Here is a 288,358-nt window from a genome sequence, read left to right on the forward strand (position 1 = left end):
AGCAGAGTGGGCAGACTTGCACTGTATGTCTGAACTTACATGCATTTCTTCATCATGCGTAGGAATCCAACATACACGACTGAGAAGAATGTAGTGTTTTGCATGGAGTGAGGACATTCATCTATTTACAATGTGTGTTAAACCTTTACCCTCATGCCCAATAAAGAACTTTGCAAACCGGGAAGTAGAAAAGGGGGTTGTTGTTTTTAAACACAGGAAACAAAAAGATAAGAGTATGTGCATGATGCTTACGCAGCAAGTTACAAATAGGCAGGCAGCAAATGATAGCTTACTTCTCCTTAGCTTCAGTGTGGCCTTTGTAGAGGTTCTTTTTTGCACCTGTGCTCCTGTTTCAGTAGGGATTCAGCTATACAGCTGCAACTAAAATGTTTTAAGTATGTTTTAAGTGCAATATACAACATGACACTAGATGGTGGTGGCGAACATTATGGAAAATTCAATGTATTTTTTAAAAACCCTTTTAAAAAAGCATTTTCAAAATGGTTTTTATATTTGTGTAGATTCCACCCAAGACTTCTTTATTTTCATGCCATTCAATGGTGGCTGGTACCCTTGGAATTGGTAGGGCAGAAGGCAGGGAGACGAGCAGTATTTGGAGTCAGAGTCAGGTAAGAAGGCAGGCAGATTGGAGCAAGATGAGGGCAGAGTGTGGTCAGCAGGGCAGGGTCCATGGATGTAATATCAGGTAAATTTCAGAGACCGTAGTTAATAAGACTAATTTCTGGCCCACCTTGGCAATGTCTTACTGCAGTAAAAGCAAGAACCAAATTAGGTTTTAATGTTTCAAAAGAAAAACAAAACTCCATCCTCCTGAAATGCTGAGTTCAGCATCTCCAATCTTAGGCAGAGGATTCAATTCTAAGCAGTTGTTTTTGTTTTTATTTTTGGTAAAGCTGCTGTTTATAACAGCTTTTCCATTTGTTGGCTTCCTGCTCATTTTCAATGTAAATGCACCTGGGACCTGCTCAGTATGCAGAAACGTTTGCTTCAGTTTATAGAATCAACAGCGCTGTAAATTTTACAAGACAACACTCTCAATGGTAGCATTTCAGATTAATTTCTGATATAGTCTTCTCAAGCCGTCTTCTTCTTCTTCTTCTTCTCCTCCTCCTCCTCCTCCTCCTCCTCCTCCTCCTCCTTCTTCTTCTTCTTCTTCTTCTTCTTCTTCAACCCTATTTAAAGTTGTCAGCAATTCAAGCAGATACTCTGATTTACCTTAGAAATATTTGATCTGCCCACCTCCAAAACATTCTACCTGGGGAGCACGATATGGGCATGTTACTGGACTGATGGGGGAGTGGGGGTGTATCAAAACCACAACAGTTCATGAGCAGAGCATGACTCAACATGTCAGAAAGGAATCCTGACATGTTTGGTTCATGTTTTCTTTGGGGAACCTTCAGGCTGTGTACTGTGGATGGAGCTGCTGTCTGCATGGCCCACCTGCTCATAGGACGTTCTTGACTTTGTCAGAAAATGGATGATGAATAGTAATTTTGTGCTTTAGAGAAGCAAAATGCAGCTCTAAAGGCAATCCCTTGCCCATTTACTTGTGTGTAAGTCTCATTGAAGTTTGTAGAGCTTACTTCTGAATAAACAAGCACAGGATTAGACTACTAATGGGGGTTTGTTTGGATGACTGAAAGCAAGTCTATACTCAGAAATAAACCCCACAGACTTCAAAGAGACTTACTTCCAGGTAAGCCTAAATCTGCAATCCTATACATATTTACCTGGGTCTGTCCTGGTTGGACTTACTTCTGAATAAACATGAATACAGTGTATTGTAAGGTTGCATTCCTAAACATACCCAAGTTGTTAAGGGCCCTGTAAAATAATGCAATAAATTAATTCAAGAACCTCAAACCCTGGCCCCTCAGTGTATGGGCAGCCAGTGTAAACATTTAAGCACCAGACCTATGTGCTGGTGATAATTCCCCCACCCCATCAACAGTCTAGTTGCAGTGTTTTGCACCAGCTGGAGCCTGTGGACTAGGCCCAAAGGTAGCCCCACACAGAGCACATTGCAGTAATCAAGTCTTGAGGTTATCAATGCATGAGTGTCAAACTATCCCTGTCCAAGAATGGCCATAGTTGGTATACCCAGTGCTTTTCTTTCTTAAAAAAACAAAACGTTTAGGGGTACTCTCATTTTGACTCAAGAAAATTACCATTTTATAGTTCAAATTGGGAATACGGTTAATGGAGAAAAGTACAAAGAACATGCATTACTCATATGGAAATACTGCACCTCAATGAGGTCAAACTTTCATCAGTAAAACACCACACATCCACAGTCCACACTGCTTCACACATTAAACGCTCGCTTCCGTCTGAGACTCAGGAAACACTGTGACAGGAAATGAGGCCGCCATCGGGGGTAGAAATGGAACTGACGATTCACCATGTTAGAGAAGAAACAATTTTTTTTTAAAAAAAGTTTCTTTTCCCATTAGATTTACAAAATGTTTAGGAGTATGCGTACCCCTGCAACCCTTTCAGAAAAAAGCACTAGGTAAACCAGCCATGATTGGTAAAAGGCACTGCTAGCCACTGAAGCTATCTGAGTCTCCATTGACAAAGATGGATCCAGGAGCAACTTCAAGCCAGCAGATGCATTAGAAGACAAGAGAGGCTTCTTTGTACTTGCCCTATTTTGTGTTCATTCTATGCAAGAGCCCATTTTAGATCTTGTTTAGTAAGGTGCCTGCAAAGCAGTTAGCGATGACCACTTCAGATACATTTTCTTTTTAGTGCCAAAAATGCAACAATTCAACTGTTTTCCAGTGCTGTGAAATTGCTTGTTTTCAGTACCTGCTTCTTCCCCCAATTGTTTTCATTCTGATTCCCCTCCCCCAAACCAGTCGTTTTCACGTTTTCCACCTGCTGCACGAGTGAGTGACTCATTCTAACTTTTTCCTCATGGCAAATATTGTGAGCAAAATCATGACAGACAAGTTGACTGCCATCCTTTTAAGAACTATCACTTTTTGTTGTAAGGCAAGGACAGGGAATTAATGAGGAGAAGCTCCTGGGAAAACAGGAGATTCAATATGCTACTGAATTTCAGCATGGTGATGATTCACCCCCCCCCCAATTTAATATTTTATTGATTTTGTTAAGAAGTGCAAATGTAACAAAAAGAAAGAAAACAATGGATAAAAAATGTGAACCATAAAGCATCACAGCCCAAAAGGACAAAAGTACAAATGTACAGCACATCTCCAAAGGCATAATAAAATATTGACTCATACAAAGAATCCCTTTACAAATAACATTGATACATAGAAATAAAAATATTCTCCACCTGTGAGCTTCATAATTATTGAGAATAAAGGTTATATAAAAGTCTTAAATGAACCAGACAATTGCATATACAGTGGTGCGAAGCACGGTTTCCCATAGGAATGCATTGAAAATCAATTAATGCGTTCCTATGGAAACCGCTTGCCAGGCTGGCGGTGCGGAGAAGGGCTTTTCTCCCCACCGCAAGCCTTCAGGACAGGTACGGGAACAGAGGGGAAGGGGCGCAGCGCTTCTCCTCTGTTCCCGGGGCTTGCGGTGGGAGGAGGGTTTTTCCTCCCCACCGCCAACATTCAGAACAGCATTCTGAATGTTGGCGGTGGGAAGGAAAACCCTCCTCCCACCGCAAGTCTTCAGGACAGCCACCCGAAGGCTGGCGCGGGGAGAAGGGCTTTCCGCCCCACCGCCAGCCTTCGGAGCAGCCTTCCGAAGGCTGGCGCGGGGAGAAGGGCTTTTCTCCCCACCGCCAGCCTTCGGAGGAGCCTTCCGAAGGCTGGCGCGGGGAGAAGGGCTTTCCGCCCCACCGCCAGCCTTCGGAGGAGTCTTCCGAAGGCTGGCGCGGGGAGAAGGGCTTTCCGCCCCACCGCCAGCCTTCGGAGGAGCCTTCCGAAGGCTGGCGCGGGGAGAAGGGCTTTCCGCCCCACTGCCAGCCTTCGGAGGAGGTCCGAGGACAGTGGGGAAGAAGCGCTGCGCTTCCCCGCTGTCCCGGAGATTTCCCTATGGGCTTTCGTCCATAGGGAAATTCGTTTTGCGAAGCGCCTCCAAAATGGAAAACCCTTTCGTCTAGCGGGTTTTCCGTCTTGCGAGGCGTTCGTCTTGCGAGGTACCACTGTACTGGTGACACCGAGGGACCATGTGCCTCAACGTTCATGTAAGAAATAAAACCATGCCACATAGCAAAAAACAAAAACTCAGCCCTTATCTATGGAAACTTTTAGTTTATGAGATATCTTTTTAAGGAGGGCAATTTGCCAAACCCCAAAGAACCAGTACCAACGATGCGGCAGCCTCTCCAACACATTGAAGGATGCACAAGGGAGAGCTGCCATTTTGTAAGGTACCAGCCATGGACCAACTAGTTTTGAACTGACAAAGACCATTGCATTGCTCAAGCTGTATGTCCTAATTAGATTCCCACGATGACTTTTGACTCTGCCCCACCAAAGAGGCATTAATAAGAAATTTTTATCATGTGGTGGTGATTCAGAGCAAGAATTTGCCCACCTCACAATCCATGGACATATACTGAACCAAGCACCATGCCTCCCCCATTCCACACTTGTTTTATAGCAAAGGTTTTGGATCATTATTTGTGCTTCCTTTCAGAGATGCATTCACTTTACACAATGATTGAGGGGGTTGTAGTTCAGCTAGTCTATTCTGCTGGATGGAGAAAATCCAGAGCTTAACCATTCCTAATGGATGTCTATCTGGCCTCTGTCTGAAGACCACTACCCCTCCAGGTAATTAGTTCCATTGTTGCTCTGCTTGTTGAACATCAAGATTTTTTTCCAAATTTCCAAATCGATGCTCCTTAAATGTTCGCGCATCAACGTGCCTGCCAATGCTTTCTATAGTGCTCATGAAAGATCTCAGTAAATAAATATCTCCCCCAAAATCTACATCAAACAAGAGTCTGTTTGCTCTTTCTGCTCAGTTCCTGTTTGTACTGGCAGGGCCTCTCCTACTTTGAACATATGCCCACATTTCATGCTAGGATTAGCGATCTATCCTCCCATCCATTCTGAACAGGGGAGGTGGGCCAAGGATAGCTATGTGAGTACAAGTGCATCATCAGTGGCTGATGTAGGTGCCTCTTCCTCATTGATGGCATCGCTGATAGCTGCACAATTTCTAGATCCTCCAAGTGTCCCTGTTTTCCAAGGACAGTCCTGGATTTACAGAAGCCATCCTGGTTTCTGATTTCATCCTGGAATGTCTGGCTTTTTGTGAGGACGTCCCTATTTTAATCAGGGAAATGTTGGAGGGTTACGCAACCCCTGAGCCAAGGAGGTAAGCAACTATACAATGTTTAGAAGACATCTGAAGGTATAGGGAAGTTTTTTTTTAATCTTTAATGTTTTTATACGTTGGATGCTGCCTAGAGTGGTGGTGGGGAACCCAGTCTGTTGGGCAAGGTATAAATATTATTATTATTACAGTGGTGCCCCGCAAGACGAATGCCTCGCAAGACGGAAAACTTGCTAGACGAAAGAGTTTTCCATTTTGGAGGTGCTTCGCAAAACAAATTTCCTATGGGCTTGCTTCGCAAGACGACAATGTCTTGCGAGTTCCTGCTGGTTTTCCCCCCCTTTCCCCCCTTTTTCTAAGCCGCTAAGCCGCTTATCAGCTGATCCGATCAGCAGATAAGCCGCTAAAAGCCTCTAAAAGCCGCTAATAGTGCTAATCCGCTAATCCGTCAATGGTCTTGCTTCGCAAGACGAAAAAACTGCTAGACGAAGAGAATCACAGAACGGATTCTTTTCGTCTTGCGAGGCACCACTGTATTTGTTACGGCTAAAATCTGGGTGCGGGGTTACTCTGCCACCCAGCTCATCGGACTAAGTCCGTGGGTCCCTGCGGAAGAAAATGAGCTCAGCCGGACACAGGAGCAAACTGCAGAAGGTCCAAGTTTATTGCGCAACAGGTTCAAGGCGAGATTGAACCCCGAGAAAGGGGTGACATGAACTTTTGAAATTTCCCTCCATATCCCAGAATACAGTGCAAAATACATCCCAGTTACATCATGAATACATTAAGAAGAGGTTGGGTTACACAGATTAACATATGGAGGAGGGAGGGGTGAATATGCAGAGAGCTGGAGATATGCGCAGATAAACACATCCTGAGAAGGCAATGGTCCATGTTTGCATAGTCTGTCACCTGGCATCGCCTGGAGGAAGGGTTTGGCAGAGTGATTTTGACTGGATTACTTGAGAGATTATGGAGGACAGGGGAGGGGTGATGGAGTCCTAGAGAAATTGAGCAAATATATTGTAGTGAAGAAGACATCCCCCCCCCTTCCGTAACAGTCCCCCATTCGGAGATAGATTTGCATTAAAGTTCTGTAAGAACTTGCAAATCTTTTCTCCGCACCCTAAATCTCGGTGAATGGGATGTGTGGCTTTATGCAAACCTGAAAGGGACTTGCAAGCCATGCCTCTTACGGTCATTTGCAAGTATAGCAGTGCAGGTAGCTGCATATAGGGTATTATATAAAGAACACCTCTTGTATTTTGTTGCTAAATTACTTGTGGCATTCTCAATAGTGTTTTATGCTTTACACCTAGCAGGAAGGTCCACTGATGACTGAAAAATGCAGTTGGTGTTTTGTCCTTCGCCATTTTTGTGTATTTCTCAGGTGTCAAGCTAGCTCTTCTGTGGTCTCACACTGACATAGTGCTACAGCAACACATCCTGTCTGTTGAATCCTCTCGGGGCTTTCATTTAACCATGTTGCCTGGCATTCACCATAGCTGGCACAGGTTGGACATCTCGTGAGGGAGAGGTCTTCGCCTTGGCCTTCCTATGGGATTCTATCATAGGCTGTGGTTTTGCACGCATGGGGGTTGCTCACTTGCACTTAAAGGACCAAAAGGCTAATTGCAGCCTGGATACACTTGCCCAATTCAAACTGAGTCCAATTTGAATTTATCTTGCCCCATGGTTCTCAACTCTTCAAACCAATCTGTTAAAAGAAAACCATTCTTAACAAGGGCAGTTGTCCAAATAAGTCAATTTAACTCTATAAGGGATCATTCCTGCTAAACCAAAGCATATGCACCTTCATGTACCTGGTGTTTTATGGATCCAGAAGCTTGTCCTTGGCAAAACGAGGTTTAACACATTTTAAAATGGATAGGGAAAGTTGGCGGTGGAACAATTAAATGTGGTTACAAGTTGATCTAAACATTGGACTACACAATAGTGTGAGCTACTAGAAAGTATAAAATGCATGAGAATTCTCCATTGGTGAGTAAGCAATAAGACATTAAACATAAAAACAATTACACAGAAAAATTGCCCCCCTTTGTGGAAATCACACTGTCAGACACATTTCAACATTCTTACATAATAACACATAATACAAAACAAACTAATTAAATATCAGTTACATATCTTGACACAATTGTGATCTTTTATGCATGTATCTTTTGAATCCTGGAGCACAGTCTTAAGGTTCAAAAGTGAGAAAATGTCCTTGCAATTCAACTCCTCCCCTTAGCCATGAGGGGTTGTTGCTGCTTTTCATCATTGCATCTGTAGAAGTGATATCCTGTAAGGGGCAGGGTTTTGGGGCTTAAAGACAGTTAGAAAAGGGAGGGGGCAAAAGGCGAAAAGGATGTGATGTCCTTCGGTTTCTGTTGGAAGTTGCAAATAATAAAATCTTAGCGAATTAAGCGTTTCATTCATTCCAATATTATTATCACATTTTCCTATAACTACTGTTATTATCTGCTAAGTTTGTTTGCTTTTCTTCACTTAGTTTTTGTTGTTGTTGTTCTTTTCATATTATAAAATAAAAATTACTCCACATGTATAGAAAGAGAACTGTAAAAAATACAAAGGTTAAAAAATAAAAAGGAAGCAAAAAAATTAGATTACCAGTTAGATGAAAATGGACTTGACACAAAGACATCAGATTCAGAAAATAACTATTATTAAATAGTACAAAGATATTATCAAAACCACACATATTACTACTGGACTGAAAAAAAAGGGAAAACAATGGGGAAAACTTAAAATTCACCATGTGCTATCCAATAAAAGAACTTCATGAGACTGACTTTCAACATGTGATGAACATGTCCCCAAAGTAAAACACAAACACACAAAATGAGCTATGAGGAACCAAAAATAAATAAATGCTAAGACACACAATTAATAATGAATGGCAATTTAAAGTTGTGTAAGTACCTTGCACTAGCCAAAATGACAGAATTAATAAGAGATGCTCAGGCCGAAGGTAAACAAGTACCATTCCACAAACAATGTTTGGTTGTGCTTCGATTAACTTCATAGACATCATGGAGAAATAAATTAAATAAATGAAAACAGATTATTTGTAACTTGAAAAAAGTGTCAAAGCCACAAAGAGATGGAAGTCACTAATATAGCAGGGATTCAGACGTGTTTCACAAAACAGAAAGAAAGTTGCTGTGGGAGGAAAAAGGGACAAACACTTTGTTATCGGGGTTCACATATCCTGTTAAAAGGGAAAATTATTTCATGTGAGAAGCCTGTCAGGAAATGCTGTTCCTAAAATTCTCATTGAGGGGGGAATGCTTTGATATTTACCTGTGAAAAGAATTTGGCATGTTAAGATTTGGAACCTGGAAAACTCTTGACTTTTGATGGGCTAGGTTTTTGTTTTTTTTAGCCTTTTGTCTTAAGTAGCCCCTGGAGCAAAGACAGATTAAGGGTGATTTCCTTCAATGGTTCCGACTTTTCTTTTACATTTGGAAATTTGGAAAGCTTTCTCCCTGCAGCACACTGCTCTCCAAACCTTCTCTCTCCCCCCTCCTTTCTCTCTCTCTCTCTCTCTCTCTCTCTCTCTCTCTCTCTCTTTAAGCTGATCTAGCCTCTGTGCATGTGCAGAGTTCATGTCTCAGCAAACCTTTTATACCATTGAAAATGTTGCATCTTTTGGCTCAATTAGAATAAGGAAGGGAAAGGTAAGGAGTAGATTTTAAAAATAGGGTTAGATTTTAAAACAAAAAAGAGAAACTCAGCAATTCAAGTATTCACCATTCAGCCCAAGCAACGGAGTGCTTCCTTTATGTACAGGAAAGGGCTAATATCCCTCTGGCCATTCGCGGAACAATCAACCGCTCTCTTATTTATGAGTAAAAATGGCCAGAGAGTTAGAATTCATAGGATTTTTATTTATTTATTTATTTTAACATTCTCAGTCATGGTCAAGGCTAATTCTACTTAACTATGTGAATTTTTATGTGCTTAAACTTTTAATAGACTTTTAAGTTTGATTTCTTTTTTTTTTTTAAATAGTAGACAAAAGGATAAATACTGTAATCACTCAAATGCCTGATATCACCAGTTCTGCTTCAAAACATCACAGCTTTCACCTCTCCTCTTTTAAAAAAACAAAGAGCAAATCTGGGCTGAATTTCAACTCATCACCTCACCAGAATTTAAGAATTACCCTCCAATGCTTGCAGACCCATGTCCTTCCACACAGCCACAAATTGGGAGAGTTGAAAGGGACCCTGGGGTCATCTAGTCCAACCCTCCAAATATAGGGTTCACAGCAAGATTTCGCAGCAAGATTTGTACTACCAGAGAGAGACACACATACCCATGCACACAGACACAACTGGGGAAGAGACCACAAGCCATGCGCCTATCATGTACTAAGGAAGAGGAAAATAAAAGTACCCAACTAGTTTAAGTGAGAGTTTACTTCCTTAGACTAAAGAGTGAAAGTTCCTAGATAAATTATCTTTAAAGACTGAAGTGAACATTTTTCCTAAGATAGGGAGAAGATCTCTTATAAAGCATAGTTAAAACAGCCATAGATTTGATTTAAAAGGAATACAAACGTGACAATTTTTCCTGAACTTGCAGAGGAATAGTAAGCCTAATCTATGCCCTTTGCAGTTTCCTTTAAAGGAAGCTTACTCGGGAGTAAATTTACCTGGCACAGAATAAGAAGGAGAAGGGGAAAAAAAAAAACCCTGAAAGAGACAGAGTGAAACAAGGGGGGGCATTTTCTAAGAAAAGAGGCCAGGACGTCTTATAGAGACTGATATCAGGAGCCTTACAATAACTCTTCTGTCCAACCAAATCAAAGTTAAAACTGGACTCAAATATTTTCTTAGAATGAACACCATACTTTTATAGGCATACGCTTAATGAAATACATACACTGCATTTTAGCTTGAGAGAGCAGTTGTGCTCAACTAGGCTTTTGCAGCAGAAACATTAGGTTATCAGCACCTTCCAAAATAAGACTGTAGACTCACAATCTCAAAAGTTGGGGCAAAGCAAGAGGTGGGGTAAACATTTGCACACTTCATTCTCATCTTCTCTTATTTAGGACTGCTAAGATCCAGCATGGCTTCCTTAGATTTAAATTTTGAAGCAAGCTTGCAGTTTAAACTATGCACACTTAAGAAAGGCAGTCTGCCAGAGACAGAAGGAACAGACAACACACATAACAGACAACATGTAAACATACATATTCTCATATATGTATTAACAGACAACACACATAACAGACAACATGTAAACATGTAAACATATATATTCTCATCCTTTAGTTGGTTATTGCAAGGAGTTGGGCCACTACCTTTGGCTTCATTAAGTGAAATTAGTAGGAAGGTCCCACATGGTTTTATGAGCCTCCTTGCCTCTTCAAACACACCACCAGGTAATCAGACTGGTAGGGCTCACAACGCTTGGTTGACTGGGTACCCCTTTATAGATGCATGCGTTGCTGTTGTTGCTCTTTTGCTTTTTCCTTTTGGGGGGGGGGTCTGGGATAGAGAAGGGGAAAAAGAGGGGTTGATTAGGATTGGTATGTCTAGGGGTTTGGAATGCTTAGTACAGGGACGTATAGTAAAGAGGAGAAGGGGCTTCTAGTTGCCTGGCAACTTCCTTAGTGGGTTTTAGAGAGCTCTAGCTATCCGGTTCCTTGCGTTCCCTTTCCTATTTCCTATTTCCTTATTTCCTTATTTCCTTATTTCCTATAACCTGGGGTCTCTTTCCACTCTGCCGGTCCTGCCCAATTCCTCATGGGCTATCCCTCCTGGCAACCCCCTACCTAAGGGGCCCTACTGGACGCCCGCGCCATGCGGTGCCAGATCGGGTGGTCCCTGGATAGAATTTCGAACTGAAAATCCCCCTTGCTTTTGGAAGCGGGCTCACGCATGGTTACGTGGCACCGACCAGTGCGGCTGGGATTGGGATAGAAAGCAAGACCACTACCCGCCCCCTTGCCGGGCGCTAGAGAAGTTCGGAAAGAGAGCTCCAACCCCTTGCTTTCAACTGGGATGCCCGTTGCGGAAAGTCGGCTGTCTTTCCAAGCCGGGTCTCACCGTCTTACTTTCGGACTCCCAATTGGTGCGGCTGGCTGGAGATTTTAAGGAAAAGAGATAGAGCTCAGAACCCCCCTTTCGGGTTGAGCAGCGGTCCACGATCTCTCTCACTAACCGGACCAAGAGAAAGGCAAGAAGGAGCGATAGAGAGGAGGGCAGAGAATTCAGTTGCCAGGAGATTCCACCCCCTTCCCACCAGTGCACTGGATTTTCCTTTTTCCTTATACTCACGCGTCTTCTATGATGATCCCGGGATCGATGAATAATAAGCCGGCTGGATCCCTCTTTTGCTCCCCGGCTGAACTCCTAGGGCTTTCGATTACCGCCCGGAAGATGGCTGGGGGTCCAAAAGGATCTTCCCAGGCAAAATGGCCCGGAGCCGGCTGAAGATTTCGGGGCCCCCAGTCAGCAGCTCGGGAGAACCACAAGCCCCACGTTGGGCAGCCAACTGTTACGGCTAAAATCTGGGTGCGGGGTTACTCTGCCACCCAGCTCATCGGACTAAGTCCGTGGGTCCCTGCGGAAGAAAATGAGCTCAGCCGGACGCAGGAGCAAACTGCAGAAGGTCCAAGTTTATTGCGCAACAGGTTCAAGGCGAGATTGAACCCCGAGAAAGGGGTGACATGAACTTTTGAAATTTCCCTCCATATCCCAGAATACAGTGCAAAATACATCCCAGTTACATCATGAATACATTAAGAAGAGGTTGGGTTACACAGATTAACATATGGAGGAGGGAGGGGTGAATATGCAGAGAGCTGGAGATATGCGCAGATAAACACATCCTGAGAAGGCAATGGTCCATGTTTGCATAGTCTGTCACCTGGCATCGCCTGGAGGAAGGGTTTGGCAGAGTGATTTTGACTGGATTACTTGAGAGATTATGGAGGACAGGGGAGGGGTGATGGAGTCCTAGAGAAATTGAGCAAATATATTGTAGTGAAGAAGACATCCCCCCCCTTCCGTAACAATTATTATTATTATTATTATTATTATTATTATTATTATTATTATTATTATTATTATTATTATTATTATTATTGAATAGGATGTCCCTATTTTCATCAGAGAGATGTTGGAGGGTATGATTTTCTGTCCTTGTCAGTTTTTCTGTTGCTTGGGATGTGGCACCCATTTTGTACTATGTGATATGCCACAGCAGCCATTTTGTGACTGGTTATCACAGCACTTTCTCAAAAATCAAAATATGTTCACTGGCCTTGATGTGTAGGTGGTGGTGCTAGGTCAGCAGGAAGTCTTGGCTCTTCAGTGTGTGACAGCCCTTTAATTTTTCTCACTGAGCTTTTTGGGAATTATATCGCAGTGGCCGAGGAAGGCAGTTTTGGTGACTGTGGCTTGGGTTTAAATTTGTATGAAAAGGGAAAATGTTCCTCTGCTTTTTATCTATGTGCTGGTTACTGAATACAGCTCAGACAAGTCTCCAATGGTTACTTTTTAAGAAACAGTCCCTTAGCTAGCTCCACTGGGCTCAGCTCAGGGGAAATGTGGCCTTTGGGAGCAATCGTTGAGCTTCTTTGATCAAGGCCTGAAATCTAAGTTAAAGCTCAGGCAGAGTCCCATGTGAGTGTTCCCTGGGGCTTTGATTTGGGAACTGTGAAAACTCTCAAATTCTAGTTGTTGTCCTGCTATACTCTTGTGAAAACACAGTCTTTGATGGCCATGATAATTCAGCCTTCAGAAAAACAGGCACTTTAATGGGTTTCTTCTCTCTCTCTCTCCCTCTGAAAAAGAAATACTCTTTGTAGGTCACCTTTGGTAATCTGCACTCTGTGCTGCCTAAATCAGGGTGTTTTCTAGAGCTATCAGTTTCTCAGACAGGTTCCATTCAAGGGTCTCTTAAGGTATGTTTTCTATTAATAAGAGAAGTCTGAAATGATTACTTCCTCCCCCTATCCACTTTTTCTTTGTTTTCTTCAGAAGCAACAGAGAAACATGTTATGAATAACAAACGCTAGGTGGGTGAATTATCTGAGAACTATTTGACATTTAAAAAAATATCAAAGGTCACAGGACTCTAAATATTAAAATGCAATAGTGGTGGAGAGAAACTACAGATGGAACAGTCTGATGTTTATGTGAAGTTGGCTTGGATACTACAGAAAGAGAGAGAGAGAGAGGAGGAGAAATATTTACTTATTTCATGTATGGGCAGATGATTCACTTGTTTGCTTACTGATAGCACAATCATATGTATGTCTAATCAGCAGTAAGTCACATGGTGTTCAGTGTGACTTAAGGTAAAGGGACCTCTGACCATTAGGTCCAGTCATGACCGACTCTGGGGTTGTGACGCTCATCTCGCTTTATTGGCTGAGGGAGCTGGCGTACAGCTTCTGGGTCATGTGGCCAGCATGACCAAGCCACTTCTGATGAACCAGAGCAGCGCACAGAAACGCCATTTTTACCTTCCCGCTGGACCGGTACCTATTTATCTACTTGCACTTTGATGTGCTTTTGAACTGCTAGGTTGGCAGGAGCAGGGACTGAGCAATGGGAGCTCACCCCGTTGTGGGGATTCGAACCGCTGACCTTCTGATCGGCAAGTCCTAGGCTCTGTGGTTTAACCCACAGCGCCACCCACCCCCAGCTAATTGTATAAGGCATTGACATCTTACTCAAGTCCTATTCATAGATTAGTCATGTGTAGATGGTAAGCATGTGTTGAAAGCAACAGGGCCACCATCTAGAGGGGTCAGGAGTGAGGCCCCCCAATCTTTTCAAGGACAGGGCCTGGCCCCATCAATATTCTGCTGCCAGGCAGTCCTCATTGAGCCTTCCCAAAGCCATGACAGGCCCCATCAGGCCTCCTCCCACAATGTGACGTCACATGCACACCACACATGTGATGTCACATGCATACATCAGCTCTCCTCCCAGAGTAGGGCAGAACCTGGTGCATGTGAAAAGCAGTATCAGGGCCATGCATTTTGCTCCATCCCCAAAGTTGTGTCCCACTTTCTGACCTCTCCATTGCCATCCTTATGTCGAGAATAATGTCCGCAACAATAGGGAATGAATAAATTTGTAAACTCTAAATTCTGTCAGTTTTTCATTTTTCAACTCTTAAATCAATTTCTCCATGTTTTTGGATCAGTTTGCAATTCTTTTTGTTCTTAAAAAAAAAAGACCTTCTGAAAAATTGCCAGCATTTTAATGTGCGTTTCACCTAATATACACACTTTTGTATGAAAATTAAACCGAATGTGCCCATTTTTGCACGCAGTTTTGCCAAATATAATTCCTAGATTTCTATGTTTTTCTTTGTCCATGGGCTTTGCCAGAAGCGAATCTATCTACTATGTTGCCTGAAGTGCTCTGGCTCTCTGTTTGTTTACTTTGTTGAACTTGCGGATTTTAGAGTTTCAGTGAGCCTAATAAAGGTATTGCCCTAATATGGATTATATGTATTCTTTTCCCCTAATATGGATTACGTTTATTTATTTATTTTGCAGCGGAGTGTAATTGGAGGGAGCTGTGCTATTTCTTGGAGGTGTGGTGATATCAGTTCAAACAGCTCTCTTGTGTTTTCTTAATGGAAGATTCAGAACACTGAACTTTACTCACGGAGCCTGGAATTTTCATTCACCTAATAAGCCACAATCATTACGGTATTTATTGACTGTCACATCAGAGCTCTTCCAAAGGAAGACAGATAAAAATGTTCCATTAAGTTACTACCCTATTATAATTGATTTGTACGACACTTCTGCAGGTGACGGTTAAGGACTTGAGCCAAATGTAGAAACAATGAACTCTGCTTGGCTGCATCTTCTATATACACTCTCTCAGTTCTCAGGTGGCTATTTGCATCCACTTTGTGATGCAGTTAAGTAATTTTAAACTCTGGGCTTCATCGTATCCATTCTGAAGCCAGGGATGGGGGATTTCAATTCCGTTTGCATTTTAATGAAGTGACACAATTTGCAGCAATTCGGGCCTTAGACATGAACCAAAATAGAGCCATCCTTCAAAATTCACACTTCTCTATTTTTTGTGATACAGTTTTCCAAACAATATGTATTAAAATGCATATATCAGGGGTTCGTCTGCATAAAAAATGTCTATATTAGTAAATTGAATATATTAAATGCATTCTATTAAGGATAATTGCTTGCAAAAATGTGTATATTAATAAAAACTGCACATTTCTTAAGATAAATTCACCCTAAAATGCTGATGGATTTTAATGAGGAATTCCCTTTAAAATTGTAAATTGCTGCAGAGACACAGAGAGTTGAATTTATTGATTGGAAAAATGAGAAACTGAGAGAGATCAAAACTGATGGATTTATCCATCCTTAGTCCCACCTCTTCCCATAGATGGCAATATGCAATGCTTTTGTTCTTAAAAAAAAAAGTTTAGGGGTGCTCTCATTTTGCCTCAAGAAAATAACCATTTAATAGTTCAAATAAATAAATAAATAAATAAATAAATACAGTAAATGGACAAAACTACGAAGATTCACAAAATGTTTAGGGCAGGGGTCTGCAACCTTTAAGACAAAAAGAGCCACTTGGACCCGTTTCCGAAAAAACAACAACAACTGGGAGCCGCAAAAACATTGCAACATTTAAAACAAATATAACACTACATATATTGTTTCTGGCCTTAATGCTATATATACAGGATCGTGCAGTCAGCTGTCAATCTCAAGAAAAAAGGACAAATTAATAGCTAATTAAAATATTTAATTTACAACCAGGTAACCAGGTTAATGGGACTTTTGCTCCTGAACCTCAGTGCTCAGTGTCTGCACATCAGGGCTGTAAGACGTCACCTTCATTTTCACACAGGCTTGCAAGCTGTCATCTGTGAGGCGTGATCGGTGTTTGTTTTTAATATAGTTCATGTTGGAGAAGACCTGCTCACATACATATGTGGAAGAGACCACAAGGGCCATCGAGTCCAACCCCCTGCCAAGCAGGAAACACCATCCGAGCACTCCTGACATATGGTTGTCAAGCCTCTGCTTAAAGACCTCCAAAGAAGGAGACTCCACCACACTCCTTGGCAGCAATTCACCAAACTTTCACCTGCTTAAGTTTAAAAAGGGGCTTCAAGCAACTAAAAAGGGGCTTCAGGCAACTAACTCCACGTGGAATTCCACGCGACCGCGACTGCATAATCAATGCCACAAAATGCCAAAGAAAATTAACCAGGGCCCCAGTGAACCATAAATCATAATCAGTGCCTGATGTAAATAATAATTAATAATGAGGGCCCAATGTCATCCTCATCATTATAAAAATAATCCCTCTCTTCGTGCCGCCCAGCCTCCCAAGAAAAAAACCCCACTTCAAACGGTCACAAAGCACAAATTCCACGCGACCGCGACTTGCTATGCCCAATAATCAATGCCCCAAAATGCCATAGAAAATTAATCAGGGCCCCAGTGTACCATAAATCATAATCAGTGCCTGATGTAAATAATAATTAATAATGAGGCATTCGTCATTATAAAAATACCGTATTTTTCGCCCCATAGGACACTCCGTCCCATAGGACGCACCTAGTTTTTTGGGGGGGGAAATAAAGGGAAAAAAATTTCCCTTTATTTCCCCCCAAAAGCAGGTCGGGGAAACTGAACCAGGTCGAGGAACAGCGGGATGGCGGCGCTGCGCCTCCCTGCTGTCCCCCGAGCTTGTGGGGCTGGCCGATGCCTGCGGGGCGGCAGGCTGCTATCCGCAGCGTGGGGAGCCTTGCCGGGAAGTCCGGCAAGGCTCCCCACGCTGTGGATGTCTGCCTGGCAAGGGGGGCGCTCTGCTTTATGGCGCCCCGCCCGCCGGGCAGCAGGCTGCTATCCGCAGCGTGGGGAGCCTTGCCGGGAAGTCCGGCAAGGCTCCCCACGCTGTGGATGTCTGCCTGGCAAGGGGGGCGCTCTGCTTTAGGGCGCCCCGCCCGCCGGGCAGCAGGCTGCTATCCGCAGCGTGGGAAGCCTTGCTGGGACCTCCGGCAAGGCTCCCCACGCAGCGGATGTCTGCCTGGCGAGGGGGGCGCTCTGATTTAGGGCGCCCCGCCCACCGGGCAGCAGGCTGCTATCCGCAGCGTGGGAAGCCTTGCCGGGACCTCCGGCAAGGCTCCCCACGCAGCGGATGTCTGCCTGGCGAGGGGGGCGCTCTGCTTTACGGCGCCCCGCCCGCCGGGCGGCAGGCTGGTCACCTCCACCCCTCGCCTCCGCCCCTCGCCTCCTCCCCTCGCCACCGCCCCGGAGCCGCAGCAAAGGCTTTAAAGAGCCGCATGCGGCTCTGGAGCCGCAGGTTGCCGACCCCCGGTTTAGGGGTATGCATACCCCTGCGTTCCCCCAGAAAAAAGCAGTGGCAATATGTATTGCTTCCCTTATTTCATAATAAATATTATTATTTGGAGGCCTTTATTGCGCTGAGCAGGGTTCTGCCCCATAGACCTTCCCTACATCCACTTTGATCAGACTGAGAAATATCTCAGCTTTCACCTGTGCTGAATAGGCAGACGCTTAAGCTGCCTTCACTCATTACTTGCTAAACATTTGACAATCCAGAAGTGCCATATCACCTTCCGGTGAACAAACATCGTGATGGAAACCAGAGCACACAGAAACGCCGTTTACCTTTCCACCACAACCGTACCTATTTATCTACTTCCACTGGCATGCTTTCAAACTGCTAGGTTGGCAGGAGTTGGGACAGAGTAATGGGAGCTCACCCCGTCATGGGGATTCAAAGCGTCGACCTGATCAGCAAGCCCAAGAGGCTCAGTGGTTTAGACCACAGCGCCACCCGGGTCCCTTATACACATATATACTGTATAACATATAGAGCTCAACTGAAGCCCTCTTCATCCAATGCTCACAGGTAGAGGTCAACTGCATGGAAATGGGGCTCTAGGATAATATGCATTCAGCTCTGCTCCAGTCACCTTGGTCTTCCTCCCTCCACCTTTGCCATCACCATGCTCAAGATAATAACTGCAGAAGGGAATCTCTTGTGTGATGAGGCTTAGTAACCTAATCATCCAGGGTTCCAACTCATGTGGGGAGCCTTCAACCTAGAGAAAGCTGTCCTCTGAAGACATGGGTTGTATCCAGTGTTGCTGCTCCACCCTTGCAACAGGCCTCTGCTTGCACAATGGAACTTCCCTCACCTCTCTTCTCCCTTGAAGCACCCCTCCACACACACACATACATACCGTCAAAATTTGCTCCAAAGGGTTTGGAAAATGCTTGGGAAGTGTGTGAGGAGTGGAGAGGAAGGGAAGACAAATTGCATGGGTGGAAGACTTATCTTGAACACAATGATTGCAAAGCTGGGGGCTGGAAGAGCAGTGGGGCTTTGAGGGTGGGGCTAAACAAGTGGCCCCAAGCCCCCTTTCAACATGCTTGAGCTGTGCATGTGATTAACAAAGAGGGTTTAAGCTGAAGTAGATGCACAATGTGGGAGTGCAAAAAGGAGCAACCAATCGGACTGTTAGTGAATGGAGTATTATGGAATACAGTTTGGCATTCATTTGCTGATAAGGCTCTTCTGCACTGAAAAATGTAAATAAACACACAATTTTGTCTCTGCTTTGCTCGCTCCATGCCAATATAATATATGAACTTTGGGCATTCCAATCACGATGAGCTGTGGAATTAAGTCCAACAATGTGTTCAGTTTGCGCTGATGTGCCGAATGAAGCCAAATGGCATGTAATTGCAATTCCCTTCTAAGAAGAATAAAAATGATCATTGACTTCTGAATTGGTGCTTTATACTTTCCTTTGAAAACTCATTTTATCTGTCTCCAGAATAGGAAGCAGAATGAAGCTGCTTTCTACAACTGGTTAGCATACCTGACACCTGCTATGCGCAGGGGTTATCTACAACATGGAGTGGGGAAGATAAGCCTATCAGTTGTTATTAACCATCATGGCAGCAGAGACTGTGACTTGGATGGAACCAAAGTTCCTGTGAGCGAATGTGAATCTGCAAATCATGTTGTGCCCTGAAAAGTTGCTCCAGAGAATTGGCAGATCCTTCAGCATAGGCAACTCCCAGTTTAAATGGGTTTAAGTGAAATTGGGTATATTTGAAACACCATTGGAAAAGCCTGCAAGCACCATTGAAACACCACTGAAAAAGCCTGCAAATGTTCCATCCCCGCCCTGTTTTGTTCTACCCCCTTTAGTGATGTTTTTGTGACTACTCCCTTTGCCAGTCCTGGCTCTGACCCCTTCAGTTGCCTTTCAAGGTAAGGAAGGATGCTGCACCCCACAACCTCCAAGAACCCTGATTTACAGCAAATGTAAATGTTCGCTTACAGGTTTGGCTCGATGTGCATGTGCGCAGTCTCACACATATCGGACATGCCTAAAACAGTCACTGCCTGTATGCATTTTCCTTCACATATAGGCATTACAATGGCCAGGGAGATGGAACTTGTAGTCCAGGGCTATTATCGGACTCTGAGTCCATCAACCCCAGCCAGCATGAGCAGTAGTGAGGGATGATGGGAGCTGTAGTCCAGCAACATCTGTAGGGCCACAAATTCTTCATCCCTGCTGTAGTCCAACAACATATGGAGAACCTGCAACCTTCTGGCCTGTATCACGATGGCTTTGCACCAAGAATGGTTCACTCAGGTGGGAAGCTGAGCAAAAGAACCATTTGACTTCACTGAGTTTCATTTTTAGATGCTTTCCCTTATCCTCATGTATTCAGTCATACTTCTTTTTCACTCCCCACACCCCCCATAATTGGAGAGAGCATATAGCTATTTAAAAGCTTTTCTATTCCTTTCTCCCACCCCCTCCCCTTACCCCATCATCTCATAATAAACAAAACTCTGTTAGAATAAAAAGACACTAAAAAACCTTAAAGATACGAACTACATATATTAAACGTTTTGTGTGCTGCCACACAAAGCTTTTATGAGACTATTTTATGAAGGTCTGTTACTGTGGGATAATAAATAATTTGAGTCATCAGATCTCTGCAAAGTATTTGAGAAATGAAACGCTAAACGAGTGGGTTCCCTTTTGCAGGTATTTTGCAGGAAACCACATGTTCTTACTTTCTGATGTTTGCGAAACGGAGACCAGAGACCAGGTGCAGAACTGCAGATTGCTTCCTATATCACTATCAATGCTCATAATCTTACTTTGGGGTGATTTATATCTCGCTGTTTAACTGCCCTTAAGCTGCGTAAAACAATTTTCCCCTTGATTTCTTCTTTGCTAAACAATTTAGATTTTCATATTGGGCGAAAATACACGAGATCCAGTTGCATGCCTGAGGCAGCAATCGTAGCCACAAGAGGGGAGTAAATCCTGTTGAACTCAGTGGGACTTATATCTGAGTAAACACATTCAGGATTGCTCCAAACATCTGCAGACTTTCTTGCAATTATCCTTTGACTATTTAAAGGCATGCCACTACAGCACACATGGAGCATATTGGAGAATCAACACATACTGTAGGGCAAGGATCCCTGGGGGGTGCAGTGGGTAATCCCATTGCAGAAACATGTTCAAGAAGTGCTGGGCTACTGGATGTCACTGGCAGAGAGAAGCATTCACCCCCTTTTGCAACAGCATTCCAAACTGCAGAACTATGTTGCTCTTTACTTTAGTGAATGGTAGTTATTTGCTTATATAGGAGAAAGGAAAGAGGGAAACCTAGGGCTGCCACACATCTGGGAATTGCTCAGAAAAACGGTGTCTGAGCGGATTTTTGCTGAATCCGCAAAATGTCTGGGAAAACCCGGACATATGGCAAGCTCAACACCTCTGTCCAGATTTTCACTTTTGGGAATATGGCAACCCTAGGGTGATCCCAGCTACTGAGAATCAACCCTTTTTCTGTTTGCATAATCCTAGTCCTAATTTAAGTACAACTTTTTAAAATGTGGCTAATAATTATTACGGCTGCATTATTATTGGTGTAAGGAGTCAGATTTCCCCATCATCTGGATCTGTCCCCAATAGTAGTGCCAACTTGAATAAAACATGGGGGGGGGCAGGTAAACCCTGACCTGCATAAAACTCACTTTAACATTTAAAGCCCTTAACAGCGTGCGACCATATTCCTTGAATAATTGTATTTTCCCATATATACCTACCAGGTACTTAATATCCTTATCAGAAGCCCTGTCCCAAGTGCCCCTAAGGTGTGTAACCTATGGAGCGGGGCCTTCTTAGTGGTAGCAGCACCCCAGTTATAGAACTGCTTCTGTAGAAATGCTTACCTTATGGTCTTTTCAGCACCAGATAAAGCGTGTTCTCACTAAAGGAGAGCACGTGTTGCGGATGGGTCAGACAAAGCACCCTGTCGTAATTAGGTGGATTGGTTTGAGGGGCCTACTTTTGGCTGGAGTTGGTGTTGCTGGGGCAAATCTGATGTTGCAATTTTGGGGGAGGGGTCAGAGGTTATTTAAGGAAGGTCCACAGCAGGGTACTTTCTCTTTCGCTGTGGACATCGGATCTCCCGCCCGCCCTCCCTTGTTGGGCTTGCGCTTTGACCTTGCTTTGCCTGTCATGGGGTCATCCGCCTTGGTGCGGGGGCCCAGTAGGAATTTACCATTTGGCTGATTAGTGCGTGCCTCTTGGGTTTTGCCTACTGCTTAGCAATACGTCACAACTTGTAAGGTTGGCGGTTAGGCATTGGTTTAAATTGGTTGGTGGAGGGGTATGGATTGGCTGTGCCTGCCCCTCCAATGAGGTTGCTGCATGGGAATTCCGTTAAAGGAATTCAGGGACTTACCATCCATTCGTCCAAACCCCTGGAATCGGGCTTGGGCCGTGTAAGTCCCTAGGAGCATGCGGGGAGAAGCTGAGGGTCTGTGCCGCAGCTCCGCCTATCCCTGAACTTGTTCCTCCACACTGGCTTCTGCTGGAATCCGGGAGCCAGTGCTGTCCCCAAGGCGGGAGGGACAGCTAGTCGTAACCAATGCCTAAGCAACCACTCACAATTTGTATGCAAATAAAGTTGTGGCCAAAATTATGCCAAAAACCTTAAACAAAAATTCATGTGTGATGTGTGAGTTATTGGGGTTAAGGGTGTTTTGGGGACCTCAGCACGCAAAACCTTTTCTAATCAGGACCTTTGAACAACTTTTGGGTTCTGTTTTACATCCATGCAATTAGTTGTTCTGTTACTTTTTCCCAGAAAGAACAAATATTCATGATTTTTTAATTGTTCTGCATTGTATTTTTAATATTTAATATTAATTTTTCTAGGCAATGCAATCGAAATAATTTATGCTATTGGACGGTCATACAAATGCGGCAATCCAAACCTCTTTTGCATTGGGCTTGGGGTGGGGTGGGTTTACATTTGGTTGGGATTTGTGCCTGTCATGAACTAGCTGTACAGCTATGCCCTTGGAAGCTGCAACAAAGAGCACTATGAGTTTATATGGCATAAATAACAACGCTCTAAGCTTGAATGCAAGTGAAGGTTGAGTCTGATTCGCTGTGGATAGATTGTGCTTCTCTACAAACAAGAGGAAGACCAGAGGCATAGGATCATTGCACAGTGTTTTTTCCCAATGTAGCCTAATTGCAAGAACACCTGTGCTGAATAGCTTTATGCTGATCAATTTGCAGAGGGTTTAATAGCCCTTAAAATCCCTCATTTCTTAACTGCAGTGGGCCAGTGCTGTTTGCACATTAAGCCGGGAAAGCCACATGTATATTTCAGACAGAAGCTGTTTGCAGGACTTGTTTGCCAATCAAATGCCCTACCTGAAACTTCTAGCGAGATGCTTACTCAAACACTTCTAATGACTCTGCTAATTAATGAACTGAATATTATTGAAAGCTTCTTGAACTTTGCAGTTGGGAGTAGATTTGTCTCTGTTGTGTGTTGCTAAGAGGGATTGACATTGGGAAATAGAATGTGCCAGCATGGCAAAGTTATTTACCTGGCTGCAGACTGGTCAATTCAACACACACCCTTAAGACAACACCTTTTGAGGGGGGAAGCATACCCCCCTGCACCCGCCACCGCTTAGAAGAAATTTGGGGAGCACTTAAGGCATATTGGAAATCTAGTCTGGGATATATGTGTTTCTTTGTTGGCAGAAAAAGGGAACAATAATTGCTGTTTCATATGCTAGCCTCTGAATTGCAACTGCATAAACAGCAGCATCGCAGAAAGTTGTTTTTTTTTTTTTTAAATAATCTGTCAGCCTTGAACCATTAGTAAACATTACAAAATAACTGTAGAAGTGTTTATTGGTATCCTCGGAGTAGTGGGAAAGAGAACTGTTTCAAGTGTGTTTCTCTTCCCCTGAGTGCTTATAATATGCAAGGTTCCTCTGGAATAAAATATCAAGGGGAACATATAATAGCTAATCTGAAATGGGAAAAGGGATATCGTGTGAACAAAGAGCTCGTTTCAGAGTTGCAAATCAAATCCAAGTATTTGTTTCTTGAGAGAAATATGCAGCAGTTGTCCTTATGGATGCTGAAAATATCCATGATTCCTGCCACCCGCCTTCCAGCAGGAATACTACATAGCTGCTGTTGCAAATAAAAATCCCAACAGTAAGTGAAATATACTCGGAGTCGAGAGTGGATTTCATGCTCTTTATTCAGCTCATAGTGGTGAGGAGGAATGAAAGTTCCCCCAAAATGTCTGCTTTATATACATTATTTACACAATGGGCCCCACGTGATTGGCTAACTCCAGGATTCTCCTGTAGGCCAATCAGGTTGCAGATTCACTTCCACCTGGAGCTGGATTGGGTGGTTCCTGTGGACCAATCCGACTGCTGCATTCTGGATCCTATTGTTCTAGGACCAATCCAACTGCTGCATTCTGAATCCTATTGTTCTAGAACCAATCAGACTGCTGCATTCTCAATCCTATTGTTCTAGGACCAATCAGACTGCTGCATTTTGGATCCTATTCAACTTAGTACATAACAGTAAGAAGGCTTGAGAGTATTATTGCCAGATGCATTGGCAGAGAAAAGAAATGAGATGATTGGAGGGACAGGCTGATGCACGGTTAAGTGAATTTTTTATAACAGTACATTATCCACATGTGTAATGCAGATTCAGGTTCTTCATCTAGAGGTGTGTAATGGAGATTCAGCTTCATATTTGAAAACAGCATGCCCACATTTGTTGATGAGTATCCTGGCTCTTGATGCCAGCAGGTAGAAAGGCAGAAATATTTGTGGAAATAAAAGGACAGGTTTTAAACGTCCAACATCAAATGTGATTTCAAACCAGGATTCTAGGAATCATTAAGCCAGGCAGAAATAGTATGTGGTACAGTCACAGAAGGACTGTGCCATTTCAGAATGCAGGCAGAGGGTCACATGTAACCAATTTTTATTGGAAAGAACATTATTTGTCCAAAACAAATCAGACACACAACCAGGCACGGCACATGCTGTTTTGCTGATTGTGGCGAAACAGAAAGTGCTGCCCTGCTCGGCTGCCACCAACATCTACCTACTCCTTCCACTGCCACCTGCTTTGCGACTGCCATGTGCCGTGCCACATCTGCCACTGGTGGAGAAGGCATGACCATCAGAGCTGATTTCAGGCTAAGGTAAAGGTAAAGGGGACCCCTGACCATTAGGTCCAGTCGTGACCGACTCTAGGATTGAGGCGCTCATCTTGCTTTATTGGCCGAGGGAGCAGGTGTGCAGCTTCTGGGTCATGTGGCCAGCATGACTAAGCCACTTCTGGCGAACCAGAGCAGCGCACGGAAATGCCGTTTACCTTCCTGCCAAAGCGGTACCTATTTATCCACTTGCACTTTGACGTGCTTTCAAACTGCTAGGTTGGCAGGAGCAGGGATTGAGCAACGGGAGCTCATTCCGTCGCGGGGATTCGAACCGCCGACCTTCTGACCGGCAAGCCCTAGGCTCTGTGGTTTAACCCACTGTGCCACCTGCGTCCCTGATTTCAGGCTAGATTCTGCTGATTTGGGGTGAGATTTCAAACAAAATGGACGCAATCTTTCCCTAAATCGATGGTGATGGCAGTGGTGCTTCTCCACACCTGTGGCGGCAGGAGGAGCGCCTGTGGGGTGCTCTCTGGGGTGCCTCACCCTTGGGCCAACTCTGCATACAATCATTAATTACAGAAGACTGAATTGTGTTCTTCCAGTAGTCGATGAAACGTTGTTGATTCCTTCACAGAGCTGCAGTTCCCAGAGCGGCTTAACAGTCAACCCTTCTTGGAGACTTCCGGTCGGCGCCAGCGCTAATGGCGGTCCTCTTTCCGAGCTCCGGAGGAGGACTGCTCTGCGAGTTCGGGTCTGACCCGCTACGGCAAGCAGGGGACCCCTAAAATCACAGGCGCGGAAGCCTGTGAACGAGGAGATTCGGTGGGCACCAGGAGTGCCCCCCCCTTTACCACAGAAAGAGCCTTTTTAAAGGCTCCGGAACGACATCGGGGGAGCGCGGTGCTGAGAATCGCTACCCAGCCCGCAGGGTGAAGCCGCGTCGCTATTAGCGGAGAGCGCCGATTCCTTCCTGTAAATTACGGACTGAAAAAACTCGTGAGTAAGACTGAACGTCTATTTGAAATTAAAGTCTGGAAATTTGGCTGAAAACGGGGAGGTGAAAATTAAGGAAGTCTGCCTTCCCCCGACTGCATGAAAGTGAAAGTAACGAAACTTTAAAGCTGCATCCGCAAGAGACATTGCCTTTGATTAATTAAATCTGACATTTGGACTTTAGATCTCCCCTCTAGCTAGCAGGGCAGAGGGGAGGCAAAAGAGACATTAGTAACTGCATGATCTATTTAAAAGAAATAATTTTCTGCTGCCTCAATAACCTGAAACGGACTGCTATATAAGACAATAGGACACTGAACTGACTTTTTCCTCTGAAGGTTACACTGTGATACAAAGTTCTGGATTCTTTTGCTACAGTATACCAGAGTAGGCTGAGACAGTATCTACTGGAAAACTGCTGCAATTTATATTTACAAGCCTCCTGATATACTTGTTTTAAACTTTCTTTCTTACTTTTCGTATTTGGACATTTTCTCTGTCTCTTTATCTGGACATTTTGATTTGCTCCCCCTAGAGGGTAAAGTAAAGGCCGATATAGCTCAAGACAGTGGAATTTTCCATCGGGAAACGGTTCCCGTGGGAAACGACCTTGGGACATGAGTGGTCCACTAGAAGAGATAGCCACAAGAGCTAAGACTAGACAACAACAACAGCACCAGCAACAGCAACAGCAACAAAAGAAGAGAGGCTTGATTACAGGCGCAACCCCTACAGGACCTACAGGAACAACAGGACAAGAAAAAGTGACAGCTGTCTCCATGGATGCTGTAACACAAGCTTTACTTAAGATAAACCAATCCTTGGAGACTCTAACAAAGCAGAGCTCAGAAAATACACAAAAATTAACAGAGTTATCAGCAAGACTAGATCTGAACACAGAATCTATAAACAAATTGGTCCAGGAAAATTCTGCAACACGTAAAATTGCAGAAGAAGCTAGAGCTATTGCTGGAGAGACTCAAGAGAACTTAGAACCGATTGCCAAAAAGGTGCACGAGCATGATGCAACTCTGGCCTTGTGGGAATTACAGAGAAAAGAGAGATTTGAAATTGAGATTAATTCCAGAGAACGAAGGTGACAATCTCGTGGAGTATTTAACACAAGAGTTTGCTGACTGCTGGGAAGATTTGGAGGAAGACGAATTTAAAATCACAACAGCGTTTAGACTGGGCAAAAAACAGAACAGAAAGACTCCGAGGGATTGTTTGATTACCCTTAGATCCAAGGAAGAAAGAGACAAAATATTGAGACTACATTTTGAAAAGGCCTTGCAAATTGGAAATTCAGCTGTACAGATTTTTAAAGACATCCCAAAATATATCTTGGACCTGAGAACCTTCTATAAGGATCTGGTTGTTCTGTTAAAGAAGAATTCCATCCTCTTTAGGTGGGAATCTCCACAGGGACTGTCTTTCGATTACAAGGGGAAGAAGGTGAAAATAAAGACTATACAAGATAAAGAGAAATTTTTGGAAAGAAACCGAGAGGACCTACAGAAGGGAACTGTGGACCCAATTGCAGAACAGAGGAGAGCAATAGACATTTTGAATCTTTCGTTTGGACACATTCAACCACCATCAGAGGAAGAGCAACAGCTTGGAGCTGTTGGAGGAGTGTCAGAAAAATAACAAGATGGCCCTGCAATTCCTTAGCTGGAATTGTAATGGGCTCAATATGCCTTTGAGGAGACGACAAGTTTTTCATATTCTGAACAGAGAACAACTGGATTTGATATGTCTACAAGAAACCCATATAACCAGAGCTCATAGGAGATTACTTATAAACAAAAGATTAGGACAAGAATTTATCTCTTCAGACAAAGTCAAAAAAAGAGGAGTTGTGATCTATGTAAAAGAGAAATGGGCCCCAAAAATGATGTTTAAAGATGAACAAGGAAGATATTTGGCAGTTGAGATACAAGTGCAAGGAGAAAAATTTTTGATAGTTGGAATTTATGCACCAAATGAAGGTAAAGCTGAATTCTTTAAGAAACTTCATGAAACTTTGACGGACTATCTGGATTATAATATGATAATTATGGGAGACATGAACGGAGTGGTCTCCACTAACATGGACAAGGCACAAAGACTGACAGTTACCAAGGAAGGGAGACTTCCTAAGACTTTCTTTGAAATGACGGAAAATATGGACTTAATAGACATATGGAGAACAAGAAACCCTCTTGAGAGAGAGGGAACCTTTTTCTCCCAAGCAATGACGACCTGGACCAGAATTGACCAAATCTGGATTACTAGTGGGATGGCTCCAAAGATTAAGAAGGTAGAAATCTGCCCAAAAACTTGCTCCGACCATAATGCTGTGAAGATGGAAATGAAACTTACAACAACTGGTCAATTCAGATGGAGAATGAATGACACCCTCTTTCGAGACAAGGAGATCCTTATGAAGGCCCAAAAAACTTTAAAGGACTATTTTGAAATAAATTTAAGGGCCGATGTAGAAAAAAGAGTGATCTGGGACGCAAGCAAAGCTGTGATGCGAGGCTTTCTGATTCAACAAAATTCAATAAAGAGGAAGAAACAGAATGAGAAAAAGGAAAAGATCTTGGAAAAGATAAAGGAAGGAGAGAAAAAATTAAGAGTAAAACCAAAGTCCCAGGAGATTTTAAGAGAGATTAAGTTATATCAAGCACAATATATGGAATTGATGAACCAAGAGATTGAATGGAAGATAAGGCAAATGAAACAAAAGACATTTGAATCGGCAGATAAATGTGGCAAACTTCTGGCATGGCAATTGAAGAAAAGGCAGAAACTAAATACAGTTACAAGCCTAGAAGTGGATGGAAAGAACATATCTAAACCTAATGAAATTAGAAACTGCTTTTTGAATTATTTTAAAAAACTTTATACTCAAGGACCGCAAAATGAGGAAGATATAGATAAATTCCTTGACAAATATGGATTACAAAAAATCTCTCATCAAAGTAAGATGGATCTGAATCAGAGAATAACAGAACAAGAGATAGAGGCTGCCATTCAGAATATGCAACTGGGCAAATCTCCAGGACCAGATGGACTGACTTCCAGATACTACAAATCTTTGAAGGAATGGTTGATTCAACCATTAAAAGAAGTCTGTAATGAGATTCTAGAGGGAAAAAAGGCACCTGAATCGTGGAAAGAAGCGTATATTTCACTCATACCAAAGACAGAGACTGAAAAGACCCAATTGAAGAACTACCGCCCAATATCATTACTTAATGTGGATTACAAAATCTTTGCAGACATTTTGGCAAAAAGATTTAAAAGAGTATTGATGGAGAAGATTCATAAGGACCAAGCAGGCTTTCTCCCAAAAAGACACCTATCAGACAATGTAAGGAATATAATAGATATTCTGGAATTGCTAGAGGTGAAAATCAATACTAAAGCAGTCCTGATTTTTGTGGACGCGGAGAAAGCCTTTGACAATATTTCTTGGAGTTTTATGAAAAAGAATCTTCACGGGATGGGGGTAGGCCAAGGATTTGAGAATGGTTTGGGTGCGATATACTCTGAACAAAAAGCCAAGTTAATTGTAAATAATGTGGTAACTGAGGAACTTAAGATAGAAAAAGGAACACGACAGGGATGCCCAATTTCCCCATTGCTTTTTATTTCGGTTCTGGAGGTGTTGCTGAATATGATTAGAAATGACCAGCAGGTTAAAGGTGTACAGGTCGGAGATAAACATTATAAGTTAAGGGCATTCGCAGATGACTTAGTATTGACCCTACAAGAGCCTAACACTAGTACGAAAAGGGTGTTGGAGATAATCCAACAATTTGGCCAGGTAGCTGGATTTAAACTGAACAAACAAAAAACTAAAGTCTTAGAAAAAAATTTAACAGCCACGGAGAAGGAGAAATTTCAAGAAGAGACAGGACTGACACTGGTTAAGAAGGTGAAATACCTAGGGGTTTATTTGACATCAAAAAATTTGAATTTATATAAGGACAACTATGAAAAATGCTGGTCAGAAATTAAAAAAGATCTAGAAATATGGTCAAGTTTGAAATTGTCAATGTTAGGCCGAATTGCAGTGATTAAGATGAATGTATTGCCTAGAATGTTATTTTTGTTTCACGGCATGTAACGCCTTAAAGGAAAACATTATGAAAATGGTTTACAGGTGGTACATGACCCCAGTAAAGCTAGCAAAAATTTATCACTTGCATGATAATAAGTGTTGGAAATGTAAAGAGACTGAAGGTATCTTCTATCACCTTTGGTGGACATGCCCGAAGATCAAGGCCTTCTGGGAAATGGTTTATAATGAAATGAAAAAGGTACTTAAATGTACTTTACCTAAAAAACCAGAGGCCTTTCTCTTGGGCATTGTCGGCCAATTGGTGTCAAAGAGGGATAGAACTTTTTTTATGTATGCTACTACAGCAGCAAGAATACTCATCGCAAAGTATTGGAAGACACAAGATCTACCCACTCTGGAAGAATGGCAGATGAAGGTGATGGACTATATGACATTGGCTGAGATGACAGGCAGAATCCGTGATCAGGGAAAAGAGACGGCGGAAGAAGAATGGAGAAAATTTAAAAGCTACCTTAAGGACTATTATAAACGTGATGAATGCTAGAATGTCGAGGTTTTCAGGAAAAAAGGGGATACAGTGATATAAGATTAGATTATGGAAAAGATTAAGATGACAGAGGTTGGAAAGGAATATTTAGAAGTTGCTAAAAAAAAAATATGGACATTGGGATGCAGAAAGGGGGGGTATGGGGGAGTCCCGGAAAAGAGGTTTATGAAAAAATGTTATGAAATTATACGTGTTTGTATGTCTTTTTAGGTGTTTGTTTGTCTTTAAAAAATTCTGTAAAACCAATAAAAATTTTATATATATATAAAAAACAGTCAACCCTTCTTTCCATAAACTCTAGGAATTTAACTCTTTGAGGTAAATAAGGGTCTCCTGACAACCCCCAGCACCCTTAACATGCCAGGATTCTTAGGGAAAAGCCTTGACTGTTGAAAGTGGTGCAATAGTGCTTTAAATGTGCAGTGTGGATGCAGACACATTCATGTAACCCATTCTTTCATTCTTTTGTACTTGGGACCAGAATGTGATTTGCAGGATGGGGCCTCACTCATCCTGGACAAAATCTCACTAGGGCCTCATATGGTTAAACCACAAATTATACTCCAAGCAGGAACCAAACTGCTGGGAAACAGAGTCTTCTGACCTGGCTGTACAGACTTTATACCATGCACAAAGTATTTGGAATTGTTTATCTTACGCTGTCATTAAACCGCATTGGCCTATCAGGTGACTTCAGCTTGGCTGCCTTAATTGCAGTGAAGAATGTTCAAAAAGGATTGCTGGGGCATGAATCTTGTTGAATGTGAGTTTATGGTGTTGTCAGTTATTTGAAGAAGGTGGACAAAGGTGTGTAAATTGCAGAAAGTGACATTCTTTTTCATGCATGATGACTGAGAGGCATATCTGATTTTTGTCATAATTCATAAAAGGGGATTCTGAAAGAAGGTAACCCTGGAGGGCAATAAGCAACGGGTTCATTTCAGTAGGCTTGTGAGGCTTCAAGCTATCAAATGTTATTCTCTCGCTCTTTCTTTCCCTGGGATTCTGTAATTGAACAACTGGTGTTACTTATTCTGAAAACCCATGTCATCTCCCTGAAGAGCTGAGTAAGCGGCTTGCCAGAGATTCATAGTCTAGCAAGCAAGTCCCTCAGGTAACAGGAAACATGTGGCTATACCTATTTGCTCGCCTGTTCACTTTGCTTTCCTCTTTCACAGAGAATCCATCAGACTGTTTTAGCCAGGTGTAAAAGGGAGGGTGTCGACATCTCTGCTAAGCTGTCTGGTGTGGAGCTATTGTTAAGCAGGCTGCTCAAGGTGGTAGCAGCAGCTGCAGCAGAAACGCTTGGAAAGATGGGACCCCTTTTCCCTGAAATGTGCTTACTCAGAAGCAAGTCCTATTACGTTCATTTGGACTGATTCACTTGCCAGTGTGCTTTCTTGATGGGTAAACACCCTATGCAACTGAGAACAAGCCTCTCCGAACTCATAGTGGCCTGCTTCTTTGTTGTTGTTGTTTATTTATTACATTTGTAAGACTACAAAGAGCTTGAGGTGGCATACATGGTTCTCCCCACTTTTCTCCATATTTTAACCTCACTATGTTGTCTTATTTTTTTTTTTTTACTTACAGTGGTACCTTGGGTTACAGACGCTTCAGGTTACAGACACTTCAGGTTACAAACTCCACTAACACAGAAATAGTACCTCGGGTTAAGAACTTTGCTTCAGGATGAGAACAGAAATTGCGCAGCAGCGGCACGGTGGCAGCGGGAGGCCCCATTAGCTAAAATGGTGTTTCAGGTTAAGAACAGTTTCAGGTTAAGAATGGACCTCCAGAATGAATTAAGTTCTTAACCTGAGGTACCACTCTACTGTAATTCTGTTCCATAAAAACCCATAGAAAAGATCATAGACACTGAGGATGATCTAAAGTAGTGATCTTTTTAAATGGGTTTTAATAGAACAAAATAAAATCAAAAATTAATAAAGCACACATTTCTGGTTATGATTTGGATAAGAACTCTAGCCATCAGATAATCTTCCTGACCATTTCACTTAAGCAGAAAATTCATATTAAAAATAATTGCAGCTGGCATTTCCCCTCTAAGAACAAGCGGTGTCTTTCTGAATTTTCATTTTTTTAAAAAAAATATTTTTTATCAAAGATTTTCCTCGTTTACTTCAGGTTGTGTTTTCTACAGATCAGTTACATTTGTTGTGAGACATTGGTGTTATATGTAGAAGAGGGTTGGGAAGAAAAGAGGGTGGGGGAGAGGGGTTTGTAAAGCTAATGTTCTTTTACTTAGTGTATGTGTGGGGGTTTTGTGTCAGCGTCACTTGGGTAGGATCTCTTTCTATTCACTTCTTATGTTTCCTTGGTGGTGAGAGAGGTTGGGTGGCCTAGGGTGTGGTTGATTGTCTTTGGTTGGCTGCAGTGGGATTTGTTTGTGCATTTGTGGGGGGGGGGGATTGTTGGGTTAAGTTAGCCATATTGAATCATATGCTGTCAGTGGGTCGGGTTGTTGTCTTGTTGGGCTGTGTATGTGATAAAGGGGAGCCATACTGGAGTGAAGGCATCCTCTTCTATTTGTCCCCATGTCAGTTTCAGTCTATCGGTTAGCTTTTCTAGCAAGGCAGTTTCCCATACTAATTGATACCAGTGTTCCATGTTTATTCCTGACAGGTCCCCCCAGTGTCTGGTTATGATTTTTCTGGCTGCTGAGAGTAGGTGGGTTATGAGCTCTTTATAGTGTGAGTGGGCATTGCGATCAGTAGGGCCAGTTCTGGGGTGACTTCTAGTACCTGTTTAGTTACTTTGCTTATTTCTTTTATGACTGTTGTCCCGAAGAGTTGGGTTTTGGGGTATTCCCACCACATGTGGAGGTATGTACCTGTGGAGGTGCAGCCTGTCCAGCATTTTGGTGAGGTTCCTAGGTGTACCAGTGCCAGTTTCTGTGGTGTTAGGTAGCATCTGTAAGTGAGTTTCAGAGTGAGTGCTTTTCTTTTTGCTGATATGGAATTAAAGGGAGATTTAGACCACATTATAGTCCATTGGGGGGGGGGGTTAATTTCATAGCCTATGCCATCCTCCCATTGTTTTTTGATTGCGTCAAGGTGGGTTGTGGGGCTTTGGAGCAGTGTTTTGCATATTGTGGATACCATCCGCTTGCCATGTCCCATTGTTGTTAGGAAAATGTTTTCAAAGGTGGCTGTTGATTTTACTACTGGATTGTTTAGTTGTGGTGTGCAGTTGGTGGTGTGTTAGCCAGGGTATTTGGGTGTCCCCTAGTTTGTTTTGTATTTCTTGTGTCAATATGGGTTTGTTATTTTTATAGAAGTCTGCTTGGCAATATAGGCCTTGCAGGTTTTTATCTGGCGATTTTGTGCTGCGTGGTGAAATAGTGAGTGGTGAGCCATTAGCTGGGATGGGGAATTTTCCTTAACCAAGACACACTGTTCTTGTTTGCAGGCCTCTGTGTCAGACAGCCCTCTCAGCCACTTAGTGGTGTAGCACCCTGCTTGTGGTTAACGCTTAGCTGGAATGAAATATTCAACGCAGCAATAGAGAAATTAAAATAATTATTTATTTGTCAGACAAATAAATGAGAGGCACAGTGGTATATGGTTACCAAGCTCTGGCCTGGCCTCCTGCCATTATGGCCAGCACTTATATTCCCTTAATCCAGCCCCCTTTGCTCCTCCTTTGGCTGCCTCTGTCCAATCAGCCTGGTTGGATTTCCTATTGGCTGATTGCTATAACCAATCCTAAAAGATACACCCATATCCTCCTGTCCTTATATGGAACACAAAGAGCTATATATTGTTACATCTATAAATGACAAATAAGTAGTAATATATCTTACATGTGTCTCAACAAGGAATCTTAATTACCAGCTCACCTCTTGCCCTCCTTGCCCTATTGCCTTCTAAAACAAATGGTTAATCTTAAATTTTTATCTTAAACATATGTCAAGGATCTTGAGTTTCACATCAACATTGAAAGATCTCCTTCATTTGAAGGTTTCTAAACAAATGTCTGACAGCTTATATATCAGGACAGCTTGGATGGCGTCTTCCTGTCTGGCAGGGGGGCTAGACTGGTGGCTGACTTAATTTCAAAATACAACTCTTACAACTATATGAAATAAAAATCTAGCATTTGTTAAATCCTTTGCATAATTACATCTATGCCAATACACTTAATACACAACACAGGTAGCCTCTTAAAAGGAATAAGGTCTTTGTAAAGTAGAAAAGGGAACTCAGTAAAAAAAGGAACACAGTAAAAAACCGCTTTAAAAGAAGCCTCTTCAGTTTAACACCCCCCCTTCAGCCAGCTGCTTTTCCCAACATTTATTGCCCTCTAACTCTCTCAGTTTAAGAAAGAAACAGCTTTAAAAAGACTTCCCAAAAATTGCTCTCTTTCTCCATTTGGTCTTTAACCTTAGAAAGAAGATCTGGCTCATTTTACTGGGAGGCACATTGGTATTATTTTACTATTTACTCATTCCTAATTATATTTATCTCTGCCTTTGTTATCTTCTGTAACATGTAGGGTCAGTGTCCTTACTCAGTCTGTAATTCCAGCTTTTACGACTTTGAGATTTGTTTTCTGCTATAAATCAAGGGGCCCCTTGTCTAGGAGGAAAACATTGCCAGTGTTTTCTTAAGCAGCTGGTCTGCCTGGCATGAAACTTTTGAAAATCTAAGCCCTCTCTTTAATATACAAGTCCTGATCAAACATTAATAAAATGCAGGCTTATGCCTGATGCCTCAGTGGCATTCATAAATTAATATGTACATACTGATATCTGTCCATCTTGAAGATAATGATGCCTGACCTATTTTGAAGATATATTTCAGACTGACAAGTAGTACGTCTGCTGGTGCAGAACCAAAATGTATTTTCACACAACGAAGCAGACAGTGCCTCTTAGAGGTGCACTTGATTTCTAGTTCCACTACCTATAAAAATAAGGTGAGTGTTGACAGTGAAAGGTAACTGAACTGAGGTCAGTTCTGAGATGTAAAAAGAACAATAACAAAAATACTGTTCCTTGCCAGAGCTGAACAAACTTCAATAGCAAACACTAAGGGGGGGGGGGGATGCAAACCAATAAAAAGGATGAAATGCTGGAATTTGAGAAAACTGTCTGAAAAACAAATTACTGATGAGAATGATATATATTCATTCATTACATTTTTTTTGCTTTTTTAAAATTAAAAACACTCATTCCATTGTTTAATGTAATTAATATTCTGTTATTTAATTCAGGGGTGGGCAACTTTTTTGACCTGGGGGCTTCATTCCACCCATGCCAGTGATAGGCAATGTCAGAGGTAAACGTAGGCACAGCAAGGGATGCGATTCTTGCCCTTTATACCATAGGCTCCATTTCATACACTCAAAAGCCAGAGACTTCTCTGTGTGTGTGTGTGTCTGTGCATGCACACAACACACAACTCCCCACCCAGTCATACAAGAGATATTATTGCAGTTCACAGACACATTTGAGCCAGGCAAAAACTCTGCAGGGGAATGTGTATCAGAGCTGATGAGGCATGTCCTATGAGGAGATGCAATGTGGCCTAGGTAGAGTACCATGGCCAAATTGAGGGGTGTGAAGGAGTGCATGAAGCCCCTGGCTCTGAGGTTCCCCACTATTCAATTAATTAATATTGAAAGTATCTCTCATGCAGAGCAGGCCAAAGCCAGTGAGGGGCCTCAGGTCGTGGTGTTGTTCTGCTGGTAGGACAACAGTTGCTCCATCAAAGTTCTTCAGCCTGCCCACAGGCTGTTCTACTAGCGGGTGGTGCTGTGGTCTAAACCACTGAGCCTCTTGGGCTTGCTGATCAGAAGGTTGGCAGTTCGAATCCCAGCGATGGGGTGAGCTGCTCTATCCCTATTCCTGCCAACCTAGCAATTCAAAAGCACGCCAGTGGGAGTAGATGAATAGGTACCGCTGCAACGGGAAGGTAAATGGCATTTCCATGCGCTCTGGTTTCCGCCACGGTGTTGCGTTGCACCAGAAGTGATTTAGTCATGGCCACATGACCCGGAAAGCTGTCTGTGGACAAACGCCGGCTCCCTCGTCCTGAAAGTGAGATGAGCACCGCAACCTCAGAGTCATGTTTGACTGGACTTAAGCATCCAGGGGTCCTTTACCTTTACCTTACCTTCTACTAGCAATCTTCTGCCAGTGGAGCATGAGAAACAGGCAGACTAGGAACATGCTGATCACACCCTAAGTTCCTTTGTTTTCTCTCACACACCCCAGGAACCGGCATAATCCATGCTAGTTTGGGTTGGATGTAGTTAATTCCCTTCCAGTGGTTACCACGGGAGGGGTGAAGACATTTGTTTACCCCACCTCCTGCCTTGTCCACAGTGAAAAACAGGGCAATGAAGGTGGTGTTTGCTCCACCGGTGGATCTCCTCCCCAGTCACTGGACATGAGTTGCCCATTGCTCTGCCCATTCTTAATACCATTTTCTTCAAGGCAGAGTCATTTAGCATAACCATTATTGCTACTCCCTAAAATGAGTGGAACTTTACCTGGAGAGAACTGTAATGGTGGTAGGTGAAAGAGTTATATGTCTTCAGGAATCTGATGGGTAGAATGTTTATATTTGTTTGCTAGGATCTGCCGGGACTTTAAAAAGTCCAGCTAAGTTTTTCTCAGAATAAACTTAAATTTGCCATACCCATTCATTTCAATGGGTCTGCTCTCAGTTTGACTAACACTGAATGCAACCTAGAGTTTCTAAATATATTGGTAGAGCATGCATCTAAAAATAAATATGTAATAACAGTGTTTTAGTAGGTAGAGGTCCTGTAGAGAGGGTGTTTTTTCTGTACTGTTTGCTACATAAAAACTGCCTGGTGGACTCATTAATTTGTTTTGCCTGATATTCTAAATACCATATTTAACAACATGGCTGTGATAAAACACTTCATTTCCATTAACAGCTTTTTAAGTTAGAAAATTATTTCCAACCCTGCTACATCAAGGAACCGTAGCAACTGGATGAGTAGAAGACTATTATTTTGACAGGTTTATTTTTATAGTCGGCGCTTAAAAACCATTTTCACTTTCATTGCAGGCTTGGTATTTAAAATTTATGGAGATTCTTTTTTTAAAAAAAAAGTACTTCTAACAGGGCTATAATTACTCACCGTCATTCATATTTCTCCCCTCTTATACTGTATATAAATCTTCAGGTCAAACTATCTTCCTGGAGCTTATTTAACATTGATATAAGGTGATATAGATTTTTCTTAGTGCTACTATTTTATCTCTACCTCCAAATGTGCTCCTCTTCCTCATTTACAGATGGATCAAACATTATGAGGATGAAGTATGTATCTGTTTCACAAAACTGAGCTCACAGACCTCCTTAGCCTATGTCTGACAAGGAGGAGAGCAAGATTGTTAGATGGAGAATGCAGAAAGGACACAAACTTAGGACAGACAGATATCAGGGTTAGTATTTATATCATCATGCCGTGATGGTACACAAGTAGGAATTCTAGAGAATTCCAATGAGAACAGAAATGAGAATGGAATACATTGACCTTTGTCTATTCTTCTCATGTCCAAAACAGAAACCATATACAATCAATATTCACTGTTGTTGCTTTCATAATTGACTAATCTCTCTCCCCCCCTCCCATTTTTACCATTTTTCATTTTCATTGAAATAAACTGAGTGGCATAATGTAATAACAATGTAATTTATGTAATTAATTAATTACATAAGTTATGTAGTTGCACCACAGTGGACTGCAGGATGAATAAAACATTGTTTTTGTCAGAAGACGAACTGTAGCAGAGCAGAAACATTGCTGCATGTGATGAATGTAGAGTGAAATGGAAAACAATGTCTTTTTATATCCCTATGCATGTCAGAAAGGGAAAGAAAACGGGAACCCACATATTTATGGCTAAACAGGCACAGAAGGGGTGGAGGTACCTGTGGCCCCCATTGTTGGCCTCCAACTCCCCTAAGCTGTGGGTTTTAAAATATCAGAATTCTCAGGCTTTACAATGGTAAAACTCTATCCTCACTGTCACAGCTATATAGCTGTACTAGTGCCCATCTGAGTAAACCATGTTTGATGAAATAATTGACTGTGATAGGAAACAGCAAAGAGTAATGAATTAGCAGTCTGGTGTAGAAATCACCAATTTAAAAGTATTGATGAGGAAGTGGAAGAAAGATTTATAGGTAATGTATTGGCACTGTCAACGTTTGGCTGAGATAAATGGAGAAAGAATAAAGAAACCTATTGATCTGTTGTTAACTTAAAACAAGCTTCCCTATAGTAAAGAAAAGATGCCAAAACTCAAGTGCAAAATCTTCTGCTCTGGTACAGTCTTGTTTTCTATTCTTGTTTTTCTAGGATGAATTTTCAGCCATCTTATGGGAAGATCTACACTGGATTGGGTTTTTGAAAGAGTTGAACTAACATCCACACATGTGCATATTGAAACACTTTTCACAGAACCTTACAGAGGTTGCTGTGGTCTGTGTGTGGCATCCCTGTGTGGTGAACTGCACTGAACAGTAAAGGTAAAGGTAAAGGGACCCCTGACCATCAGGTCCAGTTGCGGACAACTCTGGGGTTGTATGCTCATCTCGCTTTACAGGTCGAGGGAGCCTGTGTTTGTCCGCAGAAGGTTTTTCCGGGTCCTATGGCCCGCATGACTAAGCTGCTTCTGGCAAAACCAGAGCAGCACACGGAAACACTGTTTACTTTCCCACCGGAGTGGTACCTATTTATCTACTTGCACTTTGACATGCTTTTGAACTGCTAGGTGGGCAGGAGCAGGGACCGAGCAACGGGAGCTCACCCCGTCACGGGGATTCGAACCGCCGACCTTCTGATCAGCAAACCCTAGGCTCAGTAGTTTAGCCCACAGCATTCTCAATGAAGAAGCTGAAGAAGCTGAGCATTGGATTTTTCTGAACAGGAAGGAGTGTAAAGATGGGCACACCCTCTCCATCCACCTCATGGCTCCAATCCAGGGGTCCCAAATCAGGTTGACCCAACCTGGGAGCCACCCACCACCCTCCAGATCCAGTCCTTAATTAGTTCAGGAGTGGGGCTAATGTTTAATTAGTTTTTTTTAAAAAAAATGGATTAGGTATACAGTGGGGAGGAGGAAGAAGATGTTGTATCTTCTTTCCTCAACTCCCAACTGAGAGCAGGTGCTTCAATTCTGCGGCGTGCTCTTTTACAAGCAGGTTTCCTACAAGGTCTGCTGAATATCTGTTAGCCAGGGAAGTAAAATGCCTCAGAAACTTGCACTACCCTGCTAGAAGCTGGAGTGGCTGCTGTGCTGTGGTGCAGACACTGGACGATATTAATCAAACATCTTCCTCCATCAAACAGACTTTTCTCCATTGTCCATTTCTCCCCCTCTAAAGATGGAATGCTCCACAGCAGTAAATATTAATTTCACTCTGACTGTTGCCTGTTTCAAGACATCCTGTGCACCGAATAAATTTATAACAGTGCTGTGCCATATTAAATCTATAAAACATCTGCTTTGATATAATTACCAGGAAAGAAAGAGACAACAGAGGATAATTAATAACTCAGCTGCATGGGAAACCCAACTTTCCCAGGTGTCAGTCCTTCAGTTGTTAACAGGATGAAAGATTCCTTGCTCAGTTCTAAAGCATAAGTTAAATCACGGCAACACTAGGAATTTTGCCCTCGAGGCAGCTTCTTGCACTGGAGAGAGCTCTCTGTATTGCGTCACCCAAATGTTTGGAATGACCCTAGAAGCGCAGCCTGCCCTGGAGGCAGGTTGTCCTCAGAACAAGTAAGAGAGCTTTGCCCTGCAGGTAGCACATTGCTGTGCTCTGCCAGAAAGCTGCCTCAGGAGTTCACACTTGGATATTAACTATGCCAGCAAAATTGGTTTGCACCAAATGGAAAGAGAAGACTTCTGCATTAGGGAAGATTGGCTCAAGGCGTTTTGAAGGGCAAGATGGCATCCCCACCATCTGGGAGGAAGGAGAGTAGCCCAGGAGAGGACATTCTCTGTGGCAGGCCCTAAGTTGTGGAACATTCTTCCCACAGAGGTGCATACAACTCTTTCATTATACAATTTCCAGTGAATACTGAAGATGCACCTCTTTACCCCGGCTTTCGATACTTGAGATGTATATTTGCAGGTCCCACTTTATTTCTGTAATCTTAAGTTGTTTTTAACTGTTTTTAATATTATAATAATGTTGTGTTTCAGTGTTAATACTGTGTTTTAATTGTTGTAGCCTTCCCTGGGACCCATGGGTGAAGGGCAGGTATTTAATCATAGTAATAGTCAATGGTAGAGCTGGTCCTAGCATTAAGACAAGCCAATCAACAATCCAATGAGGTAAATTGAAAAAGAATTGCTCTCAGGAAATGTTGGTTGTAGAGATCCCATTGAACTTCTCCCAAGCCAGTCTCAGAAATTAAGCAACAGCAGGGACCACCATCTTCCTTCCCTCTGCCTCTGGATCCACAGCCACACAAATGTATACTTTGAGTCACCTGGCCTCATTGTGATGTCATGTAATTGATAGGCGAGAAGCTCCACCCACCTGTTAAAATGGCTCATGGAAGGTGGGGGAAGTTGAGATCATAAATGGTACTACCTAGATGTTAAAAATGTATAGCTGGCAGTCAAACTTTTTTGAATTTACCCCAGAAGCATTTGCTTTCTACAAACACAATTTTTTAGACTTTGGGTTCCTGTCAAGATCCATTGTTAATTTCCGCTTCATTTGTTTTGACTGGTTCTCATTGCAACAGCATGGCAGCCTGACAGCAAATCAAAATTAAAACTACAAAACAAAACTAAACAAGGGACTTCAAGTTAAAGATTGCATTGTCAGAATTAGCGCAGGCAATATTGGTTCTTCTCCAAACTGCTGTTTGTTTTTACAGGAACATATTGTTCATCGTAATTTATTAGCTTTTTAAAAAATAGTACTTAAGAATGTCAAAACCCAGGAATTCACCACAGGTGAATGTAGAGGTGGGGGAGAAAATTATTTCAGTTCAAAGGTTCACACTTAGAGATGAAAATACCTAATTTTTGCTTTCAAAAACAATATCTGAACTGAAACACAACCGTCCCTTGAAAATTTTGCAGTGCCATTCTCCAGCCAAGTAATGTGTACAAAAATGCATATACTTGGGAAAAGTTTGCCTATAAATGCATATATTGGTGAAAACTGGATATAAAAATACATTATATTAGGGGAATTTGCTCTGCAAAAATGTGTATATTAGGTAAAACCACATGCAGACACTGAAATGGTGATGGCTTTCCATGAAGACTCTTAAACACACACACACCAGTCTCCAAGTGGTGTAAGATTCCAGGGGTTCTGTCTGCTTACCCAGGGTTTGGTTTCCTTCTGAACGAGGGACAGTGAGACTGTGATGTCTTTATGGTATATGGTTTATTTACACATATATACAACCTAAGCCTATGATGGAGGGGTTCACAGCATTAACAACCTGTTGAATAGTGGAAGAGATGGATGAAGGACACAGCTCTGTTGGATTCACAGCTCTTTATTGCAGCAGTTAGAACTGCTCCTGGAATCAGACTGACTGCAGCCTAGCTGGCTGCTTTATATAATACTGAGTAACTTGAAACAGTAACAACTCACAACTAGCTAACCAATCAGGAGCGACAGTTTTCAATCCTTCATTTACATACTGGTGGCCCTGAATGAGAACTACAACTTAATCTTAATACATAACACCCCTCCCCACCTAGATGAGGTGTTAGGCTCCCCCAATCCTTAACTGTTACAACCATATACCATATACACTAGCCACGGATTTGATTAGAATTACAGGTACTTCATACTGCGTAATCTTTCAGGTAGGCTGGACATATACGGGTCTGGGTAGAACGCCGAGGTATCACTGGAGGGGCAGCCAAGCTGCTAGGGCCCAATGCTAAGTAACTTGAAACAGTAACAACTCACAACTAGCTAACCAACCAGGAGCGACAGTTTTCAATCCTTCATTTACATACTGGTGGCCCTGAGTGAGAACTGCAACTTAATCTTAATACATAACACAACCCAAGAGGGACTCGCTTCTCCAATAGTCACAACCTTGGATTCCAACAGAAATCAGGCATGGCTCTGTCTCCCAGCTGTCCCTCCTGCAGCCTGCCACCTTCTAGTTCACATAACTTTTCAACTATCCACACTGGCCTTTGTTTTGCTAACTACCAGTGAGTTAAGGGAGGGGTCCCCACACATTTTCTGTGTGGCACAGAACGCCTTCCTTTGCTACCTTAATGTCCTGTGCTTAGAAGGCCATTACTTCACCAGGAAGCTAACCTGGCTATTCTAGGAATTTAATCCAGGAATTAAAATGGGGCTCAAGCAAATACAGAAATGAACTAGTTAAAAAGAGAGAGAGAGAAACTGAAAGAAACAAAAATTGACAGCTTTGTCCATTGCTGTACACATGTATGTTTAACATATGATGACTTCATCTGTGCTTGGGAAGTGAGCTAATAACACAGACTGAATCCTCATACAGTTGTACCTTGGTTCTTGAACGGAATCCGTTCTGGAAGTCTGTTCGACTCCTGAAAATATTTGAAAACCAAGGAGTGACTTCTGATTGGCTGCAGGAGCTTCATGCAGCCAATCAGAAGCCACTGAACCCACGTTGGACGTTTGGCTTCCAAAAAACATTTGCAAACCAGAACACTCACTTCCAGGTTTGCAGCATTTGGGAGCCAAAACGTTCAAGTCGCAAGGCATTCCAGAACCAAGGTATTGCCTTACATCAGCTAAACTGCAGTGCTTTTTGATCAGTTAAGTACATATATTCAACTGCCAGTCACAAACTTTTAACGTCATTGAATAGTGAGAAATCAAGCAATGTTCTTGCACATATGGTGAAGCAGCTCTGTGAGATGCTAGCTGCAACAGCCATCCATTCTACATTTTGCTGCAGAGCTTTGGTGCACGGCAAACATAATACTTTGAGCACTGGGTTGGGTCGTGTAGAGCTATCCTCCCATTTGCAGAACAGCCCCTTCTGTTTGGGAAAGAAACTTATATCTAGAGTGGGGTTTTGGAAATGGAATGGAAGAGGTGTGGTATTAACCCAACCCCCAATTACCCTTGTACCCTTCCCAAACTGTTCCAGAGGGTTCTCACATCCTACAAAGCAGATCTTTAGGCATTTCAACAAGGAATCGGCATAAATCACTCCTATCATGCCAATTTTCACGAACCAAGAGTGCCGAGTTCTGTGGTCTCTGTCCCAACACTCTGCATTCAAATGAGAATTCATTAGCATTCTGACAGCCAGCTTTCTCCAACAATTCAGAAACCTCATCCCAATCCATCAAGGGCTTTCTGCCTGTTGTGAATATTAAAAGGAGGTTTTAATGGCAAATGAAGGGCTTAGTTTCATATTCTCTTCATATTTTGGGGAGAAGAGGGAGCAGGGGAATAACTTTACTCACAATTTTCAGATACACCCAAAGCAAAACAATTATTTTCATTAATATTGCATTAAAAAGAAATAGAGATAGTGCCCAATGCAAATGAATTTTCAATTGTGTTAGGCAGAGCTTACCATACTTTTAGGAGAGCTCAGTTAATATCAAATGAATCACTGTGCTCTCATCTCCTTGAGTAATTAAAAAGTGGGAAATACGATTGCAAATGGGGTTTTGATGCCGCATCAGCAAATCTACGGTAACCAAGGAATGATGGACTGAAGAAGTGCTTACATATAATTTGACTGTCAATGCAATTTTAGCAGTACAATAACACCAAAGTACATACATTTTAAATAAATCATAGCTTTTATGCAGCCACATTGACCTGTTTGAAGAAAAGAATACATTATTTTACATATGTCAATCATGGACGGTGAAAAATCAATTTTACATATGACTGGCTCTGAAAAGAACAAGCATTGTGCATAATTTGTGGGGGGAAGCAAAGTAATAATTTAGCCTGTGGTGTGCAGGAAGATAGAAATTATGCCAAAGTATGCGTAAGCATGTGGCAATGGGAAAGATGGATTATCAAATGTCACTGAAAGATTGTATTTTATTCTACAGTAACCACAAAGGCTATTTAATTTAAACAGTGGTGAAGATGACCCTTAATTATCCAACTAGGAGTAAATACACGCAGAGTACTTTAAAGCTGATATACAAAATGTAAATGTTCCTGGGTAGAGATAGCCTACTCCTAGTTTATTGGCATTACCCCAGAGGATGATCTGGACACAGAATAAGAGGCTGAGGGACCAATAGGCCTGAGCACCATCAGTGAACCAGGGACCTTCCACCACCAAGCAAAAGATGCCGGTGACTTTCAGGATGAACATACAGAGACCCATGAGCTTGGATCAGAATCTGCAGCCCCCAATCCAGCAAAGTGCCAGAGTATTTGTCTCCAAGGGTCTCATGCTGCACAGACCAGGTGGTGCACCAACACAACAAGTATGCTCAGCCAGAGCTCCTGGACAGATGACATAGTGGCCAGAGGACTGTCTCTTTAAGACCTCCAGTCTGGTCCCAGCTGTTGTCAGAAGATGTCATGGACTGGTTGGATGCAGTGGAATGGAAGGAGGAACCAGTTGAGGAACCATCAAGGGAAGTAGCCTCAGAGCCCAGGAAGTGGTGGTGGGACAACAATGAGTGGTCAGAGGAAAAAGAGGGAGAAGAGTGGGAAGAGGAGGTGTTGGAAGCTGAAGAGGTAACAGGACTTAGTAAGCTGGGAGAGTCTGTAGCAGAGAGCAGTGTAGAATCAGAGGCAGAAGCTGAAGCAGGAAGGAAGTCAAGAGGCAGAGATGAGTTGGGCTGGTGAAGAGTCGCAGGTGTCTCCCCCTCCTGTTGTGACAAGCTTCCCTTCCCTGTTGTCTCCCAGAACCACAAGAAGCATGAAAAGTGTGAAGAAGAGGTTGGCCGCATGTTGACCCCAGTATCTTATTGCTTTGAAAAAGCCCTTACAACGTGGGGACTTTCGGTCTTGGTAACTGATTTTCATGGAGGAAGACCATGAGGAATGAGCTGCTCTGCTCATCCAAATCTGTGGAGATCGTGTTTTTGCAAATAAAGAGCTGACTCCACTTTTGAACTGTGGAGGAAGTTGCTTAATAGGAGCTCTCCTTGGTGCTGACCGACCTGCCTTGCCCAACCATGCCCTGTCAGTTCCTCCCCATGACTACAACATGGCAGTTATCCATCTTCTGGTAACTTCCAGGTTAGATGACTGCAATGCACTCTGTGTGGGGCTGCCTTTGAAGACAATCAGAAAACTCCAGCTAGTTCAGAACTCAGCTACACTGCTAGCTAAACTGCTAATAGGGAACAAGAAGTGAATTCACATCACACCTGTTTTGAAACTACTTCACCTTTGGCCCAATTCAACGTGTTGATGTTTACCTTGGAAGTCCTCCACAACTCAAGTATTTTCTGAACTGTCTTCTCCCATATCAATCCATCCAGCTGCTGAGATGGCTCTAAACCATGATGGAGATATCCTTTTCAGTGGCCGTGCCCCTTCTCTGGAATGCCCTCCCCTTCCCAAGTTTCCTCTAATATTTGGGCCAGGTTAAGACCTTTGTATGGTCCTTGGATTTGCTAACTCTTTTAAGTTGCTGTGAGTTTTTATTGACAGAAGTTTTCATCCTGTGTTGTGTGGTTTTAGTCTATTTGTCCTGCAATATTTGTGTGTGTGTGTGTGTGTGTGTGTGTGTGTGTGTGTGTGTGATTCTTTGGTAGGCTGCCCTAGTAATGCCAATTAGCCACTGAAGGACAGGGTATACAATATTAGAAATAAATAAAGGTGTTGGTCATCACAGGACAACCTTGGCTCATCAGCAGCTCACAATTGGCATGAACAGTGGCTTCCAAGGAAACAGGTCTTGGTACAGTTAGGATTGCAGTCTTAATTTAATCATGAAGGAGAAACAGTGTACATTCCATTTGTCATATCATTTTTAAAAAATGCTCCCCTGCCAAAATGCATTCTTCATGAGCTTTGCAATTCTGTTGATAAAGTGAAACAAATTGAAGACATCATTGCATTTAAACAACATTTTGTTTAAAAGAAGATTCATTGTTTACACAGCTTACCACTGTGAACTACTAATGTCTAGGTAGGAATGTATTTTTAACTCCTCAAGGACAAATAAACTGATTTCTCATGCAGCTGTTACAAAAGCTGCTGCAAAAGGTGTACAAGCATTTCTAAATAGGAACATAATTAATGTGGTAGGTTAATGAAGCACAACTGACAATGCTTCTGAATGATTCAAGGGCATCATAGATTTATGTGCACTGTTTTTGCTAAACATTAACATCAGCTGTCTCAAAAGGGCAAAATAATAAGTGCATAGTTTATTAAATATAAGCCTTACATATTAAACATGTACACCCAAAGGGAAGTTTGCATGGAGTTGTCTCACTTTCAGGGAAGGTGGGAGTCCTCAGCACACTGGAGGCACTGAAACCACAGCAAATCTTCAGGATTATGAGACTCGGCAGTGCATTTCATAAACTCCAGCACCTCTCATCCTTCCTCCACCTCACGAACAGACAAACTGTGGGTCTCTGTCCAATCACATTTAAGCACATATGAAAGAGAGTGAATCTGCACATGCTTAAATATATCCCACTGAATCTGCCTATAATTAACTTGGGCTAAATCACACCACGTGTTTAAAATACTTGGTTTTAAAACATGGTTTGCTGTTTTCAAGGGCAGAGGACCATTGAAACACAAGCATCGCCATGTTCAGTTGCATGTGTAAGTCATCCCTTCATTGTGGCCCTGAGTTTTGAGATCTCCATTTGATTTTAATCAGGAGAAAATGTTGCCAAAATGTATTTAAAAATACATGAATGGGGGGGGATGTAAATAGGGATCACACATGTAATAGTTCATAGCTCCATAAATGGAAGAGATAGAAGGTGATCTACTGATAAGATGGTGTCTTTTCTTTTGCCTGCAACATCCACCGAAACAATCAAGTGCATCATTTCCTGTAGGAAGTCAGTCTTTTAATAGGGTTTTCTTTGAAAACCTATAAAATAACTTCCTGTTGTGAAATGTGACTCTTTCTCTCCTTTAAAAAAAATCATACGCAGTATAATGAAAAAGAAAATACTATTGTAAGGTTATTATTGCAACATTATTATTCCTCACATTAAATACCAATTAGCACTGGCATTAAAATGTTGAAACTGTAATTTGCCATACATTTTATGTTCGGCATTTATTTGCATCTCATATATATGATGTTAATAGTATATTTTACGTTGAGTTAACTATACACCAGGGGGTTGTTTTCAAAATTCCAGCACATGTAACGTGAAGCCTAAAAGCAAGGAGTTGTATTCAATGGTGTCCTTCCATTCATTGATCCTGTGGAGGCTTTCATGAATGAAGAAAGAGAGCAGGGAGAGAGAATGATTTCCCCTGATTACTACTTTCCTCTGCAGCCCACAGCATCCTTTTGAATCTTCTCCACAGGGACAGCTTGGCCTCCCTACCATTTCCATTTGAAGCGCCCCTGCTGGATCAAAGAGCCCTTAATACAAGCCAAATACTTAAATAGCATGTGGACAGACAGGCATTCTCATGGTGGCAGCTAAACCAACTCCAATCACAATCCAATAGCAATTCACAAAGCACTCGTAGGCAAAGCCAGTTTTGCCAGTGAGTGTATGATTATTAGGTAGTTGTGGCCCAGGATTCACCAACATGGCACTCATGGGCACATGGGCACCAACAGAAGCCTTTCCTAAGGCTCACTGGGTCTTCTCCACCCTGCTGGAATTAAGCTTGAATTATGCATTCTGTTATAGCAAATACAATGGGTTGTGGTGTGTTTGGTGCTCACAACAATCTCTCTAGTTTGCAAATGTGACCACAGGCCCCAAAGGCTTTGTAATCCCTGCTGCAGTCAGTTGAGACTCCATGATGAGTGGGTCTGGCTAGCTGTATGCTATACAAACATTTGCAAGTGTATTCGTTACATCCCCCACTTCACTTTTTGGGTGCAGTTACAAAGCAGCTTGCTTCATTGGGAATTCTGTACACGTCCTGAGACGATATGTATGATTTGGCTCCTTTCTGAGCAGTGAGTGCAGGCACTATTGTGGCAACACAGAGGTAAAATGCCTTTTTATCACGAAGCCATCCCTGATTCCAATCAGTGCCAGCCACAAATAGGAATTGATTGGGTAAGCATAGCCAAATCTGCATAATCAAATTAAGCAGCATGCCTGTTTAAGACAACACAAGTAGTTAGTCCTTACAAATGAATGGATTCAACCCTACAAGGTCAGAAACACCTCACTGATCTAGAATATGACTGATTGTGACGTTACCATATGAGAGTGCTGGAGGTGAAATAGTTAAACAGGTTACCCTATCAGAACCCAGGGGGGTGGATTCAGAGGGACTATAAAACCAGCTCTGGGAGGGGCAAAGAGTGGTGTTCGTGAGGAGTTCATTGGGAGTTGGGTGGTTGGTTGGAGTGGGAGTGAATTGGGATAGAGTTTGTGGGTAGGTTGAGTTAGTGTAGCGAAATAGTCAGGAACAGTTAGGGGCTAGTCAGAGGTGGTTTAGTGAGTGGTGAGAGGTGGTTTAGTGAGTGAAGAAGAAGAAGAAGAATTTGGATTTGATATCCTGCTTTATTACTACCCGAAGGAGTCTCAAAGCAGCCAACATTCTCCTTTCCCTTCCTCCCCCACAACAAACACTCTGTGAGGTAAGTGAGGCTGAGAGACTTCAGAGAAGTGTGACCAGCCCAAAGTCACCCAGCAGCTGCATGTGGAAGAGCGGAGACGCGAACCCAGTTCCCCAGATTCCGAGACTACCACTCTTAACCACTACACCACACTGGCAGGTAGTGAAAGTTATAGGTCTGGATAGGCACCCCATGAATGTAATTGACGGATACTGTTTATGAAACCACACGCTTGTTAAACTGCAATAAATAAACAAAAGTTTATGTTTCAATTTAACCCTGACTGGACTCAGTATTGTCCCAGGTAGGGCCTGGGTAGTGGCAGCGAGAAATAAAGTGGTGGCACAGGGATCAATAGATGGTGAAACGTCTAGGGACCCTGTGTGATCGCCACACTGATGGAGAATCACTTGTGACATAACGTTTAATACCATAGTAGGAATCTTAACCTGTATGACTCAGGATAACCTATGAAAACTCATACCCTTGTCCTTTGTTGTGTATTAACATTCATGTCCAGCTTGGAACTTCACGGAAGTCCCTTTCCAAATTCTTGTAAATTCCTCCTGGCAAGTCCCCCCCCCCTATAACTGGGTGCATGCATGTTCACATGAATGTGTGCACTGTTGCACAAGATCTGGCAACCCTGTGCCCTTAACAATCATTAGTATGTGTAATGAGACACTTTACATCTCTTCCACAGCCATCTCTCATGGCCAGCTTTGACCCAAATGCCAACCTCATACTTGACTGCTGTGCTGGTCCTCACCCTTTGCAGAGGATGCCACCCCATTCATCTTTCCCTTGCTACACCAAATAAGGAGTAGCAGCTTGCTGGGTGGGGAAGAACTGTTGTGGAAGCTTCCCAGCAGGCAGGTTTCTGTTGCTTACCAGATGAGAGAGGGGCAAGCAAATGAATTGACAGAGTCAATGTGGTGGTCCTGCTGCTAGGTTTGTAGTACATTGACCTTCCTACTACTTCATCCCTCCCAGTAAGCAACAGGAACTCACCTCCAGTGAAGCTAAAGCAGTGGCTCTGCCCCATCTGCCAAGCCACTTCTGTAAATAAGCTTTACTGTCTGTTTTCCATTACTGTAGGCTGCAGTTCTCCCCCCTGTTTTCCCTCGGTGTCCTTTAATTACAAGTCGGTAAGTTGTGTGGCCTAAATTAAAGTGGAATGTCTCCCCATGACCATACGATAGCTCGCAAATTTATATGGGAACTTTAAGACTGTTTTGCGGGGGCCGCGGGTGGGGGAGAGTTCCCCATTGCCACCCGATGTTTAAAGAGGCCAGATTTAGTATGCATTTTAGAGTATGATGTGGAGAGATGGGTTGTAGAAACGTTATTCAGGGTAATAGCTGCCTGCATTAAATTTTAATTCCTTGTGAAAAGTGGAGAGGGAATAAAAGAGATTGGGAATGGCCCAATCCTCTCTTGGAATCAATTTTTTTCCTTGTGTGTGTATTTTAAATGCATTTAACATGCACAGGCCTAACGTAATGGTATGGGAAAAGATATCTTCTGGATTGATTAAATTACCCAATGACTTTATTCCATGGGAGGAAACCCAAATTCCACATTTCCGGTGCAGCACTGAATGATAGCATTTATTTGTTCCACTGAGGTCCCTAACAGAGAGATCCACATAAATATTTTATTTTATCTGACTTCTCTGTATCCAGCGATAAGCCTATAGTTCATTCTTTTGTGGCAAATAGTGCTCACTGCTGGGAATAACTTGCTATTTGTTCATGAAGTCTAGAAAGTTGTTGCCTAATGTGTTCTGGCCTACACCTCTGCTAGTCACCTACCAATATTCTATTGTCTATTATCATCCTCTCCATTTCCAAAGTTCAGAATGTTAGTGCCACTGCTTATGTATTCAGAAAGGTATGACCCACATTAAAGAGAGGGAGGAATCAGCAGCGCTGGCCCAAGACATGTAGCAGCCTGAAGCAAATGGTTTTCCCACACCAAATCAAGGTGCAGAGTACTCAAGCCTGGTTCATTTTACATCTGAGACAGAAAACCTCACAAGCACTATTCTCCTTCTCTTCCAGTAAAAAAAAAATATGTAACAATAATAATTAAAATAATAATTTGCTGCGCTTTCACATGGTACCCAAAATCTGCTGCTAGGGGCAGCTACCACATTCTACCTAATGGTAGGGCAGGCCCTGTATATCAAGGAAAATCCCAAGGTCTGCAGAACCTGCAGCAATCTTTAGAAAGAAACCCAAAGGGAGGGGAATCCCCCTAACAGCCCAGTGAGGACTGAACATGCTCAATGACCACATGAAGCTCACTAAATGTTATGCTGAGGTATGGAAATGAAAAACTGGGGGAGAGAAGAATGGAATGGGATGGCTAAACAGCAACTTTTCACCTTCCAGCATTTCATTGCAGGTCCTATTTGTTTAGTGTCTTTTATTCGTCAGTTAAGGATTGGCCACAATGGAGATGTCAAAATGAGGCTGTCGCTCATGTATGCACTATGGCTTGGATGTCAAATAACCTTGAGTTCTTCTAGAGAGTATTTTGTTTTGTGAGATTCCTCTTTGGCTAGTTAAGGCTGGTAGTCTGCAACACAGCCTACTACACTTTTGGGCCACAATCTGGCACACAGCTGTCCAGAGCTCAGCATGTTGAAATTCATAGCGATGATGTGCTTCTTGCTCTGTGCTGATGGTGATTTCTGATTCCTAGATGGAAGCCGCATAGTGCCTACCACACGCCAGCCATTATTTTCACGACTGTAATGCATATTACATTATAAGAACTGAACCTTGTTTCTGAATGCCTACATTCAGCTTGTGACCAGAATTCCTAAAATATTGTCTCATCCATGCCTAACTGATCACAGCACTGCAAGAGAGGGTCTCCTGCAGATACAATCTCAACAAGAGTCCATTCTATACAATATAGGAATCGGGCCTTTAGCGTGGTGCTACTTTGAAACTCCTTCCTGTTACATATCAGACAGGTGCTGTCTCTGTTGCCATTTCAGCACCTATGGAAGATCTTCCCTTTTCAACAAGATATTTAATTGTAACAGTCACTATGTGTTTTGGATTTGAGATTCTTTTCACATATGGAATTATTTTTACTGTGAAATCACTTCAAGATATTTTATGGGAAGCAATTCATAAACGATATCAAATAAATAGGTTTACAGTAATATATCCTCAAGGCTAAAGAGCAAATTGTTCTCCATTTCTTATCAGAAGAAAGCTTAGGAAGCCATCAGCCAAGGGCCCCCCAAAGGATCCAGCAATGCAGATGCTAAGGAAGGTAAAATCTACTCTTTTTAAGATCAACAGGTGATCAATAATTGTACCAGAATCAAATATGCCTTTCAGGAGCCATATTAAAGGTGAACTAAAAGCTAAGGTAGGGAGTGAGTGTGGCATATTGGTAAGTATGTTAGACTAGGACCAAAAAGACTTTGATTCTGGTATCTGCACTTGGACATGAAACTCAAAGGTCCGTATAGTTAAAGCCGTGGTTTTCCCAGTAGTGATGTATGGAAGTGAGAGCTGGACCATCAAGCAGGCTGATCACCGAAGAATTGATGCTTTTGAATTATGGTGCTGGAGGAGACTCTTGAGAGTCCCATGGACTGCAAGAAGATCAAACCTATCCATTCTGAAGGAAATCAGCCCTGAGTGCTCACTGGAAGGACAGACAGATAGTGAAGCTGAGGCTCCAATGAGCCAGTGTGGTGTAGTGGTTAAGAGCGGTAGTCTCGTAATCTGGGGAACCGGGTTCGCGTCTCCGCTCCTCCACACGCGGCTGCTGGGTGACCTTGGGCTAGTCACACTTCTCTGAAGTCTCTCAGCCCCACTCACCTCACAGAGTGTTTGTTGTGGGGGAGGAAGGGAAAGGAGAATGTTAGCCGCTTTGAGACTCCTTAAAGGGAGTGAAAGGCGGGATATCAAATCCAAACTCTTCTTCTTCTTCTTCTTCTTCAATACTTTGGCCACCTCATGAAAGAGAAGACTCCCTGGAAAAGACCCTGATGTTGGGAAAGATGGAGGGCACAAGGAGAAGGGGACGACAGAGGACGAGATGATTGGACGGTGTTCTCGAAGCTACAAACATGAGTCTGACCAAACTGCGGGAGGCAGTGGAAGACAGGAGTGCCTGGCGTGCTCTGGTCCATGGGGTCACGAAGAGTCGGACACGACTAAATGACTAAATAACAACAACATGAAACTCACTCATCCTAAATGACCTGACTGGATTATTTTGATGATAAAATGGTTAAGATTCATACTTGTTGCCATGATCTCCTTGAGGATGGGCATGACTAGGCTATGTAGGATCTGGTTGCAATTCATGCTTCAAAATTCACAGTTCACAATTCAAAAGCAATGTGTGCATCATTAATAGTCAACACATTTGATGAAAAGTGCAATGTTGGTGCAACAACACCAAATAGTTTAAGAAGGAGTGGTTGTTCTACATCATTACCAAATCACACAAACCTGTTCTACATAAGCTTTCTTCAGATGCTACTCACATTAAGTGTAAGCATGTGAACACAGGGCCTGCATTTTTTTAACTCCACCCCCAAAGCATACAGCTCCTTCTGCCCCCACCATCATTCTGTTTGTCATAACACGCAGGAGTCTGCTCTGTGTGTAGAAGCTCCCTATGTGATGTCAAACCCTGAGTGATCAAGAAGTGCCAAGGTTCAGAGCTGGTGGTGAAAGGGAGGGTTGGAGGAACCACTCTCTAATCCCAGAGAGGTCACTTTGATGCTGTAAAAGCAGCAAAAACAGCGCAGGTGGAAACGGTTATGCGTTACCTGCAGCAGCACAACCAGATGCCTTCATCTTCCCCAGCTACATCGAAACATGTCTCTCCTGTATCGGTCTCCACAGCCACAGCACGCTCTGTTACCTTTCAACAGTTTGACTTCAGCCCCAGAGGTGCACTCCTCTACTGTTTTCCGAGACAGACAGATACCAGCAATTGCTCAGCTAGCTCTGCATATTGCAGTGCTTTAGACTTGCACTCCCGAATGGCACCTGCCAAAGCAGATAATGAAAAAGGAAAAACAGGGAGTTTCAAAAGGAGTTAAAGGTACGGTGTGGTGCAAGCAATGGAATAGCCATTGAGTGCACACTGATAAGTCTGGACTGCACCAAAGTAGCTCTTTGGCCCCCAACAATGATCATAGATATAACTGTTTATTTCTTATAATACGAACACAATGTCCTTGCTTTTTGTCGAATGATATGGAAGATCAAAATCAATAGTTCATCATAACTACTGAAACTGGTGTTCAAGTTGATAAATCCTTTAATTTGTGACCAGTGCGCAGATGTACATTTCAGTGTGACTAATATTGCTCGATATATAAAGTGGCAGAAAATGATAGGAGGAAATTCCCATTTCAGGCTGTATTATATATTCATCGAGAGTAAATGAAAGCTATTGACTTTTATTTTAAAAAAGAAAGATAAAAAACCACCAGAAATAGATAATGGTTTCATTTATTACAAAAAGAAGCTGCTTTGCTTTGTTTGCTTTTTATTTGGAGTGGCTGATTTTACACTGTGATCAAGAAGATGAGAGAATCTTGATACTGTGGCAAGCTTTTTTTTCTTTCATCCGGGAAGTATCACTTAATACTTGTGTGTGACTACAATAGCAATGGAATTATGAAGGTTTTTGGATGTGATCCCAAGCCACTATCGCCCAACTGATAATGCAACAGTGAATCTTCTTACTGTGGTTTGTGTTGGAGGTTAAGCCTCTCTTGGGGGAATACAAATATCAGCTGCCCCAAAAACCTCAGTGTAACTCTTTCTCTCTCTGCCACCCCCTTGTCAAACATTTATTTACCTGAAGCTGCTGTTTGGAGGGACTGCTGTTATGATTTTTAAATGTGATTCTTTTATTATTATTTATTTATTATTATACTATACAATTTATGTTTTTAATGTTGTACACTGCCCTAGGATCTTCAGAAAAAAGGGGCATAGAAATGGAATAAATAACAATAGTAATGGTAATGATAATATATCTATTTAGGTATATATGTTGATATATTGGCAGACATTATATAGGATTGAGCTGAAGTTCCTGCAGCCCTTTTCAAAAAAGTCATGAGCGCACAGAGCCATTTTCAGTAGTTTTTTGTCCTTGAGGACTGTTGCATCGTTTTCCTCTTCTGTTATTAAATAACATACCATATGCTAAGGAGGAAAGTGTTTGTTGGTTTTCAGATACGAAATAACCCCTGCCGGGCCAGATGTACATAAAACAACATTGCTCAATTCATTTTCCAAATGGAAATTGAAATTACAGTCTCTTTTAAATAAAAGCCCATTAGGTTAAATACAGGCTTGCGACAGACGTTAATTGAACTCCTTTTTCTATATAGCCTTGGAAAAAGTGAATCTGGAGATAAATGTCTTGAAATGACTGCTTGAATAATCTTTGGGAGGTTCTTCACAACCCCCACTCTGCTTCTATCTCTTTCTGTATTGAGAGGAAAGAATGGGGCTCAGACAATGGATCGTTTGACTAGAACAAAAGGCACAGATTTGAGTTTCAGCACTGCAAATGTTTTTTCCAGAGCCAAGACACAGAAATGGAAAGATGCTTGAGAGAAATCCAGCAATTACATTTTAGGTAGACTTCTTCACAATTTACAGGAATGGCGACACTGAGAACAGCAGGCTGTATTGTGCACCAGAGCCTCCTGAAAACACCAGTGCTTGGAAGTACAGAAGGGCCAAAACTGATTTTGCAAAATGTTTTTGGTAGTCAGTTAGAAGAGAAGCCAAGATAGATATCAGTTTGCATAACAAGCTGTCATGACAATTTAAGGACCAAAGGGTGTGAATTAGATAACTGTATTCACTGTTGCTGTATTCAGATGCTCCTCTACATGTGCTCCTTTCCCCTGACATCCAACCACCAAGTACGGACAACTTGAAAGGTGTTTGCGTGCTGAGGTCCCCCAAAACACCCCTACCCCAATAATTCACACATCACACATAATTTTTGTTTAAGGTTTTTGGCATAATTTTGGCCACAACTTTAGTAAACATACATAGATGTGAGTGGTTGCTTAGGCATTGGTTATGACTATCTGTCCCCCCGCCTTAGGGACAGAACTGACTCCTGGATTCCAGCGAAAGCCAGTGAGGGGAAACAAAACGGGGATAACTGGAGATGCGACACAGACCCTCAGCTTCTCCCCGCATGCTCCCAGGGGCTTACACGGCCCAAACCCGATTCCAGGGGTTTGGATGAGAGGATGGCAAGCCCCTGAATTCCTTTAACGGAATTCCCTTGCAGCAGCAGCATTGGAGGGGCAGGCCCAGCCAATCCTTACCCCTCCTCCAACCAATTTTAACCAATGCCTAACCGCCAACCTTACAAGTTGTGATGATTTGCTACGCAGCAGGCAGAAACCAAATGGCACACACTAATCAGCCAGATGGACAAAATTCCTACCAGGCCCCTGCCCCAACGGCAGACGACCCCATGACAGGCATAGCAAGGTCAAAGCACAAGCCCAAAACAAGGGAGGGCGGGCGGGTGATTCGGTGCCCACAGCAAAAGAGAAAGCAGATCGCTGTGAGCACTGTTTAAATAACCTCTGTTCCCACCCCTAATTTGGCAACATCAATTTTACCCCAGCAACACAATCAACCAATCCTTGCCAGGCCCCACTATCCTACACTGCCTGGCAACTGCAGGGTGTCTTGCCTGGCCCCATCCGCAACCTGTGCTCTCTTTTAATGAGAACACGCTTTCTGTGTGTGAGCAGCTACTCACCTGTAGGTGCTCTGTGCTAGCAGGGCTCACAACAGGGTGTAATAACTATGTGTGGGGAGTGAGGAGCCCTGTACCGTCAGCCCTGCTCCAGATAATTGGGACCCCTAGAGAATCATGTATTGCTCATGCATTGGTGACCCTTTGCAGATGTGTGTGCTAAAAATATGGACATCAGGTGGACTGAGGTGCAAGCTTCCAATACTGGGAGTAGAACTAGATGGCACAGCATCTCTCTATTCAGTAGCATAGCATGTAGTTTTCCCTTGAATATACAGTGGTACCTCGCAAGACGAACGCCTCGCAAGACGGAAAACCCGCTAGATGAAAGGGTTTTCCGTTTTGGAGGCGCTTCGCAAGACAAATTTCCCTATGGGCCTGCTTCGCAAGACGAAAGCCCATAGGGAAATATCCGGGACAGCGGGGAAGCGCAGCGCGTCTTCCCCACTGTCCTCGGACCTCCTCCGAAGCCGGGCGGCGGGGAGGGAACACCTTCTGAAGGTGGGCGGGGGGCGAAAGTCTTTGCCCCCCCCTGCCTGCCTGTCCCGGAGGGCTTTTGAAGGCAGGCAGGGGGAGCAAAGACTTTCGCCCCCCGCCCGCCTTCAGAAGAGGTCCAGGACCTCTTCTGAAGGCTGGCGGGGGGCAAAAGTCTTTGTCCCCCCTGCCTGCCTTCCCAGGGGCTTTTAAATCGCCCCGGACAGCGGAGAAGTCCTCCGCTGTCCCGGGGCAATTTTAAAATGCCGCCCGCCAGCATTTTAAGATCGCCCGGACAGGGGAGAAGTCCTCCGCTGTTCCGGGGTTTTTTAAAATGCTGGGGGTGGGAAGAAAAGCCCTTGTCCCCCCCCAGCCTTCAGAAGAGGTCCGGGGACAGACTGTCCCCGGACCTGGTCTGAAGGCGGTTTCCCTAGGAACGCATTAATTGATTTTCAATGCATTCCTATGGGAAACCGTGCATCGCAAGACGAAAAACTCGCAAGACGAAGAGACTTGCGGAACGAATTAATTTCGTCTTGCGAGGCACCACTGTATTAGCTGGAACTATTCCCCTTCCCACAACAATGCACTGCTGAAGGCTCAACTTCCTCTGCTGATAACAACCTCCAAAGTCAATCTCAACACTCAGGCCTACCAGCTCCCCTTTAATGCAAGATAATGCAAGGCTTTTATATGCCTGTTGTCCTTGTCCATGGAGTCCATGGAGACATCACCTTGCCAACAAAGGTCCGCATAGTCAAAGCTATGGTTCTCCCTGTAGTGATGTATGGAAGTGAGAGCTGGACCATAAAGAAAGCTGATCGCCAAAGAATTGATGCTTTTGAATTATGGTGCTGGAGGAGACTCTTGAGAGTCCCATGGACTGCAAGAAGATCAAACCTATCCATTCTGAAGGAAATCAGCCCTGAGTGCTCACTGCAAAGACAGATCCTGAAGCTGAGGCTCCAATATTTTGGCCACCTCATGAGAAGACAAGACTTCCTGGAAAAGACCCTGATGCTGGGAAAGATTGAGGGCACAAGGAGAAGGGGACAACAGAGAACGAGATGGTTGGACAGTGTTCTCGAAGCTACCAGCATGAATTTTACCAAACTGCGGGAGGAAGTGGAAGACAGGAGTGCCTGGCGTGCTCTGGTCCATGGGGTCACGGAGAGTCAGACACGACTAAACGACTAAATAACAACAATGCAAGGCTAGTGCTTGATAGAATGCCTGTCCCCCCGAATTCACTTCCAAGATAATTGTATCACCCTCCTTCAAATTAGTAATTGCTTTGATTATATTAATTAACAACTGTTGTTTTCTGGGTATGTAGCCAATTGATGTTAACAAATAATGTTATGGAAGTTGCCTCTGGAGTGTCTCCTCTAAACGACACTTCATACAAGCAACACTCCAAAGCTCTCCATAGCCAATTCCCAGAGTAAAGCTATCCATCTCCGAATTATGTTAATCACAATTGTCACTTTCATCTATATTTTATGGACATCATGAATAGATAGAGATTTACAAGAGAACTTGCCACTCTGCTGTATTTTTGTCTCTTTTTTTGGCTAAGTACATTAGAAGATTTAAAAATTCTGAAGACTATTGCTACGATCCAGGTGTTCATGGCATGCACACAGAACTCCATGTGCACACAGCCTTGGGGTGAAAAGATTTGTTCTATAAAAGTGTTGCAAGTACCAGATATAGTTCTTCCAGCACTGCTGAAATAATCACTTTGCTAACATCAAGACTAAGATGTCAAAAGAGGGTGAAAGGATAAGTCAGAAACTGATTGGGATCAACCCCACCAAAGCCTATAAGACAAGAATAAAATTATCCCCCAAATTTCCCAGTGCAGAGTTTTGATTCAGATATATGTATATATTTGCATTATAATTACAGACAATATCCACACTAATCACCTACACCTTACAAGATTGTTGTTGTTGTTGTTGTTGTTGTTGTTGTTGTTGTTGTTGTTGTTGTTGTTGTTGTTACTCCATTTACAAGCAGATTGAATTCCCAAAGTGCTTTCTGCAATGCAATTATATTGGTGTTTACATGGATAGAGTTGAAGATAAGAGTTTTGGTCAAGCTTTTCTCTAGCAACAAATTGCACCTGTATGATCACTGCAGCAAAAAAATAAAGAAGATATAAAGCTTAAGTTCAAGAGGGAGAGGCTTACTGGAAAGCTGGTTGCATGCATCTATTAAAGAACATATCTCAACATATTTTGATATGAAATATAATTATGTTTAAATAATTGATATAAATAACTACAGTAGTTATTTATTTCCCTTAATCTGTGGTTACATACACATGGTTAAAAAACCCAAACACCAGTGCTCAGAAGCCATTGACAAGTAGGGGATTCCCTATATGCCAGCAATTCAGGAATTTAGCTCCTGTGTCACTGTCAGGTAAAGGTCCCCTGGATGATTAAGTCAAGTCAAACTTGTCTATGGGCCACTGACGTTTAGAAAATGGGGGCCGCAGCCAATCACTGACACAGCCACAACTGAGAGCATGTAGATCTAGAGCCAAAAATGGGTGGCACTTGCAAGATTCAGTAGTTATCTTTGTGTGCCAACCCATCTCTGTGAACTTCATGAACTTGGTGCTGCATAAAATTAGGCCAAAGATTTCAAGTTCCCTGGTCCTACAGACGCTGCTGAAGAAGAGGTAACTGTCCGCTTCAGAGATCCTCTTGGGGTGGTGAAGATCCTATGGGGAACTTCAAATGATAATCATGGAGCTTATCTGAATTGTAAGTCTTGAACCCAGACCAAAGATCAAACCACAGGCTCCAGAAATGCCAAAAACGGTCTGAATGTGAATAGGAAAATTACATAATTCTATTTGTGTCTACTTGGAAGCAATCAATACTCTAAATGTGAACAAATTATTTCTTCTTCTCTGTTCTGCTTTTGTATTGATAATAAATGAACAGAGACCAACTTTCAGGGATTTTCAGAGTGCTTAGTTGACAGTGTGGCAGAATATTTGTGGGAAGAGAAAAATGAAATTTTCAACTTGTTGCAAATATTTTTGGGGGACGGGAGGGGGAGAGGTGAGTTACAGGAAATAATATGCAAGTAGGCACCTAAATAATGTTTACTCAGGTGGAAGTGGTATTTCCTGCCTTTAAAACCACTAGCAATAAAGTTAGCTTTTGCTTAGGCAGCATAAGCCAAATTTGCAAAATTAAGCCATTTTCAACCAGTTTATATGTCATGGCTTTCCCCCAAAGGACTAAGAACATAGTAAGATCAGACCCAAGATGGATCTGGTGTCCTCATCCCTGCTCTTCCTCACTTGTGGAAGAGCTGAGCATCCAAACAAGGTAAAGATGTTCACTAAGTGCAGATATTTGGTGTTGCTTAACAGAGACTGTTAGATCCTGAGGGAAACTGAAAAGACTGAAAAGAGCTGTTTGGGACAGCTTCAGGTATACAGGTAAGTCTGGTGAAATGCAGCTGTCCTGGTACTGGGGGTGTCAGTGATGAGGATCATCAAAGCTTAGAGTCCATCCTGCCAAGCCTCACATTCATGCCAGCTAGAGGTAGTGGAAATGAAAGGGAATTTAGTAAAAAATATAAAATAAAGAAATATAACCTTAAAAAAGCCATTACTGTCAATAAAACAAGCCGTAGCCAAAATGTGTGACTACTGAGCTTGAGTCTGGACTAAGGATTCTGAGCTCTTGTGTTCTGATTTGATACATGATTACAGAACATTTCAGGATTTGGGCCTCAGCCATTGGCTCCTCAACTCTGAGTTATGATTCACAGCTTGGAAGTTTAGACAGCCAATCACATTGGGAGTGATGGTGGCCCAGGCCTTCAGAAATGTATATAAGCAGTTGCTTTGCCCCTGTGGTCAACTTCTGTTGGTTCAATAAAGGTTCTTGCTGTTATCCCTGTGTCTTGTGTCATGGGAACCCCCCTATACTTCATACTACATCTTAGATTTGATTTGAGGATCGTTACTGAAGAACGTTGTCATCATTATAATAGATGTTTAAAGCTACCATCACCTTCCTTGATCCCCTTCTTAGAATGGGCCTTCTCCATAAACATTTACAGAAATATTTGAGGGTGGGGTTTTAATACGTGAAGGCACAAATTATTATTATTCCACACCATGACTTGCCTTTGATCCTTTCATAAAAAGGACTATAGTAATTGCAACTACAAGCTTGCAAACAGCAGTGATTAAGTTTTTAATATTTGGGTCACACTTTAATGGCTTTAAATGGTTGCTGTCATGTTCAATATATGTGAGTGTTTTTAATGCACAGGATTCAAGAACAGAAATGTTCTTCATAATATAATCATATTTTATTGAGTTCAAAGAATTAATTTTTCATGTTAAGAAAATGAAATTTGGATCCCGAGAAAAGGTTACAGGAAAATGTATTCTGCATAACAAAAGCCTCAGTGGACAACACAGAGACAAAATTAGATGAAATTTCTTGTGGAATTATTTTCTCTGTGGTGTTTTTGTAGGACTGTTCCCTGAAGAGAAATCCATATTTTACATACTCAAAGACTACTCTATGGGTAGGCCTCAACTTCTTTCAAAATTCATGCAGAAGTTTAATATGGGCAGACAGCCTAGGGATGTGTGTGTGTGTGTGCAGGCATACTTGTGTGATGCCTTATTCATGTGGATTAAAAATGGCTAAGCAGCCTGAGGCTTTGGAAATTCTGAAAGAGAACATTAGAAAAATGAGTGAAAGTGTGCTTCAAAAAGAAGCTTTTGTGCCTAATTCTAAACAGACACATGCCCAGTCCCGAATGCAAGGGTGTCAAAATGGAGGGGTTGTGCAAGACAAATGGCTCTGCGGGAGATTCAGATGTAAGGAAAAACTTGTAATTCTGCCCATAAGGGACCACTGGCCATTGTTCTCCTGACACAGATGTCAGGGGAAGGTTAGCATGGGCGAAACTGAGCTTTAAGATCCAGCCTCTAAGACTAAGTGAACATGTCAAATTGCTCTCCTTACTGTCAAAAGCATAGTAGGGAGAAAAAGAAAAAAGTGGGAATCAAAATGGAGTGTCAGGCAAATGTTGGGAGGTTAAATATCTTTCTTATATTAGTTTCTTCAATGTACTCTCACTTTACAATTCTAACTTCTATCAGAAGCTCTTTGCTTCCACAAGTCTTGTATAGCCAACCTTTTTAATGTTTTTTGAGAGTGGTGATCCAGCAGACATTTTGTTCTTAGACTGTCAGAAAGGTGTCGATAAAGTCCCCCAGGCCTGTCTAGCAAGGAAAGAGTATTTCCTCCCTATTTTTAGTTGGGAAGACACAGCTGATGGCCGCATCATGTGTGCAGAGGTCTAGGGGGATGCTTCCCTAACATCGTTAGTTAAACATTTCACCTGCCCATACTACCTGGATTTGGATAATTTTTATATACACGCAACCATCATCCCATTTCTTGTCTCTTGAGTCCTCTTCCTGAGCGTGGGGGCAAAAGGGAGCTTCCAGAGGATCTCTCCAAACTGGGTGAATGGGAATTCAAATGGCAGGTGTAATTCAATGCAAGCCAGTGTAAAGTGATGCATTAGGGGGCAAAAACCCCCAACTTTACATATATAAAACTTTATGGAGTCTGAACAGGCAGTGATTTACTGGCAATGAAGTGGATGCCTTGATGAAAATGTTGATCCAGTACATGATAGCTGTGAAAAAAAGGTGAATTCCGTTTGGAGAGAACATTAGGAGAGGAATCAAAAATAAAACTGTCACAATATATTAATGCTGTTATAGAAATCTCTTGCATGGCCTCGCTTAGAATATTTCAACCTCAAAAAAAAGACATTGCAGGATTTTGGTTTTAGGATTACAAAATTAACCAAAACCCAGCATGGGAGGGTATTCCACAATACTTGGTGTCTTGTTCCACAGTACTTGCTATGTGATATGTATTTCTATTTACGTAAATTATAGTAATGATTTCTAAATATTCATGTATACATATAAATCAGCATATACAAATTTTATGCAAATCTATGTCCTCTGTTTCTGGGTGATGTGTGTCCTCTTTTTTTGGCATCTTTGGCCAAAGGTTTGCCAAGTCCCCCCCCAAAAAAATGTTGCTTCAAAGCCAAAATACTACTATTATGCTTCAAATCAGTGTGGTGTAGTGGTTAAGAGCAGTGGACTCGTAATCTGGGGAACCGGGTTTGCGTCTCCGCTCCTCCACATGCAGCTGCTGGGTGACCTTGAGCTAATCACACTTCTTTGAAGTCTCTCAGCCCCACTCACCTCACAGAGTGTTTGTTGTGGGGGAGGAAGGGAAAGGAGATTGTTTGCTGCTTTGAGACTCCTTTGGGTAGTGATAAAGCAGGATATCAAATCCAAACTCTTCTTCTTCTATTCTAACAAAAAGAAATTACATTCTATTATGCTGGGTTCTATTTTCATCTGAAAAGCTTTTGTGTTGGGTTTTATAGAGGATTTCTCCTTCTAGGGAAGACAGAAGCAAGCACACGGATGTTAACAAATGTTTGTCACCAGGGCTAATAGTCCCTGGTGAAACGTTCTCTATTTCAAGATGGGGCCGGAGAGAAACTTAGTGTAATGCAACCACCAGCTGGCACTGATTTTAATTCTAGCAGAAAGCGAACAAAACTTTGCAATAAGTTATCTAAATGTTTTAATTTTTCTTACCTCATAGGCTGAGGGAATGCTCTCCACCAGATATTTAATGAGGAAGGCGTCTTTTTATTTTGAGCTCCACATTTTGAAAGTGATTAGAATGTCATTTTCAAGACATGGGAAAATCTGTGTGCACTTTAGGGACTAATTACTTGCCGATTCATTACTTGCTGACTCACATCCTGAGACGTATTCCCTGCAAGTGTGTTTCTGTTGTGCAAGTGGGGAGAAAATGACATATCTATTTTTTTTTTAATTATTATTTTGCAAGAATGGCAGTTTTTCAGGACAAGGTCAAACTGATGAAAACCTAGTTCTAAAGGGAGGTTTTTGTTGCTCGTTTAATCTAAACTATTTGAAAGCTAATGGCACTGTTTTCATGCACAATTTTTTCACTGTTTAATGGCACTGTTTCCGAGCACAATTCAAAGTGTTGGTGCTGACCTTTAAAGCCCTAAATTGCCTCGGTTCAGTATATCTGAAGGAGCGTCTCCACCTCCATCGTTCTACCCGGACACTGAGGTCCAGCGCCAAGGGCCTTCTGGCGGTTCCCTCACTGAGAGAAGCCAAGTTACAGGGAACCAGGCAGAGGGCCTTCTCGGTAGTGGCACCCGCCCTGTGGAACACCCTCCCACTAGATGTCAAAGAGAACAACAACTACCAGACTTTTATAAGACTTTTTTACAAGACATCTGAAGGCAGCCGTGTTTAGGGAAGCTTTTAATGTTTGATGCATTACTGTATTTTAATATTTTGTTGGAAGCTGCCCAGAGTGGCTGGGGAAGCCCAGCCAGATGGGTGGGGTATAAATAATAAAATTATTATTATTACTATTTTCATGTGTGATATTAAGAATAACAAGATCGCATTCTTATCAAAACTGAACTGCAACCATTCTGCTATAAGGCAATACAATAATTCTAGAGCCATCATGCAGAAAGTGTCATATGAATATCCTAGCTGCATCTCTAGAGGGCTCTGTAGAAAAATGCCCCATCTGCTTTGCTGGGGTGAATACAGGGATTCAGGGATTTGGTTGTGGAAAGCTTCCCTGTTTGGCAAACCTCACCCTCAGGACAGCTGAATGGAGCATTGAACCTGGGGGTTTCTTCATGGAAGGCTAATGCTCTACCTTTGAGTTACAGCCCTTCCTTCTCTATGGATATGGATAGAGATCTTAACCAACTTATTTCTTTGCTAAACCTAACACTAGGCTTTGGGAGATGCTGGGCAGGGACTTGATTTTTTGCTGCTCCTTTTGATCACTTGAAATGCACATCCCCTTTGCCTTCTGAAGCCTTTCATTTCCACAGCCACAGCTGTAGCAGCCAAATCTCTGGATATGGGAGAGGTGCTTAAGGGAGATAGTTGCTTAGCATCACCCATGCATGGTTTGCACCAAGGCCAAATATTTTTGTCTAAAGGGGTTAACTGGCTTCCCTCAGCCCTGTATACCTGAAGGAGCATTTCCACCTCCACTGTTCAGCCTGGACACTGAGGTCCAGCCCCAAGGGCCTTCTGGCAGTTCCTTCACTGTGAGAAGTGAAGTTACAGGGAACCAGGCAAAGGGCCTTCTCGGTGGTGGCACCCGCCCGGTGGAACACTCTCCCATCAGATGTCAAGGAGATAAAAAACAACAACACAGTGCTTTTTTTCTTTTAAAAAAATGTTTAGGCGTACTCTCATTTTCCTACTTATATTAAAATACTGTCCCTCCATGAGACTAAACTTAGATTCACAAAATGTTTAGGGGTATGCGTACCTCTGTGTCCCCCCTGAAAAAAACACTGTAAAAAACTATACAACTTTTAGAAGACATCTGAAGGCAACCCTATATAGGGGAGTTTTTAATATTTAATGTTTTAATAAGTGTTTATATGTGTTGGAAGCCACCCAGAGTAGCTGGGGCAAACTTCCCATTAAGCTACCTCATACACATTTTTTTTGCCTTATACAGTCATTCTTCGGGTTGAATGTGCTTCAGGTTCAGTGCTTTTGGGTTTCGCCGCTAGCACATGCACAGACTCTCAAAATGACGTCACGCGCATGTGCGGAAGTGGCAAAATATGGCACGCGCAGACACGCTGTCACGCCTTATGTTCCATTCAGGATGTGAACGGGGCTCCAGAACGGATCCTGTTCGCATCCCGAGGTACCACTGTACCTAGAAAATATGTGTTGTTTTGTTGCTGAGCATAAATTCAACAGAACCTACCTCTTATACCCCACCGGCGTGCTCTGCCCGAGTTATGCTCTCCGCTAGTTTCAATTTTGCACTCTCTTTCCAAGATCTAACTGCATTTTGAAGGGCAAAAGGAGGCAGGAAAGAAACTGCATGTATACTGGGCAGTAAAACAGGAGTTATATAGATCTTTCTTTAGCAAAGAGTCTGTAAACCTTTATGGAAGCATGTTAGGCAGACAGATGCTGAAATAAAAAACCTATTGCATTCTTCCATTTAGACAAGACTGCACCAAAAAAAAGTGTATAAAATAAAGTCAGTAGCGTGGGCAATTTGAACCGTATGCTGCATGCATATGCAGTGGCTTTTAAAAAATGCTAGACAGGGAGAACCCAGATGGTGCAATCAGTTATGTTTGTATATATTCAAATAGAAGTACTAAAGAAAAAGCAGGAGAAGCTTGTATTTAAACAAGAAAAACAGTGCATTTAGAACTAAAGCATGATAAGCATTTGGGAAAAGCTTCACCGCTGTGGTACATATGATATAGATTGAAGATTTTTGTCTCAGGGTGGAAGAGGGAAACCCATACTGTGCAAGGCGTATATACGATGAGTTGAGCAAATGCTGAACACAAAATAAAACCGCCTTTTCCATTTTAAGTTCAGTTCTCCACATACCTGAAGCAGTAGAACAATCCCTCATTTTACACACATTTGACTTGCACGATTTCAACATACATGGTTGAAGGTGGGCTGGTTGAAATTGAGAAAGTCAAGTTCCGAGTAAGGCAGAGTGCTTAAAACCTGTTTTTGCTCCAGGTCTGCCTGGGTTTTCCCAGGGTGAAAAGAGCTTTTAACCCCCCCGCCTTGCTTTCAGGGTGAGGCCTGCTCAATGGTTCAGTTCTGGAAGGCTCTGGGATGCAGTGGCGTAGCGTGGGGGGGCAGGGGGGGCAGCCGCACCGGGCACAACATCTGGGGGTTAGGGTTACGCCACTGCTGGGATGCTCTCAGGCACTGCCATCCTTTTAGGGTTATACCACTGAGAACCTTATCAAAACATCTGAAGAAGCGATAAATCTATTGGATTCACCAATCAGTTCAAGAGGCACAAGTCAGTCCATTTCATATAACAGAGTTCACAACAATTGTACAAATATCCTCACCTGAGGCTATTTTCCTCCAATTCCCCCCCACACACCCCTTGTGTTATTAGATGCTGGTTCAGTTTAAAAGGCAGGTCTATTTAGCGTTCATTCATTTTCTGGGTATCTGTGGCTTACCCCCTGCAAGGCAGCTGCAACCTTCAACCTGCTTTGCCGTGGGTCTGGCCTGTTGAAATAAGTCAAGCTCCTTTTGATCTTTCAAACAGCTAAGGAAAGTTCTTCTTTTGAAGTATACACGTAATGTATTTTAATTAAAGTGGTGTTCCATCTGAGGTCGAGCAATTGGCAGATTTGTCTGTTGAGAGACCTGCTTGTCATCGCCTCACATAGCCAGATGTTAAAGAAATAACATCAAAAGGTTATATGCATAGAATATTGGCATGCTTGGTACATGGGTTCATTTCAAGCATGTTGCACATATCAAACAGCTAATGATCAAGTTTCATATTTTGCAGACAGTTGTAGACCTTGGTGGGCATGCAGAAATAATGCCATTTGGCATTCAGATTTAAAACTAATTTTAAATGTAAAATTTTATTGGGGCTCCATATCAGATGTTCTTCCTGGTTAGTCCTTAAAAGATTGGGAGGGTGAGATAAGGTTAGGACAGGCATAGGCAAACTCGGCCCTCCAGCTGTTTTGAGACTACAATTCCCATCTTCCCTGACCCCTGGTCCTGTTAGCTAGGAATGATGGGAGTTGTAGTCCCAAAACATCTGGAGGGGCGAGTTTGCCTATGCCTGGGTTAGGACTTGTTTTGCTTTGTGTAAGGGATGCTACCATTTTAAGGCAGGTGGAATGCAGACTTGGAAAGATAACGAGAACAAGACAAAGCTTAAGGCATAAAGAAAACTCCTTTGTGTAGCCCTACAGAGTTGGCATGGTTTGGGTTTCACTGGCCATTCTGGTGGCAAGGTATATGGTTCTGGTTCACCCTGAGCTTCCCACAGTTTGATACAAATGGCCACTCTCACAACACAAACACTTTCTTTAGGGCAGGATACTAGAAAAAGACAGGATTTGTGCACAGGTGGCCTCTTTTAAGATCTGAGCCCCTTTGTAAGCAGAATGCCAGTAGGTACCTCCACACAACTTACTGGACTGTTCTGGTAGGCCACTGAGTTCAACTGAGTTTGAACTAATATCTGCCATCTTCAATAATGTGGTAATTCGTTGATGTCACAAGTATTCCATTGGGTGTGTGTAATGCATTCCTTATGGTTTCAAAAATTTAGTGCATTTCTGCCTTTGGCATCATAGCTGCTTAAAAACAAAACCTTGTTCTCCACATATCTTTCACTATCAAAAATAATTTCATTGCCGAATGCCTTATTCACACCTACAGCCAAAAGCTCATACAAATATTTGTGGTAGCTTGCATAACCGCAGCAAAATATGTTGAGGTCTCAGCAGAGGCAAGATTAAAACTATAAAGAAGCCCAAATCCTTTGCAACTCTGACAATTCGTGGCCAAAAGCATCATTTTCCATCTGGTTCCACTTAACTTGCTTATCCTTTTTAATGAAAAGTTCTTTATATATTTTTACATGAAACCTAATCATCTTCTACAGACATGGAAGAACAATGGGAGAGAGGGAAAAGAATATATTTTCCTCTCCTTCGCACAGTGTTGGTGTACAGTGGGAGCACCAGGGGGAGAAAAACACACACACGTGAGGAGTCAATAAGAAGTTAGCCCTGAATGATGAAGTTTTACAATGTATTGGGAGGAGGAAGTCTCTGGTGTCACTGCAAATGCCATACTTCTTTAGGGAATTAGTTCACACACACCGAGCTAGCCTCCAGTTATCAAATGTTGAACAATCTGAGGGTATGTGTCTGCACCCGACTTCTGTGTTGCAAAGGGACAGGCTGATTCATGGTCCCTGAAATCAGCATACATGTCTTGAAGACTAAAAGCATCTCATTCACAAGGAACAGAGGGGGTTAATCTGCACTCCGGCTGCTCCCCACCCAGAACTGTCTCCATCAGTAGCAGTTCCACCAGAGAAAGCAGGAGGTGGAGCAGTCAAATCCCCTCCATTGGCTTAGCAAGGAACAACTATCATTTTGCTGCCTCCCCCCCCCCCCCGAGGATAGTTTCGTGAAGTGGCCAAGGGCGTGCACGTGTTTATTTTCGTCTCCCTTCCAAATTATTTTCTTATTTGAAAGGTTCCCCCCCCCCTCCTAGAGCCAGTCTGTTGCAGTGGTTAGAGTGCTAGACCAGGACCTGGGAAACCAGGGTTCAAACCCCCACTCAGCCATGAAACTCAATGGGTGACCTTGGGCTAATCATTTACTTTCAACCCCACCTACATCCTGGTGTTGTTGTGAGGGTGGAATGGGAGAGCTATGCATGTCACATTGAGCTCGTTGGGTGGGAAATAAATGCAATAAGCAAACAAAATAAACATGTTTATTAAATTGTAAGTTTACACGACTCTACACACATACTATGGACTCAATGGGGCTTCCTTCTGGGTAGACATGCAAAGGATTGTGTAAGCCATTATTCTATCCATTGAATCACCTTGAGCTCCTTGGCAGAAAAAAGATGGAACATCAATCTAATCAGTCCATCAAATACATAAATATGCCCCAATTCTCTAAAGCAACCTCAACGCAAAATGGTCAGCACTGCGTTTTCTGAATTTGTCATATTTACAAAATGGCCAGATACTCTTTTCCTGGGGCTCTAGTTCAACTGATCTATAACAAGCAGGATATTTACCAATATCTGATTGTTGGAGACAATATCATTTCCCACCAGCTAATTTTTGTTTCCTGAAAGAAACCCACCTTACTCTTCATTAGAAGGCTTTGCTGAGGGTGTGGCATGAAATGTAAACTTTAAATGCTGTGCTTTTAATTTGATATTTTCCTACTGTTTTAATGAAAACAGTAGCCTGAAGGTATGTGGCGAAATGACTGCAAGTATGCAGTACCAAAATATCATTTTATAATTCATACGCACACATATTTCACTGCACAGGGCCAAAGGCATATTTTCTCTCAAACAATGTGATTTCATAGCCGGTGCACACATTATGCCTGCCACATGAATGGCTTAGCTCACGGCTGCTTTATGTTCTTGCATATGACAAATATCACCATGTGGTAAGCCATTCCTGCAGAGTGAAACATGAACACAAGGTGGAACGTGGGGTTCTCAGGAGGTCGCCCATTGAATTTTTAGCATCTGAATTGGGGTCTCCAAATATTTGAATTGAGGGAGTTTCTAGATTTCCTGCCTGAAATTCTCTGTCTTCGGAATGAGGAACCTGTGGCCTTACAGGTGTAGTTGGACTTCAGCTTCCATTAGCCGCAGCTAGCATGCCTAATGATCGGGGATGATGGGAGTTGTAGTCTAGAAACTTCTCAAGAACCACAGATTCCCCACCCCTGAGGTGTATAGGATTGGCTTTTGCAACATGTTTTAAAATGAGTTAGTTAAATCTCTTGATCTGATAAGAGAATTAAAAGGAATTTAAACGATAAAGCATGACTAGTTGATCTGTTGGTTGTACTTTGGGTTAAATATGCACAAGATTGCATTTGGCACAGTTTAAAAATAAAATTTATAAGAAATGATGGAATGTATAGTCCAACAGCATCTGGAGGGATACAGATTCTCCAGCTTGGCTGTAGCTAAAAATAACAAAAACTGAACTTAGTACTTTTCAATAGTACTTAACCATTGTCTGCATTGCACTCCTCTTTTGGCTATAAGAAAGGAAAGGCAAGCATTCCATTCCATTTAGGACTTTAATTTCTTTCCAAATAATCTCTTCCCACCCCTGAGTAAAAAACACCCACCCACCAATGGGGGAGCCATTTTCCCATAGTGTTGCCAGATAGTGTGTTTGAATATTGCAACCACATGGACACTACCAAACGTATGAGTCTTTTCAGCTCATTCAGCGCACTACTTGCAACCAGTGAGGAAAAAACACCTACATTTGGGGCAGTAGCTTTGTGAAATTCATGGATTTCAAAAGGAAATAGCAGACCCCATGCTGTTCTGTGTTGATGCCATTAAAAACAACAACCATCTGTTTGGTTTTACTTTATTGTGTCTGTTGGTCTCTCTTGATTTCAGCAAGAAGAGGGAATTCCACACTGATTGATGAGACTGACTAAAAGGACACACACAAAGAGACAGTGCAGTTGGTTAAGTCTCATTAGAAAATGGTTTGGGAACCATCGTATGGTAGAAAATAAATGATCAAAATGATATTTATATGCATATATGTTATGCATATATTTTTCTGGATGTCATATTTCAAGTTTCACAGCATGCTAGGCTTGGAGCCTAAAAGCTTGGCTTGTTCTTCATGGTAACCCTAATGAGTATTTATGGATAGCCACAAAGATCAAATATAAGAGAGCATGATCATAAGCCTCTTTGATTTCCTTGCATCCATTTTATTTGTCAGCCTGAATCCACATCTGAAGCTCTACATGAAAAGACACAAGACCCTTGTGGCATCTGATTATTGTGAAATACTGAAAATGATAACACAAAGTAATAATTGATTATTTTTCCTTGGGGGGAGGGGGAAATCCCCAAATGGCTGATTTACTTAACTTTAGCAAGTAAATGAAATTTTTATCATAGGATGAACAGAATATATTTGCAAATACATGGGGGTGGTAGTCAGTTAAAACATGTTAGTGGTACCCCACAACATGCACTGCAATCTCCAAATGGTAACAATCTCTGCGTGCCATCGCTTACTCATGACTCAGTTTCCTTGGAATGAAAGTCATTGAGCATTGTCATCTTTGGGATATATGGCTTTATTTACACACATATACAACCTGAGCACAAGATGCAAGGGCTAACAGTATTCACACTCCACCAGATCTTGCCTCCCCCTTTTTTCTGTGGGGTTATCCCCAGAGCCATAGCTCTGGATTCAGCACTGAGCACAACAGGCCTCTCAGAATCTTCTGAGCTCCCCACATCAGCCAACCTCTCACACACAGACCAGCCCCCCTGGCCTATTGTTCTCTTTCCTAGGACAACATGGAATCCAGACAGATGAAGTGGTTAAGACCCACCACCTCTTTCTGGAAGCATCTCCAGCTATCTCTATGGCAACACATCTGTTTTTCATCAGCTTCTTTACGCGTGCAGAGAGGATGCTTAATGGTTTTGGCCAGGGCCATTATCTTGATGAAGAGACTGGTTTGACCAGTTCAGCACGTTTCCCTTTCTACAGGCCGCCATTTTGTAATTGCAAAACTACAGGTTTGGTTGGATGCCACAGGCATCTTCCAAACAAATCCCTCAGTTGTATAACAATCTTGCATTTGTATCTTGCTTTTTTCCATGATGGAACTCAAAGCAATGCCCATGGGGTTCTCCGGGTGGTCTCTTATCCAGGCACTGACCAGACCCAGACCTACTTAGCTTCAGCAAAGCCTGTACCAAAACAACTATTTATTGGGATTAGTTCCTACATTCAGCTGAGCCACCAAAAGGGATGGATAAGCAAACCTTGGCAATTTTCACTCCTGTTTCTGTTTTCATCCAAATTCTCTGACATCCCTAGTCCCCAAGAAATAAAAATGTATGAGGAACATGCAAGTGTGAATTATGACCACCAGGCTGGAGCAGAGGGAGAACCATGCAAGGCTATCATCAACTCCACTGTGAATCAGTCTGCTCCCTCCATCAGCTTTCACCTGATGGCAGTCCTTCCAACATGGGAGAAGAGATTCAGGACCACTCTGTTGCCATAGCTGAGAGGCCAGTAACTGTTGGCTGCTCTTTTCCTTGAACTGTTGCCATCCTGCTAGTCCAGGCATCCCCAAACTTGGCCCTCCAGATGTTTTGGGACTATAATTCCCACCATCCCTGACCACTGGTCCTGTTAGCTAGGGATGATGGGAGTTGTAGTCCCAAAACATCTGGAGGGCCAAGTGGGGATGCCTGTGCTAGTCATTAGAAGAACTTGAAGCCAGTACCTGAATATGCTTATTGGCTCCCATCCAATCCATTCCCCTCCTGTGTTATGTCTTTAGACTGAAAACCCTGGGGGCAAAGACTTTGTTTTTTATTGACCTGTAAATGGCATTTGGTATTTCCCCATTTCTTTTCCTTTTTTGCTGAAGAGTGAGTAAAAAGTCTTTGGATAAATAAATACGTAAGTAATAAAATAAACAAATTTCAATGCATTTGCACAAAATGGGAATGGATTCCCAATATATTTAAAGAAAGCCCCAGACTTTCCTCAGATCTTTTCAGTGCCCTTTGCAGTTCCCTTAAATTTCACCCCCTCTCCCTGTGGCAGTTACAGCCTTTCTATCTCTTTGCAGCTGATTAAAGAAATAAATAACATGCCATGCAAACAAGACGTTAAGCTGAAAGCCAGATAAACAATCACTTTGCAGAGCAAGCTTCTGAATTGGAAATAATTTCTGAAAATTATGTCATTTTTATACTTGAGTTTTACGTTAATATTAATAGGCACCAGATAATGCATGGGTGAATATGAAGAAGTAAGAGATCTCTGAAAATTAAATATAATATTTGTTTTACTAAAGTTAATAAACCACACATTTGGAGACCAATATCCTCAAGCTATTTGTTTAAGCAAACACTGAGTTTAGCAGTACTGTGCCATAACATGATACTTCAAATTAAACTTTTGCATCTCAAGCGACCTTTCTAGCAATTTTACAGTACATAAATTCTTTACAATAGTGCTCTGTAGAATAGTCTTAATAAATTGTGATTGTGCTGTAAATGTAATACTCATATAGATGTAATGGAATTCTGATTCTAGCGAATACAAGTGTGGGAATCATTCTCCTATCCCGTGCGGAGAAGGTTTTTTTGCTGCCTATTCAGAAATATTAGAGGCTGTTCCATAAATGGATTGTGTTGGTAAAGGAGACCTGTTGCAAATTATTGTCTTGGGAAAGGGTGGGGGACAACTGGATGTAGAAAAGCACTCATTTTACATAATAGCAATCTTGCATCCTTCCTGTGGAGAGTAATTAAAGAAACATTTGTCATTGTTTGGAAGGATCCTTCTTTTTTTTCTTTTTTTTTTTTTCTTTTGCATGTTGCATGGATATTATACATGAACTCATACATTGCCACATTATACACAATAATATTATACAATGCCATTGACTGATCCCCAGTGGGAGGATTATCAGAATCTGGCATCATCAGAATCATAAGTGTCATCACCGTGGAGCAAGGATTTATTTGGTGAAACCATATCCAGTGGACGCTCGGGTTCCAAACATGATCCATGCGGGAAGCTCGTCTGCAACCTGCAGCATCCGCAACCCGCAGCGCTGCGTCTGCGCACATGCGGGTTGTGATTCGGCGCTTCTGCACATGCACAAAGTGCAATTTAGCTCTTCTGCGCATGTGCAAGCGCCGAAACCCAGAAGCAATCCATTCTGGTACTTCCGGGTTCGGCGAGGTGCGCAACCCGAAACCACGCAACCAGATGCGTCTGTAACCCGAGGTAAGACTGTAATCACTTGTGTGGTACTTGTTTATTAAAGATGCACACTTCCAATTTAGCATGTGGAGAAAGCTTCAGGGTACCTTCATGGATTGGGAGCTGTGCATGCAAACTGTGTGTGAATGTACATTCAGCAATTCAGATGCACTCAGCAATTCCGCTTACATGGCATAGCGACATGGCATCTCCCTGCCTCTCCTGCAGATCCCACAGTCGGAGTCAGGCGTCAGAGGATCCCACCCCTCACAGTAGGTTGCCAGGAATGGATAAGACAAGGAAAGTTCTTACCAATGTTGTTTATTCCATATTCATATAGAGAAGCTTAGAAATGCAGACTCTTTGAGTAATAGTGTTGCTCTGAGTAAATCTCCACCCCCTTCTTTCCTACTGGTGCGGAGGAAGAGGGTGTGGTGGGGGTGGGTCGCTCTGGGTGTCACCACTGAGGAGGGTGACAAAATGTCGGCGACACTCACTGCGGGGCCTGCAGCGCGCCTGAGTCACGCATCTCTCCTGGGAATGACGTGGTGGCTTGGGCACACATAGGCTCTACACTGCCCCAAACAGTCTACCCGCTGCCTCCCCCTCAGCTGTAGGGCAGCTGAGTGGGTGGGAGGAGGCAGGCAGACTTCTTGGAGGTCCCGCAGAGCATCCTGTGTTGGCTTACCCCGCCCCGCAGGTGGCTGGCCCCACCCTTGGACACAAGCTGCCCCAGGCACCCAATCTGCTTGCTCAACCGCTGTTTCCTACTTCCTCATTTGTCAACAACAACACCCACCTTATGGTTGCCGCTTTGGGCCATCTGTCTCTTAGCCCTTTGCTCTCCTACTTTCAATGCTTACTGGGTTATGGAGGTGGAATGCTTTCCAGTGATAATGTGCCAGCTGCTCTGGCTCTGCCTTGTCCTCTCCCGTTGTTTCCCAACTTTTCCCCTCATCTGCCTCTGAGCTGTGACCTCCGGCAAACCACTATTGTAAATCTATACTGTCTTCCTCTTCTCTGGAAGGGTCAGGCTGGGGAGGCGGTCTCCACCATTCCTCCTCCGTCCAGTCCCTGACAGACGGGTCCCACAGCCAGCAAGAGATGCAACAGCCTCTTCCACTGACTGGAGAATGTAGAGTTTGAAATGGGACTATAGCAGGCAGGCCTAGAGGCTGGCACAGGAGATTGGGTGGTTCACTCAGGTCCACTCCCTCAGTATATAAAGGAGTGCCGGCCTCTCACCTGGCACCACAGTTGTCAGATCTTTCTGTCAGGAGCTCATCCTACACTCGAGTAGGACCTTGGCAGAGACACATGCCCGACTGGCATGTTCCCTCCCTCCTGGTCGATCGTTCGGGAGCTTCAAAAGCTTTCTTATGCCCGAACATCACAGCGACTGATGCCAACAGACACCGGCACACTTAGGGATCTGCCGAGTCTTTGCAGCTTGCGTGACAAACCTCAACAACTCAGCATTTTGGCTAATCTACTTTATTTACATAAAAACACACACGGAGCACTGCAACATGGCTCCCTCTCTCTCTAGCATAAGACAGGAAAGAGAAAAAACAAAGGACAACAGTCCCACTTCACGGAACACAGTAACACAAACATCCTGTCTCTGTCACTTCCTACTCTGCAGAGTCAAAACATATACCGTCATGTGATAGGCAAAAATCCCATGACTGCAATCATGGAGCAGGAATTCTAACACTTTCACCCTCCCTCCCTGTTGTTGGGCTACCCACTGAGCTACGCCCTTCACTGATCTATATATCTATGAATGCCGTGTCAAATTACAGGTCCCACATTTAGCGTCTAAATTTTAGACCCTAAATGAAGAGAGTTCTTATTAACCATACAAAAGAAGCAGTTATTAGAATTTATTGAGATTTACTGAGTAAACTGAAGGGTCACTTGAGAAATGAATGATGACTGGCTCTTTTTTTAAAAAAAATCCAAAAGAAAAGAAATCCTTTCCTTTTATGGGATGTAGCTAACCACATCTTCTCAAAGGATTGAAACAAATGGGGATTAATAGCCTTTAATTGCTTGAAACTGTGATAAATACTTAATGCAAACAGACAGATTTGTAGGAACATATGGTATCAACAAATGATTCCAAATGTGTTGGGGGAATGGGAGCTGATTTAGATTTTTTTTTTTTCCAATTGTCTCTGTAATTACATTTCAATAGTCTACCAAATGTATGTTCGCTGTCTGACACTTAGCACAGGGGAGGACTTTGGTAATATGGGGGCCTGAGCAAGGGCAAAATTTTGTGCCCACCAACTTTGAGTAGGTACTCGAATAAATATAGTTTGCTGTTGTTGTTATTATTTTGCAGCTTCTCAGCTCAGCACCCTGTGCAGAGGAACCACCCGTACAACCCTGAATCTGGCGCTGTTTAGCAGCTCTCTTCTGAACAGTAATACCATACTGATACCGTAAACTTTTAAAGAAGGCAAAATGCAACCTTTTGAAAAGCCTACGCACTAAAGTGGTTTTGTTAAAATCCCACAAACGTCTGTTTTGAGAGCTGAGGGCTTTATTTGGTCTTCTTTTTGCAAAAAAAAAATAAAATGACAAAAGGGAGACAAACAGAAATTTCTGGAGCGACTTTCTGATCTAATTTTGTTGAAGGTATTACTATGCCATAATGAGAAGAGCAGTTTGACTTTACCAGGTTCAGTTACTGCAGTAATTTAGAGACATTTCCTTACAGAAACATTGGGATGGGAGTTTAGAGGTGATTCCTGGTGGATGATGTGAGGAGCTGGAGCCTGATTGGTTGAGAGGGGTCCAATAGAAAACTAGCATTTGTTGGAACTGTAGCATGTGACTTACCTTTCGATTCACTATTGTTCATGACCCAGCCCTTACAGTGGCGCCTTTGGGGCATTCATTTCATTGAGACTTAAGGACTAATATCCTCTTATTGATACTAGTCCAGGGAGCTCCCGTGGTGCATACCTACCCACCGCCAATGTCTTAGGAGGGCTCTCTATTGCTGGAGCAATACTGAAAATATGACCAATTTCTGTCAGGTTGAGTTACTGCCACACACACACACACACACACACACACACACACACACACACACACCTCTTGGTTTGCTACATTACCCTTGTCAGGTTGTTCAACCTTAATCCTCTAAAAACTTTTCTAAAAATCTGAATACACTAAGCATGGTTTAGTTCAAGGCATCAAAGAGCAGAAATATGGAGAAGGAATCTCCAATAATTAGGCATACCAGGGATTTCACAAAAATACCCAGTGAGCTTGCTGTATTCATGAGCTAGAAGGGCAAGATTTGTGGAAGGAAAACCAAGCTTAAACATATAGAAGAGAGTCTCAACTCAACAGAAACATACTTAAGACTATTTAGGCACACTATCACTCCCCTTGTAGCAACACTGTGTTCCCATCCTGTGTTTTTGCAAAGGAGGAGGGCATCTCTCCTGACAGACAGCTCCAGAAGCCAATCTCCCAAATCATTTTGTCACAACTCTGATCACCGTCGGGGACATGGACTCAGTTGGGCTTGAAAATACATTGAGCTATCCTTTCCACCAAAGTTAACGGGGAAACCAGTCCACAGGGGCCCTTTTCATCTACATTGCAGCCCACATAAGACTTTTCGATTCTGCCAATATGTTCAGGGCCAGACTGTTGTCAGTAGCATGTAATTTTTTTTTATTCTTAAAAAAGGGGGTGGCAAATTGGTCTGTGCATCGATTTTATAGTGCCTGAATGCACTTGCTATCTTGCTAGGCAGGTAATAATTAGTCGTTACTCTTTTATAGCAGCAGCTGACTTGCTGCTACTGAACAGATGAAAAGTGGTAAAATGATGCTTTTAAAGGCTTCTTTATTATTGCTGAAAGATTGCAATAAGGCATCTCTCTGTGTACCTGCCACGTCTGTGAATGGATTTTCACATATTTGTGCCTTCAAAAGTCAGCAAGTAGCAATTTTCTTTGTATACATGTGCTTGTTTTTGTACCTTGAGTTTTGCAGCTTATTTATTACAGAATGCTGATTTTTTTCCTCTCCAAACCTATGATCAATGAATGTAAAATGGTCTTGAGTCACAACTCCCTTGATGTGTGGTCCTATATATATACTCTGTGTCCAGCCCCCCAAACTAAAAAAGCACAACAAAATATCATTTCCCTACCTACTTGTAGAATTACTTGTCGAACATCACTTTGAAATACTGTTCCTGTTTGCATATGGGATAAAAACCTTTGCAGTTTGCACTTAGCTGAATGTCAGCATATGCTAATTATTTGCATGAATAAGACTAATAATACTGTGCTTGTGATTTTTGGTCTCTTATGAGGCCATTATGAAATATGGCAATCTTCAGAAATCAGCCATTGCTTCCATTACAAGTTGAGAGGAAGAGGTTTATCCCCCATTAGGGAGAAAGTTACTGGTTTAGAAAGTCAACATTCTATTTTTATGAGCATTCTGGAAGATGATGGCTCTAGAACAACCATCTGTCAGTCATGCAGAAACACAGCCCTGGGGAGTGACAGGAAAGCAGCAGGGCATCAGGATACAACTTTACGTTGCAATTCAGAAGTCAGCCAGCAAGCCACGTTTAATGGGGTGGGCTGTATGTCTCTGTGCATGAAACCTTGTGCTCAGGAACACGGGTTAAGCAAATGTTTACCAGTTGGTTACAACCCCGTTCAAGCATGAAAGCTTTTAGCTGTCCATCTGTGTAATGAGGAGCCAGAGTCCCTCTTTGGACATTTCATGGAACATTTGCCCAATGCACACGTCAGTGACAAGTCAAAATAAAAATGGGGGAATATGCACTTCCCATTTAGCAAATGGTTGAGGACAAGACTGAACACACACACACACACACACACAGGCGTCTTATGTGTGGTTTTTCCTGGGTACCGCATGAGTTCGCGCTCAGTGGGGAACATGTGCTAACCCCCTGGAAACCCTTTAAAACCCTTTGAAAAGCAGCAACACTTACCAGACTGGCATAATCCCACAAAAACCCACCTAAACCCACCACAATATCTCCCTGCAAACATTCTTATATTATTATTATTATTATTATTATTATTATTATTATTACCCCAGCCACTCTGCCCGGCTTTCAACAGAATATTAAAAACACACTAAAACATCAAACATTAAAAAATTCCCTAAACAGGGCTGCCTTCAGATGTGTTATATAAGTCAGATACAGTGGTACCTTGGGTTAAGTACTTAATTTGTTCTGGAGGTCCATTCTTAACCTGAAACTGTTCTTAACCTGAAGCACCACTTTAGCTAATGGGGCCTCCTGCTGCCGCCGGAGCACGATTTCTGTTATCATCCTGAAGCAAAGTTCTTAACCTGAAGCACTATTTCTGGGTTAGCGGAGTCTGTAACCTGAAGTGTATGTAACCTGAAGCGTATGTAACCCGAGGTACCACTGGAGTTGTTTATTTCCTTGACATCTGATGGGAGGGCATTCCATAGGGCAGGCGCCACCACCGAGAAGGCCCTCTGCCTGGTTCCCTGTACCCTCACTTCTCACAGTGAGGGAACCACCAGAGTTGGACGTCAGTGTCCAGGTTGAACGATGGGGGTGGAGACGCTCTTTCATGTAAACTTTATTTTTTCTCTTTAAACACCTTTTTGCAGTTTAAACTATTTATTTGATTATTTCCCAGCACAGTTGCACGCATGTCGAACACACATAACTGAGGAGATGCCTGTAATGTCTTTTTGTGTGCAAGTCCCTTGATGTTATCTCGGCAAGGATAATGTGCCCAAGCATGAACAGAATTCTTGCTCTCAGGGCTAAATTAAATGGCGACACTGGTCACATCTACACCATACATTTAAAGCACATTTAAAACACGTGGGTTCCCTCAAAAAATCCTGGAAATGAGAGGTTATCCGTAACAGAGCTACAGTTTCCTGCACTCTTGACAAACTGCAATATCCATGATTATTGGTGAGAAGCTATGTGCTTTAAATGCATAATGTGGATCTGACCACTAGCCCCACTGTTAACAGTCGTGTGACTGTTTTCTTTTTTAAAAATAGAAATACTTCGTTTTAAAAATTGTTGCATAGTACATAACATTGGTTACAATAACAAACAAACAACAGAACCGTAACATAACAATGCACATCATTTTCTCAAAGAAGTATAAGGAGCCCTTTCTGAAGGGTCACTCCAGACATAAAGACCAGTTTGAGAGAGATTGAGTCATTTACTAAAAATCTGAGTACAAACAGCAATCATCCTTTCTCCCCACCTTATCGAATATGCAAGAAGTGCATTTTTAAAAATTAAATTACAGAAGTAGAAGTAGGTTTGCGCGTGTTTTTGCACCTAAGTGAAAATCCTGCCGGGACCACAGGTACAGTAATGTCTTTCTTCTCTGTTTTGCAATCTACGTTTTATTCTTGTTCCAATTTTAAATCATTTACTTTTATACACACACACCTTGACAACCACAGTCCATTCCATTGGGAGAATATCTATGTTACAGTTAAAACAGTGCAGCTGGATGGCGATAGTCTTAATTTCCTGCAAATTTTTGCAGCAGAGGCATGTATTTTTTAAAAAATAAAAAATTGAAGGGTGGAGATAAACTTGGGGAAACAGATTTAACCTCCCCCGTGCCGTTTTATTAGGGATTGTCTTTGGCTGCATTGAATTACTAGAATGCCCTGATCTCCAGAGATCCTTAATGCTGTGTCAGCAGAATCTGCACTTACAATCCAAGGCTTCCCATTTTTCAAAGATGTGTAACACACTCATAAAAATGTGCTCCAAGTTAAGACTCTTCATATAAAAATGAACCCAGCAGTAGTTTTATTAGCATCACATTTAAAAATAACCACCTGTTCATCCTTTTCACTTGCAGTAGTGATTCCTTTTCAAGTGCACTTTCTGACCATTTTTGAGTAAGCAATAAATGATCACAAATAGATATGCATATACTTTTTTTTTAATGTGGAATTTTTATGACGACTGTTTGCTCCAATCCCACTACCTCATTTTGCTACACACTTCATCCTAGCATATACAACTCACGGGTGGCACTGTGGTCTAAACCACTGAGCCTCTTGGGCTTTCTGATTGGAAAGTTGGCAGTTTGAATCTGTATGAAGGGGTGAGCTCCCGTTGCTCTATCCCAGCTTCTACCAACTTAACAGTTCAAAAGCACACCAGCGCAAGTAGATTAAATAGATACAGCTATGGTGGGAAGGTAAATGGCATTTCTGTGTACTCTGGTTTCCAGCATGATGTCCTGTTGCACCAGAAGCAGTTTAGTCATGCTGGCCACATGATTTGAGAAGTCGTCTGTGGACAAACACTGGCTCACTTGGCCTGAAAGAGAGATGAGTGCCGTATTCCATAGTCGCCTTTGACTAGACTTAACTGTCCAGGGGTCTTTTACCTTTACCTTTTTACCTAGTTTATGCATTCTCCCCCCACAAACTACTGGACAACTACATTGCAAAATTCATAATAGTGCAATTTTACGCAGGGGATGACGACATCAGTTCACATAGTTTCATAAAGTGAAAAATTGATAGATTTGGCTTTAAATGCAAACTGAATTTTAAGCGTGTACATTTTCAACATACACAGGAGCAAACTGCAATATTAAATTACATACAAATTATTTTATTTTTGTTTCTATATTACTGTTTATATAAAAAGTAATTTGGCTTTCTGAAGAAGGGTTTCATGAAAGATGTTGGATTTGCCATATTAAACCATCTTCCTAGAAACTGTAGAGAGTTCCTCTGATTTTTTTCTTCTCTCCATCACAGATTTAGGGGGGAAATTGCTTCAGCTCAGAATGTGCTCTCCACACACCCCTCCCCCCCAAAAAACTGGGGGTGTGGAAGGAGAGGAGGCAATAAACTTAATTTCTAGCAGCATCAATCTTCAGGTTTTTCTCTACATCCAACTGATTGAATTTGATTTGCACCACTGATACTTCATTCTTCACTTAGTTCTACTCAGAGCAATGGTATCAAATCAGTGACTAAACTGGCACATTATATTAGTTTGTATAACAAAGGAATAAAGCAAATTGACTTTTAAAAATCCTGTCAAATAATTTTCCACTAATTGAGTATAGCTTGAATTCTTTTCTGTCACATTCTTCGCCTTGCCTTTTCCATTATTAGAGAGCAAATAATCAGTTTCATGCAAAATTAATTTTGACTTTGGAACGCTTATGAATGTATCCATTAAACTGAAGTTTTCTTTTTCCAGGGGCATGGAAACAGGTTGAAGTGAACCTTAAGGGGAAATGGAAAAACTGAATTCAATCACTCCAGTTGCCCAATTCCTTAATGCATTTTCCTTTTATATAAGCAGAGTTCAAATATAGCAAATGGGATATTTGCATGTAGGAAGAGATTTCTGTCCTCAGATATGTTCTCCAACACACACACACAAAGGAGATTAGTGGGAAAAGATTTTGCCTCCTAAACTGGTGGCCAACATTGATAACACTCATTGTACTCGATCACCTAATGTACTGAGAGCCCATGGAGTACAGCAGTTAAAATATTGGACTGGAACTTGGGAGAGCAGAGTTCAAATCCTGATGCAACCATGTAGCAAACTGGCTGACGTGGGTCCCTCTGTCTCAAGACAATCCATCTCAGGGTTGTTTTGGGGGGAAATAGAGGAGGAAGGAACCATGTACATTACCTTGAGCTCAATGAAGGGAAGGTGGCATATATATGTTGTCAAATAAATCAAAATTTATAAGTATGTGATATTGGAGGACTTAATAAGGGAACTATCCCCCTCTAAAAAGTTTGAAGCACTGCCACAGATGTGGCTCTCTTTGAGAAAATCCATACATACTGTTAAAAAATCATTTGAAATCACCACAGATGCTGTTTTGTCTAGTGAGAGCCATTCAGATGCCCCTCACTTCTTGCTTTAAGGAAAATTTAGTGGCCAAGTAGGTGTGTGAAACCCCACATGATCTCTTATTAATTTTATTGACATTCTGTCAGTCCTCCTCGAAATTTATTTAGATACTTTACCACAGAAGGAAGAGCAAAACTTCCTTCTTAGTCAGAGCTGATTGTGCTAATATTCTGTTGAGTGGAAACGGGAGGGGAGTGCCATTCTTCTGTGCAGCAGAGAAAAACATCAGCTCTGAACTGGGGATAAAATACTTCCAATTTTGTATAATTATCAATTAAAAATTATTGCATGGGCCCGAGGTGAGCTTCTGCAGAATAAATACTAAGAACTTGGCGGCCAAAAGCAAGACAGTGAATTATGTTGGCTGAAGTTAATGTAGCTTTGCCAACATCTTTTGGCTCAGTGAATATATATATATATATATATATATATATATATATATATATATATGCACACGCGCACACACATATACATATACACACACACAAGCAAGTGCCTCAGACATACCTTTCTGCCAGGCTGGAAAATATTCAGATATAAAAAAATATGCTGTGTTGGCAGCTGCCTCCAGCAAAAGGGTAGGTGGTCTTTCTTCAGTCCTTCCAGCTCATTTTCCTCATCCCACAAATTTTTAATTTCAACTGACATAAAACTTCTTTTCCTCCTACATGGAGGGTTTCACCTTGTCACCAGAAGTGCTGGTTAACTACTATTTATACCTCACTGGTTGTTCCCCTGCCCCAACATGTATAATTCTGAGGACATGGTTTATAATACCACCTTCATCACTTTGCACTGAATAGGAAAGCATCCTCACTTTTCTCCTCTGTGGAAATGGTTCTGTCACTAGGGCCAATACAGAATGACCTGAACGTTGCTCACCACATGTGGAGGCCACACTACTAACCACTCTGATGCGCCGTAGTGGCTTGTAACATCTGTATTGGCCTTGTTGAGTGAATCTACAGTGGTGCCCCACAAGACGAATGCCTTGCAAGACGAAAAACTCGCTAGACGAAAGGGTTTTGCGGTTTTTGAGCTGCTTCGCAAGACGAATTTCCCTATGGGCTTGCTTCGCAAGATGAAAACGTCTTGCGTTTTTTGCAAGTTTGTTTCCTTTTTCTTAACACCGTTAATACAGTTGCAACTTGACTTCGAGGAGCAACTCATAGAACGCGGTGTGGTAGCCTTTCTTGAGGTTTTTGGTGATTTTTGAAGCTTTTCCAAAACTTTTCCGACACCGTGCTTCGCAAGACGAAAAATTCGCTAGACGAAAAAACTCGCGGAACAAATTAATTTCGTCTTGCGAGGCACCACTGTAGTTGAGTTGAGTTAGTCTTCACAGCAGTGCAGCAAAGTCACAAAAGGTCCCAGCCGATGAGGGAAACTACTGGAAGTTGAACAGACTGTGGTAAGCCCACAGATGGGGAGGACCCCCCCCCCCGCCACAGTCCTGAGAAAAATCACCTCACCAAAACTGCTGTTTGCATTTCAATGGAAAGTCCCATTGGCTTCATGTTAAGGATGTAAGAAAGCAGTAAATTTCATTCAAACCTCTCTTAATCACAGTCAGTGCCATTTCCTTTCCTTTCCAAATATTATATTTGGAATATAACCATCCAGCTGTGGCTGGATGGTTATGTGGGAGCCGGTTGAAGTTAAATCCTTCGAAGACAGAGGTCCTCTGGCTGGGACGGGATGATATGGGATTGAGGGGGCAACTCCCATCTCTTGCGGGGGTGCAATTAGTGCCAGCACCGTCCGTTAAGAGTTTGGGTGTAATCTTCGATACCTCCCTCTCTATGGAGGCGCAGATTACAGCTATAACAAAGGCAGCATTTTTTCATCTCCGCCAAGCTAAGCAGTTGGCTCCTTACCTCTCTCGCCCGGACCTAGCCACTGTGATCCACGCAACGGTCACCTCCAGACTGGATTATTGTAACTCGCTCTACGTGGGGCTGCCCCTGAGACTGACCCAGAAACTCCAGCGGGTGCAGAATGCCGCAGCGAGACTCCTTACGGGGTCTTCGCTGCGGGATCACATTCATCCGGTGCTATACCAGCTGCACTGGCTCCCGGAGGAGTACAGGATCAGGTTTAAGGTGTTGCTTTTAACCTTTAAAGCCCTATACGGCCTAGGACCCTCGTACCTACGGGACCGCCTCTCCTGGTATGCCCCACAGAGGAACCTACGGTCTGCAAATAAAAACATCCTGAAGGTCCCAGGCCTCAGAGAGGTTAGGCTGGCCTCAACTAGAGCCAGGGCTTTCTCGGCTGCGGCTCCAATCTGGTGGAACGCTCTGTCACAAGAAACTAGGGCCCTGCGGGACTTGACATCTTTCCGCAGGGCCTGCAAGACAAGAGTTGTTCCACCAGGCCTTTGGTCAGGGCGCAGCCTGACTCCCTCCTCTGGCAACCTGCACAGAATTTTGCTTAACGGTTGCCATTAATTTGATTTTAATTAATTTTTATAATGAAATATTTTTAGAATGTTGGATTATTTGATTATTTGATTATTTGATTGTTGTTAGCTGCCCTGAGCCCGGCTTCGGCTGGGGAGGGCGGGATATAAATATATTATTATTATTATTATTATTATTATTATTATTATTATTATTATTATTATTATTATTATATTACTTTTTGTGCTGTCTGTTTAATGTAGTTTAGATCATTATGTACATCATTCACACAAGTGACACATTCAAAATACAGTGGTACCTCGGGTTAAGAACTTAATTCGTTCTGGAGGTCCGTTCTTAACCTGAAACTGTTCTTAACCTGAGATACCACTTTAGCTAATGGGGCTGCTCGCTGCTGCCGCGCGATTTCTGTTCTCATCCTGAAGCAAAGTTCTTAACCCAAGGTACTATTTCTGGGTTAGCGGAGTCTGTAACCTGAAGCATCTGTAACCTGAAGTGCCTGTAACCCGAGGTACCACTGTGCAGTAATTAATGACATAATTATTTTTGCACCATTTGGAAGGGAATTGGTTTCAATGCAAAGCATATACCATCAAATCATCAATTGCATATCAGAAGCGGACTAAAAAACAACAGTGAAAATCAACTGGAATTATTTGTGTTGTGGTTGTGGGATGAGTAAGCAAACATTGGCAATTTCTGCTTCTGTTTCCATTTTCATTGGAATTCATGACATTCCCACTGTATCTTATGACCTGACATCATTCCAATGTAACATTCTACACTAAGCGAGGAGGTTGCTGAAGGCAGCTTAGCCATACCTGAATCATTGGAAGAACTTTTTCCCCTAGTGTAAAAATGGAGAGGAAGAAAGAAGGAAGATATTGAATGCCTTTTCTTTAAAGACAAGCCGGCCGCACCCAAAAGTTATGAGAACTCATCCACTCCAAAAGCGGCCAATTTCTCCCACCCTTCCTTCACAAGGTAATGTAGTGTCCTGTAAAAGTGTGCTTGCATGTGTTTGAATTTTGGTCCAGCGTTATTACACATAGCTCTTCCATTTTGGGGAATTCAGGCACCAGTAAATAAATCCTAGTTCCCCACACCCATTCAGGAGACGTTCACGCTTGATTAAGTCTACAATTACTCTCCAAGCTATGATTTTAATTAATTTTTTGGCATTTAATTTTGGTATTTCATGCATGGCATTTGACCTGGAAAAATAGCCTGCAAGTGTTTATAGTGCTGTAAAAAGAAAGTAAAGAAAGAAAGAAAGAAAGAGTGAGCCTTGGCTTACAATTGCGATTTTCTCATTCTAAAAGTACTGCTACCTGTGCACTTACTGAAATGGAACATAGTAGCTTTTTTGTCTCCATTTCATCACAGGTTCCCTGGAATACGTACAGGTCTAGAAGTTGCTTGATACTTGAACAACCTTACTGTCAGTAAAGAGTGGTGGTTCCTTATCTAACATACATCAGAGAAATTCTACCTTGTAGAACTGAATGAAAAATTGAATATGACCACCCAAAATCCTAATCTCCTTTACTCGGTGCTCAAAGTAGGATAAAAAGGAAAGTAGGATAGTTCCAAAATGGTGGTATTGGGCAAAGAAGTGAAACTCAGTTATGCCAACTTGGGGGGGAAAGGACAGTATAAAGGGAGGAAATGAAAGAGAATGTCTTTCTATCCCATCCTACCCCACTTCAAGCACCGCCTTGAGTTGAAAGCAGTTCCAGTTGAGTTGAATCAAAAGTTCTTCCAAGTTCTTCTTCCCTTAGGATCACTGCCTAAAGCAGTTTTTAAAATTGTAGAAACTGAGCTAGAAAGTATTCCTTCCCCTGTAAAATATGCATCAGATGCAGTTTCATGGTACAGAAGCCCCAGACACCGTGAAGGAGCTGGAAGCAGTTTTTTGGCAAAAATCTATTGGACAATTGGAGAAAAACGATGCTATGCAAGCCCAGGTGAAGTGGAAAGTACCATTTGTGGCAAAGAAACAGGCCTGAAGCCAGTGGATGACATGCTCAGGCAGATCTCAGGGCTATCTGGAGCCCTGAGCCTCTGGACATGCAATCATCACTATATAAGGACCCAGCACATGTCATCCTCAGCTGAATGTCAATGCTGTCTCTGGACTTGGTGTGTCCATGAAAAAACTTGATAAGCTGGTAGTCTTTATTGTTTGGTTAAGTGGTGAGAAGAATCTTACTGTTCCTCTTCTTCCCTACATTTGTTACTCTTCCTCCCTACATTTGAGTGAGTGTAAAAAGAGAGACTGCACAGCGGGGGTTTTTTACTGCAATATTTAGTGTCCATGAAAGGAAAGCCTAACATTTCTGAGTCAGATGAATCACAAAAAATAGGTAGAATTATGGGAAGAAATCCCCAGATTCACTGTTCAATAATAAAAAAGCATGCATAGCCAACCGAAAAAGCCTTTTCTTTTTCCATCTGTGGGATATTAATTTGAGTTCAACATGTGGTTTAATATGAAAGGAGTTCAGTGATGTTCATTGCCTCCCTAGCGGCTTGTAAAGCCATTGTAAGGAAATCTGGGTTAAGTGCTATACAGCCTTTCATAGGATAAGGAGTAGAGTACTAGCTCTGTACATTTCTTTTAATGGAACACATGGTCTAAACATTGGACGGTCCAGTACTCATATGAACAGGTAATGCTGTTTGCTAACATGAATGAAGTGCTTTTTCCTTTCCTCAGGCATGTGATGAGTGACACAGCTAACTGCCAAAGTCTGGAGTCCTCTCTACAGAAGAAACACGAAATAAATGAAGGCGATGACAAACTTCCTGTGCTACTAGGATACAGTGAACAAAGTCCTTTTGAATCTAAACTCCTGAAATCCCTGGCTTGGATTCAAGCTAAACTGGTCACATTTAGATCCCTTTGAAATCAATGTAAAAAGTTAGTTCTTACAGGCAGAGGGCTTTCTCGGTAGTGGCACCCACCCTGTGGAATGCCCTCCCATCAGATGTCAAAGAGAAAAATAACTACCAAACTTTTAGAAGACATCTGAAGGCAGCCCTGTTTAGGGAAGCTTTTAATGTTTAATAGGTTATTGTATTTTAGTGTTTTGTTGGAAGCCACCCAGAGTGGCTGGGGAAACCCAGCCAGATGGGTGGGGTATAAATAATAATAATAATAATAATAATAATAATAATAATAATAATAATAATATAACATGGGTAGCCAATGGTGTGATCTCCAGATGTCAACTCTTCCTCATTTTCTCTTCAACTCCTATCCACTTCTTGTACTTCTGTCTCTCTCATTCCATTCACCTCCTCTTCACTGTCTCCTTGCTGCCTCTCAGCTCTCCATCACATTCTGTTCATTCTTCTCAGATCCTTCACCCATCTTTCTCAGCTCCTCTGATTTACTTTTGAGGCCGGTATATTTCCTGGTTTATGTAGCCTCCTTGCTAGTTCAGTCCTGGCTCTTTACCTGCTCTCAGACCACACTGCAGCCTCCTGTTACACACAGGGACACATAAGAAACTATGAGTCAGACTATTGGTCCATCTATCTTAGTCTACACTGGCCAGCAGAAGCTCCCCAGAATTCCAGGCAGGAGGCTCTCCCAACTCTACCTGGAGATGCCAAGGATTGAATCTGGGGCCTTCCACTTGCAATGCAGATGCTGTACCACTGAACTATGACCCTTCCCCATCACTTTTGGCCCTATGTGATGACATCAGCCATTCCGAATTAGACCCACAGATGGAGGAAAGACAGCTGGCTCACACTTTAAGTCCTTTATAACTGTGTTTGAAAATTGGCAGCTGGGAGACACATACACACAGAGAGAGAATTCAATTTGTTTCTTGGTATTTTGTAAATAATTTTGTAAATAATTTCTGTAATTTCAATCCAAAATCTTTTAAGTGAAAGAGATGCCCATCAATCATGTAAGCCTGCACTACTTCAATTAACAACTGTTTTATGTGGCTTATATTATAAATTTAGGTCAATCTTACATGTGTCAAATAACACCAATATATTAATTTATATTGATAAGTGAGTATGTTGAAAAATTATAGTTGAGGATACAAATCCATTTTTTATGTGATCTCTGATCCTATATTTAGATTCCATCTTGGAACGTTGGGTCTGAATATTAAAGAGAATACCTTATCCATGTGTTTATGCATTGCAAAGATCTCACAGCGAGTATTTTTTAAGTAGATTTCAGTCTGACTCTCATTGAAATTAATGGAGCTTGAATCTTGCAAGATCATGCCATATTTTACCACTCGTGGGATGTCAATGGCGTTATTATTAAAAGTTTCATGAAACCTTTCTAAATTGAAAATACTTTTTTCTATAATAGATAATGTTAGTCAGTAGTATGTTAAACATATGGAAATATTCTATCTTCAGTTTCATTTCCTGATCCCAAGTAGTGGGTTTCCATGGAAGATCTGGCTCATAATCTCTGTTTTTGTGGGTTCTGGTTCCTCATCTGTTTAATCAGTTTAAAGAATGTAAGGAAATCTCTGCCAGATCAGAATGAGAATCTATCTGGTTCAACATCCTGTTTCCAAGAGCGGTGAGGAGACAGATGAGCCAGTACTATGCTTTAAATAATGGCACCATCTGTTTTCCTGCAGATGTGTTTTGTTCATGACTGTAGAAGACCACTGTCTCCGTAGTTAAAAACCACTTTTCCTTATGAACTTCTCCAAGCATTAAAATGCTGGGGACACAAGTCCCTTCTCTGTGTGCTCTTTCATCATCAGGGTGTAGCCAGGGTGTGTGAAAGGGCCTTATTTGTGGTGGCCCCAAGGTGGTTGAATGCAATTTCTGGGAAGACCCACCAGGCCTCATCTCCACTTGCATTTAGATTAGCAGTTAATCTAACAGGCAATTTGTTCTAGCAGGCTTTTAATCTTCCACAGTTACTATGTTATACTGATGATGTGTTCTGCTGGCATAAGTTTTGTGTCTCTCAAGAGAGTTTGCTCTTTCTATTCTAAATAGATAGTGGTAAGTAGCTCCACCGTGCTACCTGTTCCATGCTGTGAGTCACAAGTTGACTTTTGGAGTTTTGTAGAAAATTATATTGTGTGTGTGTGTGTGTGTGTGTGTGTTTACAAAATGGATAGAGGAAGTCACTGGGTCACTTCATAATCAGATCTGGAGGACTGTGGATTCTAAAGGGAACACATGATCTATTGCAAGGTCATGATCTAGTTGAGACTACTATGGAGTCGGAGTTCTATAGATTTCTCTTCCATCCCCAATCAGGATTTAAAAATAATGGGAATTCTTGACTGTAATAGTAATTTCAGTGGCAAATCTGCCCTAAGTTGTCTTTACATGTCTTAACTTGGCAAAAAAAATGCCAGCCACTGTAAATTGTATTTCCTCTGAGGAAATGCCCCATGTGTACTTTTCTTCCAACCATTTCCACTGCTGAAGGAACTCTTTGATCTGAGCTTGAGAACAACTGTGACAAAATCCATGAAATAATGCGTTGATTCAAGTTGCTATTGCGGCTGGGACTAAAACTCTCTTGATTGGTGAGTGGAAATTAATCTTGGTATGACAAATCTGCCCTCTCATTTCTGAATGTAATAGCTGCAGAGGAAGAGGACAGTATTGATTCTAATGAATCAAATTGACACTCTCCAGAACAATGAAATGTGTCCCTGTTTTATAAATAGTGTCTGCCTGGTAGAACGTGGCCTCCTTTTCTGAGTTGGGTATCTCTCGCTGACAGGCTTGCTGTACACTGCAACTTTTCCTTTAACTATAGTGCCTGCCGAGCTATTTAAAGAATTCAAACTAGACTTTCTGTCTCCCCAGATGTAGCCGCTTGTGTTCTCCGTGTTGGTTTTCTGAAACAGAGCTATTATATACTAAACAGATCTTAATTTTATGCATTGCGAGGGCGGCAGAAATGGGATTTGATTTTTTTTAAAAAAAAGTTCATTGTCAATATTTTATCTGATATTAAATTGGTCTCTGTGAGAGTAATCTAGAAAAATTGAGGCTTTTCTTTCTGGAGGTAGTCAATGGATTTTATTATGTGAAGGCAAAAGGGCTATATCACCCATTGGTGCCTTGGTGCCCATTGGTGCCTATGAGAAAAGAACATTTTTCCACTTGAGGAAAAATTCCCCTCAGGACAATCTGATGAGGACCACGTGTCAGTGGTGGGTGGTGCCAGAGACAAAAGTGGGTGGAGCAAAAAATGCAAATACAGTGGTACCTCGGATTACATACGCTTCAGGTTACATACGCTTCAGGTTATAGACTCCGCTAACCCAGAAATAGTGCTTCAGGTTAAGAACAGAAATCGTGCTCTGGCGGTGCGGCAGCAGCAGGAGACCCCATTAGCTAAAGTGGTGCTTCAGGTTAAGAACAGTTTCAGGTTAAGAACGAACCTACAGAACGAATTAAGTACTTAACCCGAGGTACCACTGTAGTGGTTTTGTACAGTAGGTTAGCTTCTGCAGGCATCACACGGGGTAAATGTCTCAGCAGACTTGAACTCCTTGCAAATATGCCCCAAGTAGCTCTTGCGCTGTGCAGTTGCATATATGTAATGTGGGAGATCAGGGGTACCAACTTGAAGAAAATATTGTGGGGGCTGAGGTAAGTCCAGCCCTGCATAATTGATCATATGATGCAGTGCACACACCCCATTTCAATGGGAATGCTCATCAACTTTGTGGGGGCCTGGCCTCCTCAGATGTTTTATTGTGGGGCCAAAGCCCCCACGACCCTTAAGAGTTGGCTCCTGTGTGGGAGATGGAATTGCATCTTGAATGCTGAGGTATTAAATAGTTGTAAGGCAGGGCTTGCAGTTCATCCATGTGCTTTTTGCATTCTTCTGCTGAGGTGGTTTTTTTTTGTTTTTGTTTTTTGCTATTTGTATAGTCAGTGCACAGAAAAGGTTTCGGAGAGTTGTTTTTTTAAAAAAGAAAAATATATATATTTACAAAGACTGTGGGGAAAATAGAAGGTGATGCCTATGTAAACTATCTGCATTGAAAAATGCAAAAAAAATCAGTAGCTGTCATTGCAATTGTGTACTGGAAATCTCTAAATTTCTCTCAAAGCTAAATAAAAGTATGTTAAGTGGTGTTTGGCTCAAGGGATTGGTGAAATGTAAGTTTTACTACAGATGTTTTGTTCAGACTGCCGCCCCCCTCCAAGCCGCCGTTGCCTATAACATGCAACCAAGATTCTCATTAAATTCCTAATGAGATTTCCAGCAGATATGGCTTGATTCTGTGCAGATGTATTTATACTGCTAAAGAAATTATATTTCTGTATAAAATCTTAAAGCAGAAACCATTATATCTGAAATGCTTAACGTAGTTATATTGTAGTAGAAATCTGGAGTCTGAGCCTTATGTGTCACCAGGGAAGCAACTAGGGAGAAGTTACCTTGGCGAAAAGGATGTCCTGAAAGCCAGAGAATTGTGAGCTTTGAAGGCCTAACCATGAAGTATAATGATGGAAACAAGGCCAGTGGAAGAAGGCTGGATATTTTTTTTATTGGGTCCAGTACAAACTGACCCAATCCTCAGATAGATCCACACTACACATTTAAAGCATATCCAGTGCACATCAAATTGGGCTTGCAGTTTGAATCCCTGCGATGGGGTGAGCTCCTGTTGCTCTGTCCCAGCTCCTGCCAACCTAGCAGTTTGAAAGCACACCAGTGCAAGTTGATAAATAGGTAGCGCTGTGGCGGGAAGGTAAACGGTGTTTCTGCGCGCTCTGGCTTCTGTCACAGTGTCCTATTGTGCCAGAAGCGGTTTAGTCATGCTGGCCACATGACCCGGAAACCTGTCTGTGGACAAAAGCCCTTGGCCTAAAAGCGAGATGAGCACAACAATCCCATAGTCACTTAACCATCCAGGGGTCCTTTACCTTTACCTGCACACCTAAAGCATATGACTTCCCCCAAAGGAACCTGGGAACTGTAGTTTGTTAAGGATGTTGGAAATAGTAGCCATATTGAGGGGGAGACTATAGGTCACAGGATTCTTTGGAGTAAGTCACATGCTTTAAAAGTGTATTAAATATGCTTTAAGTGCACATTCATAAATGCACATATTGAAACTTAAAGTTTCAATACTTCCCAAACGTTTCTAATCAGTCTGCCAATATATGTCAGGAATGCAAATCTTGAGAGCAAAATGTGCATTTATATGTTTGTTTTAATTAATACAGAAAAAAATGAACAGAATAATGAGGAAACAGGAAATAACAGGCATACGAGTGAACACATCTGAAACTATATGGACTGGAAATGAATGATTTGTCACCTGATCACTGTCATCTGCTTAGCTGGCCTAATACAGAAAGCTGCAAGGTTGCAGAACAGTCTAAGTTCCTCTGTATATATCAAGTATACTTTTAAAAATTAAAATTAAGCTAAAATTCTTTTGACCAGCAAATGTCATCAGCTACAACATCCCAAATTATTAGATGCTCTTGAATCTGGAACCTTTGCATGGAATGCCTATGTCACAATCCACTCTTGAATATTTGAGATTTTAGTGGCAAAAGTTTTGTATTTACAGTTTGGGATAGTTCTGATATCTGCCCCCCAAAACCCATGTCCTTCAGAATATATATTGCAAACTACATGTTATGTTACATGGATGATCACATTGAATATGTCTATTTTTAAATAATATAAAAGCTGTAGGGCCCCCCGATCAATATTGTGATTGTAGGGAGGACTACCCCTTCATGGATCACTGCCTTGCCATGGCGAAGGGGCTTGAATAACTCAGAGAAGCTATGAGCTATGCCGTGCTGGGCCACCCAAGATAGACAGGTCATAGTGGAGAGTTTTGACCAAATGTGATCCACCTGGAGCAGGACACCGCCAAGCCACTGCAGTATCCCTGCCAAGAAAACTCCATGGACAAAGACAACAGGCATATAAAAGTTATGACGCTGGAAGATGAGCCCCTCAGGTCGGAAGGCGTCCAACATGCTACTGAGGAAGAGCGGAGGACAAATACAAGTAGATTCAGAGCTGATGAAGCGGCTGGGCCAAAGCCGAAAGGACGCTTAGTTGCGGATATGCCTGGAAGCGAAAGGAAAGTCCAATGCTGTAACGAAAAATATTGCATAGGAATATTTTATTTAAATATTGCATAGCTCAGACTCCAATACTTTGGCCACCTCATGAGAAGAGAAGACTCCCTGGAAAAGACCCTGATGTTGGGAAAGATTGAGGGCACAAGGAGAAGGGGACGACAGAGGACGAGATGGTTGGACAGTGTTCTTGAAGCTACAAACATGAGTCTGACCAAACTGAGGGAGGCAGTGGAAGACAGAAGTGCCTGGCGTGCTCTGGTCCATGGGGTCACGAAGAGTTGGACACGACTAAACAACAACAACAAAGGGAGGACTAAGATATTTATCTTGCTTCATAGCCCCAGTAAAGATGTTTTTTGTGAAATATTAAAGACTGTGCACTGGATGTTCTGTGCTTCAAATTTAACATAGATGTTTCTTTGACTTTGTAGCTTTGCACTAGGTTTCTCTTCATCAGAATGCAATTAATAGCTTGACAAACTGCTCAGCATTGCCAAACTTCTTTCAAATGCGGCGTGTGCTGAATCCCACATTTTTACCCAAATTAAAACCACTTTCTTAACATGTTAAATTATTTCTATGTGTGAAACGTAAATGTTATTGGCTTCTAATTAAATCGCAATAGCTGTAAATGTTACGATTACATACATCAGATATGGTTGTGGGTTTAGTAGAGACACACATTTTACTCCCTCTGTAGTTTTGGTTTTCTTCTTTTGTAAGAATGAATTAATTTCTAGTGATAAAATGAAAGCCTAACACTTAATTCATGCCATTAATTTCCTTGAGATTTGCTAAAAGAGCTAGAAGGCAGAGTCGCTATTTAATGTAAAGACTCTGCTTTCCGATCCTATTTCAAATAATGATTTGAACCTCTGAGATCATATAGCTCTCTAAAAAATAAATTAACTGAAAGGCACAAAACTGTATAAATTTAACTACCCCACCCCATAACAGTATAACATGATGCCTAGTCACATTCTTAATTTCGTGTAGCAGTCAACTAAAATTGCCTTCATCAGGAAGTGGAAACTAGCACAGATGGGAAACTTTGCCCAGTATTATCTGAGCTAACTTATTTCTGAGGTCTTTTTTCTCTCATTAATTTCTGGCTTTAAACTTTATTATTGCAATTCCTTTTAATTAGCTAACTTACTTCATTACTATCCAAAAGTTTCTGGAAATGTAGTAAACATTGAAGGGGTAATAGGTTCTGAATCCACCCACCCACTCCAAATTGGATCTAACACATACCGTAATGAAAAGACTTCATACAGAAAAAGAGACAAGCACTGGAAAGCCAATACAAACAATTAATTACCCTTGTCTTTCATATCTAACGTCTCAGTTGAGGGAATACAAGTCTCTGAGCTGAGAATCTCTTTAGAAATGATAAGGGCCAGTAAATAGACTCATTTCTCCACACGGTCATCAAACAAGGGTCAAATTAGGGGGTTGGGGACCTTCATCAATGGCCACAATCCTTTCTGGCCAACCTCCTGAGGGCCACATACTAGTGGTGGATGGGGAGCCAGAAGCAAAAGTAAGCTGAGGAACAGAAGCATAGTCTTCAACTGCCCTGAAATTGCTGGAACTGTCATGGAAACCCTTAAGCTATCACAGCTTTTCACTTTGTCACACAGAATCCCAAATTCCCAAGGGGCCTTCCCTTCAGCACAGTGTTTCAACGTGCTACTGGAAGTTCAGATCCATGTAGCTCTCTAACACATTTTTTTAAAGATCTCTGCCTCCCGCTCCTTATGCCCCACAAATTCAATATGCAGCCTGTTATGTACTGAAGTTCTCACCCTGGGACAGCAGGGGGATACTGTAGATAGTTATGCAAATAAGGGATTGAAAGTGACATTCAGTGATTGGATAGTTTTAGAAAATTGTTACAGTTACGTTGTCCTGGAGCTCTATATAAGCAGGCTGACTGAACCCTTCAGTTCAGTTCAGTTCTGGCCTGTGAATAAACAAGAGCTGTTTGAAGAATCGCTGTGTTGTCTTATATGTTCACCCACAACTTAACACCGTCACTTGCTGTTTTTATGAAAGCAAGAATTAAATTTAAATTAAACAAACAATGTAGGCCAGCGAGTCATTTCTTTGTTTAAAAATCAAACGTCAGCACGAAATCTTTAAAATATGCCAGCGCAAAATATCAGCAGAAGGGAAAGGTCAGTATACACTCATTTAAGAGGATCACATGTCATCACGATCTATCAATAAGCAGGACACATCTCTTGATGGCATTTTTCAGCAGCTACTGAAAAACTTAATTGTAGGGGTAGGTCAGCAAATAGCATCAGAATCAGACCATCCAACAGTGCTGCTAATCAGACCCCTAAGGAATCTTTCCCTGGGAACCCTATATACTGGACAATTTAAACACATGAAACTATGTCTTCAACTATAGTATGTGATGCCTCTTGGATGTGAAATCCAAACTAGCTAATCTCTCATGGGCCCTGTTACATAGTGCCCTCACATCCACACATAATTCCGTTCCGAGGCCAATAGCTGTGATAGGCGTTTTACACTTCCTTTTTGCATAGGCTTTATAGTTAACATTTTTTGCGCGTATGGGTCTCCAGGGACCTTATAGCCGACACAGTTTTATTAGTTAAGAAAAGGGTATTTTCTGCTTTGCAGAGATTTCGGAAATAAAACAGAAATGGTGGCCTGCAGCCAATGATCTGGTCAATAAGTTCTAACAAATATGTGAAATCCAGCCCCTCCCAAGGCTCTTGTTCATGTCTTTGCATTTCCCACTTCATAGGAAATCTTCCCTTGCATGTCTACTGTCCTCCATTGATGTCAACATAATAGAACTTCCCTGGTTGTCATCTGTGATGAAAGCCCCAATTTCTCACTGGACATCAGCTTATTGCCTACATCTGCTTTCCTTGACCACCACCTACTACCCTTATATTATTGGAAATAAAGCTCTGCTGAGAACGTCTCAAATGCTGAAGATCTTAGTGCTGTAGCATTTATCAGATCCATGCTTTGCTTTAAGTTTCCTGTTACACTGATTCTTCAGTGCTGTGTGGTGTTTGGCTTTTAATATCTGAGAGACAAGCTGAAAGTCAAAGTAAGGAAACTTTTTACATGCGCTTGATGAAATCAGTATCTCTCCACTAATTCTCAGAGTAGCCTTGATTCTTGACAGGAGCTAAGAATTGAAACATTTTTTATTTATTTTTTACATTGAAAAGTTCAACAAGCTTATCCTGGAATGTGTACTATTCACTCTGTGTTATACAAAAAAGTACCACCATTGGCCTTGTATGCATAAGGAGAAAAAGTTGTAATCTTCTTTGAACTCAGCACTAATGGTGCTTCAGAATCAATTCTGCGCTTTGTTCTGCAGAACAAACGATCCTACATAAGCATTTTTAAAACGTCTCCCAAATCACATTGATTTACAATATTTATCACACTGCTTTATAATATTTTTTAAATACATTCAGTCCCAAGTGAAGTATTTCCATTGGTTTTCTATATCTGAAAGCAACAAAGTAATGGCTTTTGACTGTTTGTATTTCTAGCTTGGCAAACCTTGCACATCATATTTCTGGATGGAAACATATAAATACACAATTAACCAGTAATACTAATAAGAATAAAAGTTCTTTTTAATAGCATTAGGGATGGACTGAGCTTGACTGCTGGATTTGGCAGATTGCTTTAAACCCTGAGTTAGCCTCCTGAATATTCATTTCGCCCTGTTGCAGATACCATCTTCAAGAAGACACAGTGCTGCTTTTAAATATTATGCTGTTTGTATACCCTGCTTGCATATTCTGGCCACTCAATCACCTTTCCTTTTGTCTCAAGGACTCTAATTAAGCTTATGAGAAGCAGATCGCAATCAGCAGAGCATCATTTCAGTAGATGACCATATTTAAGCATTCCCATATTCAGAAGGAGGAATAGGTGGGGGCACAGTAAAATATATACACAGAAGGTCTAGGGCAACTCAAAAACGTGGAGCTATAGGATGTGACATGCCAGGAGTGGCTTACTCAGTGGTTTTGAATAGCAGAAATACTCTCCTGTCAACAGAGCCTCTGGCTATTTGCTGGAGGGGAAGGGGTGAGGTCAGGGCTGTGTGATTGTACTGGTGGGAATGATGGATTGCCTCTTTTGGCACATCTATGTAGTCCCAACCACCCCACTCCTGGTTATTGGCAGCAACTCATCTGCCAGGAGACTATTGCCATGACTCTACTCCACATGGCAAGCTGCTTATTGAGTCACAGTGTTCTCTGGACGGCACCACTTTGCTTGATGTAGAGTTGGACTTCTGAATGCTCCCACATGAGAAAGTTGAACAAATAGAAACTTGACTTGTCAAACAAAAGGGCTGTAGTCTAGATGTCTCTATAATATGCTATCTTTCCGTGTATGTGTCAGGGACTGGACTGAGGAGGAATGGTGTGGGAATGTTCTGGGGTGCAGGAGAGGATATATTGACTAATTATATCCTTATCCAACTTGTGCTAACAAGTTCCCAAAATATCAGCAGAGTTTATATACATTCCCCTTTAAGTACGCAACGGTAACGTGTGCACAGGTTCGCTAGAACCTCTATAATAATTACTCTGGTAATTTCCCCTTTGTTCCCTCTTAAAATACGAGACACAACACAGTCTTTATAAAAGTATAAAGAGTTTACTCACGATCTGTTCACAATATGATCCCAGACGGCAGGCAGGCTTAAAAAGTTACATACACTTAGAATCTATCTTGTAGCAAGATAGTCCTTATCTCCTCTCTTGGCTGGGAGCCAAGAGGGCATCCTGCTTCTTCGAAAGGTGATGGCAGAGAGAGAGAGATGGCTGCCTGCCCTGTGCTTTTGTCATCACCTGCACAGGTGAGGCCACACCCACCTCTGGTCACATGCGGAGGAAGTCCGTCCCCAGGAAGTTTACCTGCTTGCTGGACAGACATCCCTCTCCATGTTTCTAACATGTACACTCTAGGAATGTTGTCATTGACTGCTCCTGTGTTTACATCCCACATACCCCTTCTCAGGCAATACAACATATACAAAACATAAACAACTTTATTCAACCACCCAGAGTCCCAGCTTGACACGTAGATTCTGGAAACTCTCTCTTGGTAGGGTTTTTTTTCAGGATGTCAGCAGTCATCTCTTGGGTGCTGCAGTAGGATAGCTCCACAAGTCCATCCTGGATCATCTGGCGTATGTAGTGGTATTTAACCCCAATGTGTTTTGTTCTGGCCAGGAACTTCTCACTCTGCGTCAGCTTCAGGCAACTTTGATTGTCCTCAAGCAAGCTGACAGGCCCTTTTCTCACCAACCCAAAGTCCTTTATGAGTTGATCAAGCCAGGCGATCTCTCTGCAGGCTTCTGTTGCTGCAACGTATTCTGATTCTGTGGAAGATAATGCTACACAGCTCTGTTTATAACTGCCCCATGCAACAGGTCCATCCCCAAACATAAAAACATGACCACTTGTTGATTTATAATCAGCATTATCCCCAGCCCAATCAGCATCAGTATACCCAACCAACTTAGGGTCTCTGACGGCTGGTAACCTTAATTTACAATTCATTGTACCCTTCAAATATCGCACCACCCTCTTTACACCTGCCCAATCATGCTCAGTGGGAGAATTCACTTTTCTGCTAAGAATCCCCACAGCATTAGCTAAGTCAGGTCTACATGTGGTAACTAAATACAAAAGTTTACCAATCGCCGACCTGTAGTCATTGTTGTCTGGCAACTGCTTCGAATCCTGCTGATTCTTCAGGAAGTCAGTAGCCATCGGTGTAGCAACTGGATGTGCGTCTTGCATCTGCATGTGCTCAATTAGCTCGTGGATCTTCTGTCTTTGGCTGAGAAGAAATGAGCCGTCCTCTTCTCTTTCCACCTGGATCCCGAGGTAGTACTGGACATCTCCTAGTTCCTTGACCTCCACCTCTTTGCTAAGGTGTTTTACTATCTGTGTATAGTCTTTCTCACTTGCTGTGGCAATAATCAGGTCATCAACAAATGCTAGGATATATGAGAATTGTCCATTATTTGACTTACTGTACAAGCACTTGTCAGCGTCGCCTTGCTTGTACCCAAGTTGCGTCAGCATTTTATGCAACTTCTGGTTCCAGGCTCTGGCAGCCTGTTTAAGTCCATAAAGTCCTTTCTGCAGTTTGCACACTAGATGTGCCTCATGTGGTTTTACAAAACCCTTGGGCTGTTTCATGTAAATTTCTTCTGAAATCTGCCCATGTAGAAAAGCGGTAGCAATGTCTATGTGTTTCACTCTCATTTTCTTGGAGGCTGCAATGCTTAAAAGCATTCTTACGCTGCTGTACCTCACAGTTGGTGCAAAAACTTCATCATAGTCTTCACCAAAACGCTGTGAAAATCCCTGTGCCACAAGTCTAGCTTTGTAGCGCTGCACTTCTCCTTCTGACCCCTTCTTAACCTTGAAAACCCATTTACTGCCAATGGCCTTCTTACCGGGAGGCAGCTCAGTGAGTGTCCAGGTCTTGTTCTGATGCAGTGCATCCATCTCCTCCTGCGCGGCCTTCCTCCAGAGACTGGCTTCTGCAGCTGGCATCTCCTGTATCTCTTCCCAAGTGGAAGGTTCCTGTGGAAACGCCGACCCTGCAAAGTAGGACAACCGTAATGGTGGGACACCTCTGTTGGTTCTGGATGAGCGCCTGACCTCTGGTTCTGCGACCGCATCAGCTTCCCCATCCTCCTCCAACGCAGGCATGTCCCCATCTGAGTCCTCATCTTCGTCTCTGGTGCCGCCAGGGTTCTGGTCCTCTGCGTCTTCTGGTGCGTCACCTGTAGGGGGCGCTGTAACACTCGAAGGCAGATAATTACTTTGTGGGGTCTCAAAAGGGAAATATACAAACTCTTGAGTCCTTTCCGACTCATCTGAAGAATCCACAACAGTGTTCTTAGTGTCTACTTTTCCATATTCATCAAAATAAACCGCATGGTATGCATTTGTCTTACCAGTTTGTAAGTCCATAATTCTGTATCCTTTGCCTCCAGAAGCATATCCCACAAGGATACCTGCTTTTGCCCTGGAGTCAAGCTTGTGTCTGTGTTCCTTGGGCACGTGGAAGTAACACGGACTTCCAAACACACGTATGTGCGACAGATTGGGAGCTTTCCCATGCCAAAGTTCAAATGGTGTGCGCTCTGCACCTTTAGTTGGCAGTCTATTCTGCAAATAGACCGACGTGTACACTCCTTCGGCCCACAGCTTTTGTGGCAAACATGCATCCTTTAGCATGCACCTTGTCATGTCTATAATGGACCTAAACTTTCTCTCAGCTATGGCATTCTGCTGTGGTGTGTAAGGAATTGTGGTGACGTGTGCAATTCCTTCCTTGGCCAGGAGAGCCTGCATTTCATTTGAGCAGTACTCACCTCCATTGTCACTCATTAACACAGCTGGAGCTCTCTGGAATTTGTTCTTGACCATGGCAATGTATTCCTGGAGCTTGTCCACTGTCTCACTCTTCTCTTTGAGGAAATATACAACACAAAATCTTGAAAAGTCATCCAGAAATATTAAAATATATCTATTCTTTCCCAGTGAGGGAACATTCATGGGTCCACATATGTCAGTGTGCACTATGTCAAGCACTTTGTTGCTTCTTTGTTCTGCACAACGTGGAAATGAAGGTTTTATAGCCTTCTCAGTAATACAGCTTATGCACTTTGCTGGAGCTTTGTTGCTCTGCTTTACCTGCAAACCTCTTACAAGATTTCTTTTCTGTAGATCCAGAATGAGGCTGGCGTCCCTGTGTCCTAGCCTTCTGTGCCATAAGTCCAGATCTGCTTCATCCTTCTGGCTGGAATGTGCCACTTTTGCAGACTGGTTCTCTGAAAGATCAAGCTCATATACACCATTTATTAGCTTTGCTTGAGCAAACACTTTGCCATTTCTAGTCACTTTACATTCTCCATTTCCAAATGTGACCTGGAAACCTTTCTTGTCCAAAGTGGACACGCTGATTAAATTGCAGCTCAGCTCTGGAACGTACAAAACTCTAGAGATTGTGTTCTCAATGCATTCATTGTTTATATTGCATTTCAGGCTCATGGAACCTGCACCTTTTGCTTTAACAATGTTGCCATCTGCAATCTCAATTTCAGATCCTTCTTCATCATTTATCTCATTTATCTCATTAAAATAGTCCTTTTTATATGAAAAATGCGAACTCGCTCCTGAATCTAAAATCCATTTATTACGTTTATTTTCACGATTCTGGACAGCTAAATTCCTTTCTTGCAGTAACCATGTGCATTCACATTTCCCCTTCTTTTCCCCTTTTGGCTGAAAGGGGTGGGGTTTCTTTGCCTTAGGAGCTCTGCAGTTCTTTGCAATGTGTCCTTCTTTGTTACAATTGAAGCAAATCACTTTCTTAGGCATCTCTTTGGACTTTGTACATTGCCTAGATGCATAACTGCTGTCCTTGCTTCTAGCATTTCTCACTGGAGATTCAGCTCTATCTCTGCATTCTTCCTTTAAATAACCAATCAAGTCTTTAAAAGTCAGACCTTGTCTATGATCCATCAAACTTACAAATGCGCTAAAGCGTGGTCCAAGTGATGATAACAAAAATGCTATCTTTGTATCCTCATCAAAAGCTTTGGGAGTCAGATCAATTCTTTGAATAATCTCAGTAAACTTGTTGATGTGCTCTGTGAATTCCTCTTTTGAATTCATCCTCAATCTGGTTAATTTACACACCAAGTTTCTGAAGCTGTTTATGCTAGATTCTCCATACACGCGCTCAATATCTCTTAAGATTTGAGATGCATCATCTGTACTATTTATTAATGATAGCTGGTCATCACGAAGTCCACTCAAAATTATGTGTCTAGCTTCGCTGTTCATGCGTTTCCAAGCACTTATCTTGGCTAAATCCTCCTCAGACGATCCTGTAGGCTGAGGCTCTAAAGCTTCCAAAATGTGCTTATAGTCTAAACACGCTATCAAGCGCTGCTTCCAGTGCATGAAATTGTACTCATTCAGCACAGGCATTCCTAGCTTTGCATCACTATCAAAAGCTGCTCTAGCCATCTTAAAATCCAAAAATTTGAAAATTCTTCAAAATTTCAAAATTTCTCAAAATTTTAAAATCAAAATCTCAAAAATCTCAAAATACAAAACAATTCTTCACTGCCTTGGGTCACTGTGAACTCTGAGGGAAGGGGGGGGGGTTGCTTAATCCCCACTGCACAATGGAACAAAGGACCATGTGCTTACCAGGAAGTAAACTCAGAAAAAATACTACTCAACTTAAAATCACAATCCAATGCAATCCTTCAAAAATACGCAGAAATATGCAATACTGGGCCCACTAACCCTTTGTGGGAATGTTCTGGGGTGCAGGAGAGGATATATTGACTAATTATATCCTTATCCAACTTGTGCTAACAAGTTCCCAAAATATCAGCAGAGTTTATATACATTCCCCTTTAAGTACGCAACGGTAACGTGTGCACAGGTTCGCTAGAACCTCTATAATAATTACTCTGGTAATTTCCCCTTTGTTCCCTCTTAAAATACGAGACACAACACAGTCTTTATAAAAGTATAAAGAGTTTACTCACGATCTGTTCACAATATGATCCCAGACGGCAGGCAGGCTTAAAAAGTTACATACACTTAGAATCTATCTTGTAGCAAGATAGTCCTTATCTCCTCTCTTGGCTGGGAGCCAAGAGGGCATCCTGCTTCTTCGAAAGGTGATGGCAGAGAGAGAGAGATGGCTGCCTGCCCTGTGCTTTTGTCATCACCTGCACAGGTGAGGCCACACCCACCTCTGGTCACATGCGGAGGAAGTCCGTCCCCAGGAAGTTTACCTGCTTGCTGGACAGACATCCCTCTCCATGTTTCTAACATGTACACTCTAGGAATGTTGTCATTGACTGCTCCTGTGTTTACATCCCACAAATGGTCCTTCCTGAACCTTCCCGAGAAGAGGAGGACAATATAGATTTACAACAGTGCTTTGCAGAAGGTCATAGTTCAGAGGCTGCAGAGGGGAGAAGCAGGAAGAAGTAGCACTAGGGGAGAAACAGCTGACAGACTCAGTGTTCAGAAAGTATTCCTGAGCCTCCCTTCTTCCAGGACCCGGTGTGCATTGAGAGTAGTAGAACAGAAAGCTCAGAGGCAAAAAGCACAGATCAGCTGACACAGGGATGACATATAATAGGAGAGACAGAGGGGGTGGGACTTTACTTGGAGCAATGCCATTATCTAAGAGAAATGGCATTTCTACGTTCCCTCTCTGTGAACATTGAATAAAAGACTTGGTAAGAACTCTTCTTGTTTATCTGCTTATTGGCTGCCACTGTGGGAGAGATCGGATTCCCCAAAGCCTGGCAGTATGGCAACAGTTCAGAATCCAGGAATGGATGTTTGGGCCTCATGGTTAGCCTGGTCATGACATGCTTGCATACCTGAACTTCTTCTTCATATTCCCCTGGCAGTAGCTATTAAGTCTCGTGGCAAGTGAATAATAAGCTCGGAGTTAGAGTCAGTGTGTTTAGAAATGAGATTTAGAGGTTGTTGTTGTTTTGAAAGAAATTCTGTTCCAGTTCTAAAACTTGGAATTGATAAAATTCTCAGTACAGAGGCAGAATCCAACATTCAGGCTGCAATCCTATGTACATTTTCCAGGAAGTGCATGCCATTGAAACAATGTGACTCACTGTTAATTTTCTAAAGAGTCACTGTATATATTTTAGGGTGGATGAAAATCACCCCCCCCCGTTTGCTGATTCTTCACACTCAAGGCGAAGACTCTGCAAGTTTCTGTATGAACCCAGCTCCATTTTTACCTAAAGCTCTGTGGAGTGACAAAGGCATACACACAAAAAATTCAGCACATGTCTGCTCAAATAGTGTGAGCCATCTCGAGATTCCCCCTCCCCCCCCAAAAAAATGAATGTGCAGTCAAGGCTCCTTCACATGTTGGATTTTACAAGCATGTCTCATATTTGAATGCTATCCCAACAACTAGGCATTTGTTTATGTTGCAGATGTGACAGGTATGCTGGGTAGTTGGAGATAAAAGACACACTCTTCCTTCCCTCCATACACAGGCTGGGAGATGGATAGGAATTCAGTCTAATCAGGTCCTTGCTGTATACAGGACAAGTGCTGTGAGGGCAGGCTGAACTGAGATAGCTGGGAGGGCATAAATGTGGAAATTCTCATACATTTCCGCAAGGCCTGCAAGACAGAGCTGTTCCGCCAAGCCTTTGGCCAGGGCACAGCCTGACTCCCTCCTTTGGCAATCTTCACAGAACTCTAGCCCAATGGTTGCCATCAATTTGATTTGAAGTAATTTTTTAATGAAATGATTTTAGAATGTTGTATTATTTTACTGTTGTTAGCCACCCTGAGCCCGGCTTCGGCTGGGGAGGGTGGGATATAAATAAAAAAATATTAATTTATTATTATTAATATATCCCAAAAAACAGATACTTGAAGTTTAGGCACCTGGTAGCCTCTTGTTGGCTTTGTTTGATTGATCAACATTAACTGTTGCATTAGAAAAAATAGACATTGAAGCTCTGTGTTCATTGAAGGAAAGCTTTCTTATGAACTCCTCATTGACCGTTTAATTCAAGGAAGGATTTGAGTGGAGATGATTACTTCTGAAAGGGGGGCTTCTGGTGCATTTAGAGATGGCTGCTTCAAATAATGTTTGTATTCATTGCTTACACTATTTCACAGAAAGCTCAGTGTAAATGTATAGTAAATGATTTTCTTGTTTTTTTAAAAAAAACGACTCAGTATATCTCCACTCAAGAAAACTCACCACAAGCCAAGCGTTCCAAAGCCTCATTCACGGGTATTCTCAACCATAGCGGAACAGACTGTCTTCCCTTGACAAGCCTGATTGGAGTCAGTACAAAGACACTTTTTAGAACTGGCTCAACTTGATTAACCTCATGAAGACTAAGCAGGCATAAATATGCTGCTGCAATTCATTGCTTTATTGGTGTTAGGATGGGTCTTGACCGCCAGCTGACATTAAGTAACAGAGCAATGAGACTTGGCAAGTCACAAGAAACAGAAGCCTTATTGGAGAGAAGAAAATAGCAGGGTAGAATAATGGTTTCTGTCCCTTCAGATTATTGGCAAAATATGTATGCCGTGACTAGGCTTTTGCAGTTCTCACAACACATCAGCTTTCCTTCAGCTACCATAAGCTTCAGCTTACTACGGCATCACCTCTCATCACACCTTGTCTTCTTTTATCATACATCATTTCTCTATAAAGACACTTTTTGTCCTTACAATACTTCTAGCCCAAATCTCTTTTTAAGTTTTAAAAAGTCTGACTAATCCCCCCCATAGCTTTTTGGGGGTATACTTACCTCTAAGTAAGCCTTTTCAAGACACAGTATTGAAAATGCTTACTTTTAGAGGTCACAACCCAAGCATATTGTAACACAATGTGCATCATTTTCTGGGGCCTCCTTCTTTAGTTTGGTTTATTCTAAAGTTGAGGGTATAAATCTTAGCTCCAAACTCAGCTGCTCTGAGGAGATTAAAGCTTTAACCCTTGCTCTCCACTTGGCTGAATTTTTTGCTCATCTGCAGTACTCTTCCCTACAAGGAATTGTTTGTTTGTGTATACGCCATTTCTCTGGGAAAAATCCACCCTTCAGTTTCATTCTTGACCTCTTTGCTGCTTGTAATCGGAAATGTGTTTGGAATTTGAAATAAGGACACTAGTCTACCGACAAAATAAGGGAAGCCAGCACAAGAATTCCACCCCCTTGAAGTGTCCATTGAGCCTCCCCTAACCTTTAGGGGGAAGCCCCCCCCAACCCCTCATATACCCAGATGCATCCTACATTCTTTTATCTCAAAGTCATGTTTGTTGAATTAATATACAGTTGGATATATGATATATAGATGTGTGTTTAACATCATGTTCAGAGAACTATGGGAGAACTATCATGTCTTTCTAACTACCCATTTTTAAACCTACCACTACATATTATTACAATTTTTGTTATTAAGAATTCATCTAGGGGGACTTCCGGGTTAGCGCGATCGGCTAATGGCGGATTCCCTCCGAGCTCCCGAGGGAATCTGCTCGACAGGGGCTGGGTCTTGCCGTGCCGGCGACATGGGGACCCTTAAAAACCACGGGCGCGGATGCCCGTGGACATGGTGACTCGGCGGGCACCGTTAGACCCTCCCAACCCGCGAAGGAGCCTTTTTAAAGGCTACGGAACGGGTGACGGGGAGCGGCGTGGTGCTGTGATTCTTCTGCTTCCCCTGCCGAGCGAAGCTGCATGCCATTTGTTGGAGAGCGCTGACTTCTTCCTTTTAAAATTTGGACTTAAAACCAAGAACAACAACCCGTGAGTAATTTGGAAACTGGACTAAAATTATTTTGTTTGCGGATTTGGTATGAGCGGGGGAGGTGAAAAGAGGAAGTCCGTCTCCCCCCCATTGTAAACAGTTTAAAGCAAGGATCTGCCAACTAAGGTTGCGAGAAGAGCTGTTTTTTCTTTCCTGATTGGATAAAAATTATTAATTCCACGGATTTAAAAGTCTAAGTTATTGTGCCGGAGGACAAGAGTTTATTTGTTTAGATTAAGTACCACCTTTCTCGAGACCGGGAGTAACCCGTAAAAAGAGCCTGCTGAGGATTTACAGAAAACTTTTGACAGCTGTCAAATTAGCTGTCAAAGTCGGAAAAAGTTGAAAGCTTTAGCTTTAGCCGGTTATATTGTTACAAAGTATTGAAAGTAAAGAAAGATTGTTACAAATAAAGTTGACTTTTGGATCGGAAGTGAAAGGAATATTAAGTAACCAGAATCCCTCTAGAGGGGATTCACGGACATTACAAGAATGGAAATAGGTCGGAAAATACGAGCTGATCTGGATGAGCTTGTCTTTCTCATGGGAAAGCTGCGAAAGATGTATGAGCAAGGCCATGTTTTGTCTACAAGTCCTCCAAAACCAAAGTCAACAGAAAATATATCTACTTGAGGTGGAAAAGGACTTGATGTTCAAAACACAGGCAGCTGGACAGGAAAAGAAACTAAAGATTGAAGAGGAGGAAAAGACACCTGCTGAACAGGAGGAGCAGAAAGGAGGGGTGGCCAAAATGTTACAGAGAACGGACGAGAGCCGGGGACCTGTCAAGACGACTTCAAGCTCGACCAAAGTGAAAGCTGGTCTATCGGGGACATATGGATTTAAGAGTTGGAGCTCCACCTCTGAACAAGTAGGCCTGGCTGGAAGGACCATGGACAGTATTGAGAAAGTACTTCTTCGAGTTTGGGTGTTAATCATAAGAGACCTCCAAAGAAGCCGGCTGAAAGGGACTGAGAGAGATTCGAGAGCCTCGGACGTAAGGTCCCCAGGCTAAAAAGATGGACTAATGGGCTATGGTTTGGGATTGAAACCGGGGAGAGAAGGGTGGGATTTGGAAGTCCAAAGGGGGCTTGATTTCTATTTTGCAGTGTAAGAATTTTATGTTGTTTATCATTATAAGAATGGGGAATTCATGGATGGGAACTAGGGTCAACCTTAGGAAAAGTATCTTTCTTTCTTCTTCTTTTTACATATGACTAAGGTATATAATTCAAAAGTTGCTGTATAAATTGAACTAAATACAATAATGAACTAAGGGTTAAATTTATTATAAAGAAGTATATTAACAAATTATGGTTAAGACATTAAGGATAAAAACTTGTTGAACAAATAATTGGAGTTGGAATACAAGAAGGGGAGGTGTGGGGAAGTCATGAAAAGAAGTTACTGAAAATGAGATTTAAAAGGTGGAATTTTTTTGTGTGTTTTTCTTTGTTTCTCTGTTTTGTTTTTTGTACCTTTTGAAACTTTAATAAATATTACTTTAAAAAAAGAATTCATCTATTGCCTTTCCCACAGATGATGATCTCTTCCATGCAATGCAACCGTGTAACATAATTTCGTTTCAAATGCAATTCATTCCTGTCTATTTGATTCAACTGACAGTACAAAGCCGCCCCTCTGCTTGCTCTGAAGGAGCCAGCCGTTTATCTTGGTTTTAACTGTATCGGCTGCATATAGAGAAAGAGATAAAGCATCATTAAAAGCATTGGCTACCTTTAAGGGGAGTCATAATATGAACTACCACTACTATTGTATGTGACATCTTGTGAAGTCTCTGGGTAGTGCTAAGCAGTGATAACATTACATGGCTCATTGCTTGAACTGGCACATTAATAAAGCATATTAAAAAGATGAGGCCATTCCACGAGTGCCTATGTCCAAAGAGATCAGTGACCGAATATATACATGATATAGTGCTTATAGATAATGCTCAACTACTACAAAGTATTCACCAGCTCTCTGAAAATATCCAAACAATGTTAAATGCACTCACATCCCACAGGAACCAATGGGAATTCAGCAACACACATTGATTCTTAAAGTCATGAATGTGGGACTGTTGTATCCTCTTACTTGGGCACAAACCCTATTGAACTCAGTGGTGACATCCATAGCATACATTTAAAGCACACCTAAATGGCTTTAACAGACATGGCTTCCCCCAAAGAAAATTGGGAGCTGCCTGCTTCAGGTAGTTACACTCCAACTCATGAAGGGTAACAGGGACTGAGACAGGAGTGGGGTGGAGCTAGTTTAACAATCCCTGCAGCCCTTCCTTCATATATTGTTTGCTGCACTTTCCAGAATGTCTGAATAGGGCTATAGACTCACAGAGATCAGAAATAACATCTCCAAATCCCTTCTTGCCATGAAGCGTACTCAACAGCAACAGACATCATGGTGGAATGGTGGCATTCACCCAGCCTCTGCTCAGTTGCACAATTGCTGCTTATTGGGAGGTAGAGAGGAAGGGGAGAAGTAGCAACAAGGTCAGCATGGTGCAATTGCACCAGCAAAGCCAACCCGATGCTTCTACTGGTGTGTTTGCACTGCGTCACTGCACTCCTCCCAGTAAGCAACAGCGATGTAACTGATGAGAGGTCAGGGAACCTCACAGCCCCCCCTCCCCCTGCCATCTTCTACTGCATGACCTTGGGCCAGTCCCATTTTGAGGTGAAAACGAAATGTAAAACACTGAATTTCTTAGTCAGATCTTGGGTATCAAAATGAGGGAATTTACTGTTTCCATTTATTTCACTGCTAGAAGAAGGTATGTCAATATAGCTCACTGTCTGGCTATTATTATTATTATTATTATTATTATTATTATTATTATTATTATTATTTTAATACTTTCAGTCCAAAATTCTTCTAATTCCCAGTTTTGAAAACAGCAAATGTTACTTATTATCTGTTGCTTTGTGGAACGTATATTCTTTGCGGGGTCTTGCAAAGCCAGCGACCTTGTTCTCCATCTAATTGGTAGTGCAGGAGATCCCCCATGATCCTTCTGACCCACCACTACCTCAGAATGGCGCTTTATCCTTCCCCATTTCATTATAAATTCCAAGGTGTTTCATCCAGCAGATTTATTTGGCTCTTGAACACGCATACTTAGGCCTTTATGAGCTAGTTGGAAGAAGGAACGCCTTACCCTGAAACAAACAGGATTTGAACTGTGCTCATTTTTCTATGTATTTGTGACTGAATAAAATCATTTCGGGCAAACTACATAAAAGAGACTAAACTGAACTTAAAGCAAAGCCCTCGATATAGAACTATTCCAGGGGGGAGTTCACTGACTCGAATAAGAAAAGGCAAGAACATTAAAAAACAACAACGCAGAAAAGTTCAATCAAAAGGAATAAGAATTTAAGAGGCTGCTGGATCTGGCCAATGGCCCATCTAGTCTAGCGTCCTGTCCTCAAAGTGGTCAACAGGATCCACATGGGAAGCCCAAAAACAAACAGCACCTGAGCCCAGCAGCACTCTCCCCCACTTGTGATTCATACCATCATAGAATTGTAGAGTGTGGATCACCTAGACCAAACCCCTGCAATGCAGGAATATGCAGCTGTCCCATACAGGGATTGATCCTGCAACCTTGACTTTTATCAGCACTATGCTCTAACCAGCTGAACTATCCAGTGCTGATTCCCAGCAACAGACATTTCAGAGGCACGCTGTCTCTAACAGTGGAGATAAAGGTAAAGGGACCCCTGACCATTAGGTCCAGTCGTGACCGACTCTGGGCAGCGCTCATCTCTCTTTATTGGCCAAGGGAGCCGGTGTACAGCTTCTGGGTCATGTGGCCAGCAGGACTAAGCCGCTTCTGGCGAACCAGAGCAGCGCATGGAAACACCGTTTACCTTCCTGCTGGAGCGGTACCTATTTATCTACTTGCACTTTGACGTGCTTTCGAATTGCTAGGTTGGCAGGAGAAGGGACCAAGCAACGGGAGCTCACCCCGTTGTGGGGATTCGAACTGCCAACCTTCTGATTGGCAAGTCCTAGGCTCTGTGGTTTAGCCCACAGTGCCACCCATGTCCCCAAACAGTGGAGATAGAATATAGCTTATCATGACTAGTAGCAATTGATAGCCTAATCCTTTATGAATTTACTAGTTCACTTTTGAAGCCATATCAGTTGGTAGCCATCACTTCTTCTAGTGGAAGTGAATTCTGTAGTTTAACAATGCAGAGTTTTAAGGAGGGCTTCATTTTCGTCTGTCTTGAATATTCCAAGTTTCAGCTTCATTGGATGGCCCCAAGTTTTAGGGCAGGAATCCCCAAACTTGGCCCTCCAGATGTTTTGGGACTACAACTCCCATCATCCCTAGCTAACAGGATCAGTGGTCAGGGATGATGGGAATTGTAGTCCCAAAACAGCTGGAGGGCCAAGTTTGGGGATGCCTGTTCAAGGGTTAGGAGAGGCAGAAAAACTTTTCACTGCTTCCACACCCCTATAATTTCTCTTCTCACCCCTTCTTTTCTAAACTATAAAGCTCCCAATGTTGCAATTTTTCTCCATAGGGGAGTTGCTCCATCCCCTTGATCATGTGAAAATGATCTAGTGGTCTTAGTAGACCACAAGCTTAGCATGAGTCAACAGTGGGATGCAGCTGCATCAACAGAAGCACAGTGTCTAGATCAAGGGAAGTAATAGTACCACTCTATTCTGCCTTGGTCAGGCTACACCTGGAACACCATGTCCAGTTCTGGGTGGCACAATTTAAGAAGGGTATTGGCAAGCTGGAACGTGTGCAGAGGAAGATGATCAAGGGTCCAGAAACCACGCCTTATAAGGAACGGTTGATGGAGCTGGATATGTTTAGCCTGGAAAAGAGGAGACTAAGAGGACATATGATAGCCATCTTTAAATATCTCAAGGGTCGTCATATGGAAGATGAAGCAAGCTTGTTTTTTCTTGCCCTGGAAATTTAGCAGGATTTTTGAGACCCTTTGATATTTCCCTATCTATAACATGGGTAGCACTTGACATGGCTGGGTTTCCCCTCATCTTTGATACTTGAGTCTGTGCACCACTGCATATTAATTTTGTTGCTTAATTAATTCATTTTCTGTACCACATTTTAACCTGCCATAGCCTTGCACAATAAATCAGAGTGCAGCGATGAACATCTTTCAAGTACGCTGAATTATGTTGTTGTTTTTTATGCAGCTAGCCAAATCAATTAAAAGCAGTAAATGGCAGTCCTATGGCTGTGCTTTATTCTAAACAAAATGAGGAAGAGGTTCATTTTAAAACCACATGTGTGGGGTAAATCCAAGAGAGAGGCACATACCAATCCCAGTTATAAGCTGTCAACGTTGCCTCCTATGCTATTGTCAGTGTTGTGTCAGTTTAACAAGGGAAATATATACTGTACAAAGGAACAAATCTGTCAAAAACAATATCCCACATCTTGTTAAAGCGAGTCTTCCATTAAAATGGAAATCCCATAACCCATCGCCCCATTGATTCAATAGGATTTATTGTCCATCGACAAGCATTGGATTGCACTGCAAGGCTGCAATCTGTAGTGGCTGGCAGGGTGGAATGGGTGGGACTGCACTGCTCTCCTGTCTTCTCAGTGCTCTGCGCCACTGCCAGCTACTGAAAGAGAAAGTGGAAAGACAACACTGGGGAACAATTTTTTTGTTGCATTGACACCTGCAGTTGTTCTAACCTAATTTCGACGTGCTGATTTCCTATCTGAAGTTGCTTTTGTTCTGTAAGGTCTAAGGTTTTTTTTGCAATTATGTTTTTCACTTTTCACCATAATCTTTGCTTTTCACAATGCAAGAATTCAATATTTTATTAAACACATAGCCAAAGTAGTACAATATGAGTATAAATGAAAATGACTTATATAGCATTGAACATGACATGTATAGCATTGAAAATGACATGTATATCTATGTACAGTTGGAGGTATGCAAAAAAATGTGTTCCCTTGGGATACACAGTATACCGGGGAACAATTTTTTTTCCTTTTCTTTTGCATGAGATTTTTCAGCTGTTCTTATATGTTCTTTCAATGCTGATTTCAAATCTGAAATCGATTTTCATGTACATGCTATAGTTATCTTACAATTTCCGACTTTTGCCGATATGTCATATTTACATTGGGGATAAGTGGACACTGACACGTTGATCTACCCTAACCACATGGTAATTATTGTTTTGCAAACTTAATTTTTCTTTATTTTTACATTTTTGTAACCTAAATATTTGTATTTTTCAGATCGGACCATGGTTTCTTCAAGTAGACAAAAAAGCAGCCCCACTCTCTCAGCTCTGCTGGCTGCTACTGGCTGCAATTGTACACATTTCTCTGGGAGCAGAGGCGCTGACTTGGGCTGAAGATTGGGGGCCACAGCAGAGCACTGTGGTCCTGTTGCATCATGGGCATGTTGTTGGGAGAAGGCACGATGTCGGGAGGAGGCCCTGCCCAGTGCCGTTCAGCTTCAATAGCTCCTCCTTTTTTGTGCTAAGGAGGAGTCTGCCTTTGATGCTTTCCAGTTTGGCCTCCTGCGCCCCCTCATTAATGGCAGGGCAGAGCACCCTGCTAAGGAACATTGAGGGGGTACACAAACATAATTCTTTTGAAGCTGAAGGAGTATCTTCACTCCCATCATTCAGCCCAGACACTGAGGTCCAGCTCTGAGAGCCTTCTGGTGGTTCCCTCACTGCGAGAAGTGAGGTTACAGGGAACCAGGCAGAGGGCCTTCTCAGTAGTAGCGCCCAACCTGTGGAATGCCCTCCCATCAGATGTCAAGGAAATAGACAACTATCTGACTTTTAGAACACATCTGAAGGCAGCCCTGTTTAGGGAAGTTTTAAATGTTTGACGTTTTATCGTATTTTTAGTGTTCTGTTGGGAGCCGCCCAGAGTGGCTGGGGAAACCCAGCCAGATGTGCGGAGTATAAAAAATATATATGATGACGATGCCCAATGAAGTTTTGCACAACTACCTAACTCGAATCCCACTGTTTTCCATGGGACCCACAGCACAAGGTTTTTGAGATGTGAGTCCATGTCATTCAACGGTACTTATTCCCAAATTAATGAGGATGGGATTGCAACCTCAGACACTGCAAACCTTTGCTGAACCAGGACCAATGAAAACAGCATCTCTCTTCTCCCCCGCCCCCACACTGAGCTCATTTAGGATATTTGTTTGCCTGCATCTCCAAATGAAGTACTCTAATTGAAATTCTTGTCTATGTAAATGGATCATTTGAACTTCTTCATCCATTAAACTGTTTCTGGTGATGGAGGTTATTATAGGGCTTATCAGGCAGAAATAAAATAATGGCAGTAATTTTTCCCCCTGGGTAAACCAACCTTAAGATTAAGTTTGTGTGCTGTAGTCTTGCCACATAGCCACCAAAATAATCATGTTTACTTCCTCAAACCACAAGCTCAATATCACAAGGAAAATTATTTTCATGTGCATAATTTGACTGTAATTTAAGAGTGTTCATAGACTTCCATTTGCATTTTTAAAACATGCTCTCTAGCAATGCATGAAACTCCTCTGAGAAATTACACCAATGTTATATAAACTCTATCGATGTCCCTCACAGTTTCTTAGTTATTTTTCTGATAATGAGCCCCAAATTTGCTTTGACTTTGAACTTTGACCCTTGAAAAAGATCACCTTTGTTTCTTGTTATTGCTAACCAAGGATATGTCAGTTCCTCACCAGAAATTTTGCTAATTTCACTAATGCTGTGCAGCAATCCATTCTCCAGTTTCTCAGAAGTGTTCTTCCTCTGCAAAAGAGGCTTCCATTTCTCTGCTTCTTTCTCAGGATGCATTTGGATTTATTTAGAAGTTCTTTATAATGTTGACTAGTGCAAGGTAGAGCTTATTTGATCTTTGAGAGGTGCTATGACTGGTGTGGGGTTCCCCCTCCCCACTAATTTTTTCTTTATTGCTCTGTGCCACCTGATCAATAAATGCTCCACAGGAGAAGTTACAGTTACAGCATGACCGGTTAGAAAATGACCAGTAAGAAAATGACACACCCACCCAAGGGAACTCTTTCCTTTTACCTCAAGGTGACTGGTGGTTTCACAGTCAATCCCTTTTCCCAAGGAATCCTGGAAATCATAGCTCCGTGAAGGGAAACTACATTTCCCAGGAATCTTTAGGGGAAAGCTATGACTGTTTAAAATGGTGTGATGATGCTTTAAATGTATATTGCAGGTAGGACTTAAAGGTTGCTTTTTCTCTTTCCACTTCTCTTCTATATTTTTCAGTAGAACTCATTCAGTGCCTTTTGCTTGTTCTACCATTGTTTCCTCAAACTCTCTATTCCTTGGTATTGTCGGTGTCATCACTGCCTGAATTCATTCACGATTTAAACATTTAATCCTCAGTCATAATGTTGCCACTGAGATACACAAGACAAATGAACTATTCTCTTATTTAGATTACAGTAGAGATGGTGAACCAGTGAACCTCGCATAGCCAGTGGTGAAAGATGATGGGAATTATAGTCTAACAACATCTGGAGGGTTCCCCATACCAACTTTAAAAGATGAGAAGAACTTTTTAAAAATTCCTTCAGAAAGTGAAGTTTATAGCAAACAACATCTGAGCATTCGTGAAAATGGTGGAAGTTGGATGCTTAGTCAAGTAGAACACACAGGTGCAGGAAACATAAATTAACTTGTTTTGAATTGCAAAAATATTACATTTTGTTGGGACAAAGTCAGGGCTTGTTATACTTTTGAGACACCTGATCATTGTTAATTTAGAAAAGAAAACTGAGTACAGTGGTACATCAGGTTACATACACTTCAGGTTACATACGCTTCAGGTTACAGACTCCGCTAACCCAGAAATAGTGCTTCAGGTTGAGAACTTAGCTTCAGAATGAGAACAGAAATCGTGCTCCGGCGGCGCAGCAGCAGCAGGAGGCCCCATTAGCTAAAGTGGTGCTTCAGGTTAAGAACAGTTTCAGGTTAAGTACGGACCTCTGGAACGAATTAAGTACTTAACCCGAGGTACCACTGTAGAGCTATCTGACTAACTGTAATAAATATAAGCTACATTCTGACCAACATACTGCATTTACCTTACAAACTAATTTAAACTTGCTTTGGGAGGGAAGTATCATAGATGTCTCTGGGCTTACTTCTGAGTAGACATGCAGGAAAATGAATTGTATGATGGCACTGGAGTGTGAATTACCAAAGTGGTGAGTTAGGAATTGTCAGAAGAAATAGTTCTTCCCTGTGCAAGAGAGGGAGAGAAAGTGAGTCCCCCCCTTATTATTATTCATGATGTCTATTCCAATATTCTAGAAGGCACTGTACTCAGTGTTTGCTTTTACCATCTCATAGAAAAGAAACAGCTACAAGCAATAGAACTGTGTACTGTGAGCACGAGGTTGACATTTTAAAAAAGTGACTTCTCATTTCTCATAACTGCCTTTAACGAAACCTAATGATTTTCCTTTCTAAAAAAAACAACATGAATTAAACATTGCATAACTCCAGAATGAATAGCAAGCAGTACACTCCTAACCCTATCCCTCATAAAAAATAACACACTAGGCAATTTACAAATGATTGCTATTTGTAAATTCTGGGCAATTCCTATGTTCTCAGGGGAGAACAAAATGGATGAGGGGGTGGAAATTCTTCTAGAAAGTTTTCTTAGTTTGTACAGCTATGGCATTGTTCATGATGAGTACTGAATAACAGACAGCATTGTCTACAAAGTTTATTTGAGGTGTGTAAGGGTCAAATTTCTATTCTACCTTTTACATCTTCCAGGGAGAGAAAGATCAAAAAGTATCCAGCCGCAATATGGCTGTTTCATATATGTTAATATTAGATCTTTTATATTAATACTAGATCCTAATGGGCAACAACAAGATGAAGTGATGAAGTGTCCTCTCTGAGAGAAGGGACATCCTTGAATATCCTGACCACAAAGATTAAAGATATAAGAAAACCAGCCTAGCATCACCAAAAAGAAATTTAAAGCAAGACTGTCATGAATTGATAGATGTCTTAAACATCTTGATTTGATTATCTGAAATAATGTATAGCTTGAACTGATTTTGGGCTAAAACAGGCCACAACTTTATTGGTCACAAATGTGAGAGGTTTGGCTTAGGCATTGGGTGAAACCAGACTTTATCTTGACTCCCGCCCATCTGCAGGGAGTCAAACTAAGGGTAAACCACCAGAAGGGGGAATCCTATGACTTACTTCAAATAGGGGCACCCCGAGGGGTCCCCGTTGGGGCAGTGGCATGGCCCTAGCCCATGACAGGGCTTTGGACAGAATCCACATACACACACCCAGATCCCTTTAACAGGATACCCTTATTGATGAAGGGCAGGTGGAGGCTACAACCTCCCCTCCCATAAACAAAGGCTTACCAAGTATGAATTGGCTGGGCACGGGTGACATGGCCAGGACTGGCATAGAGGGGGCATCAGTCTCCCTCCCCCATGCCAGGTCACCACAAGGGCCTGGATGCCCGGCCGCAACACTGCCCCCAGAAGGTGAGCGGACTTCATGGACCTGCCTTGGTTAAACTTGATTCCATAGCCTTCTATCCCAGCTTGCAACTACAACTTCCCTTTTCATCACATTCTCATTTTCTGTGTATAAGAGCTTATCCAAAACTATAAAAAAATTTCTAGACCATCTCTCCCATTCTCTCTCTCTCTCTCTCTCTCTCTCTCTCTCTCTCTCACTCACACACACACACAAAACATGAAACACTCTGACAAGATTGATACCATCATAAAATTAACGACAATTAAAAATATGGACCTTTGTTGGCAAGGTAATGTCTCTGCTTTTTTAAGAGCCCTGAGTGCTCACTAGAAGGACAGATCGTGAATACCAATACTTTGGCCACCTCATGAGAAGAGAAGACTCCCTGGAAAAGACCCTGATGTTGGGAAAGATTGAGGGCACAAGGAGAAGGGGACGACAGAGGATGAGATGGCTGGACAGTGTTCTCAAAGCTACCAGCATGAGTTTGACCAAACTGCAGGAGGCAGTGGAACACAGGAGGGCCTGGCGTGCTCTGGTCCATGGGGTCACGAAGAGTCGGACACAACTAAATGACTAAACAACAACAACAACAAAAAGTATGGAAGGACATAGGCTGTGAACAGAGACTAATTAACAGGAAGTGAAATTTATGTAACATTAGAATCAATGGGGATTTTATCAGAAGTATTTTATTTTACCAAGAGAAACATTGTTTTCTTGTATTGCGGTCAGTTTGTCAAGGGCAAAGCTCTTACTAGCATTCTTTCACTGACTGTAACACATATTACAAGTGTGGTTGCAAGCTGTCAGAAACCCGTGCTGTTTTCCATATGCTCTGCACCTCCCATAAAGTCATTGATTGTGCTGTTACTGCTCCAGATATATTTGACATTTAAGACTGTGTACATTTGGTTGCTTGGCTTCAGAATTTAAGATGAAAAGAAAGGAGAGGGAGGGAGGGAGGGAGATTCTGTAAATCCTGTTCTTGTGAGATGAATGTATGGATCCTAAGAAATTTCACTGATTTCAGTTATTTAGGGAAGTTTTTAACGTGTGACCTTTTAATGTATTTTTAATCTTTGTTGGAAGCTGCCCAGAGGTGGCTGGGGAAACCCAGCCAGATGGGCGGAGTACAAATAAATTAGTAGTAGTAGTACCGTAATTTTGGATTTACAAAGAGATTAATTTGCTTCCACCTTGAATATAATTTATATATGGTTTCCGGTTTTCAACAACTCCTCACTTTTTCTTGGCTTGTGCACGACTTCTAAGGCTGGCCATGTTTCCATCTTTTTCCCTAATCAATTTGATTTATGCAGTTGCATCTAAGATTCCCATTTCTTCCTTCCATTATAACTTGACTCTCTCATTCCTTAAAGTGTGTCCCATCACAAGTAATAAGCTTCATACTTTTCAGTGCATGTCTATCTTTTGTTCTATTCATTATGTCTATCAACTCAATACAGACATTCTTCTCCAGGTTCCACATTTCAAATGCTTTATTTTTTCCAGTTGCCTGTGCTGAATTTACATCCCCACAGAGTGATGCTCTACCTGCATGTTTTATATTTTTCTGTGGGCAGAAAAACTAATCAATTACATACCATTTGTGGATTGAGAACCCTACTGCCAGAAGGTGCTTCCTGATTTAAACTGTCCACCTTTCCATAACTATTGGGCTTTGCATAGTAAGACTTTTCTAGATAATGCATAGTGATATGTTTCTTCCAATATCCTGTATATCACTTAGAGATGAAAGTGATTAATCAGTACACAAAGTGTGTGTGTGTGTGTGTGTGTGTGTGTGTGTGTGTGTGTTATTTCTCATGCAGCGGTACTTCGGTTTTCAAATGTAATCTGTTCCAGAAGACCATTCGAGTTCCGAAACATTTGAAAACTGAGGCGCAAAGGCCAGTCTTCAAATTTAATAAAGAAAATTGGAAAAAAATCAGTGGAAGTCGTTCAACTTCCAAGGCGTGTTTGTAAACAGAATCATTTACTTCCGGGTTTTTGGTGTTTGAAAACCGAAATGTTCAACTTCCAAGATGTTCAAAAACTGAGGTACCACTCTACTTGCTTCCAACCACTGTCTATATGCTTGTAGATACATTACAACAAGATATTTTTAACTTGTCACGAATATTGTTGTTATATTCTCATTTAGTTTTAGGTCATGGATCTAAAAACTGGTATCATTGTATTTATTATATTCTGCAGTGTTTCCTCTATATCATCCTCATACAATCAGCAAAGCAGAACCAAATATCTTTCTCATTTCATTTAATACTAATCAACTGCTTGTTTTATTTCATTAATTGCTACTTCTATAAATAAAAGCAAGGGAAAGTGGATGTTCTTTGCTCATTTTTTAATACTGATTTTGGCCTTTTGTTGAATATCATTTGCTCTGATTATAGCTTCCTGCTTTTTGTAGAACTTATAAATAGACTATGTCCCCAAATCTATTTTTGCCTTCTGCAATGGGGCGAACATTTTCAATGTCATCAAAGGTTTTTTGTAGCTCAATAAATGCTATATACCTAAGTATTGACCCTCATTTCCAATCTCCTTTATATCCAAATTGGAAAGAAGGTTTTCCTCAATCTTTTTTAGTTTTTGAAAACCAAAATGACCCTCACTTCATTTAATTTTAGACCAAGGCTTCTTTGAATTATCTTGGCTGTCTATTTACATAAGTCATTTTTTAGTTGTATCAATTAGTTCTTCAGTTTGCTGTTCTCTTTAGTTTGTTTGCCTTTGGGTGGAAAGGTATTTTTATAATCCATTATTGACTGATATATTGGTGCTTTTCAACATTTTTATTACTATTTAAGGCTGTATTTTATTTAGGATTATTTGTCATTAACATTTATTGTCTACAAGATTAAACCAGGTGATCCTCTGGTTCCTCATTTCATTTACCTAGTCCAAATAATCTTCCTTCCTTCCTGGCTGTGGCATTCCAGTCACCTACTGGCACCATTCAGGCATTCACTTGAGTATGTGTGGAGCAAAAGCAAAGATGTGGGCAGGGGCATGGACACAATTCATGCACACAACATCGCTGGGGATGTACTCCTCTTTAGACCTCCATATGTTTAACATGAATGTCTACACACATCTGCTTGAAACAGAAGGGCCTTCTCAGTGGTGACACCCTGCTGTCCAGAATGCAGCTCACCTGGTGCCTGCATTGTTATCTTTTCCCCATCCTCATAGAAAACACCCACCCCACCCTAAGCCTGTACTTTTATCCTGTTTCTCTCTGGCCCTTCAGATGTTTACTGTGGTACTGTGCACTTTTGAAGTTTATATTGATGATTATTTTTTTGATAGCGCTTTAACAAAACACCATTTTTTATGTGAAGGGCAGAGCATATATTCATGCATAAATATACCATCTCCATTTATCTACAGGCTCTTAGCCCATTGCTCTTTCATTTGCTTTTCTTCTCCCTGTTTGACAGCTCTGTGGGCTGCTTATAACATTGCAAATATTGCTTATATATCACACTGCAGTGTCAAGTCTAATTTGCTTTCCTGTAACCATCCCACACTTTCTATAGATCTTCTTATTTTCTCTCCCATCAAATAGAAGTTTAATGTTCTTTCTCCCCAGATGACCTATTTCTATTTTAAAAAAATATAATCTATTCATATATTTTTTACCATGTATCTATTATCCCTACCATTCTTTATGGAATAGTCATTTTCACAGATGCTGTTGGTAGAATCTGTATGTCCATACAGCACAAAATGAGCATTTAGGCTGCATTCAGACAACACTTTGTTCCCTTTTCCAGATGTTTCCTTACCTGATATTTTCCACATTCTATGTGTGATCTTTCACACAATATAAACACTTTTGGAAAACTATTGGAATCTAGCCAACATTTAGTGTTCTTTTCTGTGTTGTTTGCTTCCAGGAAAAAATTCACATGCAGCCCCATGAACCAAGACCATTGTGGGAGTTTTGCGTTGTCATGTCACGTGACAAAATTTGGGACAGTATCCTGGTGTACAGTTCTTTTCCACTAATTTAAAAATGAGTGCAACAGGGCAGTATATTGTTCAAGAAACCACAGTTACATAATGTAACAATCAGTAAAGCTAACAATAATCTCCATATCGAAGTGTGCCCTTATTCTGTTTGCTACTTCTATCCGCCTGAAGAATTCTGGGAGCTGTAGTTTGCTAAGGGTGCTGAGAGTAGTTAAGAGACCCCACTCCCCTTACAGAGCTACAGCTCCCAGGGTTCCATGGAAACAGGGATTGATTGTTAAACCATCCTGAGAATGTAGATTTTTGAAGAAAATTGGGACCTCCTAACAACTCTCAGCTCCCTTAACAAACTACAGCTGCCATAATTCTTTGGGGGAAGCCATGACTGCTTTAGCCATAGTGCCTTAAATATGTCATGTCAAGGTCACACTAAGCCAGGGGTCAGCAAAGTTTTTGTGGTTTGGGCTGGTTCACAGTTCCGCAGACGCCGCGGTGGGCTGGAGTGCACACGCATGCATACATGCGGAAACGCTATTTCCAGCATTCCTTCCGGTGTGGAGGAGGTGTGCGCAGCTTTTCATTGGCTGCAGGAGCTTCCTGCAGCCAATGGGAAGCCGGCCAGCATCGCGGAAGGCAGTCCCCGCTCTGCTCCATGCCAGTTTTTCGTGGAGCACAGGAGCAGACCGAGCGGGTGGCGGGGGTCCCCGAGTGGGCAACGGGGGTCCATGGGCTAGTTAAACAACCCCCATGGGCCACTTGTGGCCCATGGGCCTTAGGTTGCGGACCCCTGCCCTAAACTATGTACACATTAGTAGCTTGGAACCCTGCAAGTTCCTTTCCCCCCTACTTTGTTTCAAGTCACATTTCTACATTGCTGTACAGACTTAGGACTCAGCTACACTGGCAAAGAAAAAGCACTTTATATACGTTGTTAATGCATTCTAACACTGTGACACAAGATGGCAGTGTGGAGTTCCGTTTTTGCTAACCTGATTTCTCATAGAAAGTTTGCAACACATTTAACTGAAACACTTCTTTGATGCGACTTGATCCAGCCTAGGAAATCAGACCCTCCAAGTGTCCCTATTTTCCAGGAAAATCCCTGATTGAGAGAAGCTGTCCTAGTTTCTGATTTGATCCCAAAATGTCCAGATTTTCCGTTGTTGTTGTTTAGTTATGTCCAACTCTTCATGAGCCCATGGACCAGAGCATGTCAGGCACTCCTGTCTTCCAGTGCCTCCCGCAGTTTGGTCAAACTCATGTTCGTAGCTTCGACAACACTGTCCAACCATCTCATCCTCTGTTGCCCCCTTCTCCTTTTTTTTTAAAAAGATATTTATTAAAGTTTCACAAATTATATAATCAAACACAACAATACAAACAAACACAAACAAGAAAAAACAGGTATAATTTCGAAACCTTATTTTCTTAAAACTTACTTCACCGACCTCCTCATACCTCCCCTTTCTGCATTCCAATTTCAAATATTCCTTCAGAGGTTGTAATAACCACTCCTTCAAAGCTTTGTAGTATCTGGAAGTCAGTCCATCCGGTCCTGGAGATTTGCCCAGTTGCATATTTTGAATGGCACCTTCTGTTGCCCCCTTCTCCTTGTGCCCTCCATCTTTCCCAACACCAGGGTCTTTTCCAGGGAGTCTTCTCTTCTCATGAGGTGGCCAAAGTATTGGAGCCTCAGCTTCAGGATCTGTCCTTCCAGTGAGGAAGGATTTTTCCTTAGGGCGTCCCTATTTTCATTGGACAAATGTTGGAGGGTATAGAGTTATCCGATCCCCAAGCCGTCTGAAGGCAATCCTGCATAGGGAAGGGTTTTTTTAAATGATTAATGTTTTGCTATGTTTTTATATATCTTGGAAGCTGCCCAGAGTGGCTGGGACAACCCTGTAAGATGTGTGGGGAATAAATAGTAAAATTATCATCATGGAATGGGATGTCCCTATTCTCATCAAAGAAATGTTGGACAGTATAGGAAAGGAGTAAGGATATTTTCACCTAATGACCATGCTCACATTTGTTTCCCTACACCAGTGGTTCTCTGCCACACTGGTGTGGCAGAAGAGGGTGAAAAGTGTGACAGGAGGGTTCAGGAGAACCAAAGAAACATTAAAACATTTCAGTATAGTATATTATCTCTCTCTCTCTATATATATCTATATATGTATATATTTATTTGCAGAATATCATATCCTCCAACAATTCTCCAATGAAAATAGGGACGTCCTCTTCCATAATAATAACTTTACTATTTATACCCTGCCCATTGGATTGGGTTGCCCCAGCCACTCTGGGTGGCTTCCAACATTTGCGTGTTGAGGTCCACCAAAACCCCCCTTCCCAATAACTCACACATCACACATAATTTTTGTTTAATGTTTTTGGCATAATTTTGGCCACAACTTTATTTGAATACAAATTGAGAGTGGTTGCTTAGGCATTGGTTATGACTATCTGTCACCCCCCGCCATGGGGGACAGCACTGACTCCCTAGTCAGTCCCGGAGGAACAAGGGACAGAGTCAGCTGGAGCTGCGTCACAGGCCCTCAGCTACTCCGCGCTTGCTCCTTGAAGCTTACGCGGCCCGCACCCTGCTCCAAGGGTTTGGACGAAGGGGATGGTAAGCTTCAGAATTCCTTTAACGGAATACCCGTCTGCAGCAGCATTGGAGGGGCAGGCACAGCCAATCCATACCCCTCCACCAACCAATTTTAAACCAATGCCTAACCGCTAACCTTACAAGTTGTGACGATTTGCTAAGCAGTAGGCAAAACCCAAAAGGCACGCACTAATCAGCCAATTGGAAAAATTCCTACTGGGCCCCCGCACCAAGGCGAACGACCCCATGACAGGCAGAGCAAGGTCAAGGCGCAAGCCCAGGCAAGGGAGGGCGGGCGGGAGATCCGGTGTCCACAGCAAAAGAGAAAGAGAAAGCTGTGGACCCTGCTTATAAAGCCATTGATCCCACCCCTAAATTGGCAACATCCAAATTGCCCCAGTAACAACATCCTCCAATCTGCTCCCAGGCCTCTAGCCATCTATGGCCTGGTCACTAACATGGGGTTTTGTTCGGCCCCAACCGCAACACGTGCTCTCTTTTGATGTGAACACGCTATATAAAAACATAAACATTGTAAAAAAAAACCAGAGGGTCTGGAATATAGATACTATAGATACATTTTCAAAATCAAGCACTGCTAGGAGTTGTTTCTTTTTGTTTTCAAATGTATTTCTTATCAATATATTTTATTTTATTTTGATGTAGCACAAACTAATTTTTATCCTGAAAATGTGGTCCAGAGAAAAAGTTTGAGAGCCACTGCCCTACAATGAACTCCCAAATGAAACTCTCATGTGCACGCATGCTCTTCTCTGTGGATAAGCAATGAGTGTCTGAAATGTACACCCCTCAGCTTAATTGTGCATTGTGTTTTCAAATTGGATGGAAGCTGGTTTGAGGGGAAACTCAGCAAATAGGGCTACTTCTCAACTGCACCTGCAACTGGATATGCTTCTTTAAGCTCACACACCCTCCTAACAATGCCTTTTACACCCAGAGGGGAAAATAGGAAACTAGAGGAATAAGGAAACCTTGCAGTTATGTTAGGGTTGCCATATTTCAAAAAGTAAAAACCAGGACACCCCAAAGGTTATTAAGATTTTAAAGTAAAAGCTACAATAATTGTTGAATTTTGATGCTTTTTAAGGCATTTTTGGCACAATTTAACCCCCATTGCTGGCTTTCCAGGACATTTCCCCCATTTCCGAAAAATAATGTAGGATGCCTTTTACAGAGGTGAATTCCCGGACATGTCTTGGAAAATCAGGATGTATGGCAGCCCTAGTTATGGTCTAGCACTACTGGAATGCTGGCTTACAAATTCAGAACTAAATAGAAAATATTTTAATGAAATCTACCATTGCTACTTTTTCATTACTACCATGATTGGATTTAAACTTTGTCTGCATGGATTCAAATTGCATCTCCCTACATTCGCTTCAAAGTTAAAATTGAGGGTGGAGATTTGTTCTCAGTTTGAATGATTTAAATTGCATTTAATTTAACTGGTCCTGTGGATCAGAGAAGGTAAAATTTGCCATGTTCTTTTACTGCAGATGTTATTTAACATAGAGAGCTGCGTTTGTCAAGACAGAATCTTGTTCCTGCAGGGAAACGCCGCAAGTAAAGCGTAAATGTAAAAAATGGCATACTCTGCAGTGACACAAGACCTTTATCTCTTGCCCTCAAATATTATAGCAGATATAACATGAATATAACTTCCCATAGACTTATTCTGGTCATGCAACACTTGTTTTCACATCTTCTTGGAGCTAAATAAAAAGCCTATGGCACAGGCTTGTGGAATCTATGAATATATATAGATTGTTGACAAAGATGATATACAGCCTGCAACCTGCTCACCTTTGAAAAGGGGAGACCAACAGAGCAGTGTAAATAGGACGAGAAATATACCATGTTCATTGGCTCGATTTCTTCAATGAATAGATTGTGTTTGCATTCATATGTTTTATCTCAGTGTTCCAGAGGGTGATACTCCTTTCTGGAGGAATATTCATGGAGGTGACAGCATTAGAATAGATTTCAAGAGTCTTGTTATCTCGACAGTGCCAAGCTGACTTGTTAAGAAACCTTAGTATAAAAGTTAAGATTACAGAACAAAAAATAGATAGCTCACCAGTGGTGACCAGTGCCCGTTGGGACTGCTAGGGCAGAAGGCAAGGAAGACGACAACAGGTTGTTTCTGCAGGCTTCCCATGCACAGTTTGGAATCTCTGAAGATCAATATACTAAATGGTGGGGGGAGACTTCACAGCAGCAAGCCTGCTGGTGGGTGTTTCTGGCTGGCCACTCACTGACCTTGAAAGATGTGTGGTGGTTGTCTGTTTTCCACTTAGTCCAATCTAAGGTGTTGACATGGCCCTAGATGATTTGGGCCCTAAAGAGCCAAAGGAGCCCCTCCCCCATATCAAGCTACTTGGGTGTTCAGATTGACCTGTTACCAATGTTACCCCCCAGTCCTGTGGCTGGTGGTATGTTAGAGGGCCTTCTCTGGGATGGCCCCCCGGTTAAGATTGTGGAATGACCTCCCTTCTGAGGTGTGACTTGTATCATCCTTGTGTGCTTTTCAGTTATTAGTCAAGTTATTGGTCTCTACCCTTTAGATGAGTGGATGTTTCTGCATTCTTGTCTCTCAATATCGTGGCCAGTGGGTTTTGTGATAAGTGTATTTTGCTTGTAACTGTGATATTTTCTGAAAGCCCCCCACCTTCCCGGGACCATGCATGAAGGTTGGGCTATAATAATAGTGGTGGTAATGGCTGTCTGCTGCAGAAGCTCAGCCCCTTACATTTGAAGAGTGAAGGGAATGGCAGCAGTGGCATGGAAGAGGCAGGGCCAAGGTGTGCACCCCCCAATCTCCCCTTATAAAATAGGAATCATGCTGGGGGGGTGCATGAAGAGGGCTGATGTGGACTGCCAGGACAAGGTCTAAGGAATAGGTCGTAGCTTAATGCATAATGGATTTGCCTTATGTTCATGGAGAACCAAGTCAAGAGTTACATCTGCATCATATGCTCAAAGCATCTTCAAAGCTCATAGCTTCCCCCCAAGAATCTCGATAACTAGTTTCTTAAGGATGCTGAGAATTGTAAATTTGTGTGTGCCTAGCAGGCTGATGGGAACTATCGTTCCATGCACTTTAAACACATGGTGTGTAACATTGACGGTTGTTATTCCTAAATAAATAGCTATTCTTTCCCTGGATCCAAAGTGATGCCTTTTTGAAGTGACTGAAAACCAGCACAAACCCTTAAAAAGCATTTGTGTACTTAATTTTGTTAAATAATAAAAAAGCAACACGTCCAGAAATTAATCTGGAAGCACGAACAATGAAATTTTGACATGGTTAGTTGCCTTTGATTGGGCTGCTGTGTCAGAAGCCCCAAAGCCAAGATCAATTCATGTATGGCCCCTTTGTGTTGATGATGGGAAGCCGCCCTCATAGAAATGCATTTTCATTTGTGCGTTGTATAGAGACAAGGGCCCAGCTGCCCACTCTTCTATAACAGACCTTCATGTCACCATTGTTCTTTCTTGTGTTGAGGGAAAAAAATGTTTGTTTCTGGTGCAGGGGGAAACAGATGCTCTTGCAAGGCTCTAGGAGCTACTCAAATGCATTAAAAAGCAATCTCCGAGGAAGAGGGCGGGGTGGAACGAGAAAAGGAAAAACAGAAACAAAAGGGAAAGACCATCAAGTGTACCGATGGGAAAACATTGCATGTCCAAATAGGAGATGCTGTAGACTTGTCAGCACGCTATTTTATATGGAATCGGACCATTGGTCTACTTTGTTCAGTATTGTCTCTCCAAGATCTATTCTACATGCCCTTCTGTGTGTGGAGCAGTGTGTTAAGGCAAGCCTATCCAGATAACGTAGATCAAGGTGGGGAATCCTTTTGCTTCATGGGCCAGATCTTTCCCAAGGTTGTCCTTCTTGGCCAAATGGGATTGTCCACCTGACAATCCCATGGTTTCATTATGATATTGCATGACTGACTGCTGGGCAGTCCCCATCACTGCTAACCATTGGCCAGACTGGTTGGGCTTATATAATTTTGGGATCCAGTAACATATTGTAGGCCAGAGATTCCCAACCCCTACTTTAGAAAATAGCCAACTTGGAGGGGAAAGAGCTAAAGCGGAGATGAACTTGACCTGACATTGAAGATATAGGTAACTTCCCCTGAAAAGCAACCTAAGCAGATATTCATCTGCTTATTCAAGGAGAAGGGAGAAGGGATTAAGCTCCATCCCAAAGCTATGGAGAGGGAAATAGCTCTGTAGTGAGAGTATCTGCCTTGCATGCAGACGGTCTCAGGTTCAATCCTTGCCGCCTCCTGGTAATGTCTCTGGCCTAAAATCTTGGAAAGTCATTGGAGACCCTAGTCAGTGTTAACAGTACTCAAGCAGATGCACCAGCGATCTGGCTCATTATAAGGCAGCCTCCCATGTGCCTTGTTGTTGTTGTTTAGTCATTTAGTTGTGTCCGACTCTTCGTGACCCCATAGACCAGAGCACGCCAGGCCCTCCTGTCTTCCACTGCCTCCCACAGTTTGGTCAAACTCATGCTGGTAGCTTCGAGAACACTATCCAACCATCTCGTCCTCTGTCGTCCCCTTCTCCTTGTGCCCGCCATCTTTCCCAACATCAGGGTCTTTTCCAGGGAGTCTTCTCATGAGGTGGCCAAAGTATTGGAGTCTCAGCTTCAGGATCTGTCCTTCCAGTGAGCACTCAGGGCTGATTTCCTTAAGAATGGATAGGTTTGATCTTCTTGCAGTCCATGGGACTCTCAAGAGTCTCCTCCAGCACCATAATTCAAAAGCATCAATTCTTCGGCGATCAGCCTTCTTTATGATCCAGCTCTCACTTCCATACATCACTACTGGGAAAACCATAGCTTTAACTATACGGACCTTTGTGCCTTAGAATATGGCAATCCTGGTTCAGCTTGGTGAATCGTAAGTGATGCAGGTCTGCCCTCATTTTAAGCATTTTATTCTTTCCATCATCCTCTTCTTTAAAAGTTGAAGGCTGACCTCTTTCCACTGTCAGTTCTGCTTTCTTATCGATTCCCTTTCCCTACCTACCTTAGATGTAGAAATGTTTCACCCAAACAATAGCATGCAGGTGCTTCCCAGGTACAATTGCTGTCTTTCTGAGCTTGTTTGCTGAAATGCCATATGACCTACACCTCAGCAAATGTAACCAGCAATTTTAATAAAGCTCCTGTTTCTTTATGATTCATGGCTTTACTGCTGTTTATTACAATGCTTTAGTAAACTAAAATAAGAAAGCATCAGATAGCAAGGCGAGTGTGATCCTTCTTTTTCTTTCTTTTTTAAACAATGCTGTCCTTGTTTAGGGATTGGAAAAGCAAAGTCAGCTACAGCAAGGCTTACTATGAACAATAAAAGAAAAAACCTACCCCTTCCTGAATGTGTCCTTTGACGCCAAACAATAACAAACATGTTTTTGAACCTCAAGAGGAAGGATTGTATGACCACTCGTAGCAATAGTTTATAAAATCTGTCTTCAATGCAAATCAAAATATGGTAATATTTCTTTTGCCAAGTGATGAATCATAAATTCTAGGAGTGGGTGTGTGGCAGCAGTGCTGATTAATAAGCAATAAAGTGGGAGAAAAAGGGTCGAAGCCACACAGTGTTGAGACTGCATAAAATTATGTCATGGTCAAAATATATATTAAACAGCCATTACAGGGTTCCCCCCACCCCACTCCATATGGAAGCCCATTGCGCCAGTAATATTACTCCACCAGTCAAATTCTACATAATGATGCAAAATGGACTTAATATAATGGATGCAGATAAAATCTATTCAAGTGTTCATCTTCTGGGTTAACTCAACATGAGGGGGGAAAGTTCAGATGAGTGTGCTAGTTCTGCCACCCTGCCGCTGCCCCCATTGCCCTCCATGAGTTGTGGGGAGGACACACACAGTAGGGATCCAGGATTTATTGTGTAGACTCCCTTGTGTGATGTACAACACTGGGAAACCAGGGCTCTACGTTGTGCAGGGAGCCTACCTAAGTGCATCAGGCTCACTTCTGCAGACTCAAGTTGGGTGGTGATGGACACGTGGGTGGTAATTGCTATGGATCTAACTCACTTCTCCCTACTTGCCCTGCATTCCCTTGCATGTTGATTTAAGCCGGGGACAAGCTGTGAATGGATGAGCAGCATCATAAATGGAGCACTCATGCCTGAAGCGACGTGGGTTTCTGCCACAGGCACCGAGGGAACTATATTCCCAACACAACTGGCGGGATTGAACCCCCTGCTCCACTGATGTGCGTGGAAACATGACTAGGGCTTGCCTTGGCATTAAGAGCCCACTGTCATTCCCATCCCCTAATATGGGACATGCATGAGACATAAAATGGAGTCATAAGTCAGATGTCTTTTTGTCCCATTGCAATGTGGGCTCAATAGCTGCCCATTTACGAAAAGCCTCATTGTAGGCCTGCCATGCCCACCCCCATGAACTCTGAGTATGCTCTAAGTATTTCCAAAGAACAGGGGTGGGCTGGGGCTCCTTCTGTATAATAATCCCGGCATAAATTAAATATCCCTGTAACCAAGTGGCCCAAGTAGTCTCCACCTTCCTGCGTTAAGGTTTGCCTGCATCCCACCTCATCCTCCTTAGCCTTTTATTTCTTTGGAATTTCCCTATATAAAAGAGTGAAGACATCAACATTTTCCCCTTTCCAAATCCTCTCCTTTGTAGCTGGGAGAAGATGAAAACCAAGAGGGCTCTTGGAATAGGGAAGGCATCCTTCCTAACTGCACCCAATGGATCAGGTGAAGCAGCACTGATAATGTGGACCCACTTGCTCCCCTTCCTGTCTCTTCTGAAGGCATCCAGCCTTCTCGGCACCATATATGCCTTTTGGTTAAATGTTCATCTAAGCATTCTCAGACTGGAATGGAATATTCTAATTCAGCAGTCAGCATCACGGTAAAGCAGAGTGCAAGAAGAACCAAGTTGAACCACTGATGAAGATGCCTACATGGGAAATAATGTGTTCAACTAAATCCAGAAGACTGAGCCAAACAGGAAATAACCTAATCCCGTACGCATTTATGTACACCTCCTAATATTACAGTTTCTCTAAATAATGTGCCATCAAATTCCAGGCAGAATTTTCATAACCTTACAAATATTGCATTGTTATCGGTATGTAATGTCTACAGGCTCCAGCACCAGAGACTCAGGTGCTTACATAAGGCAGCCCCGAAGGTAAAAATAAAATATGTTCACACTAGCCATAGAGTTGTCACAAACGTAATGACAAGGAATCCCAAAGGAGTGCAGTGAAGATTTGCTGAGACTGAAAAAATACTACCCAGTTGAGATGGAAAGTACACCCCCCTTCTCTCTAATAGGAAAGGAACATTCCCACACTCTTCTCTTCTGCCCTTATTAATGTTTTGACCCCATATTTCAGGAATTGTGTCTCTGGACTACTTTTTTCATTTTTTAACAAAAATGTACAGAAATCATGAAGTGAGGATTCTGATTCCTTGTTTATAATTAATGAAGGCTGTCAATGGCTACTAGTCATGATGGTTGCACTCAGGTCCACCTTATAAGCATTTCATGTGCATCTAGTTGGCCACTCTGCAAACAGGATGCTGGGCTAGATATGCTTTTGACATGATGAAACTGGACTTTCTTATAGTCTTAATTGTAAGCTTTAGGGAAAAGGAAACTAGCGCTTGCAAAAATCCAGAGAGTCGTGTTATTCTGTTGGGGAGTGGGTCTAAGAGGGATAATAATATGACATTTTCATAAGAATAAGAGATACATCAAAATCACAATGCATAGACCACCTTTTGAATTTCACAGAATTCTTTCTTGGCTCAATGTTAATACAGGGGAACCTCGTGTTACATACCACCCCCCTTACGAATGCTTCAGGTTATGAGCTCCGCTAACCTGGAAGTAGGTCCCCTTGTTGTGAACTTTGCCCCAGGATGTGAGCAGAAGTCACATGCCGGTGGTGCAGCAGCAGCAGGAGGCACCATTAGCGAAAGCACGCTTCATGTTAAGAACGGTTTCGGGTTACAAATGGACCTCTGGAATGAATTAAATTCGTAACCGGAGGTACCACTGTACAAAAATGAAAGGGAGGGGTTGGAAAGGAAAAACAGTAGTGGACAGCATGGATGGGAAGGCACTTACCTGACCTCCCAGCAGGCAAGTCACTGCTGCTTACTGGAAGGGTGACGGGTGCGGTGATAGGCAAGATCAGCGCATTACAAATTCACTGGCTGAGCCAATCTGTCATTTCTGCCAATGGATTTGTACCATTGTACCCCTGCCTTCCCCTTCCCCTTCTACAACCCGATAAGCAGCAGTGACTCATCTGCCAGGAGGTCAGGTAAGCCCCTCCACTCCACCATGCCATCTGTTATTGGGAGTAAGTTATTGGTGGTAGATGCCATGGTAATATGTAATATGTTGTAGTCTTTATGGCAATGCAGAAAACTCTAGACAAATGGTATTAGATTGGGTCTAGCAAACAAGACATACCCTTCAGCATTTCTCCACTGAAATTAGGGATATTCTATTCTATCATCATCATCATCATCATCATCATCATCATCATCAATAATAATACCCCACCGATCTGACTGGGTTGCCCCAGCCACTTTGGGCCGCTTCCAACATAATTAAAAACACAATAAAACATTAAACATTAAAAAAAGACTTCCCTATACAGGGCTGCCTTCAGATGCCTCAATCAGCTGTTGCACCAAGATAGACCAGGATAAAGATGCTCTCGTTTTGAAAAGATAAATACCAGCAATTATTAAATCTGTTTCTTTCTGGCGCATGGGGCCATTTTATGCCAGAGAACAGAAGTTAAGAACAATGTGGTAGTCCTATTAGCAAAACTGAAGATTAAATTTACATGATGCACTAGGTACACAGAATCAATAAAACTGGGCAAATTATCTAGTGGTTGGAGGACATGTTTCCCCCTTAGACAAAGTCCCATTGTTAAGTCAGAGCAGTTATTGAAAGCTGTTTACTGTACCAGCCCCTAGAAAATCACAGACATTTTCTCCAGAGCCCACTGAATCATTTCAAGCTATTTCATCCTGTGGGCCTTTTCAGTATTGCGCAGTATATTACCTAGGAAATGCAGGCTGTAATATTATGCTTCCCTATGTGTTTAGCTTTAGTTTAATATATGTGCACTCCCTAAGTGGGGAATTTCAATCAGACCACTTGGGACAAGTTTAAACAGCATCAATTGCTCCAGTGCCCCAGGGAGGGACAATGTATTGTTGATATTCTGTGGTGAATGTAACCTTCCCTCCATTTACAGAGGCTGATTTTGTCAGTAGGAACCATAATATATAATTTCTAAAAACATTCTAGTTATTGTGCAGCACTGATATGTTAACACCCTCCTTACCTTGCTGCCCAGGGCGGTAGAAATGCTAAGTTTTTCTTTTTCTTTTTTAATGTAATGTCACCTGCAGTGTTTGTTTTCCAATGTGGTGTCTGGAATTCTAATGTAATGGCAGGTTACTAGAAGAGCATGTTGGGAGATATTTTTTTTCAAAGAAAGAATTGCCAACAACAAAAAACTGCTAGGAAGACACTATTAACCTGCTTGACCTTCGGCCGTGTGCCTAGCAGAAAGGAGAAACGAAAGCTGCTTCTTTATTTCAGTCCATTTTCTTCAGTATTTTATCTTGTGGCAAGAACTCCAAGGTGCTTGGAAGCTATGGAGTCTCTTCCATTGTAAGTTGCTGTAGCAAATGGCTTTTAAGTAATTGTGTAGTTTGATGGTCTTCTTCCTATATTCAGGAGATGCCAACAGATAGTTAAAAATGAGTTCCCATCTAGAAACTGCAGGGCCTTTATTTGGGGGTGGTTATTGGTTTGTGTCTACTTTTTGTTGTTGTTATTGTTGTTCTTATCAAGTATTCTATGCTTTCCTATTGTATTTTTATCTTGTGAATCACCCTGAGATCTGTGGATGAAGGGTGGTATACAAATTTAATAAATAGAAAGAAAGAGGTACTTGACACCTGTGAGGTTGGAAAAAGAACTGCTACCAATCTATGTTGGAAAAAGAAGGCACTTTCTACCACATGTGGTGGATGTGCAAAATAACAAAAGCTTTCTGGGAAATGATATATAATGAGATGAAAAAAATGTTTAAAATAACTTTTTGTGGAAAAAAACAGAAGCCTTTTTATTAGGAATTATAGGTGATGAAATACCAAAGGAGCAATAGAGATTATTTATGTACGCAACAACAGCAGCAAGGATACTTTTTGTCCAGAGATGGAAGTATGGCAAAGTCCCAGCTTTGCTTGCTTGCATTTTAGGGTCAAGGCTGAAGAACCAGAACTACCATACTGCTCTGGCAAGATCCTGAGCCCAAACAGGAAGTTTTTTATAGTAAGGTTACCAGATTTTTTCCAAAGAATCCAGGAAAAAGGTTATTTAAGTTATTTTTTAAAAAAGAAAAAGAAGAAGTAATATCTTCTCCTCTGTGGTCTCCTCTGTTGCGCAGCCTTCCTCTGGGCCCTGGCCTACTCTCTTGGAGCGCTAGCCTCCATGGAGTAGGCTCGGATCAGGCCTGAGCTCAGCCATGTGTCTTTGCCCTCCCGGTGTTCTCCTACTCTCCGCCTCAGCGGAGGTGGTGCCAATGAAGCAACGTCAGGGCTCCCCTCTCTTTTATCCTTCCTCTTTCTCACTCTTCCTTCTCCTTTTCCTCTCCTCCTTATCCCTGCATCGGCTCTGGGGTTTTCCTGGCCCCAGAGCGCCGCTGGGCAGTCAGACGGGTGGCAGGCACTCTTGCTCCTGGTTCGATTTGGGTCATAGGGGGGTCAGCAGTTCCCCCAGTTGATTTGCCAGGAGTCCCCGGTACCCCTTTGTCAGTGGCAGCAGCAGCGGCAGCAGCAGTCTCAGCAGCCTGGAGACAGCCTGTAGTGCAGTTGGCTCTGACTGGCTCCAGGAGCTGCTCACTGCCGTGGGACCCACCATTTTGCCTCACCGGAAGTCCCCATATGATGTGTCTTGTGCCATTGAACCAATCACGCAACATTCATTCCCTCTTAATAAATCTACAACATTAAATGAAATCTGGGGATATTCCGGGGATGGATTTTGTCTGGGAACAGATTTGTAAATCCAGGGTCTGTCCCCGGGAAACGGGGACATCTGGTAACCATATTTTATAGCCCTTCCTGTTCAGGAGAGTGCAATGTCCAGCCTGGATGAATGGGGCGTGCTTAAAGCCAAGCAACAGGAAGTGGTCCTTAGTTGTAGTTCTTATGGTTCATATAGGCATAGGCAAATTTGGCCCTCCAGATGTTTTGGGACTACAACTCCCATCATCCCTAGATAACAGGACCAGTAGTCAGGGATGATGGGAATTGTAGTCCGAAAACATCTGGAGGGCAGAGTTTGCCTATGCCTGGTTCCTTACACAGGGCACCCACAGACCAAGGTTCCTAGTTTTCATGGCACACCAAAATGTAGCCCTGCCAATTGTATAAATAAAACCCAGGTGAAGAGGTAAATTCTTCAGGCAAGCTTGAACCTGATGCAGTGTGGAGGGATTCTGGGTCAATTCCTCCCATCCCCCATGTATCACAAAGATCAGCCAAAGCAATCAGGGTGAAAAGACGCTAGGCCATTGCTTTTGTATTACTCACGACTCCCTTTAATAATTTTTCATCACATTAAGAAGAGTTTATATTACAAAGTACCTCTAAGAGACCGGCAGGTTCTTTCTGCCTGTTCGCAGACTATAAACTACCAAAGGAAAGCTTATAATGACTGCTAAAAAGCCAATTCCCACCTCTCAAGCACCTCAATTTTCAGATTATTCCGCAGATCATTTTGAATGCAGGCTATTGAATTCACTAAATATTGTGACTATTGAATGCCTATTGAAATGAAAATGAAGATAGATAGTTTGGTCTAGGATTCAATGGAAAGACCTAAATCTACAAGAGAATATTACAACTTCTGTAGGACACGTTTAAAGGACAATAGGTATATTCAGACCAAGTGGTCACTGAATGGTCCTTTTTAAGATATTTTGTTGAAAAACCGGCTATTTTAAAAAGAAACAGAACAAATAAAAAACCTGTCGTTTTTCAAATACAGTTCTCCTTCTAGAATTACTGTTTCTAACTATTTTTCCTGATGTCCAGTGCCTTACACCACAATGGAACCATGTTTTATCTGCAATTATTCTGAATGCAAGGTGGTCTTGTAATTACAGCTGTTTTCTGCTTTTAAAAAACCCGAGAAACAACCCCTATATTCAGGGTTCATTTATCCAGGATACAAAATGCTTTTCAACTGCTGCTATAGTGATGCAATGATTGGTATGTTATTCTACTCTGAGAATTTTAAAGGGGGGGGGGAGTTAAATTAGACTTTGTATTTACTTGCTTTTTTGAGTGTGCAATAAGGAGTGGGTGAGAACCCCACACTCTATTGCTGACTACAACCCCAAAACATAACATGAAGATGTGCTTCTTATATGAAGGATTAAACATGCATTCTCTGTAGTGGCGCCCACCCTGTGGAATGCCCTCCCATCAGATGTCAAGGAGATGAGTAACTATATAACCTTCAGAAGACACCTGAAGGCAGCTCTGTATAGGGAAGTTTTTTAAGGATTAATATTTTATTTAAAAAAAATTATATATGTTAGAAACCACCCAAAGTGGCTGGGGCAACCCATTCAGATGGCTGGGGTACACATAATAAATTGTAATTATAAGAAGCAGAGCATTAAAACTGTGCCATCATAAATCTGAAAATATGAAGTTCTAATGCCCTTCCTGGACACACTTTTTAAAAGGTGTCAGCTCTATCCTTCCCTGTGGCCCCAGGAGTCCTCAGAACTGCAGCTGGTCTCTGGTACTCAGAGCATCCCCTGGTGGGGAAGTTTTTCAGAGTTCTGTTACCCATTTTCATCACCTAACACCACCCTGTTTTGCTTTCTACGCAGTGTGTTCTCTCCCTTCAGTGTTCTTAATTGCATGTTTGGTGGCAACATCTGAAAGAGGCTTCAGTGTTGGTCTGCCTCTATGGAAAGACCACTGAAAACAACCAATTTCATACCACAACCCCCCCCCCCAACTCCACAGGAGTTAGTCACATGCTAAACATGGCCGCACTGTGGTCTAAACCACTGAGCCTAGGGCTTGCTGATCAGAAGGTCAGCAGTTTGAATCCCTGCGATGGGGTGAGCTCCCATTGCTCGGTCCCAGCTCCTGTCAACCTAGCAGTTTGAAAGCATGTCAAAGTGCAAGTAGATAAATAACTCTGGTGGGAAGGTAAACAGTGATTCCGTGTGCTGCTCTGGTTCGCCAGAAGCAGCTTAGTCATGCTGGCCATATGACCCAGAAGCTGTACGCCGGCTCCCTTGGCCAATAAAGTGAGATGAGCGCCGCAACCCCAGAGTCGTTCGCAACTGGACCTAACGGTCAGGAGTCCCTTTATCTTTACCTAAATATGGCCATGCAGGTTGGTGTTCCATGTGTTAAATATGGTGCATAGGAAGTATTCTTTTTGGTGGTGTCTCCAAATCTGTCGATAATCATCATCATCATAATTTGTTATTTATACCCCACCAATTTGGCTAGGTTTCCCCAGCTGCTCTGGGCGGCTCCCAACAGAATATTAAACACACAATCAAACATCAAACATTTAAACTTCCCTAAACAGGGCTGCCTTCAGATGTCTACTAAAAGTCAGATAGTTGTTGATTTCCTTGACATCTGATGGGAGGGCGTTCCACAGGGTGGGCGCCACTACCGAGAAGGCCCTCTGCCTGGTTCCCTATAACCTCACTTCTCGGAGAGGGGGAACCGCCAGAAGGCCCTCGGAGCTGGATCACTGTGGAATGGCCTTCCCAAAGAATCACAGAATTGTAGAGTTGGAAGGGACACCAAACGTCATCTAGTCTAACTCCCTGTAATGCACTCATGTATGTCTCACCTCACTAAGGTATGTCTCACTCCAATTTTAGTGATGCAGGTAAATTTTCAATTTTTGTCTCTCTCTCTCTAGTTGTTATTATTATTATTATTATTATTATTATTATTATTATTATTATTATTAATTCAACTTATACACTGTCCTATACCCAGAGGTCTCAGAGTGGTTCACAATAAGACCTCCAGGATGATGGGTTAAGTCATTTATTTATGATGATGCTAATTGGTTTTATGTAACTTATGAGCATTGTTTTATTGTTTTGTTTATTATATGTTATGTTTTATAATAGCTTGTTTTTGCCAGTGATCCTGGTGATTTACACACATCTTTGGTGAAGGGATATACTGAACTCTCTAAATCAATATGTCAACGAAATCTCTCAAAGGCTATTCTATGCATTGTGTTTATTAGTTATTATCATCATATACAATCAGCAGTGCATCGTCCAAGACTGCCCATCCCAATCTAAACAGAGATGCACTTTCAAAAACTAGTTGAATGATGGGGCAAGTGCCTGAACATGTGTAGCAAATAGATCAAAAAGCAAGAATGATATCTGCAGTATAATTTCAGTGCTCTGTCTCTGTTCATCAAGTTCCACTGACAAGAGTATTTCCTGGCTCAATGAATCTTTTGTTAGTAAAAAGAATGCGGGAGCTTAAGTGATATTGAGTGTGTAAAGAGTGTCTCTGCGACGGAATTCACCATAAAAGAATGATTTAACATATTAACAACTGTAGGAAGAGAATCTTTTTTTAAAAAATGAAAAATGAAACTGTTCCTATAATTTTTATTATTTCTGTTTAAAGTATCACACACAACACCTGTGTTTGGACTCTTTAATTCAGAGAGGCAAACTTTTCCTGTGTACAGTTTCAACAATGCATGGCAGTTCCTTGATTCCTTAATGACGAGCCAAAAAAATGTCAAAGGGTATTTTCTAAATAATGTTGGATTTAGAGGCTGGACTTCATGTTGTAAAGCTATATTCACTCTTTCATCCTACATGCTGTCTTTCAGCCATCAGCATTTAGATAAGGGTCCACAAAGAGCTGACAAAGACAAGGGACTCAACGAGATTGGTAATGAAAAAGTGATTTTATATGTGTTGTATATGCAGTATAACATTGTGTCACCAGATGGCGCTGTGGAGTCCCGTTTTTCTCTACCTGTTTTCCCTGTTTAAATTTACAATGCATTTAACTAAAACACTTTTTGTGATGTGTCTAGATCCAGCCTAGCTTGCTTTGCATTTTGGGTACAAAAAAAATAACACTCAAAGATAATTCTGAAGGGGGGAAAGTTGTTTTAATACATACAGTTTTCCAGAGTGACAAGACAATGTAAACATGAATCACCATCTTCCTGCAAATTAGTACCCTAATTTCTAACACAATTTTTTCGCATGTCCTGATGGAGTTCTGAGAGGCAGACACAGCATTATGTTCCTGATGCTCACAGGCCCTAATGTTTGACAATGGAAAACTCAGCATCAGTTTGATTACAAGAATAAACTGTGCAGGCAGCCTGGCTTAACGTGGAAGTGAGTCCTTCTTCAAAGGCTGCAGAGTGCTGTCCTGCCTCAGATTATCTTGATCCACCTAGGAGACAGCTTTCTGGGTTTAAGGAAGAGTCCATTTGCATTAAGGATGGGGAATAAATCTGCACTTCCTGAAACACTACACAAACCAAATTGCAGCCATCAAAACTGCACGTCTTTGAATGTTGTGGTGCAGTTCTCCACCTGGGGGGGGGGGATGAGCAAACAAACACTGTTATTACCTCAGAGGGGTGTATGTTTCCAATTGTACTAATATGCCAAGGAATCATGAGAGCAGACCAGATTTTATATAATCATGCAGGGGGGGGGGGGGAAATATGTAAGAAATCACATTGCCTTGAAATTGCTTGTGGTGGCAGCAACGGACAGACACAATTTTCATTTCCTAGCACGCACCAAGTTTTGCTTTTCCTGAGCCAGTAGAGGCCATTATTTTTTATACAGAAGCAGGTATTTAACCCCACCTTTGTGGAACAATGAAACATCTGGGACATCCTAGCAAATGAAGATAGGAGGTAGCAGGATAGGCTGCCAAAATCAACTCCACTGCTTCTGGACAAGGTAGGCCTACTCACCTCCAGATCAGTGGTGAATGGGCCCACCTTTCTATACAATTATGAAGGGCTTGCCTTTCTTGGTGTCATCTACAGTAATTAAGCTTTGTCAAGAAAGCTATTTTCCCAAAGTCTCCTGACAGATTTGAGTCCAGCAGATTACACCCAAACAGCAGGCAAAAATATTCCAGTCCGGGAATATGGCAACTGGAGAAGAGGCTGGCATGGGAAGGGTTACTCACTGCACTCTCATGGCATGCTCACTAATCTTCCCCTCTGTCCATCATCTCCCTACCTTCCCATTTTCTTTGAAAACACAGGTTTGCAAACATGTATTTTCCAAGGTAGCGGCCAGCTGAATTCACAGCGAGAAGGAGCAAGACGTTTTTAAATAGACGTTCTTCAGAATGTCATGACAAGCAACCCTCCAGGCCTCTAATCAGGCACCATGATTGTAACCTTTAGAAGATGCTGGGAGAGACCTCATTGCTGACAATTAGAAAAACGACCTTCCCCTCCGATTCTGGGACTTCTTTAATACACTCTAATGGGCACAGTTCCAAAATGCTCTTCCAAAATGTATCTATTCAAGCTGTCCAGAGGTTATTATCAAATGGACGGTGGTACTGGAACGGTCTGCAAGTAGCCCAGGGTAAGTGTCACGCTCGTGAATAGAAGTCAAATGGCTTAGAAAGAAACGAATGCAAGGACCAAACAGATTCCACACATGCTTTGATTTGTTTTCTCCTGAGTTCCTGCAGGGCCCTATAAAATTAGGCTTCCCTCCACTTTTAGAATAGACTGAAGTCCTATATGGGCACTCTAATCCCCAACGCAATTAGAATCACACGCAAGGGAGTGGGGGTAACTTAGCCCAGTTGCCTCCCCACCACATCACTTTCTCCTCTTTCCACAAGTTAGTTGCAAATTTCTGTGGAGGGAGCCTGCAAGATCACATTCCAAAATGTGCAGGGAGCCGGCATGCGCAGAAACGTCTCCCCGTTTAAGAGGTTTTACCTCTACCTTGTGGAGGGGGTGGCAATGGGGGGGTGGTACTTGCACACTTGTCCTCTTTCACCCACATTACATGAGGGGTCAGAGGTTGTGCGGCGACAAAATCTGTCCTCCAATTTCTCTTTTTTAAAAAAATCTGCGAACAAAGTTTCCATTTCCCCACCTCATTCTAATTCCATTTCCCCACCTCATTCTCAGGGCAATTTATACTTAGATTCAGTGTGCCATTTTTGAACTTCCTTTATCATTGTGAGGTAGTCAGGGTTGAGATGTGCACATCTTCCTTTCTAGTAAGCATTTCTTCAGCACTCTGTTGCCTCCCTTTTAATTTTTTTTTAAACAAAATAATTAATTTTTAAAGGTACATTTCTTACCTTCTCTTCATCCTATAGCCCTCAGGTGGCATGCAGTAGTTCAATAACAAGGTAAAATGACAATTTCTATGTCTTAATGTATTGATGTCTTCCACTGGGTTTTAACTGAGGTCTGAGCGCCCAGGAACGCTGCAGGCTTCTGATGACAAGATTTATAGAATGGCAACGGGTGACACTCACAAACACCAGTCAGCCATCTCAAAAGAAAGGCAAGGAACTGCAACAAGAAAAATCTGCATTTCACAGAATTTCTCACCCTCTTGTGCAATTTTTGAACACGTTGTTTTTCATTACTTGGTGGAGAATGGTGGAGAACTTTCTGTCTGAGCTCTAATAAGACCATCTAAATAGAACTTAAGTCTTATCTGTTAGATTGGTCAACAAAAGCTTACGCTCAATAGAACAAGGCAGCATCTGGCTCAATAGGAAGAGACTGGGCACACACATAAAGTGTTACTGGAAATGTGCATGCTACCAGACTAGCAGTATTCAGATTGGCTGAAACGGCACAGTTAGATTTGAATCAAGGAGATTACATCCCAGCAACCTCAGCCTTTAGAGCATGAGACTCTTAATCTCAGGGTGTGGATTCCTGCATAGCCGGCATTTGGACTAGGTGACCCTCATGATCCCTTCCAACTCTGCAGTTCGATGAGCCTATTATTCTAATTGTGGTTGCCTCTTGCTTTTAACGCATCCCTGTGCCTACATCTCTGAGCCTTGTCCTGGCTGATCTAGGAAAGACACAGAGCAAAGGCACCAAACCTGGTCAGAATTGTAACAGAAGTTTTAGAAAGTGTTTTCCAATTCAGAGATAGATTAGAATACAGTGGTATCTCGGGTTACAGACGCTTCAGGTTACAGACTCCGCTAACCCAGAAATAGTACCTCAGGTTAAGAACTTTGCTTCAGGATGAGAACAGAAATCGCACAGCGGCGGCGCAGCAGCAGTGGGAGGCCCCATTAGCTAAAGTGGTACCTCAGGTTAAGAACAGTTTCAGGTTAAGAACGGTCCTCCAGAATGAATTAAGTTCTTAACCCGAGGTACCACTGTATCCAAAATGTGACAGACTCAAAGCATGCGAACACATTCAAATCTGAATTTCAAAATGGCAGGAGTGTACAAATCTGCAGTTAAGTGTAATGGACAGAATGCCTCATGGTGTTCGCTGTTTTTGAGTCATTTAGTGACTATTGTAGAGCTTGCAGTTTCCAAAAATTATTTGATGGTGTCCAATCCTTAGCTGCGAAGACATGGTGAAAAAAATAGCTCGCTGTGAAATGCTGTAAATGTTGATTACCTTATGTCATTATATTTGAAGATTGTTGAATCTCTCGTATGTGTTCATATTTCTTTCTTTTAGTAACCCACTTGATATATTTGTAACCATCTGACATTTCCATACACATCTACTCAGAATTGGGACCTACTGTGTTCAAAGGGACTTGCTCTCAAGTAAGCGAATACCGTATAGAATTGTAGCATTAATATTTCAGCTATTTTAAATTATACTGGAAACCTTAAATGGTAAGAAAGAACTTTTACCTTTTCCCACATTCAGGTATTGATCCTTAAAAAAGAAAGGCCTTTTAAGTTACTGAGTGAAAAATCCATTCATGCAACTCCAGACAAGTTCAAGATGTCTACCAGCTGTGAACTGGCATTCACAACATTAATGCAAATGCTATGCCAACTATGTGAATCACATATGAGAGTGAAATTGGGTCACAATACACTTACTAGGCTGCCCTCAATATCGAACATATTTAATACTCCTACGCTCAGGCAGTAAGTGGGATTTTATTGTGTGTGTGAAAAATAAAGCATACAGGTGGGGCTTCGAAGCATTCTTGCTCACTGACTTGCTGGGAGGCACCGAGAAGAATGTAGAATTAGGCCTCGGTAGAATGCTAACATCAATTGATTTTAATTGCATTTTTAATACAAAGAAAGCCTGTGACATTTTCTTCCCTTCGGGCTGATTGCTCACAAGATGCTGTAGCTCCATCAATGGAAGGCAAATTTATAACAGTATCTACAAGCCATTAAATTGTCCCACTTGTTGTAAGTTTAACTATCTTCTTATGTCATATACATGAAAGACAACACAAAATTATACTGCACAGAATGTGGGGCATCCACATTGAATGTATATTTTTAGAGCCAGACTGCTGATACCATCTACAGATGATTTTTCAAATGCCTTCATCAGAAATTCAGTACCATTGTATAAAATTGGTTATGCAGTGAAGAATTAATGACAGGCATTGAGGTAAGCATCTGAATGAGCCTTTTGCCAGCCAGGTGTTGATGCTGATAATGGGTTTTCAGCACTACAGTATGCAGACATTGCCAATCAATTAAGATGTGCTATTTGATTGGAGGCCAGAGTAAGGTATCGAGATGATAAGAGGACAGATAGAATCCATTTGACTGCCAGTCTCGCAGATCAGGTATATAGTAAGTGATAAGAGAACTGAAGCTAGCAATAAACCTCCACCTGCTTGCCATTGGCTGGCAGAGGGGGAGAGAGAGAGAGAGAGAGAGAGAGAGAGAGAGAGAGAGAGAGAGAGATTCAATCTAGAATCTAGTGATGGATGAATCTGTCAATTTCAGTCTCTCGCACTTTCTCATTTTTCTAATATTCAGTTCAGTTATCTACATTTCTGCATCAGTTTGTGATTAAAAAGGAAGTCCTCATGAAAATTCAGTAGCATTTTCATGCAAATGTCTCAAAAAATACACATATTTGTATGCAATTTTCCTGATATACATGTTTTGCAAACAGTTACTCCTAACATAATGCATTTTTGTTATGTTCACTCATATATTCACCAATAAATGCATTTTATGCACACTTTCCCCAATATACTTTTTTTTTTTTGCACATCATTTGGAAAAATAATTCCATCACAAAACTAAGAAAAGTGTGACTTGTGAAGGATAACTGTATTTTTCTTTTTGTGTATTATTTCAAAAACTGCATTCAAATGCAAACCAAATTAAATTTCTACCCCATCTCTACTACGTAGTTCCCCCTTTTCTTTGCTACCCCTACTGTTCCCTATGCTGGAAATCTCTGCTTTTGATCAGCTTCAGGAATTACATGTATGTATGAATATACATACGGACAAGTTCTGCTGTTCGGAATGCAAAGCAGGACTGGATCTAGACACATCAAAGAAGTGTTTCATTTTAAAGCATTGTAAATTTAAACAGGGAAAACAGGTAGAGAAAAAATGGGACTCCATGTCACCATCTTTTTTCCCTTTCTTTCTTTCTTTTTGAGTTTTATTTATTTATCAACGTTCTTATGTTATATCGGTAAACATTATCATATTACATCACAAAGCTTATTATAATATAATTTTCAGCATGTATACAAAGTTTATATACCTAAAGAAAAGAAACAAGGACAAAAAACTATTCCAAAATCATATATGTACCAACACTTTGGACTTCCTGTCTATCCCGTTGTATATTCCTTTTTTACAAATGAATGTACTCTTATTATTGTATATTTCTTCACATTTTATCTAATACATTCCTATATCAATATGTACCCTTGGTCTTATTCCTCAACTCAGTCTCTCTCCATGTCACCATCTGGTGGCACAATGTTATATTGCATATACAATGCATATAAATCGCTTTTTCTTTACCAGCCTATCTGAGTCCCAGGATTGCTACAATGCAGTCCTGTAAATAGAAGATGGGCTGCTCAAGTGTCATATGACTCACCCAGGTAGTCAGCTAGGCTACAAATATGTGCATCATGTGGGCGGGTTTCAGGTGATGTGCTAGAAAAGGGACATAAAATGTGGAACTGAAATGGCTGTTGAGCTTCTTCAGACCAGCAAATGAAGTGGTGTTTGCAGTCACGGTTTGAAATCAAACCACACGAGGAAGGGAAATGTTTCCTTGAGGGGTTGATTGTAAATGCTGTTCAGCTGATTGGGGTTTACTGGGGTAAGCCAAAACATATGGGCAAATCAAATCGAACTGTGTGTACAAAATCAGCATTTCCCATGAAGGCTCACATTAGAATAAACTCAGCCTGAGTGATTCTTGGAGCTCCAAAATTTTGAGGCCTATCTCTGCACCCACTACCCAGTGATTCTTGACCATTAAAGCTTTGTTGAGAAAAGAATGTTATTTGTGACTTCTTTTTGGATTCCTCTTGGTGCAAATGAACATCACTCTTTCTTTTGAAGTGTTTTCGGAAACATCATAAAGAAGGAAAAATCTATCTTTCTCTTTCTGTCTCTTTTGCCATCTTGCCAGCTACCTCACTCCCCTTTGTTGTCTTCTGAAAAGTGAAGCTTTCTTTGAATCACCACTGTCTCACTTCTCATATTGCCATCCTCCCTTCTCTAGAACAGCCATCAATAGCTAAATCTATATATTGCCTTTTGTTTACTTTCTCAGTAAAAACTCCTTCTTGAATTGCTCCCGCCCCAGTACCTTACAAGAGCACTCTGCTACCTAGGGTAAAGTTGCTGAAGTTTGTTTGTTTGTCTACGCTTCTCATGTTACGGACGCTGTGCTACTGTGTCTTTTGATGTGTGTGCCAGTTTCCAAGCTAGGTTTGCTGGATTATAGCAGCCTGCCCTCTGGCATGATAACAGTTAAGGCTGCCTAGGGGAGAGCTACTCTTATGTTTGACATACTTCCCTCCCCATCATTCATGTTCCAGAAAAGCTTATTCTCTAGACACAGAAAAGTAGACTCCCGGCCTTTATAGAGATGTGTCCCAAGCTAACATGGCCGTGGCAAATATATGAGATATGCATTGTTTTGATATTTTTATTGGGCTATTGCTAATAAAGTTTTGTAAGCTTCTTTGCAGGGACAGTAACTCTTAAAGGCAATTCTAGAGGGGTGGCCATATTAGTTTGAAGCAGTAAAAACAGCAACAACATTTATTGGGGTATACTTTTAGTGGACTAGCACTCCTTGTCTGATGATGAAGTGGGATCTCGTCTCTGAAAGCGTACGCTGCAATAAATCTGTTGCTCTTTATGATGCCACAATACTCTTTTGTTGTTGTTCTTGGAGGCAAGGTGGGGGGACGTGGTTGTCTAAATGTAAGGCCTGGATTCAGCCTTTTGTGGCTTCATAAACCATTCTGAATGTGAGAATCATGTGGTGCAAATTTAGTTCTTTCCTCCAAATTTTAGACTTTCTGTAAAAGTTACCATGCCACAAAACAGAGACGCTGAGTAGATTTGGGTGCCAAGTCCCTGGAAGTTATATCTTGTCTCCGCTCATATCAATCTGAGCGACCCAGCTGTGACTGCCATCAAAAAGAAATGACATTTCTGGAATGTAACAGCCATCCATGGGATGAGGCAGGACTGGGAAGTGGGTTTGAAGGCCAGGATCATGAGGCTGGGCAGAGGTTTGTAGCCTCCTGAAAACCAGATAAGCGAGGGAAGGAAGCCCAAGAGAAGTAAAGGAATGGCAAGAGTGCCTGTGATAGGGATAGTCAAAAATCAATCAAACAAACAAACACAGTCCCTTCCAATGTTTTTGGACTACAACTCCCATCAACCACTACCAACATGGCCAAAGATCAGGGATGATAGGAGTTAAGAGTCTACTCTTGGCCTAGGAGGGTGGACGACCAGATTGATAAGCCTTCAGAAGGGTGACATGGATGGAGAAATTGAGAGGTTTCTCTAGCCCCTTCTTTGGTTGAGGCAAGACGGAAGAAAATCTTAGGAAGGCATAGAAGAGGTTCCACTAAGAGAATCCTTAGCAGGAGGAAACACCTGATGTGTGTCTGTAAGACTGACCTCCTTCCCTGAACCACCATAAGTCAACTTACCTAATAACTTACTCAGAAGCACATTTTTCTTCTCACTAGAATGGAGCTCCCCACTGTATTCATAATTTTATTTTTCTTCATGTTCTTTATTAACCTCTCTTGTATTATTCAATAATGTGATTTTAATTATCTGTTTTGAAAGGTTTGTCATCTTGTAATCTGGATATTATAAATCAAACAACACTTCAGTAGCAGCACATTTGTAAATTCTGTACATAATGTGTAATGCAAGCAGGATCTAAATATGAAAGCAATCCACTACTGAAATTATTATTATTAATTAAATTTATATACCTTCCTTCATCAATTGACCACAGGGTGGGTTTACAACATAAACTTTGTTACAATGACTAGGATAAACAGTTGCAACTGAAATGACTAAAAAATAGCTTTAGAAAACCAGATCAGTAGTTATCATGAACTCCCACCTCTGTGGAATGCTATTTACTTTTAGGTACTTTTCTTTTAGTTTTAGGGGTTGTCTTTGTTTTTGCTTTTTGCATATCTAGCTTGAAGCTAGATTATTGTATATTTCAGCTGGTAAATGATTCCAGAAGGCTGTAGCTGCAACACTAATATCCTGGTTTCTAGTACGAACTAAGCATCCATATCTGAGGAGCACCGTTGCTATGTGGGGGTATATGAGGCAAGGCAGTCCATTAGACAACATGGTCCCAAGTTGTTTAGGGCTTTAAATGTTAAAAGGAAGCCTTGAACAGTGCCCAGCAGTATATCGGTGGCCAGTTAAGTTGTCACAGCAGAGATCAGAGATCTTTTAAGCACATGTTTTCATTATTGCCTATTATATCTACCTCTTTTCTAATACAGCTTTATTAAATGTTAAAATAAATGCCTTCTGGTGATGAATCTGCAAGCCAATTTGCTGTAGATCACTCAATTAATCTTGCAATTTGCTTGTATGCTAGTTAGGCTACACAAGAGGAGAGACTCCAAGTAACTGTAGATGGAACCCAATCCATACACAGATGTTTCAGGATGTTTTCCCTGTTTCATATTTTTGAAGTTATAACTTCTTAAGTATACATTAGATTTCAAATGAATTAAGTGTGTCAAAATATATGTACATCAGAATATGCCAAAATTCAAATTGGAAAATTTAGAGCCTCTGGTGTTAAACTAGGCTGAATTACGCAGATGTACATTGCTTGACATTCATTCGCTGAAAGTGTGAACTGCTTCCAGTAAAAAATATGCTATAAAATAAAATTAAAGGATATGTAGTGAATGATCAAAGTAAAACTTAGAGATCACCAGTGCAATGAGACTAAGAACTCCCACGTATACAGAATGTGATATACTACAGATTGTGTTCTGTTATAAAGGCAAATACTTAATGTGATGTCACAACAAATTTACAATAGTATAATGATTTGATAACATTACCGAATCCATTCCATCACATTAGAAATGCACTTTCACCTACAGCATCACCCACTTTTTTATGAATAAAAATATGGCTATATATTTATTTCCCTCTAAGTTCCCAGGGTGGGTTACTGGGGATGAAGTCAAACAGCTGTGATAGCAGCACTGAAGTGACATCCCTGGTACATCCCCAGTACATTGCAATAACTCAGTCTAGAAGTTACCAGCACATGGCGTATAGAGGCTAAGTCATTTCTATCCAAAAGCGGTCGTAGCTGGTGACCTAGATAGACCTGGAAAAAATCACCCTTAGCCATTGAAGGCTACCTCAGCCTTCAGTGACAATGTTGAATCCAGGAGCACCCCCAAAATTGCAAACCTGCTCTTTCCAAGGGACCACAACCCCATTCAGGGAAGGGCACCTCCTCACCTCTGTCTTTTTAGGATTCAGCTTCAGTTTATTGGTCCACATCACTGCCTCCAGTCTAACACTTCAACCACCTCTCCTGATTTAGATGGAACAGAGATAGAGCAGGTTGTCATCAGTATATTGATGACACTTCACTCGACATCTCCTGATGGAACCCTGAACAGTATGTCTCTGATTAGCCTAGACAAGGCTGTCATGCCTTTCAGCGAAATTCTGCTTCACAAAAAGCTGCAATCAGTAACATTGTGTTTGTTTGCATTGGTTTTTGTAAGCAAGGTCCACAGCTAGTTTACCATGTTTCCTGACAGGCTCCTGGAATCCATTGGTTTACAACCAACTCAGCTAACTTGACCGCAAGCACGAAAACTCATTTTCATGCCAAATATTTTCTTGGAATGGAGTGTTGCCAAAACATCCCACTCACCCAAATTGTGTAATTCTGTTTTTAATGTTTATTGCCTACTTAGTTATCCACTTGGAACAGTTAGTCATGCTACAATGTCGTCATCTCGTCCAGCAGCTACTCAGTAAAAATTCCCTGTGAAAAGTCACAAATTATCAACGTGATGTTTGTGTTCATTGGATTTATAGAGAAGTTTCTTTCTTTGCAAAGAATAATGATTTGGAATGAGCTGAAGGGGATACCTAATCACTATTGTCCTCTTCGGGTGTTACCGGTGTGAAGGGAGCAAGCATGTTGAAAGGGTCAGTGGGTGGGGCTATATGAGTCATATGGCTCCTCCCACACATGACGTCACTGTGTTAAGACATAACTTCTGAAGCAGAGGGCCTGCGACTCATTGCAGGATTTAGAATCCGGACCACACACGGGTTCTAAATTATGTGGGGAGCCAATACACATAGTTCATGCTCCTCACTTCAGATACAGTCATACCTCTTGTTACGTCCACTTCATGTTACTTTCTTTCAGGATATGTCCTGCGGCGACCCGGAAGTACCGGAAAGGGTTACTTCCGGGTTTCACCGCTCGCGCATGTGCAGATGCGCAGATGCGGGTTGCGTTCTGCTCATGTTGTGACCGCAGCTCTGTAACAGATCCCATTCGCAACCAGAGGTATCACTGTATTATGTCTCAACATGGTGATGGATACAGCTAGTTAGGCAATTAGGCTGATCTAGGCCCCAAGTGCTCTTTACATTTGAAGCATTTTCATTCCATGTTAAACTGGCATGTCTTCCCTCAAACAATCCTGGGAACTGCAGTTTGTTAAGTGTGCTGAGCATGGTTAAGTGACCCCCTCACAGAGCTATAGTTCCCAGAGTGCTTTAAAAATTAACCCCTTTCCCCAGGGAATTCTGGGAATTGAAGCTCTCTGGTGGGACATGGGGTTCTTATCATAAATAAAATCACAATAGTAAAATGAAATAACAATAAAAGCATAATGGAAACAGCATGGCAGATAAAACAGTCTTCATTATGAAGAGGAACAAAGCCACCTATTGCTGTTGTGTGGTTTTTACAGCACTTAATACACTTATCTTCCCTTTTCTCATCTTCCATTTGGCCGTTGTCTTTTTGCAGTTCTTTTAGAAATAAAGGAACATAAAGTGTTTCACTCCTGCTTTGATGGATAATGTGTATGTAGAACCCCCAAAAAGCATCATGATAATTCAATCATCTTTCAACACAGTCATACAATGTTAAAATGTGGCCTTGCTATATATATATATACACTGAATTTAAAATAATAAATATTATAAAAGCACGATTCAATAAAAAAGTCACCTAGTTTCAAGGATTTAGGAACAGACAATCCGAAATCTGTTCCTTTGGCAATTTTCTTGCTTGGTTTTTCTATAGTTAAGAAGAATCTTTGTTTTCCTTCCTGACTTTTAAAAAAGTGAGTGGGGGGGGGGAGTTTGCCTGCTCATGAGGGGCAGGCTGTTTGTGAGCAGGAGCTGAGCACAGACTGCTAGCTCACAAGGGATGGAAGCCCCATGGGGAGATATTAATCTGACTATGAGGGAAGGCCTGACTGTGAGCAGGAGCCGGGTGCTGGCTTGTAAGTGGTGGGAGATCTCCACAGGGAGATCTTCCCCATCTTTTACTGCTTTCCTCCACTTTGCACCTGTGAGCCTGCAGAACAAGGATATAACAACAACAACAACAGAGGAAGAGAAGGAGGGATGGAGGTGGGGTAGAGTGGCAGGCAGAAGAAAAAGACTGGAATGGAATCTTAAACTGCTGGATGGCATCCTACGAGAAGGAAGAAGGAACAAGGAAAACAAAAGAGTTCCTTACCACTTTTTATGGGAGATGTCCTGCAATGGAGAGCTTTTTTTAGCTGAGTGTGCGTAATTGAATTCCATGGTATCACAAGGAGCTTGACACTTTTATGCATATTAAACGTATAATACATGCATTTGTATGTAGGATTTTGCATATTTCATATAGGAAACATTAAATTCCTCAAGCACCCCTAGGTTATAGGTGAAATCAGTCATCTTGTAGCACCCTGCTTGTGGTTAACGCTTAGCTGGAATGAAATATTCAACGCAGCAATAGAGAAATTAAAATAATAATTTATTTGTCAGACAAATAAATGATAGGCACAGTGGTATATGGTTACCAAAGCTCTGCCTCCTCCAACCCTGATGGCCAGCACTTATATTTCCTCAGCCCAGCCCCCTTGCTCCTCCTTTGGCTGCCTCTGTCCAATCAGCCTGGTTGAAATTCCTATTGGCTGTTTGCTAGAACCAATCATAAAAGATACACCCATTTCCTATTACCTTTTATGGGAGACAAAGAGCTATATTTCCTTCTATCCATAAATGGCAGACAAGTAGCCATATATCTTACATTTGGCTCGACAAGGCACCTTAATTACCAGATCACCTTTTGCCGCTGTTGCCCCTGCATTCCAAAACAAATGGCTCATGGTATTAAATTCTATCTAAACAGAGATCTTGGGTTCACATTCTCACACACCATCAATGAAATAAGAATCTAACATAAGAATCTAACATTTCTTACTTTCTAAATCCTTTGCATAATTACATTAAGCCAACAAATCTCATACATAACATAGACAGCTTTTTAGAAGAAAAGGCCTTTGCAAAGTAAAAAATGAACTCAGTAAAAACAGCTTCAAAAGAAGCCTCTTCAGTTTACACCCCCCCCTTTCCCAGCCAGCTGCTTTTCCCATTAGCTCTTCCAAAAATTTATTGCCCTTTAACTCTCTCAGTATACCTTAAACCTTAGGAAGATATGGCTAGAGTCTGATGGGAGGCACATGGTATTACTTTCTTTTAAACAATAAATCTTACTATTTACCAACTCTTAATTAGTGTTTTTGCAGCTTGATTGTATTCTGTAATATGTAGGGTCAGTGTAACATTTGCTCCCAGCCTGTAATTTCCTTTTACAACTTTGAGAAACTTGTCTCCTGCTACTGCTATAAATCAGGGGGGGGGGGGCTTGTTCAGGGGAGCAGGAAGATAAACAACTGCCAAAGTACTTAGCCAGCTGGTTTCTGCCTGGCATGAAACATACAAACATTTGCAAATATATCTTTAAGCTCATTTTAAAATACAGGCCTTGATCAGATGCCTCAATCTTTTGATATGGTAAAATATGAGACACCAGTAGAGAAGTCTACATGGTACTAGCTGATCACCACAAATGTATATTATGTAGGAATCTTCTGGACAGAATGAATTGCTGCCAGTTTTGTTGCTTATAAGTGCAATAGAAACAACAACACAGCTCTATATGCTAGGAACAGCCAAGAAATATAGCCTTTTCCTTATTTTATTTCATTTTGGTCTTTTTTAGATGCTCCAGGCTCAGCTCCACAGTAATGACTTGGGATCTGCAAAACAAACATATAGCATTTCTTCCTTTTTGCGCAGTGTAGTTTTGCAGGCTCAGCCAACTCTGAGATACAATTGAGTGGAAAAAATGCTGGTACTACTGAACATGCAAGGGGGAAAAACTGCTTGGATTTATTTTCAGCTGGACTAGCTATTTATGCTCTTCACAGCAGCTTTCCAACCTGGAAGGAGGCAGTGAATAAACATGGTTTAAATCTTTGCAAATCTAAGCAACCAGAAAGTAATTACAGCATCAAAATAGCTCTGAAGCCAGGTGATATGGAATAAAAAAAGGAAAAAGTATCATTTATAAGATTCCTTCCTTTTTAACTAGTGCATTTGGGCTAATACGCAGTATGTTGTTTTGAAAGGGGGAAAAAACAACCAAATTCAATACCCTTCATTATTTTCTATTGCAGCTAATCATGTCTGTGTTTGGAACATCATCCTACAGTTCTTTCATGGGCAAAATTATTTATTATCCTTGCTTCTGGGCTTTTTTGTTTGTTTTGAAGAGTTGAGAATTAGGCACAAATTGTTCTTTCATTCCTTTCATCTGCCCCACAATTTGCATAAAATGTGATAGAGTGCAAATAACTCCTTAACATTTTGTTTTCTACTATTGAGACATTTGTCACAAAGCTTATTGTAATTAGCTCGTCACCTTTTCTGACTGAAGTAGCTCATTTTCACTTGGCGGGTGTGAAGTGTGGCATTGTCATTCCCTACAACAATGCAACAATTATTTTCCTCCTATTTCCTTGTTAGTGTCAAGTGGCTCATTTTCATTTTCACTTTGTAACGGCAATCAAAGCTTCTTCTTTATGAAGCTAAAGTCCTGCAGCAGGTAATTGCTCTCTCCTGTACTATTTTCCCTTTCTTTTGCAAAGGTCTGTCTGCCTCTCTCTCTTTTGGGAGGTGTTTGTGCCCTGTCATCTCCATATTTCTCCTCCTCTTCATTTCACATGTTTTTGCAATAAAGTGTAACCATTACTGCTGTGGTTAAATGAGGTGCAAAGTTTTTCATATGGTACGTACGACTTGATCATTGATCTAATTTCCATTCAACATGTGGGATCTGCAACAAAAATCCTGTTTATGGCAGTCTAGTTAGAATGCTGCCTTTCCCCAGCACACTCCATTCCATCAACCCTAGTTTTCCATCGACCCCCTTGCAACAGGAACTGAGCAGTCCATAGCCTCTGAGCATGCTCAGTCCTATTAGGTGGAGGAGACATTGCCCTAAAGACCTGATGGTTCCCCCCAAGCCCAAATGTGTCGGTAATGCCATTTTAGCTCCTTAAGAACCAGCACGTCAAGAACTAAGGTGATTATTAGTGTGACCCTGCAGCGAAATATTGCATTTTGAGTGCTTCCCTCTGGGTTTCTTCTTCCCACAGCAATTAATCGATGTCCTAAGGATACTGGCATGCTCAGTTATCATTGGGCTATTTGGGGGTTGCCTAATTTTGAGCTAGGTAGAATTTTGCTGATTTGTGCTGTTACTAATAAACATATAGAAAATGCCAATTGCTCAGTGAAGACCTGGTTGGAGCCCCACTGTAGTTCATTAATCATCTTCTTTCTATTGACTGCTTGTCCTTTATGCCAGATTCATCAATGCCTACCAGAAAAGCAGTATTGAACTATTAGTATATCAAAGATCAGGCGCAAGAAGCAAGTTTTAGAGGGTAGCTACAATATGAATTAATTAGTAATTCAAAAGATTGGCTTGAAATGGGTTTAATCTTATAAATCTATAAAGACATTAACTAACAATTGATTTTTTTTAAAAAAATGCATTCGGTCTAAAGCATTATCATTGTTAGATAGTTTTGTACAGGGATTTATTTTAGTTTTGTTTTGAGGGGGGAGGGTCAACACTGCCTAAAATAAAAGACACAGTAATAATTTTATCTCAACATTGTTTATCCCGCACAGCTTTGGGTGTGTAAGTTGCCATGGTATTCAACATGAATTTAGAAAGTGACAACTTAACAGCACCTGCCACAATGGAAATGGTGTCTCCTACCACAGCATTGCTCTGGTCTACCACTTCTTTCCCTTAACAATAGGGCCAGCCCCTGTCCAAATGGCTCTCCTCGTTGTCTATAGGCATGTACACAACCTGCTCCATTTCTTCCTCTTTCAAACGTCTTATTTCTGTTGCATTTCTAGCCCAGCTCACAACTTGAATGCATGATCTGGATTCCAGATGGATCACCATCATAGAAGAAGGTGCAGATATCCACATGAATCACAAAACAACATAATTCAAGCCCAAGGAAGGCTGGTCTGTTAGAATAAATCTAGCACTTCCCCACCAATCTTAGTCTGCACTCAGCAAGACACCATTGCATGCCTCTTACATACAGCCAATCAGGGAGCTGGTTTTGCCTGTCGTTGTCTCTGGATCTTCTGCTCTATCATTTCCAACAGGCACGAGCTACCACTGTCTAAGTCTATACTGGTCATACAAGTCATTACTGCCTGTTGTGCAAGTAAAGATAAACCATTTGTTTTCATTGTGACTGGAAGTTGAGTATGCAGCCTGTGACAGGCACCACTCAAGCCTAGCACCCCAGCTGGCCACGTAGGCTGTCTACCCCTAGATCAGTGTGGAATGTACATTAGTGAGCTAGATGGGTCAAAGGCAGCTTTTTATGTTCCTATGAAAGGTGGAGGACTGGGTGTTGGGAGCATAGCACCAACTCTCTGAGTAGCAGTAAAAGCAAAAACACGCCATTTGATCATCCCTCCCAAACACCCTGCACACACATGCACCCCTTTATCTCTCTTGGCTATGTACCATTATGCAGCTTAGTATGAACATTGTTATTTGTACAAGTTGCCACAACAGGGACACACACACACACACGTGGCCATGCAGTACAGGATGTCATTGCTCCAGTACCACTGCATTGGTTAATGGCTAATAATAAAAATATTGCCATCTATGTACATGGTGACCCATTTAAAGTAGTGGTTCTTACTCCTAGGGATTCCACCATTACTGTGCTGTTTTGTTTTTGATTACTTCTAAGTAAGCATCACAGAAAAAAAGCAATCGCCAACCTCTACTCTCTGACCCCCTCTTCCCTTTTATTGCATGGGCAGTGGACATCATCCTTGCACTTTGTTTCCTTTTCCTTTCATGGAAATGTCCCCCAATCATGCATATTAAATATTGTTCCTATTTTTAAAAATATTTCCCCATCATTTTAAAGCAATTGTCCTTGCTTTAAGTGAAACTATTCATTTTTTAAAAAAAAATCTCCCAAAAATTAGAAACACTCTGAGTGTTTTCAAATTTTTGGTTTTGTTTATCTGTTGGAGGCAATAAAGCCATACAGAATAGACCAGCATTGCTATATTCCAAAATTTTGCCTATGGGATTATTTTTAGAAATAATTTCACATACTTGGTTATTTCTATTCTGTAGAGTTATTTATATAATAAAATATATCTGACTCTCTGTTTCCCCACATTCTTTTGGCTCCTGCTTCTTCCAACAGTATATGATGACTGAGTTGTCAGCAAACAGATTCACTGGTTGTCATATGAATGTAAGGTAAAGTATCTGTTCGTGGCGAGACAAAAAGAAAGAGAGAAACTTAATTTGCAGGTGTGATTTAAAAAGGACAGGACAAGACAGTCTGGAACACAAATTGCTCTGTTGGCATTGCACAAAGACAAGACCAAAGACACCACAAAGCAAACAAATTACAATGTGCCTGGGGGCATGCAAATAGCTACTTGGTGATGGTGGGCAATGAACAACAGCAACAGAACTGCAAATAGTGAAATCCATTGCTCAAGGAGTTCTCGCAACACAGACTAGAGAATCGAAGTCAATTACATCATTTTCACAAAATGCAAGAGCAAGCTGATCTGGCATGCATTTTACAAGCTGTGGACCGAAACAAACAGAGTTTATGCAAGGACACTGCAGGGGAAAAAATAACAGGTACATGTCTGCATATGTCATCTTCTATCCCAGGGAGGCAACACAAACAGAAGGTTTATTAAAACCATGGTAGGCTGCCATAGGGTGTGTTCTGTTCAGATTGCTAGGTAAAATTAGATCTCCTGACAAATTTATTTTCACTTAAGGTCAACAGTGCTTGACCAGGGAATGGATTAGAGCAGCAGCAGTGGTGAGCAGGGGCATACACAAAACAAAATCCCACCACCATTTTATTGTACATCTATCCTAGTACAGTTGCACCTTGGAAGTTGAACGCCTTGTGAGTCGAACGTTTTGGCTCCCGAACGCCACAAACCCGGAAGTGAGTGTTCTGGTTTGCGAGCCTGAATGTCCGATGTGGGTTCCGCAGGTTCCGATTGGCTGCAGGAGCTTCCTGCAGCCAATCAGAAGCCGTGCCTTGTTTTCTGAACGTTTTGGAAGTCAGACGGACTTCCGGAACAGATTCCTTTCGACTTCTGAGGTTTGACTGTATTCACATTGTTGTATGCAATTTTGCCTAATATAATGTATTAAATTACTAAATTAATAAATGCATATTTTGTGCACTTTCCATTAATATATGCAGCTTTGTTTTGAGAACTACACCACAAAATTTAGAGCAGGGTGAATTTTGAAGGATAGTTGTTGTTGGTGGTTGTTTTACTTCGTTTAAGTATGTGCCAGATAGGTAGGATTGCTTTTTAAATTTAACTGAAAATTCTCCCTTATCTCTGCAGACAAGTAGAGCTGCTCAGGTTAATAAGATGGCTTGGCTACAAGGGCTTTACGAAGCCTGGCGGATCTCAGTTGGTTTGGAGAATTAGCCAACTGTATTCAAGATGGGAACTTATCTGACTCTCACCAGGCTGGAACTGCAGCCTAGAGGGGCATCCTTTTATCAAAGGCATACTCTGCATGGCCTCTTGATGATCCAGACTAGCGATGGCATATAAATTACCGTCCTGGAGACTCTGGTTTAAGAGGCCCTCAACAACTTAAGAGGGTCTTTGTGCCTCTGTATAGCTGTGGTTTGTGTAACATATAATAGCAGTATCAGCAGGAATCAGATGCAAATTTAATAAGGTTACGAAATGGATGGTGTGCACATTTTCCTGGGCGTCAAGTTAAATTGCAAGTGTAGATTTCCCTGGCTAATTCAGTCTGTTCGAGAGACTCAATTATCTGGATTTTAAAGAAGAAATAGATTTTTCTTTCCAAATTGTCTATCAAGACGTATCTTCCAAGATAACATCTATCTGTTGATGGACAAAGTCAAGTACCTGTTTGAAGTTATTGAATGTGTTTTCAGAGTTTTGGCATCTAATTAATTGGAACTGGGCACAACTGTTAGATCCCGCTGCCCCTTCCTATAGCATTATTAGCTTCACATTGTAGTAAAAAGTATCTAAGGAAAAAAAAAGAATCTAATTTTTGTCTCTCGTGTCTGTGATGAAAGATCTCAGGTGTATACCTGGGATGGGGAGCAGTAGCCAATCATTTGTAACGTCTTTTTATAGCTTAGAGGATATGAACATCACAATTCCAATTTCTAGAACTAATCTCAAAATCATATAACAAAGGATAAAACGTAATCAGCATTGATGTTTACCATTGCATTAGTATACTCTATGCAAAGTTTTATTCTTTTTCTCTCTTTCTCTCCCCCCCTCCTCCCTCCTCCCCCCCCATCCCCCCTCTGCTTCAGGTCCAATTTTGGATTTGTTAATTTGTTTTAAATAATCAAGTCTCTAGCCCTTGTAGAACCTGGGATATCAAGCTAAATGTGTATTTGGCCCATTCGTTGTGTGAGAAAATAGCCTGTTTGGGCGATTCACTGTTTTTAGCCAATAAATGACACTTGGGGGAACAGAGCCAGCCAATTAGACAAGAGGAAGCCTACAGTGAAAATAGCCATTGCACGATGCTGTCATGATTTCTGATTGGTCAGGAAGATCACCACTGTGAATGATCTAAGAAAACAAGATGCAAGGAAATAGCAGCAAAGAAAGGAAACAAACCGGACTCAAGAAAGGTAAATATTCTCACTATCAAACAGTTTGGGAAGAAATCTTTGTAAATCTTCACCCACCACACCATCAGCAAAATAATTTATTTATTTATTGGCCTAAAATCAAAACAAAGGCTTTTCAGTTCTGCCCTATTAACAATAAATGTACACAAAGAAACAGGACAATCTGCTGTTCTATTTGTGTGAAATCAGTTCTATTTTTAAACCTTGGCTTGCAGTGTTTACCTTTCAGGCTGATTCATATTCTTTTGAGTACATTTAAATATTCAGCTGCTTAACCTCGCTGTATGTTCCCAGCTCAAGTGGTTGCTTCATAAATTACCAATAACAAATCTAAAATGTCCAAAGTAGGAGGAGGGAGCTGTGAGTCTTTGGAAGAAAGATTTTATTTTCTTGAGCTTGAGAACACTAGCTCTTGAGCCGGAGATGTTTTATGGTCACGGAACACCTTATCTGGAAGTTATATCACATGCGGGAGAGAAATTTTTCATTTTTGTCAGGAGAACTGGATGCAGATGAGAAAACAAAATAAATGTGTAGGAAAAAAAGCTGAACTAGGTTGTGAGAGCAGCCAAGAAAAAAATATATATATTTAAGAGTACAGTATTTGAAACACTACTTAAACAAATAAAAATCTAAGACTTAGGGCACTACCTAATACCATAATGCCTTTGGAATAAAATGAAACAAACCATTGGATAGTAGCATATAGTGCAGAGACGGGCAATGTGTGGCCCTCTAGATCAGAGGCTATGGACTCATCCTTATGTGAGTTGTCGTTCAGCAATATCTGGAGGGTCAATTGTCCTGCACACCTGCTCTAGATGTTGTTGAACTACAACTTCCAATATTCCTGACTACTGTTAATACTGAGACTGAAAAGAGTTAGAGTGCAATGGTTTCTGGAGGGCCATCTCTGACATAGGCAATGGAACACACAGCAATCCTTCAAAATTCACACTTATCCAGATTTTGCAATGTAGTTCTTTAACCGATGTTTACAAAAATGCATAGACAAGGGGAAAATGTGTGTAAAAATGAAGATATTGAGGAAAATAACATGTCAAAAATGCATTCTGTTGTGTGTAGCCGGTCACACACAAGGATTTATTCCTCCTTCCATCCCTTGGAGATTCCTGGAGAGGGTTGATATCCCATCTCATCCCCTGCTGCCAGTTCCCATGAGTAACAAAAAGAAGTATGGAATGTACAACTCTTTAATCCTTAGTCAACAGCTTTCCAAGGTGATGGTCCTCAAACTCCCATTCTACCTCAGAATCCCATTCCACCTGGCTGGGAGACCAGGTAAGTGCTGAAGCAAAAGGGAGCACACCTCTGTGATGGAATGCTAGAACACAGAGATGGCGATGGAGAGGAAGGAGTGATTTTCCTGTATGTTTGTCGGGTGTCTGCAAAGACGTGTGAGCGATTGTCTTTCTTTCCTCTAATTTTCTCTCTGATTTGCATATGCACACACACATAATTTTAATGTAAATTTAGCCAAAGATATAAACACATCCAAATGATTTACTTCTTCAGTGTGAGGGTATCATTCTGTGGGATAACCAGGCCCGTATAATCAATATGCTTAAGTCTCAGTGGCGTAGCGTGGGGGGGGCGGGGGGGGGGGCGGCCGCACCAGGCGCAACATCTGGGGGTTAGGGTTAGGGGGCACAAATCCATGGGTTAGGGGGCGTAAATCCACTGGTTAGGGGGCGCAAATTACTTGCCTTGCCCTGGGTGCTGACAACCCACACTACGCCACTGTTAAGTCTTATTAATGCATGAAGGAGTTAATGTCATAGAGTAATGCCAGGCTTAACTAGGCCACACACCCTCACCTTTGGAGGAAGGTATTCGAGCCTGTTGTTCTTCCTCAGTCTACCTGAGAAGCTCAGCATGTAAAGAGATCTGAGCTGGTTGCTCAAAACTCAGACTGCATGGCTCTAACAAGCCTTTCTTGAGTTCCTATACCAGTAATTTAGGAACTTTCAACACTGTAACTAAGCCACGTTTTACTGCCTGTGCAACGTTTCCTGAATACTGAATCGTAAAGCACATGAATCTGACCTTTGGAGAGTTTGTAAGTAAAGCACTTTTAACTTACTAAATGTGTCTTTTTCTATGCTGGGGGAATAGGGGACTATTTTGGAACTCACTAGGGCATATTTTAACTGCCCAACAACCTATGTTTCCACAGTTTGCTTTGCTGCATATTTTGTGATTTTACATCTGCTGGGGTTTTCTCCTCAAAGAGTGCTCCATACCTGGATCTTGAAATTTTCCTTCTATATCTATTATTTTTCCTTGACAACCAACACATTGCATATAATAAAGTACTTTATAAGCAGGAGCCCTGTGTGTAAATGTCTAAATAATGTGTGCCTATATAATAATAAAACCCCAACAAAATTGTTTGTGTGTGTGTGTGTGTGTGTGTGTGTGTGTGTGTGTCCATCCCTTAAATGCTGAACCAAATACATTACAGGGCATTTTTACTCCTTTAGATCAAACTGCTGCAATCTATAAAAATGGTTAATGAAAATGCACTATGCTTAATGCAGCAGACGAGACTAGATCTGATTAAGAGCAGAAATAATATAATGAGAATAATTTTAAGTCAGCAAAGGAATTTTTAGCAAGCCATTAAGGGGAATATAAAAAGGGGCCATACAAAGAAGAGGATTAAAGAGCTAAAGGTAAGCTGTGCTTTACAAACCACAGCTGTGATTCTGACACCATGAAGCTCGGCAGCCTGCTGCACACTAAACAGTGTCAGAATTTTATTCCAAATGCCACTGCTTAATAGGTAATATCTGTATGGCGTTTACAGTACATATAACATCTTGTGATAATGCAACCTTGTATAATACTATGAAGAAGGGTTGGAATTCGTGGTATGTATGAGAACGCTCAGAGGATCTGTATGCCTCTTTTCATGTAGCTTTTCAAAATGGAGGTGACTGCTCTTTGCCCCCCAATTATGCAGATGATCCTCCTCAGCCATCAGAGTATGCTTACACTCGAGGAAGCTCCATCTCTGTGTTGTCTGAGTATGCTAGCAAGTGTGGCAAAGATGACTCTCCCCTCCGTATCCACACACACACACACACACACACGTGTAGACAAGGTATAGGCAAAGGCTCAGAGACAGAGAAGGGGAAGAGGGGAAGAAAAAAGAGTGGGAGAAATGATTTTTCAGTTGTTCCACTGAAACCATGAGGTAACAATAAGTAACAACTGGGCCATAGGACTTTTTAAAAAATCCGACAGCAGTAAAAGTAAATGGTTCAAAAGAACACAGTCTCTTCACTTACGATGCCGATATTTTACACACCTGCAGTTTCTCCATACTGAGCAAGATGGGTATAGAATGGGCATTTTCCATTTTTGGCAATCTGAAGCCAGCATCGCTCCCTTTAACAGTGAACTCAGGCAGCTGAGCGCCTATTAATTAGGAAGTAAACAGAACCACCTAGAAATAAGGCACATAAAGTTTTCTCTCTTGTGGCTAAAAGCGGCTCTCATGCTGGGTTGAGGGCGGGATTTGGATCAGGGCCACTTCATGTGGCAAAAAGAGTAGGCCTTCTGCATCATGCCTCAATCCTTTTTTTGTGGGGGCAGGGAGGTTATTTGATTTTACAAAAAGAAACATGGCGCTCCAAGGTAATGTCCAGCTTTGTCTGATGATATTGCATTTTAACTTACTTTATCATTTGATGTTTGTGAGCCTCCCAGAGAACGTTATTGGATGGTCTCATGCAAAGCAATTTCCCCTTATATAGTGCATTTTCTATGCTATTTTCACTAATATGTGCATTTTTATGGACACTTTACCCTAGTATGGTCATTTTTGTACGCAATACTCTGCAGGAGAATTGCATTGCAAAATTCGGAGGAATACAAATTTCAAATAATGGCTGTGTTTAGGTTTTTCACATTGCTTCAGAAAGTGTGAATTATATTTGGTTCATAAATTCAAACTGAAATGAATTTCCCCCCTGTCCCTAGTGGTGGGACTACAGCAACCAAACCACAAAAGGGGAAGGACCAGCTGTGTGATAAATGGTCAATCTTTTTGAGGTTACTTCATCAGGGCACATTCCCTTCCTCAGACCTAAGTACTGGTACCTCGGGTTAAGAACTTAATTTGTTCTGGAGGTCTGTTCTCAACCTGAAACTGTTCTTAACCTGAAGCACCACTTTAGCTAATGGGGCCTACCACTGCTGCCACGCTGCTGCTGCACGATTTCTGTTCTCATCCTGAAGCAAAGTTCTTAACCCGAGGTACTATTTCTGGGTTAGTGGAGTCTGTAAACTGAAGCATCTGTAACCCAAGGTACCACTGTATACAAACCTTAAAGAAACCCACACCACCCTGGGAACAATTTCAAAACTTGAAATCTAAAATCTCTTGAGTGAACCCAAACAGAGATGGAGGACTTGCGCCCCTCTAGATCTTGTTGGACTCCAACTCCCATCAGCCCCAGCCATCATGGCCAGAGACCTTCATTGAGTTGAAGTCCAATTACACCTGGCAGACCACCATTTTCCCCACAGCTCTCAAATGACCAGTGAAGGGATAGGATGCATTTGGGAAAAAAAGAGAGCTATTTACTGGTACATTGTCCAGCAGCAATAAAAATTAACATTCTGGAGTGATACTGAAATATCAATGATAAGGTTTTTTCTGATCTAGGAAGCAAAGGTTTGATTTCAATTAATCTTGAGAACAAGCCACATGGGCTGTTTTGAACTGGCTTTAAAAATGGCGAAGTTACACGAAAAACAGTCAGACTATTCCTCTGTGTGGTACACAGAGAGAAAATTAAACAAATAAAAAGAACCATATGTGGATAATAACCAGCTCTTGTTGCATCAAGGTCAATGTTTCTGCATCTGTCAGAGTCAAGGGTGCTGTGGCATAATAGTGCATCTAACAAAGGAGACTTCATTTAGGGCTCTTGTTGCTAGGAGGTCATTAGGAGGTCATTAGTAACCTATCAACAAGATGGCACACTGCCAGTTTGACAGCTTTGGGGATGTTATACTTAACTGTTTTAATAGGAATTTATTGAATTATTTTATCATGCTATGAACTGCCTTGCTATTTATTGTATATAAGACTTGGCATAGAAATGGGCTAATTAAGAGAGAGAGAGAGAGAGAGAGAGAGAGAGAGAGAGAGAGAGAGAGAGAACTACAATAGTCACAATGTCCCAGTACTGTGAACAAAAAAAGTATTCCCAACAAATAAATGACCCTAGGTATGAATAACTAAATACAAATGACTGAACAGTAGCAATTGTCTCCTTCTCCACAACCCCAAATTTACCCTGTTTTCCCATTTAAGATGTCAAATGCTTTATATTTTGCATTTATTGTTTTTGTTCTGTTACTATGTAACCTGTCCTAGGACAATGAGGTAAAGGGCAGGATTATAGACTGATTTAATATTTTTATTAAAAATTTATTCATATAAAACCAATACAACATCATTAAACTACAATTAATAAATAACAGGAGACAGCAATAAGAACATTCAACCCACTAGAAATGATGGACTGGTTTGAGTTTTGGTCATGTTTGAGCAGAACCACTGAAATCAGTGGGACTTAATTATGATGAACTTAATTTCAGTGGGCCCTCTGTAAACATGGTTAAGTCTGAATCAAACCCAATGCGATACTCTCCCCGATGCTTTTCAACATCTTTATGTGCCCCCTCTCCCAGCTTGTCCAGAGTTTTGGGTTGGGCTGCCATCAGTATGCCGATGACACCCAACTCTATCTGTTGATGGATGGCCATCCTGACTCGGCCCCAGACACACTGATCAGATGTTTGGAAGCTGTGGCTGGATGGTTATGTGGGAGCCGGTTGAAGTTAAATCCTTCAAAGACAGAGGTCCTTTGGTTGGGATGGGATGATATGGGATTTGGGGGGGGGCAACTCCCATCTCTTGCAGGGGCGCAATTAGTGCCAGCACTGTCCGTTAAGAGTTTGGGTGTAATCTTCGACACCTCCCTCTCCATGGAGGTGCAGATTGCAGCTATGACAAAGGCGGCATTTTTTCATCTCCGCCAAGCTAAGCAGTTGGCTCCTTACCTCTCTCACCCTGACCTAGCCACTGTGATCCATGCGACGGTCACCTCCAGACTGGATTATTGTAACTCGCTCTACGTGGGGCTGCCCTTGAGACTGACCCAGAAACTCCAGTGGGTGCAGAATGCTGCAGCGAGTCTCCTTACGGGGTCATCGCTGCGAGATCACATTCATCCAGTGCTATACCAGCTGCACTGGCTCCCAGTGGAGTACAGGATCAGGTTTAAGGTGCTGGTTCTAACCTTTAAAGCCCTATACAGCCTAGGACCCTCATACCTACGGGACCGCCTCTCCTGGTATGTCCCACAGAGGAACTTACGATCTGCAAACAAAAACATCTTGGAGGTCCCAGGCCACAGAGAGATTAGGCTGGCCTCAACCAGAGCCAGGGCTTTTTCAGCTGTGGCTCCGATCTGGTGGAACGCTCTGCCACAAGAGATTAGGGCCCTGCGGGACTTGACATCTTTCTGCAGGGCCTGCAAGACAGAGCTGTTCTGCCAAGCCTTTGGCCAGGGCACAGCCTGACTCCCTCCTTTGGCAATCTTCACAGAACTCTACCCAATGGTTGCCATCAATTTGATTTGAAGTAATTTTTTAAAGAAATGATTTTAAAATGTTGTCTTATTTTATTGTTGTTAGCCGCCCTGAGCCCGGCTTCGGCTGGGGAGGGTGGGATATAAATAAAAAATTATTATTATTATTATTATAAGAAAACCAGAAAAAAATAATTATAAACTACAAGAGGGTGGGAGAGAAAGGAAGTTTCCATGCTGAAGTCTATGTCTTTGTACATCAATAATCATCCAGTGATAAAAGTTTCTCAATGTTTGCATCTTAAAGATAGTTCTACAGTATATTCTTTCTTCAGCTACTCTGCTCATTTTTTTCAGTACAACTAAATGCAATATGCTTGCATTTGAGCTCACAACCTAGGGCACAGTACTGGAAGGAGCGCATGAGCTCTTCAGTTCAATATTTCAGTTCACTCTTTCCTTGAGTTCATAGTTCAAAATGAGCTGAGGAAAAGCTAACATTATGGAAATGATGACAAGGCAGTTTGGCACCCAACACTGCTCAAAGTCACTCTCTTGATATCACTGAGAGGGTAAAGGAACAGTATAAAAATAGAAAGGTAATATGCTTTTCTCCTTAAATAAATAAAATTACCCATTCTAAAACCAAAGGTAAGCATTTTGTACTACAAGATGCTACAGGATGTACAACACTATATGGATTTTATATCATCCGGCTCATAGGATACAGGGAGTACCACAGCTTGTTGATCTTTCTTCTCAGAGTCAGGGCTGATCTGATACTTCCTTTACCTGTGAAAAGGAAAAGTACACACCTCCTCCAGTCTCATTGACCCTTTTCAGGATGCTGTCGGCATATATGTCCATTGCATGCAGACTATGAGTTGCCATAATGCCCAAAGATGATGGGATTGTCCTTAAGGTAAATTTCTAGGGACTATTGGAATTCTGAACCCCAAAATTCCAATTGAACCTTAGATGAATTCCCGGAAGGGAGAGGGGCTTTCTTCTATGTACAAATAACTTACACATTTAGCAAGGAGTACACTGATTTGCCCCACTGGCCTGCCATGAAAACTCAGCTGCCAGTCCTGCCAGCTCCTTAGTCAGGCAACAAAATGTCTTGGGCTGGCTTTGCCTAGGTAGATCTTGCCGTGAACCAGCAAGGCAACTATTCTTTCCTTATTGTTGTTGTTGTTGTTGTTTAGTCGTTTAGTCGTGTCCGGCTCTTCGTGACCCCATGGACCAGAGCACACCAGGCACTTCTGTCTTCCACTGCCTCCCGCAGTTTGGTCAAACTCATGCTGGTAGCTTCGAGAACACTATCCAACCATCTCGTCCTCTGTCGTCCCCTTCTTCTTGTGCCCTCAATCTTTCCCAACATCAGGGTCTTTTCCAGGGAGTCTTCTCTTCTCATGAGGTGGCCAAAGTATTGGAGCCTCAGCTTCATGATCTGTCCTTCCAGTGAGCACTCAGGGCTGATTTCGTTCAGAATGGAGAGGTTTGATCTTCTTGCAGCCCTTAATTCAGATCAAATTTCTCCCCACTACTGGAAAATTGAAGAAGTATGCCCTGAGCACTTACTGAATGAGTCACATATTAAATACCAAGATAGAATGTTGAGGTTCTCCATATGATTACTGATCTTCGCTTTGTATGTGGAAAGAATATTTGAAATGTTTCTATTCCATTTATTTCCAGAAAGAGTCCAAAGGTGTTATGTGAAGCAAGTTAAAACAAGAATCTTTTAATGTTACACAAGTTGCCACCACTTTCTTTCCAGACATTGTTACCTGCAGCTGTTAAAGTCTGATGTGACTTGCAGGATCACCCCCTGGAGAATATTCACTGAAATGGCCTTCTGAATTTTGTCATCCATGATTTTTAGGATCTTGTATTAATATTCTTGAAGGAAGAAATGGGTTGGACCCCTACTTCTTCCAGCCTCTCCTCCAGCCCATTGCTTTCTTCATGCACCAACATGAAATTAATTTGTCTTATATGAACATCCCTGGTTCTAGACATAGCAAGTGTGCAAAAAATGGAGTTGGTGATGTCTTATGTTTTGGTACACAGTCCTCTAATGAAAGCTTAGCTAGCAGGTCAATTGTTAGGAGCTAATGCTCCCATGCAACCTCAGTTTCCTCCATATATATAAATCTCAGCAATGTGGAAAAACAATATTAACATAATAGACTTGGCCACAAAGGAGACTGAAACTCCCTCACTGTGGGAACTTTTACGTGATGGATGTCTCTTTGTCAGTGTGTAACCTTCTGCTCCTCCATTCTGTGATTTAATGATTGATAGATACACTATCATGAATTAAGAACAGAGCTCCCACCAACATTAACTGAGGTGAAATTCCTCAGAAGAAAATTTTCTGACAGGAGTTTTCAATAACCCCCCCATTGTTGCCAACTACAAATAGTGTGAAAAAAATTTGGAGGCCATTTTGGTTCAGCCCTCTTTCACCCTTATTCCTCTTGCAGAATGTTTCAAACCAAGCCTATGGTGACTAAGTCTCGGTGGGTACACACCTCAACAAAGTCACCAGCCCAAATTCAGACATTCTACTTACAGAAAAAACCAACATGGGAGCAAGCTCATGTCTAGCACCACTGCCCCCAGCACCACATATGCCAAATAGGTTATTCCCCTCAACATGTGAACATAGAGTGCAAAGAGGAGGATGCCTTTGCACATATAGTATCTATACACTGATGTATATGAGATTATAAATTGTGGAAAACCTGTGGGCTGCATGTGCAAATGTGCCTTCTTGAAGAGGTTAGTACTCTATGCATAGACACCTCCCTGCCTACATGTTGGCTTTTCCTATAAGATAGGGGCTAAACAGTAAAAATATGATCCAATTGTGTAGGAACTATGACATTTGCTCTAGAGAAGAACTCCATTTTATAGACTATAATAGACTAATTAGAAGATGAACTTTGCAAAGGCTTATTTAAGCTGTCACATCTCATCATTTATGCCTACTTTTTAATATTCAGAAATAGTATCTTATTAAACATAATTTATTGCTTAATATGTGCTAAATGTCATTTAAAAATAGCATCCTCAGTCATAAAATAAAAAGTGCCCTCCAATTCTCTTTAAGAGTTCCAGTTCTTCCTCCCTTTCTTCAGAGAACAGGTAGAACTCTGTATTATCAATATTTCCCCTCCTAAAGCTCACTAGAGATTACATTGTACATTTTCAGCTTACAGCTGTTGTACATTTCCCCCGTTTTCCAACAAGAAATGTCCTTTTTATGTTTGAAATACCTTTCTGCTTGTCTTCTCTTATCTTCTGCAATTATGGAGATTTGGGGACTGAAGCTCTCGGTTATTTTTTAATTTATTTTTTAAGATGACAACAACTGGAAACAGCATTCTACAACCAGAGTTAAGATGACTCTTGTAAAAACATATATATTTTAAAAAGTTAAATTTGGAGAGATGGGAAATCTAATTTGATTGTCAGTGTGACTCGTTAAAGTAGTTCTCCTGCCGTCTGTCACTTGTCAAGATGCAAGGAATGTAATTGACAGGTTTTCCATTCCATACACATCTTCAGCCAGGAAAGCTGGAACATAGTCTTCTAAATTAAACCCATAGGTGCAAGTGCAAGCATATCAAGTGTACCCCATTACATTGCAGCATAGGTTATAGGCTCTGTATCATGCACAACATGGTGGGGATGAGTGAGATCTGCCCTTGTATGGGGGAAGCACTGCCAATACAGTCTCCTGGCCCCACTTGCTCTTACTCCTTGCTGTTGTGGCTCTTTCAGCCGCCCCTCCATAATTCTGCAGATAAATTTCTTTTGGTTCATCCTATTTTGAAAACAGATCAGCATCACATTTAGACAGCTACCAGGTAGCACTTAAGCAACAGTGCATAGACATATGTGTTAACATGGAATTCCACTGAATTATCAGATATGAGGGTCAAGTGAACAATGGGAGAATCACATATTTCTCTCTGAGGATGTAAAGAATCTGCCACACAACTCATACCTATGCACATCCATATTTATTGGCATAATGCATCTAGCGGTAGAAAATAAATGCCCCAATTTTACCAGCACCCAAAACAGACAGTCAAGGTGTCTTACATCAGTTCAAAAATGAGACAAAAATGCAATTCATCAGAAAACTTAAAACAATACAGCTGTTAAAATTCCAGTGAAAATAAATGAGACAGCATATAGAACCCCATGTATGATATGATCTGCCCTTATAGCATTGTCATTTAGCTCTCTTATTGTACTGCTTGCTCATTTGAAAGCTGCCTGGCACATTAAGGTTGCAATGCTATATCCATTTGTGATTAACGCTCATTGAACCAAATGAGATTTACTTCTGAGTAGACATGTATAGGATTACTTTGGAGTAAGTCCCATTGACTTCAGCAGGACCTATTTCTCCGTAGAAACTCGTGATAGAAACTCGTGAAATGCTGTTTCAAAGAATACTTTCTCTTCAATACCTTATGATCTGTGACTTTGGGCTATTTCACTGAAATCCCTCTCGTCAGAGTATATCACTGAAATTAGAACAAAAGAGGGATTTCGTACAGTGGCAGAGTATTGAAAAGGCAGTTTTATGACTGGCTTGGCTCTCTAATCCAGGGGGGCTCTAGTTACAGCAAAATTGTTCTTCAGTGCCAAAATACTGTTGTAGATGAGCATGGAGCATCAGAAACTAAAGGTCTGACTCATTAAAGTTGATATATGCAGTTCCGCCTGTAACCAGAGTTTGTGTGTCATCCTAGTCTTGTAGCTTAATCCTCTTTCATTATATAAGCTTGTAACACTGTCTTTCTAACCATCCATGGTAACAAGGATGGCAGCCGTAAAATTACAGGAGGTCCCTGGAAAGAAATTCCCTTCTGCAAAAGGCAGACAGCTAGAGAATTTGAGAGGATCATGCATAATTTTTGATTTTACAAAAGCAAGCCTTGAATTCTGAATACTGCATTGACTTCTGAGCCATGCCAAATTCCTATTTGGTTATGACCATTGTATGTGACATGGGTATGTGACTAGAACCCATGGCCAGTGTAGCACATGAAGTGTAGTCTATGCTCCCCCATGTGAGCGGCGGAAGCAGAGAAGCTCAAGTATGTATGCAAGAAAAATTCTTCACAATTACACTGAATTTCAAACAATACTTGAAGCCAATTTTTGTCATACCAGAGATTCAGCTATAACTGTATTGTATTCACACCTGGAACAAAGAGTCCAGACAATTGTCCTTGGATTAACCAGAGTCACAACTTTTAAAACTTTTAATATAGGTATTTGGAACCTTTTTGTCTCCACCAACCAGATTCTTATCTGAATCAGTCCATGGACCATGTCCTCATTCAATCCAGCCTCATGATGTGGATATTGGATATCTGTTGGGAGATATGCAGCTTCTGCTTAGCATGTCAATATTTCCTGAGGCTGGAGGAAATCTGCTTTTCCTTAAGTGGGGAAAGGATTTGTGCTAATTATGGGGAAGAAGCTATGAATTAAAGCCAGAGAATTTGGCAGAAAATCTGCACAGCCCATTCATTTCTGGTTAGCCCCATAAGTAGTGCCATAGTTTTGCTTGAAGTTTTGCAACATACTACATTCATTCACAATTACTTTTCATATACAGTGTAAGCACAAACATTTAATTTTTTGAAAAAACCCAAATCCATTGAACCGTTTGCAAACAAAGGGTTGAGCTTCAAAACTGTCTTTTTTATGACGCACTAATCTTCAGACATACCATTGCAAATGTTTTTCTTTTTTCTTCTTATTGAAATGTAAAGGTGAATAGACCACTACTTTCAAAGTCACAAGAGAATTATGATGGTCTAAATATAAATTAATCACCATGAAATGTTCTACTTGTGTTTTTTCATTCTTCTTATTTTCCCCCAGTTTTACAAATTGTGCTTTGCATTCATAACAGACTCAATTATTAGATGAGAGATTACTTGAGTTTTCTTGACCATGAATAGGGGCTTATTCATGGACAATATACTTTTAAGAGGGTCTGCATAATGTGAGATGGGGCGAAGAGTGAAAATGGGGCATGGTCTGTTAAGGGAAATAATGTCTGTTGTTTTTAAAGTGGTTTTTATGCTGCCAGCTCATTTATTTGAGTGTATGACTTCATTTCCTGTATTGCATAGCTGTAAAGCAAGAGGATAGGAGAGAGAGTTATTTCTCTACCAATTTTTTTTTTTTAATGACACTTTAAACCCTAGACTCAGCGAATGCCAAGCTTATTTGCCATGTTGTGAATGGGATGAAAATGAAGAGTATTTGCTCTGGGCAATCAATAATTTCAAATTACTTGTGAACACCCATGTAATTTTCCTATGTGATTTTTATGACTATGCCGCAAATAAAAGAGGTTTAAAACAACAACAACAGCCCCACATACTTCTAAAAATACATATTTCAGAAGTAAGATATTACCATGATATGGTGGTGGTCGTGGTGGTTTGAATCTCTACAGTGATTCCGAATGGGATAAGAACATTTCAAATTATAGGCCTTTATTACAGCAGCCAACCCTTGTGAGAATTTAAGATGGGGGAGATGAAATAGCAAGGGGACAATTCACTGCTATGAGGGGCACAGGCAAGAGAGTGCACTTAAAGAATCATGCAAAAGACATTCAATTATGGCCTGGTTCTCACAAATGGATGATGAGATGATAAAACTGCATAAGTATTGTACAACTTTAGACTGTGGGGTGGTGGGTGGGGGTATAAATGTCTGAATATTCCTCTGAAAAAGCATTGTCTCCAATACACAACAAACTTCTACTTGCAGAATAGAACTTCTCCCTCCTCTCTGTCCCCCTGAACCCCCTACCTGGATATCCTCAAAATCTGTTCCAGAAGATTGGGACCCCCTCTTGAGCAGACCCCCTGACTACAGTCCTTATATTTTACTTCACATAGAATGTGAAATGTTAGAAAGAAAGCTTGTCTAGAAAACCTTCCTCCTGACATCTGGTTTTCTATGTTGATGAATTTATTAAAGCAGTAATAGTGGCAGCAATAGCAGTAGCGGCAGAATGGTGAAGACTTAGTTCTTACCTTCTCCATAAAAATGGCTTCTACCTTCTTCCTAATACTCTTCACTAAGAGCTAAAAGACAGAATTTCACTTCAGTCTTCATTAGGAAATGCACTTTTCTGTGAACCCCAGTTCTTAAGTTCCAGGAGTTCCAGTGTTTACCTGGGTTCAGTTTCCTTTCAGACCAGGGGTATCTAATATGGTTCCTTCCTGGTGTTGTTGGGACTCCAACTCCCATCACCCCTGTCTGGGTATGATGGGAGATGGAGAACACCACGTTGGCTACCCCTGATTTAGACTGATTGACTTTTGTACTATTTATTTACCAATAATCAATCTGAGCATATATTCCCAGCTTGTATCACGGTGATCAATTAGCATCCGATCACAAATGCAGTACTCAGTTTCATCTAATGACTTGTTCTTTAAAAAAAGATGGTTGTTGGGATCTTGCAAAAATTATTTCTTCCTGCCACAGAGAGTCACTAATGGGCCATTAGATTTATATTCATTCTGCATATTTTGAGTTTGCTTGTTATGAAGGTAGAGCTTGTTAAGCATTCTTTTGAATCTCCGTTTTGATGACTAGTCAGGGTAACTTCGAAATGGGATTTCAGATATCAGTCAGCATGAAAAGTTTACGGAACAACTGAAGTAGAATAAAGAAATGTTCTTGGTGAGTTATTTTGTGTCCAAATTATTGCTGAGCTTTCTCAAAAACGCCCAGTCTTTCTCTTGGTTGAACAGATTTGAATGTCATGCATAAATTTCTTATTTTTATCCATTAGTTTCTGAAACATGGAGATTACTAAGAAGCTGTCAGTTAATTAAGTAGTAAGTATTTAAATATCCTATATCAAAAGACACATCTTCTCTTGTCCAGTCCTCCTTGCTCACCCTGCATGCTATATCCTAATGCTGCCATCCCTATTTGTTGACATGTCACTGAATCATTCAAACCAGGCATAGGCAAACTCTGGCCCTCCAGATGTTTGGGACTACAATTCCCATCATCCCTAGCTAACAGGACCAGGGATGATGGGAAATGTAGTCCTAAACATCTGGAGGGCCGGAGTTTGCCTATGCCTGATTCAAATGCTGCCTTTATGCTGGGGCTGTGCACAGTTGCACTGATCTGCTCCATGGCTATGATTTGAGGTGCAACTGGTTGACCTCTCCTGGGTCAACCTGGGACCATCCTTGCACAGCCACAGACCTGGTCTCAAATAAGTCTGGGGGCAGGGTTAATGTTTAATATATTAAAAACCCTAATTAAAGAAATAGCCAATAGAGTGGAAGGAAGCTGTCCAGCAGAATGATCAATCCTGCAGGGTGCAGTAGCTTTCCTTTAGGAAATGTGACAGAATGCATGTGGCTGGCCAATGCACCCTCATTCTATCCTTTCCTGCAATAGAAAGCATGTCCAGGAAACCCCGGAAGAGGGCTCATGAAAGAACGGAAAGTCATTCTTCTAGATATATACATGTGGTATTCTATCATTCGTTGATTCACAGCTGTGCACATTCAGTTTTATTCTGTACGCAGCTGTACACATTCACTATTGAAAGCATTGTTTGAGGACATATCAGATAAAGGGAACACTCAGCAGGACAGATTTTGGGGAGCACGCTGGGTGTGGAGCCTCAGATGTGCCAAAATTATTATGTAGGAATGGAAGGAAGGAAGTGGGGGCACACACCAAATTTTGGTGTTGCACAGGGCACCAATGAAATTTGAGACCCCAAGGTCTGCCATTGCACTCAATGGCTAATCCAGAGGTGACCTCCAATGTCTGGTTCACAGTCAACTTCTGAAAAGTATGCATGTGTAAACTCATAAAGATGGATAGACAGAATGACCACTCCCCGCTTAAAACGGGGGGCGCCCTTTGTGTGGACACGCGCAGCCCTAGATCTGGAGTGGCCCCATCAGCATAGGCTTGGCTTTGCCTTCCCTCAGGTGGGGTACCTGGAGGTCTCTGCCTACCTCAGTCAGTTGTCCAATCCCACCTGGGGGAAGCGTTGCCAAGGAGACCAGGCCAGGTAGGGGAAGGATTACCTGCCCACACAATAGAGGGAGGATCTTACCTGGGAATCCTCACTTGGCTCCAGAGCTTCTCCCACCCTACCCACCCTCAGTTAATGTCTTCTTTTGCAGGTTAACTTTTCTTCATAGGTTTTGCAGGTTAACTTTTCTTCACAGGTATGCGGGCGCTGCTACGTTAAGGTCGCTGTTAAAGGGCCGGAAAGGAATTTCCCTGCATTGGCAGGTTTCGCCTTTCCCGTAGCAAAACGTCACAACTTTGGCAGTATCAGGCCTTGGGCGGAATCCTTTAGTCCATCTTCCTCTTTGTGGCGGTGATACCAGGGTTCCCCGTTAAAGGGGTTTCTGAAGGGAGGCTTTGACCGTACGCCGAAAGGTCGTCATTGCTCTCCCCTGCGGCGGCGTAACGGGGGCGGCTATCTCTGCTTGAACATATGTTCTCCAGAGCCGGCCCATCCCCCCCACACACACACACTGGATAGCCCTGAAGCTCCCTAGGTCCCCGGTTGGGGACTGGGGAGGGAGAACGCCCAATGCCTGAGCCAAGGTCTACCCACATTTGAAATTTAATAAAGTTGTGGCCAATTTAATCCCATAGCACGTTGTCTCGAGTCGTTATTCCACATGTCGGGGGGGGGACGCTCGGGATCTGGGGACTCCGCCTGTCCACACAAATCCATTTGGCACTACCATGTTATTGAGAAGACTGATGCAAATATGCATTTTTGTTGGCATTTGAGGAGGAACCATGTTTTCCTTTTCAGTATTATATATAGATCTGATTTTATAAAAAATGCAGCACGTAGGTAGAGGTGACTAAGGATATAGGCACTTCAGGAGAGCATGGCTGGGCAGAATATAAACCCAAGGGCCTATACTGCTGTCCTGTCAAATCAGCACATTCCATAAGTAATAAACCTCCCAACTCAATTTTTGAAAGAAAAAAGGACACTAAACTATGTAGCAGGCACTTATGTCACCAGCTTCTCAAGCTAATATTTTATACAGCTGTTGAAAAGCACTTTTGATATCGAAGAATATATGATGCATGCAGCTAAAAGACTTCCTGTTGCTGAGAACCTCGGTTTTATTTACTCTGTTCTGTTATCTTTTTAAATAGCCATTCAGTTTTGATGTAATGGCTCTTCTTCAGTTGATTGTGCAGTCAGATCTCATTTCCCAAGTTTGCAAAAATTAAACCATGGAAGATAGAGAAACAACGCTGCTGAAGAGGGATAATTGTTTCAAAGTTGGAAATGCTAAGGAATTAAACTGTGGAATCAGTAGTGGGCAAAACCAAACAAAAACAAAAACACACTTGTGAGGAATTTTGTGAGTAGTTCCTCCTGCCTATTAGCCAGGTACAATTTTCCCCAGATAATTTGGTGACTTTAAGAAAACGTTGCCTAATTTATTTATACTACCCATAGAAATTTACCCCAATCCATATCAAATGGAAAGGAAATGCTTTGGATTAAACCAGGGACCTTCTGCATGTAAAAAAGATGATTCACTCCTGCGTTCTTTACTCTCATCCCCCAAAGAGTTCCCTTTCAGGAGAGATTCCACCCCAAGGAAGTCTTGTAGCAGAGCACAGGTGGGAGTAATCTTCTCATCCCCAAGACAATACTTCAGAATAATCAGATTTATAACATCCTGCTTTTTCATCCCCATAGCACAGTGCATGTCAGGAAGATGAGAAGCCAGGATGATCTTTATAAGTCACATCCTAAATTTAAAATGAAGCGTACTTATTTTTGCCCAACAAGGTGCTTTGTACTAATAAAGCATATTGAAAAGTATCTGTTACTTGCCTCGCCCAGCAATTTACATAACGTTTCCTATACAAAATGAAGGGAATCAATATTACAATACAGCAGCGCAGGACATAACATGAATAGCAATAAGAATTGGATGAGCTGAGATTAGATCAAGGAACAATGCAGTGTTTAGGAAACAATCATGCATCAATACAGTAATAGAATATTGCAGCCTTAAAGAAACATCCATTTTGCAGCAGTGATCCTCATACAAAGAGAACACAGCATTCTTTGTTTATGAAGCTCCCCTTATGACTTGGATTTAGGTGAACAATTAGATTTAGAAAACTCTATTTGCCAGTATTGCACAATGTTTCCCATAGATTGCAGACCATTTTCTCCCCCCCCCCTCCCATCCATTTGGATTTCACCAGGTTGGACTTGCTGGAGCTTGCAAGTCAAGGGTGACTGCAGGGGCCAATAGGGACTGAGCTTTTTGCCATGGTTTTCCAGACATCAGCATACATCACAGCTGTAGTTTGCATGCACAATTATCACCCTCATAGCAACTCTAACCTCAGTAAATGATTTGATGCTGCATGCAAACACAAACAGTATTAATCAAAGTGACAGATACACTTCCCTGACATTCAGAATCCATTTTTAAAAGCAATGTCACTTCACTGTTGTTGTTTAAAAAAAAATGTAATTGAAAAAGTTGGAGAGTTGCAAACGCAAGTCTTTGCTTAAAGGGTGAGCTGATCTGGCCTCTCGGTTTAGGAGACACACTAGCGAGCAGATGTTTCCTTCGTCTCTTTTATAACTCTGTTGCCACCATTTGTTCCAAAGAATTCATTTATTCACAATGTAACACACACACCAGCTGGGTTTAGGCATGGGATGAATAGACTAGGAGGCATATTTAAGAGTCAAATAGGTATATTGTAATGCATTGAACTTGTTTAGAAACACAATATTACTAGCAGGTACATTGTAAAATGATGTTTCTGTAGTGAGTTGCTTTAAAGTTTACTTTAATGGACACAGTTTCTTTAAGCAGAAAGCTGTTTACTGGATCTAGTGGTGTTCTGTAACCTTAAGGTAAAGGTAAAGGAACCCCTGACCATTAGGTCCAGTCGTGACCGACTCTGGGGTTGCGGCGCACATCTCGCTTTATTGGCTGAGGGAGCCGGTGTACAGCTTCCGGGTCATGTGGCCAGCATGACTAAGCCACTTCTGGCGAACCAGAGCAGCGCACGGAAACGCCATTTACCTTCCCGCCGGAGTGATACCTATTTATCTACTTGCACTTTGACATGCTTTCGAACTGCTAGGTTGGCAGGAGCAGGGACCGAGCAACAGGAGCTTGCGGGGGATTCGAACCGCCAACCTTCTGCTCTGTGGTTTAACCCACAGCGCCACCCGCGTCCTTAACGAATGGCCAATTGCTCCTAAGTTCCTCCTCCTCTAGTTAACACACAGGCTATATTGAGGACTAGAGGGAAGGCACTAAGCATTTCCTTCACCCCAGCTAAATTATGGACTTCACTGAGATCTTTGCCTCAAGCCTTCACCCCTGTCGCAGACTTTTGTAGGCAACTGCCACCAACTGACATTCTGGCTTCAGCTCTTTTGGCAGACTGCTGCTGAAGTTTCTTCCTTTAGACTCTGCACAGTAGTGGACGATCGGGTGGGGTGGGACCATTCACCTGACCTCCATTAGTCGCAGGACTGCTCCTTATCAGGAGGCAGCAGAGATGGGGTGAGGCAGTGCTGAGGTTAGCACAGTGCTAACACACCAGCAGTACCAATCTGGAGCTCCTCCAGTGCATTAGAACTGCACCAACATCTCTGCTGCCTCATCTTCTTCCTTCTGATAAGCAGTAGCAACACGACTGACCAGAGGTCAGATGAGTGCCAGCATCCTACCACATCAGCCACTAAGGCCTTCCCAGGTTTAGACTTCAGCAATTTCCATTTTGAAGTCTCAGTTGTTTGCTCCTGAATAGCTGCCCATTGACAGAAATATGAGAGAAAATGAGAGCATGCTTTTTGTAAAATTCTGAAAGAACTAACCTGATATGTCCTGAACTAATGTATAGATTTAAGTTATCCACTAAATTTTCATACCTCCCAATTATTCCGACTGACTTCTTGGCTCTAGAGGCATTTAAAATTCATATTCTTAAATGAAATACATTTAGAAATACTTATTAAAATATCTATTTATTCATTTTATTTACTTTTATTTTATTGATAATTGATGGCAAATACATATTTCCAAAAGAGAAGACTCAAGAAAATAGAAACTATCCAAAAACAACAAAATAGACAGATAATGTATGCGTCTTTGTGCATTAATGCAGAAATGAGAGGGAACAGATTTGTGGATGAACACAAAGAACAGTGACATGGACCAGAAACTGACTGATTTGTACCTCCCTATATTAGATTAGGTAAAAATCATATTACCAGCAAGTTTTTCCTAATATTGCTCTCCATAAGTGGACCATCCCTAAAACAGGATGGTCTCCACAGGTTCTCCTACAGAAATGAGCCAGGTACACTGAGTACTGGGCAATTGGATAGACTACTACCTGTACATACAGTGATACCTCTGGTTACATGCTTAATTTGTTCTGGAGGTCCGTTCTTAACCTCAAACTGTTCTTAACCTGAAGCACCACTTTAGCTAATGGGACCTCCCGCTGCCGCCGTGCTGCTGCCGTGCGATTTCTGTTCTCATCCTGAAGCAAAGTTCTTAACCTGAGGTACTATTTCTGGGTTAGCGGAATCTGTAACCTGAAGCGTATGTAACCCGAGGTACCACTGTACTCATGTATGTTAAAGGACTAGAAATTTACTCAGTAATGAATATTAACAAGTTTATTTCTTTCCACCACAATGTAACATATTTGATTCGAGTTACGACCAAGAGAACTTTGTTGTCCCAGGAAGGTTTTCCCAAATCCTACCCAGACCACTGATAGTTTCTGGAAAACCAATTGGACTTGCTGATTGGATTACCAGCCTTGACTCTATACCTCCCACAGTCTTGAGAAGCAACAATGACACCATACTTTTCAAGGGGGGCAATATGGCTTTTCATATTTTGGGACTTCTAGGTTTCCTCATAACTGTGGCACACACTGGCTGACAAATGGTTTTTATCTCTTCCTTTCACTTTCCCCCTGTTAAAATAAATTTTGTGAGGATGATTCCCTCGACCCCCACCCACCTGTTTTTATTTCTTTTCTGTGATTTATTACCATATTGCTCCAGAAGGCTTATCTCTGCTGTTTTCTCCAGAACATCTCCTTAATATCTCTTTAAGCTGGCTTAGTGCTGTGTCTACTCAATATCCTTGGCAAAGTTATTATCAACGATAGCTTTAATAGAAGCAGCATTACTTCTGAAAAAATGGCTTTGGAGGGCAATTTGAGAACCCCTCTGTTATAAACACACAGTTGAGCCTTCACATTTCTCCCAAATGCATGGTTGATGGGTGCATTTCTGTCAAGAGACATAGCAAGCCGGTATATTCCTACATCTTCCCTATATGAATGGGGTGCTAATGTGTTTTAATAATACATCATCTACAAAGTGTCATCTTTTGTTTTAAGATCCTTATTGCAGTGCCTTCTTGTATGATGTTTTAAATTCAGCCTGGAAATGTGGCCCAGATGAAAGACAATTGTCAATATGGCAGAAGACTGAGTTGTAAATGAGGAGATTTCACCCCTCCCATACCCAAGAATCTCCTGACCATCTCCTGATGGTCTCTGCTGACTCCACAGAGAGAAGGAGGCGTGTCCTGCCTATCTACTTATTCTGCCCAGCAACATATCTGTGTGTGTGTGAGAGAGAGTCAGTCAGTGTATCGGAGAGAGTGAGAGTGTTAGAGATCCTAGAGATAAGATTGCTGCTAAGAGCAGCTGCAGACTCTCAGTGTAGCATTGATTTATGCTTAGAATATTCAGCTCTGTATATAGCTTTGTATCATAGTTGTAGTTACAGAAGAAAAGAAGATTTTCTACAGAGCTGCTCTCCGAGTGGTTTATACTCTGCAAGACTCTGCAAAACTCTGCTGTGCAACGACTGTATTATTGAGACAGTGAATCCGGTGCTCTCAGCTCTGAGATGTGAGTCCACAGCACTGTGACCGTTTCCTGTGAGAAGGAGGTCTCTGGCGGTGCTACCCAGCTCGCCTAGCCCAGTCGGGGTTGAGGTACATGAGTCCAGTCGGCGCACTGGCTCTAGGGCGATGCTGACATCGGTTATGGGCCCAGTCGTTGTTCCAGTCGTCTGACCTGACGTTGTCCCAGGCGTCCCAGTCATCCCAGGTTTCTGTTGCTGATTGCCGGACGGTGGAACGGACGCTGCATGCTGGACTGATTTGCGGTGCCCAGAAGCAGAGCTGTTTTGGAGCAGAGTATTCAAGCTGCCGCTGTTGCTGTTGCTGCTGCTTGATTTATGGAGGTATGTTGCTGACTGCCAAAGGAAGAAGATAGCATCCCTGTTTGCCTGTTAATTGCGCTCTGAGTGGGAGAGAGAGTGGCTGAAGGAGTCAAGGCTTTATCTGTGTTGCACGAGGGAAGTGTCTTGCTCTAAGTAATAGCAGACATGGCCTGTGCACATTCTGGCCAGATGGCTCTGTCCTTTCCTCTCCTCACGCCTGAAACCTATGGAGTTTGGCAAGTAAAGATGAAAGCGCTTTTACAGAGGGAAAAGCTATTTCACACGATAGAAGATGACCCTCCAGATAAGGATGATGATGATTAGGCTGAATGGCATGCTGCAGATATGAAAGCCCGAGGGACAATTGTTTTGAGTGTTTCAGACCACTTGCTGGTGAACTTAGAGGGTCAAGAGACTGCACAAGCTGTTTGGCATAAGTTGAGAGATATGCATCTGAGACAAAATGCTGGTTCCAGTGTGATTTTCTTTAAGAAGCTGTGCAGGCTGCAGTTGGAGAAAGGTGGTGATTTGCCTAGCCATCTATCTCAATTAAAGCGTCTCAGACAGGACCTTGTTCAGCGAGACCTGGCTATTTCAGAGGCTGTATTTGCAATGCTAATGATCAATAGCCTAGATGAGTCTTATGATGGAGTAGCTGCCCAGATTTCCACAATGCCTTCTGACCGGCTAACAGAAGATTATGTGTCTTGCGTGCTTCTGAATGAGTGGGATCGCAGACAGGCTGTTAGAGAAAGCCGGGAAAACTGTGCTGTTAAAAATGTGCTTGAAAATGTGCCTGAGTCTTCAGCAGGGGAAAGTGAAAGTGAATCTGCTGCTGTTAAAACTTTGAAATTGAAGCGGTGCTTTTCGTGTGGAGCACAAGGCCATTTGAGTTTCCAGTGCAAGAAGTCTTCAAAGAAGAAAGGAAACTTCAGAGGCAGAGGGGGAGGAGGAAGAAATCCCCAAGCACCTGCTACTTCAAAGGCCTTGATCTCTCGCTGTTCCAGTCAACGTGGGCGGAGTTTCTTCGTGGTCGACTCTGGCTGTTCAAACCACGTGGCCAAAGATAAGAATCTCTTTGTTCAGCTTGAGAAGCAAGAGAAAGAAATTCATCAAGCAGATGGGACAGTTCTCACAAGTGTGGCTCAGGGAACTGTGTTCTTAAAGAGCCTGAATGCAACTATTAAGAATGTCCTGTATGCACCTGATATTCAAGACAATTTGTTGAGTGTTTCCCAGCTTGATCGTCAAGGGTTTAAGGTGGTGTTTGCTAAATCTCGCTGTGAAATTCTTAGAGATGGCAAGCTCATTCTGTATGCAAAATGTGTAAATGGATTGTACCAATTGCCTTTTGTTTCAGGTACAGGCACTGCAGAAGCAACTGAGAAAGAGTGTTGCAATTTATCTGTGGATAAGAATGAGAAGTTGCATGACCAATGTATTCATTTTTATCACCGTATTTATGCTCATTTGAATTTCCAGGCTGTGGCAAAAATGCCTGATATGGTTCAGGGTATGAGGTTGAAAGAATGTCCCTACCACATGAAATGTGTTTCTTGTGCTGAGAGTAAGGCAAGGCAAGCTCCCAAAGATACAGAGTCTGGGAGAGAGGCCAAGAAACCATATGAAGTCATTCATGCAGACTTAGTGGGGCCTCTAGCGCTCTCTAGAGGCAATTCAAGGTTTTTCATGGTTCTGATAGACTCCTATTCGAAATATGTTTGGGTCTATATGCTGCAGAAAAAGTCTGAAGCCTTTACCAAGTTTCGTCAGTTTTGTAAATGGCTCAGAAATGTACATAAGGAGAATGTACGTTTTCTTTTCACAGATAAGGGTGGAGAGTTTTGTTCAGAAGAGTTTGAGAGTTTTCTTTCTGAACAGGGCATTGAGCATAGGACCGCCACGCCCAGATCTCCCTGGCAGAATGGTTTATGTGAGAGAGTAAACCAGACCCTGCAGCAAGGAATCAGAACGCTGTTACACGATTCGGGGCTACCCAATCCTTTTTGGGCTGAAGCTCTTTCGTTTTTCTGTCACGTGTATAACAGGAGGTACCAGTCTAGTGTAAATTGCACCCCATATGAGATGCTTCACGGAAGAAAGCCATGTGTAAAGCATTTTAAAATTTTTGGTTCGGAGGTTTGGGTGCACACCTCGCAGGGTGACAAACTGAGCAAGCGTGGAGAACATGGTATTTTCCTAGGATATGAGAAAGGGTCTTATCGTGTTCTGATCACAGACACGAAAACCATAAGGCTGACCAGGAGTATTGATGACAATCCACAATGGGACAGAGTTGGTGTTTTTCAGTGCCATCCCATTTGTGATGATGGTGCAAAAGGGGCAAAGAAAGTTAAGAGGGAGGCAAGTGTTATTGGTGATAATTCTGATGCCAATGTAGTTCCAGATGATGGCACAGATTATCAGAGCCCAAAAGCCTCAGGTGAGTCTGACGCTGACTCAGACTTAGCAGCTTCATATACTTTAGCTCCCCATTCTCCTAAAGAGGAGGAAGCACCAGAACAAGAGGATCAGAGAGTTTTGCGCAGATCCGAGAGAACAACCAAGGGTGTACCACCGAAAAGGTTTTCTGAAGAGTTTGCAAAGACTGCGGTCACGAGCAACTCTGGTGGAGTTTTTAAACCAGGCATGAAGTGTGCTGAGAGTAGTAGCACAAAACGCTTTATTTATTTCCTTACCTGATATTTGAAGGAAAGCGTGTATTTGAGTTCTGAAAAAATGGTTTGTTCAAATCTGCCTAATTAGAGATGTCAATTTGCATTTGAGAGGAAGAGAAATGTGTATGAAGATTTTTCCAGAAGCTGCTTATTCAAAATGGTATTGTAAATTGCAGTTGTGTTAAAGATTCTTGAAATGGTCGGATGAAATGGGGGAGGATGAGGAGATTTCACCCCTCCCATACCCAAGAATCTCCTGACCATCTCCTGATGGTCTCTGCTGACTCCACAGAGAGAAGGAGGCGTGTCCTGCCTATCTACTTATTCTGCCCAGCAACATATCTGTGTGTGTGAGAGAGAGAGACAGTCAGTGTATCGGAGAGAGTGAGAGTGTTAGAGATCCTAGAGATAAGATTGCTGCTAAGAGCAGCTGCAGACTCTCAGTGTAGCATTGATTTATGCTTAGAATATTCAGCTCTGTATATAGCTTTGTATCATAGTTGTAGTTACAGAATAAAAGAAGATTTTCTACAGAGCTGCTCTCCAAGTGGTTTATACTCTGCAAGACTCTGCAAAACTCTGCTGTGCAACGACTGTATTATTGAGACAGTGAATCCGGTGCTCTCAGCTCTGAGCTGTGAGTCCACAGCACTGTGACCGTTTCCTGTGAGAAGGAGGTCTCTGGCGGTGCTACCCAGCTCGCCTAGCCCAGTCGGGGTTGAGGTACATGAGTCCAGTCAGCGCACTGGCTCTAGGGCGATGCTGACAGTAAATTCTGAATAATGTTGCAGTCTTACATTTCTCGTGATTTAAGAAATAGCCTCACATATGCTCAGCCACTGGAAAAGGTGTTTTTATAATAAAAGGCAACCTTTTGAATAATCACACTGATTAGTCAAGAGGTGCTATGTATTTAGTCTCTTAATCACACTAAAGCTGGGATAATCAAGGTGAATTTCTCTCAGTAGACTACAAATCACCACTTTATAAATATAAAAAATAAGAAGACAAGTGCTGATGACCTTGAATGTCAGGCAGGTTAGATGCAATTGGGGTGAAACCCTTTGCCCCAAAATTTTATCAGTAAGACTTTAAAAAATATATTGTATTTTAATACCAGGAGGATAAGAAAGGGCAGCATCCGTGTATTTGATATACTCTAGCAGCTTGACACTTTTTTTGGGGGGGGCAGGTGTTTTTCCTAGGATTCTCAGCAAATTAATTCATTTTAGTTTAGTTTTAGTTCAGCTATAGTCATCTGACCTTTACCTGATTGATTAATCAGCTAAATCTAAATAAATTTGCATCTTCCCAAAGGCTCAGTATAGATGCTGTTTTGAAATATGGAAGGCTCTTACAATTTACGAAACAAAGCTACCATTCATTGTTAGAAGCAAAGGCCACATTTCATATTCTCCTTTTCGTTGCCTGTGACATTTACACATCCGAACCAAAATAGCTTTTAAACAAAAATGGTTAAGCTCCTCCTAATTATGGACAGAATTGAAAGGCTCTTTGAAAACAGTGATTTCTACCATTCCCTGAGAGTTCTAAAACTACTGATTAGCATCCCATTGCTATCCCATTGCTTCCAAATGCTTGGTTGCATCTGTGTTTCTGTTTCTCAATTCCTCTTCCTTTATGACAGCTGTGATGGCATACAGCAGGGTCTTTCTCTTTCTCTTTCTCTTTCCCTCTCATCTCTCTTTCATTCTGCCATTCTTCCCTCCCCCTCAGGATGTTATGAAGGCATCATTTCCCATCTCATTTCTGTTTCTATTCATCACACGCAGCATTGTTTTCATTCTGCTGCAGTTCATCTTCTGCCCAAAACTGCATTATTCATTTCGCTGCTCACTGTGGTGAAGTGACATAATTTATGGAATTAATTCCATGAATTACCTTGTTCCATCCCATATTTTTTTTTCATTGCAGAGGAAACACAATGCAAAATGGGGTGGGTGAGTTGAACCAGTTAAGTATGATTTGTGAACTGAAAGCAACAACAGTGTATACCAGTCACATTTGTTGGAATGATTTTTATTCCAGACACGTGGTTAATGAGCAGACATTGGCAATTTCTGTTTTCACTTGAATTCTCCCCAGTGTTCCCTTCCTGGGTATATTGTTAATGTAATTTTCCGAGGGTGTCCTATGTTTGGAGTCCCCAGGAAAATTGTATTTTTCAGTATTCCAGCTGCCAGGGAGGGGAGGGAAGGCAGACAAGAAAGAGATCTCTCCTTCTTTGTTTGCTCTGCTGCCAATATTATTTCTACCAAAGAAGCTGAAATTGGTGGTGGTGGTGGTGGTGTGTGTGTGTGTGTGTGTGAGAGAGAGAGAGAGAGAGAGAGAGAGAGAGAGAGAGAGAGAGATGAGTGGGGGAAGCTACTCACATGCCCAAATGAAAACTCAACCAGGAGAGAATCTCAGGGGTTGTAATTAAAGCTTACCTGCAATTAAATTATTTCAAGTTTCAGCTAGTTTGGCCCTAGGGAGCCAGGAGTTTCCATAACTATGAACTGCAAGGAAAACTTCATGCATGTATAATATATTTCATATCATCTTTGGGCTCTGTATTATTGAGAGATTTCCCAGCATATCTCTGGTTTTCAGAAACCCTCTTTTATCTATCTCATAGAAGAAAATGCTTGTTGTACTTTCTGCACACAGATTTGGATTACATACTGGGTTGCAGTTTTTTTGCTTAGATATAACAAAGGACAAGCATAGAATACTTTGCAAAATCACTATTTTGTATTTATGAGGCTTTTAGGGTAGCTTGGACAAGATCTTATGGATTAGCTGTGGTCTACAGCTCATGGAAATGAATTCCATTATAAAAATATTGTTTCCCTGCCGGGTTTGCAAAAAGTATCACATTTGCAAAAACTGGATCCTTATGCTGAAAATTGGGGGAGGGGGAGAGAATGAAAATCTTATATGAGATGAGTTAGCTTTTGTAAATAGATTCAACAGACTGTGCTTTAGCAGGGCCAAAATATGAGGCCTCAGCTTTATAACTTTCTCCTTTCCCAAACTCCAGATGTTATTAGAAGAGGGCATTCCTAATACCTGATCTGTGCAACTAGAGGTATTGGGTTGTGTCAATAAGTGTGTGGGTAGGGGAGTCCCACTGCTGTGGTGGCCCCGATTGTACCCACCAAAAACATGGGGTGGGTACTCCTGCTGGCAATATTACAATTGGCAGCAGGTGGTGTTAAGGCCCTGAAATGGGCCAATACAGGGATAGGACAGGGCCAGTCCAATTGGTGGCCCTCTGCTGGGCAATCCTGGACCATGCACAATAAGGTAGGGGGAAATATCAATTCCTGTATGCTTTGCCCTGGCCAATACAAGAGGCAAAGTGGACCCTCTGTTTCATTCCTCTCCATCTTTCAAGTCTGGGGTCTCAGATTGCTCTGCCCACTATTATAACCCAGGTCTAGCAGACCTGGCAGCAGAAGTGACATTGGGGTGGGGGTGTTTCAAGGAATGGATAAAGAAATGCCACTCTTCATTCAGTTGAATGGGCACTTGCTGATTCCCCAGCAATTGCATTGTGACCCAGGCCAGCTGGAGCTATTTCATGCTGATGAAAACCTTCCCAACCTTGCCCATTCATCATTTTGCAAATGTTTCTCTTCTGTCCATATATCAGTGATATGAATAAATGCAGTTAATGGAGTTCATTGTAGTGCAACAAACAAATCACAAAATGGATACAGGCAAAGTCGTCACCTTATGCTGGGTCGCAAATTATTCTCAAATATCTTTCAGATAAATTAACCGCTGCCAAAATAGTCCTTTCTAGGAACTGGAGGAACTCCAGAAATCCCTCTTTAGGTGAATAGGTGCACATGTTCAGCGATATTCCTCGGATAATGAAATGTTTGGGTTGCATTAGAATTGGAGGTGCAGAATCTATTTCAAGAAATATTGGACTCCCTTTATCAATTGCTGTAAGCATCCGCATTCTTTATGCTTTTGTAATTTAATTGAATAAATTATTACAAAATTACTAGGAAAAGATTCAGGAATTTGAAATAGATCAATCCTTTGCATGATGGATAAGCTTAAATCATTGACAATGCTTCTTACTGCATAGGTTACTATTGATTGAATAATGAATCCCCATTGTCTTTATGGGTTTGAAATTAGATAGATTTGAGATCATGAAAGCTTTTATCTTAATCTAGAATTTTTTATTTCCTTTTAAAAATCTCAGGAGTGTAACATATCCCCTAAAGCTCTCCAGTCAAATCCCTTCTCAAACTTTTTTCAAAAAACACTTGTTAATAAAGCTCATGCATTGACTGCTGGGTGTTTTGACATCTGTCATGCCTTCTAAAAGGAAGCACCACACTTAACTTAAAACTTCCTGCCTGTTGTTAGATTATTTCAGAACCTGAAAGCTGTTTGAAACATTAAGAACTTTATCTTCTGTCTAACTGTACCCTCGCACACATCAGAAATGTAAAGACACAGCGGTCCGCTGCCAACTTTTGAAGTTTGATGGGATTAAATATTGTCATCAAGTCTCAATATTAAGATTCAGGAGCATTAAAAATGGCTGTTCCATCATTCAGCTCTCAACTGTGAAGACATCAGCTGCTGCTTTGGGTTAAACTCTGTCTTGGCATGAAAAAGCCAACACATCTGCTTCTGCCAGGAGAGATTCTTGTGGAAATTGTTTCAGGAGAATGGCTCAGCTCACTATTTCAGTATAGGAATGTTCTGGCTTTTGCTTTTCTGCTTTTCTCAAACAGAGGTGGGACAACTTAGGACACACAGAGAACTGAAATATAGCTCCAGATCAATACAGCCTTTCCCCAGCCTAATTCAATTTATTACCATGCAGAAAATAATAATCACATTTTACATTAGGCCTTTCTAATTTCAGTGTTCATACCATATAATTATTTGGGATAATCAGGCATAACTGCTGGTTAGTTTCTTAGCACTGCAAAATGTATGTGTTGTCAGGGAACCTGGTATTTTAACTATTTCTCTGGAAAATGTGCCAACCCCTAATTGTAGAAATTTGAGAAATGCATGCTTTCCGCAATCAACTGCACTCAGCAAAGGGATTGCTTAAACAAACTGGCAAAATAGCTCTTTATCAACTCAGTTTAGGCTTCAAGTGCAGCCTATTGGCTAAAGTGTAGAAAGACACCTCATTTCAAATGGAAAGCTCAGTTTCAAATTTAGTTTAGAAGGCTGAAGTTTAGAAAAGTGAAGGTTGAGGAAGGCCCATGATGAGTCAAGCCCTTGAATTCAGGGGGAGGAGCCATAGCTCAGTAGTAGAGCATCAGCTTTACCTATAGCAGGTTCTAGGCTCAATCCCCAGCATCTATAGGTAATTCTAAGAAAGGGCCCTTTCTAAGACCCTAGAGAACCATTGCCCATCAATACTGACAATGCTGTGCAAGATTCAGCACTGTCGTTTCTAGAGTTTTCTGTCTGAGGACTCAGTTGCTTACAGAACCACATATTAAAACATATCCACTCCAAAGAATCCTGGGAATTGTATTTTGCCCTGCACAGAGATACAGTTCCTAGCACCTTTAACAAACTATAGTTATCAAGATTCTTTGGGGGTGGGGGAGATTTAAGAGTATGGTGTGTTTGCAGCCCTCATCTACACATGTGGCAAAATTAGGCAGCTAGATCGCTCAGGTAGTAGAGTTGGCTGTCCCAGTTCAGACTGCATATGGTAAGGTGTGTGTGTGTGTGTGTGTGTGTGTGTGTGTGTGTGTGTACGTACGTACATACATACATACATACATACATAGTGCTTTTTTCTGGGGGGACACATACCACTAAACATTTTGTGAATCTTTGTACTTTTGCCCATTTACTGCATTTATTTCCCCCAATTTGAACTAAAAAAGGACGATTTTCTTGAGTCAAAATGAGAGTACCCCTAAACATTTTTAAGGAAAAAAAGCACTGTGTATATACAGTATGTGTGTGTGTGTTTGTTTGTGTGTGCGTGCGCACGCGCGCGTGTAGCTGTGCGTGCGTGCGTGTGTATACAGTGGTACCTCAGGTTAAGTACTTAATTCGTTCCGGAGGTCGTACTTAACCTGAAACTGTTCTTAACCTGAAGCACCACTTTAGTTTATGGGGCCTCCTCCTTCTGCTGCACCGCCGGAGCACGGTTTATGTTCTCATCCTGAAGCAAAGTTCTTAACCTGAAGCACTATTTCTGGGTTAGTGGAGTCTGTAACTTGAAGCGTATGTAACCTGAAGTACCACTGTATATATGTCTCTCTCTCTCTCTCTCTCTGTGTGTGTGTGTGTGTGTAACCACCTCATCATGCTGCATGTGTAAACCAGGGCCAATACCCTAGAAAATGGTAGGGTGCGTTGTAACAAGGAGTGGATTTTAACAAATCGCTCTCTGAGTTTGTCTCTGTGCTCCAATCAGAGCTATTGCCTCAGTCAGAAAGTTTCAGTGATTAATGAGCTTTGCCAAATCGTATCTATCCTTTGCTTAAAGTCAATAAATCTTCCTCTTTTTAAATCGCTAAAAGATGTATCCATAGAAGGCAACCCAATGGGCAAGGGGTTAAATGGAGATGGATGTGATAATGTGAGAGTTACTGTCGACACTTCTGCATGCGGATGTATTTCCTGTGAAGCAGAACACCAAAATTGATGAGGAATGGGACTTTATGAGGCTATACAGTAACTAAGGTTAGGAGGCTAGTTGTTATAGCAGTGGATGCAGAGCAGCATTGGGCAACCCTTGGCCTCCCCATGTACTACAACTCCCATCACCCCTGACCATTGGCATGCTGGCTGGGGTTAACAATTTGCTGATAATGTGAGTTGGAGTCCAATAACATCTGGAGGGACCCAGGTTCCCAACCCCAACTTTAGAAAATAACAATCTTGCAAGAAATATACCTAAGAAGGACATGAAACGAGACCTGTCCTCTCAGAAAAAAGACTAAACAGATGAATGGGGGTGGGAATGATTAACCTTCTTCCTGAGCTATGAAAAGGACTGTAGCTCAGTAGTAGAGCATCTGTGTTGCATGGAAGAGGTCTCAGGTACAGTTTCCTACATCTCCAGGTAGGCCTGGAAAAGCCACAACCAGGAGACCAGCCTCTTTCAAACTCGAGTGCTCAGAAGTTGTTGGACTCCAATCCCCATCATCCCTGACCACTTGTCCTGCTAGCTAGGAATGATGGGAGTTGTAGTCCAAAAACACCAGAGGATCCAAGGTTGAGAAAGGCTGGTGTAGACAGTATGAAGCAAGATGGACTAACAGTCTGACTTAGTATAAGGTAACTTCCTGTGTAGGAAAATGTTGTGTGTGTGTGTGTGTGTGTGTGTGTGTGTGTGTGTGTGTGTTTTCTTATTCCCCCTCTCCTGCTTTCCCCTGTTGTCTTTCCATCTATCAGAATTTATATTGTAAAAAGCATCATTTGCAATGTTTATTAGTACAGTGGTATCTCGGGTTAAGTACTTAATTCATTCCGGAGGTCCGTTCTTAACCTGAAACTGTTCTTAACCTGAAGCACCACTTTAGCTAATGGGGCTTCCCGCTGCCGCCGCACTGCCGGAACAAGATTTCTGTTCTCATCCTGAAGCAAAGTTCTTAATCTGAAGCACTATTTCTGGGTTAGCGGTGTCTGTAACCTGAAGCGTATGTAACCTGAAGCGTATGTAACCCAAGGTACTACTGTAAAGTGGAGTGTACAGAGATTCACTGGCTTTGCCCCATGGAGAGCCTCAAGGTCCATAAATAGCAACACCCTAGTGGTCCCAGGCCCTAAGGAAGTTAGATTGGCTTCAACCAGAGCCAGGGCCTTTTCAACTCTGGCTCCGGCCTGGTGGAACGCTCTGCCTCATGAGACCAGGGCCCTGCAGGATCTGATTTCTTTCTGCAGGACCTGTAAGACAGAGTTGTTCCACCTGGCCTTTGGCTTGGAGCCAATTTGATTCCCTCCCTCTCTTTCTTTTTTCCTTTCCTTCTCCTCCTGCGATGAGGCTACATTTTAATATTTTAATGTTTCAATATTTTAATGTTGTATTTTAATTTTGTTTTTAAGTTGTAATCATTCAACTTGTTTTTATTATTGCTTGTAAGGCGCTCTGAGCCCGGCCTTGGCTGGGGAGGGTGGGGTATAAATAATAATAATAATAATAATAATAATAATAATAATAATAATAATAATAATAATAATAATAATTATTATTATTATTATTATTATTATTATTATTATTATTATTATTTTGATTTCTTCTCTTGGAACCTGAGAGTGTCCTTGTCATCTGCCTTACAATCTTGCATCTGCGTCTGCCCATTGTGAATCCAACAGCAGTTGCTGTTGCTGTTGCAGCTGTCCAAGCCGTTAACTTGTAACCAAGCAGAAACAAGTCTAATGATAACAATAATACTAAATGTACCAAAGGAGAAGAAAGAAAAATGGAGCTTGGGTTAAGTTGAAATTGATGGAAGTATTGATGGTCAACACCCTCTGGCAGCTGCATATTTCATGCTGTGTGAAGTGAATCTATGTGCACAGAGACCTCCTGTGAGCAGAGATACTGGCCCATCAGGGTTCCTTCTCATGTGGTAGGGCAGAGATTTGTATGTGTATAGACCCCCCCCTTCCACTGCTGCTAAATGCCCACTATCTGCAGTTTGAAGATGTTTTTGTTCTGACAAGCTTTTCCATATGGATTAAAATGTCTTTGTTTGAAGTGTGCATTCTGTGCTGTTCTTAAAACTATTTTTAGCTGTTTTTATAGTATGTTTGTAAATTGCCTACAGATATATGGAAAGGTTATTCCTAATACTAAGCTGCCCAAGTGCTGGTGGACATGTCTCCCCTCCTAATCCATCCACTGAAAGCATAAGTCAGCCTGAAGAGGGTTCTGGTCACAAACTATTTGCAAACCAATGTTTATCGAATGGCATTCTCAGGAAGTGTCTAATAATCTGAGCAATTTTTCCGACACTCAAGTGTTCCTGAGTGCCTGCATTATAAAAGGTTCTCTACTGGAGGTCTTTTTCTCAATGAGCACTTTGGGAAGAGGCAAAATCAACTCTCAAGTTTCATACAACAAACAAGCTTGGAACACTACAAACAGGAGGACTGCCGGGCCAGAATACATGCCTGGTAGGTTATCGCAGCTTGACAGCCAAAAGTTGTTCTATGCTGCACTATTACAATGTCTGCTACTTTTTAAAAAGCTGGGGTGTGGGGAATAAAACGTGGAAAGACTGAGAATAGTTTCCTCTCTCTATGCTTTCCATTGACTTCTCTAGTGGAACGGAGTAGGAAAAACTCCACTTCTACTCTCCTGTCATTGTGCATTCTTTTGGGGTTATACTGCATTCCTTTCTCTGAGTTCAGTCTGGAAATGAACACCCTTTCAACAGCAAGCCCGTGTGTGCACAGTGTTCTTTTATTGTGCTCATAATCTTGGTCAGCTTGATGCAGTCTCTTCCAGTCTAATCAAGCACCAACTCTTACCGTTCTGCTTCAAGCAAACTGCCGTTACTACTAACACTACTACTATTTTATATTATTTATTGCTGTTGCAACATAGTGTAGAAGGAAAACAGAAGTAGGAAATTACGGGTGGCCAGTTTCCAGTCTCCCCTCTGACCTAGGAATTATAACTACCCCCTCCCCATGTACACTATCTACTACCTTTTAACCCCTCTACCAAGGTAATTTTGCTTTCTCCTCTCTTTGATGCATTACTGTATTTTAATATTTTGTTGGAAGCCACCCAGAGTGGCTAGGGAAACCAAGCCAGATGGGCAGGGTATAAATAAATTTTATTATTATTATTATTATTATTATTATTATTATTATTATTATTATTATTATTATTTCAAACAGCCAAAGAACATGCAGCCTTCCCCAACTTGGTTCCCTGCAGATGTTTTGAATCACAACTTCCATCAGCTAGAGCCAGCACAGATTTGAGATTTGTAGCCCCAAACATCTGGAGGTTGTTGAAGGCCCATGTAGTGCAATCAGAAATAGGGAACTTGTGGTCCTGGACTTCAAGCTTCATCATCCATGATATTTGCTGGGTAAGGCTGATGAAACTTGAAGTCCAACACCTGAAATTTGGAGTCCAACATCTGGGCCATAGCATCCCCACCTGTGGCTAGAACCCTACATGACTGTGGACTTCAGCAGGAAAAGTCAAAACATTACTCCAGCTCCTCACCCTTGGGTCTTCTAGGAATGTGTATTTCATTTCCGAAGGACTCAGATGAACTGAGGGCCATTTAAGCACTCTTACCAGAGAGCATTGACAGCATATGTTATCATGGCTTAGGGATATCCATGGGCTATACTAGATTCCCATGTCACATCACGGTAGCCCTTAAATAGAACGAGGGTGAAATGGTTTTTATTGAAGCCTTGTTGCATTATAAAGCTTAGTACACACACAGGAATATTGGAGTATCCTCAGAATGAAATTCATCTGGTTTTTCTAATGCACTGTAGATTTGGGGTGGAGTTAGAATAATTTAATTCAGCTACTCACCAAGGTCTGTGGAACAGAATTTTATGGATCGGCCCACCTCTGACTAGCATGAAGCCTACATGGACTTGTGAAAAAATGAAAAACTTTTGGGACCTGATTTATAACGAAATGAAAAAATTGTTTACATTCCCAAAGAAACCAGAGGCTTTCCAGCTAGGGATAATAGGAGATGAAGTAAAAAAAAAGAAAAAAAAAGAGGATTGTAAGTTATTTATGTATGCTACGACTGCCACTAGGATTCTCGTGGCCCAGAAATGGAAATCCCAGGAGATCCCAACGTTAGTGGAGTGGCAAGTGAAAATGTTTGAATATGAGGAGTTGGCGAAAATGACTAATAAAATTAGACATCAAAAAGTAACAAAGTTTGAAGAGGAGTGGAATAAATTTGTTGTGTATATACGGAATAATTGTAGAAGTTTAAAAACTCTAGCAGGATTAACTTAAATCTTGTGATGTGGGTGGAGGGCAAATAAGAATCTGTAGGAGTAGGTGTTAATTTGTGAAAGCTGAAGCAGGGAAGGAAGGAAGTCTGAGCGTGACAAAGCGCAGTGTAAATAAGAAAACACTAAGGTGCTGGATGCAAGAGTTTATGTTTAATTGGACTTTGTTTTTGGAAATTTGACTTATGTTCTTATTTGCTTTTGCTTTTGAAAACTTAATAAAAAGTATTTTTTTAAAAAAAAGAAGAAGAAGAAAAAGTCTACATGCAGACAAGGTATTTTTGGTTGTGTGAAGGCCAATAGCAAAGGAAGCAGGCATGCCTAATAGAAGCTGAATAGATCGGAACTTCCTTGGCTACCCATCCAAATAACGTTTTCTTACCAGAATATCTTAATGTGATTTCAAAATTATTTTCAGGTGCATCCTGAATTTAGCTATTCTATATTGCTTTGGCTGTAATTCGTTTTATTCATGAGCCAGCTGTAGACAGTTTAATCTGCTGAACATCATATTGATAATTTCTAAGGTAAAGCCATAGTAATAGCCTGAACTAATACACCAGATGCAGTCAGCATTGGGTTTTTCGTACATTATGTAAATACATATTTAGTAAAACGATATAAAAGCTTTAGACAAAACTTAGCATTGTTATTTTTGCCCCAAATCTATGTTGATAATGATAGTGTGAAACTGAAACAATTATATATACACAGAGTTTCACAAGGGTTGCCAGGTGTGAGATATATATTTATATATTATAAATTGCTTTCTAAAAAGCATATTGAATCAGGTTCACAATGCAATAAAAACATATGAAACAACTGTGTGTAAAAACAGTTAAAATATATTCAAATAAACAATAGGAACGATTATCTGGAGAGAAATTATTACTTTAGAGAACAAGCTAAGCAAACAACAAACTGGCAGTCACATTAGAATAGCATTTTAGTTGAACTAAAATTAATTTTTGTCTGTGGAGGACTTATCATCTCCATTGAAAGCACAAGAACTTTATGTGGAGGATACAGATCATAACTAATAAGTGAAATGCTTGCTGTACATGGAATTGTATTAATTAGTGTTACAAGGTATGCACCTTTTAGAGTTTGAGTTAATATTTCTCATTTAAATTAATGGGCTATCTCATTCATGTATTAGTGAGACCCTTGGTACAATAAAACATGTAATGGATGAACTCTTAGCAAATTCAATCTGATGTGGGTTCACAATCCTGGATGAGATTAAGTCAAGATGCTGAAGTGATTAATGGATTTGGGCAGCTCAGGAGAATCAGTGTTATTTGGAAACTAATGCATCTTCAAACCTGGAATGGCTCTGAAAGAAGGGAAAGCGAAACACTGTTTGAAGCAGAGACAAGAACCTGGAAAAATAATCATAATCTAATATGAATAAAAGTCAAGAAAACCTCTTTGGGGTCTAACAATAAGTATAGCCCGCTGAGGAGGATTTCCAGATCTAGAAGCTTCTTTTGCCTTTATAGTTGTTGGCATGGCTAGTGAGAGATGGGTTGGGAGTAGGGATGTCAGAAAATTCTGATGAAAATGGAAACAGGAAGAGAAATTGGCAGTGTTCACTTATTCCTCCCATGGAGATCAGTCCAATGACCATGATCATATTTACTGTTGTTGTTTTCAGTCCACACACATTACATAATTATGTATCCCCCCCCCCATTTGTATTGTGTTTTCTTTGGACTATAATGGAAAGGGTGGAATAACATACTGGCAACATAATTTACATAATTTTGCCACAATGGACAGTGAGGTGAATGGTGTAGGTTTTGGTGAAAGATGATCTGAAACGGAATGGAAGCAGCGCTGCATTACTCAGAAAAACTTATCCCTGTCCCCTTTTTCCACATCCCACATAATCTTGGTCACCTCTATTATGTTCCCGCCTTATCTTTTTCCTAAACTAAAAAGCCTCAAATGCTAACCAAAATATTAGAAGTTGGGCATAGTGTTGTGGATAAGGTCCCAGTCTGAAAAGGTCAACTAGTCTTCTGGTTAGCTGGGTATGATCAAGCTCACAGCATTTACTTCTAGTATATTTTACTGATCTTGCATTGCATCTTGGCATCTCTCTCTACATGCAAACCATGCCTTTGATGTAAAAGAAGTGCCCTTCCAAGTTTAACCATTAGCCTGTTGGGCTGGCATTGTATTGAGACCCATCAGTCAAATCAAAGCACATGCAATACGATAAGGCGCCTCAGATATGCTGTTCGCAAATGATGCACGACATTGACTCACATGTGCTAGCTAATCAGCTCCAGTGAATCACAGTGTCCTGACAATTCTCAGTGCCGAGTGGGAGAACTTAATTAAATTTCAGCTTGACAAATGGTTCAGCAGCCATTGTTCCTTTGAATAATAAGGCAAATTGGTGGAAGAGGAGCACGAGAAATACAGAGTGAAGAAGGAGGGAAAGTGAACCCCTTCACCAATGTTGCTATGAAATAACTTGGGGAGGGGAGACTATTTGATATATACAGTGAGAAAATAACTTCCATTGAAATCAAGCCAACCTTTTCTTTGATGTGACAATGGAAACTGACTAAGAAGATATGTGGCAGAGGGTGCTTGTTCCGTCACTTCACCTACGAGCCAGCAAAAGTTTCACCTGCTAAATGCCTGCCATGGATCTGATAAAGTTGAAGGGCTTTGGCAGCAAAAAGAAATGGACAGCCCTAATTTCCATGAGAGTTACTGCCAATTAAACCTGCTGAATTCGGTGCATAAATCCTTTGGCATCTAAGTACTACAGCTTAACTAATATGTGGACCACAGTGTAAGTGCTGTTCTTTCTCACCTTCTCCCACCCTGGTTGAAAATGTATGGAAATGCTATGCTTTTCTTTCTTTGGGGGGAACTTTTTTTTATTAATTAACCTTCCCCCAAATGCAGATCATTAGGCAAGTACTGTGAGCCAACTCCTTCAATTTCCCTTTCTTAATTCAAGCGTGCTATTCCCTGTGGAAGCAAGTTTGACATCTCACATTTGAGTATTCCGCTGAGGCGTACATCGCCTGCAGTAGGGTGGACCCGCCAGGATGCATAATGCACATTGTTTTGATCACAGAAAGTGCAGCATTCGGCTCCTAATGAGAACACAGGTTTAATGAAAATGACCAAACAGATTTGCATCAGAAGACAAAATTGGAGGCCCCAGCACCAAAATGCCTCTGAGGTATACAGAAAGGTCAGAACCAGCAAAGAAACATTGAACGGCCCTGCAGAGGTGAACTAGATGTTCAGTTTTGAAGCCCAGCATATTACGTCAATGCTTCCAGCACTGATAAATATGCTCTATAAACTGTTGTGTTTAGTACATTCAGGCCTTTGAGCCTAGTGCCAAATGTCCCTTCGTTCAAGGACAGTAAGTGATGAATATTCCACGCTGATGGGAGATCCCACTTCCATAATCAGAAAACCACAGTTGTTCAGAGTTTATGATTTTGTGTTCCATGCTAATCTTTGCCTGCTGATGGGAAACAGGGGTATGATTAAAGAGCGCTGGTCTCCACAGCAGACACCAGCCCCAGCCACTGCAGCAACCTGCTCGTGTATTCCATAAATAATTTTGAAATGCTCTGAAACTGGGAGGTGGGAGACGTTCACCTTTCCTCTGTCTGTGGACTCAACCTCATTCATCATAGCTGAGAATCATGCATGCTGTTCTGCTTTAGCAGTGCAGAGGGGAAAACAGCAGCAGCTCATCGTGACAATGGTTTGTTTTCATCCCAGGTATAAGACAAAATGGGCTAGGAGGTTGTCCTGGACCAGACCTGTAGAAATCAATGGGGGCTTCATGAGAGCATCACCATAGAATTTCCTACTAGATTGCATCCATAATGCCATTTGCATCCTGAAGCTTTGCTCTGACTTTTTAGAATACTAAACAAGCTACAGCAAGAAAAGTTGTCCAGGCTGGGGGTTTCAAAATAAGCTGATGACTCCTAAAACCTTTCTGAAGGAATGACTTGCTGAAATGTAATTTTTCTTTCAGCTTGTCTGTCAGTTCAAGACCCTGCTTTGAGGATTCCTTGTGTTGCATCTTAACCTGTTGGCAATGAATGAACATGATTCCGGAATCTCACTTTGGTATCATTTGATCAAGTGCTGATCTAAGATATGCACAATGCAGTCCCCTGATTATGTATTGTAATGTAATAATGCACCATTGATTCTGAACCGTACTGTAATAATGCATCATATCAATCAGTATATGTGAAGCTGCTCTGGAGAAGTTCAGCTAACAGTTGATTTTAGTCCAAGTTTCAAGGCAAAATAACATTACAACACCCTAACTCACATTTGTGTGGGAATGTAAAGGATAGTAAAGGTAAAGGTAAAGGGACCCTTGACCATTAGGTCCAGTCGTGGGCAACTCTGGGGTTGCGGCGTTCATCTCGCTTTATTGGCCAAGGGAGCCGGTGTACAGCTTCTGGGTCATGTGGCCAGCATGACTAAGCCGCTTCTGGCAAACCAGAGCAGCGCACGGAAACGCCGTTTACCTTCCTGCCTGGAGCAGTACCTATTTATCTACTTGCACTTTGACGTGCTTTCAAACTGCTAGGTTGGCAGGAGCAGGGACCGAGCAACGGGAGCTCACCCCATTGCAGGAATTCGAATCGCAGACTTTCTGATTTCCTAGGCTTTGTGGTTTAACCCACAGCGCCACCCGCATCCCTTGAGGATAGTAGGAAAGGATATATTGAATAAGTATTATCCTCCCTTTACTCACGCTAGTAAGTGATATAGCAGAGCAGATTCCCCTCAATAGAGCTGGAAGCTAGTTTGCAGGTTTATTTGAATCTCTTAGTTAAGATTATTCCTGGTGTCCCCCGTTTTTGTTAATTTTTTAATTGATTTTACATTTTCAAAACAAATTTCCAATATCAATACTAAACATTCATTTTTCAATCCCCCTCCCTCCCTGTTGACTTCCCTCAGCTTCCATTTCTGGTTTATTACATAAAATGATACATTCTACTGTTTGTATTCCTGGTGTACCCTTTTGATCCATCTTAAAAGAATAAAGACACAAGAGTCTTTCTGAGTAAAGTAGCAAAAAGTTTACTCACATTTCAGTTCACGATATGATTCCTGAAAGGCAGGCTTTACTTGGTAGTTACACAGGAAACTGTGAGTTCATCTCCTATGGAGACTGAACTCGTGCTGCTGGCTGAGAGCCAGCAGACAGCAAAATTACATTAATAGAACAAAATGGCTGCAGGAGAGCAGCATGGCAGCAAGAGAGAGAACAAGACAATGGAAAGACAAAACAGACTGAGAGAATGGCTGCATGACTCGGCTTTTTAATGGAGTCAGCCAGAGCGCCCAGGTCACATGCAGGGGGAGAATGCTCCAGACCAGTGGAACAGGAAGTTACACTGACTGGGTGTTCCCCTGCCTGTGCCCACTCTAGGGAAATAAGGAATGTTGCATTTGACTGCACCAATGAATTACATCCCACAGTCTGCACCTTGATCAGTGTGCAATGCTTTCTCGCATATTAACCACATCACATATTAACAGTACAATCCTAAGCATGTTTACTTGGATGTGAATCCCACTGAACTCAATAGGGCTTCCTTCCTGCCTAGTAGGTATACATTTTGAAATTTTCTCATGTGGCTTTGCACTAAGATGCTTTCCCCTAACTGAGATGAGATCAACAGCCACAAGAATCAGGGCCTCTTCAGTGGTGGCACCCTAATTTTGTTGTATGCAACCCCTTCCAAATGAGACTCATAGAAGACAGGGAGATAGGAAGCTGCCTTATACTGAGTCAGGCCATTGAGTCCATCTAGGTCAGTAGTGTCTACACTGATTGGCAGCAATCCTCCACGATTTCAGATAGGGTATCCCTCCCAGCCCAACCTACAAATGCTGGGGCTTGAACCTGAAACCTTTATGGTACTAATTCTCATTTGGCCTTCAGATTTTTGCTGTTCCGTAATGACTTTTGGGATTAGGTTTTTAGCTTTCTACCCTTATGCATATTTAATAGTTTAAAAATTATTGTAATGGAGTATCTTATATGAAATTTAATTAGCTACCTTCAAGATCCAATTGAATGGAAATATAGCATTGGACCCAGACTTAATCATACTCAGAGATGATGCATTGAAATCAATGGTACAATTAGTTCTGAAGTAAGTTCTATTGATTTCATCTCTTCCGAGTATGACTAACTATGGATCCAACTCATAGGGGAACTTGTAGCCCTCCAGATGCAGCTGGACTCTAACTCCATCAGCCTTAGTCAACAGGACCAGGGATGACGGCATGTACCCCAATAATGAACAAAGGACCACAGGGTTATTATCATCGTTATCATATTGTGTTATCCAATGTTAGGGTAGACCCTTTGCATTTATGGACTATGAAAACAGGAGTGGCACTTTGAAAATTGTATATTTTATACTCCCTGGCTCTTCCCTGAAAATACCATCTAACAAATTTTAAGAATAAGCATGATACCGTTCTCCTGATGATTACAATTTATGACTATGCCTTATCTCTTTCTCGACTGCACTGCAGGTCCCTGCTCTGTCTGCTAGAGCAACTTTAGTCATAATAATTATGTTAATTTATATATCGCTTCATATTTCAAAGAAATCTCTCTGTGGTTCACATCCTAAACATACCACAAACAAAAGCCAAAACCAAAAATACAATAAAAATTCTATGTTTTAGAGGAGCACAGGTAGATAAAATACCCTCTTAAACATCAATATAAACTGAAACAACTAACATTTGGAGAACACAATAACTACTAGCAGATCCAAAATATGGAACTGTGGCAGACCCACCCAGCCCCCAAATATACAGGCATGTATTCATCATCACCCAAATTACCCCTCACCCTCTAGAGTTCTGTATTTCTCTTGCTTTCTCTCACTCTTTGTTTTAAACTACACTCATATAATAACACAAGCACTCTTTAAATCAGTAAGAGAAGTTGGTGTTTGGAATATGAAGCTTTCCCTCTGGCCTTAACTCACCCTTCTGGGCATAAAAACTTCAGGAATCTCATTGCGGAAGGCAAACACGTACTCTAGATGAGACCCTACTGAGTCAATCTTAGCTTTTAATTGCTTGATACGGGTTTCATAGGAACTGGTTGGTATGATGTTAAATTGCCATAATGCAATAAAATTGCCTTTGTTGTTTTGAAAATTGAATACACAGGAATTATTGGGAGAATTCTGTAGCACAAATATGCTGGAGAATATCTAGAGAATCTAGCACACACCTGGGCCATTGCCATTTGTATTGCAACTTGCATTATGGAATGAAGAATTATTTAAAATGCCGTCTTTTTCCAGGCAGAGAGAGTGCCTGCCCTGGAGTCCAAAGGGAATTCTTGCTGATTGGTTACCCCTTTCACCCTAATCAAAGCAATGATTATAATTTCCCTTTACTTTAGCCCTATTCATGTGTTAGTCTTGTGTTGGACAGTCCAGTGTAGTAGCGCAGTGGCAGCAGCAGCTTTACTTCTCACCTTGCCTGGAAGTCATGTATGTCCTGGTGCTAGCATCAGTCTTTGACATTCTCATGCATGAATGCAGTTGCCTGCAAAAGAACACCAATGCACAAGCAACTGTTCATAAGTAGTGGCTCCATAGGATTGGGATGTTGATACAACTGGAGGACTCAGTTGCATGGAAGCCCTATACTGAAGCCAATGCTTTCACTTAGGGGTAAGGATGGGTGAACCTGTCAGTTTTGATTGCTCCCAGTTTCTTGTTTTTCAACTTTTAAGTTTGGTTCTCCACCTTTCCACATCAGTTTGTGAATACATCAGTTTGTGGATATATATATATATATATATATATATATATATATATATATATATATATATATATGTATATATAATCTCCTCATTTAAATCCACCAAACTTTTAGTGTGACTTTCTCCTAATAAATACGTTTTTGTATGCAATTTTGCCTAAAATGCCTATTTTTACAAAGCAATTTCCACAAATGTAATGCATTCGTTTATGCTATTTTCACTAATACATGCACACTGATTCACACTTTACCCCAGACTAAGTATTTTAATACACATTACTTGCCTGGAGAACTCCCTTGCAAAATTCAGAGGTGCGAATTTCAAAGGTTAAATTGGAACAGAATTGAATTCCTCCCTCTTCCCTCCTTACAGGTTCTTTTGCACACAGCTAAGCTCAGTGCATGAATATCATGTGGTGGGTCAACTACAGCCCTATTCTTGCTTCACCACAGGACTTCCCTACATGTAAATACACAGGTGAACAACAGGTGAATAGAGCATTCATCAATCCACGATGTGTATTTAGCCACAAGAACAGGCCCTGATCTCATCTGAAATATCAACCCTGTGTTTGGACTCAATGCAGTGGTGCAGCCACTGCCACAGCCACATCACTTGCACCAGCCAGGATGTAAGGTGTGTGGGGGAGATGAAAAGTATCTCTTTGCTATGCCAGCTTCCAAGCTGATGCAGCGAAGAGGCTTGCTGCCACCACTGGATAATAGCAGGACTAGCTCAGGATATAGCAGCAGCTGTGTCAGCTCAGCTAAACCCCCTCCCTGCTCCCAAAATGGCCCCTTTTGGGAGGTTCCACTGATTACCATTGGTGAGGATGCCATGAGAAGTAGCTCCCACCTGCCTGACATCGGGTAGGTCCACTGGGACACTCCCCGATGGCAGGGCTTTCTCACCAGTTAAGGTTGGTGGAACCAGGTAGGCCTTCCTAACTTGAAGGAAATCATAGCAGAGAGAGATAGGGACATCAATGCTGAAGTGAACTTTCAAATTCAAGGCAAGGCTGCTTTCATGTATAGGGAGTCTCTAAATAACCCCTTCAGAAATGTTGACCCTTAATTCCACCTTGTATGAAAGACGGTGGGGATGTATTATCAGTGAGGTGAGTGGGGTAGATCAATAAGAGTGGGATGCACAGAGGGATTTGCCACCTGTGGGAACAATTAAGGTGATGCTTGGGGGAGAGGTTAGCTTCACTTCTCTGCATCCAACCACTAAGATCACAAAAGGCTGTGTTAATACTGGTGACATGGGCTGTTTCTCCAAGGGCAGCCTAGAAAGAATTGGTGTATTATCTCCACATTCACCACTTGTTCAGCTGGATAGCCATCAGTTTCTCATTTGCTCTGTTTTCTAAAATTTCTATTTCTTTTCCTCACTCTCTGAACAAAAATGCTTCTATGGTAGCATTTCCCCATAAGAATATCAGACCTTTTTTTGTATTAAGTAAATACAAGCTGTAAGTACACATGGGACCCTAAATAAACCACTCTTAAGAATAAAGTACTCTCCGCAGTAAACTTGGGAAAGCATAATGTTTAGTGACGTTGAAAATGCTCAAATCTCACTCAGGCATCTTACAATGCAGTTCTTGATTTGGAGTTCTTTCCGACGGTATTTGTACAACGGTAATTTTGCTCCGCTAAATGAATCCCAGAGGAATGGGGTAATGGCTACATTTTCAGCAGAACAGGTTTTTTATTGGGTTGAAACCTACTTTCCATTGCAAGGAGCATCAGTCACATGTTTACTCATCTTGGCTGTATCAGAAACTGATGGCACTCTATACCCCCTAGCTGTGTGTTTTAAAACATTGTCCCCCGCTGTGAACTAAATGAAGATCCTCCTAATAAGCTTTATCTTGGAGAATTAAAGTGACCTACTTCCATTGCATTCAGTAAGTTTGTTTTGTTTCCTAAGTGGGTATTCCTAAAACATTCTGGTTATGTAGTTTTCGGCATTATATGCAAAGTGTTGTTACTTCACCTCCGTGAGATTTCCGGGGCCCTTTATCCTAGTATTGCAAAGACTTAGTGATTCCTTCACACTGGCACAATCAATTTGCAGCTCCCACCAGTGAGTATGTACCTCAACCTCTTTGCTGCCCCGCCCAGGCTTCCCCATCTCAATCTAGGTAAGCTATACAATGCCGGTATCAGAAGGGTGGTTCTATCATGTTGCCTAACCTAGTCTAGGCCACTACCAAACACCTCTTCTCAATGTATAACTTTTCTTTTGAGTACATTGACCTATCAAGGTTCTGGCAGGATATAGTGCCCACAATATAGTGGAGAAAAGAAATGGTTTTGCAGCAGCCAATAAGCCTTTATCAAGATTTCTCTACTCACAAATTGTGAGGAAACGCAAATGAGTCATGCTTCAGAGTTAATGTGCATTTATCATCTCTGTGGTGACATGCATGAATTTCTGCTTCACACATTACTCTGGAAGCACTGCTCTCTTGCACTTGCCTTCATTATGTGCAATACCTTTCCATGGTTAATTTCCCAACTGCTGTTTTATCCAGCATGCTGAGCAAGCAACAGCATTCCATGTATGAATTCAATATAACGGTGATGATGAACATTTTCCTGCTTTGATTTTCCAGTAGAGAGTAGTACTTTTAAGTGGGGAAGAAATATTTTACTAGGGAGAGGGGGTACCAATTTTTGTGAATATTCAGCTTTCTTTTCTTCTTTGCCACAGCCATGGTTTCCTCTCTGTTACTTTTCTTACAATTATCTTCTTCCTAAGAATAGTGATATGGCAGATCTCAGCTAACTGGGCATCATGTAGTGAACAGGATGACATCATATTCTGCAGCCAATCAAATTGTGTGCTCTGTTATCACTGGGGAGGCAAGCAAAGCCAATTGCAAATGAGAGCAATGATTCCTGGAGATACTCACATGGCGATCCTAGTCAAGAGATAATCCCATAGCAAATGGGGTGCTATCACAATGCTTTGCACTCAATCAGATTTGGATATGTGACACTATTACTAATAGCAAATGAATGCCATTATACCAAGTGCAATTGAATCCCTTTTGCAGCATTCAAAAATCTGTTAAGTGTGATTGGGGAGCTTTTCGCCATTGCTACACATGTTTTTTCAAGATCCTTGAAAAGATACTGGAGAAGAAATAAATATTAGCTGAAGTGAAAGCAAAGATATCAAGGAGATTAATTAAAACCTTTTGTGTAAGCTAATCAGAAAACTAAATATGAACTTTCACACTGAGTCATATAATCTTACTGATTCAGTAATTGTCTGATGCTTTGTAGCTGCAGACTGTTTATTCAGCGGTAAAAACTTAGTTAGCATATTTGAATGGTGCCCAGAGATTAATGTGCACGAAAACTTAACAGTTCATGGTGTTGTTACAGGGAGCTGCAAGGAAGCGTGTATGCAAAGATCGCTGGATCTGTTTACTTGTTCAGGCACCATTTGAAATGGCATTTTAGGTATGAGTTGGTTACTCAGATAGCAAACATTTTATAGAACTATTTCACTGTTGGAAAATGACTTTCTCTCTTGTTATGAGTTTTAGCAAAAGTGATGATAGTATTACCACCCACAATGTATGTCATATTATACCCCAAACTGTCATCTTGGTAAGCATACTTGAAGTGTTATCCTCGTCAACAGAGAGTGAGGATAGACAGATATTTGCAAATTTTCCCCAACCTGGTGCCATTCAGATGTTTTGAACTTGCAACCCTCGCCATCCTTTTTCCCATTGGCCATGCTAGCTGGGGCTGATGGGAATTGTGGTCTAAAACATCTGAAGATTATCAGGTTGGATTAGGCTATTCTAAAGATTGAAGGGAGCAGTCTGAATGCATATTTGCCACATTCCTAGGCATTTGTTTTCTTGTTTTGGGGATGCTATATGTATGTCCAAACCACTTCCATTGCAGTTACAATGTAGCTATGCATGTGTGCATGTGTGTCTTCACTTAAATAATCATGGAGTGATTTTTCACTAACCATAGCCATTTGAATTGTTGTAAATTAGGAGGTTGACTTGAAATCCAATCCACAGGTTGCTCTGGGGTTGCCCATAACCTCCTTCAAGCATTAGATAAATGGATCCGCAAGTAACAGCTTCACCTCTTGGTTCCTGATACCAACAAATTTTAAACCCATAAAGATTTATATCTAAGCATGCTAGCCACACTAGGCTAGCCACTTTGCTGCCAAAGGAGAAAATTGGATCGCTACTATTTGTGACCATGCCAGAATGCCCATAGCTATAAATAATTATTACTATCATACTTTTTGTTTGTTTGTTTTATTTCCTTATTGAATTTCTTTGGTACCCAAGGATCAATAACAATAAAAGATAAATCAGATTTAGTGAATGACTTCTGGACAATTTATTCATGTAGAAATGAAGATTTGCTATCTGGTTTTCTTCCATTCCCTTCAGTATAATTTGGAATTTTCTATGATTTGTTCTTATTAAGAAGTTGGTGATGTTTATACTGCTGAATTGTCACCATCACCATCATTGCTTTTAACTGGCATGCATTTATATTGCTGCGATGGGATGCAGAGATTAGCTGGCTTCAGCATAGCTATGGCAGCATTCCATGTGTGTGATGAACAAAGGTCACTCACAACCTTCTTGCTTTGGCTGTTATTTGTATTTACAGTTCTGTGAACACGCAAATACCCAGTAATTACTGAAAGAGTCCACTTAAAAGGAATTCCTCTTCACTTTACAGTCAGTCTCTTTGTGTTCCTATATGGTTGATCTGCAGTTCACCTATACTATTGGTCAATTCAGACATGTATGAGTGCCGGTACAGAATGTCACTTAAATGCACAGAGCTCACATGGAGTGTTAGTTAGGGGCGAGGGATATATGAGGGGAAGCCCTTGTCATAGTGGGTTCTGTCATGTGCCAGGGACTGGCTGGATACTGGGGAGCAGTGGCTGGAAATGGATGAGTGGGCAACCAGGAGAAGTGGGGTTGAAGAGTAACTTGAAAGAGGGGATCAGTGATCTGGGGGAGCCTGTATCAGCCAGGAGCTGAGAGTCAAGAGGCAGGAGAAGCTGTGGGATTGGAAAGTGGAGAATAGGTGGAGGGAGAGAGAGGTCAGGCTGGTGTCGAGTCAAGGGCTTCCACACCTCCTCCTTCTGATGCCCTCGCCTCTCCTGCTCCACTGTCTCTCAGGACCAGAAGAGGATTGAAGTGGGAGGAGCAGAAACAGGTTAGACACAGGAAGAGTCTGCACCTGCTTGCATGAAGCTTGGATAGGGGAGATACATAAACCAACTTTGAGGGCACGGCCTCTCCTGTGTGGCAATTGCCTCATCAGCTGCACATGTAGGAGTAGCTGTGAGACATAGGACTGAGAGACATGCCTTTTCCTAACCTGTAAGTGTACTTTTGACAATACAGAATTAATTCCTCACTCTGAACATCCTTGGCCTGACAGTACCATGACATAATGGCAGTTTTTAAGGCTATTTATGCTCTAGGACTGGAACCAGGAGCCTGAGAATTGTTGAACTCCAATTGTCAAAGAGAATTGTATGGCCAATTGTCAAAGAGAATGGAAGTTGTAGTCTAGCAACATATCTAGGGCTATTTGTTACACACTCCCAGATATGAGGCTAGATATATAATTACCTCAGGTTCTGCAGTGCTGCCACCGTTTTCTCAAGTAGATGTGATCCCACAAAGTACAGAAGCTGTAAATGCCCCTTTCAAATTTCAGATAAACGTTTGAACTGATGATTTATTTACTTATTACCAAATCAATTGGGGCATGATATCTGAACAAGTACAAATCTGAAATAAGATTTTGGAATTTGGTACATTGGGGGATGACACCCACATTTTGTGGAAGTGGTAACTTTTTAATAGATTTTTACCAAAATGCATATGAAGTGTATGTCCTTGAGACAGCAATGAATCCCTTGTTGGTGTCTTTGCATTCTGTCATCATGGTATATAATTCCCTCACCCCCATCTTCAAATTTAAAATAAACGTGTTAACAATGAAGAAAGAGAAAAGTTTATTTGACCAAGATTGTCAGGAAATATATGTTACCTGAGTACAAAGAAGTCACTTTATTATTTTGTTTCTGTGATGAACATTCTTGAAAAACAATCTACACCCACCCATGTGTATGTTTGGGAAAATGTTTTAGAGACAAAAAGTTTGCAAAGAATATATGCTTATCTCTGTCAGCCGCTAAGCAAAGCACATTCAAAAACCATTCAGAACTGGTAAACTCTCTTGGCTCCATCCCAGTCAACCTCCCATACAAATGACCGAATTGGTTAGATTTGGCCAAGCATAAAGCCAGGCAAATTGTGGAAGAAATCCTTACCATTCTTTCAGCAGTAAGGCAAAATGAAAAATAAATTGCAGATATGGTAACATGCACTTTGTAGAATACTGTGTTTATTTATGCAGTTCAATAGTCTCTCAGCGATTTATATTTTTACTTGTGTAATTAACCTTCTGAACTTTCAGGGAGAAATGTATAAACAGCATATATCAGTTACCAGCTAGTCCTGCAATGGAATGTGAGTATTGATTTCCCCCTTTGAAGTTCCACAAAGGTGGGGGGGGGGTAGAGAGAAATGTTCAGTGTATAGAGAAAACACAATTTTCTCATAATGCCTGCCGCCATCTCCTCTTATAGCTTCCAATGTTGAGTTTCTTATCCTTCAAATATTCCACAGTGTTACTTCCTTTTCATCTCAGTTATTGAAGGTGTCACCCTGATGATGGAACATTCTGAAATGCTTTTATCTATTCAATCATTGCTTTCTGCAAGCTTGATACAGAGGCTCATGGCAAGGATGTGGGCCGGTGGTGGAACGGGCTGTTTTTAAGTAGTTGCCTTTATTTCCACAGAACAATCACAAGGCATTACAGATTGAATAGATCCCTATCTTGTGAAGGTTGTGTTCTCTTCCTCTTTGGGACATATAGAAGCAATGCCGATTGACACCATAAAATGAACATGTTTCCTTTGAACAAATGACAATGGGCAAACAATGACTTTATCTGTTCCTCAGATAAAGCCTAGTGCATGCCTTCTGTTCAATTTGTGTGCCATAACTGCCAATTCCTTACAAAATGCCTTGCATAGATGCCATCAATTTTTATTTTTAGTATTGCAATATCTGAATTTTCCCTTTGAATCTTGGGGAGCTTTCCTGACCACATTGCACATGCTCCTAGATGCCAGCATTTTGAGATGCTGATGATGCTGTAATCTAACTGAGACATTGTCAGATGCATTGCTTGAAGAACTAGTGCAGATGTCCATCACTGTGCCATGTTAACCTCCAGGGATGGAGAATCTCCAGCCTGCAGGCTAGTCTTGGCCAACCTGGGGTTCGTTTGAGCCTCCAGAAGTTGCGACAGGAGTGCAGGGGCTACCCAAAAGCCCCTATCAAACAGCAAAAGGGATTTCAAGCCACTGTGAGTTCCCAAGCACCTGATAGTCAGCTAGCTATTGGGTTGTTGGAAAACCACACAAAGTGTTTTGAGAAGTGGGCAAGGCCACCACCTGTCAATCATGTGATGTCATAAAAAGGTATGAGTACCTTTTTACCAGACAGAGGGCCTTCTCGGTAGTGGCGCCCACCCTGTGGAACATCCTCCCTTCAGATGTGAAGGAAATAAGCAGCTATCCTATCTTTGAAAGACATCTGAAGGCAGGCCTGTTTAGGGAAGTTTTTAATATTTAATGCTGTACTGTTTTTAACATTTGATTGGAAGCCGCCTAGAGTGGCTGGGGAGACTCAGCCAGATGGGCGGGATATAAATAATAAATTATTATTATTATTATTATTATTATTATTATTATTATTATTATTATTTTATTATGAGTAGCAAAAAGGTTGCCCACCCTTGCTAGTCTCTAAAGAGGGTAAAGCCTGGTTGACCCTGGCTTATAAAGACAGCCCAGTTTATGTGCACCCATGTGCGCATGTCAATCTCACGTGGGGTGTTACTCTTCCAGGATTACCTCTGTCAAGCAGGTGGGGGGAGAGCAACTTCCACTGATGCAATAAAGCTTACTTCTCAAGTTTTCCTCAATGAAACATTAGAGAATGAACTGAGGCTGTGGGGGCAGATCCTATGGAGAAGGCAGTAGCTCAGCGGTAAAGCAAATGTTTGCATGCAAAGGTCCTCGACATCAAGCAGGGCTGGAAAGAATTCTTGCCTGAAACCCCATCAGTGTAGCAACAATGAGCTCTGTTCCTACTCAATATAAGACACAGCTTTCTGTTTTGCTAGTGGATGGGGTCCACTGCGGTGGGTGGTTCTCAGGAGGAAGTTGTCATTACTAAGACCCCCAATGAAATGCTTCGGAATGGATGGTGAAACATTTCAAAGTGAGATTGGGTAGTTTCACTGTGGCAGTAGGATTCTCCGATTTCTGAATTTGTATTTTATGTTCCTCTTTCTGAAAGCTGCCTTTTCTGTCACTGCTGGGTATTCCTCCCCACCACCCGAATTGTTTCTGGAAGCACAGCAACATTGTGTTATGCCTGAAATAGTGTGTTAGCAATGACAAATGCAACTTCCTGGTCTCAAAAATGAATTTGTAAACTCACGGTGTTAGTTTTCCCCCCTCCATGGAATTAATATCCGAGTGAATCCTCCTTGAGATGTGCTACGGAGCATGACAAATTGTCATATTTTGGTGCCATCTCGAGCTATCAGAATTCATCACTTTAGTGTTTAGGATGCAAAAGACATTAGGAATATAAATGCGCATAATAAAAGCTCATTCTGATTAATGCCGTGCCAGTGTAAGAAAGGTATTGGTAGGAGGCAAAAAATGCACTTATAGTTAGAGATTAAAAATGGCAGACACCACCAACATCACTTGTTTTAAGAACGGGTGCAGCCCTTTAAGAAAGGTTGCTGCAGTATGTATTGTTGTATAGACAAGCCAGATAGCCCAGAACGAACAAGCCCTGGCAGTGGAAGCCCTATGCTAGGACTTCTGCTTGTGCAACAGGAGTTTCTTCCCCCTCGCCTCCTACCACACACCCAGAATTGGCTCAGCGGTAGGGTGGGTGTAATAATAATAATAATAATAATAATAATAATAATAATAATAATAATAATAATAATAATAATAATAATAATAATAATTTATTACTTATACCCTGCCCATCTGGCCAGGCCTCCCCAGCCACTCTGGACAGCTCCCAACATAATATTAAAAACACACAGAACCCCCAGAAGAGTGTGTAGAGGGAAGAGAGTGTTGAAATCCTTGCAGGGATGGAACATTCGTAATAGTGCAATGTTGAATTCCACTCTAAGCTTCTCTTCCTCAAAGGCTGAGAAGCAGACAGAAGACCCTGGATTTGAATGCAGGGCCTGACAAGACTCCAGACAGTCGAGGGAGCATTTCCTTCACAAAGGAAGATTGTTATGCCCATGATTTTTTGCACTTTGCTCTAAGGATATAGCAAGCTGCCTTCTACCAGTTCAGATTATTATTTTCATCTAGCCCAGCAGCATTGACTTCAACAAACGCTAGTTCCCCAGGGACTCAAACCAAGGACTTTTCTCATCACCTATTGATCTTTTTTTTAAAAAAAACTGAAGCTGCCAAGGGTTGAACCTCAGGCTTTCTACATGCAAAGCACTTGCTTTGTCACTAAACTGTAATCCTTCCCCTTTGCTCCCTTGGCATCAGGAAGGAACTCTGCACATGCTCAATGGCAATCAAATAAGGCACTAAAATTGTAGAAAGCAAAAAAGAGGGGGTAGCTCTAAATGTGGCTCTCAATCTATTCTTCAAAAGTTGCACAAAGAATCTGGCATGGCTGTTGTAGATGTTAAGGCTTTTATCAGCCATACCTTCTTTGGGGATCCCTCTCTATGAGTTTTCTAGCTCTCCAATGGTTTCCAAGTGTCTATTTGTTTCAAATGACTGGAAATGCTTTGCAATTTGTTATTTAGCAGAGGAGATGTGGCTACACTAGGACAGGAGCACCACAAAACAATAATAAATGTGATTAAAAAGTGAGCACCTGCCTGTTGCTATGGAGACCCCCTAATTAATTGTCTTTCCCACCAACATTCCAAATGCTTAGCTGCACAGCCTTCTTTTATTTCTCTGAGAGAATTAATGATTCTTCATTGATATCACTGCTTAGGGGGAGAGAGAGAGAGAGAGAGAGAGAGAGAGAGAGAGAGAGAGAGAGAGATTCACAAACTTATTTAGTGTTGACTGGAAACTAGTAAAGAAACGATGTTTCATGGACCGCTTCAGCCCAGCTGGTCTCCATGGCAACTGCAGCAGTCACCCATGGGCAAATGAACATTAGGATTTTGGAAGTATTTTATATGCTCCCCCCACGCCCTAAATGATTCAAGTGTAAAAGCTAGAACCAGCAACCACCAGTTAGCCATTCTCACCTTTGGAAACTGACCACTAGAGGGAAAGACCGTATGAGATCAACCGCAATTTCCGTGTTCTCTGATAAATTCTGTTCTTCCTCTGCCATTTACTTCACAGCACTCCTCTAATGAATTTCCATAATAGCAGCAAAGAGGCAAATGGCACATTTATGCAAACCACAATAGAAAACTCCATAAACATGGAGTTCTTTCGCTCAGTACAGTGTATGAGAATTCTGCCAGACCACAGATAGATAAATATCCTGAGCCTAGGGGCAGCCACAAGACAATCAGGGTTCAAACCAGCACCCTGATACAGTCATGAACATGTAAGATGGGTGTGTGTGTGCCATGTGCACTCATCATGTTCCTGCACACACGTGTACACTAGACACTTCCTGGTAGCTGGTGTCAGGTTTCAGTGTGAATGGTGTATTTTGTGCATACATTTGCATGTGTCAAACCAGTAGGCCCTTGTCAAACTAGTAGGCTCCCTCTCAAAGCTCTTCCACCGGTCCTTTATATTTGTGGTCTTCACTATTTGTACTATATGCATGGTACAAAATACTGTCCTTTCCTACAATGTCAGGTGGCTGTCAGGACCTCCATCCTGAGCAACTGTCTGAGCAACTGTCTGGCTTAGGAAAGGTGAGCTTAAAATATCAATTGGCCTACTAGCACCAGGAAACCAACCAACCCAGGGCCTAGTATCCTGACTGGGCTAGAGCCAAAGCTTGAGTCTACCAGATTGAGTACCTTGTGCTAGGAACACCTGAATCAGGACTTCTGAAACCCATGTCATCAGGGCCTGAGCTCCTTGAGAAACTAACCTCCTCTCTGCCAGGGGCCCACAACTCATTGTTGACCTGTCAGCATAGGCCAACAAGCTTGGTACAACTCCTCAGAGAGAAGGTGAAGAGTGAGGCTGTAAGGCAGAGACCTGCCCCTTCAAAGCCATCTAGTTCTCAAGGAAGGGACAGAGCCGGGGGTGGGGGGGGGGTGCTGATCTGGCCCTGAAAACATAAAAGACTTCATACAAGGTGGAGCAATTTGGAGGAAATTGCTCACTTGCAGCCTCTTAGGGTGTTGTACCTGTTAAATAGTGGGTTGACATAGCAGCCGGCACAGCGATTTCTTCAAGTAGCTCTTTATTAAGATAAGCTGGAATAGAACTGACTGCGAACAGCTCAGCCGGCCTGTATTTATAGGCAGCCGGCTGTCAACATTGTAACCACAACAGCTCAGAGTTCCCGCCTAAACTAACTGCCGCGGACCTGAGTGAAAACTATCTACAGACCTGAGTGAAAACTATATACAGTATCCCCCTGTTGGCCCAGGGTGAAACTACACTACATAACACCCCTCCCCACCGAGATAAGGCGTTAGTTACAATCGTAATGGTTTCCTTATATACAGCACTACGCGTAATGGTTCAATTAGGCACAAAAGCATATCGGTTACATTTCCCATACTTAGACCAACAGTGATACCTGTCCAACAACGTAGTCCTTTAAATGAGTTGGGCGCTTGGAAACTCTGCCAGACCGCCGGGGACTGGTAGCCAAGTCCGGAGGGCCACACAGTTCTCGCTGAGGCTGTGGTGCGACCCTAGGTGGCGTTGGAACCAACTCCCCTGGATCCGCTGCTGTGGGTGGAGCCTCCGCAAGTGGAGTGGTCTGAGTCTGTTCTGAGACGGCTTGGTTCGGCTCCACGCTGGCAGTTTGCGAGGGAGGTGTAGGTGGGGCCTCGCCATCTGTACGTGTCTCTTCTGGAGCCGCAAGCGCAGTTGGGGGCACCTCGGTAGTGTCTAAGTCGCCAACCCTGCGCCTAAGCTGGTCTATGTGCCGTCGCCACAAACGTCCGTCTTCGAGTGCCACCTGGTACGAGCGAGGTCCAGTGACTCCCACTACTGTGGCTGGCACCCAAGGAATGTCCCCCACATAGTTCCGGGCAAAGACCTGGTTTCCTGGGACAAATGACCGTGGTGCGTTGGCACAGCCTGGGGGTTCAGCCACAGCAAAGTCTGGGTGTAGCCGGTCGAGCGGTGACCTGAGGCGGCGGCCCATAAGCAGTTCAGCAGGACTCCTCCCTGTGGCCGCATGAGGAGTGATGTGCTGCACGAACAAGTATTCGGCGACCCGCTCATGCCAGTCTCCCCGGTCCAGGCGCGCCAGTGCCTCTTTTGTCGAGCGCACCATTCTTTCCGCTTGCCCGTTGCTGGATGGATGAAAAGGTGCCGTTAGGGCATGGCGGATGCCCAGTCCCAAAAGATACCGCTCAAACGTGCCTGATGTGAACTGCGGTCCATTGTCAGAGACAAGGACATCAGGACACCCATGCGTTGCAAACAGGCCTCGCAGCACCCGGATGACAGCTTCGGTAGTGGTGGAGGGCATCAGGGCGACCTCCAGCCATTTGGAATAGGCGTCCACCACTACCATAAAGGTCCGGCCGTGAAAGGGGCCAGCCAGATCGATGTGCACCCTCGACCAGGGTGTCTTTGGCGTCTCCCAGGTGTGTCCCTTAGCTGCCGGTGGTGCAGGCCTCGACTCTTGGCACGCTTGACAGGCGGATACCCAGGCAGTGATGGCATCGTCCATATTAGGCCACCAGAAGTAACACCGAGCCAACGCCTTCATTTTGACAATTCCCAGGTGGCCAACGTGCAGAGCCTCCAGGACGCGCTGACGGAGTCCCTGGGGAATCACGACGCGGTCTCCCCACAGCAGACAGCCGCGATGAGCTGAGAGTTCATGTTGTCTGGTTGCGAAGGGCTGGAACTCCGATGCAAAAGGCCCTTGTGGCCACCCCCTCCACACCCAGTTGAGCACCCGGCTGATGGTGCGATCCTGGGCAGACGCGGAGGCCACAGTGGCAGTCGATACAGGCGCTGCCGGAAGATCCTCAATCAGAAGGAGCGATGAAGCTGGAGCCGGGTCTTCCACAAATGCTGGAAGAGGGCAACGGCTGAGGGCGTCGGCATGGCCCATCGATTTCCCCGGGCGATGGATGAGCCGGTAGTGGTAGGCAGCCAGGAAAACAGTCCATCGCAGCATGCGTGGTGAGAGGACCGGTGGAGTTGGACGATCACCGGCGAGGAGGCCCAGGAGTGGCTTGTGGTCAGTGATGAGGTCAAAAGTCCTGCCATAGAGGTATTCATGGAACCTCTTCACTCCAGCCACAAGTGTCAATGCCTCCTTGTCGAGCTGGCTGTAATTCCGTTCCGTCGGAGATAGTGTCCTGGAAAAGTAGGCGAGCGGTGCTTCTCTTCCATCTGGGAAACGGTGACTAAGGACAGCACCGATGCCAAAAGGTGAGGCGTCGCAGGCAAGGACCAGCGGCCTGGATTCACTGTACTGTACCAGCACACTGTCTGAAGAAAGGAGAGCCTTGACCGCGTTGAAGGCCGCCGTCTCTCGATGACCCCAGGCCCAAGGCGTCTTAGTGCTAAGGAGTCGGTGAAGAGGCTCAGCCACCGTGGCTTTGTGGGGCAGGAACATGTTATAAAAGTTCAGCAGCCCCAGGAATGCCTGCAACTCCGTTTTGTCCTTTGGGGTGGGGGCCTGCTGAATAGCGCGGATCTTGGATGTGGTTGGATGAAGGCCGGAGGCATCGATAAGATAGCCCAGGAACTCTACCTGTGGAACGGCAATCAGGCACTTCTCCCTCTTTACCTTGAGCCCGGCCTCCTGGAACCTGGTCAGCACGGCACGGAGGCGCTCGAACAGCTGCTGGTGTGATTCTGCAGACACCAAGACGTCATCAAAATATGGTACCACGCCCGGAAGCCCTTGCAGGAGACGCTCCATAAGGCTTTGGAAGATGCCAGGAGCCACACTCACCCCGAACTGCAACCGGCGGCAACGGAATGCCCCCCGGTGGGTGACGATCGTCTGGGCTTCAGCAGTGGCATCATCGACTGGCAGTTGTTGATAGGCTTGGGCAAGGTCCAGCTTAGCGAAGACCTTACCCTCACCCAGGGAATGCAGCAGGTGTTGGACAACAGGAACCGGATAAGCGTGCTGCTGAAGTGCCTTGTTGATTGTGCACTTGTAGTCAGCGCAGATTCTCACCGACCCATCTGGCTTGACAGGCGTGACGATGGGGGTTTCCCACTTTGCGTGGTCAACGGGCTCCAAAACTCCTTGGGCGATCAGTTTGTCCAGTTGTTCGTCCACCTTAGCCTTGAGAGCAAAGGGAACCTGGCGTGGCTTAAGCTTGATGGGGGCGACTTGTGGATCAAGGCTAAAGGAGATGGGCGTACCAGTATATTGTCCCAAGGTGCCGTCAAAAACCTCGGCAAAGTCTTTGACCAGACCCTCAGTCTCTGCGTTAGAGATGCAGTTGATGCCGGTGACTTCCAGGCCGAGGGCATCAAACCAGTCTAGCCCTAGGAGGCTTGGCCGCTGACCTTCGACCACCACCAACCGGAGCAGGCCCGAAAAATCCTTGAAGGCGATCCGGAACCGGCCAACGCCTACCACGGGAATGTCGTTTCCCTGGTAGTCTCTCAGGTGTACGCGGTGAGAGTCGAGTTGCCTTTTGGATACTCTGGGTACCAGTCTTTTGATGGTGCTCCATGACACGACGGACAGGGCAGACCCGGTGTCGATCTCCATGTCACATGGAGCGCCTTCAATGAGCACCGTGACGTTCAGCTTGCGTCGCGTAGACGAGTCGGTTTGGCCAATCGTGGTTCCAGACGGGCAGCGGCAGTTGGTGAGAGCGAAACAACTTTCCTTGGCAGACTGGAGTGAAGACTTGAACTTGCGAGTCGATGAAGGGGGGGTGTCAGACGGAGCCGATCGGCAGACCTTAGCGATGTGGCCCCTTCTGGAACACCTCCTACAGATGGCGTCTCTGAATCGACACTTGGCACGGGAATGGTCGCCTCCGCAGCCAGCACATTCCGGTTGGCCCTTGGACTTCTGTTGGAGCTTCCTGCGCTCCCGCTTTGTCTGGTGCACGTCATCGTCTTCACTCCAGTCTGCCAAGGAAAGTAGCAGTACCCACCAGTCTGGCCTGCTACATTGTCCTCTCTGGCATCTACAAAGGCTACAAAGTCAGGGATGGCTCAGTGAAAACGAGCTTATTCTACATGATGGGCCAATGGCTGTGCATCTCTGGGAAGAAAGGACTTTGGGGGGGCTCCATATATGGAGCAAGTAAGTCTATAGGATACAGAGGGTTTTTCTAGATAGAGTTAACACCAGGTTTTCTGCAGGTTTTCTGCAGAAAGATAACCATAGTGGTGTTTGTAAATTTCCACATGATAAAATCAGATTTGGAACCTGAGGGTTATATGTTGCCAATCTCATATCAGAAACCTGATTGTCCTTGACATCTAAATTGTCTTGTTTTGACTTTATCTCTCTAAAATTTATTGTAGGGTTTGAAAGAAAGTCCTTTGAGCTCGGCTGTTCTGTAGCCACAAGGAAGACATTGGAGAAAAGTCTCCTGATAGTGTGATTATAATTTTTAATACAATGTGATAGCCTGACAATGATTAGAGTTCCACATTATGGGAAATAGCCACAGAAGAGTTTAGATCAAGAAAAGTGACAAATTTTTTACCCCCTCCCCAAGGACATCTTCCAAATTGAGCAGCCCATTAATGGGGAGGGGAAATAACAAAGGATGACTGATTTGGAAGCCGTGATGCCTCTCTGGGCTCCTCCAGGACTTTAGAACAGAGAGAGATTGATTGTCACTTGCTGTTATAATTAGGAGAGGCAGAGACGTCTTTCTTAAAGGTTGAAGAAGGAGATCTTAACTAGGAAGGAAATTGAGACAGAATGCTAGACACACATGCTCTATTTTTCATTTATAAGATTCATGTCCCTAATTAATACCAATTAGCCTCGAATTTGGTACTTCACAGCAATTCATTTTCTTCACTGGAGAAGGTACTGTACGAGGATGTGGAGGAGAAGATGCTGAATGCTCTTTGAACATGAGCTTCCAGTCATTTTCTTGAACTGGTAATCCGAAGCATATGTGGTGGGTATTCGGCATAACCACACAGCTCTGGTCAAATAAGGAAACTCTAGGGAAAACACCTGCCCTAAAAATCAAGACTCTTTCCAATAATAGGCCAAAGCAGATCAGGTGGCACCCCCTGAATCCTATAAAACCTTCCAGGTTCTTGCTTGGCAGCATGACATAGAATCATAGAATTGCAGAGTTCGAAGGGACCCTGAGGATCATCTAGTCCAACCCCCTGCAATATGTGAATATGCACCTGTCCCATGCAGGGATCAAACCTGCAACATTGGTGTTATCAGCACCACACTCTAAAAAACTGATTTAAGAAGACTCTGTTTTCACTGCAGCCCTCACCTCACCCTACCTGAATTCAACAGGAGCCACATCCAACTACTCATGCTCCCCTACACTGAAAATGACTTTATTTTATATAATTTCATAAGGACAAAATAAGGATTTTCACAATGTGACTGATGGGCCTGTACCAGGGACAACCAACATGGTGCCCTTCAGAGGTTGTTGGATTCCCAGCTCCCATCAGCCCCAGACAACATGACCAATGATCACCACTGATTGGAGTTGGAGTCCTTCAACTACATTGGTTACCCAAACCTATACAAAAGAGACTTCAATTAAGGTTGTTAGATAGGTGAGATGGGTATGTCCTCTGGGACCTGTTGGCATTCAAGTGTTCCATGGTTGCAAGCTGCAAAGCGTCTGCTAAATGTGAATGAAATTTCAATGGCCATACTCTAGGAAATAGGAGTTGTTAAAAACGATAAACAGCATTTGCTGTGGCAAAGCAACAGGAGGGTATGGTTTCCCATGGGCATTTGGGTAGCTGATGTGAGAACAGGATGCTGACTGGATTGGCCCTTGGCCTGATCCAGCAGGTTCTAATATTCTTGCGGATATTGTATGACCAAATTTACACAAGGATTTCAGTTTAAAAATAAACAAACACAGGATGTTAAATTTCCCAAGTTTCCAACTCCCCCAACCCAGTTACATTATATAGGCTCGATGGCACCAGAGACTGTTTACAAAATTCCTCAGACAGTAAGGCTTTCTCATTCATGTCAGTAGAGGAAGCAGATCCATGTTGCATCCATGCATTTTCTTATTCTATAAAAATGTGGGGCAGAATATTTTTTCAACTGACTTTGATTATTTGCGCCTACAAAAAAGCGGGGGAGGCACAAAATCAGGAGTGCAGTCTTTAGAACTGTGTTAAGTTTGTGCATGCTGTTTGAAATATCTTCTCTATTCATCAACTCTAACATCATTCACAATATTGCTTCAGTGAATTGAAGAGGCCAGGACAAATCATTCAAAGGGGAGAAATGTATTACCAGACACTCTGAGCACAGGTTTAATTTCCAGTGTACAATGCCTACCACAAACTGCGGCACAACATTGATAATAGAGTCAGATATCAATAGCATTACTGAAAATGGTAGACCTGCTAGAAAATATGATAGTAAAGTCACAGTTGGAGCTGGGGAAAAAGTTAATTGACACTAAAGGAAGATAATTTAGAGATAGACAAGCTTCATGATTTTCTTCAAAAATTCTATCAGTGCTGAGATGTTTATTTAAAATGTGTCCTGCCCTTTCAAGTTTACTTTTTCTTCTTCCTTCTCTGCTATCTTTGAGCTTCTGTTTTGCTCTTCCCTAGATCTGCAACCACCATCTTTCTGCCTGTGATCACAAACCATTTCCTTTAGTTTTACATTCACATTCAGGAATGAATCACAGACAAGAACATACCATCCAAATGAACAATATCTTCTTCTTCTTTGATGATCACTCGTAGCCAAGTAAGATTGTCTTCCATGAGCAGGGTTTTAACAGTGAGTCCATAAGTGACTGAGGAGGCCAATTCTGGATCCACACGTCCTTCCACAGTGGAGACATAGGTTTCCGGGCAGGAGTTGATCATGTTGAGGGGTTGCCAAGCGTGCGTTCCTCTTACCACGTTTCTCCTTTTTGTCCTGAGTTTGAGCATCTTCAAAGTTTATGACACCTTTGGTAAAGGCTGTTCTCCAATTGGAGCGTTCGCAGGCCCAGTTGCGTGCTGAGACCCTGAGACCACCCCCTCATTGATGAATAAGACACAAGGACATGGATATTAGATAACCTGTTGTGGGAAAGGGGGAAAGGGCAGTGCTCCAAAAACACGCGCCTCGCCAAACCACCCCATACTGTAATTTAAACCTTACACACACCCCCATGCAACAATCTCACCATCTGGGACATGTGTTGAAGATCCGATGCAGGATCTGGGACACGTGCTTAAGATCGGGAAAGCGAGCCAAGAGGAAGCTCTCTGGCTCGTGCCTCAGTTTAAATGGGGGCCCGGCCACACAATGACTTGGCCAGGAACTTCCGGGAGACACGGGACTTCGTCCCCCACCCCCAGAGAGGAGTGGGTGGCCATGTGGTCCACCACAACTCCTCCCCACTGGGAAGTGGAGCAGATTTGTTGGTGTTTATACTACTTTAAAAAAAGAAAGAAAGAAAATTGCCTTGAGAGAGTCTTTAAACCTTTTTTGTTGACCACCAGCATTACGCTTCACATTTTAAAGTTAAAAATAGAGTAGTTGCTTTGGCAGACTATAATCAGGCATCCAAATAACATGACCAGTCCAATGAAGTTGATGTTGAAGAATCATTGCTTTGACACTGGTGATATTTGCTGCTTCCAGTACACCGACATTAGTTTGCCTGTCTTCCCACGTGATATGTAAATTTTTTGGGAGACATCATTCTTGGAATCTTTCACGGAGTTGGAGATGGTGTTTAATCCGCTCCACTTCCCAGTGGGGAGGAGTTGCGGTGGACCGTGTGGCCACCCACTCCCCACTGGGGGCGGGGGACTTTGTCCCCCATTGCCCGGGGGATCCCGGCCACGTCAGAGCCCGGCCAGCCAATCCGCTGGCCGGGGGGCATGGCCGGGTCCGTTTACACTGAGGAGCGAGCCAGAGGGCTTCCTCTTTGTCTTGCTTCCATTTATAAGTGCATCATGTCTCACAAGCATACAGTAAGGCTGGTAGTACAAAGCATTTTGGTTTCCCTTTGAAACCCTGTGAAACCTCCCTGTGAAACCTCAAACACTCTGTGCTTGAATCCAAAGAACGCTGCACTCGCAGAGCTCAGGCGATGCTGGATTTTGGCATCAATGTTGGCTCTTGTGGAAAGGTAACTGGCTAGGTAGTAGAAGTGATCAACACTTTCCAATATTACACCATTGAGTTGGACTTGTGGTGTTGCAGAAGGGTAGTTTTGTGCTTGTTGGTGCACAAATCTCTTTCTCATCAAACTAGTCTTGGTGTTTCCTGGTTTGGTATCCAATAGTTTGTTCACAAACTATCCTGAAACTTTAAAAGATTTAATCTTTAATCTTTAATCAAAAGAAGATCTGTCAATTCAGAAAAAAATTAAGAGCCAGAGGCATAGCACAGAAACAAGAAGGATACACTACAATCAAATAATCACAATGATGCATAAACAAACTCAGTAACACTTCGGCAACAGCTGAAAGTCCTCGTGATAGTTTGTATATAATTTGTTGTGCATCTCCCTTAACCACATTTGTGTGTGTGATTTTGTGTAATAGTTTTGCATGCATTTTTTTCTGAGTAGAATGCATTTTGTATGTTATTTTCATAATATATTTTAATGCATACTGTACTTTCCCCTATTTTATGCATTTCCGTACACATTTTTGAGTAGGAAAACTGCATCACAAAATTTGGAAGCATAGCAGCTTTTGGTTTGGACATTATTTCAGGAAGTGTGAATTAGGTACCATATTTTTCGTCCCTTAGGACGCTCTTCCCATAGGACGCACCTAGGTTTTTTGGGGGGAAATAAAGGAAATTCCCCCCCTTTATTTCCCCCCCAAAAGCAGGTTGGGGAAACCGAACCAGGTCGAGGAACAGCGGGATGGTGGCGCTGCGCCTCCCTGCTGTCCCCCGAGCTTGTGGGGCTGGCCGATGTCTGCCCGGTGCGAGGGATGCTCTGCATCAGGGCGCCCCACCCGCCAGGCAGCAGGCTGCTATCCGCAGCGTGGGGAGCCCTGCGGGGAACTCCTGCAAGGCTCCCCACGCTGCGGATGTCTGCCCGGCGCGAGGGGCGCTCTGTTTCAGGGCGCCCCTCGCGCCGGGCGGCAGGCTGCTATCCGCAGCCTAGACATCTCTGCGGGACCTCCTGCAGGGCTGCCTAGGCTGCGGATGTGTTCCCGAAGCGCCGGGCACTCTGCTTTCAGGGCGCCCGACGCTCCGGGAAGCAGGCTGCTATCCGCAGCCTAGACATCCCTGCGGGACCTCCCACAGGGCTGCCTAGGCTGCGGATGTCTTCCTGAAGCCTGGAGAGCGAGAGGGGTCGGTGCGCACTGACCCCTCTTGCTCTCTAAGCTTCAGCAAAAGCCTGCATTCGCCCCATAGGACGCACCAAGATTTCCCCTTCATTTTTGGAGGGGAAAAAGGTGCGTCCTATAGGGCAAAAAATACGGTAGGTGTGCATTATAATGCGAGCTTGGATCTGGGATCATGATGTAGAAGGAGTTACAGCTTCTTCCTGACTAATTTTCCAACTGGAAAAATGCCCCTCCCCATCACAGCTATTTGCCCCCCAAACTGCTATATCAGGCATACATTTCCAGATAGATAATAGCTTTAGGTTCCTGATCCTGTTTCTTTCTTCCTCTCCATGATTCATTATTTCAAAAAATAAAAATAAAATAGGAGAATCTCACTATTATTCAAATGTGTGCTTAATGTCATGTCCATTTTGATCCCATTTTTTTGTTCTCATTTTAGACATAGTTCTTCTCTTTTGTTTCAATTGGCACACGTTAATAGATTTAAAAATAATGAAACATTTTACCATATTACTGATAGAAATGTGAATCTCTGACCTGCAATCAGAGACTATAAAAGATTCTCTGACAATATATTTGATTATTTTTAATGATGAAGCATGATCCTGTTCCAACATTGTGTTGTGTCATTTTCTCAAGATAAAAATGATTGGATTTATATGGTGGCATTTCCATGAATTCCTCTGTCTGACAAGTGTAGAAGGGAAACGGGACATGAAATAGGAAGTACTTAGTTTCCTACAATGCAACAACACTTGTGAGTCCATCTAACTCATATTCAGAGCCACAATGCATCCAAAACTGGAGGTAGTACATAGATAGCTTTATCCTCCATTATTTTGTATAATTCTCATTTAAATCCATCCAAGTTGGTAGCCATCAGTACATGTTGTGGGAGTGGCTTCCATAGCTGATTGATGCACTGTGTAAAGAAGCCCTTTCTGTTGCCTGTCTTGACTCTACTAACATTCAGTCTCATTGGATATCCTCTGACACCATAATACCAAACCAAAGAATACAGGAATCAGGTATGAGCCACAATTCATTTAAACACCTCCCAGTTAAGAAACTCAATGACCCGTAATCATACATTCAGTATCCATGCCTATTTTCCCGAAGGCCATTCCCCCAGGTGAATGAGGTTACTGCAGTTTTATTCCCAGTGCTCTAAGGTGTGTTCGTTCTCTCTTTTGACGGGTTTTAGTTGCTTTCGTATTGATCCGCTTTCTCTCTCTGCTAACTCAAATTAAATCAAGCAAGTTCGAGCCAGTCCTGACTCCTTAGCGTGGATCAAGATCTTTTTTCTGAGATATAATGATAACAGAATGTGCAGACAAATGGACACTGTCGCCACATCAATGCTTGAGCCAATGCTGTCACCTTTAAAAGATGTGTACTTTGAAATCAGTGATATGTTTAACAGAAAGAACAGAGATTTCTTCTTTATGTATTTACATTTACACTGCGTTTTCTCCAAAGAGCTCAAGGCAGTGTACATAGTTCCCCTCCCCCTGCTTCATTTTATACTCACAGCAAGCATCTGAGGTGGGTTAGACTGAGAGATAGTGAATTACCCAAGATCACCCAGTGAGCTTCGCAGTTGAGTGGGGATTTAAACCCAGGTCTCCCTGGTCCTAGCCTGACACTCTAACCACTACACAACACTGGCTCTCGGCTGTGTTCCTATACTGTGCATTTGCAGAACATTTTGGACTGCGCTAGAAGGCAATAAGAGTGGACTGTACGTAATGCAACAACTTTTAAAGATGACCCAGCCTAGGATTGAACTCTGATTGGGTTCACAGGGTGTCTCTGTAGATGATGTGTTAATCAGAACAGGCATCTACTGTGGGTTATCACTGATCTCCTGGTGGTTCCTTCTAGCAAATTTGTTCAATATATCATTTTTGGGCAGTGGCAACTAGATATGTTTGATGAACCTCTGCTGGAGTTTTGAGTCATTCAGAATTCTGACTTGATTGATGTCTTCTTGCTGACCAACTGAAGAAGAAGGCATAAGCAGTCATGAGAAGTCACTGCTGACCAGTGCACAACTAACAACATAAATACTAGGCAGTTGGCATAATGTGAGTTGGGCTGCAATCTATATCAACCAACCCAGAAGTAAGCCGCATTGAACTACAAGTCTAGTATTCTGCCCACATTTATCTGTTAATAAGCCTCAACTTTACTGCAATGTAATATATTTAGGACTGCCTCTCATCGGGGCAAGCTGGTTTGGATATATTACACTGATGTGGACAGACTCCTCCGAGCTGGAAAGCCCACCACCTGTCCTCTCGACCCGTGCCCGTCTTGGCTGATTAGAGCATGTCCAGACGAGGTGCGGGCCCTCCTGGGGGATATCATCAATTTGTCCCTTGGCACGGGGACATTCCCAGGGGAACTGAAGGAGGCAGTGGTGCGCCCGCTCTTAAAGAAAACATCATTAGATCCTTTAGATCTATCCAATTACCGTCCGGTTTCGAATCTTCCGTTCCTGGGTAAGGTGATTGAGAGAGCGGTTGCTGAACAGCTTGGTGGGTTTCTGGATGAAACATCGGCTCTGGATCCATTCCAGTCCGGCTTCCGCGGTGGTCATGGGACCGAGACGGCTCTGGTCGCCCTAACAGATGACCTTCGTAGACAGCTGGATCGAGGCGGGTCGGGGCTGCTGATTCTTCTAGATCTATCAGCAGCTTTCGACATGGTCGATCACGAACTTCTGGACCACCGCCTTGCCGACGTGGGGATCCAGGGCACAGTCCTTCAATGGCTGCGCTCGTTTCTCTCTGGTCGGGGACAGAGGGTGGCGCTTGGGGGGGAATTGTCATCGCGCCACTCCTTGGTGTGTGGAGTACCTCAGGGTGCGATACTCTCCCCGATGCTTTTCAACATCTTTATGCGCCCCCTCGCCCAGCTTGTTCGGAGTTTTGGGCTGGGTTGTCATCAGTATGCCGATGACACCCAACTCTATCTGTTGATGGATGGCCATCCTGACTCGGCCCCAGACACACTGACCAGATGTTTGGAAGCTGTGGCTGGATGGTTACGTGGGAGCCGGTTGAAGCTAAATCCTTCGAAGACAGAGGTCCTGTGGCTGGGACGGGGCGATATGGGATTGGGGGGGCAACTCCCATCTCTTGCGGGGGCGCAATTAGTGCCAGCACCGTCCGTTAAGAGTTTGGGTGTAATCTTCGACACCTCCCTTTCCATGGAGGCGCAAATTGCAGCTATAACAAAGGCGGCATTTTTCCATCTCCGCCAAGCTAAGCAGTTGGCTCCTTACCTCTCTCGCCCTGACCTAGCCACTGTGATCCACGCGACGGTCACCTCCAGACTGGATTATTGTAACTCGCTCTACGTGGGGCTGCCCTTGAGACTGACCCAGAAACTCCAGCGGGTGCAGAATGCTGCAGCGAGACTCCTTACGAGGTCTTCGCTGCGAGATCACATTCACCCGGTGCTATACCAGCTGCACTGGCTCCCGGTGGAGTACAGGATCAGGTTTAAGGTGCTGGTTTTAACCTTTAAAGCCCTATATGGCCTAGGACCCTCGTACCTACGGGACCGCCTCTCCTGGTATGCCCCACAGAGAAACCTACGGTCTTCAAATAAAAACATCTTGAAGGTCCCAGGCCTCAGAGAGGTTAGGCTGGCCTCAACTAGAGCCAGGGCTTTTTCGGCTGTGGCTCCGATCTGGTGGAACGCTCTGTCACAAGAGACCAGGGCCTTGCGGGACTTGACATCTTTCCGCAGGGCCTGCAAGACAGAGCTGTTCCACCAGGCCTTTGGCCAGGGCACAGCCTGACTCCCTCCCTCGGCAATCTTCGCAGAGCTCTGGCCCAATGGTTGCCAGTGGCTTGAATTAATTAATTTTTATAATGAATGATTTTAGAATGTTGTACTTTTGTACTGTTTTATTGTTGTTAGCCGCCCTGAGCCCGGCTTCGGCTGGGGAGGGCGGGATATAAATAAAATTTATTATTATTATTATTATTATTATTATTATTATTATTATTATTATTATTATTATTATTATTATTATTCTGGCCTTACTGCACTGGCTGTCAGTTAGTTTCTGGGCCCAATTCAAAGTTCTGCTTTTGACCTATAAAGCCTTAAATGTCTCAAGACCACAATATATCAAGGACTGCCTCTCTCCATATGAACCTACCCGGACCATAACATCATCATCTGAGGCCATTCTTCATGTGCCTCCTCCCCAAGAGGCCTGGAGAGTGGCAACACAAGAATGAGTCTTTTCAGCAGTGACTCCCTGTTTCTGGAATGCTCTCCCCAGGAGGTTCAGCTGGTGCCTTCAATATACACCTTTAGGTGCAGGCAAAACGTTGCTCTTCAATCAGGAAGATTGAAGAAAAAATGTTCAACCTCGGGTTCCTACCTCTGACACCCTTTTAAATGTGTTGTGTGAGGGGAAAATATTGGCTGGTGGTTGTTCTTATTTTTACTATGTATTTTGTGGTTTTTATATTGTGATTTTATGTTTTGAACTGCCCTGAGATCTGTGGATAAAGGACAATATGCTGCTGCTGCTACTACTACTACGATGTGTCTGGCTTCTGATGAAACCAGCATATGATTTTACTGGGCGATGCAATTAATTGTGGGGATAATGGTGAATAATCATGTGATATCAGGTGTAACTTGGAGCCAATGAAATAGATGAGCAGCAAATTCAGGACAGATGATGGAAAATAGGTCTAAACAATCAGGGTTCCTGATCATGAATATGGACTATGTACATATATAACTGTATGTTAACACATGGGGGCAAAGCTGACATTGAGGCTAGTAGCCTTCTTGGAACTGACTTTTATGGCCTTATTCAGAAGCCTAGCCAAAGGGGGACAGCTTTTATGGTGGAAGCACTGACAAGTAACTAGAGATGTTTGAGGAAATCACTTTCTGTAACTTCTGACATGAACTGACCTGATTCTTGTCTTCATAGATGGTATAATCTCTTGCTCAGATATAGTTTTGGCTCAAGAACCGTATTAAAATAAATAGAAATGCATATTTATCCTATAAACATTTAGAAATGTGTTGATTGAAAGATAATATTTTAATATTATTTTGTGGTTAAAACATGTGGCTTTTTTGGTGGAGATACTTAAAAATAATAATCACAGATTGATATGGAAAGGACTCGTGAACAGGTGTAAATGACCATAAAGCTGTCTATTCCTACATCCAACATGGTTGGCGAAGAGGGCTCTTGCATGCAAACACATAATGCAAACATACCCTCAAAATAAAAGGAGGGGGAGCAGAAAATATTTACGGTTCAGGTTTGTTTGTGCCTTTTTATGGGTGGAAAATGGGTGGCTTTGCTTACTCTTTTTCTTCCTGCTGGTGAAGCTTGGAATCTTTAAATGCCTCCTTCTCAACCCTTCTGCAAGAAATGTCATGCAATGAACTTCTATTTACCTTCAGAGTGTTTGACATTCTTCTTCCAGAGAAAGTGGGTACGTAATATAAATGATTAATGTTCCCCAAGTAGAAGACTACATTGTAAGTTGCTGGTAGTTTATCTACCACGCTGCAAGCCCCAGTGATAGGAAGGGAACATTTGCAAGTATGAGCATTGGTATTTGTCTTCTTTTGACTTCTTTCCCTCTCGGGAGCCCTCTTTAGCATTGAGAAGGACATGCCAGGTGGTTAAAAAGACATGGCACCGTGAGCAGCAACAGATTAAACTTTACAAGGAAAAGGTCGTTTCAAATAAACTTTTATTTCCCCTGCGGTTGCATGCTGGAAAATAAATCTCAATCAAATGGTTGCACTTGTGCTAGCCTTGAGCTAAAGAGGATGGAAAAAGTAGTTAAAAAACACAACATGGTGTTTTGTGTTTATTTATCTTTTCTCCCCCTACCAGGCATTAGAGCTCAGCTACAGTAGGACAAATAGCAGCTTTCAGTGGTGTTAAGGGGGCGAGAGAGGCACTCATTTAACTCCCTCGATACATTATTAATGCCTCTATTCCATTACATAGGTATTCTCAAGTGAGCAAATTGTAAACTTGCACTTTCCCACTATAAATAGAGAAAGAGCACTTATAAGCTAAATTGCTTATAAGGTATTGCAATGTATTCTAAGCCAGTGGTTTCCAATCTGCTAGAGAGAGAGAGAAAGAGAGAGAAACAAAATCTTTAAAATACTACTGGCCATTGGAAAATAGTTATAGGCTGGGATTCGGAGAAGCATTCTTCCATTTGGATCAACTGCTCTCCTTGCGCAAGGACAATTAAGCAGCATCCCACGAATCATGCAGAAGTTGGGTTTTCTCTCTCTTTTTCAATGTCCTTGTGAGCATAACTTGCACATGGGCTTAAATAGAACTGTATCTTAGGAGCTTCTTGGTATGTGCCATGTTAATCCTTTTTTTTTTAATGCACATGCATCTGTGGCTTCCTTAGAACTTAGAGAAATTGTCAGTGTGGCAAAAAGGCAAATGGATTGTACATATTTCTTTTTCGTTCTTTGCGGTAGACAAAATGTAACGAGATGTATCGTCTCCATTTCATCAAGTTCCTTTAAGGCTCATAACAACTTAACGTAGATGAAGGTGTAGAAATCTTTTGGACTCGTTAGCTATCGCTGATATAATTGTATTGGAGGATCCTCAGGGTTCCAATACTTCCCTCCCCACCCAGAAGAAAATAAAATAAAGGCCAATAAGCTGCATAGCAAGTAGGATTCACTAGTCGTAATATTAAAGCTAATATCCCTGCTGCATGCTTATTAAGTTCATTGCACTGAAAAAAGACCTTGACATTTGGAGCTTCTAGATTCCAGATGGATGAAATGATGAGCCTGAGCCAACAGTTTATATCAAAATTACATCCTGCATCCCAAAATTTTGCACTTGAGGAGTTCTTTCTTCTCTTGGTGAAAGGAAATTAATTATATGAAGCTATACTGAGCCATACCATTGATCCATCCAGCCCAATAAAATATATTCTAACTGGTAGTGAGCTGCCTGGTTCTCAGGCAGAGGTCATAGAATCTTAGATTTTGAAGGGACCCAACGGTCATCTAGTCCAGCCCCCTGCAATGGAGGAATCTCAGCTAAAGCATCTTTCTCAGATCCCTCAGATTATTTAACCAGAGATGCCTGGGTCTTTGTTCTCCTAGTAAGTTATGGCTCCCCTCTCAAATTCTTGTTGCATTAATGTCTGCACAGTGAAAGGAACAAGTTTGCAAAGAAGAAGCAAAGAGTCTGTCAGTTCTGCTACCAGCCCACAGAAAAGATGCGCCACTTACCACCATCATTGTCAATATGAAACTGTCAGTCGTGTTAACACAGTACAGCCATACCTCATGTTACGTCCACTTCATGTTATGTTCTTTCAGGTTACGTCCCGCAGTGACCCGGAAGTACCGGAAAGGGTTATTTCTGGGTTTTGCCGCTCGTGCATGTGCAGACGTGCAAAATGACGTCACGTGCATGCACAGAAGCGGCAAATCGCAACCCGCGCATGCACAGATGCGCCGCTGCAAGTTGCGTGCTTTTCATGTTGCAAAGGGGCCTCCGGAACGGATCCCATTCGCAACCAGAGGTACCACTGTAATCTGACAACTCCAGTCTGCTCCGCATGGTAAAAGAGCGAGGGAAAGGACCTCATGTAGCTCTTTGTTAGAAACAATATTAAGTTATGCACAGCCACTTATGCAAACTGGAGCTAATTTGTCATAGACAATCGCCATTCACGTAAAGGATTCCAAATGTTGAAGGCCAACCCATTTCAAAGGTTATTTGTTCATTAAGCAGCTTATTAACAGATTACAGGCTGCTTGAAAGTTGTCGTCCAAAGGCATGTCATTGTAAACAAAGGCAACCTTTTCCCAGTCTTCGACAGTGTATCATTTCTTTTGTACACAGGATGCTCTGAATCAACTTGGAAGGTATCCCACTTGTTTACCAAGATGTTTTCCCTTAATTGAGTTAGCTGGAACCAGATTTATATCTTCTGAGGTATTCAAATTATCTGCAGCCTGCTATGGCTCTTTGGTTTTTTTCTCCATCACAACGCAAATTAAAGATGCGGGACTTAAAGTCACCATAGTCATCAAATTGCTCAGAGTTTGCACATGCCCTTCACGGTCAATTGATTTAGCAGAGATTTAATGGGCCCTCTGAGATTGATTATATTGGGAAAAAAGCATTCGTTTAATGCAGTGTCTACTTCCATCGAAGGTACGACATTTACCCTGACTCTCCTGCTTTATGGAGAAGAAAGGAAATCAACATCACAGAATATTTTGGCTACACAATGAACACTGGGATCTTGTAGCCCAAAGGGCAATACAATGAATAGTAGTGTTTTATTTCACCATTTTTAAATTAATTTCTGTTCAGGAATGAGAGACAACTAATTACATCCACCATGGCTGCTAGTATCTAACTTGCCTTGAAGAATTTTTTCCCCAAACCGTTTGTGCTTACCCATTCTAATTAGGCCATACCTTGAAAAAATGTTTTCCCCATTTTTTTGGACAAAATTTGTAATCCCCTTTGAAAAAATTACCAAAAAAAGAATTTTATTTGTTTTTCTTGTAAGTAGGGCATTGAAATGTGAAGTCTGTGTCTTCTTCTTCTTCTTCTTCTTCTTAGGCAGCCCTGTTTAGGGAAGTTTTTAATGTCTGACATTTTAATGTATTTTTTAATCTTTTGTTGGAAGCCGCCTAGAGTGGCTGGGGAAACCCAGCCAGGTGGGTGGGGTACAAATAAATTATTATTATTATTATTATTATTATTATTATTATTATTATTATTATTATTATTATTATTATTATTATTATTATTAGCTTTCACCCATAATGAAATTTGATCTGCAAATCATGTTTAATATAGTTTTCTACATGCTACAATGACATCAACATCAACATCAAAGTGCTTCATATCACAGCCGTCATGGCAACAAGTAATTATTGTTGCAATTATTCACACAGAATATGAGCACAGCATGGGGGGGGGGGAGGCTGAAACATGACTAAGGTCATGAGCTCTTGACTAGGGAGGCTTTTGAACTGGTGGTCTCCAAATTTCATGGTCAAAGGTGCCACTAAACTTAAATAAATGCTATAATGTGCACCAGAGATATGGGGTACCTGACGGGGTCCCACCCACCTATCAGAGTTGGCCAACTGGGGTGGGGCTAAGGTGTAATGGAAATGTGAAAGACCTTTGTATTTTGAGGAGATTGAGGTCTACAGCAATGACTCCTCTCATGCCCAGAAATTCTTTTTTTTTGGGGGGGGGGTTGACCCTTTAATTAGCCAGCTGCATTTCTTATCTTGTGTTCAGACAGTGGCTAATAAACTAGCTGATTTTTATCTACAGCTTAGTCACTGGCGGCCTTTGGCGGGGCTTCAAGGTCAGCCACCTGTTAAAGGAACAGTGGTGTCTAGTTATGTAATTTTGAGAATGTTCAAGTTTGCAATATACAAAAGCGACTTTCTCTCCACCCCGAACCTCATCTTAGTCCAAGACAAGTGAAGGTACTATGCCCGCTCTTGTTGTTCTGAAAGATCCCCAGTGACTTGTTACTTATAAGCATTACTTATTCTGTCTATAATCAAGTTATAATAGACATCTACTATCCCTCACTCATTGGTTTTGTCATTGCATACAGATCCAATAAATATGGGGGCACGTGCGAAAGGACCTTGGCCCCTAGGACTAGGACCACAAGAGTGAGGAACCTTCAGCCCTCCAGATGCTGCTGGAGGACAACTCTGCTGGTTTCTGTGTGTTGTCACTGTGCAGTGCTTGGAGTCACAAGACTCTGTTTACATTCCAGGGACTCCAGACTATTGGAAGTCTCACAGAAGACAGGAGACGGATGTGATGTTACTGGTTTCCTGATCCTTTGTTTTTCAGTTTCACAGAGAGAGGATGTTTCTTTTCTGTCTGCGTAACTAGAAATAAAACTCTTTGCAATGTAGCTCATATTTTCTCATCCTTCCCTGCTGCTGGATACTCTGCGTAATGAGGGAATGTGTCTGGAGTCTTATCAGAGGCTCAGGTCATTAATCATCGTCGGAGGAGATTCCGAAGGCTCGACCGGAGGAGCAGCTCGGTCCTAGCGGAGGCTCCGACTAACTCCTGACCATTGGCCATACTTCCTGCAGCTGATAGGAGCTGCAGACCAACAACATCTGGAATGAAAGAAGGCACATTTTACCACATGTGGTGGATGTGTAAGAAGACAAAATCATATTAAGAAATGATTTATAATGAGTTGAAAAAAATGTTTAAAATTACTTTTGTGAAAATACCTGAAGCTTTCCGATTAGGAATTTTAGGTCCAGAAATACCAAAGGACCAGAATAGACTATCTATGTATGCTACGACAGCTGTGTGGATGCTATTTGCCCAAAGATGGAAGAAAGACAAAGTACCTACAAGAGAAGAATGGCTAACAAAGATGATGGATTATGTCAAAAATGACCGGGAAAATTGGAGATCAAGAGGACAATAAATTTAATAAAGAAAGGGAAAATTTTATAAGTTATTTAAAAGAACACTGTAAACAATTTAAAACATTGGCAGGATTATTATTATTTTTTTAAAAAAAACCACTTGCAATGTAGCAAGAACTATAGTAAGAATGGATTTTTAAGAAAATATGGAGAACATTATATGATGCTGTTGGAAAATAATATTTAGGGAAACCATGAAGGGGTGGAGGGAAGTTCTGGGATTCAGACAATCCTACGTGTAGAATGATTATGATCTTTGTGTGATGATAATTCTTGTAAGCAAAAACGAATAAAAATATTTTACAAAAAACAACAACATCTGGATGATGCAGCTTCCCCATCCCTGTTCCATTAAAGGAGTTGCTATATTTTTATTCATACGAAATCATCGTCGCATTTCGTATCACTTTGGAAAAATATGCCAAAGACCTTGAGAGAGGCTTAGTACTTTAACACAGAAATTTTGACATACATTTTGAGTGGATGCATCGGGGTTTGCGCCTGCACTGCTCTGGAGCTTCCAGCATGAGTGATCCTTTGATTAGGGGCTCTGTTTACCTAGGGTTTCACAGTAGAAATAAATTATGCAACCATATAAAACAGGAGGAAAGCCAGACAAACCTTCCTTATCTTTTGTGGTTGATTCCTTGTTAAATTTGTTCATGTGTCAATATATATGCGCACGTGCACAAGGTTAATGAGCGACATACAAGCCCACAGGATTCCCTTGCTTTTCAAGACCTAGCAAATGAATACAGAAGGGTTGGGAAAAGACATTAATTTATCCCATTTATTTAGCTAGGAAACAAAACAAAACAAAAATTCAAGTCATGCCGCCTGGTACATCCTAACGTTCTCAATTTGATGCAAACAGAGGGGAAACAGCAGCAGGCTTGTATGGTGGCCATGTTCAGTGAAAGCCCAATTATATCTAACCTCCAAGCTTTTTGAAAACCCACAGGATTAGTGAGAGACAAATACAGTCTTAATAGGCTGCCTAACTTGTAATCCTCTATTTATCCTTAGTAACAGATGGGGAATGGTAGGGGCTGTCCTTTTTAAAAAAAAACCCTTCGAAAGCAGAGCTCCATGCTGTATTGAATTAGGGCACAAAAGCCACACACACCAAAAAAACACACACAAAAAACCCAACCCTGAATATGCACTTGTGTCTCTCAGATGTGCTTAATTACTGTGAATTACTGTGAGGAACTGTATCGGCTTCGCTCCCATAATGGTCTACAGAGAGGCTTAAAATATATCACTTAGCACAGGAGATGCAACGGGTATCTGCCATTGTTTTCAAGGCCTGCTAAAGAACTCAACCACGAGCTAATTGAAGAACTCCTAAGCAGGGCTAATTGCCTTTTTAAAGAAGAATGCCCCAAACTGCTTTAAAGTGCAGTTTGAAATAATTGCATTCTGTTTGGCATTGTATTTCTAGCCTTTCTTTGCCTTAGTCTTCTGCATCAAATGCATCTCCATGGCACCTGGAAATCCTGGAGGAAGAGGGAACTTGGATACATAGAAGAAGCAAACTAGTTTTGTTACCAGAGGCCCACCTGAGCAACTTGTGAACCACCAAAGTAAACACAGTCCACCCACCATGTAAGGCTGACTGCTCACCAGGAGCTCAGTAGACTTTTGCTGTCTGTTTAAGCAGCTTTAAGATGACAGTGTGTGTATAGGTGTGAGTTTATATAGTCTGTATTTGGTTTCTTTGTTTTTGCTCTATTTGATACTGTGGCTGCCCAGGGTTGATTGAAGAAGTCATTCTTTCTAAATTCTGATATAACCTGCACTTTCTGGACTAAAGTACAGATAAGAATGTAATTATCCTTCATATTTCATTTTTTCCTGAATTTTGCCATGCAGTTTGTTGCTCAGAACAATGTGTTTTAAAGCCAATTTTTGTAAGGTCACAAATTTAAGCCACACTAACTTTTCATGGTCAGAGGCTTATATTCAGGCCAATACGGTATCTATCTATCTATCTATCTATCTATCTATCTATCTATCATCTATCTATCATCTTAGATGACACATAGGAAACCACCAGTCTGCAGGCCTAATCAGATCCAAATTTGGACTCAGTTTGGTTTCAGGCTGTTTTTCTCAAATGATATATGTGGCATCAGGGAAGAGGCAGGTGTAGTTGCGGTAACCAGCACTCAGTCAGAAGTATTAAAGTGTCCTCCATATTGTGTGTTGGCAAGGGAGGCTTACTGTCTGATTGGCAGTGAGGGCAAACCAACTGAGATTGGCTATGGTACTGAGTTCCCGGCCCACCTGACATAGCTGTCACTTCAGGTGACCCATTTTTCCTTGGTAGCACAGGAAGCTTAAAGTCAATGCCAATCAGCTGACTGGTGGCAATTTCATGATCGTTGCACCACAAAGGAAATGATGGGTCACTTGATGTCATAGTGATATCGAGTGACTGGCAGATGTCTGTGAAAATGGTAGGGGAGTGTGGGGAAGCCAAGCATCCAGCCCACCAGCTGGATTCAGTCCCCCACTCCTGCACATTTTCAGAGAAAATACTTTTAGAAATGTGTTGAGAGAAAATGAGTTCACAAACATGCATTTGGATGCAAATTTCCATGCAGATTTTTTTATTTATAAAAAATGCAGGTTAATGTGGATATGGAACGGAACAGACTTTTGAATGAGCACCTTTAAAAGAGACATGGAATATGTCCATCCATCCAGTTGCTTCTAATGGAGAACCCCACCTGTAATGGGAATTGTAGTTGCCTGTGTGTAAGTCACCGACTTCCCTAAACTGCTTGTTGTTTAAACCTTTCCCTAACTGAAGCGCACTCCTGTGCGTCTGCTTCAGTCGCTGGCAGAATCCGTTAGTGGGTGTTTCCTAAATTTTTTCCAACATAAGAATTCCTTGACAGCCAGTCTCCGCCTAGCCTCTCTGCGTGGAAGCCTTCTGCGCAGAGTAGGCGCGCCCAGTGGTGGTCCGGCACTCTCCCCGCTGATCTCACTGGAAGAGTCCCTGAGCCTTCCCTCCAAAGTGCTCTCATTCCCTCCTTCCTTCTTGGTGTCCCCTTGATTCCCTTCCCCCTCGGAAACCCTCTCTCTCTCCTTGCTGGTTCCCTCTCCTGCACTATCGGGGCGACTTCTCTCTCTGCTGGTCTCCGATGTCAGTTCCCTGACACCACCCAACCTGACTGGGAATTCTATGGAATTCTATGGCAAGACCCATATTCTGAGACCCCAAAACATCATCTATATCCTCAGGTGTCACCTCACCAGCACGTCTTTTGAGGGAAGAATGGGAAACCTGAACTCCAACTGGATTCCAACTCCCATCATCCATTACCAGTGACCATGGTGGGTGGGGCAAATGGTAGCTGGAGTCCAAGAACATACAGAAGACCATAGGTTACCCACCTCCATCTTAATGCAATATCATATGCCATCAGTGCCCTTCTGGCATTTACATAGGCCCAAAAAGGCTGTCCCTTGAATTTAGGGTTGGCAAGTTGTATGACATGGACTGCCATACGTCCAGATTTTCCTGAACATTTTTAGCAATTTCCTCCTGGACACTGTTTATGAGGGCCGGACAGTTATGTCTGGGAAATTCTGGGCATATGGAAACCCTGCTTGAATCCCTTTTGGCAAGTGGTGGTGCATTGGCTGCCCTCCTCTACTAAGGAGGCCTGTTTTAATTATAAAATCATGTTTATCCAAAAGTAAACATTTTAATATTTGAGTGTTTAAGAAAGCTAAGCTAATGCAGTTTGGACCCAGTGACTTCTTAATTTGAAGTTTGTCATTAGCTGTATAACTTCAGTCCTTGTCACCTGCTTTGGACATAATGCATAGCTGGACAATTCACTAGGAATAGAACTGAAGAGGCCCTATAACTGTATAACAACATTATATTGGTGTGAGCACTGATTAGGTACTGATCTATAGGATTCTCAAATGAGAGGCAATGGCATTTGCCAAATACTAATCTGTGATGGCAACAAGATAGAAAATACATATCAAGTATTCTTTGCCACTTCTCACTAGAAGCCCATTAGTGGGAGGGCATCACAATGATGGGATACATATCATGGCCATGGGCCTAAGGGCTGGGAGACACACTCCTGTTCCCTCATAATGAAGCAAAGACAAAAATGGATTTATTACACTTAGCATGGGATGCTATTAAAAAGAATATCTCTAGGGCAGTGCTAGGTAGCACATTCATAAGAAGTTGTACCTATAACATTTCATTGATGCCCAATTAATTATAATAAATGAGCCGTTAGGATTTCCTGTCTCATGCTTTTTGTGCGAGCGATAATTCCATTTTCTTTTTATTAAACTTCAGTGTTATGTGCTGAACTACAATCAAGTGTGTTAGCCTTTGTGTGTGCGCGCTTCATATTTTGTTCCCTGACATTGAACTGTGGAAGATTATTAGCTTTATATCTATAACTAGGGGCTGTGCTCCTGCACACACCACTGACCAAACCCCTCCCTCCATATTAATCCTCTACAGCTTCCTCTTCCCACCCCATGAAACTTCTAACAGGGGTAAATATGGGAAAGAGTCTTGTCTAGGTATAGACCAGGGGTCTGCAACCCGCGGCTCCGGAGCCGCATGTGGCTCTTTTACATCTTTGCTGCGGCTCCGGGGCGGATACTAGCGAGGGGAGGAGGCGCATTGTGCGCCCCGACACTCCTCACTGTGGCGGGCGCTGTACTGGCTGTGACGTCGCATGGGGGTGGTGCGTGCGTTAGTCACACACCGTCCCGACGTCACCTTCCCGCCCGCTGTCAGATTGTGGCTCCGGAGATATATTTGTTTTAAATGTCGCAATGGTTTTGCGGCTCCCAGTTGTTGTTTTTTCTTCGGAAATGGGTCCAAGTGGCTCTTTTTGTCTTAAAGGTTGCAGACCCCTGGTATAGACATATATTCTTTTCCATGCTGTTTTTCATATCCTCATTGCTCTTATGCTCCTGGGCCACGTTCAGAAAGTGGTGGTGGAGGATGAGTCTTCAGACCCCTGGGCTCTCACTTGTGGGGTGCCTCAGGGTTCTGTCCTCTTCCCCATGCTTTTCAACATCTATATGAAGCTGCTGGGAGAGATCATCAGGGGGTTTGGGCTGGGTTTTCATCAGTATGCGGATGATACCCAGCTCTACCTCTCTTTCAAATCAGAACCAGTGAAGGTGGTGAATGTCCTGTGTGAGTGTTTGGAGGTGGTTGCAGGATGGATGGTGGCTAACAGATTGAGGTTGAATCCTGACAAGACAAAAGTACTCTTTTGAGGGGCCAGAAGGCGGGCAGGTGTGGAGGACTCCCTGGTCCTGAATGGGATAACGGTGCCCCTGAAAGACCAGGTGTGCAGCCTGGGAGTCATTTTGAACTCGCAGCTGTCCATGGAGGCGTAGGTCAATTCTGTGTCCAGGGCAACTGTTTACCAGCTCCATCTGGGACGCTGGCTGAGACCCTACCTGCCCGCAGACTGTCTCACCAAAGTGGTGCATGCTCTGGTTATCTGTTGCTTGGACTACTGCAATGCACTCTATGTGGGGCTACCTTTGAAGGTGACCCAGAAACTACAACTAATCCAGAATGTGGCATCTAGACTGGTGACTGGGATCGGATGCCAAGACCACATAACACCCGTCCTGAAAGACCTAAATTGGCTCCAAGTACGTTTCCGAGCAAAATTCAAAGTATTAGTGCTGACCTTTATTGCCCTAAACAGCCTCGATCCAGTATACCTGAAGGAGCGTCTCCACCCCCATCGTTCATGTTATGTAGTGTAGTTTTCACCCTGGGCCAGCAGGGGGATACTGTATATAGTTTTCACTCAGGTCTGTAGATAGTTTTCACTCAGGTCCGCGGCAGTTAGTTTAGGCGGGAACTCTGGGCTGTTGTGGTTACAATGTTGACAGCCGGCTGCCTATAAATACAGGCCGGCTGAGCTGTTCACAGTCAGTTCTATTCCAGCTTATCTTAATAAAGAGCTACTTGAAGAAATCGCTGTGCCGGCTGCTATGTCAACCCACTACTTAATACTGGCGACGAAGGTGGGATGGATGGACATCAGAGCACAGCCAGATGCGGCCAGCCTCTGAACTGAGCTGAATCACAGAGCGAAATCACTGAGCGAAATCACTGAGCGAAATCACTGGGCAGAACCAATTCAGAGCTGACTGTTCTGGCTAGAGCACTGTGTTCCATCCATCGCCCTTCACGCCGGCATCGGAATCATGGCTTCACTTGTGCCTCTACCGCCGTTTGCGCCAGCCTCTGAGTCATGGGACTCCTACCTCGCTCGGTTCGACTGCTACCTCCAAGCCAACGAGCTGACAGCAATATCATTGGATCGGAAGCGGGGCCTATTCCTCAGCCTCTGTGGGCCTGAGGTGTTTGAGACGGCCCGAGCATTGGTTGCGCCTGAAGCAGTCCAGGCAACACCATGGGACACGATCCAAGAGAAGCTCTGCAACCACTACGCACCAAAGCCGTCCAAGATTGCTGCCCGCCATGCGTTCTACCACCGGAACCAGGCAGAGGGGGAGTCAATCAACAACTACGCCACCGCCCTGCGACAGGCTGCAATGCACTGTGAGTTCCAAGACTTAGACGATGCCCTGATGGATCGAATCGTCTGCGGGGTCCGGGACATCCATCTGCAACGGCGTCTCCTAGCCAAGCCAGACCTCACGCTACAGAAAGCCATTGAGGAGGCTGTGGCCTCAGAAGCTGCTGAACGCTCCGCCCAGGAGATCCGCAAGTCCAGCAGCCCGCGTCTTGCTAGGGGGCCAGTTCCGGTGCATCATGAAGAGGCCAGCAGTGATGAGGCATCCTCCAGTGAAGACGATGATGTGCACCAGACAAAGCGGGAGCGCAGGAAGCTCCAACAGAAGTCCAAGGGCCAACCGGAATGTGCTGGCTGCGGAGGCGACCATTCCCGTGCCAAGTGTCAATTCAGAGACGCCATCTGTAGGAGGTGTTCCAGAAGGGGCCACATCGCTAAGGTCTGCCGATCGGCTCCGTCTGACACCCCCCCTTCATCGACTCACAAGTTCAAGTCTTCACTCCAGTCTGCCAAGGAAAGTTGTTTCGCTCTCACCAACTGCCGCTGCCCGTCTGGAACCACGATTGGCCAAACCGACTCGTCTACGCGACGCAAGCTGAACGTCACGGTGCTCATTGAAGGAGCTCCATGTGACATGGAGATCGACACCGGGTCTGCCCTGTCCGTCGTGTCATGGAGCACCATCAAAAGACTGGTACCCAGAGTATCCAAAAGGCAACTCAACTCTCACCGCGTACACCTGAGAGACTACCAGGGAAACGACATTCCCGTGGTAGGCGTTGGCCGGTTCCGGATCGCCTTCAAGGATTTTTCGGGCCTGCTCCGGTTGGTGGTGGTCGAAGGTCAGCGGCCAAGCCTCCTAGGGCTAGACTGGTTTGATGCCCTCGGCCTGGAAGTCACCGGCATTAACTGCATCTCTAACGCAGAGACTGAGGGTCTGGTCAAAGACTTTGCCGAGGTTTTTGACGGCACCTTGGGACAATATACTGGTACGCCCATCTCCTTTAGCCTTGATCCACAAGTCGCCCCCATCAAGCTTAAGCCACGCCGGGTTCCCTTTGCTCTCAAGGCTAAGGTGGACGAACAACTGGACAAACTGATCGCCCAAGGAGTTTTGGAGCCCGTTGACCACGCAAAGTGGGAAACCCCCATCGTCACGCCTGTCAAGCCAGATGGGTCGGTGAGAATCTGCGCTGACTACAAGTGCACAATCAACAAGGCACTTCAGCAGCACGCTTATCCGGTTCCTGTTGTCCAACACCTGCTGCATTCCCTAGGTGAGGGTAAGGTCTTCGCTAAGCTGGACCTTGCCCAAGCCTATCAACAACTGCCAATCGATGATGCCACTGCTGAAGCCCAGACGATCGTCACCCACCGGGGGGCATTCCGTTGCCGCCGGTTGCAGTTCGGGGTGAGTGTGGCTCCTGGCATCTTCCAAAGCCTTATGGAGCGTCTCCTGCAAGGGCTTCCGGGCGTGGTACCATATTTTGATGACGTCTTGGTGTCTGCAGACTCACACCAGCAGCTGTTCGAGCGCCTCCGTGCCGTGCTGACCAGGTTCCAGGAGGCCGGGCTCAAGGTAAAGAGGGAGAAGTGCCTGATTGCCGTTCCACAGGTAGAGTTCCTGGGCTATCTTATCGATGCCTCCGGCCTTCATCCAACCACATCCAAGATCCGCTCTATCCAGCAGGCCCCCACCCCAAAGGACAAAACGGAGTTGCAGGCATTCCTGGGGCTGCTGAACTTTTATAACATGTTCCTGCCCCACAAAGCCACAGTGGCTGAGCCTCTTCACCGACTCCTTAGCACTAAGACGCCTTGGGCCTGGGGTCATCGAGAGACGGCGGCCTTCAACGCGGTCAAGGCTCTCCTTTCTTCAGACAGTGTGCTGGTACAGTACAGTGAATCCAGACCGCTGGTCCTTGCCTGCGACGCCTCACCTTTTGGCATCGGTGCTGTCCTTAGTCACCGTTTTCCAGATGGAAGAGAAGCACCGCTCGCCTACTTTTCCAGGACACTATCTCCGGCGGAACGGAATTACAGCCAGCTCGACAAGGAGGCATTGGCACTTGTGGCTGGAGTGAAGAGGTTCCATGAATACCTCTATGGCAGGACTTTTGACCTCATCACTGACCACAAGCCACTCCTGGGCCTCCTCGCCGGTGATCGTCCAACTCCACCGGTCCTCTCACCACGCATGCTGCGATGGACTGTTTTCCTGGCTGCCTACCACTACCGGCTCATCCATCGCCCGGGGAAATCGATGGGCCATGCCAACGCCCTCAGCCGTTGCCATCTTCCAGCATTTGTGGAAGACCCGGCTCCAGCTTCATCGCTCCTTCTGATTGAGGATCTTCCGGCAGCGCCTGTATCGGCTGCCACTGTGGCCTCCGCGTCTGCCCAGGATCGCACCATCAGCCGGGTGCTCAACTGGGTGTGGAGGGGGTGGCCACAAGGGCCTTTTGCATCGGAGTTCCAGCCCTTCGCAACCAGACAACATGAACTCTCAGCTCATCGCGGCTGTCTGCTGTGGGGAGACCGCGTCGTGATTCCCCAGGGACTCCGTCAGCGCGTCCTGGAGGCTCTGCACGTTGGCCACCCGGGAATTGTCAAAATGAAGGCGTTGGCTCGATGTTACGTCTGGTGGCCTAATATGGACGATGCCATCACTGCCTGGGTGTCCGCCTGTCAAGCGTGCCAAGAGTCGAGGCCTGCACCACCGGCAGCTAAGGGACACACCTGGGAGACGCCAAAGACACCCTGGTCGAGGGTGCACATCGATCTGGCTGGCCCCTTTCACGGCCGGACCTTTATGGTAGTGGTGGACGCCTATTCCAAATGGCTGGAGGTCGCCCTGATGCCCTCCACCACTACCGAAGCTGTCATCCGGGTGCTGCGAGGCCTGTTTGCAACGCATGGGTGTCCTGATGTCCTTGTCTCTGACAACGGACCGCAGTTCACGTCAGGCACGTTTGAGCGGTATCTTTTGGGACTGGGCATCCGCCATGCCCTAACGGCACCTTTTCATCCCTCCAGCAACGGGCAAGCGGAAAGAATGGTGCGCTCGACAAAAGAGGCACTGGCGCGCCTGGACCGGGGAGACTGGCATGAGCGGGTCGCCGAATACTTGTTCGTGCAACACATCACTCCTCATGCGGCCACAGGGAGGAGTCCTGCTGAACTGCTTATGGGCCGCCGCCTCAGGTCACAGCTCGACCGGCTACACCCAGACTTTGCCGTGGCTGAACCCCCAGGCTGTGCCAACGCACCACGGTCATTTGTCCCAGGAAACCAGGTCTTTGCCCGGAACTATGTGGGGGACATCCCTTGGGTGCCAGCCACAGTAGTGGGAGTCACTGGACCTCGCTCGTACCAGGTGGCACTCGAAGACGGACGTTTGTGGCGACGGCACATAGACCAGCTTAGGCGCAGAGTTGGCGACTTGGACACTACCGAGGTGCCCCCAACTGCGCTTGCGGCTCCAGAAGAGACACGTACAGATGGCGAGGCCCCACCTACACCTCCCTCGCAAACTGCCAGCGTGGAGCCGAACCAAGCCGTCTCAGAACAGACTCAGACCACTCCATTTGCGGAGGCTCCACCCACAGCAGCGGATCCAGGGGAGTTGGTTCCAACGCCACCTAGGGTCGCACCACAGCCTCAGCGAGAACTGTGTGGCCCTCCGGACTTGGCTACCAGTCCCCGGCGGTCTGGCAGAGTTTCCAAGCGCCCAACTTATTTAAAGGACTACGTTGTTGGACAGGTATCACTGTTGGTCTAAGTATGGGAATGTAACCGTTATGCTTTTGTGCCTAATTGAACCATTACGCGTAGTGCTGTATATAAGGAAACCATTACGATTGTACCTAACGCCTTATCTCGGTGGGGAGGGGTGTTATGTAGTGTAGTTTTCACCCTGGGCCAGCAGGGGGATACTGTATATAGTTTTCACTCAGGTCCGCGGCAGTTAGTTTAGGCGGGAACTCTGGGCTGTTGTGGTTACAATGTTGACAGCCGGCTGCCTATAAATACAGGCCGGCTGAGCTGTTCGCAGTCAGTTCTATTCCAGCTTATCTTAATAAAGAGCTACTTGAAGAAATCGCTGTGCCGGCTGCTATGTCAACCCACTACTTAATAGTTCAGTTCACTGAGGTCCAGCTCCGAGGGTCTTCTGGCAGTTCCCTCACTGCAAGAAGCCAAGTTACAGGGAACAAGGCAGAGGGCCTTCTCGGTAGTGGCGCCTGCCCTGTGGAACACCCTCCCACCAGATGTCAAAGAGAAGAACAACTAGCAGACTTTTAGAAGACATCTGAAGGCAGCCCTGTTTAGGGAAGCTTTTAATGTTTGGACTACTGTATTTTAATATTTTGTTGGAAGCCGCCCAGAGTGGCTGGAGAAACCCAGCCAGATGGGCAGGGTATAAACAACAACAACAACAACAACAACAACAACAACAACAACAACAACAACAACAATTCATTGCTAAGCCTGATTTAACCCCACCCCCACCCAAACCTGAAATATCTGTAACTGTTCAATTGCAGCTTTTAAAAAACCATTACTCCATATCGCCACAGTACTTTCTGTGCCATTGTCAAGATACGGCAGCAGGTTTTCCAAAAGGCTGATTGTGCTTTGAGTGCACCATGAGTGATGGCGTTGTTACGATTTGTTGTGTGGCACGCTGATGCATTACTGTGTGCTGTAACATGAATTTGATTGTCTTAACACGGCACACCTGCCAGTATTTATGGTAGGATCCAGCATCAGTTATGGTGGCTATAGAAGCAGAAATTGCAGCAGGACTGATGGTGATGGGAGAGGTCCAGTTTCTGTTAGGCCTGGGTAATGCATTGCAGTTTACAAGGAAGAGGAGGACTGGAATGAAGGCAGCCATGATGGGAGTATGGACATTCTGCAAAACACTTAAGTTGGGAATTGAGTAACAAAATATACTGTGCAGGTATTTTTATTTTTATTTTTTTATATAAAAAAATCCAGATATAAGCAGTTTAGGAAAACTTTGACTGACAATTCTGAAAATCTCTGGTCCTTCAGAATATCTGATTTTCATTAGAACTTAAAAACCCAGCATAATTTGGGGTGCAGCACTACTGGGTGACTCAGGATGAAATTCAAACCTTTCCCCCTCCCACTGATGAGGCTTTCCGGACCTATCCAACCCAAAATTGAGCAAAGTCATTCCAGAGTCATGTTTCAGTCCTCCATCTTAATTCAAAACAATAGCTCATCATGATCAACAGCAACAACCACCCCACACCTTGAACAACCACATGTCAAGTTTGAAGCCCATGCTGTTTAGAGGCTATATGCCAAAAATTGGGTGAAGTAATGCCAAACTCACATTTTGATCTGCAATCTGGATTCAAAATGGCACCCACTCTCCTAAACATGTACAAACTCTACTGTCCTTGTCTTGGGAATGTTCATGTTAAGTTTGGTGTCGGTATCTCAAGAGGCATCAGAACCTGTAGAAGACAAATGGACAGACAGAATAGCCTCTTTCCAAAGTATATAGTAGCTTTATACTTTTGGCTCTCCTCATTTTACCCTTACCACAACCCTGTGAAACAAGTTAGGCAGAAAGGTCGTGAATGGGCAGGGGTTCCCAGTGAAATTTACGATTAAGTAAAAGCTTGAATTCAGATCTCCCCAATCAAAGTACAACCAGCACACTATGGCTACTGTGAACACTGCTGTTGCAAGGTAGTTTTAAGAAGATGTTATAGATCTACAGTGATATTTGTAGACAACTTATCAATCCATTTATGTCGTACTTGCAGTTCCCATTTCAACAAGGGTTCCTTAAAAAATAATAAATACTGAGCCCGGAAAGCTGTTTCTGCAGCATTTTATTAAATAAAAAGTGAGAGGGGGAAAAACATCTTGGCAAACGTGATTGCTGCTGCCAGCTCTTGTTAGTATTGCTGTTATTTGTTGCTAATGGCAAGGTTGTATACATATGAAATTGGTTTGCCTTCAACTCTACTCTCAAATGGAATCAGTACACAAATGTGTGTCAGCTTCTCCTGTAGCGGTATGAAATATAGTTGAAAAGTGTTTTTTTTTTATAATTAAAAAATAATAATCAAATGTAAACTCACATTTACAAAGTCTCCAAAAAAGTTATTCTAAGCTTTAAAACCTTTCATCTTTCCTAAAACATATTTGATGTCATGCTTCTCTATAGAGTTTTACCTGTTTGCTTAGCCAGAATTGTAGTAATGCTATGTCTTATGGGTTATGCTATGTAAAAGCGTTAAAAGTATTTAGCCTTCTCCACAACAATACTGTAAGGTAGGGGTTGTCAACGTTTTTGAGTCTGTCAGACATTTGGAATGTTGAAAATGTTCTCTGGCTGCAAGCCACAAAATGGTTGCTCTGGTGGTGTGGCGTAACACAGAATGGGTGTGTGGCACAAAGCAAAATGGCTGCCACATCTCAAAGTGCAGAAAATGAAGCAGGGCACAAAATGGTGTTGGCAGGCCCCACTCCCATGAGCCATCTCATCAATAAAAAGGCACCTACAATATGTCAACCTTTTCCCTGCACAACACATGACACAACTTACCTCATCTTATGAAATCATTTATGCTGAATGCTTCTCAACTGTCACTAAGCACAGGCAAGGATGCGGAAAATCACAAAACATTGTGATATCTGGATGAGAGCTAATCTATGTGATCTTCATCCTCCATTGACAAATTGAGTGTTTTTTCTAATCAAGTGGGGTGTGTATATGTATATATGTGTATATGTATATGTATAAACACACACACATTTGTGTGTGTGTGTGTGTGTGTGTGTGTGTGTGTGTGTGTGTGTGTGTGTGGAATAAACAAATAAATCCAAAGGGTGGCTAGGAGAGCTTTCTGTGTTGTGGCCCCCAGGAGGATCATTTGGTCCTTTCTCTGTTGTCGTCTTATTGAAGCCACTTAGTTTGGGCATATTGTTGGTACACCAAGTATATTATTGTTGACCTCTCTCTATTTGCCAGATATTTTTATTTCACTGTTCTTGCTGCTACTCCTCAGTACATTTTTTTAATCTGTGTTGTTCTTTTAATGTTGCCTCTTAAATTTGCATTTTTTTATTTTAAAAAAGTATTTACAAAATTATGCATTTTCATGCACTTTTATTCTGATATGAACATTTTTGTATGTATGTTTCCTAGAACAGTTATATTCCTAACAGGCTGTGTTTCTGTACATTATTTCTAGAAATATATGTGTTTGTCTGTACACTTTGCCCTTGTGTACACTGTTTTGCATGAGTTGGTATTGTTGTTGTTTTTATATATTCATTTATACTCTGCCCTTTTTCCTTGACAGGAATCAATGCTGCTTACAGATAAAAGCAAGAGCCAATAAAAACAGAAAAATAAACCATTAAAATACAATATATGCTTACAAACAAACAATTACAATGGTGGCCAGCAAACTCCCATCCTATGTATAATGCAATAATTTTAAAATCAAAAAGTTGTCATACACAGACTGAGGGCTCCTGCCTTCACTCCACTGAGAGCCAGTGTGGTGTAGTGGTTAAGAGCAGTAGTCTTGTAATCTGGTCTCCGCTCTTCCACATGCATCTGCTGGGTGACCTTGGGCTAGTCACACTTCTCTGAAGTCTCTCAGCCCCACTCACCTCACAGAGTGTTTGTTGTGGGGGAGGAAGGGAAAGGAGAATGTTAGCCGCTTTGAAACTCCTTAGGGTAGTGATAAAGCGGGATATCAAATCCAAACTCTTCTTCTTCCACCCCCAGATGTTTGATGCAAGACTGCAACACAAAATTTGGTGAAGTGTAAATTTTGAAGGATAGCTGCAGTTTGGTTTGTATACTGATTGATGAAGTTCAAATTAGGTGTAAACCACATCAAACCCACTGTCCACCCTTCATCCTAGCATGTAAATACTGGATCCCTGTGCCAATAACATCAGGACATGTTCATTTTAAAGCTAAAGCTAGGTGATTTTTCAGCAGTGATTTTAACATCAGGATCAAGGATTTATTCAATAAAAGCAACAGATGCAGTGTTTTCAATTTCAAATTCCAAGTGCCCTCTAGACCAATGCCGGAACTTGACATGAGTGGATTCGGTATCCTGGTCAAGATCTCAGCCCTTTGCAGGATTAGAACCAGTAGTATGACTTACTGTGGTGATGTGTCTTTCTTGATAGCCCCTTGGCTGTGATCTTGTCAGGGCTTGCAAGGTCAGGAAATGAATGCAAGCTGTGCTGTGTTGGAAAACCTCCAAGGCACATTAGCTGATGTTGAAAGTATTGATGGCAAGTCGAAACGCAGAACTGTTACTGTGCAAAATGGAAACAGAACCAACTCCCAAGCAGGTGCTCAGAATTACAGTATAGGGAAATTCCCTCCCCTATATTGCTATCTTTAAGATTGCATGAAATGCAGGCCACCCCTGCATTTAAGCTCTATCTTGTGTAATTATTTGCCAGTTATTTGGTTAAATAAAGAAGAATTCGCTGGATCCTTAGTTCCAGACATGGGGCAGAATACTCTCTCGTAAGAGAGAGCCAGGGCAGAGATTTTAAAACACAAAACACGCAGCCAAGTAAAGTGTGCAAATATAGACTGTTGGCACCTTTAAATATTCCATTTTAAGTCACTTACACTGCTTCCCCCTTTCTAATCCCTTGGCATAGAATAGACCACACAGTTTGGTAAGTTAAGATGACTTTTAATTACATTTTTTTCAAAGGTCAGATTCATGTGTTTTTCCATACAGCAGCAAGAAAACCTAGGCAGACATCTCAAGGAAAAAAATATGGTAAGGCATTTATGAACATGCAGTCCGAGTTTGAAGCAATGAAGCTTGCATGTCCTATCTGGCTGGGTTCCCATGATGGAAGAGGATGAACAGTGGAAATGTAACTTCCTTCTTTCCAGTGCTATTTTTCTCGAAAAAGAGGTGCCAGAACTCACCATTAATGCCTCCCTTGTTCTCTTATAATGGCAATGGCACCCACCTGAGAGATGCTCGGGACTGAGTTCCAGTGAGTTCAGACTGAAAGAAAGCCCTGCTTCTTTCCAAGGTGAGGGGACATTATCTAGTTAGGTCTAGGAGAATAGCTTACTCTGTTGTCTTAAGCCCTCCATGCATTAACTAAAGCTAAATATGCTGGTAAGATGAGGCTGAATTGCCCACATTATTAACACTGTAACTTTCCTCTGCACATTTTGTAGCACTTGCCTTTAGGATATTCCAGTGTTTTTCTCCCCTTTAAAAATGTTTAGGGGTACTCTCATATTAACTCAAGAAAATCACCATTTTATAGTTCAAATAGGGGAAAATAAATACAGTAAATACAGTAAATACAAAGATTCACAAAATGCTTAGGGGTATGCGTACCAAAAAGGCACTGGGAGATTCTAACTGATTAGTTCTTAGTAAGCTGGTCATTTGAGTGTTTTATTGAAATAAGTGGATGGAGTCTTATAGGAGGTGTAAAGAGGGTGTGATTGTTGTGTATGCAAGGGTTGTGTGTTTACTTTCTTGAAACATGAAGATAGAGGTGATTTATTTTTGTTGTTATTATTGTTAGGGTGTGTTTGTAATGTTTCTGATATTTTGATGGTGGCATGCTGTAATTACGTTGTATTTTGATGCTCTTTGATGTATTTTAATGTTTTGCATATGATTAATTTTGGGGTTCTCAGTTGTTTTACTTATGTGCATTGTATGCAGACTTTATGTTGTTTAAAATATAGAATTATGGTGATGAGTTAGTAGTACCAGTAGTAGCAGTGTTGCTCGGTTTCGAAGGTGGAATTTGTATTGTGTTTCTGACAATGATTCCTTTTCGTTGTGAATGATTTGAACTGCTTAGAGATTTCTGCTGGGAGAAGAAATGGTATATGTTAACTGAAAACACACACCCCCCTCTGAAAAATCATGGGAATTGAAGTTTGTTAAGGGTGGTGAGAATTGTAGCTGTGCGAACTTTGTTGTTCAGTCATTTAGTCGTGTCCGACTCTTCATGACCCCATGGATCAGAGCACACCAGGCACTCCTGTCTTCCACTGCCTCCCACAGTTTGGTCAAACTCATGTTAGTAACTTCGAGAACACTGTCCAACCATCTCATCCTCTGTCATCTCCTTCTCCTTGTGCCCTCCATCTTTCCCAACATCAGGGTCTTTTCCAGGGAGCCTCAGCTTCAGGATCTGTCCTTCCAGTGAGCACTCAGGGCTGATTTCCTTCAGAATGGATAGGTTTGATCTTCTTGCAGTCCCTGGGACTCTCAAGAGTCTCCTCCACCACCATATTTCAAAAGCATCAATTATTCGGTGATCAGCCTTCTTTATGGTCCAGCTCTCACTTCCATACATCACTACTGGGAAAACCATAGTTTTAACTATATGGACCCTTGTTGGCAAGGTGATGTCTCTGCTTTTTAAGATGCTGTCTAGGTTTGTCATCACTTTCCTCCCAAGAAGCAGGCATCTTTTAATTTTGTGACTGCTGTCACCATCTGCAGTGATCATGTAACCCAAGAAAGTAAAATCTCTCACTGCCTCCATTTCTTTCCCTTCTATTTGCCAGGAGCTTTGCGAACTACAGTTCCTTAAATTCTTGTGGAGAGGAGTCTTGTAAATTTATGATGTGTATGAAACCATAGAATCCTTCCTTGGATCAGAGGCCCTGTTTGCTCAGAATTTCCAATAGCTGGGAGGCTCCCAACCATATCTAACTGAACCTGGTTGGAACCCCGCTTCAGGCTTCCATGCTAAATGTGTGAAGATTGGAAGCCAAGCAGGTGAATGTGGGGTGTTTGGGGCAGGTCATGTGTGGCCAGCCCTCCTCACTTTAAGGCAACATGCAATCTTTTGAAAGTTAGTGCATTGTCCAGGGTTAGTGCATCACATAAAGAGTTTAGCTACATCCGTCACAGGGAAAATAAAATACAGCAAAAGTGAGCACAGTGTTGCTTTTTACCAGGAAGGACGAAGGAAAATACAGTTTCAGTAACGTGAAAGGCCTGTGCTTGGAGTACCATTTGAAGGGGGTACGGTGGGAAATTGAAGCAATAGAAGTGGAAAAGTAATCTACCTTAAGATACAGAGTATAGAATGGCATTTGTAGCCTGAGCACAGCACTGTTCTGAATGATCAGTTGCTTGTGATTTAATGGCTATTTGAGGAGCGAGAGAAGAGATTGAACAGAAGAGAAGGCAGCCTTTTAACCAATACTGTATTGAGGAGTGCATAAAGTCATGCCAGTTGTTCTGGTTTGTTCCAAAATGTCAAATGGTATAAATACACATTTGAGCAGAAGCTCAACAGCAACCTACTTCTCATAGAAACATAGAATTGTAGAGTTGGAACGGAGCCCCAAGAGTCATCTAGTTCAACCTGCAGCAATGCAGAAACCACTGCTTAACAATCTCTCACAGATGTCCATGCAACTTCTGTTTAAAAACCTCCAATGAAGGAGACTCCACCATCATCTGAGTCCATTCCATGGTTGAACAGCTGTTACCATCAGAAAGTTCTTTCCAATGTTTAGAAGAAATCTCTTTTGTTTCCATTTTAATCCATTGTTTAGGGTCCAACCCCTCTGGAGCAACAGAAAACAAGCTTGCTCCATCTTCCATTTGATGGCCCTTCAGATATTTGAAGTTGGGTATCATATCACCTCTCAGTCTTCTGTTCTCCAGGGTAAACATACCCAACTCCCTCAACTGTTCCTCATAAAGCTTGGTTTCCAGACCTTTAATCATATTGGTTGTCCTCTGCACAATTCCAGTTTGTCAAAAAAAACTTTGCCCAGAACTGGACACAGTACTCTACATGAAGTCTGACCAAGGCAGAATAGAGTGATAGTATTACTTCCCTTGATCTGGCCACTATAACTGCATTGATGCGGCCTAGATTTGCATTAGCTTTTTTGTTGCTGCTGCATCACACTGTTGACTTGTGATATACTAAGGCTTCACAATGGACTTTGTTCACACATGCCTGAGCTCTGTTACAGACATGTAATGGATAAGGTCTCTATCATAGATAAGGTGCTGCATATGACCCCCAAAGAGAACAAGAGCGAATTATGCCATACAAAGGGTATTTTTCTCCTCTTATAACTGAAACTCTAGGTAAAACATATCCTACAACTTGTTTAAAATTTGACAGGATACCAGGAGGTAGCTGAACTTGCTTTGCAAGCTGAATCAGACCTGTGGGTCACCAGCTGACATCTCTGAATCACCCTGCATCCCACAATGACAAATTGTTCAGCCTCTATTTAAGATGAGAAACATTTATGCAAGATCTTGCCCCATGTTCGCCTGGGAATGACCATGTACCGGGTTGCATGCCTTCCCTTTCTTGGCATCTGGGTCAATGGACACAACATGCTGAAGGCTGTGGAATTCTTAGAAATCAATTTAGTTTCATTCCTGCTGTTGCTGATTAACATCCACTTGTGGGATAGGTTGTTGTGTAAATGCAGGGTGCAATCTCATACTTGGTTATGTATCTGTAGGGTTCCGTGTCTTCAATGGAATTGTGGGTCAAAAAGATCCCATCAGGTATTTATCCCATAAGCACCCTTCTCCAACTTGACTACAACTCCCATCAGCCCTTGACACTGACCATATTGGTAGGAGCTGATTGGAGTTGTAGTCTAGAAGATCTGGAAGAAAGCTGTCCAATACTAAGCACTCAAAATGCAGCATATGTTGGATATGTGCTAATCTGGCATACTTTGCGTCTCTTTCCTTAGCAAGGCTACAATCTGTTGGGGGGTGTATTTAAAAAATGCTATCATTTATCAGCTATCTGAATTCTAAAATTATACAGAGACATATGGTATACTTAAACAAAATAGATTGTTGAACTGTGTCCTACTAAATGCCAAAGTCCTGTAGGCTTTTACATTAAGGCTGAAATCCTAATCACACCTCCTAAGCAGTTTGTCCCATTCAACCCTGTGGGATTTTCTTCTGAGGTAACAAGCTTAGCCTAGGCTGTCAGTCACAAATTGTATTTTACTTACCATAAAATTCAGTTATTTTAACTTGACCCAGATACTACAGCTAGATCTGTATTCTTTGCTTCACGATTTATACATCTGCATTTTTAAAATCCTTTGACTAAATTTGTCATGCACTTCTAATCATCATATAAAAAATACCATATTGCAAGGACTGTTATACTGGTAGAACATTGCCTTGCCTCCTGGCCCAGTGCTGAAGAATTGTTAATCAATTATAGACTCAGAAGGCAGAGCAATTTCCCCCCAAATCCCCACTCGTCTCTTCTTGGACGGGATGATGCTCACATTGAAGAATTCACATTTGAGCCAGAGAGGAGAATCAACCACAAAAACTGTTCTGGGTAAGTTGCAAGGTTGTGCTGCTGCTGGTGCTGGTGCAAAAGGCTGTTTTGATATTGTGTTTATGGAGGATTTTGCTAATTTTATCTGTAGTGCCCTTGATATAAGGAAGGAGGGCCATGCCATTGTTTTCTTCTGTGTCTTGGTTTTTGGGGGGTGTTTCTTTTTGGATTAGCTTCGTAACCCTGTTTTGCTGGTATCCGTTGGCGATTAACACATTTGAGAGATTCTGTAACTCAGTTGTCAAGTGGTCTTTGTCAGCCAGGCGTTTGGTTCTGGAGATGAGAGTCTTGGCTACGGAGTTTATTTGTGCAGGGTGGTGGTGTGATTGTGCATGTAAGTAGCGGTTGGTGTGTGTTTTTTTCCGGTAGATAGTGTGTCATCACTATCTACAGCCTTTTAAAAACAGCCTTTTGCACCAACCAAAAAATAGCCAATATCCTCAGAAACCCAAAAGATAAAATCCAGTTAGAAAACCAAGGGGTCTATGAAATACCCTGCAAAGTCTGCCCAGCCACGTACATTGGACAAACAAACAGACGAATAAATGCACGTATCGCAGAACACAAGAATGCCGTCAAAAAAGAAGAAAAAACTTCCTCTCTTTACCAACACATGAAAGAAACAGGACACGAAATTAATTTTGCAGATTCCAAATTGCTCTTTAACATGGAACATCACCACAAGAGAATAATCATGGAAGCCATCGAGATAGAGAAACACCCTCACAACATGAACAAGCGTGACGACACGTCCCGCCTGCCAGACATCTGGAAATTAGCCCTCCCCACAAAAACTGACACCAGAACCAGAGGCACACAGAACGCCATCTCCAATCAACCACACCAGACCCAAACCCAGACCCTCTCCACAGATAAATTACAGACACCATTCAGTAGCCAAACCATAGTGGCACCTCCGGATGCTGCACCCCCCTGCAATCCCTACACAGATCTGGCTGGCACAGGGCACAAAACCACAGCTCGCCCCTATACACGAAGCCAAGCCAGAGCACAACTAAGTGCAGTACAGCCATCTTCTCAGAAAAACTCTTTACAAGGTCAAGAGGTCAAGACACGAAAGCTTTAGCAACTAATCCACACCTAATGACCCTCCTAAGTGGTACTCAGAATATCACTCAAGTAATCACTCAAGATATCCCTCAAGTAATTAATGAACAAAAGAAGAAAAGACACATTAACCTAGGAACTTCCTCTCTGCCCAGAACGTTGGAGGCTATACACCACACCCCCTCAACAGTATTTATAGGAACTCAAACACTGAGATCCTGCTCTGTTCTAGTAACAAGAAGCCGAAAGCACCAGCCTGAAGATGACGAGTGAGACCTCGTCGAAACGTCGCCTAGACACCCCAACTCTTACACGGGAAGACACCCGAAGACACCAAAACCTACATATATATATATATATATATATATATATATATATATATATATATATCCCTATCAACACAAGTAAGTTTATTCAGGAATATTAAGTATCAGATCCCAGGTCTTATTGGGGCATGATAGACACTCTTGTGGTTCTACCCTATTCTAAACAATAACAGTAACAATGATGGTGATAATGTACTACAGTGGTACCTCGAGTTACAAACACGCCCGGTTACAAACGCCTCAGGTTACAAACTTCGCTAACCTGGAAAAGTTGCCTGGAGTTGAGAACTTTGTGCCAGGATGAGAACGGAAATCGTGTGCCGGAGGTGCAGCAGCAGCAAGAGGCCCCATTAGCAAAAGCATGCCTCTAGTTAAGAACAGTTTCAGGTTAGGAACGGACCTCCAGAACGAATTAAGTTCGTAACTAGAGGTACCACTGTATTCATATGCTACCCCGTCCACTCTATTCTATCCCTGCCGTGGGTCCTTTACTAATACTCTTCCTTCACCTGCCTGCATTCTTTACTTACTTATCTGAAGATCGCAGGGTGCTTCACAACATAAAAATACAAAATGAGAACACAAAGTACATAATAAAAGCAAAACCAAAACAAATAACCTGTCAGGGACTGGGCAGAGGAGGAATGGTGGAGACCGCCTCCCCATCCTGACCCCTCCAGGGAGGAGGGAGAGGAAGACAGTGTAGATTTACAACAGTGGTTTGAAGGAGGTCACAGCTCAAAGGCAGATGAGGGGGAAAGTTGGGAAATAATGGGAGAGGAGGAGGCAAGACTTTCTCTGTAATATTGAAATAAAAAAGATGGTAAGAAACTTTTCCTTGTCTTTATACTTTCCTGGACAACCAGCTGGGAGCCGCTGACAGCATCCTAACATAACCCCTTCCCATAAACACATTTAATAGGACATAGAATGTTATTCAGCCAAAGACCTGGCTTAAGAGAAACATTTTCGCCTGGCTCCTAAAGATATGTAATGAAGGCGCTAGGTGAGCATTCTACAAACAGGAAGCCACTGCAAAAAAGGCCCATTCTTGTGTTGCCACTCCAGATCTCTCATGAAGAAGGCACATGAAGAAGTGCCTCAGATGACAATAGAAGGTTCTGGGTCTGTTCATCTGGGGAGAAGCGGTCCTTGAGGTATTGCGGTATTGTTTAAGGCTTTATAGGTCAGAACCAGCAATTTGAATTAGGCCCAGAAACTAATTGGCAACCAGTGCAGTTGGACCAGGAATGGTACAAAGCAGGGATGAGGTCCTTCAGGACTCACAGTCAAGATGGTCTTCAGCCTCCTCAGCAACCTCAGCTTTTGTAGCTGAGTGAGTGAGTCAGGGTACTGTGCTTTCAGATGGAAAAGGTCTGCAGGTCCTCCAGGACTCACAGCCACGATGGTCTTCCCAGTTCTTTTGGAACCACTCTGAGAACTATAGCTCATGAAGGGAATAGAGATCAACCCTTAACACCCTTAACAAACTACAGTTCCCAGAATTATTTGCCGGAAGCCATGTCTGTTCAAAAGGCTATCATACTGCTTTAAATGTATGGCGTGTCTGTGGCCTTAAAACCTTGCTTTGTTTGGGTCTTCCATTTGTTTGAGGATCCTGAGACATCTATTTAGAGAAGAGCAAGTTCCAGACCATGTTCAGTCTTCTATGTAATAAAGAAAAGTTTAACATTTAATAAACATTTGACAAGTATCAGTCTAACTCCCCCAAGGTTTGTATGGCAAGGTAAGACATCTCTCTCAGGCTTGAACTAAAAGACCTTTGTGCAACGTGGCATCCAGAGAGCATTTTATGAGAGGCTATAAACTAATACCCTTCAATAATCTAACCTTGGAGGTCACAAAAGCTTGGAATATAGTTATCAGCATCAATCTGTGAAAGCCCTGGATGAGTTCTGGTAGATGAATTCTCATGTAGGCGAAAAAATGAAGTTCCAGTGACAGGCCAAATATAAAAGTCAGAAGACAGAGCGGCGTCTCGGGTGACCTTATAATGGATAGTGATAGAAAAGATCTGGTCCCTATTAACAGGCAGATTGGAGGGGACATCTACTGCACTTTAAAGAGGTTGAAGCTAAAAGGGTAGAAATGTCCTTCATTTTCTCTAGAGTGCTGGATCTAAGCATGTTGCTGAATGAGGAGGTGAAATCCTGAGAAGTGGAATGTACAATTTCAGGCTGCTGCTGGGCAGTAGAAGTGCATGTAGTGAGGCAGGGCTGTGGAGCCACCCCCAGGAATAGCATCACTGCTGCTGACCTGGGCAGGGCTGGGGTGGTGGTGGAAAGGTTAGGGTAGCAGAGTTACATTGGCATGGACAGCCACTGCCAATCTGGTGCCCCTTCCCCCACTGGCTTCCCTGCATGGTCTTATCCTTGCCACTGCCGTGTCCCATCCCTGTTTGACGCCAGTGATGCCAATATCAGGACAGGTCCACAAATCTGCCCCACCTCACATGCCACTTCTGCAGGGAGAAAAAAAAAGTTTTTCTGATTCCTTTCACATCCCCTCATCCCCTGCAGTGAACAGAAGACTAGAATATCAAGGATTTTAAGCTTATCCTTTCTAAAAAGGAGAACAGATAAAAGGGAGCCCCTTGACTCCTTTCCTTTTCCTTTCACCAGAGAAGCGAACTTGCTGTGTGGTTGTTGTTTTGTCTGTGTTGGGCTCTCTACACTTTAGCATTCAATTATTTGGCTCGTATCTAACTAAGTTCTATTCAGGGTACACCCATTCAAATTAAGGGAGATAAGTACGTAATAACTAAGGGAGCTAAAAAAGCCATGTCCATTATTTTCAGGGGTCCTACTATGAAAAGGGACGTGGGTGGCGCTGTGGGTTAAACCACAGAGTCTAGGACTTGGCGATCAGAAGGTCGGCAGTTTGAATCCCCGTGATGGGGTGAGCTCCCGTTGCTTGGTCCCTGCTCCTGCCAACCTAGCAGTTTGAAAGCTCCGGTGGGAAGGTAAACGGCGTTTCCGTGTGCTGCTCTGGTTCGCCAGAAGTGGCTTAGTCATGGTGGCCACATGACCCAGAAGCTGTACGCTGGCTTCCCCGGCCAATAAAGCGAGATGAGCGCCGCAACCCCAGAGTCGATCACGACTGGACTTAATGGTCAGGGGTCCCTTTACCTTTACCTTACTATGAAAAGGGTACGTGCGATTCCTTCTTCATAAAATGTTCTGTTCCAAAAGTGGGAAAGCCAAACATGCGAAGCCTCTGTGTGATGAATTATCCCCCCTCCCGTGGCCATTTTCAGCAACATTAATGGAAGGTAAGCTAGGGTTTAATAGAACCTATTTTGCAGAGCGAATGGCATCAATGGGAATTCAAATCAGTCATGCAATGCATATAAGAGGAAAGACACAGTAGCAAGGATGGGAATGTGTGGCCCTCCAGAAGTTGTTAGATTGCAACTCCCTTCACTCCTGCCTAATGGCCATGCTGGCTCGGCCAATGGGAGTTAGATGCTTCTCACCTGCATCACTGGATCTGTAATTGCAATATGCCATTGGACTTGCAGTCACAAGATTCATGTATACAAAACCTGATGATGTACAAGGAAGAAGGCCTCACACAATTCTATTATTTTGTAATAAAATAAAATAAAAATCCCGACATACCATTTTCATTTTGCGAATTCTTTGGATAAAACTGATTTTTTAAATTCCTTAGAAAATTAACAGTGTATCAAAATAAAGTTTTTATTAACCCCATGGTGTGTTCATTACTAGCCCCCTTGCAACTTCTGAAGTAGCCTGGGAGCCTGAGCAAAATGTCTCATTTGCATTTTGCATACCTAACAAAAGCAGACTACGCGATTGAAATTACGACTAATTCCAATACAGTGAAGTTATATATTAAAAATTGATCACCTCATTATTTCTTCTGTAATGGTCTCATTACATTTGATTTTTGGGTTTGTGTGCCTGATTTCCCTCCCTCAGTCAAAGTAATGCGCGCAAGAGTTAGATCATTAATTTTTATATCCTCTTTTGTTTCTGCCTGGCACTTCACACAAAACACATTGACTACTCTTGATGACACATTAAAAGCTCTTTCATTATAAGCTGTATTTATCTCTGAGTAAAATGAGGTTGCTTGTGATAAGCATGCGTGGCTATATAAAAAGGGGAACGTTTTAATGCACCCTATACACTTCTGCAGGAACGAGAGGTGTGATTTTCTCAGTGTCTATTTTATGGCAAATTAAATACTAGTAAAATATCAGTTTTAAAAAATGATGATGATACATTTTTGTTAAGTAAACTTGTCTATTCTTCTGAGTTTTTGCAACATTTTGATTTTTGTCCTTTGAAAACCTGACACATCTATATATATAGCTTACATTGGGCAGTATCCAAGTAAGCAGTTCAGTTAGCACGTACACTGTTAGCACATGGAACTTCACTGCCCTCTCTTCTTAGCATGTGACCCTTAAAGCTCTTCAGGGGTTTCCCCCTCCAACCCTCCAGAACAGAGTAACACTGAATCAAACTAAGATACTAAAATTGCTTGGCAAAACAAAAGCAGGCAAGACAATATCAAAGTTACAGGTGCCCATCTGATTTCAGTAGGAACAGTGTTCCAAAAATACCAATGCTGCTATTGCAAAAAGCCTTCTTATTATTTTCCTGCCTCCTTTGAGTACTTTCTGCCCTCATCTCATATACCTCTGATCATTTTGATAGTCTGCTGGAGTTGCCTGCAAAACTGTGCTTTTGCTTTTTCAGCTCCCTTTATTCTTCAAATCCAAATTAATCCCTTGGAATTTTCTTTATTATCTCTGCTTCTCCTAGCTCATGCTCTCCTTAGGTTCTGTTCCCTCACTGTGTGCTCTGATGATGAAATAAAATTTTAGAGAGTCACACTTCATGCAGAGGAAGACTGCACAAGATCAATGTGATTATTTCACTCCTTCCATTGTCTTATGTTTTCTAACCTCTCTAACTCTCCCTGCTTCTCTGGCTCCCCACCTGCCTAGCAATCTACTGAAAAGAATCCAGCATAGAAGAGTACTTAAAACATGTGAGTTTCACCATCACGTTATAGGGAGACCTATTGTGTCTCTTAGGGAAAAAACTAGTTTTTAATATGAGTATGAATATCCGAAGCTTGGTGCCTCCAATGGTAAATGGAGCCACTTCCATGTGATTTAGAACCCTGGAAGATCAGGACTGAAGATCAGGGTTCTAAATCACATAGAACCTTCCACAGATACAGGAGGGTTTGTGCTTCAGAAATTCACCCTCCAACCTGTGGAGGACAAGGGGTACAGGGTGGTGGAGCTTGTCTATTGCTTCTATAGATGCCTTACTTCTGTAAGGCTGCATCCAGCTCTAGATAATGTGCGATATGCACAGAGCTGGAATAAGATATTTTGATGTTTGAATTTTGCTCCATTCACCCACATCCTCTGGTACAGAGCAGGGGTGGGGAGCAATTTGATTCAGTTTGCATTTTAAGGTGGATCTGCCTAATTTGGACTTTGTGAAACAATACACAAATTGAAATGCAGCCATCCTTTGAAATCTGCACTTCTCTGAATTTTGCAATGTGGTTCTTGGCATTGGGAAAGAGTGTTTTGCAAAAGTAAGTGTATTGGGCAAAATTGCATTCACATACCTGTTGATTAGGAGTAATTCACACTAAAATGCTGGTGAATATTCATGAAGACTTTTAATTTTTAAATCACAAACTGATATAGAAATGTGGAGAAGAAAACTTAAGATGGGGAAAATGAGAAACCAAATGAAGTGGAAACTGACAGATCTGTCCATCCCTATTATGGATTGGGGGTCGGAAGGGCTGTGCACCCCCCGTTGGGTTTTTCCTGCTCTCCACCCCCCATCCCCCATTCTTTTCGCACAATTGGAACACTGGAATTCTGCCTATTGGTCTGGGTCAGACCCCATTTTCTTGTTACCTGGACAAAAATGAATTATCAGCCAGTAAAAAGCAACGAAAAGCCAGAAGGCCAGGCAACTGATGCCTGCTACAAAAGTTTTGTCAAAGGAGAACAAAATGAGGTCATTTCTGCCTCTTCTTTCAGAAGACCAACAATGATAGAAAGAAAAGATGCCTGTAAGTGGGGTCAATTATTCAAGTCTTTGAAAATGACATATCATTTTGTTCAGACTTTATACTGAACATGTAAAGGCTAAAGCAAACATGACCACAATCTGTCAGCACGCATGTGCAGGTGTTTGTGTGAAAGAGTGTACTTGTTAATTTGCATATCTCAACTTTTCTGTACACAGGCTGTACATTTGTTGAATGTTACACATGAATCACCGTACAGGCCAATTATTGTGGACACAGGCACAAAAACTGTACACACCTGTAATGGTTCTAGGGGTTGCTCGTGCGTAAATCGGCGCCACATCTGGCTGGGTTGCCTGAGTGAACCCTTTCTGTCTGGACAGCCACTCGCCTGTGGCTGTCTCAATCGCTGGCAGAATCCGTCAGTGGATGTTTCTTGAACTTCTTCCAGCAAAGAAGCTCTTTGACGCCTAGTCTCCGCCTACTTTCCCTGCGCGGAAGCCTTCTGCGCAGGGAGGGTGTGGGCAGCGGAGGACCCGTGCTCTCCCCGCTGGTCCCCGGCGAGGAGTCTTGGAGCCACCTTGCCGATTCCCCCATCTGCCCCCCTTCTCCACTGGTGCTACGCTGATTTCCTTCCCCAGAAGATGTGCTGCTTCTCTCCCTCCCGGGACGCTCTCCGGAATCCCTCTGGAGCCCTCCCTCTCCCTCTGGCTCCGATGGCAGTTCCCTGACAACACCTCTCTTCTTAAAGCAATATCCACGACACTTTTGAGGCTCAGTCCCTAGGCTGAAAGCTGTTGGTGTGCCTAGCCCACAAAAGGATTGGGAAGAAGCAGATTCAACAAAAGGTCTTGAGCTGAGAGTAAAAGTAGCTTATAAAAATTCAGTAGCTGTACCTAGCTCAGTATTGGGGATGATAGACTGGGGAACAAGGAAAATCGTAGTCAGGTACTTCAGTACCTAGGCAAATCCCGGACAAATTGCTTTGTTCCGATGGATTACTAGATTCAACTATCTTTCCTGCATCTGAGTATTCTAAGGTTCTGATCCTTCACTGAAATGTGAAGAGTCTAAAAGGACCCATCATTATCCTCTGGCCTTGAGCCAGCACTCCATTGTTTTTCTCTTAATTTGTATCGATACCATTGTTTGCATTGTCAAACAATGCACTGGGCAGTATTAGGGCTTTTGGTAGTGAGAATGCCTGCTATTTGGGAATCTGGCTTAGGGCTGATGTCACTAGAGAGGTGATGTTCCTCTCCTCCAGCAGCTTAATCATATTCTAATCAATCTTGGGAATGTTGCTGAAATAGGGAGAGCAAATGGGCCTACAAGAAAATGTTGGTGTGCAGAATGCTCTTCTTCAGTGTTCCAGACAACCAGCCATGCCTTCATTCCACAATAACGCATGCCATCTTGCATCAGTTTTCCAGTTCCCACACCCAATGGTGCAGACCCTCCGAGTGTCCCTATTTTCCAGGGACAGTCCTAGATTCACAGAAGCCATCCCAGTTTATGATTTGATCCTGGAATGTCCCAGTTATCCTTAGGACATAACTATTTTCACCAGAGAAACACTGGAGGGTATGGAGGTATGCACGCCCTTCCCCCCAAGCCAAAGAGATAAGTATCTACACAACCTTTAGAAGACATCTAAAAGCAGCCCTGTATAGGGAAGTTTGTTTAATGTTTAAAAAGGTAAAGGGACCCCTGACCATTAGGTCCAGTCGTGACCGACTCTGGGGTTGCGGCGCTCATCTCGCTCTATGGGACGAGGGAGCCGGCGTTTGTCCGCAGACAGCTTCCGGGTCATGTGGCCAGCATGACTAAGCCGCTTGTGGCAAACCAGAGCAGCACACAGAAACGCCGTTTACCTTCCCGCCGGAGCGGTTCCTATTTATCTACTTGCACTTTGACGTGCTTTCGAACTGCTAGGTTGGCAGGAGCTGGGACCGAGCAACAGGACCTCACCCCGTCGCAGGGATTCGAACCACCGACCTTCTGATCAGCAAGTCCTAGGCTCTGTGGTTTAACCCACAGCACCACCTGCCCGCTTGTTTAATATTTAATGTTTCATTATGTTTTAATATATGCTGGAAGCCACCCCGGGTGTTTGGGGCAACCCAGTCAGATGTGTGGGGTATACAGTGGTACCTCAGGTTACATACACTTCAGGTTACATACGCTTCAGGTTACAGACTCTGCTAACCCAGAAATAGTGCTTCAGGTTAAGAACTTTGCTTCAGGATGAGAACAGAAATCGTGCTCTGGTGGTGCAGAAGCAGCAGGAGGCCCCATTAGCTAAAGTGGTGCTTCAGGTTAAGAACAGTTTCAGGTTAAGTACAGACCTCCGGAATGAATTAAGTACTTAGCCTGAGGTACCACTGTAAATAAAATAAAATAAAATAACATCCCTATTTTTATCATGTTGGAGGGTATGACAGTGTCAATATTTCATGCCCAATGAGAACATTGGCCCTACCAAGCTGTTCCTCACTCTCAATTGTAGGGCTTTTTTCTAAACATTTTTTTTGCAAACAAATGCTGATAGCTTCCTCTTGTTTATGAGTAGTGTCATTTTGGGCTACATATAAAGAGACAGTTGGAGAACAAAGTTCACCATCGGTGTGCATATAATTTTGAGACTTCCAGTGGAAATCACTGCTGTAATATATTATTTGTGTGACACCTCCGCTGACTGGCTTGCGAACAGCACCAAAAGATACAATTACTCTGGCGGGAGGAGAGGATTGTACATGCAAAGCCACCCACGATGGGATGAAGGGGCAAACAAAAATTGATAGGAGGGATTTATAGCTAAAATAACGCTATCCTCATTACCGTACTCTAAGTGTCGAGGATGATCCTGGCGTTGTATAATTACAAACAATAATAATAAGTCCTGAGATACCAGTGAGCTGTGACGCCTATTCTCCCTCACCACCTCTGAGCTGCCAATTGCTTCCACTAGCGATGCTGAAGTGGCAGAACAATTACTTGCTGTTTCAGAACTGTTAGGTGAAATAGTTGATGGGCTTCATCGGGTGGAAAATGCTGTCTGTGGGAATATATAAATATTAATAAATTTAACACATTGCTTTAAAGTATGCTGCAGGTTTTGCACAATGGCTTAGCGAGAGGCACGTCGCTGATTTCATTCAACAGGAAAGGGCTATTTTAAACACAACACTTTATTTATACAGCTAAGTTTTTCTAAAACAAAACAAAGCAAATCCATACACCTATAATGCAACGTTGCAAACTGTGCAAGATTGGTTGTGATCTTGCTGTGTGAATATTTGGTGCTAAAACCAGTTTGATGTCATGTATTCTTTTTATTTTCAAATAAGCACACACACAAAAACCCAATAAGTTGAGCATAGTGTTGTCTTTGCATCCCCATCAATCTATTGGATAAATGGTTGACTGTGTCAAAATCAGTAACATTTACTTATTAACATGTGGGAAGAGATTTCTCCAAAAGGAATTTTCTGCACTTTGTGGTAGGAACTTGGAAGACCCTTTGCCATGAAATAAAACGAAAGGCACCTAAATGTCAGTCAGCCTCTCTTGCTTCGTAAGACCTTAACTGGCTCATTAGTACTGAGTGAGCATCTCATTAATTGCAAGTTGCTGTATCCTGACTGTCCAACATTTGAGCAGCATCCAACAAAGTAATTCTGCTAGACTTTTGGCTGTGCAACAGAGCTTCCTGTCTCTTCCCCTTGAATATGTTCTAGAGGTTCCCCAACTCCCCAGAGCGGGTTTGGGGAGAGCACAGAGAGAAAGGAGAGAGGGGAAATTCCAATGCACAAGTAGAAATCCCAGCAGAAGTTTTTTTGCAGGATTCCACCACTAGGCTGTTTCCCATTGCTGAGCGGCTTCCATTGGAGCAGCTGCAAGAAGAACAGTTGCATCTTGTCGTGCGTCATACAGCCATGCCTGACAAACAAGTTGCTCCACTTTCCACATATTTGCCACTAACCCGTTTGCTCTGCATGCTTCCACTCACAATATATTGAAGCCATTTTGCATGTACCTTTTTAGAAGGCCAAAAGAACCCAATTTGCTAACTCCTGTTCTTCTTTCTCAGGGGTAAGTAAAGTAATAGCTGCTACGGAAAGGTAGTCACAGACACATCAAACAAAGAGAAAGGACACCATCCAAAGAGAGGGCAAAAACTGGTCACAGATTTTGCATGTGCTAATTTTTACATATAAATGCAATTTTAGCTATAATAACTATAATTGAGATAAAAATACAATGCATTTCACTTTAACAGGGAATAATGTGACAAGGTGAAAAATTTTGCCTGCTCAGTCTGCTGCCCGGCTATTAACCATTTGAAGCCTCTGCTCTCCATTCAGATAGTTCTTTATATTTAAACCTGACTTGGACCAACCACCATTTAAAACAGACAGTGCCTTCAAATGAAGTGTTGTCCTTTGACATTCTAAAGAGGACTGGCCTCTGTAAAGTAGGACACAAGATCTCTGTGCCAGGCCAGTTAGCAGCAACCGCTGACGTCTTTCAGCAGATGGGCAGGAGCCCACCATAGGAAACTTTGTTCCTGCTCCCTAGATGTCTCTCCTTGAACGAGAGCAAGGTTTTGTGAGATCATTTGTGTATTTTTTTTGGAGTGGGGGAGGTGTACAGTATAGACATTTCCCCCAAGTGATCTTTCCCTGCAGATTGGAGTTGGCACTGACCTCCCCTTTCAGATGGCCTTATTGTATGGAGCGTGCCCCAGACATGGATAGCAGAAGATTAAAAGTATTCAGATTCCAGATCAATATTATTTTCTGGATTTTTGTTTTTTGTTTTTTGGCGTTCTTTATTAGAGCTCGAAGGCTCTGTGGTGCAACTGTCTGTTTTTATGGCTTTCTCGACAACACAGCTGAGATTGCTCTGGCAATATCCATGGATGGAAGAGACCCAAGGAGCAGCAGTACATAAGCTAGCTCTTTTAATTGAAGGTTACTTACATGGTCCATGCTATATTTGAACCCAGACTATATTCTGAAAACAAACATTTCATTATAGTGTGTTTTCCTTTCAGATTGCTTCTGGTGTAAAATATGGAATTCATTTTGAGGCTAGGTTTGGTACAGTATTCTGCTTCTGAGCAAAAGCAAAAACTAACTACACCCATTGCCATAACATATGTCCTCAGCACTTCCTTTGATCACCCAGTCATGTGGGAGCGAGCAGCGGGGATATATTTGAATTTATTCCACCCAGTGGGAGGGGGGTTAAGGTAAAAAACATAAGGACCCCTGGACGGTTAAGTCCAGTCAAAGGTGATTCTAGGGTTGCGGTGCTCATCTCGCTTTCAGGCTGAGGGAGCTGGTGTTTGTCCACAGACAGCTTCCCAAGTCATGTGGCCAGCATGACTAAACCGTTTCTGGTGCAATGGGACACTGTGACGGAAACCAGAACGCACAGAAACACATTTACCTTACCGCCACAGTGGTACTTGTTTATCTACTTGCACTGGCGTGCTTTCGAACTGCTAGGTTGGCAGGAGCTGGGACCGAGCAACAGGAGCTGACCTCATTGCAGGGATTTGAACCGCTCACCTTCTGATCTGCAAGCCCAAGAGGCTCAGTGGTTTAGACCACAGTTCTATCAGTGGCTACTAGCCATGTTAGCTATATTCTCCCTCCTCTGTTGGAAGCAATATGCCTCTGAATAGCAGCTGCTGGAGATCATGAGCAGAGCTCAGTTATAGTCAGGTTCTGCTTCCAGGCTTCCCATAGCCATCCAGCTGACCAGTGTGAGAACAGGATGGTAGTCTAGATGAGCCATTGGCCTGATCCAGGGGGCACTTCTAATGGTCTAATGCTCAGTTAGCCACTACATGAGGAAGATTCTCCTTTAATCGACTTATTATATTTGGCTTTTGCAAAAAGAAGAAGAAGAAGAAGAAGAAGAAGAAGAAGAAGAAGAAGAAGAAGAAGAAGAAGAAGAAAAGGGAGAGAAAAGCAAGCGAGGTCTGACTTCTCAAGTTCAAAAGCAAAGTCAGCAAATAATTGAGCTATCAAGCTTGCAAGCTACAGCATCCCATGTAAAAACAAAAACACAGAAAAGCTTTCCCCAAAGCTGTTGTTTGTTCTCGTTTATTGAAAAAGCAAAAATTTTCCTAATGGAATACCATTTTATAGTGGAAATGTTGGCAGAACCTTAGCTGGGTCAGCACATACAGTATACTATAGTATTTTTATTACTCTATATGGAGTAAGAAGTAATAGGCCCTATATATGAAGAATCCAGAAACAAAGTTTGCAGTTTTGAAAGTAGCTGCACAGTTCTCATTGAATAAAGTGGTGCAACACAAAGTATGCTTGCAATGTATTTCAAAATGAGATCAAAATTCAGATAACTAATAGAAACAGTAGATTGCATCTGGCTTGTTGGCATAATGACTTGAAGAGTTAAACTATGAAATCTAAATCATGGCAAGACATTTTTTTCAGAATCACATGGAAGCTGGAGCAAGCAGTCATCAAGGGTACAAAATCATGTTATTATTGATAGCAATAGTTTAGAGGGACACGGGTGGTGCTGTGGGTTAAATCACAGAGCCTAGGACTTGCCAAACAGAAGGCCGGCAGTTCAAATCCCTGCAATGGGGTGAGCTCCAGTTGCTTGGTCCCTGCTCCTGCCAACCTAGCAGTTCGAAAGCACATCAAAGTGCAATTAGTACAGGATTCCTTTTGGTGTACCGACCTCCCCGCTGCACCAAGGATTCCCTGCCCGAGCTGCTTCAGGTCGTGGCGGATGTTCTCCTGGAGACACCTAGCCTGGTCGTCCTAGGGGATTTTAACATCCATGCCGACACGACCTTACAAGGGGCCGCTCGGGACTTCGTGGAAAGCATGGCCTCCATGGGGCTGTCCCTGAATAAGTCTGGCCCAACCCATAGCCGTGGACATGCCTTGGACCTGGTGTTTACCTCTATGGATGTTGGTGATCTGACACTAAGTAAAAGCGAAATGAAAGAAGTGCCATGGTCAGATCACTTCCTGGTGCAACTGGACTTCTCTGCGACCCATCCCCTCTGCAGGGAGGTGGGACCAATTCGGATGGTCCGCCCCCGCCACTTAATGGATCCAAATGGTTTCCAGAGAGTGGTAGGGGATGCTTTATCCCATGTTGATGGCCTTTCAGCCGATTCCCTGGTGGCCCGCTGGAATGTGGAGTTAACCAGGGCTATTGACTGTTTGGCTCCGAAGCGCCCTCTCCGATTGCATGGAGCCCGGACAGCCCCATGGTTTTCCACGGATCTGAGGGCAATGAAACAATCGTTGAGACGGCTAGAGCGCCGGTGGCGGATAACTCATTCCGAATCTGACCGGACACAGGTTAGAGCTCAACGTCGAGCCTACCAAGTGGCGATAGCGACGGCGAAGAAGAATTTCTTCACCGCCTCTATTGCATCTGCAGAAAACAGCAGCAGGAGACTTTTTCAGGTGGTTCACAATTTAGCGGAACCACCTGCAACATCGGGGCCCAGTACGGGCCACATGTTCTCCTGCAATGATTTTGCAAAGTTTTTTGCAGATAAAATCGCCCAGATTCGGGAAGAAGTAGACTCCACCGTGGGAGCAGGGCCGGGGCGGGAGAGTGCTAGAGTTCTGTCTAGTCAAGTTGAGTGGGATCAATTTCAATCTGTTACCTCCGAGGATGTGGACAGGCTGCTTGGACGAGTGAAACCAACCACCTGTCTCCTGGATCCTTGCCCATCCTGGCTTATAAAAGCTAGCCGGGAAGGACTGGGCGATGGGCTTCGTGGGGTGGTGAATGCTTCCCTCCGTGAGGGAGCCTTCCCAGACCCGCTGAAAGAGGCGGTTATTAAACCGCTTCTTAAAAAACCATCTTTAGATGCGGCCACGATGGCCAACTATCGCCCAGTCTCAAATCTTCCATTCCTGGGCAAGGTGATTGAGCGAGTGGTTGCTGAACAACTCCAGGCACGCCTGGAAGAAGCGGACCATTTGGATCCCTTCCAGTCGGGATTCAGGCCTCATCATGGGACTGAAACTGCCTTGGTCGCACTGGTTGATGATCTCCGGCGGGCTAGGGACAAAGGTGAGAGCTGTTTCCTAGTTCTGCTGGATCTCTCAGCGGCGTTTGATACCATCGACCATAGCATCCTTCTGGACCGTCTTGAGGGGCTGGGAGCTGGGGGCACTGTTATACAGTGGTTCCGCTCCTTCCTCCTGGGCCGTGTTCAGAAAGTGGTGGTGGGGGATGAGTGTTCAGACCCTTGGGCCCTCACTTGTGGGGTGCCTCAGGGTTCTGTCCTCTCCCCCATGCTTTTTAACATCTATATGAAGCCGCTGGGAGAGATCATCAGGAGGTTTGGGCTGGGTGTTCATCAGTATGCGGATGACACCCAGCTCTACCTCTCTTTTAAATCAGAACCAGTGAAGGCGGTGAAGGTCCTGTGTGAGTGTCTGGAGGCGGTTGGAGGATGGATGGCGGCTAACAGATTGAGGTTGAATCCTGACAAGACAGAAGTACTGTTTTTGGGGGACAGGAGGCGGGCAGGTGTGGAGGATTCCCTGGTCCTGAATGGGGTAACTGTGCCCCTGAAGGACCAGGTGCGCAGCCTGGGAGTCATTTTGGACTCACAGCTGTCCATGGAGGCACAGGTCAAATCTGTGTCCAGGGCAGCTGTTTACCAGCTCCATCTGGTACGTAGGCTGAGACCCTATCTGCCTGCGGACTGTCTCGCCAGAGTGGTGCATGCTCTGGTTATCTCCCGCTTGGACTACTGCAATGCGCTCTACGTGGGGCTACCTTTGAAGGTGACGCGGAAACTACAACTAATCCAGAATGCGGCAGCTAGACTGGTGACTGGGAGCGGCCGCCGAGACCATATAACACCGGTCTTGAAAGACCTGCATTGGCTCCCAGTACGTTTCCGAGCACAATTCAAAGTGTTGGTGCTGACCTTTAAAGCCCTAAACGGCCTCGGTCCAGTATACCTGAAGGAGCGTCTCCACCCCCATCAGTCTGCCCGGACGCTGAGGTCCAGCGCCGAGGGCCTTCTGGCGGTTCCCTCACTGCGAGAAGCAAAGCTACAGGGAACCAGGCAGAGGGCCTTCTCGGTAGTGGCGCCCGCCCTGTGGAACGCCCTTCCAGCAGATGTCAAAGCGATAAACAACTACCTGACATTCAGGAGACATCTTAAGGCAGCCCTGTTCAGGGAAGTTTTTAACGTGTGACATTTTACTGTATTTTTGGTTTTTATGGAAGCCGCCCAGAGTGGCTGGGGAGGCCCAGCCAGATGGGCGGGGTATAAATAATAAATTATTATTATTATTATTATTATAAACAGCATTTCCGTGCGCTGCTCTGGTTCGCCAGAAGCGGCTTAGTCATGCTGGCCACATGACCCTGAAGTTGTACACCGGCTCCCTCAGCCAGTAAAGCGAGATAAGTGACGCAACCCCAGAGTTGGCCATGGCTGGTCCTAATGGTCAGGGGTCCCTTTACCTTTACCTTTAATAGTTCAGAACTAGTAAAATGTCCCACAGGGACTGAATGTGCTAACTCTAAACCTGCCTGTATCGTATAACCAAGTGCAATTAAGCATCACTGAAAAAAGAAAGCTGAGGAACTAAGCTGACTGTACCAAATGCATTTTCTCATAAAATAGATGTAATGAAGCAGTATTCTTGAAATTGGGAAGATTGCCCTCATCACCTTCTGTTACGGTGATGCGCACTGATCAAAGGATCCCTCATTGAAGCAAAGGATGAGCTTCACTGCTGTTTGCAAAGGCTCTGAGGAAATATTTCTGTTAACAAAGGAAGAGGAGTAAAAGGACCAAACAAAATGAGACACGTTAACTATAATTTACGTTCCAAATAATATTATGGGTTCAGATCCAAAGATGCCCTTTTGCAAAGCAAAGTTGTATTCTGCCGGCAGAAGAGATTTTTTTAAACCTTAGAGAGGGTGGGTGGGGCATATCTCAAGCCTAGGCATGCCAAAAACTGCCCATCAGGCTTCTCTACCTATCCCAGCCTCCTGGATTCTCCCTACTTTCCCCCATTTTGATCCATCCATTGAAATTAGTAACTTTCTATGCCAATGTAATGTCTTGGTGGGATATTCGTCCCAGATATATATAAAAATGAAATGGATATACAGTCTGCCCCCGAATTTCCTAAATTTGCAAGCTTTATGGAGCAAAGGAAGTTTCATTAACTTCTATTGGGATGCACTTTAGGGACAACATTTGAAGCTGGTGGAAGGGGGACTAGCCCAGCTCCTGCTGTCAGGGAATGGTCTGAAGACGAGGACTGGTGAATGCATTCTATGGCAAACCAGCTTCTCTCCGATGGAGAGCGGGATGAGGAAGAACGCCCCCCCCCCCCGTCCACAGCATGTTCAGAAGCAGAGAGCTGGTGTGGTGTAGTTGTTAAGAGCAGTAGTCTCGTAATCTGGTGAACTGGGTTCACGTCTCCGCTCTTCCACATGCAGCTGCTGGGTGACCTTGGGCCAGCCACACTTCTTTGAAGTCTCTCAGCCCCACTCACCTCACAGAGTGTTTGTTGTGGGGGAGGAAGGGAAAGGAGATTGTTAGCCGCTTTGAGACTCCTTAGGGTAGTGATAAAGTGGGATATCAAATCCAAACTCCTCTTCTTCAGAGAGAGAGAGAGAAGCTGAACAGCTTAAGGGGGAGTTACCCAGTTACGAGATAATGACAACAGAACCAGAAGGGAGGGGGCAGCTAGTTGACACATCACTTGAGAGTATGGGAAACCCCCCTTCTTTATGAACTCGAGGGTCAGAATGTATCAGAGAGCAAAGGAATCAGAGGGAGGCAGGAACTGCCCGTTGGCACGCAAACTGCTGCAGAAGCTGGAAGGATGATTTGACTAGCCAACTGCTCTCCTTGTGGAGAGCTGTGTATTTGTGCTTGCAACATGACACTGAATAAAAGGACTATAAGTCAATCAACTGCCTGACACCTGCTGAGAACCAACAGTGTTTCTTCCCCCAGTATGAACCAATGTGCTGAAGCAGCTCCATCAGCTTGTATAGTGCAGTTAAAACTAAGACTGAAGGGGAGAGAGAAAAACCCAGCAAAGGCCATCCAGCTAATAAGGTCAGATTTCAAAACTAGAGATAGCTGCGTGTTTAGGGGCTTTAAAAGCTCATCTGCTCTTTTAGGTGGGTTTTCCCAATCCCAAGTGTGTCTCCAGAGAAGGTTGTTGGTATCTCTACTTAGAAGATGGACAGATTTTGAACACCACCAAAACTTTTGGTGTGGACATACTTTGCAATAAATCTACATTCAAAAGGTCACTTCCTTCCAAAACACCCATTCAATCCTATCCAAATTCTATTTATTGCTGCAATCACCGGAATGGCCAGAATTATCTCTTTGACAAAATGGCCAAAGTCTGTCTAATTCCCCCAGCTGTAAAATTGTAAAAGTGATGAATAGCAATCATCTGCTCATGGTGAAAGAATGGATTGACAGTGCAGCAAATGATGTATGAAAAGGAGTAACTTTCTGCCAAAGTGACTGAAGTAATGGCAAAATGATTCCATCATCCCATTAATGCACATTTTAAGTTAATGACTGAGATTGCAAATATGAGAATAGACTTTCAAACAGAGGACTAGTGTCAGCCACCTCTTCTGATTTTTATAGTCAAAAAGTGAAAATGTCGCATTGATTTGATGCAAGGTTAATTGAATATTTAGTTGCATAGTACATTTTGCCTGCACAATATGAATAGCTTCCAAATGATGCTAGACAATGGGGATTCATCTGAGAGATTCCATACATTGCAGGTTAATACTGAAGCATTTTTCAAATCGAAAATGATTTCCATTCCCAAATTGGGGTATCACATTTTATTGTTTCCACCATGAAAGAAGAAACAACTTTGATGATATTTGATGGTTTTATATTGCTAATTCATATGTTAGGAACCAACTTGGGAGAGTGGACTCTAAAAAGTGTCCTGAAAGTGTTTAAAATGAATAAAATAAATTATGAACTATAATAACAAATGGAATATCCACACAAACACACACATACATATATACATTTCAGGACTGAACCATATCTTCTCCTAATTTGTTTCCTTGCTTCAAAAGTACCAGTCGTAGCAACACGTGGTTCATGTATGTTCACAACTCCTTGTAGCCACTGTTATTCCCCTCTGCTATTCAGTTTTATACCTCCTAGAGTTCGCTTAGCCAATGCGGAATTAGACAGTAAGGTTTGGCTGTGTGCTGATATCACTGAGGGATAATGAAGTCCATTTTGAGTGAGCTTAATGCTTCCTAAAATTGATACACTTATGTTCCTAGCCAATTGGTGATCAGTTTAATGATCAAACACTTTGTAAATATACCACAATGATTTTTTTCTTGTCAAAATCGCAGATATTTCAGCCCTGTTCTCAGCTACTGGTTCTCCCACGTAGAGAAAGATATAGGTCCATTGGATGTGGGGACAATGGGTGCCATGATGGACTGGTGTTTGAATAGATATTGACAATTTCAGCAGTAATTTTTTTTTGTTTTGTTTTTGATCCATGCATTACCATGTACCTGCACCAGGGCCAATTCTTGAATGTATTTTGGGATTTCCATCAAATGAAAAAATGGTGTACTTGATGCTAGGGATGTGGGAAAAAATTGGTTCACATTTTAATGCAAATCTATCTAATTTGAATTTGTACCAAATTGCAGCTATCCTTCAGTATGAACACTTTTTGTGAAGCAGATCTTCAACCAAAAAAAGTCTATGAAAATGAGCTTATTAGGCAAAAGCATCCATAAAAAATGCACTCAATGAAAATTGCATTGGTTTAGGCAAAATTGCATGCAAAAATGTGTCTATTTGGAAAAGCACACAATAAAATGCAGATGAATTCTTGAGACAACTTCTTTTTTAAAAAATTCCAAACTGATGTGGAAATGTGATGAACCGAACATAGGACTGGAAAAAATGAAAAATGAAAGAAGCTGAAATTGAAAGATTCATCCATTGCCGCTAAATAATACTGTTTTAGAAAACCCTGAATTTACCTACCTTCATCCTGGGACATGTAGTTTGCAGAGTTCTTCCCGAAGTTGAGCCAAACATTTTCAGCACAGCTCTTTATACCTGACACCTTTTGGTTTTGTTTCTTTAACTTCTAGAAGTATTTATTTTTTATTTATTTCAAAATGAAGCTGCTGTTGTAGCATTTGTCCACGGTCAGTTTGCTGAGTTTCTCAAAAAGCCTTTCCTTAGCGACATTTAAAATACCCATTGTTTTATGAAAGAAATAACTCTGTAAAATAGCATCCTAATGTAGGTTAGACACAGAGGAGGTGAGACCACCTGTCCCACACATTCCACCAATGGTAACCCCTCTTGGCTGTGTTGCATTTTTCAGGTGCCAAGAGCTCTAGCTTCATTCATAATTCAATCTGTGCTTCTTTTCCAGCCAGCCAAATATTGACTGACATCCAGTGCTGCCTCGGAAACATTTTAGTGGTTTTAAAAGGGCCAGTGGGGCTGGGATTGTGGAGCACCTGCATAGGCCTCTCCTGGATGTGGGGGCACAGCCATTCCTGGAAGTTTTCTTGTCTTCCTGTTTCTGCCTCTTCATTTGCTCTGCCTGAACAAGCAAGCAGTGAAAGGAGACAAGATAAGCAGCTGTCTAGAGGGAGTGGCAAGAAAACTGACAGCGCTACAGTGGCAAGGATATTGGTGCCCTCAGTATGGGGGCGCTATTGAGAGCAGCATGCCCAAGTCCCTGTGAATCTGCAACCAGCATTATTATAGACCTAAACTGAGAGTAAGCAGTGGGGTATGTATGACCTGTGGAATCTCAAGTCATTTATGCACATTCTCCAACATCCTACCTACATTAACTAAACATTGTCCAAAATTCATATTCTCTGATAACCACATGGATGTGCATATTGATTGGTCAATGTACAGAATCTCTCGATTGAATTCACATTCTCTGGCATCACCTGGCAACTATACTCACTGGGCCGACATGTATTATTATTATTATTATTATTATTATTATTATTATTATTATTATTATTATTATTATTATTATTATTAAAATTTATATACTGCCCTATACCTGGGGGTTTCAGGGGAGTTCATGTATAGAATGTCTATGCATTTTCTGACATCACTTGTAGTTGTCGGCTATGCACATTGCCTGGGCGATGTCCAAAATGTATTCTGCTCATGTATGTGTGTTCATCAGTATAAAATTGTTTTCGTATATGTACATGTTCTCTAGGACGATGATGGGCTGTAAGTGAATACAGTCCTTGGCCTGATTCATAATCCCTCTGCAGGTCATCAGTTCATACTTCTGGCAAGAGTGATCTGTCGCTCCCAAGGGCGGCTGGCCCAGTGGGGCAGAACTGCTGTGACAGCCTCCCAACAGCCCATATACTGCTGCTTACCAGGAAGAAGAGCAGAGAGGTGACAGTAAGCTCACGGGGAACCTCAGAAGTTGGGGAGAGCACGTGCCTGTGGGCCAAGGACAAAGAGAGGTGAAGAAGAAAAAGAAGAAGAAGAAGAGGAGGAGGAGGAGGAGGAGGAGTTTGGATTTGATATCGTGCTTTATCACTACCCTAAGGAGTCTCAAAGTGGCTAACATTCTCCTTTCCCTTCCTCCCCCACAACAAACACTCTGTGAGGTGAGTGGGGCTGAGAGATTTCAGAGAAGTGTGACTAGCCCAAGGTCACCCAGCAGCTGCATGTGGAGGAGCGGAGACGCGAACCCGGTTCACCAGATTACGAGTCTACCACTCTTAACCACTACACCACACTGGCTCTCAGTGTGAAAGGTGAAGAGAAAGGTGTGTGACTTTTGCCTCTCTCACAACCAGCTCCATCCCAGCCATGCAAAGGTCACACCCTCGCACATCTCTCCTTCTTCCATTCAGGCAAGCAAGAGACAACTTTACAGCCCAAGGACACATTCCAGCCAGGGGCCATTACTGAAGCACTCACCACACTTACGCCCCTGGGTGCTCACAAGTTTCCTACAAGCTTTTCATCCTTTCAGCCTGCACTGAAGCTACTCATTGTGGCCTGGTTAGCAAAGCCAAAAGGACCTAATCAATCATATTGACACAACTTGCACTGGTTGCAAAAGGGGTGAAGAGGTACGTGGAAAGCAAATCATGCATAATAAATTGTTCTCTCAGAAGCCAGGGCTTCACCCCTCCCACCCTTCTTTTGGTGGGTAAAGATCAAAGCGAGTTTAGCAAGAGAAGCCCCTGACTATGTTTTGAGACATATGATTTGAGGTGATGATACAGTCCCATCTTGTCTATGAATTATTTCCACTCAATATGAGGTATGGATGCACTCTACATCTTTCTTCAGGCTGACAGCCTGAATTCATGGCCTTGGCAGAACTGTCAATCACTAAACGGAACTGATTGATACCCCCATTTCTCACTTTAGAGCAAATATATACCAACTGGCCTGAATTTTGTCTCACTAAATGTCAAGATCTGGTTCTTTCTTTTCTTGTCTCTCATGTTTTCATTTGTTTCTTGCCTTCCGGCAGTCAGTACAGAGCTGGAATTCCTAAAATGTCTGCCTCTGGAAAAACTAGTTGGTTTAAGGAGTGTGTGGGCAGGGGAAAGCAAACTTCAGAGATCATGTTTTGGCTTTCTTCTGCCTCCTGAATTGAGAAGACTAATATTTTCATGAAAGGACCTGCTTGTCTCTGGCTGTTAGACATCTGGTTGCTAGGTCAGGATTTTAACAATAATTTCTGCAAGAATTTGGAGCAGCTATACTTTGGCAGCAGCTATACTTTGGCAGCAAAAGGGCCAGGCATGTATGTATGTGGCACACAGGTTTTGTTGATGTAAAAAAATCAATCCCATGTAGAACAAGTTTTCTCAACTGGGTCCCAACTGACTTCACACACAGGCCCACACAGCTGAAGAAAGCTGTTGCCAATGACACTTTGCTGCTGCCTGCGGCAAGTATGATGGCCTCGGGGATTGCCAGGGTGCTGGTTGTGAAAGAAATGAAAGGCATGCAGAAAAAAATATCTCTGGCTTGATTCATTTTTGCTGCTTATCCATTGCCAAGATTTCGCTCACAGGGATTGGAATGGAGGTGAGCTGGAAAGTCCGCTCCCCTTCCCCGGGGGGGGGGGGGGCAGTGTTGCAGGAGGGCACCTGGGACTTCCCAGTGACCCAGCGGGAGGGCAAAGGGATGTCGCTTGTGTCACTGTGACTCCCAGCTGCGTCACACACCCCGACTGACCAATCGGCGAATCTGGGAGGTGTGGCCGCTTGCCGTTTAAACCACGGCATGGCCGGGAGGCATCCTACTTTTGTCTCCTCACCAAGTCCTAAATAAATCTTTTGCGGGGTTGTGGGTTGGGACGACAATAGTTGTCTTGGTGCGACATTTCAACCTATAGCATTAAGCCTGCTATGGTAACCTGGTGTCAGATTAGTCTGCCAAAGACTTTGGCATATATTGTTCTCTGTGTCAAGGGGAGATGAGGATTGCATTTCCCAAACAGCAGTCTCTCAAGCCCTGTGGCAAACTGCTTCCAAACCTGAGGGGAAATTTCCTGGAGTTTGTGAGGTGACACTGTGTTCTACAATATGAAGTTGCTCTTTTATTATATATTTTTTAAATAATAATAATAATAAAATCTCACTGGATCAGTAGAAGTTGTTATGTGGTTCCTTTGGATTCTAACCTTTGAATCCTTATTGACCCATGTCCTGATCCTGCAGACTATGTTGTTGCTGCACCAAGAATCCTGGTGGGGAGAGCTGACAAAGGTCAACACCTCCCACCTCCCACTGACCAGCCTCCTCAACTTTCTTATTGCTCACTGTCATAGCTTAGTGGTAGAGCATCTGCCCTGTGTGCAGAAGGTCACAGGTTCTATCCCTGACCTGGAGAGTTTCCTGCTAAATACTCTGGAAAGCCTTTACCAGTCAGCTTCAACCATCATGAGCTAGTTAGATCAATGGCCTAATTCCATATAACGCGTGTTCCTAGGTTGCCATGGCATGATGTGAAAACAGTCACGAAAACACTCACTAATGGAGGGGCCACCATAAGAGCCCGGTTGCTTGAGTTAAGGAGCTTTCCAGAGCTTGGTCAGCTCAAAGAAGCAGTTGGAGCTGCAGTTCCCAGTCAACTCCCATGCAAAGCTTGGGAACTGTTTTGGAGATGGTGTCCTTCTGAATACCAGTTGCAGAGGAGCATGAGTGGGAATAGTGCTCTTGTTTTGCTTACAGACTTCCCATGGGCATCTGGGTGCTCACCGTGGGAACAAAAGGCTGGACTGGGTGGATATGATCCTGCAGGACTTTTCCTATGCCCTTCTGACTGGGCTTTCCTTCTTGTCTCTGGAGCTTTTACAAATCCCTCTTTGGAGAGATTTACTATTTAGCTTAGCTCTGTGTGAGGAGCAATTGCTATCTGGATTTAGAATAAGAAATAAATGAGATTTTAAAACCAATTTAAACATATTTTAAATAAATGTTGCAAGCCTCATTTTTCATTCCAAACTTCAGAAAAACTGTAAACAAGCAATTTTCACTTTGCAGACTTTCTGAGTGCTAGGCAAATTTGTTATTCTGAACCAGGTAATTGCAAGTTTCAGTGACATCATTGCTTTTAACTGGTGGATTTCTCTCTCTCTTAAAAGTTGAAAACATCAATTTCCCTTTCCCACATGAGTGAAATTGTGACATAAAAGAATTATGCCACACTTTGATTAAAATTGGATGGGGTTTACTGGGGTCTGCATAAAACTCCTTTAGACTTGTCCCACAAGTGTCAGTCAGCCATCCTGTAGCATATTTAGAAGGGAAGTAAGACCCTTACAAAACATGTGGAAACTCTAGAAGAGCAAGAGGGACACAATGATACATGATACCTTTGGGCAGAGTCATTTCTCAAGAGACGGATGTTGTTGTGGGTTTAGTCATGGTATACAAGTGACATAATTGATCTGCCCGGTAGTCATCTTCGCTGGCTGTGTGATATTTTGTAGCTTGAGTTTTCTTCTTCACAGCTCTTGGTGGATGTAACATTAATGGCTGAATAATGCTTAACAGTGAAGTAAGATTCTATTCTTACTGCTCTGAGTGAAACTCTGACCAGAATGAAGAATCTCTCTATTTTAAAATATTTAAACGTTTACAGTTTGTTGTTTCTAAGGAATTCTCAACCAGATGGTTATCTATCTGGTCTTGCAGCACAATTCTAATTGTCCTTGAGGTACCTCGTGATTTTTAAAAATAACCCACCTCCCCTTTTTAACTGTAAATCTATTGGTGAGGTGTGGCATGGGGGCATGCGAGCAAGTGCTCTGCCTTTGCATTCCTCAGGCTGAAGGAGTCGACATCATATAGGACCCAACTCCATATAGTCAATTTCCAGTCCAAGAAGGGCAAATAGTACATTCCTTCCAATACATTCTTTCATGTGTTGGGGTACACAGTTGCTGTGATGCCTGAAGAGAACTAGCTTATTTACCTGATACAGTATGCTCACCCCCCCCTTTGTTATTTTTAAAGGCTACAGTGTGGACAAAAAAAACAGGAACAGATTGCTAGTTACAAGACCAAAACTAACACTCTCACCACCAACAGGCAATGTGTTTTGCTATAAAACACCAACTGTATTGTGATGGGATGGTGAGCTGCTTGTGCGTAAAATAGTAGTCCCTCAGAGTTTGTGCAACTCCACAAACCTCTGTGTGTGACAGAGCTCCTCAGACATGTCTGCCCTAGTCACTTGCAGATTCCGACAGTGGTTGTTTTCGGAAGCGCTTCCAGCATAAAAGCTCCTTAACGGAAACACGTCTTCGGGACTCACGACGAGACAGCTTCCGGCGAGGAATGGGTCTCCCTATGGGAGCTTCTGACACCTCCCCACTGTTCTCGCTGGACGTGTCCCTGAGCCCTCCCTCTTGCTCGCTTTCCCTCAGAGATCCTCCTCTTTCCCTGCTAGTTCCTGCCTTAGCTGCTGCGTCTCTCTCAGCCTCCGTGAGACTTTCCTCCAGATACCCATATCTCCCCCTGCTGGTCCCTTCTTCAGCTGTTGAGTCCCTCCCAGCCTCCGTGAGCCTCTTCCCCACCTGTTCCTCCGATGGCAGTTCCCTGACATGTATCAAACAGATAATAATGATAAGCAAAAGTGAAGAGCCACAACTTTGTGAGGAAAGGTGGAATAATAATCCAAATAGTAGCAGCAGTAGTAATATTAATAAAAGTAGTAATAATGAAAGAATAAGTATCACAACTGATATGAAATATCTTTCCTCTTCAAGTCAAACCCTTTTGTAATGTCAGTATATTTGCTTCACCTAAACAAGGAATAGGGTTTTTAAGTATGACAACATGGTACATTTAGGGCGTATAATATAATCATTTTGCATAATCTCAATTCAAAATCCAAACCAAAAGGATGTGGGTTTTTTAAAAAATAAATCCCCTCATAAAGGAATTGTGCATATTACTTAGTTCACATTTTTACAACTATGTCACAAACCACAAATCCTGCTTGCGCTGTTAGAACTGGAGCTTGTAAAATTACAAAAGGAGAGATGCTAAAAAATCGAGGCCAGTGACTTATTGTCAGTTCCTAATAATGAGGCGATAAAATGGATGAGCTTGTTTGTGCAGTGAGACATAAAAAAAAGTGAGCTCCGAATTTGAGGTGTTTGCGATCCTCACCTCAAGGATGCAGAAAATCAATTTGTGACCTGCTTACTAAATCTAGCCATCAGCTCACTCTGGGAGGAGGCAGGTGTCGTTAAGGTTTTATCTGCTGCTCTCTTGACCGCATTGGAAACCTCATTAGTTTGTCACAGGACTTTGAAGGAAAATTCCTTCACAGAGCAGTGATGCACAGGACTCTTGAACCCTAGTCAGATGTAAGGCTTGATGTAGCTCCACCTACATATATAAGAAGGCATCAGTTTCCATTCTGTCCTATTGTCCATTGCATGCAGCACTGTTTGTCTTCTGCTGCAGTTTAGCTTCTGACAAAACCTACATTATTCATCTTGCTGTTCGCTGTGATGGAACTCTGTGTAAACTCCCCTTTTAGCCACAGTTGCTTGCTTGCTCTTCCGAACCTCCATTCAGAAGATTTCTGGGGGAAGGTGCCAGTACTGTGTACCATTGAGTACCACCAGAAAAAGGCACTGGTTATCCTTAGATTCTGGTCATGGGATGAATATGCAAACAACAAGAAGGAACAGCTGTAGAGATCTTGTACTTGGATCAAGTTTGTTAGGTACTTTGATGCTCATTGCAAATCCTTATGTGCAACAGAAATGTGACACACTCAGTTACTGCTTTGTGTCTTCGTTCTGATGCACTTGTGGGGGACATACACATTTTATTGTTATGGTGAAATGTTTGCGCTGCATACGTCTCCTCACATAAATATGCCAGACGGTGAAAGTTCACAGGAGCGTTTAAATATATAAGCTGTTTTGCATGTGTGTCCTCGTAGACACAGATAGAAGTTGAAGCACTTGGGAGAGAAGGTATAGGCATGCTCAGCCAAAAGCTACATTACGACGAAAGCTTTCTAGGCACTCAAAAACAGGGAATCTGTTCTCTCCAAGCCAAAAATTTGGATGCCTATTTTAGCCTGGCAGGATGACAAGAATGACACTATATCAATGCATGAGCGCCGCCAAGTCGTATGCCGAGAGCAAAGAAAGCAACTTTTCCTGGACTTCTCCAGTTGAAGGGTTATACAGCAAAGGAACACAATGGAAATGATAACATGGAAGTTCTGGAGAACTTCCATGGTGGGAAATCTGTGGTTCTCCAGCTGCTGCTGGACTCTAGCTCCCATAAGCCCTCAACCAACATAGCCAATGGTCAAGGATTATGGGAGTTGGAGTGCAGGTGTAGGACACTATTGCCCGTCTCCATTCTATAGCATCTTGAAGCATAATCAGGGAGAGAAAGTTGCCTATCTTTTCATATTTCACTTTTACTTCTGGTGAAGCAGCCTCTAGCTCAAGAAGCTGGTGCTGCAAAACAGTGGTTAGCCTTTAAGATTCCACAGGACTCTTCATTCTGTTTGCTGTGTCAACGATCTAAATGTCTCGACCAACATACCATTTTAGCAGTGACCAGAAAAGGTTCCCTGATCTGTCCTGTGAACCTAACTTCACCCCAAATCCACAATTTGGCTTGCAAATGAACACACCAACAAGCTGAATGCTCTTTAGTCATGGTCATTCCCTTATTCAGCCATGCTGTCTGGCTTCTCCTTCCTCTTTTCATTTTTTAAACCAGCGCCTGTTTATTATTCATCCATTTATTCATTTTTTTATTTGTGAATTTTAAACTAACCTGTCCATTTACAAGAGTGGACAAGGGCCTCAAAGTACTTCCTTATCACGGTCATGTGGAGTCACAGTGGTGACCAGGGCAATGGGGGTTGTGCCTTGCTGTATACATTCTGGTTTTCTGATGGTTGCATTTTTAGTTTTTGATGGTTTCTACTTTTTAACACAATATTCCAAGTCTTGTATTTCTTTTGCGAGCTGCCCAGATAATTTATGTCATGGGACTGCTATATGAATTCATCTAATAAATAAAACAACACGTTATGAGCCCTATTCGGTGTAGAAAGAGCAGGAGCTTGATGTAATCCTTCTCCAGGTCTGGACTTGGAGAAGGATTATAGAAAAGAGTGGCTCTTTTCTTTGATTCAGCTTTGCACAATAATGGAAGTTGGGGGAGAACAAATTAAAGTCTTCGGAGCATACTTCCTGGCACTTGGTATGAACTTCCACACAAGTATAAATGCTTTCACGGGTTTCTTTTCTTCCTTCCTTCTTCTCTTTTGGCCTTTCTTTCCAAATGATAATGCAGGTGACTTATTTTGCAGCAGGCTTGCCAGATACACTCAGCAAAAGGAAGACTCACTTCTCAAATCTTTCTGAAAAGCCCAGTGTCACTCAAAGTATGCTTTGTGCTGCTTTCCTTTGGGCTGGGGGACTTCTTTTACCTCAATCAGTTAAAACCTGCCGGTTTTGGATGTACAGTTAAATACCTCACTGAAGCTCATTGAATGAAATCATTCTTTTGTCAAGAGTATGGATGTGATGGGATAGAACGAAGAACATAAAAAGGGTCTTAGCTGCTATTATGAAAAGGTAATGGCACCTACTCCTTTATCTACAATAGGGTGGATTTCTCCATTAAAGGGCTTATTTTTAAGAGGATGAGAAGATTCTGCAATTAGACTATATCATGGAATAAAAAAGCCAGGGATGATTAAATAAAAAATTACTTGGAAATCTTTCTTTTGTTTCCATCCATTTGCGACAGCATTTCTTTTAGATTTACAATTCAAATGTATGAAACGTTTTATTCATAAAGAAGGTATTACCAAAAATAGTGTCTCAAATGAGAATTATATCAATTAAGAGGTCTATTAACTGAATATCAGTTGATGTGCTCATTTTGCTAATAACTTTATGAGCTGCTTGGAATATATTCCACCCCCCCCCCGAAATGTAATAAATTCCCAATTTATTGTTATCTTAGTTTCAATTTATTTTGTTGCATTTTTATAGCAGAGATTCTCAGCTGTGCACCAGGACCAGCTTTGGCCCCTCTGAGAGTGCTTATTGGTCCCCACTTCTCAATCCAAAGATTCAACAGGCATGTAGATCCATGGTTTAACTGGCAGTGGGACCTGCTTCCTTCTTGTACAAACTTGATGTACTCTTTTCTTTCATCTTCAGTTGGACAGAATAGATCTAAATGTAGATGCTTTAAGATTGGCTTAAGTTGCAATCCTATATCCACTTACCTGAAAGTAAACGCCTATAAATGGGACCTATTTCTGAGTAAACCACATGCGTAAGATTGTGTGGTAATCTAAGGTTACCAGATTTTTTTTCAATGAATCCAAGAACACTTTGCAACTTCAGCAGGAATGATAGGATTTTGTCAGGGGACTGATTTGTAAATCCAGGGACAGTCCCTGGGAAACAGGGGCGTTTGGTAACTTATGGTAATCCTAGGACTAATCTATACTTGTGAGTTATAATGTTATAAATGAGTTATAGTAATGTGACACCAGAGGGAGCTGTACTTGCATTGAGAGCTATATAACATTTCTTTTTATAAGCGTTTTTTTAAAAAAATCAGTATAGATCCAGCCCTAGGCTCAGTTTCCAGGGAGTGAACCTCACTAAGCTCCATAGGCCTTACTTTGAAGTCAACATGTTTAATATCTTACTTTTCTATTCTTTTCCCTATTCCTGGTTAGCGCACCCATTCTTGAAAACACATATGTGTGAGAAAGGAAGGGGGGAGAGACAGAAGTGGGAAAGCACCATCAACGGGTGAAAAAGTTTTCCAATTTCAGTCAAATATACCTATCTAGAGAAAATGGTGCCTCCAGACAGGGATAAAACTTCAGAAAGCCCTCATCAGCACTATGCATTTAAAGCTGTATTATAACACTAGTCAAGTATTCCCCCAAAGATTCGTGGGAACAGTAGTTTGTTAAGGGTGCTGAGATTTGTTAGCAAACCCCTGTTCCTCTCACAGAGATCAATTTCCAGGGTCTTTGAACAATCAATCTCTCTGGGAAGTGTCTTTTACACAGAATGACTGCTTAGGCCACAGTTTGAAGGGGAAAACTGTCACAGGGAGGAGAGCATCTCAACCCTTCCCCCTTATGCCATTTCCCATGCAAGTAGCTCAGACGAAAGACCAGCATGAGGGGCAAAAGGTATATGACGCAGCAGTGGCCCATGAGGTGGGATGAAGCCATCCTCCATATACTGGTGGCCCTGCAGCCTACCTGAATGACGCTGGTGTGAGGCTTCTTCTTCTTCTTTGGTGGTTACTCATAGCCGAGTAAGATTGTCTTCCATAAACATGATTTTAACAATGAGTCCATAAGTGACTGTGGAGGCCAGTTCTGGATCCACACCTCCTTCAACAGTGGGGGCATTGGTTTCTGGGCAGGAGCTGATCACGGTGAGGATTTGCCAAGCATGCCTTTCTCTTAGCACGTTTCTCCCTTTTGTCCTGAGTTTGAGCATCTTCAAAGCCCATGACACTGTTGGCAAAGGCTGTTCTCCAATTGGAGTACTCATGAAGTAGTGATCCTGTGAGCTGGATGGGGTCCCTCCGGCAGGTGGTAACAATTAGTGCCCAAAGCTGGTTGCCAGCATTCCCCAGCCCTTATAAATCTTTGCGTTAACTTGCTGGGGAGGGAGAGAACACCCCATGTTTTAGACTTACTGCTTGATGTTCTGTAGCTGGTGCCAGAGAAGAAGCCAATAAAGACTGGTAACCCATTCGGTTCCTGCATGTGATTGATTAGTAGCTTGGAGGTAGGACTCAGGAAAGCGGCCCCCTCCTTGACAGTGGTGAGCTCAGGTGCTGTGTTGGTGCACCAGTGACCTAAGCACTTCCATCGGTGCACCCTTACACAGAGTTGCCCAAAAGAATATACCTGAAAGCGCTTCTTCACCCCCATCATTCAGCTGGACACTCGGAGGGCCATTCTGTTGGTTCCTTCACTGTGAGAAGTGAAGTTACAGAGAACCAGGCAGAGGGCCTTCTCGGTAGGCGTGCCCACCCTGTGGAACACCCTCCCATCAGATGTCAAGGAAATCAACAACTATCTGACTTGTAGAAAACATCTGAAGGCAGCCCTGTTTAGGGAAGTTTTTAATGTTTGATGTTTTATCATGTTTTTAATATTCTGTTGGGAGCCGCCCAGAGTGGCTGGGAAAACATCATCATCATCATCATCATCATCATCATCATTATCTCCCCACCTACCCAGCAGCAACTTTGGGTGGCATAATTCCTCTCCCTCTAGCTGATTCAGCAGGAGGGGATGGATTCTGCAGAGCTTTGCTGCCAGTCCCTCTCTGCTGCTAGAGGCTGGGGAGATCAGCGGCAAAGCTGGAGGGGGTGAAATAGGGGTGATGACCCTTGAGGGGGTGCTGCCTGAGGCAACCACCTCACCTAGCCTTATGGGTGGACTGGCTTTGCCCTCACAGGCCCAACATCACATGTCCTCCTTTAGGCCTAACTAGCTAAGGTGCCGTAAGACCACTGTGAGGAAGGCAGTTCCACCCCAGCACAAACTCAGGCTGCTTCAGGTATGAAGCTTCTCTCCTCTCATGGTGGCCTTCCAAAACATTTCTAAAAGTAT

The sequence above is a fragment of the Podarcis bocagei genome (genome assembly GCF_964188305.1).
Source record: "Podarcis bocagei genome assembly, chromosome: 9".
Classification (NCBI taxonomy): Eukaryota; Metazoa; Chordata; class Lepidosauria; order Squamata; family Lacertidae; genus Podarcis; species Podarcis bocagei.